We start from the raw sequence: 288,358 nt of genomic DNA, 5'->3' as shown, positions 1-288,358 counted from the left end.
CTAGTGGTATAAACAAAAACGAGGCCACCAAATCTTGCTGAGCCAGTTGCCACTGACGACCCAACTGCGTTAAATATCATATTTGCATTATTTCCTTCGCCGTCGGGAATTTTTACCTGTAATAATGATATTATCCTAATAATAAAATTGTATATCAGATATAAGTATGGGTACTATTTATCCTTCATCAGTATGATTATAACAATCCTTACAGTCTTACACATTTAAAAAAACTTATAGTTCCGCACATTTCTTTTCTTTTAGAAGCATATCTATGCGGTCGTCGTAGTAAATACCCACCTACATTATTTTTCATATTTTAGAAATTTAAGAAGCGTTGTTTGATTATTAATTGTATAACTATAAAGATTGTTTTATTATTGTTGTTGTTTTGTAAATATTTTGGACGTTTATATAATTTGTTTTTTGTGTGTGCTATATATAAACGATCGTTGACTAATATTTAAATATTTTATATTTTATATTTATAAACGTCTAAATATGTGACGACTTTACTAAAGACGGTGTTCCATCGGATAACCTGCTGCCGTGGAGTTTTATTTCCCCGAGGGTATCACCAGTCCAGTAGTCAGCACTTCTGTGCTTACATGAGTTATCATTGATATGGTCATAGTTATGAATAAACTGGTTACAAAACTTTAATTTTTTTTAATATTAAGGCTTTTGTATCTCAGGAATAGATTACCATAGCTGTATTTAGCAAAACTTTAAGGAATTTTAGTCCTCAACGGTCTTCGACTTCGTACTTTAATCACCCTTTTCCTTTTTGGGATTCGAGCGTCAGTGTTAAATCTTTTGTAGACTTTGCGCGTTTGAGGTAAATACAAAATTTAATCCTAGCATGGAAGTAATATTTACTTCCATGATCCTAGTATCTATGATGAGCTTGTTTACAGCCACATGGTCGATGTCACTGCTGGGTGAGTTTTAATTCCCAGAGGGTATCACCAGCCCAGTAGTCAGCACTTCTCTCTTGACATGTGATATCATTGATATGGTCATATTTATAAATTAACTGTTTTCAAAACTTTTAATTTTTGAAATACTAAAGCTTTTCTGTGTCAGAAATAGATTATCTTTATAGCTGTATTTGGCTAAACGTTTAGGAATTTTGGTCCTCAATGCTCTTCAACTTCGTACTTTTTTGGCTTGTTTAACTTTTTTGGATTCGATCTGATGAGTCTTTTGTAGAAGAATCGCGCGTCTTGCGTAAATACAAAATTTAATCATGTTTTCTATGATGAATTTATTTATACAGGGCTAACACTAATATTTAAAAAAAAGAGGATGTGGTATGATTGCCGGTGTTACAACACTCCACATAGTACATAATTACAACAAAATAAATTAGTATGTCTCTCAATCGTTCAAATCGTTTAAAGTGTAGTAAAACGTTAAATAACGACATTGATGAAGTGCAAATAGTGTTTGAATAAATATTACGTCAGATGTTCTTTTCTGGGTTACCATCATATGAAGTGTTATAACATTTCAAGGAAAACAGAGATATACATACGTGTAGAAACGTTTGGAAATATATGACCAAAAGCGACATAAAATATAACTTAGTTAATCTAAAGTCTAACTTTGCCTGAGAGAGTTGGAATTTAGTATTTCTTAATATTTCAACATTAAGTGGCGCAATTGATACCTTTTCAAATCCGTTATTTGCGCAAATGATTCCGCCCATTTTGAAATTTTGAAAAAAAATAAATCAATGTTTAGCATTTCAAATAAAAAGAACATGAATCCTCACTGACATATGCCCTAATTTTAAATATTCGAAGGGGAGTGACGTTAAGTTACTGTCTCTGTAACATCGGAATGTTGAAATTGGAAACGATGTTAACAATAAAGGGATGATCATGGTACATGTGTGTGTTCCAAAAGTGTCAGCATGGATATCGAATATGAAGCTGATGTAATCTAGTACAGTAGGGTAAAAAATTGATACAATGTTGGTCAAATACTGTGGATTCATTTATTTTCGTGGGCACAAATTGACGTTGATGACGGAAAACTTGCATGTTCGAGTGCTTTTGAGTTCGTGGTTTTGCGGAATTCTTTATACAAGCCTTTAGAAAATTTGCCATTCCTTGAACATTTAATTTCGTGGTTCACCTAGACACACGAAATCCACGAAAATTGGTATCCAACGAATAATAATAAATTTACAGTATGTTCATTATCGCGCTCGAACATTTTAAATATTTCAAGTTGGTGCAGGAGCAGTAATAAATGTTGAAAGGAGGTTGTAGAGATTTAATTTGTTAAAAATCGATTTCAACGTGATTGATTGTTGATTTATTGGTGTTTAATGCCACTTTCAACATATTGTCTATTTCATAGTGGGCAATGTTTATTTATGGAGGACACCGGAGTGCACAGAGAGAACAATTGACCTTTAGCATGAAAGCTGGCAATCCTAGTCAATGAAGGATGGAGTCGAATGCACCAGCCAAGATTAATTTTCGAACTCACAACATCGATTTTGACAGCATAGAATGCAGGGGTGAAACACTTTGACCACTCAGTCTCAAATGTTAATGTGAAAAGGGTTAACAATAGTAGGACGATATTGCTATGATGATGAAATGCTTTTTTTTTTAACACGGCCAATGATATAAACAGATATTTTTATTAATAAAATGTTCAAATGATGTGCATGGTCAATATCGAAACTATATTAAGAGGAGCAACAGATACCACAGGGACATTCAAACTCTAAGTCGAAAATAAACTGACAAAGCCATGCATGGCTAAAAAAATGACAAACCAACAAAAAACAATACAAAAAACACAACATAGAGAATTTAGAATAAGAAGCACGAACCCCATTAAAAAGTTAGTGTGATCACATGTGTTCTGGAAGGGTAGGCATGTCATGCTATATGTTTGGCACCCTTAATCAACGTTACCGATACAATAAAAGTCTCTGATGAAAAGATGTAAAACAAGATTTTCACACTGCTATATAGATAAGACCAAAGTTTCAGTTCATTGGCCATTCGATATTTTCACATGGTATATCTATTTGCACAACTTGCCTAAATATCTTACCTGTACAGTTATAAGATAATTTGAAAAATCATATTTCCTCGGAAATTTAATTGATGGTACCGGTACATTATTCTTGGTAACGGTGAAATTTGTCTGAAACATTACATTAGTTTTATCTGTTTCCCACCCAAGAATCGTTACGTCACCTCCTTTACAATATGTGGCTAGGCCCCATCCATCTGCTGCTCCGAAGATACCATGTTGATGGACTAAAACATAAATAACACCAATATTTTATGTAAGTATTTTAGTATATTATTCTGAACATCATTTTGAAGTTATTTCAAGTTTATGAAAACGGACCTATTTATAAAAAAATCCTCTTGAATCTGAAAATGGAAAAAAAAGTGTTATAAATGAATTGAATTGAATTAAAAATGAGATGTTTTATGATTGCTAGGTGAAACTATCCAGTATAGTCCCTAAGATATAACTAATTTTGCATCAATAGTGTATTCATTTTCTTTTAAAAACAATATCATACTTTGAATAACTTTTAAAATTACATTGAACGATTATTGTGTTTAAAGGACGACGATACTGTTTAAACAGTTAACACAATGAAATGGGTTCTGGAAAGAGGGTCGGTCGATAACTGTTACACTGTCGGTTACAATGTTGAAATATTAGGACTGTTTTATTATTTTACTTGGTACATTTGATATGAACATAAATCATAGATATACCCTTGCAAAAAATCAACGAGTTGTTGAAGAGGCGCCTTGAGGAATTGTACTCTCATGACACGAGGCATCAGATTATAGCATTTAAAGTGGCTCATTCCTGCTCCTTTTTAGTATGAGTTTTCCTGTCGGATGAAAGAAGTCCGCGGATAAAATTAATGTTATGCCTACACATTATTTGCTGAGCAAATAATACAAAATACAGCATATTTTCGTAAACTTTTAAATACATTATCCGTTGATGAGTTAAATGCAATTAAAGCAATCAGTTAACAGTTTGTTAATATAAGAAAAAGAAGGTCTTGCAAACAAACATACTTGAATTTATTTATAATTACAAGCTAATCAAAGGATCATTTCATAAGTAAATCAAACACACTTTTGTATACAGATTACTGGAGCATCATCACATGTTCTAATATTGTTATAAGTAACATGATGTCGGCTATTTCAGCGTATTCGACATGACTTAATTCGTTAGTGGTTTGTCCCTTATAATTACCTCCCAGTTTATCGGTAGTCCAACTGTCTATTTCACTTTGCTCAGCTCTTAATAAAATTCCATATCACGGCTTTGTGATGTCCAATACGTTGACCCGGCCTTAATAACTTTTACTTGGACAGCAACGTCATAATGTTTTAAACGACGTTGATAAGTTAACCCAACATAGCAAGTCAACTTCCGGTTGCTGAAACTAGGAAACCACTTCTAAAAGACGCAATCACAGCCTGATAAATCGATTAACAGGTTATCTGCATATTGATATTGTAATACATCAGCTTCTCTACAAAACGCTATATATTATATATATTATGACTCGAAGCTAATATTTTACAATATCAACATGCAGAAAACCTGATAAATGTGCTTATCAGTTCGAAAGATTGAAACACGTTGTTAATAGTGAAACGAACACTGCGTTCTATTTGAAATAAAAGATACCAACGCATCGATCGTCATTCTGTCTTTTTCAACACGATTTGATTTTTGTATCTTAGGTCCATTGGTGCCTTATCACAGAAAGTAAGTTATATGTTATTTTCTACTTACCCCACAGACGTACTTTGTTATCGTCGTATCCAAATATAAGTCCCATAATGTCGGCTTGATATCTCGAGTCCATGACTGTGCCTATGATATTGAAAAAAAGCAAGGAAAACGTCACAATGTATCGCCATAATTAAAACGCCAAACGAGTACTTATGTTCACCTCTACCATCAAAATCTCCTTTCATGCGTTATCTGACTTCTGAGGATAATAGATTATAGATTTGGGTAGACAAACAGGTAAACGTAACAATAATTGCGATCCAGCAGTCAAAACTGTAAAATCATACATCATAACCGTCTAAAATATTCAACCATACTACTTGATCAAACAAAGACGCCATAAAAAGTGTAATTTCAAAGACAAAATTCACCAAATTGTCAATTCAAAATAATGTACAAAATAAAAGACAAACGCACATTTTGGCTGCAAAAGAATCACCAGTGACGTTAATTAGACCATGAAGTCACCAGTAAAAAAAAACAAATTGTCGTTGATAGTACATACCGTTTTTATGTACACTTTTGTGATAAAGTAGAAATTAAAGTAAATAGAAAAATGTGAAAATTTTGATACACCATTTCCTCTGTTGCAATAATGTATTTATGCCACGATACGATGGACACTTAAAGTCAAAAAAGATTTTATTTAAGAAAAATAACACATTAATCTTTTACACTAGTTAACATCCTGACAAGGTTTGTCTGTACTTTGAATAATGTTGCTACTACCATATTTGACAAAAAGATGTAACGAACTTTTATATTTGATTTTCGTGCATACAAGATTTCAATACGATTTAGTGGTTTAGATATATTCTTACCTTCTGCTCCAGCTATATAGCCGTCATACTCTTTTTTCAAGCATTCTTTTAGCTTAACTTGTACAGACATGATGTCAGGATAAAAGCTCAGGTTGTGATTCAGCTCTTTGTAATTCAAATTTTCTAATAATGAGAACATTATTGAAAATAATGCATAAATCTATTAGGAATGTTGGTCATACTACAAGACATTAAATTTCTAACGCATAATAACTCAACATGGAAAGCCATACAAAAAATTCACCAATTATGATAAAAACAGACCGCCACGAAATATCAAACTAGTGTTAAAGGTAGCGTACACACTGATAATCAATTAATCAATTTTTATGTTGCAACATTTCACCATTGCCCGTGTGCATATGGTGTATATGTCTTTCAGTTTTTAAAATATCCCAAGCATGATTGCATTGATAGGAATTTAACACACTGCTGACAAACAAGCCATCAAACAAAGAGTTTCAAATGATGAAGTTAATTATCCTACCGTAATTTATTTCGTGATGTCATCACGATTTGGATACTAAATATGAGTATTTAGGGAAATCTGTTTCACAGATGACGACGGATATATTCCAATTGTCGTATTCACAATCCTGAATTTCCCAACTATGACATATCGAAATAGACTTATCACAGGACTTGTATCTTCATTAACAATTAGCCAAGTGCTATATGCGGAGTAGGATCTGATTACCCCTCCGCAGCACCTGAGATCACTCCCTGGTTTTTGTTCATATTATTTAATGTTTGTCCTGTTAAAAGTTTAAACGCCATTGATATTTTATGATCAAAATACATAATGTAAAGACTTTTATGAACATTAAGTACTTAAAACCCATATCGTACTCACTATCCATGTAAACAGACATGTTGATGGATGCTGTGGGGAGATCTGAAGATAGCCATGCTCTTGCCTTTACCTTTCCCGTAAAGTATGGTCCTCGTAAATTTATATTTATTGGTCCTTGGTATTCTCCATAAGAGCCTATCGAATTTTCAACATAAAACACATAGTAAACTTTTTCGTTTTTGTTTTTGGTCGTTTCAGATACAAAAATAAAAGGATCTCAGAGCAATGAAATGAAAATTATATTGCATGGATAGAATACGATCAGATGTTTCTTTGATAGTCACGTCTCCTCGCTCAACTTGTTAATGGTATTATCGTATGCTTTTAATGTGAAATTAATATTAAACCGAAACCATGTCTACAATCGAGATGAATTCGAAGGAAATATAAAAATATAAATTTCGAGGCAAAAAAATAAATAAATATGAAACCAATGAACATGGTATGATAGTTAATAAGATAATTATCCAGAAAATATCCAAAGTGAAAGTACTTAAATAAAGCAACAGTAGTATATTGCTGTTCAAAAGTCATAAATCGAATGAGCGAAAACAAACCAGGGTTATAACCTTATACCGAAGGAAACACATCAACTGTAAGAGGAAAACAACGAAACAAACGACAATGTAAAATACATAGAAACGAACTATTAGATATCAACTGCCATATTATATTCCTGACTTGGTACAGGAAATTATAACAAAACAATTGGGGGTTGAAACGGATTGTGTGGCTACCCAAACATCGCACTTTATGCCAATGTCAAATATACCGCTAAAATGCTAAAATTACAACATTACATGACAGGAATAAATGCACTGTTATTTCCTTAGGCGTACAGAATTTAGGAGTTGAAACAAATACTTGTCGACTCTGAGACTTACTCTATGCATCTATGTTTATGATCTCACTCTATGCAAAGAGTAATTTCATAAATGTAGGTAGAAACACTGAAATTACATATTCTAAATAAAACTGGGAATGGAATCGGGAAATGTATCCAAGAGACAAAAACCTGACCAATAAGCAGAAAACACCCCATCTTCAGTAATGGGTCATTAACACCGGTGGCGGGCTTCAACTGGTCCATACACAATAATCCATACTACTTCAGCGATAATGGACACCAACCTTAACTGCGAAACATGTAAAAGAACAAACATTAAAAACAAAAAAAACATACAAAACTTGAAAAGGTCACAGATTCTTGACAATACCCTTGGTAGAAAAAATAAACACATGTAGCAATACCCACAGTTATAAATAAGTTTTTGAAAAGCACCGATTCTGATGTATGAAAAGGTTAGAGAAAGGAAAAAAAACAATGCAAAATGCCAATAGTCATCATAAATTAAGCAGTTACTGGCATCACAGCTCTAGATCTCAATTAAACTTATCGAAAGATTATGTCTTCATCTAATGACAATCAAGCACAATCCTTCTCAGGTATTTTTTTGTAATGCATCATAAAATATATGAGAAGAACATACAGATTGTTTTGACCTATAAGGGTTAAAATTATCAAACTTAACACTCGAGGAATGCACCCTATTACCAATAGTCCGATTCAGAATGAAATGAAAAACTTATTACATTATTGAACGATGAAATAGCTAGTTGAAAGAAGTAATAAATGTTAGTTGAAAAAAAAAGTATTGTGCTTAGATTTTAAATTTTTACCTGTATAAGCAAGTCCTCCTGCTGAATTTTGATTATTACGCACAGGAAAAGTCACAATTATTTCATTCTGATTGTAAATGTAAACTGCTCCACCGTTAGGTATGTTTGAATCGTCATCTCTTTGTGAAGATCTCGAAGCAGTGAAAATGTAATCGGTGTTGTTATGTCTTATTTTAACTTGAACATCAACCTTTACGGGGTAGTCTTGTAGATTATGCTGTATAGATTGAATACGATTCACTTGGGCGGCTACGTCATACCATTGACTTTCAAAACTAGGTTTTGATATTGTCTTCCGCTGTTCTGTGGCTTAAAAACGAGGAAAAACATACATTCCAGGTCTTTTGTCTATGACAGGTTTAAGGTGAAATAACAAATACACCGACCCCTTATAAAGTTTTAAATTAAAATGGTCAAATGGAAGCCAACACACATAAATGATAAACAACTGTCATATTCTTGACTTGTACAGACATTACCTTAAGTTGAAAATGATGGATTAAACCTTGCTTTATAGCTAGCTAAACCTTCATTTGTATGACAGTCGTGCTGTTTAAGTATATTACAGTATTAATAATAGCGAAACACTTATATCCTACTCTATCCATCATTTTAGATGTCATTTTCAAAAGAAATTGTTTGTTTGGTGCGGTTTTATTGTTAGATGGACATTCAAGTATAAGGTAAAATAACAAATACACCGACCCCTTATAAAGTTCAAAATTAAAATGATCAAATGGAAGCCAACAAACATAAATGATAAACAGCTGTCATATTCTTGACATGTACAGACATTACCTTATGTTGAAAATGATGGATTAAACCTTGCTTTATAGCTAGCTAAACCTTCATTTGTATGACAGTCGTGTTGTTGAAGTATCTTACTACTAATTCTAATGGAAAATACATTATTTGCACTACCTGTCGACTTTACATACAACATTTTATGACTCTGCAAGTTGACCATTATCCAATTATTTAATACATGTAGTATCCTGGCTAGAGGTAATGGGGAGGGTTGAGATCTCACAAAACATGTTTTACCCAGCCGCATTTTCTGGAGTCTCTGGCTTTATTAGGTTGGGTTATTGGTTTTTCTTTTTAAATTTTGTTCATTTATATGTTTTGGTGTTTAGTGTGACGTCCATTTTCACTGAATTAGTACACATTTTAGTTTGGGGTGTCAGCTTGAGGACCACCTCCGGGTTCGAGTTTTTCTAGCTGCGATGAACACCCATTGGTGGCCTTCGGCTGTTGTCTGCTCTTTGGTCGGGATGTTGTCTCTTTGACATGTTCCACATTTCTATTCTCAATTTTATCTAAGTGACTTGAGTTGGATAATATTATACAAACGACAAATCTGGTCCTTCACTCCTTTGTTTTAAATTCTTAAATTTTAAGTATAAGTGACTTTTGTAAACTGTAATGCTATGAATATATTGCCTAATATACAAGTGTGTTTTTGTGTTGCTATTTCCTTTCCTTTGCTTTTTTAATAATTGCTACCATCTATTTTTGCAAAGAATATAAATATAAACTTGAAGCCGATTCACAGTAAAGAAAATAATAGAAATAAAAAGGAATGTAGTCTTGCTTACGTGCTTGCCTATAAAGTGTCTATGTAGCTTTTTCCCTTTCCCTAAGTGTTTATAGTGATTAAGATTGTAACACAATGTTGACTGGTGTACCCCAATTTTTGACATGTTTGTTCTGCTCACAAAGTCTTGTCAATATACTTGAACATTATGCTACAGTAATTGTACGTCATACCATTGAGAAGTGTAGCTAGCTGTAAAATCAGGTTAAATCCACCATTTTCTACACAAAGAAATGCCTGTTGTTCAAGTCATATGACAGTTGCTTTCCATTCGTTTGGTGTGTTTGAGCTGTTGGTTTTGTCATTTAATAAGGGACTTCTCGTTTTGAATTTACCTTGGAGTTCGATATTTTTGTTATCTTACTTTGTTCGACAATAAACATGCATACAGACCTTTCACAAAACCCTCCATCTTCCAGTAATTGAAACAAAATTCTAAACAGAACCATTCCTTAACAATAACATGGACCACTTTATCCTGAACTGTATAATGAATGAGTTTATTTACACACACAAATAAAGGCAACAGTAGTATACCGCTGTTCAAAACTCATAAATCCATGGACAAAAAACAAAATCGGGGTATCAAACTAAAACCGAGGGAAACGCATTGAATAAAAGAGGAGAACAACGACATAACACCGAAATGCAACACACACAGAAACGGACCAAGCATCAGACAAAATACCACGAGAATAACAAATATAACATGAAAACCAAATACATGAATTTGGGATAGACAAGTACCGTGCCACGTCTTATCTCAATATCTCAAAAATAAGAGAAAACACAAACGACTCAACGTTAATATGCAACACACACATAAACGAACAATAATATAACAATGGCCATCTTCCTGACTTGGTACAGAACACTTTTAAAGGGGAATAAAAGTGGTGGGTTGAACCTGGTTTTGTGGCATGCCAAACCTCGCACTTTAATGGCAAAGTTAAATATAACATTGAGATGACAACAATACAAATAAATAGGAGAACATATTAGACAAAGAAAAACATGATTAATAGATAACAAAAAGCATCAGGTTTAAAATTCAATACGCCAAAAACGCGCCTTGTCCACACAAAAATCAACAGTGACGCCCAGGTATAAAAGATCGAAAGTGAAAAAAGTACAAAGTTGTACAGCACTGAAGATCAAAAGTTGAAAAGGTTTCGCCAAATTCGTTTTTATGCCCGGGATAAGAACATTCTTATTATATAGAACAATTCATGCTATTGCAAACAGTAAATTTTAACAAATGAATATGAAAGAGATATACATAAGGAAACTGAAGTATTAACTAATTACAGAAAACTGAACCCGAATACATAATGCTATTAAAGTTTAACACAGAATAGACACAACCGAATCAGTCCAAAAGCGGTATCATCGTATATAATTGTCCGTACAAAACATCGTCCTCTATTTATCAACACTTACCGTAGACTATTGTAATAAAGGAAAGGAATAGCAAATGCAAAATGACTTTCATTTTCTGCCACAACACTTTTTGATATACATACGTGTGTATATGTGTATATCAAATGCATAAGTGTTGATCAATAGAAACCCATTTAAACATTTTTTTTGTAATGATTAATATTTAAAAACACGAGTGTCTTTGAAATTACATACAAAACCTATTCGATTAAAGATTTTGCTACTTAAGGTTTTTTAAATTGTTCAATATACATGTTTTTTCTATTCATATTTCTTTCCTATAACTCTAAAAAAATAATTTAAAAAAATATAGTTGGGTTTCTATCAAATAATAAAAACGATACAAAAATGTAACTTTGAATTTGTTTTTTCTTTTCTTCTTCTTTCATTGTAAGCATTACATCATGCCTCTTCTCATTTTAGCAATTAAATTAGAGCTTTTTTTATTTGAACAGTGATAAAAGGGGAAACAACAAAAGGTGTTGCGAATTCAAGCTGGGCATATGGTAGAATTGTATGACCACGAGCTTGTGTGTTGTTGTTCACCACCAGATATGATATTCTGTGTTTGTTTTGTGTTTTATAGACGAATATCCATATATCAGCTTTCTATCTTTTTAATGAAAGAACATAAGACGTACCTAGATATCTAGAGCATCGAGATTGTCAATGTTTTAATGCTACATTTTTAATGACAATGTTAAGTTTTTTAGTTGATTACACATTATGATGATACTCAACAAGCCGATACTCAAATGATATGGAAACAAGCTTATTGTTGCGACATCTGGTTGGATAACACGGATAAGTGTGTACTGCAATTACTTCTTTTACACTTCATAAGGAAAGTCCTGTTCTAACGTTATTAACTTTGCGTATTTCTAACAACAGACCAATGTGTTTTTTATCGCATTAATTGAGCATTTTTTTAGTGTGATGGTGCCTATGATACTTGAATAATGCTAAATAGCTAAGATTTAAAATAAATCAAACGTACCACCATACAATCCTATTTGTTCAAGTAACCTTGAAAGTAATATGTGAAATCTAAAATAACGGGGAGTTTTAATATCTTTACTTTGTGAATTTTTTGTGTGATTTTTAGATACAATTAATGTGTAATGAGACAACTACTATTTTAAAAGATTTATAAATAAACCATGACGAATCGTGCTTGTTAAAAAAGAGAAAAGGCTCAAAATTGGATGTGTTATAGTCAACACTTCGGTGTTGACATGAATATCAATAATTTAGTCATTTTATAAATTTCCTGTTTACAAAAATTTGAAATTTTCAAAAAACTAAGGATTTTCTTATTCCAGGCATAGATTACCTTAGCCGTATTTGACACAACTTTTTGGAATTTAGGATCATCAATGCTCTTTAAAATTTGCTGTTACAAAATATTAGAAATTTATTATAAATTAAGGAATGTATCTCCCTCATGCAAAGCTCTGATTCCTTTCACGAATTTGGCTATACTTTTTGGACCTTTTGGATTATAGCTCTTCATCTTTTATATATACTTTGGATTTCAAATATTTTGGCCACGAGCATCACTAAAGAGACATGTATTGTCGAAATGCGCATCTGGTGCAACAAAATTGGTACCGTTGATTTTATTAACTTTGTATCTGTTTGGCTTTATAAATATTTTGATATGAGCGTCACTGTCATGAGTCGTATATAGATGAAACGCGCGTCTGGTGTACTAAATTATAATCCCGGTACCTTTGATAACTATTACATTTCATCGAGATTTGCTGCCATATTTGAATATTCTTTTAAACTGGTATTGTTCACAATCAAACAACCAATATTTATTCTGTTACAAGGTAAAAGGGTATAATAGTTTAATTGTGCAGTCTTTCTCAGTCCTTGAACTTGCAGGTTTGGCTTAGGTTTAGAAATATGATTACATCCATCCGACAGTAATGTCACTGCAGAATGTGTTAATTCCAATTTAGGTTAAGTTATTTATTCATTCATACGCGTCGTGTCTGATTATTTATATACTCTGTACGGTTAACATCTCTTATCCAAATTTCCTCATATTTCGATAGTCCAATTTTTTTGCTCTCCATCCCAATCCACCCGACTTATTTTAACTTATTAATTATTTTATTTTTTTTTCGTTAGGAAAATGCTAGGATTATTTACATCTTAGCGTTAAACAATAAACATATATTAAACTATATATCAGTAGTCCTTGTATTGTATTTTCCTGATCCTAAATTACAAATTTGAGTTATCATCTCCTGTCAGGTGCATAGCAATTAGTGGAAGATACCAAGGAGAAATTTAAAACTAATAAATGAAAGAACAACTAACAACGCCGTGCCAAATCAAAAAAAGCGAAAATAGTAGTATTTTGTAAAGCAATGATTGAGAGGCATAAGCATTTACCTTTATTAAATATCACTTTATGTATATGTCAATTTTACAATCAATATCTAGTGTGTGTATAAAGCTGGAGTCGCGGAATACAATCATATTCTACCGGAGCAATTTACATCAAACATTTGCCATATTAGAGCAGCATGAATCATTTGTTTCATACTTTTTCCTACAGAAATCGGAAAATTCATTAATTTAGTATTATAAAAAATAAGTTTCAAGATATCAGAATGATTCTGATGCTTAGTTGGGGTTTATTTTTGCACTGCGGTCTAAAACTGGGTTGGGAAAAAAATCGACGACTGACGCCAATTAAATGAAATAGTTTACATACACTGTGGATTCATTAGTATTCGTTGGATACCATTTTTTGTTGATTTCGTGAGTGCAGGTAAAACACGAAATTAAATTTCCAGCGAAATACAGATGTTCCATAGGCTTGTATTCAGACCTCGGTAAAACCAAAAAATTGTGAGTTTACTTAAATAACTACGAACATGCAAGTTTTCCTTAATCCACGAAAATTGGTTCCCACGAAAATAAATGAACCCACAGTGAGTAAAATAGTAAGAATACAGAACTCCAAAAATTTCACACTGAAAATCCTTCATCAAATTCCCAAATGAAAAAGCTCAAACACATCAAACGAATGGACAGCTGTCATATTCCTGACTTGCCAGTTGGTATGGGCATTCCCTCATGCTGATTTAAATCTAGCTAGAATCTGTACTTCAAAAATATCATGTATTATTTGTGATGTTGATTAGGTATATTTATCAACAAACATGTCGAGACTTTCTCTGACATAACCCTGGTAAATCAACTTTCTGCTCAGCAGCTACAGGCTTTTGAATACCGAATAATTTGGAAATATATATCGCATGAACCATGTGATAAAAAGTGCATCAATTTCAACTGTTAAAAATGCGAATACGTGTAAAAATATAAAGTCGTCATCAAAGATGTCAAGGAGATTGTTTGGATATTCTAGATTTTCAAAACAACTGTTAAAATGAAAATCCTTTCATGGAAATAATCATAAAACTTCAATGTTCAATTAAGTTATGTATTTTAATACGCTCATTTTTATAGTATAAATATCTAACCAATGTCCGTTTACTTACCCTTCCGGAGCACCTGAGATCACCCCTAGTTTTTGGTGGGGTTCGTGTTGTTTATTCTTTAGTTTTCTATGTTGTGTCATGTGTACTATTGTTTTTCTGTTTGTCTTTTTCATTTTTAGCCATGGCGTTGTCAGTTTGTTTTAGATTTACGAGTTTGACTGTCCCTTTGGTATCTTTCGTCCCTCTTCTTTTACGCCTAAAAGGATTCACTTCCTAGAAGCTATGAATGTCCTATAGTTACATTAAACCCTTTTCCAAAACATATTGCAATGCATCGTGTGTATTTATAGTGCTGAATATTAGCTGTCTTATATTAACTAGGTTAATGTTTTACTATTACCTCATTTTTATGTTTGAACAGTGGTTTCGTTGGTACAAGAAAACTACGAATTAAAATGTTCAACGAATTAAAAAAATTCTATGGCTTTGTGTGCAGATACTTGCAAAACCACGAAATCAAATATTCACGAAAATGTTTTCATCAACCCATGACTTGATACCCTCTAAAGTTAATGAATCCACAGATAAATAGTAGATTGAACAAACATCATGTTTATTACAAAACAATGTCTATCCAAAAGAGCATCCAGATTAATGGCAGCCTTCTTTGTTATAAGCAGTTATGCTATACTGGTGTGACCTGTAGTTGATTCTTTTCGTGTATCCATCATTTTGATCATGTGATTTCTTACTTCATTGCATAAATTAGAAAAGAGAAAATGATATGTATGAAAATTTATAATCAGTTACGACGGCAATAAGATGAAGAAGTCACATTGTAAAAACCCTAGAGTTTCATAATTTTTATGAAGAAAAAGTATGTGAACACGCAAAAAAAAAAAGTAAAACTACATAAATACTGAACACCGAGGAAAATTCAAAACGTAAAGTTCCTAATTAAATAGAAAAGTCACATGCTTTTAAACACATAAAAAGAAAGGATAACAATTGCCACATTCCTGACTTATTACATGCATTTTCTAATGTAGGAAATGGTGTGTTAAACCTAGTTTATAGCTAGCTAAACTTCTCACTTGTATGCCAGTCGCCTCAAATTCTATTATATTTACAACGGTGTGTGAACAAATTAAACAGATATAATAGGTAAAAATGTCAATTAATAAACCACTTTTTATATCTTGTTTTCAATTTAATCATTTATGTGTGTATTTCAGTTCCTTATGTAATTTTTTAGGCAATAGAATCAGAGAAAGCGACAAAAAGTAGCACTTTTCGTGGCCTATTTAAAATTGTTGGTAATTATTTAAACGTGTATATGAGATCCTCACATATATTTAATTCAGAACTTTTCATTTCTGCTCTCCTTTTAAATTTTATATTTATTTAAATGCTATGACGTAAAAACTAAAATCACAAAAATACTGAACTTAGCGGAAAATCATAATCACATGGAAAAATCAAATAACAAAACGCATTAAAAACGAATGGACAAGAACTGTCAATGATTTTAGTATTTTTAAATGGTGTGTGTGTGTGTTTGTGTTCGTAAAAAATGACGACTTTTACAAACCACTAGCACTTTTGTGTCAGAAATTGTTGCGATTTTACGTTTTCGTCTTACTTGTACAACATTTATGCAGACTTTCTTGAATGATACTCAAACCAGCTTGAATTGTTTAGCAAACTGTTGTGACTGATAGAATCCCGAATTCTAATACTTAAGTAATTCTGGAAATCTGTTGCTGCCTTATTTATCTACCAGTAAATAACATTAAAAACAGCAAAATATCATTTCCTTTCGCTCCCATAGAACAGTTTCTTAAAACCTTCTTAAAAACATTTGAGAAATTATGGTGCAACATCATGAAGAATGATTTTTGCTATAAATTTTACAATGGGATTGTTGTTTTTTTTTTATTTGAGTCTTAACAGTTCGGAATCTAGAAGGGTAATGTAATATTTAGCATCTGAAGTTTGCTGAGAGCAGCGAAAAGTTTAAAAGCGTATTACAGATTCAATTACTCGGGATATAAAAAAATCTTGAAAATTTTCAGTAGATAGTGGATAAATGTTTTAGTCAGCTATAAAGTAAGGTAAATTAATGTGTCTCTGCTATAAGTTTATAGAAATAGTATTGTAGTGGAAATAAAGTCACAATGTCTATTACCACGCGGATTCTGATTGGGTGACGTTATTTTGTTATCAGCCCATAGACATAATTTAGTCATGTGACCGTGACGTCATCAACGTTTTTTCATGGTTTTCTACGGTTTAAAATGGAATTTAGAATTAAAATTTTGTTATCAGCCCATAGACATAATTTAGTCATGTGACCGTGACGTCATCAACGTTTTTTCATGGTTTTCTACGGTTTAAAATGGAATTTAGAATTAAATTATAAGAAATGACTGTAATATTTTTTCTGTCCGGTATTCGAAATAACATAAAAAACGTGGTGCACAGTGTTAAATAACCCGCTACGCGCACCAAATTTTTTATGTTATTTCTTCATAGACAGAAAAACAACATTACAGTCATACACGTAAACTATACAAAACGTATAATGTCAATGAACCATGACTTATGGTGAAGGACAGGAGTAGGTCCGGTAAAGGTCGATTTTGGCCTAAAATTTCAGATTCATCTGACGAAAGATTTGGACACTTTTTAAACACTCAAGTGTCTATTTCATTTGATTCAATTAGTTAATGTGAAAGATTTTAACTGATTTGTTCATTAAAAACATACCGATTCAAGCTTAAATATGAAAAATCTATTAAATATGCCAAAAAATTGTCACTTTTCAGATGGATTTGTGAAAAATGAAAGTGGCCGCATCCGTGTTCATCCTCAACCTTTATATATATATATGTATTGTATTATCATCAAATACAACTTACATTTCAATATTAAGAATGAACACAAATGCGGCCACTTTCATTTAAGACGGAAACCATCTAAAATTTATCTAAAATGCGTAAATTGTGAAGATTTCAGTAATTTAGCATGACTTAATAATGCTAGTATCCGATACATGTGCATTGTATTGTCAGAAACATATTTATATAGCAGAAGCATTCTACTTTCTAATCAATGGCTAAACGTTTACATTTTAACAAATTTGTAAAACTGCTATATTTTTGGGCAAAAAAGGGGTCTTACTGGACCTACTCCTTTAACCCAAGGAGAGAGCGAAATGTCAAAACAAAGCTTATAAAACTGAATACCGTTGACTTATCAAATCAGTCTCTTTTTCAATAACCATAGCACATATTTGAGGTTATAAACAATGTAGGAAAATAGATGCAATTAAGATTCCCTTCCAAATCAATAACTATAGTGCTACTGCAAATGGAGAATTTGAGATACATTGTAATAGCACTAGTTTATGCTTTCTCAAAACTAATGGTTCTTTTAGAACAAGAGCAAATATCAAATAATTATTCATTTCTAAGATTTAAATTAGATATAGTCGTTTCATTTCTAAGTGACTGACACCACTCAGATACATTTGTATGAGAAGACAATATATATATAATACCAAACAAAAAGAAACTTTTTTTGACTGTTTCTCTTTTTGTAAATGCGCGACAATGTTCCTCCTAGCATATCGCAATTAAAATTATAGATAGAAAAGTGATATAAAGAGAAACAAACTTAATTTTCTGCGATTAAGAGCTTCAAGTTTTAGGGTTGTTTTGGTTTTATAGACGAATATTCGAATCGCCTTTATTTCATTTCCATACAGGACTTACTATATATATATATATTTGTAAGTCGCTATGATCACCTGCCTTAACCATATGTCGCAAACTTTAGATATAGATTGCGTTATCTCTCTTACTACTAGTTCTTTTAAAATTGGAAAAGAATATAAATGCCGTTTTTATCGATATTATTTGTGCGTGTTGTCTCAATAAGCAATGAGTTTATATATTCATATCTACATATATTTATAGCACAACTGTGCAAAACGTCAGTGGCATGCTACATATCATTATATTAGAGCTTTTGTGTTTAATAAAATATTGACGTAACGGATAAAATGAAAACTTAAGGCCTCCTGCATTAATAATGGGGCCGTAATAAATATATTACTCAAGGCACTCAAAAAATTATCGATATTATTTATAAAAAAGAAGATGTGGTATGATTGCCAATGAGGCAACTCTCTACATGACACCAAAATGACACAGAATTTAACAACTATAGATCACCGTACGGTCATCAACAATACGCAAAGCCCATACCGCATAGTCAGCTATCATGGCCCCGAAATGACAATGTAAAACAATTCAAACGAGAAAACTAACGGCCTTATTTATATAAAAAAAATGAACGAAAAACAAATATGTAACACTTAAACAAACGATAACCACTGAATTACAGGCTCCTGACTTGGGACAGGCACATACATACATAATGTGCGGGGTTAAACATGTTAGCGGGATCATAAACATGTTAGCGGGATTAAACATGTTAGCGGAATCCCGACCCTCCCCTAACCTGGCTTTTGTTTGTTTGCAATGGAAATAATGTTTCACTTTTTTTTTTAAACAAGTTTACTGTTCCACCATCTTCATAGGTTTTGGTCAATATGATTTCATTCATTGGTATTTGATACATGCATATGTTGTTTTCTCTTTGGTCGGGTTGCTGTATCTTTGACACATTCCCCATTTCCATTCTTAATTCTATGCATAATGGGGTGGGGGTGGGTCATACTAATATATATCAGGACGAAAAAACCTTTTAATGCAATTAGAGCATGAACCCTTTGTACGAGGACTATACAGTACATGTTTTTTTTTCATTATTTGTTATTGGCTTTCATCTAGATGTCAGCAACCGTGGAGTTCTGTGCTTCGTGTCTTTGTGTTGTGTGGATGCACAAATACATGATGTCCACTCTGTATTTGTTAGATGTAGTTGTATCCATTCTTTTCGACTGATTTTGTCGAGCCTGCTACTTGTGTCGCAGAGATCTCGAGCTCGACATAAGGATAGTGATCCGGCGTTAGTTCACGTCTAAAAAGCTATATATTTTAGGCTGAAGAAATGGATGCTTCATACTTTGTATGTACAGTATATATGCCCTATGTTACGAAGTTTCCGTCTGTCACATTTCCATTGTCCTTGACCTCATTTTGATGGTGTATCGACTTGATTTTTTTGTAATTTTAATTTCTCTCTTATTACCACTATTAGACATGTTACGAAAAGGTATATTCTCGACGCTGAGGTTGACAAATTATACTTTAAATCTGGGGACGGTGTCAAACTATTGATTATATATTTCAATGGGTAATATTTAAATCCTGTGGGCCTTGGTAAATTCAAATCACATTTATCTAGAACATAGTCATATTTAAATGGGTAATATTAAAATCCTGTGGGTCTTGGTAAATTCAAATCACGTTAACTAGAACATAGTCTTAGATGCATGATTTTTTTATTAGTTGTTAGTGGCTTTGAACTAGCAGTCGGATAACTGCGAGTACTTTCAGATCTGTTCATTGTGTCGGGATGTATAAGTACCCGGCCACGTCCACTTGTATTTTTGTCCATCTAATGAGTTAAGCCTTTTTAACTGAATTTTATAGTTCGTTATTATGTTGTACTGTTATACCACTGTCCCAGGTAAGGGGAGGGTTTGGATCCCGCTAACATGTTTAAGCCCGCCACATTATTTATGTATGTGCCTGTCCCAAGTCAGGGGCCTGTAATTCAGTGGACGCGTTTGTTTATGTGTTACATATTTGTTTTTCGTTCATTTTTTTTTTATATAAATAAGGCCGTTAGTTTTATCGTTTGAATTGTTTTACATTGTCATTTCGGGGCCATGATAGCAGTCTGGTTGATTTTTTTTTCTCTCGGGTGTCTCCATAAGCTACCAATGCTGCTTCATTTGTTCTAGGTCGGGCTATGCCCGGTTCGCCCTATCACGTGACCGGGTTAAATATGGCTGAAAATAAAACGAGTGGAACCGGCTGATTTAAAGATGGCGACAGAAGTTCAAATTTACACTTGTTTGCCTTCTAAGCTAGGGAATATAAAAGATGAACCTATTAACCATAAATATATATTTTTAACATGCAGTCTTTTTTTATAAATTTGAAAGTAAAATATAGCAGGGCAATTTAATATCATCATAGTAGACCAATACAGTATCATGTAATATACTAGTCTGATTGACAAAAATCAATTTTCACCTTTTAAATTCCGATAATTTATCTAAAATTTCATTTTCCACCATACTTTTATGACCGGCTGATTGCTTGCCGGTGAGTGAAGACCGGCGAGGGCGGCGTATGCCTATTTGCGCCGGCGGCTGATTTTACAGCAAATGAAGCGACTGTGCCTATACCGGAAGCGTCAACCGGGCTAAGCCGGGCTAAGGCTGCTGTGGCAAATGAAGTACTACCAATGACTGAAAGTTTTTAAGCGCCTTATAGCGTGTTCGACATATACCCGCCACTCTGATATACGCAAAATCCATTTTTTTTTATATTTTCTTCTTTCTATTCGTGGTTTAGCTATTAGTTGATGGTGTCTATAGGGGGTTACCATTTACGATAAGATAAGATAAGATAAGAAAACTTTATTTTGATTCGGCATGAGTACAAATAAGCAACACAAGCTCTAAGGAGCTTTTGACCGAATATAAAAACATATAAATAACATAAAAACAGTGCATTTTGACATATAAATCAACCTGTAATACAAAGTTGAAATCTCACATACATAGCATGCAATACAAATAATCAACAAATTTTAGAATGAAGTAAAAACATGCTTGACCAGAGCAACCAATAAGCAGCATAAATAATAAAACAGTTTAAGAATTATCTGCAAGCAGAACAGTGACATTCCAAACCGTTCCAGGACTGAGCAAGACTTTTAAAATGTGAAAAACTGTTTTCAGTCCTGAAATGGTTTGGAAGACTGTTCCTTAAAGTAGCAGTAGCAAATTTGAACGATTTTTTTTACCGTAACGGGTTGACTTTACCTGTGGAATTTCAAGAATATTTACATACCTGAAAGAATATTTAGATTTTTTTTTACATTTACCAAATTTTGTAAGCACACAGTAGCGATGTTGTTTATAATTTTAAAAGTTTCTAGAGCCATTGTTCTTATCCGTCTGATCTGCAAGGAAGGCACTTTAGCTTTAAGTAAGAGGTCCTCGTAGGAGCTGGTAAAATCCTCATAAACAAAACGGAGTGCTCTTTCCTGTACCTTTTCTAGTTTTTTGGAATTTTTCTCAGTGCAAAAATGCCATGCCAAAGGGCAAAAATTAAAATTACTAAAAATAAAAGTATGAAATATAGTAAGTTTACTAAGTCTATCCAAAAATGAGCCTTTTTTGATTGAGTTAAGTCTGCCATTTGATATTTTATCGTATGTTTTTATATGTTGTGATGTTATGCTATTGTTTCAGAAAAAGGGAGAAGGTTTGGGCCCATTAAAACGTTTAATCCCGCTGCAAATGTTTGCACCTGTCCTAAGTCAGGAATCTGATGTACAGTAGTTGTCGTTTGTTTATGTAATATATACGTGTTTCTCGTTTCTCGTTTTGTTTATATAGATTAGACCGTTGGTTTTCCCGTTTGAATGGTTTTACACTAGTTATTTTGGGGCCCTTTATAGCTTGTTGTTCGGTGTGAGCCAAGGCTCCGTGTTGAAGGCCGTACTTTAACCTATAATGGTTTAATTTTTGAATTGTTGTTTGGATGGAGAGTTGTCTCATTGGCACTCACACCACATCTTCCTATATCTATCTACTAAACGTTTTAAAACATTTAATTGCTGTGATGCCTTCCTACAGATTGAGCTGATATGAACATCAAAATTTAGCTGGTAGTCTATTTCAATGCCTAATAATTTTACGAAGAACAAATATGACACAGTAGCTTACAAGTATACCTTTTCGTAACATGTCGAATTGGATAATTTTATATGTGCGTATCTTGCAAGGTCCTTTTGCACGCCAGAGAGTTTTCACTTGACCTCGACCTCATTTCATGGATCAGTAAACAAGGTTAAGTTTTGAGGTAGTCTAAATTTCAGATACTAGTACTATAAGCAAAAGGTCCAATATGTTGTGTGTATGGACGGACTGTAAGGTGTACATGTCCAACTGACAGGTTACATCGGACCTTGACCTCATTTTTATTATTTAGTGTTTAAAGTAAAGTTTTTTTTTGTTTTGGTCTGTTTTTCTTCTACTGTATGCAATAGGTCTTCTTTATTTGGTGAATGGAAATATTTAATGATGTATCGTCAGTCTTGCAGGTTGTATTTGACCTGGACCTCATTTTCACAGTTCATTGCTCAGTGTTAAGTTTTTGTGTTTTCGTTTCTAAAAGCTATAAGCTATATGTCAACTAAATTGGGTGTATGGAAGAATTCTAAGCTGTAAATGTCTGCCTGAAAAGATTCATTTGACCTTGACCTCATTTTCATGGTTCATTGTTAAGTTTTCTTGGTCAAGTCCGTTTCTCAGAATCTATTTAGTGTATTGAATGATTGCAAGTGTAAATGTATTACATGTTTGGTTTATATGTCCCGTGACATCATTTTCTTGGATCATATTAAGTTTGTGTGATAGTTGTAGTAAAGCTTTTTACCAGTGTTTAGGACTATCAATGATTAACAAAGAAGGTGCGACATTTCAGTGTGTGCACTCGTTTAATAAAATTGAGAATGGAAATGGGGAATGTGTCAAAGAGACAACAACCCGACCGAAATAAAAAAAAAATTTTGTTCTTATGCTGTACGGTTACATCACTAGCACTGTTGCAGGTTAGGGGAGGGTTGATATGCACATTTTCATAGTACTTCCTTATTATCTCGTTTCATGGAATTCTGTTGTGTGGTATCAGAGGAGTTGTGATGACAAAAAACAGGACCAACTGACAGACAGGTTAAAAACATTATACTTAGTTGCATGAACTATATCCAGATGGGGTATAAACTGGGGGGAAAGCGTAAACAACAATAACCCAAATATCAGACTTGACATCATGAACTATGCCATTTCTCTGAACTGACCCAATTACAAACTTACAAAACCACATGTCTATTGATATCTTATAAGTGACTTATTCACAGGCATATTAAAACAGTCCTACTATTATATATACACTTTCACATTTGGTATCTAGAAGATAAATGAAAATGGGGGAAAATTTCTAACTTGGCATTAAATTTAAAAAGATCAGATAATAGGGAAAATGTGAACCAAGTATCAAGTTGATTGGACTTGAACTTCATCAAAAACTACCTCTACCAAAAACTTTTGAAGCGAGACAAACGGCCAGACCAGAAAACATAATGCCGATAAATGGGACATAATAAATGGGGCTTAAAAACAAAATAGCATTACTTCAGTATGTAATTTGGGGAAAATTTTCATAGTCTATGAACCATGACTGAAGGTACAGGACCAACCAATGTCCAATCTCCATGGAAAAAGATGTGTCAATGCTATGACAAATAATTATGATTGACCTACCACTATCAATGAAGGGACCTACATTGTAGTCACAATGCTTGCAAAACTAAGCAAAAGTTTCAAAGGCAATAGATCACAACTAAGGGGACAGGCCAAAATAATCTCCATGGAAATAAGATGTGCCAATGACAATACCATTTCATACCAAATATGATTGACCAACCACTAGTGGTTCCCCATAAGCTGACCAAACACACAAAATAATACGGTTATTATACCTTGTTTATGCCGCTTCCGAAACAGCATGGGTCTCACTTTTTGACTCTGTTCAGGCAAGACAAAAACAAAATGTACTGTAATTGCCAATGAAACAGCATTCCACCAAATTACATAGAAGTTAACAACTAGAGGCCACTGTATGGCCTCCAACAATTAGGAAAAAACAAGTCCATGTGATGCTTATTTGCCACTCAAAAGTAATTTAAAAAAAATAATATTGTATTTCATAGTTAAATTTCGTCTACAGGCCTTTCCTTTAATCTAAACAAACACTGCAACTTAATTTTAAATTTTATTACATGTTTTAAGTTCCCTACTACTGTATTAGTTGGATTACAAAATGAAAAAAATGGTAAGTTTTTCTAAATTCTTCAAGTGTCAAAATGTAATCTATATCATGCGGCATTGTAATTCTTAACAACAAATTTGAGCCATGCCAAAAATTTGATTCTGATTTATAGATGTATTTTGAATAGCCTATAAACATCAACTGGATCAAAAAACTGAAGGACCCGACCCCACTAGCCCATTCAATATGGCTAAAACAAAATATTTTACAAACAATAAACTTTATTCATAACATATCATGTAACTTACATATATATTTACATTCATAAAACCATTTTTACCTCTCTACTTCAAAAGTTTACACACAAATTATTGCACTATCATACACATTTATACACATTTACTCATCTGCTAGTTGTACTATTCCTAACAAAATGTATAAACATAATGTATATACAAAGTATTTATATCATTCATACTGAGTAACAAAATATGAACTTTATGCATCACTCTCAGACTGGTATTGAGCCAAACTTCCACTCATAATGAAAATGAGATACACAACACAGTAGTGCCTTGATACAATACATACAAGGTGATTTAGTTGGAAAATCATTCTAAAAACTTCTTAGTATATTTCAAGATATTAAAGCGACAGGATTATTAATCCAAGTAGTCTCTCTTAAATCACCTGCTATCTTATTGATTGGAATACAGACCATGTGACCACACTTCATATATAAGGAACTGACATTAATCCATGCTACTTTCTGTTTGGTAACCAATTTAAATCTTTAAAATTTTGAGTCAGAAATCATTATCAGAACAGAAAGTATCAGCAGTGCTATCAGATCATTGTAAGCTAAGTATGGGCACTGAATCTATATTCTAATCTAATTGACCAGCAATCACCTGGTTTCACAGTGATTTACCAACACTAGCCAGGGTGATTTTAGACAGAATACTCTTTGAATGAACTGTAAATTTTGCAGTTCTTTTTGTCTGGTCTGAAAATCATTCAAATCAAATGAAGAAAATTATGCACTAAGCAGCACTATTGTTTTTTTTGGCCAAATTTAAGGCTAATACTATTTTGTGAAAATCAATGTTCACTTCAAATGTTTATATGAACCATGTAAATGTTTGGATTGAACATGTAACCTTCACCTTGTAACTTGAGACCAGATTTTGATGGAAAACGAAAAGAACCCTATCACAATAATAGTGTTAATAATAAATAATTAATATGTATCATCCTAAATTGAGTCACTTTTATAATTCGTCTTTCTCTGATCCTTCTTCCTCGCCTCCCTCTCCTCCTTCGCCTCCTGGTGGTGGAGCACCTCCAGCCCCTTGGTAAATTTTACTAACAATTGGATTGACAATTTCTTCTAAAGCTTTCTTTTGTTCTTTAAGCTCTTCAGTTGTAGCATCAGGATTACTGTCCAACCATTTAATTTTTTCATCTACAGCTTCTTCAATTGTTTTCTTATCATCATCACTTAATTTGGCTCCCAATTTTTCTTTATCACCTATTTGATTTTTAAGATTGTATGTAAAACTTTCTATATCATTTTTAGCTTCTACTTTTTCTTTTACTGTCTTATCTTCATCTGCAAATTTTTCAGCATCGTTTATCATACGTTCAATGTCATCGGGAGATAATCTGTTATTGTCATTTTGAATAACGATATTATTTTTATTTCCTGTACCTTTGTCTTCAGCACTTACTTTTAGGATACCATTTACATCAATTTCAAAGGTTACCTCAATCTGTGGTACACCTCTTGGTGCTGGTGGAATTCCAGTCAGGTCGAATTTACCAAGTTGATGGTTGTCTTTGGTCATTGGACGTTCTCCTTCTAGGACTTGAATTGTTACTGTTGGTTGATTGTCTGCAGCAGTAGAGAATACCTGAGACTTCTTTGTTGGAATGACAGTGTTTCTTGGGATAAGTTTGGTCATGACTCCACCTACGGTTTCAATACCCATGGTTAAAGGATTGACATCCAACAAGAGCAAGTCCCCTGTATCTTCCTCTCCTCCTAGAACTCCAGCCTGGACAGCAGCACCATAAGCAACAGCTTCATCAGGGTTTACACCTCTGTTTGGTTCCTTTGAAAAAATACAATAAAACAATATATTTAAAATGATGTCATAATCTATATTTAAAAAATAAAAATAACGTCAGACATGACTAAGTCTTGTGGTGCTTCTTGCTGTGGTCCAAGTTGACATGTATTTTTTATGATTGGATTATTCATTTAGGTTTATATTGGTTTGAATAAAAATGGTGTCAGAGTTAATTCATCACAAGAGTTGTGAGTTTCTATCAGCTGTCATATACAATGTAGATGTTGTGAAAATTAAAATGTATCAGGCAATTGATTTATCTTATTGACAATTTTTACTTAGTTTTTGACCTGAGTTCAGTTTATTTTTCACTTTACCACTGTTTGTAACTGTCCTGTTTGAATGGTTTTACGCTAGTAATTTTAGGGCCTTTATGGCTTGCTGTTCGGTGTGAGCCAAGGCTCTGTGTTGAAGACTGTACTTTAACCTATAATGGTTAACTTTTACAAATTGAGACTTGGATGGAGAGTTGTCTCATATATTGGCACTCAAACCAAGTCTTTATATATCTATCATTTTTTGGCCTAAGATAATATTTAATGAAAAGGAAATGCACTTACTTTTCCGTTAAAATAATCTCTGACAAGCTGTTGGATCTTTGGAATCCTGGTAGAACCACCAACAAGAACGATTTCATCAATTTCTTCTTTCTTCATATCTGCATCTTCCATTACTTTTTGGACTGGCTTCATTGTAGATCTGAACAAGTCCTGTAAAAAAAATATTTCATTAAACATTGTTTGCAGTAAATACTGTTAGAAAAGTTGTCACAAGTAGCAGGACTGACATTATTGTAAAGTTTTAACATTTGAATTTTCTAATATTGTCATTACTAACATTGTACAATGTAAAACCTTCACTTTGTGTTAACAGAACTATATTTGTATTTGCCAAATTATTTTATTTTCTGAATAACAAACTAGTCAATTAAACACACCAAGAGATTACCAAAAGGGGACATTGAAATTGGTTATATGACCCTTAACCTACTAAAAGACCATGTGAGCCAAGCAGGAAATTTACTGCTTTGTTCCCCTTTAGCACTTCATACACTAGATGACATGCTTACCATGTTAAGCTCTTCAAATCTAGCTCTAGTTAAAGTTTCAGAGAAGTCTTCTCCTTCAAACAATGATTCAATTTCAATTCTGGCTTGATGGGCAGATGACAATGCTCTCTTTGCTTTTTCTACTTCACGTCTAAGTTTCTGGACAGCACGGTTATCTTTTCTGATGTCTTTTCCCTTCTTCTTTTTGTAAAGTTTGATGAAATGTTCCATTACTCTCTGGTCGAAGTCTTCACCTCCTAAATGAGTGTCACCATTTGTCGAAACAACCTCAAACACACCATTGTCAATGGTCAGCAATGATACATCGAAAGTTCCACCACCAAGGTCAAAAACCAGGATATTCTTTTCACCTTCCCTTTTGTCAAGACCATATGCAATGGCAGCAGCAGTTCTGAAATAGAGGCACAGAATGTTTACTACAACTATAAACTAATTCATGCTCAAAGTCTATCAAAATAGTTAATCTAATCATGTTCATAAATTGATTTATTTATGTTGATACATTATTGCCAGATGTTTACTAAATATTTGTAAAGTTCAGATGACTTTTTGATAATTCAACAAAAAAAATTAGAAACATATTAATGCTTTAAATATATTGCTAATCATCAACAAATTATCAAATCATTTAAATCACATCTGTTCCGTCTGTTGACACAAAATTCTTTACAACCAAATACATATATAAAACAATTAAATCATATTCAACTATACTGATATATCAATTGGACAACAGCAGCTTGACTGACTATTGTTTAATGACATTTAATTTTTTTTTGCTATTATACATTTGTTATACATTGCTATGAATACATGGTGTTCAATTTTATTGGTCAATAAAATTCTAGTAATTTCCAGCCTAATAAAACGAACATGATAGAAAAACTGCATACTTACGGCTCGTTAATAATTCTCATGACATTAAGACCTGCAATGACACCAGCATCTTTGGTGGCCTGTCGCTGAGCATCATTAAAGTAAGCAGGAACAGTGACAACAGCATTTGTTACTTTTTTACCAAGGAAGCCTTCTGCAATATCTCTCATCTTTCCCAATACCATAGCAGAGATTTCCTCTGGTGCAAAACTCTTCTCACTATCTCCAACATTGACTTTAATGATTGGTTTGCTGTTTCTGTTAAAAACTTTGAATGGGTAGTGCTTGATGTCAGCTTGGACAGATTTGTCATCCCAATCTCGTCCAATCAAACGTTTAACATCAAAGACTGTATTCTCAGGATTAGTTGTCAGCTGATTCTTAGCTGCATCACCAATCAATCTCTCACCATCCTCAGTGAATGCCACATAAGATGGTGTAATTCTGTTACCTTGATCATTGGCAATGATTTCAACTCTTCCATTCTTGAACACACCAACACTGTAATAAAAAATCAACTTACATTGTAGAAGGTAATGTACATGTTTATACAATAAGCAAATTGCAATATAATGATGTTCTTAAAAGGCAAATAAAATTAGAAATTTTAATTCAACAAACTATTTAGTCCTGAACTTTTTTTTTTTTAAGAATAAAAAATCTTACATTGATGATGATTGATGAATAAATGTACATGTACAAACTAAAAAAAAAGAAATTTCCATTTAGAATTCTTATGCAACTTCTGTACTTGTGTCGATTTATTTGAGGTTATAAATTTTCATCCCTGGAACTTGTAAATATTTAATATTGTTTTGCATACCATGAGTAAGTTGTTCCCAGATCAATACCAATGACTGTACCAACAGTTTCCTTTTCCTTTTTAGGTTCTTCATCTTTGGCCATAACACAGCTCATACCCAAAAGGGCTATCAATCCTATCAACTTCATTCCTACAAAAGACATTAAAGTCATAAGAAACCTCAAATCAAAAAAAAATAATGCATATGATTTTTATAACTCAATGGATAGTTTTCATTATAAAACTTATGTACATATACTTTTTTCTGAAGAACATTCTTAAATTTATTCATATTTAGAAGAAGTTTACTTTATTTGAATAGCTTCCTTCCAGCAAGCAATTCCCCCCCCCGACATATTTTCCGTATGCAAGGTGACCTCAGTGTGACCCAGCTCGTAAAAATCCGGTGACCACAATACGCATGGATGTCCTTAAAATAAACTATTATCTGAATTTACATGTTAAACACGTGCTCAATTTCCATGCTGTTTTGTTTATTTTTCGTCAATTGTTGACAAACAGGTGACAATCGTTAAACTTCGGATTCAAAACACGAACTTTAATTACCTGCCATATTTTCACAACAACACTGACCGATTGAAAAAAAAAATTGACAATTATACAAAATTTACACGAAAAAAATGATAAATTTGAGCACAGAAGACTAAGTTTATGATGTTTATATGCATTGGTTCAAGAATTGGAAGAATATTATTTTTCACCGGTCACTCGTTTCATATGACTTTAATGTTTAAAAGCATTGATATATAAATGATATTACAGAAGGGTTCCAGCTTTTAAAGGATTTCTGAAGGGCGAGTCCATGGAGAAGAATATTTTATTGCAATACAAATTATTATGTTAGTCTCCGACCTAATAGCTAAAGCTATGATATGACATTAAATTTAAATTACTTTTAAACTTTTGCTGTAAAATAATAATATGTGTGTTCAGTTTATACAAAATAAATTCATCTTGATGCATCTTTGGACTCACTAGTTTGGGAAATGGTTAGTGACCCTATAAATAGTCCAGACAGTCCATGGACTCTTATAAGTGAGGACCCTTATAAATGATTAAATGATAAGAGCACTTCAATGTCCCTCGTCAATTAAATAAGGCTGTAAAATTTATTTGTTAAAAAATAAAGTTGTGTGCCCTGAATTTTCCAACTAATATAGGGAGTATTTTACTGGAAACTTGGGGGATTCATAAAACTGTTTTGTATTACAATATAAATGTTTGTAACATTTGTTTTAAAGTATAAATAACTGCTTAAATAATGGTGTTAAAAGTCACACAGAGTGGGGGTTAACTTCCTACTATTGGGTATACAAGGATGTGCTAAAAAATATGATGAATAATTAAGTGAAATTTTAGGCCAAATAAAAAAAGATTGATGTTTGCTATTACCCCACCCTTCCTATTTTTTGAGTAATAGCCTACCCTTAAGGTTTTTTTTTGTCACTTTTTAATAAGCCCAATTTTATTCTAAGATATAAAAGGAAACTCATATTTTTGTTTGCCTAGTGAAAAAATAACCTTTTTTTTAATGTCTAATTTATTAATGCCATCCTTTATTCTGATGCATTCAGTTTCTGTATATTGATTTGGAATATGATCTGCATATCATATACACATATGCTGTTGAGAATATTATGTACATGTATGTCTTACATTAATTCAGCAAAGGTTTAAATAAGTGATGATATCAATTAAGTGCTTTAGTATTAAGTATGGGACATACTATTTTAAATATTTTATACAAGAAAAGGTCATTCTTTAATATTTAAGTCCAAATAACAAAAAAAAAATCAAAGTTCTAGAAGTGTTAGCTAACAACATTCCAGCTTCCAATTTTTTTATATTTCATCTGGACTGGTGAGTTGCAAATATTTGTATACTCAACATTATAATAGCCATACTAGTATGACAGATTGACACATTTTTAAATTTGAATACACCCTGTTAATTTGGCTTTTGTCCATTACATACACCCCATTATAACAAACTCAGAACATACATTTGTAATAAACTTTGGAGGAAAATACAAGCATGAAGTGGTCAATAGTAATAGCCTTTCAAGACGTCTAAGTTGTAAGGTGCTGCTTTTACTTTACTTTATTCAAATTGTTGGTTTTTGTATAATAGTGCTGTGTGTAGTTGGTAAATGCCAGCTTGTACTGTGCACAGTGCTTTTTCGTTTTACTGTTCATCTATAATTTGTACTTTTTATAAGTCTTGTATTTTTCGTTTTGAAAATTGTGTCTACTCTAATCTATATGAAGATATTAAACGAAAGGCCACAATATTGGTGGATTATCATTTCGGTTAACTTTTTTACAAGTTTATCCTGAAATCAAGAATTAATAACACTAATCCAGCTGTCAAAAAAGACTGTCACGTTGTTTCTGTAGGTGCAAATTTTACACCGGCCGGTGTCCAAAAAAACTCAGCAATTTAATATAGATTGTGTGTGTAATTTTACTTACTGCGTGTCTCTATTATAAGGAAGGCTTATTGGATATTCAAATTCTTCAGAGATTATTTCTCTTTTCTAACTTGTCGCTTCTTCAATTTCCAGTCTTTCAGATATGTCGTATGTGAACGATTGTGTCGTCTTTTTTCCCTTACTACGATTCGTGTCGAAAGCTGATTGGTTAATTATTTACATCCGTAGACATATGATTGGTCAACGTGTGGGTTTCTCTTCATTCAAGTCAAGGACACGTACTCCGTAGAATTTCTACGTCATTCGCGACTTTTCCCGATGACCAATGACTCTTTTAATATAACTTATAATTATGACTATTAATTTTCAAAGAAAGACGAACATTCAAATATTACATTTTATTTTATGATTCAAAACAATTAATTCGAAATAAAGTATAACCGTAAAATGTAACCGAACATATCGGGGTTCAATTAAGGGATTTTTTTTTATAAGGAATTAAAAGTATTGTCCCGGAAGAAATTTAAAACATTTTGTTCTTATTTGAACGACTACAGGTCATACATTATGAACAGCATTCTTAATTTCTTTCGTTCCAACCATCGTTTGATTTCAATAGTCTTAATGATAAAATAGTCCTTATGCCCCTCTATCATCCGTGTCGGTAAGAGACAAGTATTTGAAATATTGTCCATTGTTTTGTGTTGTTTTTAATTTTATCGAAACACATATGAATGTTGTAGATCTTTTTATTTTGTTTTTAATTGTTTGATTGTTTGTTTTGTTTTGTATGTATTTTTTCCTTCTTGCGGAAATAGAAGTACATTCTCCCATTTCCGGTTTGATACCACGTGAAGAATCATTTGAGCCACGAGGTTGGTCAGAAGACGTTCTGGTCTCAATTCGGAGCGGTGGTGAGCACATGTTTGGGACAATGTGACTTGTTTTAATAAGGTACGATTTTTGTGGATTATTGTCTTTCTTATACAGTGCGAATTGAATTAAATTAGACAAGTATTATGATTTGGTTTAAATGTTTCACCTTTTTTTTTCACTATTTAAAAGTATTTGCAAATTTACATTAATTCATAAATGGATCGAAATATTTATTTTGTCATTGGAATGATTGGACTGAAACATAGAACTGCACTTTTAAGGAATGGGGGCTTTATACTCGTATTATAATGTAATATTTCCCGTCTTTGATTGTCTCCATGCACTTCCTGTTGCCAATAAGGCTGCTGACAATCAAGTGATGTACGGTTTTAAATCCAAGCAATCCTTGGTCAACGTGGTCTTGAAATATTCTTTTACCACGTTTTATGGTCAAATTGAAAGCAAGCTTGTTGATTGCATGCATAGGTAGTTGAGTACGATCATTTAACCTGAAAAAAAGGTGGGGGTGGATGATTCCCCCATAAATTATATAATTGATCCTCAATTTGATAGATATTATGATAAGCAGATGACCAAAAAATGTACTGAATCCAGATTTTACCCAGAGGATATACAAATCAAATGTGGATTGTAGTGTTGAAAAACTCAAATTATAAAAATGTTTAGTGTTGTGTGAAAATGCATCTATTTAAAAGCAATGTCTGTATCCAAATGTAGATTAACATGTGCTATATGTTTATACATTCAAGTGTTGACTGCTAAAATGATTTTTAATCTCGTGCCAGTCATGGCAATGTTGATCATTTTCTTTTTGCTCGACTTGAATAGTTTTTAAATTCTTTTAGGTGAACTTTTTAAACTCGTGAGATGTGCATTTAAAAAATACTAGTCCCAGTCTTTTAAATAATGCTGCTTTCTATCAAATACAATAGATCTGCATTGCAAATAGAATTTAAAGTAAAAGGGTTTTTGGTAGAACACTGTTTGGTCCACAGGTATTTGGGGCATGGACCTCATTAAAAAAAAAAAAATGGTTGGTGTTTTTTGAATTTATTTACAATTTTCTACAATGTATAAACATATATCAAGTCTCAACAATCCATTGCTAGTCGATTGCAATAACTTTTTTACTATCCATCACATATGAGGCCCAAGTGAAAAACTTGTATGGATTGTAAAAAAGTTATTGCAATCACTAGCAATGGATTGTTGAGACTTGATATATGTTTATACATTGTAGAAAATTGTAAATAAATAAAAAAAACACCCAAACATATTTTTTTTTAGTGAGGTCCAAAAAAAGGGGGGTCCATGCCCAAAATACCTGTGGTTTGGTTTGTGGACATGAGATCTGTAAATAAGCGAAATTCACACCTGTTGTCATGATTTTAGTAGTGTCACAATGATGATTACATGTATTGGGTATTCTGACTTTGTTGATGAACAAATACAGTATTAGCTCTAACTGAATGGACACGAAATAGTTTCATGACATCAGAGAAGTATGAGACTGAAGCGAGGGTTCTGAAGAAGTTGTTTGATGGAGTTGACATGAAAACAGTCTATAATTAATTACATTTTTGAAGGTGGAAATTTAATCTCGTGTTAATCTGTCCTCTTGATATTTCATTTAGCATCCTGGTTAAAGGAAACATTTTAAATACAATCTTGTGTTTATTGATTATCTACAAGAAATATACATGTAGCATTTACAGGGTTTCCCCTGGGTCAATTATTTTTTTCGCCACCTCTTTCGCCAAAACAATATAATTTTCGCCACTTTATTATTTTTTTCGCCAACTATGTTTTTCGTTTAAAATTTACATTTTTTCTACCCCCCCCCCCCTCTTTTTCCCCCTCCCTCAAATAAGATGATTTTGCCCATTGTGTCTATGGTTATGCTCTCAAACTTACTTTAAAGTTTACATGTTAATGAATAAACACTAAAAAATTACTTCAAAACAACAGATTTTTTTAATTTAAAAGGGAAAACTATTCATTGTATTTTAAACAACTTTTCTAATTGATTGGGCCACTATACTTTTAATAAAAAAGAAGATATACGTCCTGGAATATAACAAAATTAATGGACATGTCTTTATTATATAATACCAGTATAGTTCGTAGGGACAGTTTCTTTAAAAGAAAAATACTGATGTTCCCTTTTGTACTATTTAAAGAAGTTTTTGTTACAACAAAGCAAAAGCTTTTATCACATGAAATTGATCCCTCGTATCATGTGTAGTCATTACATTGAAGGGCTACTATCATTCGAGCCAACCTTTCGGATAGATTTCTTCATAACGACAGTTTTCTTTTCTTGACCATCGTAAATGAAAAAGTTGAGACGTAAAACTAGGCTTGAAACACGTGTGTCACTCGAACGATTTAAAAAACGTCTTCCTAATCAATTACTGATATTTAAGTCAAAGGATAATTAAAGATATTTCTTGCTTTTGGACATTTTTCGTCACAGCAACAGCTTTCTCTTAACTATCTTTAAAAGCGGAGGAGACGTCAAAAGTTTTCTTCAAACACGTGCGTCTGAAAGTGGTAAATAAATTCTGTATGCGACATTTAGCAGAAGCCATTTAACCATATCATTTTGTCAAACAATTCAATCAACACCTTTATTGATATAGTCCTTTGTTGTCCATAACTATAAAATGCAATCAGCTGATTATTGATTTTCTGTCCAAACCTTAATGAGGTCAAGGTGAATTCCGAGTATTGTCTGATCGGGTAAAGTCCGAGAAACTCGAAAAAAGTAAATAAACAAGATGGAGGAAAATAAATCGTTCTATGTATTTCTTTCGCCAAATTCTTTCGCAAATGACGAATTTTTATCGCCACAATTATTATTTTTTCGCAAATTGCGAAAATGGCGACCGCCAGCGGAAACCCTGCATTTATACATTTATATCATGATTCTAAAACTACCTGAGGAGAACTAAATCATTGAGGCGTGACTTAAATGTTAATTGTCATGAATTATGTATTAAAGTCGTTTTAATTCCTGCCTTCAATTGGAAAAATTGTTAAATATGTCTGAATGCATGTCATATGCATGCACTTGGGAATAAGCAGTATGTTTTTTCAATTCAATTTTATAATTATAAGACAGAAGTTGTAGATTTACAAAGCATGTCACTAATGATGTTTTCAATAGATCCTTCTTATATATCAGTGAGTGGGGCTTACTCACCTCATCTTAGCTCACTGTTGTATCTGATGCCATATGTTAGTCTGAAGTGACATTCTTTATTTTCATGTTCATCTAATTTTTTTTGTATGTGATATCTACTTGGAAGTGATGGTTTCCAATATTTGTAAATACATGTACTTACAAAAAATGTGATTCAGGCTAAAGAACTAGCACTTAAAAGTCTAGACTGATTCCCTAGTAGAAGCCACCAAAAAAATGTGTTGAATAATTCAAATTTAGCAAGTTGTATAATGTAGGTCTCATTCTTTCAATTAAAATTAACTTGCCCATATAACTGATTTCAAACATTTTTAATAACATCTTGATAAATGGCTTAAAAAAAAGTAATCTTCGTTATATAATTTATGTACAGTACAGTATTGACATTGGACATTGGGATGAAACTATCGAGCATTGGGCTATGAAATTTGTTTTAATGATTCCACTGCTTGTTCTGAATGTTTAATCAATATTTAAAGTTATTTTTCCCTATGGCTAACAGTATGAACATACTGTAGGTGTACTGTCTCCGACCTAATAGCTATATTATATGATTTGGTTTAAATGTTTCACCTTTTTTTTTCACTATTTAAAAGTATTTGCAAATTTACATTAATTCATAAATGGATCGAAATATTTATTTTGTCATTGGAATGATTGGACTGAAACATAGAACTGCACTTTTAAGGAATGGGGGCTTTATACTCGTATTATAATGTAATATTTCCCCGTCTTTGATTGTCTCCATGCACTTCCTGTTGCCAATAAGGCTGCTGACAATCAAGTGATGTACGGTTTTAAATCCAAGCAATCCTTGGTCAACGTGGTCTTGAAATATTCTTTTACCACGTTTTATGGTCAAATTGAAAGCAAGCTTGTTGATTGCATGCATAGGTAGTTGAGTACGATCATTTAACCTGAAAAAAAGGTGGGGGTGGATGATTCCCCCATAAATTATATAATTGATCCTCAATTTGATAGATATTATGATAAGCAGATGACCAAAAAATGTACTGAATCCAGATTTTACCCAGAGGATATACAAATCAAATGTGGATTGTAGTGTTGAAAAACTCAAATTATAAAAATGTTTAGTGTTGTGTGAAAATGCATCTATTTAAAAGCAATGTCTGTATCCAAATGTAGATTAACATGTGCTATATGTTTATACATTCAAGTGTTGACTGCTAAAATGATTTTTAATCTCGTGCCAGTCATGGCAATGTTGATCATTTTCTTTTTGCTCGACTTGAATAGTTTTTAAATTCTTTTAGGTGAACTTTTTAAACTCGTGAGATGTGCATTTAAAAAATACTAGTCCCAGTCTTTTAAATAATGCTGCTTTCTATCAAATACAATAGATCTGCATTGCAAATAGAATTTAAAGTAAAAGGGTTTTTGGTAGAACACTGTTTGGTCCACAGGTATTTGGGGCATGGACCTCATTAAAAAAAAAAAAATGGTTGGTGTTTTTTGAATTTATTTACAATTTTCTACAATGTATAAACATATATCAAGTCTCAACAATCCATTGCTAGTCGATTGCAATAACTTTTTTACTATCCATCACATATGAGGCCCAAGTGAAAAACTTGTATGGATTGTAAAAAAGTTATTGCAATCACTAGCAATGGATTGTTGAGACTTGATATATGTTTATACATTGTAGAAAATTGTAAATAAATAAAAAAAACACCCAAACATATTTTTTTTTAGTGAGGTCCAAAAAAAGGGGGGTCCATGCCCAAAATACCTGTGGTTTGGTTTGTGGACATGAGATCTGTAAATAAGCGAAATTCACACCTGTTGTCATGATTTTAGTAGTGTCACAATGATGATTACATGTATTGGGTATTCTGACTTTGTTGATGAACAAATACAGTATTAGCTCTAACTGAATGGACACGAAATAGTTTCATGACATCAGAGAAGTATGAGACTGAAGCGAGGGTTCTGAAGAAGTTGTTTGATGGAGTTGACATGAAAACAGTCTATAATTAATTACATTTTTGAAGGTGGAAATTTAATCTCGTGTTAATCTGTCCTCTTGATATTTCATTTAGCATCCTGGTTAAAGGAAACATTTTAAATACAATCTTGTGTTTATTGATTATCTACAAGAAATATACATGTAGCATTTACAGGGTTTCCCCTGGGTCAATTATTTTTTTCGCCACCTCTTTCGCCAAAACAATATAATTTTCGCCACTTTATTATTTTTTTCGCCAACTATGTTTTTCGTTTAAAATTTACATTTTTTCTACCCCCCCCCCCCCCTCTTTTTCCCCCTCCCTCAAATAAGATGATTTTGCCCATTGTGTCTATGGTTATGCTCTCAAACTTACTTTAAAGTTTACATGTTAATGAATAAACACTAAAAAATTACTTCAAAACAACAGATTTTTTTAATTTAAAAGGGAAAACTATTCATTGTATTTTAAACAACTTTTCTAATTGATTGGGCCACTATACTTTTAATAAAAAAGAAGATATACGTCCTGGAATATAACAAAATTAATGGACATGTCTTTATTATATAATACCAGTATAGTTCGTAGGGACAGTTTCTTTAAAAGAAAAATACTGATGTTCCCTTTTGTACTATTTAAAGAAGTTTTTGTTACAACAAAGCAAAAGCTTTTATCACATGAAATTGATCCCTCGTATCATGTGTAGTCATTACATTGAAGGGCTACTATCATTCGAGCCAACCTTTCGGATAGATTTCTTCATAACGACAGTTTTCTTTTCTTGACCATCGTAAATGAAAAAGTTGAGACGTAAAACTAGGCTTGAAACACGTGTGTCACTCGAACGATTTAAAAAACGTCTTCCTAATCAATTACTGATATTTAAGTCAAAGGATAATTAAAGATATTTCTTGCTTTTGGACATTTTTCGTCACAGCAACAGCTTTCTCTTAACTATCTTTAAAAGCGGAGGAGACGTCAAAAGTTTTCTTCAAACACGTGCGTCTGAAAGTGGTAAATAAATTCTGTATGCGACATTTAGCAGAAGCCATTTAACCATATCATTTTGTCAAACAATTCAATCAACACCTTTATTGATATAGTCCTTTGTTGTCCATAACTATAAAATGCAATCAGCTGATTATTGATTTTCTGTCCAAACCTTAATGAGGTCAAGGTGAATTCCGAGTATTGTCTGATCGGGTAAAGTCCGAGAAACTCGAAAAAAGTAAATAAACAAGATGGAGGAAAATAAATCGTTCTATGTATTTCTTTCGCCAAATTCTTTCGCAAATGACGAATTTTTATCGCCACAATTATTATTTTTTCGCAAATTGCGAAAATGGCGACCGCCAGCGGAAACCCTGCATTTATACATTTATATCATGATTCTAAAACTACCTGAGGAGAACTAAATCATTGAGGCGTGACTTAAATGTTAATTGTCATGAATTATGTATTAAAGTCGTTTTAATTCCTGCCTTCAATTGGAAAAATTGTTAAATATGTCTGAATGCATGTCATATGCATGCACTTGGGAATAAGCAGTATGTTTTTTCAATTCAATTTTATAATTATAAGACAGAAGTTGTAGATTTACAAAGCATGTCACTAATGATGTTTTCAATAGATCCTTCTTATATATCAGTGAGTGGGGCTTACTCACCTCATCTTAGCTCACTGTTGTATCTGATGCCATATGTTAGTCTGAAGTGACATTCTTTATTTTCATGTTCATCTAATTTTTTTTGTATGTGATATCTACTTGGAAGTGATGGTTTCCAATATTTGTAAATACATGTACTTACAAAAAATGTGATTCAGGCTAAAGAACTAGCACTTAAAAGTCTAGACTGATTCCCTAGTAGAAGCCACCAAAAAAATGTGTTGAATAATTCAAATTTAGCAAGTTGTATAATGTAGGTCTCATTCTTTCAATTAAAATTAACTTGCCCATATAACTGATTTCAAACATTTTTAATAACATCTTGATAAATGGCTTAAAAAAAAGTAATCTTCGTTATATAATTTATGTACAGTACAGTATTGACATTGGACATTGGGATGAAACTATCGAGCATTGGGCTATGAAATTTGTTTTAATGATTCCACTGCTTGTTCTGAATGTTTAATCAATATTTAAAGTTATTTTTCCCTATGGCTAACAGTATGAACATACTGTAGGTGTACTGTTTTCATCAACTTTCTGGACATATTTATTGGGACAATTGCTTTGATTCAAACACGCGGGTGTAAATTTAATTGTCACAGCAAGGGTACATGTACATGTAGCAATAGTTCCAGAGTAGCTGCTGTAGGGTAATCTAAAGTGAAATGATTAAACAAAGTCAAAAAATGTGATGCAGATATTCTGTTGATATTTGTTGGGTGTAAAACAGTTTTGATGACATTATGATGAAACTTTCGAGCATTGGGCTATGAAATTGATGATTCCACTGCTTGTTCTGAATGTCATATTAAACTATATACCCTATTTTGGCTTTTTGTTTTCTACAATGCATCTACAATACTACATTATACATCAATATCTTACTTCTTGATTTTCTTTTTTACAGAAAAATTATCAATCATACAAGAACAATGAAGAAGATGCTATGCCAGTTAAAACAGAAATGGATTCACTGAATATGGTATGTACTAAAGTCTACAAAGTTATTTTTGCACCCCATGTGAATATATCTATGTACATGTATATGCAACAGAAGCACTTTGCTATCTTTTCTTTACTTCTGCTGGAATGATGATTTCAAATTCAGATAGGGACATATGATCATAAATGATTACAATCTGAATTCTGACAGCAGCATGACTTTCATGGCAAAGTCTGCACTACTCTGATAAATTAAACTCTTGATTTTATTTATAACTGAAGTACATTTAGAATAAAGATCTCTTTGTTTCAATTTGTAAGGGGCGATTTCATTTAACACGTCACTGACTATGTAGGATTGTTCATAAATGTTTTAAAGCAATATTAAAGGTAGGAATGATATGTTGACTAGTAACTCTAACATCTGAGATGTCATTCACCAAAAATTGTCCAGATTTAAATGCAATAGAAATCTTTTAATTGATTATTAAAGCTAAAGGATTTGATTTGAACAATAAATTACTGTTCATTCGCATGCTTGTACCAGGTATTAAACAGTTGGTCTTAAATCTCATTTCATTGTATGGCTGTAGTTGAATTCACAAAAATATTGAATAGTTCACGACTTGTGAACAATCTTGGTCTTGAGTATTGTATTTTTGTGAAACCAACTCCTGGTTTCTTCAAGTTAATCCAAAAATTTGATACACATAAAAAAATGCAGAACTGAACATAGCAACTGTTGTCAATTTAAATAAAGTTGGTGCCTAGATCTGCAAGGGTAATGTTTGCCAGTTGCACTGGACTTTATCTTGATTCATTGTTGATGATGAATGCAGAGGCTGATTTCTATGATCGATAGCAAATGCCCCCGTCTGAGACAATGCAGTATAAAAAGTTGTATAGAAGTTAATTTCTTGGGTAAAGTGTCAACAAGGATGTGGTAATGCATTGCATGGGATAGACTTTCAACCTGCCTCTTAAAACCCAAGACTCTATCTTCCAAATGATACGGTACCACTTGTGTTAACTCTTTATCTACCACTGACGGATATATACGCGGTAATTTTCACCGTTTAGTTCGTAGTGACTGATAAATCCGCTTGCCGGGTCACCTGTGTATTCGCAGTGACTGATATATCCGCTGTAAACAATGCATGCGCAGTCGCGTTGGCGGATATTCCCGTAAAATATACCACTGTTAAAACTCTTTAGATTGGACAATACCTAGGGGGAATCCCAAAATGAACCAATCAAATTCGGTTTTACAAATGAATAAGCTTTCAATTCGTGTATTCCTTTTTATTGAAAGGTAATATGTTTACATTAAAATACATTGTTTTTAACATGTGTTTTCGTTTGAGAATTGCGATTGAAACAATGGCCGATCAATGGGCTTCATTCTTCGAATCGGAGGAAGAAGATGAAGGGTTTTAGTGTTTTAAGCAGTCTGATATAGATGAAAAAGAAGTTTGAAGTGTCGGCAGTGATATCAGTTATCCGAAAATAGCGAAACGAGGAACCGGAGTTAGATAACGGCATTGGACAAATAATTTGTTTTTCAACATATTTTACTGGATTAATTAGTGGACATAATTAGATCAAAATCAGAAATATAAAAATTCAAACAATTGAGAATTAAATACATTTTTTATTTTTAATTTCTATACAGTAATTGCTTAATAATTTCATATTTAATTGCACCCCCGTAAAAATTTCCACACTGCAAATTATCTCTGGTAGTTAACCTACAAATCAGCTGCAGTAGCTAACTAATAAGATGTGTGTAGTAGTGAACTCTATGATCGCCTGTGGTAGATAAGAAGTTAAGCATTGTCTTGAAATGCATGAAATATTTGCCACTAGACATTTAAAGGCTATAGCTATAATCAATAATTTTGTGAAAACAAGTTTGGATTGAATATTGTCTGACATGTGCTGTAAATGATGATTTCATAGTTCAACTGATTTTCAGTGAAAGACAAATTTTCGCCCCTAACTGATACAGCACTGAAATGCAATTTGTCACATTCAATAATACTATTTTGTCTGCTTCTATACAAAATGGTGCTATCTGATATATAAAATTTAGGAAGTTGGAATGGGTAACAAATTGTATACTTGTCAATATTGTCCTGAATATGCATGAAATTACTGCCATTGGAAATTTCAATGTCAAAGTACAAATATACTTTTCTGCAGGTGTGTATTCAGACTATAATAAAGCCACAGAATTCTCAATCCACTTTATTTGGCATCTGTCCTCAAAATAGTATACCCAAGGGATAAAATCACATGAAGTTGTCTTGCTTCAAAAACTGCCAATAAAAACTGAATTGATTTGGTTCTAACGAAAAATAATTTGATCTTGTTCCTATTTCAATATCTGACAAGCTACATTTTAAATATTGAACAATTGGTGCTCATGTAAAGTACGGTCTTTTGGTAAACCAAAATCATTTTTTGAAGTATATATCGTGTATAGTGAAACTTTCCTCTATAATCAATTTTGAAAAGGACTAGTGAAAATAGCTGTTAGTGATGAATGCAGGAGCTGATGTTCTGTGATCGATAGCAAATGCCCCCGTCTGAGACGGCTATTAATTCATTAGTCCATTGATGGATTGTCAAAAACCTATATAAAAAATAATTCAAGAACACCAGTTGGTCTTAGTTTTTACCACAAATTCTCACTTTACTGTCGTCTGAAATGTGTATGTTTGCATGCATGTGCATTCACCAGACATATAAAGGATAACACTTTTCCAATATTGTACACGAGTCATCTGGTTCCTTGCTCACACATGGCTTTTAATGTTGAGGAAGGTTGAACATGGGGGATTTTCCATTTTCTTTCAAAAAATTGATAATGAAGTGAATTCCATCTTCGAGTTACTTTCTGGAAACTACATGTATATTGTGCTGTAAATGATGATTTCATAGTTCAACTGACTTTCAGTGAAAGACAAATTTTCGCCCCTAACTGATACAGCAAAGTTTTTATTTAATTATCAGACATTCCTAAACTTTCAATTTCCTTACGTTATTTTGATTCAATTTCCATGTTTTGAGGGATTTTTATAAAACATTTTATCATCTCTCGCAAGTCTTACTTTTTACTTGGTTATAGGCTGTGAAATAATTTGTAAAAATTCTTTGGACATCTGTGACAAATGTTCTTGATTAGCAAAAATCCATCTTGAGAGATTCTTTATTTTAGCAACCATTTACCATACAATTATAAGAAATATTTATAACTTTTCATCTTTCATGTTGTTTTAATGTGGTCTGTACACCTGGGGATGAGAAACTTTGAAAAGTAACTTAATTTGTTGTAAAGAAATTTAATGAAAGGTGTTGTTCGACTCTTTTTTAACAGAATCAGTAAAATGATGAAATCATGCGTGTCATTTGACTCTGAGGAAATTCTCAGTGACTTGCTGGTCACAACGTTCTGTTGCGGTCAGATAAGGATCTGAGTCAATCGCCAAAGGGAGATGATTCTGACTTGATCTGATTACTACTCATAATAATGGTGTACAGGTCTGATGGATCTTTTTTTTTCATTATTCAGTTGTGGCCCTTTTAAGGTTCTAATATATTATTATATGTGAATATTTAGTGAACTAATGCTATGTCATGTCTAATTTTTCTTGCTGTGACAACCTGGAAGTAAATACATATTCAAACAATTGTTATACAAAAGAATTGGATTGGGATATATGATGATGAACTTCAAGTGAAATGGGAATCTCTCTTAATTATCCATGTAGATTCACTTATCTGATATCCTGTTCTGACTCCTCAGCTTGCTATATTGTATGAAATAAGAATTCCTTGCAGGGAAGGAAGAGCAACAATAAAAAAGGAACTTAGAAGATTTAAATGATTTATTAAAATAACTGTTTGCATATTTTAGAAAGAGAAGAATTGACATAACAGAAAAGATGGAAGAGCATTATCCTTAGTATATTTAGTTGGTAAGTCAAGTTCTTTTATTTCCATATTTTTCTAATTTCAAAAGCCAAGATAGTCTTTTGCCTTCACTTGGCAAACTTTATGTAAAAATTCGGGTATTCTTGCCAATGTGACAACTTTTCATGAATGACATTGGTGTTCTATGTTACAGTAATACATTTCTTTCAATGTCCTATATAAAAGAGGCAAAAGATACTAAAGGTAACAATTGTGTTTTTTTAAAGGTAAAAACGCAAGAAATGGTTAAAACTGATATTTTTATATATTTTTTTAATTGAACAAGTGTTGTTACCATTTAATTTCATGTTTCTGTTTTGCTCAACCAATGAAGGCTAATGCTGGGTATATTAAAAGTACTTTATATATATATTCTACAGAGAATAAATGATGATTACATTCTGCCAAATGAATAAAATGATTATAACCCAAGCCCGTATCTTCTATCTGATATTCTCTGATTGTATATATTTTGAAGTTTTATTACCCATCCAATTTAAATGTTTACGACAAAATCATTTTAAATTATATTGCACCTGTTAAAAAGCATTTCTTGTAAAGGTAGTTTAATTGTTCCGTCTAAATTGGTAGATGTTGGGTTTTGTTTTTAGGAGGAAGAAAGAATGGACTAAAGAATTGGTACGAATTGGCAGAAGATGGTGGTACAACTTCTTATGGTCTTTTTAAATTTTAGGTCTAGAAACCCCTGCATTTGTATAATGTAAAACATGGGTGCTCTTTCGCAAAATTTTGACTTTTGTTGATCACAAATTATTCTGAAATGTTAAATATTTGTGCAATTAGTCTCTAGGATCTGATAACCATTACAATATATTCTGCAGAGAACAAATGATGATTAAACATTCTGCCAAATGAATAATATGATTATAATCCAAGCCCGTATCTTCTAACTGATGTTCTCTGTTATTGAATAGATTGATATTTGCTTGAAAGATTCTTGTAGATTTCTCACTACCATTGACTGCAAATAGAACAAAGATCTGTGAACTATGAAACTGTTGCTGTCTAATCAATAAATTCCCTTTTGAAAAGTATTATTTGTGTGGAGCATTTCCTTAAAAAGTAAATTTTTGGTAGATGGATTTTGTTCATTTGTCACAGTTCAGCAATCTTAATAATATGCTCACAAAGTTTATGAATTAACATTAATTTTATTGAAAAACTCTGATATAGTTCACTACTTGTATTTTGAGAGAAAAACCAAAAAATGTGAACTGAATAAAGGTTAACAAGTAAACTGACCCCTGGATCCCATTATATATATTTGACATAGAACAAATGTTGATTAACATTCTGCCAAATGAACTAAAGTGATTATAATCCAAGCCCGTATATTTTATCTGATGTTCTATACAATTTATCATTTGATGTGTTAATGCTAAATAGACTCCAAATCATAAATCCTTGCAAGTTTTAACTGACATCAAGTAAAGTGATGGAATTTCTGTTGAATGTGTAATTAAATCTTTTTTTTTAAGTAGAACGTACACAAGCCTTGGCTTATACAAAATTAAAAAATTGTGATAAAATTTCAACATATCGAGTTGATGGAACAAAACATTTTGATATCATTTTTGCGGTGATGAAGAATTTTCCATTCATTCGCGGTTTCCACCAGAGAGTTCTTGAACTCGAAGATGGCTTTTGACCTTCCTTGGATGTCTGAGTAAAATTGATACAGAAAAAAAGTCCATCAACAATGTCTTAAAATTGTGATAGCTTATAGCAGCATTTCATGAGATCAGCTGACAAGAGTGCCAACATTTAAAATGTTTTCTTTTTAGCTAAAATAAGATTGCCAACACAATTATCTACAATTTATCATATTTTTGATAAATAAAAAAACAAGTTTGAGATTTGCTGTGCTATTTACCAAAGTCAACTAATTGTCTGATTTATTTCAGATTTGTTGCTCATCAACTTCCTAAATATACCTTTTATATAATGGCAATGTGTGAAATTTTTATAGCATTTTAGCGAAAAACTAAAATAAACAATTTAAAAGAAACAAATGGTTAGCAAGCAGGGTTGGTAAACTATGATGCATACAGGTTTATTAAATTTGAAATCTAGATTTTCTTGTCCAAAAAGTTAGCTGAGTGGAATCCTTTGATTGTACTTTTAGAATGAATACATTTTTGAGTTAAATTTGAAGTCCGTTTAATTGATAGAAATGATTACAACAGGGTACAAGGCTGGCAAGACTAGATTTTGATATCAATTTTGCGATGATGAAGAATTTTCCATTCATTCGCGGTTTCCACCAGAGAGTTCTTGAACTCGAAGATGGCTATTGACCTTCCTTGGATGTCTGAGTAAAATTGATACAAATAAGATGTCTTAATAATGTCTTTTGCCTACATGTATATATGCTGTAAACATGGGCGGGTTGGTAGGAAAATTGCAAGTTTAATTTGAATTGAGAATACTTGTTCATAAATGTCTTGTGATATAATTTTTTGTAATGATGGGCAAGGTTAAGCTAAATATTATAACACATATTTATTATTAACTGTTCATACCTATAGCTAGCATATGTTTATTTGTTGCAAATCTTCTGAACAAACAATATTGTTTGAGTGTTGGAATCTGGCAAATTTGGGAGAGCCGAGGGTTAGCAGTGGAAAATTTCAAAATATTTTTTTAGCCAGTGTTTTAAAAGTAATTTGAGTTTACAAAGTATGCTATATGTTGGATATAAATTACATATGAAGTTTCTTCTATGCAGCCTTTTACAAGATTGACTGAAATTTAATTAACCTTTCTTTGAATGATGATCAGCTTGAACTCTCTCACTGAAGTTGATGAAGAAATAGCTGCGGATAGCTGACAAAGAAAAAGTTTTAATTTGAATTGATTATAGTTTGTTTGCAATTAGTCCAGTGTGAGAGGTGGTTAAATCTGGTAAAACAACTATTTCTGACCTTATCCAAAATACCCTCAAATTGCAGGGTGGTCTAAATTTCCCAAACATTTATATCATCATGAACAGTCTCCTTTACATGATCTGTCCATTGTATTATTCATTTGTTTTCATCCAGAACATGCATGAAATATTTGCCTCTGGATTCTGAACATCCCAACTAAGTAAGATAACCTTCCAAGGCTGTATTTTGACTAGTTAGATTCTACTTCATTTGATCATGGATTTTAGTCGCATTGACAATTCACATCTTAAGTTTTAAATTGGAATCCTTTGAATGATGATCAGCTTGAACTCTCTCACTGAAGTTGATGAAGAAATAGCTGCGGATAGCTGACAAAGGAAACCCTCATTTTTCTTCCTCTTGAAAAGTAAGGCCAAAAAAATTATGTCTGTTTAGGTAACCCGACCTGCTCCAATTTGAGTGCCGACCCTAAGCCATTTTAATTCTGTCGTAAAGTGAAAAATTAATAGAACTTGTGTCAATATCAAAGTAAGGGTTGCCAATAAATTTAATCAATTGCCTGATACATCCCAATGTTCATAATCACGATATGAAAGCTGTTTAAAGGAAACTTGTAACTCTTGTAATGGAAATCATTAAAAATATGGGTAAACTTGGCCCATGTACAACTCTGACCACAGCAAGACGGACTGCACAGATCCAAATTATGCACAAAAAACAAATGGAAATACTGACCTACCCACTCTTTATTTTGATGATATTAACCTAAATAGACATATTTTTTTTTTGGCCCAATAGCTAAGAAATTTGATGTCTTAAAACAACCTCAGGTCCAGAATATATAGTTGGACTAATAAAGTCTATTGGTGAAAACAAAAATTATTTATCAAGCTTGTTAGACGCTCAATAATAATTTTGAGTCTGGGATCAACACCCAGGAGCTTGAAAAAATGTCATCACCAATTAGAATAAATTAGAAACTGATTTGCCTGTAACCTGTTGTACTAAACTCCCACTTATACTTTTTATTAAGTTACTAGTGCTGTATGCACAACATGCTAGGGATTTTTCTCTTGATTTACTTTCATCTGTGAATCCAAAAACCAATGGCAATGTTGCTTCTATCCTTACTTGCATAAATAATTGCACTCTTTACTGATCTAGTGAAGTACTTCTTTCCTTACTTGCATAAATAATTGCACTCTCAATTGATCTATTTCAAGTACTCTTTTAACTTGATAGGTTGTAGAATGGCTCATGTCAGATTGGGATTCAAGGTTTTGAATAAACTAATTTAACTATAGTTAAACTGCAACACATAGTTTTCCCCTGGGCCTTTTAGCATCAGGGTAATGTGAATCTGAATTGTTTTATTGTTGTTGTAGATAATGTTTTGGATGAGATGCCATAATTTTTAGATTCAAGATGACATTTCAAATTTCCCAGTTTTAATACAACTTCTGAGTAAAACTGACCTAGCAGTCTGTTTTAGGGTTTGCTTGAAGATTTTTTTTTTTAACTTTTCTACTTTATATTCAATGCAAACTGTTACTTTTAATATTTTTCAGCTGAAAACATTTTAATTCTAAATTAAATATTTTGTAAATTATTTTTTCATCTTGACTTCCAACAATCTGGACCAAAGACAGATGATATCATCAGGCCTTAAATTAGGTGCGAGACTAATCACATTTTTACAAAAATATAAGATTCAAGTTTGTAATTTAATTGTCATGAATTATGTATTTAGAAACTAATGTTTTATTTCCTGCATTCCATTGTTTTTTTTTTTAATATTTCTGTATGCATAGCCATATACCTTGAGTATTTATGATTACTGTGCATCTTAAGTTGTTGAAGATTTCCTATTCAATTCCAAATCATGTCACTAATGATGTTTTCAATAGATCCTTCTTATATATCAGTGAGTGGGGCTTACTCACCTCATCTTAGCTCACTGTTGTATCTGATGCCATATGTTAGTCTGAAGTGACATTCTTAATTAATTTTTTTGGGGGGCGGGGGGGGGGGGGGGGGGGACCGGAGGGTCAACTATGATTAGTTTAGTTTAAACATATTTATTTATAGTGGATTGGGAAACAAGTTTTGCAACTTATATTAATCCCTTTCCACTTTGCGGGTGCGAGTGCTGCCTTGTAGCGGCATTAGCCTACTCTTTTTCGAAATCTACAAGGGTGTCTTTAACGTGCAAGAGATGTGGCTCTCTCTTAACACGGGTCAGCCATTTATCGTCCCTTTCCGACGGACTATCATCGTTTCCTCAAGACCATACTCGCAGATGGTGTCAAGGGAGAGCCTAAAATTGAGTTCCTGAAATTTTCATCCCAAATGGGAATCGAACCAGGAACCTTTGTGTTAGTAGTCCGATGCACTAACCACTACACCACGGCTCTCTTCAACTATGATCTAACACAAGGGAGAACTTTGCTAACATCTGTAAATTCTTGCAAAAAATATAATTCATTATGTTCAGATTCTAATTTTTCATTGTATAGTCACTAGATGGTCATTTGTTAATCTGTTGCCCAGTTGTAAAATTTAGAAATGGTCAGTGGTCTTAATCTACTGAGACCATTGATGCAGTACTTGAAAATATTAATTTAAATTATTCAAGTATTAATACTGCAATACGTTTTTCTCACATTTATCACATTAGCTAGGGAAGACATCGTCTCCGTAGATTCTGAGCTATGCAGCTATTAAGGGAAATTATTCAACATGGTTAATAAATGCAATGTAGACAGTAACGAATCCTGAACTTTTAATAAGGGGCTGCTCCAGTCATGCTTCAGTGATTCCGTATATAATCAACCAAATTTTCCACACAACAGGCCCCTGGGATCCACCTATGGTAAATATCTATAATACTAAAATTACGAGTTCCAATTTGTCAGCCGTCATCACCTAAAAACGACGATCACAGAATTCAACTTTATATATAACTTATATAGTACAAAGGTGTAGATTAAAAATTACACCACTCCAGGCCCTTTTGTTTTCCACGTAATTAATATTGCCAATAATTAAGAAGTTCCGGGTCGATTACGATACCAATAGTATATTCACCTGTTACCTATTACCTTATCTACGTTCCGCATCTGACAGGCGCACCACCAAACGGTGTATCCAGGATACATATGCTATATACACGGGTCATAATCACAGGGTTGACACTACTAAATTGTCAAATTGTTACCTATTGTAGTATTTTAATCAGCAAGACTTTCTAAGATAACAATACGAATACTAAAAATCTGGACTAAAAATAAGGCGTAAAGGTACAGTTTTCAATTTGTTAGTGGGCATGACGTAAAACAGCGAATCAAAGAATTCAACTTTATTTATAACTAATATAGGACAATGCTGTTGGCTCCATTCCAGGACCTATTGTTTTCCAATAAAAAATATTACCAATAATTGATAAGTTCCAGTTCAACGGGTTCAAACAGAAAGATTTGAAAGCAGAGAAAACTGAGTATCTTATAATCTGCATGACTTTGATGACAATACTAATTTTAAAATAAGACTTGCACATAGTTATATACTTTTATTCAGTCACAGACCCGTGAGATCACGGGTTTGTTCTAGTTCTATTGATATTTGTCGAGTTTAAACAGTTGATGACATGAGGATGAAACTTTCGAGCATTGGGCTATGAAATTGATGATTCTACTGCTTGTTCTGAATGTCCAAATAAACTTCATACCCTTTCTGGGTTAATTTTTGTGTTCTATAATGCATTTACAATTCTGCATTGTACTTCCAAATCTTGCTTATGGAATTCTTTTTTTCACAGAAAAATTGTCAAAACCATACAAGAGGATACTATTCCCGTTAAAACTGGAGTGGATTCACTGAACATGGTATGTACTAAATTCTACAAAGTTTCTAATGCATCCAATGTGAATGGATACATGCAATAGAATAGCTTGTGTTGTAATGTTTTTCTTAAATGCTGCTTTCTTTACACTATACTCCTGCTGGAATGATGATTTCAAATTCAGATAGGGACATATGATCATAAATGATTACAATCTGAATTCTGACTGCAGTGTGAATTTCATGTCAAGTCTGCACTACATGGCCAAATGAACCTTGATTTTATTTATAACTGAAGTCTATTCTGAAGAATAAAGTTTACTCTTTTATACAACCGCAAAAATAATTTTAGGATGTATAATGGTATGTCTGTGTCGTCCCAAGATACGTTTGGTGTCCAGACAATAACTAGAGTTTAACTGAAGGGATCTCTATGAAATTTAATAAGAAGGTTGGGGATAATGGTCTATAGACCATTTTGGAATAAGGGGCCTAAAACATGCAAGCTTGAATATTGTGTCCAAATTTGCCCCAATCTGTTCAGGGTTCAACTTCTGCAGTAGTATCAGGCTGCGCTCAGCAAAGCATTTTATTATTTTTATACTAAGGAGGTCCTTTTTCATTCAACAGTTCAAAAGGTCACTAGATAAGTTTGTTCATAAATGTTTTAAAACAAGATTGATGCAGTAGGAAAGATTTGTTGTGGAGGTGGAAATTCTTAAACAACCGATTTGTCTTAGATCAAGACTTAATCTTAATCTTGGTTAAATTGACTTGCGTCCTTAATTGATTATTGTTGAAGTAAAAGGAACTTGGTCTGTCCCAACAAAGAAATACTGGTCATTTACATACTTGTAATATGTATGGATTGAGTTGGACTAAATTTTTTGTATTTGAATAGTTCAAAGATCATGGAATTTTTAATATCTCATTTCACTATTGATCACTGTTAAAAGATGTTGACTGAAAAATTTAATACACTAAAATTGCAGAACAAAATTGTATTAATTTTTGACAAGTTTTTGTGCCCAGTATGCAGTCTGTATGCATGATTAATACAATATTAAGCAAAAATTACAGGCTTGAGATTTAGGATTTAGCTTCTTGTTTTCTTACACTTGACTTTTATCTCAATTCATTGTTGATGATGAATTCAGAGGCTGATATCTTTGATTGATAGCAAGTGCTTTACAAACTCAAAAAAGTTTCAAATTGGGACAGTCTTGAATTGATGAACAAGGTCAGTATCAATAGTGAAAGATGCCTCTATAATCTAGCCCTGATATATAGAACTAGTGAAAATAGCTGTTAGTGATGAATGCAGGAGCTGATGTTCTGTGATCGATAGCAAATGCCCCCGTCTGAGACGGCTATTATCAATGTGAGGTTTATTTGTAGAAATAGTCAATTGGTTTGTTGGTTGCCATCTTGGGGTTCTAACTGTAGGTTTATGTGAAAAACATGTTAATTCAGAAGGGTACCAAAAAAAGTAATTAATCAATTAAAAATGTGAAGTCTAATGGTGTGCTTTAACCACTTCCAAATTTTCATTTTGCTGTCTAAATATTGTTAAATGTTGGCATTTGAATTTTCCAGAGACTTTTCAAATTTTGTGTATGGATTATCTAGTTTCTTGCTTAAACAGGAATGATGTCAGAAGGGTTGATAACTAAAAGGGATTTTCCTTTTCCTTTCAATAACAATGTAAATTGGAGATAAAGTAAATTCCATTGATATTAATTTCTGAGACATGAGACATCAGATCACAGTAAAATAAAACCATTCTCTGCTGTAAATGATGATTTCATAGTTCAACTGACTTTCAGTGAAAGACAAATTTTCGCCCCTAACTGATACAGCAAAGTTTTTATTTAAAACATTAAAAGACGTGTGATTTTTACTACATTTGCTATTTGATTCAAATTTGTTTTAAGGGGATTTGACATAATATTAACTCTAGCAAGTCCAACATCTGTAACTGAATTTGTTGTGTATAAGTATACTGATTTGGGTGCATATATGGAATTAGAAATGTTTGACTCCTTCGTTTAGAAATAGTAAAATGATGAAATCATGCGTGTCATTTGACCCTGAGGAAATTCTCAGTGACTTGCTGGTCACAACGTTCTGTTGCGGTCAGATAAGGATCTGGGTCAATCGCCAAAGGGATATGATTCTGACTTAATCTGATTACTGCTAATAATAATGGTGTACAGGTCTGACAGATCTTTTTTTTATTCAAAGATGTTTAACTTGTGTGCAGTTTTCAGTTTCTCTTGGAAAAGATTTTAGTGCTATATTGTGTCTAATTTCCTCCTTGTGACAACCAGAAAGTAAATTCATTTTAAACATGTTTCATGGTGTCAGAAGTGAATTTTTACACACAGAAAAAATGGTTCTGTATGTAAATTTTTCAATGTTTGTCAATTCAGCTTTTAACTCCAAAACTTGGATAGTTGTGTAAAAAAACCATTGTATTAAAACACTATTGAATTTCAAAAATGTCGTGCAATAAGAATTGAATTGGGATATATGATGATGAACTTCAAGTGAAATGGGAATCTCTCTTAATTATCCATGTAGATTCACTTATCTGATATTCTGTTTTGACTCACCAGCTTGTTAGCTTGTATGGTACAAGTATTGATGGTTATTAAGAAAATTCTGGTGAATAAGCATTAAAAGGGAACTGTTATTTAAGAACTAGATGGATTTATCAAAATAACTGTTTGCATATTTTTAAAAAGAGAAGAGTTGACAAAACAGAAAAGATGGTAGAGCATGATCCTTGGTATATATAATAGACGATTAGTTATGGCAAGTCGAGTTTTAAGACAAGTTGGTAGAATTCAGTAGTTTCATTTTTATATTCTTCTTACTCCAAAAGCCACACAAGATCTTTTTATTTTTTTTTTATATATCTTTATACTGTACGTATATTCTACAGAGAATAAATGATGATTAACATTCTGCCAAATGAATACCTTGATTATAACCCAAGCCCGTATCTTCTATTCTCTGATTGTATACATAAATTTCCATACAAAATAAATGTTCCTCTAATTCGTCAAGTTATCCATTTCCTAAAATTTTTTAACCAACGTGTGGTTCGTCTGATATCAGTCATGTCAGTTCTTGATTGGTTAAAAATATGATTATAATGTCGAATTTTCTTGCTTTCCTCTGTATTTCCTATTGTGACAACATGAAAAAAGGTCACCATGTCTGATGTCGTCGCATAGAAAGAACACATCTTTTTGCAGATTATTCGAAAAGAAGGAAAAATTTCGCCTGCATATTGTTAGAAAATCATGAGAAACCAATTCCACCACCAAATCTCGTGTAATAAGATATTTATCCGCTCTTTACAGTTAACTATGAAATATTTAAAACTCTCTGCGAGCCTTGCGTTTTAAATTTGAAAATTTAACTGTTTTGAGTGGATAAATATCGTATCGCACTCGATGCAGTGGTAGAATCTTTATATATGACAAACGTAGTTCTATTTAATAATACATGTACCTGATAAAATTCATTTCTTGTAGAGGTAGTTCAATTGTTTTGTCTTTTCTATAGAAGATCTTTGGGACTTTTTAGGAGGAAGGAAGATGGAGTGAAGATTTTGGATGTGTATGTAGAAGATAGTAATACAACTTCTTTGGTCCTTTTTCATTTTAAATCTTGGAACTCTTGCAACTGCATAACGTAAAGACAGGTGCTTTTTCCACTGAAAGTCTTCGAGACCTTTTGATTGTAAGTGTTTCTTGAAGATTTTTTGTGAAATGAGTATCGGGAACTGACAACCATTACAATATAGAGAACTAATGATGATTATCATTCTGCCAAATGAACTAAAGTGATTATAATCCAAGCCCATATATTTTATCTGATCTATACAATTTATCATTTGATGTGTTTATGCTAAGTACTATCTTAAATCCTTGCAACTATACAAGTAAATTAATTGACCTATTTATTGCATGTGTAATTAAAACTTTCTTGGGAGAAGGAAAAAGCCTTGGTTAATTTGGAATAAATATTTTTATGACAAATATTCCTGTTTGAGCTTCAATAAATTAATTTCTTTTACTGATGCAATTTATTTTTTCAATTTGAACCAAAGGGTGATTGATGGGAAGGTGTTCTTTTCTCTTTTGGTTTTGACCTTATTTCAATTCTTCATTGTGAACACAATTGAAAGATGACGCCCGATTCTCGTATCATTTATAACAGGTAAACCATACTTCACCTAAAACAATTGAAACTGTTGAACAATCACTTGTGTAAAAATAGTTTTCTTATTGCAACGACTTGAATATCTTGTTTCTTGTGGCTGAAATTAAGATAACTTGCTACTTCAGGTTTTAAATGATAGCTTCTTTACATATTTTTCAAATGTGGTTTCTATTTTCTTTCCTTTAAAATAAGGGAGATAATTTGCTACCTCCAATTTACATCCGGATGAACCTTTTCAAGATATTGTTTTGTTAATTTATAAATTGGTTTTGGGACAAGAATACAACTTGATGATCTGACAAGTCAACCTAACGGAACTTAACATTTTGATATCAATTTTGCGATGATGAAGAATTTTCCATTCATTCGCGGTTTCCACCAGAGAGTTCTTGAACTCGAAGATGGCTTTTGACCTTCCTTGGATGTCTGAGTAAAATTGATACAAATAAAAAAAAAAAAGTCCATCAACAATGTCTTAAAATGATGATACCTTATTGCAGCATTTAATGAGATTGGCTGTCAAGATTGCCAATATTTTGAATGTTTTCGTTAACGCTTAAATTAAATTACCAACATAATTATCTTCTAATTATGATATTTTTTATAAAGAAACAAATGTTTGAGATTTGCTGTGCTAGTTTCCAAAGGCAACTAATTAGAGCTGTCAGTGATTTGTTGCCCATCAACTTCCTGAATAATCCTTCCATGTAATGGCAATGTAAAATTTTCATTGCATTTTAACCAAAACTAAAATCAAGAAGCAAGCAGGGTTGGTAAACTATAATACATACAGGTTTATTAAATTTTGATATCTAGATTTTCTTGTCCAAAAAGAGTTTGTGAATGGAATCCTTTGATAGTACTTTTAGAATGAATAAATTTGCAAGTTAAACGTCCATTTTATTAATAGACATGAAAACAGGGTACAAGGATGGTAAGACTAAATTTTGAGATCAATTTTCCATTCATTCGGGCCAAAATAAAAAATAGGTTTGTTTGCCCAAACGCTATCTACCCAGAAAAAAGCTGCCTACTCAAATTCTTTTATTGTCCTGATTTGAAGAAGTTTTTTTTTAATCAAATAGGCATGAAGACTTACTAACATCTGATACTTCAATTTCTTTTTTTGAAAAAAAAAAAAAGAAAATGCCTACCTACCTACCCACTGTCTCAACCTTTGGGTAGGGTTTGGGCAAACCAAAATATTTTTAAGTGTGGCCTCGCGGTTTCCACCAGAGAGTTTTTGAACTCGAAGATGGATATTGACCTTCCTTGGATGTCTGAGTAAAATTGATACAAATAGAATGTGTTTAAGCGTGTCTTTTGCCCATATATATATATAGTTGGTAGGAAAATAATGGTTAGTTTTGATGTTTATTCTGGCGTGATTTATTGCAGATAGAATTGAGAATGCTTCTTCATAAATGTCTTGCAATTTTTTTTAATAATGGGTATGGCCAACTGAAATGAAAGGACAACAAAGACTTGGAAATATTATAGCAAGTACATGTATAATTGACTTTTTATACCAAGCATATTTATAGTGACTTGTAGTTTTGATTCTACTTCATTTGGTCATGGGTTTTAGTTGTCACATTGATAATTCAGTCTTATATTGGAAACCTTTGAATGATGATCAGCTTGAACTCTCTCACTGAAGTTGATGAAGAGATAGCTGCGGATAGCTGACAAAGGAAAACAGTATTTTTATTTCTTGAAAAGAAATGCATTGTAGGTGTGAAATTTGATATTTGTTTAAAACTTTCTTTTATATTTTAAAAAATCATAGGTCTAGTATATATTTAACTAACTCAAGTTCAAGTTATTGAAGGTACCAGGCTTATACTTTAACATGCCAGGACACATATTTCGTCTTCATACGACTCCTCAGAAGTAAAAATCCTTGAAGCAAAGGCAAAAAAAAAGAGGTTAAATTTAAAGTAAGCTTAAATTCAGTAGGTTTCATGCAGTTAATGGATTAATTATCAAGCTTGTTGGACGCTCAATAATATTGAGTCTGGGATCAACACCCAGGAGCTTGGAAAAGATGCCATCACTAATTGTTATGCACTATTATCTTGATTTGGCTGTTTAATATGTGTTTGAATTTTCATTTATACTGTTGATTAAAGAAACTCTTGTATACTTTTTGAATTACTAGCGGTGTATGCACAGCATGCTTGGCATTTCTTTCATCTGCAAATCCAAAAACAAATTTCAGCATGGCTTCCTTCCTTACAAAAAGAACTAGTATAATTGCTCTATACTAACTGAACTAGTGAAGTACTCTTTTATCTACTGGTTGTGCAGTGTCCTGCTTTATTTTTGGGTTCAATGTTTGAATCAAATCAAACAATAGGTATACAGCAACACATATAGTCATCTTGCAAAAGTTCCAGTTCAGTACACCTGAACGGTCAGGAAAATAATATTGATGTTGAATTTAAGCTAGGTGAAAAAACACTATCTTTGAAACTTGCAAAAATTAATATAATTTTGCCAATGAATTATAAACAACTGTGTAGGATGACTTGTTTCTGTGGAGAGTTGTCTCGTACAAAGGAAACCTTCCCAAGTGTATCAACTGTATTTATATTAGTCTATCAACATCTGATTGGTAATATAAGACTCTCAAAGCTCATACCTCATAATCTGCTAAGAAGGGCCCCGAAATGACATGTAAATCAATTCAAACAGAAGAGAAACGCATACAAAATATGTAACTCGGCAACAAATGACGTCCACAGTATTGCAGTCGCATACATTCAGAATGAGTGCATATTTTTGTCAATTTTATCAAAAAGCAGTAAACCATAAGTTGATTAACTAAATAAATGAGTGCTTCCTTTATAGATCTTTGGATGTTTTTTTTTTTTTCGAGAAACCTTACACTTGTTAATATTCCCATGCTTGTGCAATAATATACAAATAACTCTTGAGTAATTTTAAATTTTAATTGCAAATGAGGTAGTTTTGCTCATTGTCAAATAAATTTTGAGACATATTAATATGCTGAAGTTGTTATTTGTGAATTTCAGATCTTTTCAAGTTTTGCAGCCATTCAGTGGGTATGACCTTGAATACACTCGGGAATGAATTGAAGCAGTAACTTTCACATTTTACGCAGATTCTTCTACACATTTGTTCAATTTTAAACTAATATTTTTGCCAAGACAATACAATCAATAACTTTAGAATAGGTTCAATTTTGTTGGTGCATTTAAGCTGCCATCCTTAACCTAACATCCTGGATCCAGCACTGGTTGATTCAAGCCATACTTCATTGTGTCTATGAATGGCATATGGACCATCATAACCAGCAGTGAAATAATAATTATCTAAATATAAGTTTGGGTTTCCTATTTCTTGTGCCAGTTCTTCAACCTTCTCTACGTTGTCTTGGTCAGAAGGTCTACCTGGGAAAGACCTGAAAGCATAAAAACGATTCTGTCACCATGGATGCATTTATTTAGGAACACATGTAGTTATATTTGATTTTTGGTGTTTTAACGCCACTTTTAAGCACAACATTTAGGCTTTTTCAGTTGGCCTGTTTTTATTGGTGGAGGAATCCATAGAAAACGACCGACCTTCGATAGGAAAAACTGACAATCCTAGTCAATACAGATTCCAATTGAAGTCCAGTCCACCAGAACAAGCAGGATTCCTACTTGCAACCTTTGTGTTGGCTGGCTAGTTATTACAGTAGTTATGGCAAAGATTTGTCTTCAATCAGTGAAATCTTTCAGTAATAAATGTACATACTATAAAAAAGATACTGTTTAGTTAGTGATAATTGACAATTAGTGATATATGCAACACAGAATTCCCCTTTTGGTTATTTAAATCTTCAATAGCCTCAACTATCTTATAAATTGAGCTATATATGGTAACTAAAGCAACTAAAATTATTAATATGCATACAAGTAAATCAACAAAAAATAATTCTAAATATTGGCACTATTGTACTCTTGAAAAATATCTTTTTTCCCAAATCACAATAACCGACCTAGTCCTTAAGATTGCAATACAAGTTTCTTGATTTCAAGACTGGCACCAAATTAATGCCTTTAAATAAGATTTTCGGTAATTATTGAAAAATGGCATATTTATATATATGTATATATGCACATGTTAAAAAAATATAAATCACATACTGTGATGCATGCATTCTATATAAAGCCTATACAATGAATTACATATGAATAAAAGTTTGCAAGTTTAGTGTACAAGCATAGCATTGAATATTCTGCTAATTTAAGAAAGGATGTCAATTTTGTTTTCTTGTACTAATTTGAATCTTGAACACGAAATATTGTAAAGGAGTAGATTAAGAAAAAACGCTTTTTGGCCCAAAAAATATAGCAGTTTTACAAAATTGTGAAAAAGTAATCTTTCCGCTATATAATGGAAAGTAGAATGCTTCTGCTACATAAATATGGACTGTTATTGACAATACAATGAAAATATCTTGTACTAGCATTATTTAGTCGTGCTAAATTACTGAAATCATCCGAATTTAGGCATTTTTGTTAAATTAGACTGTTTCCGTTTTAAATGAATGTGGCCGCATGCGTGTTTATTCATAATATTGAAATGTAAGTTGCATTTGATGATGATACATAACATAAAGGTTGAGGATACTTTCATTTTTTTACAAAAAAAAAACATCTAACAAGTAACATTTTTTTTGCATATTTGATAAGATTTTTAATACTTAAGCTTGAATCGAGCAATTTTAATGTACAAATCAGTTAAAATCTTCCAAGTAAACTCGTTGAATCAATATTGAAATAGACACTTTAAAAAGTTTAAAATTGTCCAAAATCTTTTGTTAGATGAACCTGAAATTTGAGGCCAAAATCGGCCCTTACCGTACTCCTTTGCCGATTGTGTCCTGTATTTTGGTTTCTCTTGCTACATACATTAAGGTAAACATAGATTTAGCCAATGGTATTGTATTATTGATTGGAATGTTGAAGTAATTTCACAGGTGCATTAAATACATTATAATAATGGGATATAAATGTGAGGTTTCTTCTACGATGTCTTTGAAACCACATTAATTAATGTGATTCTTGATTCTTTGGATCTTTCAATCTTAGAATTATTTACAGTTAAACCGATGAAAGTTTAAGTTTTCCAATTCATATGTATATCTTACTTGACATAAAAGTTCTTTCCAGGTAAAGTAACTAAATATGCCTTTGGGTCTGTGGGTGTTGGTGTGTTTGTCTGCATGTTATGTGGTATCATAAAATGGGTGATAAACGTGGCTTCACATGTTGGACCTTGTCCGTGAATAACTGTTCTGAGTACTGGAGCTGTCATGGGAATCTTCATAGCTGATAAAAATTAAAGGTGTTAACAAATTAGTTTTAATCAATGTGGTGCAAAATGAAAAAAAAAAAGATGTATAAAATAAAGCAACACCTGCTACACAATATAATGACCTAACAATTTGTTGCAGTGAAACCAGTATGAAACTATTTGCATGGCATTATCTCTATAAAGAGTATTAAAAGTAACAAAAATACAGAACTTCTAGGAAAATTCATTACAGAAAGTCTTTTTATAAATAGCAAAATCAAAAGAACGAAAACAGCCTTCATATTCCATACTTGGTACAGACAATTCCTCGTGTGGAAAATGGTGGACTAAACTTTTTTTTTTTTTTTTTTTAGCTATATCAAAACCTCATGCGTATGACAGTCGTGTAGAATTCCATTAAGTTGACAACAATGAGTGAGCAGAACAAACTGATATAATAAGTAAAAGTGTCAAAAATTGGGGTAAAGCCGTCAACATTGTGTACTCTTAAACATTCTTAAGCAATTAAGCAAAATTGAGACTAGAATACATTACAATGACCACAGCACAATATCGTTAACACAATGGCCATGATGGCGGAATACGGTATAAATACCTGCCAAAAAGATATTTTTTTAAGTTAACAGTACGGGTTAATAAAGCGGAGAAAGCTGTGTGTGTTGTTTTTCTTCAATTTCTAGTTGTGGAGGATAATTATACTTATGGAACCCAATCAGAAATTTTTTGAGTGTTAATGGAATGAACATCATATATCTGAATGTGAAATTTAATGATAATATAGTTGCCGCATTTTTTTATCTTGGTTATAACAAGTAACTCACCTCGAATGAAGAAAAAAAAGAGGTACACATGATAGTTCCCATGGGAATACCGACAAAACTTGAAAAGGTCTACCTTCTAAACCAACAAAAATGTAGCGAAATTGCTGTGAACAAGAAACTCTAAAATACTGATCACTTGTTTTCTGAATGTGTAGCTTGTTAACCCTTAACAAAAGCCATTTTGAAATTTATAGCGTATGCTACCATTTTTATTTTGAAAAGCATTGTGGATTGAAAGGATTTAAAATCGATGTAGGATAAACAAAACTTCACGCAGCAAGTTTACCCCCCCCCCCCCCTTCAAACTATTTGATTTAAGTTTTTTTTTATCCTTCATTGATCTTTTGATGTCGTCCCTAAATAGACTACATTTCAGTTTCTGTTATAATTTAAAACCATAATCTATTTCCGAAAATAAGGAGATAAACAAATTACCTTTTCAATTTTCAGTTATAGTTCGACGAGCCAAGTTGTGTCCAATTTTTACAAAATTCTGTGACCTAGCCTTTTTACTGTTCCTTGACCGTAAATGACAATATTTTGAAATATTATACAAACTACTTATGGTAGATTCATGGTATACCTTCATCTTGGATTGAACTATTGCAGTAAACAATCAGCAGTGGCGGATCCAGAGGGGGGGGGGGGTCTGGGGGTTCGCACCCCCCTTTATTTTGGCCGATCAATGCATTTGTATCGGGACATATGTTTTTCTATCATTAAAACATATAAAACCTATCTTCTCACAAATTATTTAAAAATTCTATCTCAGAATTTGTTTTTTATGCACAAAAATGTTTTTTTCATGATTATTCTAAGCAAATTGAGGCAATTTTCAACGACTCGTAGCTTGAAAAATAGCACGGTGACCTATCCTTTTTATTATATGTTTGGAAAGAGCATAGTAAAATCTTCATTTTGACAAAGTATAAGAATATTCTGTTTCGGGGAAAATATACCTATGTTCTACCTTAATTACCTGCACTATTGTTTCCAGAAATATAATAAAACAATCTCATGAACATTTCTCTGTTTATATCGTCTGTATATTCCATCGTAGTCACATTTGTTGCAACCCATTTCAATGCGTCATATTTACGCAATTCATAATCCTAAAAAAAAGAAAAGATCAAACATGAATATGGAGTTTTTAAATTATGTTAAGTTATAGTCCACCTATTTTGCCCATTATTTCTAAACGGTAAGAGCCACAATACCCCCCCCCCCCCCCTTTTCCAAAGCCAGTTCTTACTATCCCTTTGTGGTATGGAAACTCGAGGTATAATTTCGGAGAGATCCATACACCACCCCACAAGTTATAGTCTGGAAACTAGAAAAATGCTTATTTGGGCCCCTTTTTGAAACCCTAATTTCTAAACTCTTATGACAATAATCCCCAAAATCAATCCCAACCTTCTTTTTGAGGTCATAAATCCTGTGTCTGAAGCCAACTCATTAGTGATTGACAGAAAAGTCAATTATTTTATGTCAGATATATTTTGAGTTCTGCTTTGTGCCTTCTATTTTGGCCTTTGTTCCACCCTTTACAGTGTGTTTTGGCAATTCTGCAGTTTAAATTTTAGAGCACAATCAAAACATGTTTTATTTGCTGTCGTTTCTTTGACATTACATTACATGGACACATTCATACACATTGATTCTGTCTGTCATGGCATTGCAGACGGTATACGGTAAACATTTATGAACTTGCATAATCAAATTATTTGACTTGTTCGTCGTCACTATAATAATGATTATTATAGAATTAATTCTTTTAGTTTGTAGAGAGTATCTCAATTTAAACTGGTCACGCTGTCTAAAGTGTTCTGACGTCAATATAAAAATAAGATTTACCTTAAATGATTGCACCGTGGTAAAATTTGGACAGTCTAAATCATGACAGAAGGTTGGTTTTTGTTGAGCTGGGACTGTCGCCGTGAATACAAAGACCAGCAGAGATGAAAGAACACAGTGGAATAACATATTGTATAGATATGTTCTTTACTGAAATAAAACGTGTTAAACAAATAAAAAGTCTTACATAAGTTAACAAAGTTCTCAAGGGTCGTAAGTTTCCCCGTTTGATTTTTTTTTATATATATATATTTGGCATTTTTTGGAGGCTTTTATAGCTGATTAAGGTGGTTGTTGAAGGCCTTACGGTGACCAATATAGTATTTAACTTATATGTGTTATTTGTTCTGATGGAGATTTGTCTCATTGGCATTGACACCACGTCTTCTTGTTTTTTTTTTATATTCCCTTAAATTTTTATAAATGAGAGAAAGTCGATTGATAGTAAAACTGATATTCGAGAAATATTTTTTTCTAAAGTTTGTTAAACACCGTTACAAGTTTAACAATGTTTATGTTCGACAAAAATAAGGTTTCAAATGTAACAATTAATAGTCCCAAAATAGTAGAATATATTATGAACAATCATAAACAACCATTTGCGGAGGACAAAGTGAAACCTCAATTATAGGATTTTTCGAACCAAAAATATGAATTAAAGTTTTTAATCGATTAAATTAGAGGAAAATGATATGGATTCTGCTCATGTTTGGTGATCTACCGATTGCCTGTATATAAAGTTGTTATTAACCTCCAACTTGAAATTGCCCGGCTCCACGAAATGTAACAAATCTTGTAACGACAATGCTTATAACCACAAAACACAGATCAATACTTTCTAGGCCTTGTGCGTCCTTGGTCTACTTTTTTTATTATTAAGCCGCGAATTGAAGGTTTATTCTTTCTACCTATGAGATTTAAATAAAAATCTTACCTTGTTTTCGTTAAATTCTCCACAAATGAATAGTTGGTACTCTCTGTCGGTTATATATATAGGGTTGACCATTATGCAACAAGTTTACTACTTTACACTTAACAGAACACATTTATACCAACGTGTATCTTTTCTAACAACACAAATATTTGAGATAAACTGAGAATAACCTCGAAAACGGTCAGTTATGGTTAATGACATGCAATGCGGGTTGATTTAGAAGCAAGGGACAGAGGCCGCTTCCTTTTAAGTACACTGAGGAAATACTGTTAATCCAACTTGCAAAATTTTAAAACATCAATAATGACTTCGCCTTTTATACGGATGTAAAAAATGGCCACATGCAATTTTTTTTTGGTCTGTGTGTACTTTAAATATCAGTTTGACCTAATGACCGCAAAGATCATACGGTGCGGATTGGTAGAATGACTGTAAATAAAGCATTTGTGCAAAACGCATTATGAAAAAAAGATCATTATCATTTCTGTGGAATTGAATGTCGAATAGAGCATCATGTCAGTGTGTTATTTTAATCAGAAGACATGTTGTTTCCAGTGGCGGATCCAGAAATTTTTATATAAGTGGGGGCCCACTAACTGACCTAAGAGGGGGCCCGCTCCGGTCACGCTTCAGTGATTCCCTATATAAGCAACCAATTTTTTTCCCAAAAAGGGGGCCCCGATCCCCTGCCCCCCCCCTAAATCCGCCCCTGGTTTTGCATGTTTATAAATCTGATTATGCTTTATTTTATGATAATATTCTTAAGAAACTCATGTTATATTTATTTTATATCACCGATATAAAGTAATTATCGAATTGTGTTTTTTTTTACAATATTGTTCAGTGGTGGATCCAGAAATGTTCATAAGTGGTTGACTGCCTAAGAGGGGACCCGCTCCGGTCATGCTTCAGTGATTCCCTATATAAGCAACAAATTTTTTCCCGGAAAGCCCCCCCCCCCCCCCCCCCCCCCCCCTCTTCCCCTAAATCCGCCTCTGTTGTCATGTTTATACATTCTCTCATAAATCTTTTAAGATGGGCACGTTTATATAATAGTTCGTTTTTATGTTGTACTGTTACACCACTGTTCCAGGTTAGGGGAGGTTTGGGATCCCGCTAACATGTTTACCCCGCCACATTCTGAAGTTCAGGCTAAATTTGTTGGTTAAGTTTTTGGTCTAGGTAGTTCTTGATGAAGTTGGAGTCCAATCAACTTGGAACTTAGTACACATGTTCCTTATGATATGATCTTTCTAATTCTAATGTCAAATAAAGGTTTTGACCCCAACTTCACGGTCTACTGAACATGGAAAATAATACTGTGCGAGTTGGGCATCCGTGTACTATGAACACATTGTTTAATAGTACATAAATTAGGCCGTTTGTGTTCTTGTTTGAATTGTTTTACATTTGTCATTTCAGGGCTTTTAATAGCTGACGATGCGGTATCATGCGGTATGTGCTTTGCTCATTGTTAATGTCTGTGTCATGCATTTGGTGTTCTCCTCAGTGTGGAAAGTTGTCTCCGATGATTGACAATCATATATCCCAGATAACAGTACTTTGTTGGACCAACATTGGTGATTGATTGGCACAGTTGGCATCGGCAGGACAACAAGAGACCAACGTTGGCCCAATAAAACTCAGCCAACAGTTTATATTTTGACACTATTGGCCCCATGTTGGCTCAACAACTTTCCAACAACTGTCATTTTGATGTTGTTGGCCAGATGTTGGCCCAACCTTTTCTTAATAACTGTTATTTAAGGTTTATGTTTGATAACATATTTATCTACAGTAAGCATTTCAAGTTTTATTTCATGAAAGATTGATTGTAAAGTAAACTTGTAAATAATTAGGCAGTTCTTCGGAGTGTTACTTGGAGAGTGAAAAGTTTGACTCGTGGTTTTTTTGTCTTGTTTTTTTTTTGTATTTTTTTAATCTTTATACTCATGTTTTTTTTAATTTTGTTTTTGTTTTTATACTCGTGTTAATTGTGCAGATGGAATTTGATGATTAGAATAATAAAAAGAAGAAACTGTATACAAATTTTATTTGTTTTTTTATAACATATAACAGGGAAATTCGGAAAAATATGTTAGTAGGTCGAAAATACAATACACGAGGATACAACGGGCCTTATCATCTGACCCGAGGATCTGTACCGCTTGAACTATTGACGTCATATATAACTTTTCATTTGCGATGTCAGATATTTTGTATTATGCTGTCAAAATTTGACGGGAACCTGTGTGATGTCCAGTAAACTAATGGACAAATATCGATACTGTGTATTTTTTAAAAATCGTAAAATGTCATTTTCCGGATAAATAACCAGATACGTGCCCGATATTTTTCATTTGAGGTTTCACTTCCGGGTTAGCCATGTGTATGCTGCAATCACAAAAAAATCTTGAAACTCGCCAATTTTAATCATTTAGTGTTTATGCTGTAATATTTCAACGCATTGTACCTACAATCCTTTTCACAATATTGCATCATTTGACTTGATTAGTATAATATCAATTTTTAATACACGAATCTTTGGATTTCTGTATAATGGAAACCAACAGTTCACCGGCTGTTGGAGATGGACCAGAACAGAGTATACCAAAAGTGAAGTCTGAAAAAGAACTTTTGAAAGAAAAACAAAAACAAGAAAAACTTGAAAAATTTATGGCAAAACAAGAAAAACTCAAACAGAAACAAGATCAACCCAAGAAAGAAGGGGACACCCAGGTAGATACACCTAATCCCTATATTTATCCCATTTCGGATAAATTCTAAATTTACACAACTTTTTCATCCAGTTGAAGCTATCTGGGATCCTGTTTAAGGTTCATCATAACAAATGGACAAATATGGCCGTATTTTTACCTCAAAAACTACTCTGTGTACAGACTTACCTGTGCTGTTTGAAAAGTTTTAATGCCTAGCATCCACTAGCTAATAAAAGTTAAATGCATTTTGTGTTTAAGAAAGATAAGATCTTTCTTGGTTTTTGCTGGGCATTTTTTTCCCTTTCTTCAGAAGGTGCAAAAATAAACAAACACCTGCATTACTTTGATACTGTCCACTCACTGACTCAGATAAACTCTTTAACTCACCTATAGTTGTGAAGATACCTGGTGTCTATGGTCAATAAGGACAATGAAAACAATACAAACCGTTTTTTTACCTGAGGGAGCATCTCATAGTTGTTCCACAACTTAGTCAATTTTCACACCTTTTGCATGAAGGAAAAAAAATGCCCATCAAAATCCAAAAGAGATTTTATCTTTCTGAAACACAAAATGGATTTAACTTTTTAGCTCACCTGGCCCAAAGGGCCAAGTGAGCTTTTCTCATCACTTTGCGTCCGGCGTCTGTCGTCGTCGTCAGTCGTCGTCGTCCTGCGTCCGGCGTTAACTTTTACAAAAATCTTCTTCTCTGAAACTACTAGGCCAAATTAAACCAAACTTGGCCACAATCATCATTGGGGTATCTAGTTTAAAAATTGTGTCCGGTGACCCGGTCAACCAACCAAGATGGCCGCCATGGCTAAAAATAGAACATAGGGGTAAAATGCAGTTTTTGGCTTATAACTCAAAAACCAAAGCATTTAGAGCAATTCTGACATGGGGTAAAATTGTTTATCAGGTCAAGATCTATCTGCCCCGAAAATTTCAGATGAATCGGACAACTTGTTGTTGGGTTGCTACCCCTAAATTGGTAATTTTAAGAAAATTTTGCTGTTTTTGGTTATTATCTTGAAAAATATTATAGATAGAGATAAACTGTAAACAGCAATAATGTTCAGCAAAATAAGATTTACAAATAAGTCAACATGACCGAAATGGTCAAATGACCCCTTTAGGAGTTATTGCCTTTTATAGTCAATTTTTAACCATTTTTCGTAAATCTTAGTTATCTTTTACAAAAATCTTCTCCTCTGAAACTACTGCGCCATATTAAACCAAACTTGGCCACAATCATCATTGGGGTATCTAGTTTAAAAATTGTGTCCTTTGACCTGGTCAACCTATCAAGATGGCTGCCATGGCTAAAAATAGAACATGGGATAAAATGCAGTTTTTGGCTTATAACTCAAAAACAAAAGCATTAAGAGCAAAACTGGCATGGGTTAAATTGTTTATCAGGTCAAGATCTATCTGCCCTGAAAGTTTCAGACGAATCGATAGTCAATTTTTAACAATTTTCATAAAATTTGTAAATTTTTACTAACACTTTCAACTGAAACTACTGGGCCAATCATTATAGATGGGGATATATGTACATGTACGCAGCAAGAATGTTCAGTAAAGTTAGATCTACAAACATATCACCATCACCAAAACACAATTTTGTCACGAATCCATCTGTGTCCTTTGTTGAATATTCACATATACAAATGTACCAAGGTGAGCGACACAGGCTCTTTAGAGCCTCTAGTTTATATCTAGTGGATGCTAGGCATTAAAACTTTTCCAACTTTACAGGTAAGTCTGTACTCAGAGTAATTTTTATACGACCGCAAATTTTAAAAAAATTTTCGTCGTATATTGCTATCACGTTGGCGTCGTCGTCGTCGTCGTCGTCGTCGTCGGCGTCGTCGTCGTCGTCGTCGTCGTCCGAATACTTTTAGTTTTCGCACTCTAACTTTAGTAAAAGTGAATAGAAATCTATGAAATTTTAACACAAGGTTTATGACAACAAAAGGAAGGTTGGTATTGATTCTGGGAGTTTTGGTCCAAACATTTTAGGAATTAGGGGCCAAAAAGGGCCCAAATAAGCATTATCTTGGTTTTCGCGCTATAACTTTAGTTTAAGTTAATAGAAATCTATGAAATTTTGACAAAAGGTTTATGACCACAAAAGAAAGCTTGGGATTGATTTTGGGAGTTTTGGTTTCAACAGTTTAGGAATTAGGGGCCAAAGAAGGGCCCAAATAAGCATTATTCTTGGTTTTCCAACAATAACTTTAGTTTAAGTTAATAGAAATCAATGAAATTTATACACAATGTTTATGACCACAAAAGGAAGGTTGGTATTGATTTTGGGAGTTTTGGTCCTAACAGTTTAGGAAAAAGGGGCCCAAAGGGTCCAAAATTAAACTTTTTTTGATTTCATCAAGAATTGAATAATTGGGGTTCTTTGATATGCGGAATCTAACTGTGTATGTAGATTCTTAATTGTTGGTCCATTTTCAAATTGGTCTACATTAAGGTCCAAAGGGTCCAAAATTAAACTTAGTTTGATTTTGACAAAAAATTAATCGGTTGGGTACTTTGATATGCTGAATCTAAAAATGTATTTAGATTCTTGATTATTGGCCCAGTTTTCAAGTTGGTCCAAATCGGGGTCCAAAATTAAACATTGTTTGATTTCATTAAAAATTGAATGAATGGGGTTCTTTGATATGCCAAATCTAACTGTGTATGTAGATTCCTCATTTTTGGTCCTGTTTTCAAATTGGTCTACATTAAAGTCCAAAGGGTCCAAAATCAAACTTAGTTTGATTTTAACAAAAATTGAAATCTTGGGGTTCTTTGATATGCTGAATCCAAACATGTACTTAGATTTTTGATTATGGGCCCAGTTTTCAAGTTGGTCCAAATCAGGATCTAAATATTATATTAAGTATTGTGCAATAGCAAGTCTTTTCAATTGCACAGTATTGCACAATGGCAAGAAATATCTAATTGCACAATATTGTGAAATAGCAATTTTTTTTTTAATAAGAGTTATCTTTCTTTGTCCAGAATAGTAAGCAAGAAATATCTAATTGCACAATATTGTGAAATAGCAATATATTTTTTTAATTGGAGTTATCTTTCTTTGTCCAGAATCAACTCAAATCTTTGTTATATACAATGTATATTCACTTTTTACTACCAACTGATAAATTAAAATAATCTTTACCATTCAGTGATAACAAGCAGTTTTTTTACATCTTAATATTTTATGATGTATTTAAATGAGTAGTTATTGTTGCAAACTCCATTAGAAATTTAATTGAGATTAATTTTGAATAAGGGAAAGGGGGATGTGATTAAAAAAAATGGGTTCAATTTTCTCATTTGAAATGAAATTTCATAAATTAAATGAAAATTTCTTCAAACATTTTTTTGAGAGGATTAATATTCAACAGCATAGTGAATTGCTCTAAGAGAAAACAAAAAATTTTAAGTTCATTAGAACACATTCATTCTGTGTCAGAAACCTATGCTGTGTCAACTATTTAATCACAATCCAAATTTAGAGCTGAATCCAGCTTGAATGTTGTGTCCATACTTGCCCCAACCGTTCAGGGTTCAACCTCTGCGGTCGTATAAAGCTACGCCCTGCGGAGCATCTGGTTGGCATATAAATACAGCCATATTTGTCCGTTTGTTATGACGAACCTTAAACAATTCACCATGCATGATACTTTTAATGAGACCTGTTTAAACTACCGTAAATACTTTAAACAAAATATTTTTTTACTTTAATTTTAATTTTGAAAAAAGTGGATCATACTATATCAAAGTTTCTTGATGATCACTTTCTAAAATTTTTTCTCCCCTAGCTCACTAATCATGCTAATGATGACCTCCATTTTTCGGCCGGTGACCCAAACAGGAAGTTGTATAAATGACTTTTTCCCAGAATGGGCTAAATAGCGATAAGGTGTATTGTCATTATACACAATCACTTTTCCATTGTGGGGTCGGATGTTTTGTTTTATGTCATCAAAATTTTATTGGGAACCTATGTGATATCCAGTAATTGCAGACAAATAGCAATAAGGTGTATTGTCATATTGAGACTTTATATTGTTGAAATCTACTTTTAAGCTTTTATATATCTTGCAATAGGTAAATTCACCACATTCACTTCATCATCCTCCTGTTGTATACACCTTATCCCTAATTCCGGCTGACCCAGCCGCTTGAACTTTTGACGCATACAACAATCACTTTTATATTGTGCCATCAGCTATTTTGTTTTATGACGTCATAATTTTATGGGAACCTGTGTGATATCTAGTAATGGCTGACAAATAGCGATAAGGTGTATACTATTATAATAATCATGAGTTCCTGGTTAACTGTAATGGGGGAGGGTAGGATGGGTTCTGATCCTGAAATCCTTAGCTTAAAATACACGAAATCCAGAAGTCCCCAAATTAGAAGCACAAAAGGGTCAATCCCGAAATCCTGAGCTTAAAAACACCTGATCCCGTAGTCCTGTTTAAGGTCTTATGCCCCCTCATTAATATAATGATAAAGAGAGTCTGGGTTTTTGTTGGGGGTCACCATTTTCACATTTTCTTTTACTTTTCTTGAGTTACAAAATGTATGTCCCTACATGTATATAAACATTAAAATTGCTGAGAATTTCATTTGCATTCTCTAACTTTAGTTTCCCTTAACCATGTTAACCAAATGTTATAAAACTTTAACAACATTATGGTTATTACCTTGATTATCACATAATTCAGATTAATTTCGAAAAATTGCAGGCATCACTTTTAACTGTTCTTGAGTTATTCCCCTTTCTTATCATAAAAACTGTTGATTGTTTTCTTTCGGTTCACTAACCTTTGTTTGTCTCAACCAAATGTTATGAAACTTATAATCAATGCTTATTACCACATAATTCAGATCAAATTTTAATTTTGGTGGCGTCACTATAACTGTTATTGACTAAAACATAAAAACTGCTGAATTGTTATGAGACATACACAAAACGTATTACCTCAAAACTCAGATCAAGTACAAAATTGGGTAGAGTCACTTCTACCATCTTCAGTTATGACAATATATGGTATGCAAGCAGGGGCATCATCGATGTCCCATGGACACATTTTCCCATTTATTTTTAGCTCACCTGGCCCGAAGGGCCAAGTGAGCTTTTCCCATCACTTTGCGTCCGGCGTCCGGCGTCATCTGTCGTCCGTCGTCTGTCGTCCGTCGTCCGTCGTCGTTGTTAACTTTTACAAAAATCTTCTCCTCTGAAACTACTGGGCCAAATTGAACCAAACTTGACCACAATCATCATTGGGGTATCTAGTTTAAAAAATGTGTGGCGTGACCCGGTCAACCAACCAAGATGGCCGCCACGGCTAAAAATAGAACATAGGGGTAAAATGCAGTTTTTGGCTTATAACTCAAAAACCAAAGCATTAAGAGGAAATCTGACATGGGGTAAAATTGTTGATCAGGTCAAGATCTATCTGCCCTGAAATTTTCAGATAAATCAGTCAACCCGTTGTTGGGTTGCTGCCCCTGAATTGGTAATTTTGTGGAAATTTTGCTGTTTTTGGTTATTATCTTGAATATTATTATAGATAGAAATAAACTGTAAACAGCAATAATGTTTAGCAAAGTAGGCTTTACAAATAAGTCAGCATGACCGAAATGGTCAGTTGACCCCTTTAGGAGTTATTGCCCTTTATAGTCAATTTTTAACCATTTTTCGTAAATCTTAGTTATCTTTTACAAAAATCTTCTCCTCTGAAACTACTAGGCCAAATTGAACCAAACTTGGCCACAATCATCATTGGGGTATCTAGTTTAAAAAATGTGTGGCGTGACCTGGTCAACAAACCAAGATGGCCGCCACGGCTAAAAATAGAACATAGGGGTAAAATGCAGTTTTTGGCTTATAACTCAAAAACCAAAGCATTTAGAAGAAATCTGACAAGGGGTAAAAATGTTTATCAGGTCAAGATCTATCTGCCCTGAAATTTTCAGATGAATCAATCAACCTGTTGTTGGGTTGCTGCCCCTGAATTGATAATTTTGTGGAAATTTTGCTGTTTTTGGTTATTATCTTGAATATTATTATAGATAGAGATAAACTGTAAACAGCAATAATGTTAAGCAAAGTAGGATTTACAAATAAGTCAACATGACCGAAATGGTCAGTTGATCCCTTTAGGAGTTATTGCCCTTTATAGTCAATTTTTAACCATTTTTCGTAAATCTTAGTTATCTTTTACAAAAATCTTCTCCTCTGAAACTACTAGGACAAATTAATCCAAACTTGACAACAATCATCTTTGGGGTATCTTGTTTAAAAAATGTGTCCGGTGACCCGACCATCAAATCAAGATGGCCGCCACAGCTAAAATAGAACATAGGGGTAAAAGGCAGTTTTTGGCTTATACCTCAAAAACCAAAGCATTTAGAGCAAATCTGACAGGTGGTAAATCTGTTTATCAGATCAAGATCTATCTGCCCTTTAATTTTCAGATGAATCTGACAACCCATTGTTGGGTTGCTGCCCCTGAATTGGTAATTTTAGGGAAATTTTGCTGTTTTTGGTTATTATCTTGAATATTATTATAGATACAGATAAACTGTAAACAGCAATGATGTTCAGCAAAGTAAGATTTACAAATAAGTCAACATGACCTAAATGGTCAATTGACCCCCTAAGGAGTTATTGTCCTTTATAGTCAATTTTTAACAATTTTCATAAAATTTGTAAATTTTTATTAACATTTTCCACTGAAACTACTGGGCCAAGTTCATTATAGATAGAGATAAATGTAAGCAGCAAGACTGTTTAGTAAAGTAAGATTTACAAACACATCACCATCACCAAAACACAATTTTGTCATGAATCCATCTGCTTCCTTTGTTTGATATTCACATAGACCAAGGTGAGCGACACAGGCTCTTTGGAGCCTCTAGTTATTTATTACATAAGTACAATGTAGATTGTTTGATATCTTCTTTCGTTATTTATTTTACAGAAAAAGAAAGAAAAGAAGGAAAAAACTGTTGTGCAGTATGAAGGAAACACAAAACCAGGTCATAAAAAAGGTAAAATCTTATTAACCAACACAAAGCCAAGTGAGACAAAAACAGTTCAAGTTACAGTATGTTTGTTAACATAATAACTTGACAAGCTGATTTTTGCCAGTGAATATTTTTCAGCTATAATGAAAGAGATGAATTCCTGCACTTGATAGTTTAAGGTTTTCAGTTGAAGTTCAACTTGATAAAGTAAAATTGAAATTTAAAAATCTGTGACATTTCTAATTTAGTTTCTATAACATGGAATACAAAACAACTATGAAAGCTTATTTAACACCAAAATTTGTAATATGCTACACATGGTTTTTTATCAGTTAGCAGAATGAATGCAGTTCAACATAAATCTATTTCTGACAGTGTAGTAACTAGGTGCATGACCCTTATTATTGGCTAAAATCTGCGAGTCTCATGGATTTAATACAAGATTTAATACTTTAAAGAGAGATAATTTTTCTTTGTAGACATATCTGGGGTGATGCCAGATTCCTACAGTCCTCAGTATGTAGAGGCTGCTTGGTATGACTGGTGGGTGGAACAGGGTTTCTTCAAACCAGAGTATGGTGTAAGATCTATTATGTGTAATATATACCTGTTGTAAATGCTCATGTAGACAATGTTTATAATATAAGGCGGTATGGGACAATTATCAGTGAGTCAGCAACCCAACAAGTTGGACAAAGATTGTTGTGATAGTGATAAATTAGCATTCCAGAGAACAACACAAGACCAAAAGATTTAAAAAAAAAACAAACATAGACAGGCATGCAATGTTGTTCAGATATCAGTAGAATGTGAAAAAATTAAGAAGAAAAAAATCTAGGTTTTACCAAAGTACTATTTCTAGATTTAAGGAAGTTTTGCCAAATTTGTCAATAAATGATCAAGAGCATTCTGTTAAAATTTCCTGCAATTCCATGAATGATATATTAAAAAAAAAGATTATTGATTTTATATATAAAAAAAACTTTATCTAATTTGTAATGTGAACTAAAAAAAATTCAGTTTATCAGTCAATTTTGAAAAGTGAAAATAAAATATTCCAATGTTTTCTTCAAATGCTATTCATGGAAAGTGAAGAAACTTCTTTCAAATTTTCATAAAGTTCCATTGAGGTTTGACAAACTTATTGATGTTTAGAACGATTTGACTGTATCTAAATATTAACAATCAATCTGCCAACAAAAACTGTCTAATATGGAATAATTTTTATGCCCCATTTATGGGCATTATGTTTTCTGGTCTGTACATTGTGTTACTTGTGTTACTTTGTCTGTTCATTTGTTCGTTTGTCGTAATGTCTGTCCCACTTCAGGTTAACATTTTTGGTCAAGGTAGGTTTTGATGAAGTTGAAGTCCTTTCAACTTTAAACTTGGGGCAACTTTGTACGATGAACACATTCTTGTTTTAATTTGATTAAGCTCTTAAAATGATACTACTTATGCTGTGATCTCAAATAGTTCAATTCATTAATACAACTCACCTAGTTTTGTATAAAAAAAAGTTTTGCAGCCAAATGTTTACATTCTTAAAATTAAAAGTCATAGGTTTCAAATGCAGATCAAATACATGAAATAGGCAAATATTTCTGATACAAAACTTCTGATAAAGGAGATTATAAACTCATGCATGGGTGTGGTACTGATCATGGGGATTTTGATAATTTGACAATCTTCACAGAATATTATCGGGCTGATCTTGTGGATTACCAGGCATTTATTTTGACAACTGTAACTGCTAGAAAGAATAATCTTCAATAATTGAGTAATCACTAGAAAATAAAAGGAGAAGAAACTGCATGTTAACTTATCAAAAGACAAGATTTACATGAAATTAAAGTTATGGGAACCATCAATTGATTCCTTGTTTGTACTATTTCCCTTGAATGAGGCTTTAAAAAATGAATTTTTTAAAGTGCATCAGCATCAAACCTTGTGATATCTTAATATGTGTGTGAGGGATTGCTGCTACTATTTTTAATGATTTTAATATTGCATATTTTTACCTAGAGAACTGTTTAGGCTCCTGCAAGCGTATAGTTTTAAATTGAAGTATTATGTTTTATACAGGGAAGAGATTTTACCAACGTAGCCTATGAAGATAAATTTGTGATGGTAATACCTCCCCCTAATGTTACTGGATCATTACATTTAGGCCATGCTCTTACAAATGCTGTAGAAGATGCTATAACTAGATGGTAAGTGTGACATTTGTTTAAGTTTTGTACATCTTCCTGATGTGTAAAGTCATGGTATGCCTGTACCAACTCAATCAACAAAATTTACCATCCCATGAATTATAATGAATTTTTTTTGGAATGTTTTAACTCCAATACTCTGGCAGTTTTCAGTATTCATTACTTATTACTATGAACAATTTTGTAATATAGTTACAAAAAGGGGTAGGAATCTATGGGAACTCCACCTAACAATAATACTAACTTAAAGACATCCAGAGGTTTACAGATAACTTCTAGACATCTGTCCAATAAAACTTATCAAGCTATGAATTGCATCTATAATTTATATAAGGCGTGCAAGAATTGAATGCACATGACAAAAACCATCATTGACAACTTGTATAATCCAGAAACATTAAGATATAACAAAAAAGCAACTATTTATAAAGTTCTTTTTGTGAAAATCACACAGAATTATGGCAGGTTGAACTAAATTTTGACCTTGTTACTTGCAATACTGATTTCAAGTGTTTTTTTTAGAAATATGGTATTATACATATTTTGTACATAAATGTAATGTGACCCAAAAAGTCATAAAATCAGTAAATTAGACTTGTTTGTTTGCCAATTAAAAAACTGTTCATACTTACTGAAACATTTTAGGCACAGAATGCATGGTAAGATTGTCTTGTGGAACCCTGGCTGTGATCATGCTGGTATAGCGACACAAGTTGTGGTCGAGAAAAAACTAATGAGGGAGAAGAAAATAAGTCGACATGAACTTGGAAGAGAAAAATTTGTGGAACAAGTGTGGAACTGGAAAAATGAGTAAGTTTATTTTAAGACATAGGGCTAATAGATTTATTGTCAGTAAGGACTTAATCTACATATATAGCTGCAGGTATAGATTTGAATATATTAAGAGTTGGCTAGTTGGAGTCAATCTTCTCAGGCATGAAGGTATTCAAATATGATCACTTTAATTATATGTCGGTTACTAGCTAAGATTCTTTATAGAAGTTATTGCCATCGGTAAAACTCAAACTGATGAAATTGTTTACAAACCAATTGATGGATTAATTATACACTTTAAGACTTCTCTTTAGTTACAAATCTGCTTCAGAATTGAAAAGCTTCGCGGATTATTCAATGTGAAGAGTCAAAAATTAGTTTTATGGTTCAATAAATTCAAAATAGATTATAGCTATTCATTATAAATAAATTTTCATAAAAAATAAGGCTTTTTGTATCATATATGTTAACAATAGCAACATACAAACATGTTTGCGTATGAATACACAACGTCAGAGTGGGCGTGTCCCATAAAATTGACAACATTGAAAATAAAACTAATAATTTTAACCAATCAGAAGACAGTAAATATACCAAATTTATTTATCTAATTTTATTAAACTTAGTATTTTAAGTGCGGAATCTGACTAGCACACAACACTTCGAACAGTATATATAGTTGATTGTCATGTTATTAATTCTAATTATTACTATAACTATTTATTATGAATATTTGAACAGGAAAGGAGACAGAATATATCATCAGTTAAAGAAACTAGGAGGATCTTATGATTGGGACAGAGCTTGTTTTACCATGGATCCAGTATGTCTTATTTTATAAGAACACATCAATATTTTCTTTATAATGATAAAAAAAATGTAGGATTTACTCTGTTTAGACATTAAACCAACAATACAATAGAACAAGAATAAACCTCTAGAGATACCGATATATTATAAATGCTTGTCTATATATATGTCAAGATCTATGTCAGTTTTGATCAGACAAGCAGAGAAAAACCATATTAACACAGAGAAAAACCATGTTAACTTTGAGACAACTATATTAACACAGCAGACACAACCACATTAACACCAAGACAGCCATATTAACACTGGGACAACCATATTAACACTTGGACAACCTTATTAACACAGAGACGACCATATTAACATGTAGACAACCTTATTAACAAAGAGACAACCATATTAACACTGGAACAACCATATTAACACTTAGATAACCTTATTAACACAGAGACAACCATATTAACACTCGGATAACCATATTAACTCTTAGACAACCAAATTAACACTGGGACAACCATGTTACCACTGAGACAACAATATTTAAGCTGAGACAACAATATTAACACAGAAACAACTATGTTAACATTGAGAAAACCATATTCAACTGAGAGTCAACCATATTAACACTGTTACAACCATACTACCACTGAGACAACCCTATTAACACTGAGACAACAATATTAACACTGAGACAACAATATTAACACTGAGACAACAATATTAACACTGAGACAACAATATTAACACTGAGACAACCATATTAACACTGAGACAACAATATTAACACTGAGACAACCCTATTAACTCTGAGACAACCCTATTAACACTGAGATAACCATATTAACTCTGAGACAACCATATTAACTCTGAGACAACAATATTAACACCGAAACAACCATATTAACACTGAAACAACCATAGTAACACCGAAACAACCATATTAACACTGAAACAACCATAGTAACACCGAAACAACCATATTAACACTGAGACAACCCTATTAACTCTGAGACAACCCTATTAACACTGAGACAACCCTATTAACTCTGAGACAATCATATTAACTCTGAGACAACCCTATTACCTCTGAGACAACCCTATTAACACTGAGACAACCATATTAACTCTGAGACAATCCTATTAACTCTGAGACAACCCTATTAACTCTGAGACAACCATATTAACTCTGAGACAAAAATATTAACTCTGAGACAACCCTATTAACTCTGAGACAACCCTATTAACTCTGAGACAACCATATTAACTCTGAGACAACCCTATTAACTCTGAGACAACCCTATTAACACTGAGACAACCATATTAACTCTGAGACAACAATATTTACACCGAAACAACCATATTAACACTGAAACAACCATATAACACTGAAACAACAATATTAGTTCAGAGATAACAACGGAGTCATTTACATCTATTTTATTATTTTATAAGGGGATTTAAAAATTAGACAACTATTCACCAAGGTTAAAAAAAAGTGGGTTTTAAATTTTGGATTTGGGTACCCTGATTAAGGTTATTCTAGAAAAAAGCTTTCAACTCTCTAAATTTAAATTTGCTTTTTTGTTCATTATATCAAAATGAATGCAGAATATAAAATTTTAAAAGCAGTCACAATTCTCAGTACATACATGTGTTTGTGTAGTGAAATAATTTCCAAGCGAATTTAGTTTCTGAGATAACAATAGTGTAAGTTAATACACTTGCTCTGAAATAAGAATTGTGTTTTGCAAGTGATAAATGTTTAATATTCCATTTCATTTGGATTGATATACATTTACCTGCTCAGAATTGAAACTCCCTATAGTGATCAAGGTTTGCTTGTAACTTATTGATTTGTATTTGTATTTTTGTACAGAAATTGTGCACAGCTGTGAAGGAGGCTTTCATCAAACTACATGAGAAGAAGTTGATCTACCGATCTGTCAGACTTGTGAACTGGTCCTGTACACTGAAATCTGCCATATCAGATATAGAGGTAACACAGTTAATTGTATACTGGAATAGGCATACGCTGTAGAAATAAGATGATGTGGTTTGATTGCCAATCAGACATCTTTATAACAGCCACTAAATGATGTACATATTGACAACTATAGGTTTGCTTTCAACAATGAGCAAAACCCGAACAGCATAATGAGCTTTAAAAAGGCCCAACATGACAAATGTAAATCAATTCAAAATGAAAAAAAGAATTCCCTGATTTATGTATTGTACAAAACAAAATCAAAAATCAGTATATTAAAAATTTTGTAAACAATGCTGTAGGAAGATCATTCTCTTAGATGAGTAACATTGCACTAACAAGCAAAAATGCCTCCATTATTTAAACCTAGATTATAGACATCACATGTTATAAGACCATACCACTGTAATTGAGGATGATACTATGGTAGGAAAACTGCTGTTGTAAATAAGCTTTATTTACAATAATAAAACTAAGTTACTAGAGTGGTAGACATGACTTTGATAGGAAGTCAGATTCATAAAAAAAGTCTTTATAAATCCTGTGCATGCATTTTTGTGTTTATTCACGAACCCTTTATCTGGCTATTGATACTGTAGATCCCTAGGTAATGCAGATCAAAATCTTTTGTTAATGATTACAAAGACCATTGAAAAACCAGCCATACAGAATAGAAAAACAGTTATTTTGAATAGGAATTAGGAACACAGATCCTATTTTATCAGCCATAACGATGGTTAGTAAGAGGATGTGATATAACCATATAAGATGATTCCTTTTATATATTTATTATGGTAAGGATTCCTATTGTTTAAATTATGGGTTACTCAAAATGTACTCATGTGTCCCTCATTTTCTCAGGTTGACAAGAAAGAATTAAGTGGTAGAACATTTTTACCAGTACCAGGGTATAAAGACAAAGTTGAGTTTGGTGTTCTGGTGTCTTTTGCCTACCCTGTTGAAGATTCAGGTAATATGATATCTGATAAAGTCAGTCAGTAATAGGTAGCTATGTATCAATACCAATGATTTCTCTTACATCAGTAAGTCCTTTCTCTAAAAAATAAACCATTTACAGGAATTGTTTTCTCATATGGATGATTGAGGTTTTTTTTGCACATTGTTATTATGAAATCCATATAAATTGGACAAACAAATTTTTTAGCCTATGCAAAACAATTGTTCACAATAAGATTTCTGTAATCTCTTGCAAAAAAAAAAAGGTTGGAGAAAGGGCATGTTCAGCATGAAATTCTTAAAAGCATTTCAAACAGTTTTCAAAATTAAATAGTGTGGTATGCCGAATCTCTTAAGTGTTCTAGAATTCATATAGAATATATATTTTTTTTAGTGAAAATCATAAGTCTTTAATTCTCTAAATCTATTATGTGATATGCTGTAAAAGCAGAAATTTTTGTGGAGGATTTAATTTCATTATTTCATGGAAAGAATATATTCACGAAATTAAAACCCCCACGAAAATTGAACCTCCATATAAAACCACTTACAGTTTAAGGAAACCACGAAATTAAATCCCCATGACATCTTACAGAGAGACAAAACCACAAAATTTTAACCCCACAGAATTTAATGTTTCTACAGTAACAATGAATGGACAGATTTTCCCTAAATCATTCAATAATACAAAATCAGTTGTATATATTAACTTTACACACTTTATACTCAGATCAAGAACTAGTTGTGGCCACCACACGTATAGAGACCATGTTAGGTGATACTGCTGTAGCTGTACATCCAGAAGACAAGAGATATTCACACCTCCATGGAAAGTTTGTCAAACATCCATTTGTTGATCGTAGGATGCCAATCGTCTGTGATGACTTTGTTGATATAGAGTTTGGTACAGGTATGTTGTACAGTTAGGCTGAGAACTTATTAATTAAATTGTTTTAAATATGATTTAAATTTCTTTTACTTTTACAGTATTTATCAATTTTGTATGGTTAGAGCAGCCTGAAATATTCTAAAAAAAATCTTTCCTTAATTTTTTTCATGTTTTATAATTGTTAGGCATAGGATTTTTCATATCTTCAGGGTACTTTTAAGTATCTTTTGCCCATCTTTGACAAAATGTAGAGCTAACATATTTTATCAACTTAAACAAAAATATACCTTGAAATGTAAAACTCACCAGGAATTAAAAGGGAAACCAGCACAAAGTTCAAATAAGAATGAATGACATTTTTTTTGTTGATTTCTTAAGTCATTGAATAAATGCCAGCAGTGGATTTTTCTAAATGGAAGCTGTCTGAGAAAACTTAAAAGATTTGTTACATTTTCTAATATTGGGGATATTTTCAAACACATGCAATTTATGACTTAAAAATACATTGATCTTATCTATTACAACACATCTAATTTTACTCTTGATTCATATACTCGGTAGGATAGTTTGAATGAATACTGAATCCATTGTTAAACAGTAAACCATTTCCTGTTTCTCTTTTCTCTTTATAATATCACTATGTTCACAAGTTTTGATAAACAAATTTTTTTTTTTAATTTTCTTTGTGTAGTTCCTTGTCTGACTGAATTCATTTAAATGATATTTCTTCTATTTTTAGGTGCTGTGAAGATTACACCTGCTCACGATCAGAATGATTATGAGTGTGGAAAACGACATAATTTACCATTTATTACAATGATTGATGATGAAGGCAATATATCAGCTGATTGTGGAGAATTTAGTGTATGTACTATTTATAGCTTTAAAGCTTTTTCAAATTCTTATATGAAATTCAAGTTGGTTTAATTTTTATACGACCACAAAAAAATTTTGGGATCGTATAATGGTATGATGTCGTCGTCTGCGTCGTCGTCCGAAAACACATTGGTTTCCGGATAATAACTTTAGTTAAAGTGAATAGATCTTCATGAAATTTTTTCAGAAGGTTCAAAACCACAAAAGGAAGGTTGGGATTGATTTTGAGGATGATGATCCCAACTGATTAGGAATTAGGGGCCCAAAAAGGGCACAAAACAAGCATTTTTCTAGTTTCAGGATGATAACTTGTGTAGAAGTATTTCAATTGTCTGAAAATCATACTGCAATGTTTAAAACCACAAATAGAAGGTTTGGATTCATTTTAGGGGTTATGGGGCCAAAGTTTAGGGATTAAGGGCCAAAAAGGGGTTAAAACAAGCATTTTTCTAGTTTCAAGGCAATAACTTATGTGTAATTGTATGGATCTCTCTGAAATTGTACCACAATGTAACATATAACAAAGGGGAGGCTGGGATTAAGTTTTGGGTTAATTGCCAAAAATATGTAGGAATTAGGGGCCAAAAAAGGGCCAAAAAGAAGCATGTTTCTAGTTTCCAACCAATCATGACAATAATTTGTGTTTAAGTGTATGGATCTCTCTGAAATTGTACTACAAGGTTCCATTCTGCAATGGAAAGCATGGGATTGAGTTTAAGGTTTATTGCTCCAAGGGGGTTTCAAAAAGTTGGGGGGGGGGGATTTTTTGTTTACCATTTTTTGAAGGGCTTCCTTTTTTTCAAAATTTTTCAAATTTAGAATTTTGAAAAGTTTCAAGAACAAATCTTCAATTGCACAGTATTGTGCAATAGATTTGTTAGATCTTTGACCACTTAATTTTGTGACAAAAACCTATATTATGTCAAATTTTTGATCACAATCCAAATTCAGACAGAATCAAGCTTGAATATTGTGACCAAATTTGCCCCAACTGTTCAGGGTTCAACCTCTGGGGTTGTATAAAGCTGCGCCCTGCGGAGCACCTGGTTTTTGTACAATTTTAGTTCTCTTTTGGAACATTTCCAAAGAATAAAATTTGTTATTGTGTGATAAATTAAGTTCACATTCACCTCATTGGAATAATGTATATATTTTTACTTTTTAATTTTGCTTTTTTTTTATTTATGGCAGTTTGTTCCAAAAAGCTATTAGATTTACACAATTTGTTTGTTGTTTTCAGGGAATGAAAAGATTTGAAGCTAGAAAAGCAGTGTTGAAAGCTCTAAAAGACAAGGGTTTATATAAAGAAACTAAAGATAACCCTATGGTTGTGCCAATCTGCAGGTCAGTCTCATCTATATCAATACTGAATTTACAGAGTTGGCCAAATTGTTTTTTTATACCCCTGCTTTTGACAATGATTACTGAAATTTTGTTTCAGGGTTTATATGTGTTTTCAGATTCATCACTCAACAACTTCCTGTTTACCGAACACTTGTATCATTTTACACATGATAGCCAAGTTGAAAATTTCGTCACGTTTTTCTCAGAAACTATAATACAAGGATTTCTGAAATTTGGTTTTAGGGTTTACATAAGTCAGTTATACTGTGTGATGCGTTTCAGATTCATCACTCAACAACTTCCTGTTTACCGAACACTTGTATCATTTTGCACATGATAGCCAAGTTGAAAATTTCTTCATGTTTTTCTCAGAAACTATAATACAAGGATTTCTGAAATTTGGTTTTAGGGTTTACATAAGTCAGTTATACTGTGTGATGCGTTTTCAGATTCATCACTCAACAACTTCCTGTTAACCAAAACATTTTGGCAGAGGTATCATCAGTGAGCAGTGACTCGCAGTTTTACTTGTTTTATTAGAAGTAAAATATTTACTACAACAATTCTCATATCTGAGGCATATGATAAATGTATCAGATTATACTCCAGTATGTATGCCTTTGTGTATCTTTTACTGAAGGTTTTGATACAAGACAGTGTTACTCGTAGATATTTTAGATGTGTAAAGAGAATTGTCAGATTTTTAAATCTTCAAGCAAGTACACTGTGCCAAACTTTTATCACAGTCACTGTATTCAATTTCAAAATTAGAGCTGATGATGCTGCAATGTAACAATCATGGCTTATTCTTTATGTTGGATCATTTTGATCATAATTTTACAAATAATCTTTTGATTGTCTCTTTATTTGAGTGCTTTGGATAAATTCTCTTTTTAATTGAAATAACCATCATTAATGCAGAAACAAAGCCACTAAATGAAGAGAAAAAATTTGATCAGTTTATTGAAAACTTAATATTATAAAAATGTTAAGTTAATGGCTGATCTTTAAATTTGCATCTGAAAATCCATAGTTCTTTGGTAGATTCACATATTTATATTTGTCATTCTAGAGCTATACCTTATAAATTTTTAAAAGAATGTAAAAAGAAATAATTGTAACTTTTTTTAGCTCACCTGGCCTAAAAGGCCATGTGAGCTTTTCTCATCACTTGGCGTCCGTCGTCGTCGTCGTCGTTAACAATTTTTCAAACATCTCCTCTGAAACTACTGAATGGATTTGAATGAAACTTAACATGATTGTTCCTTAGTATATCCTGCACTAAATGTGCGCTTCGATTTTTGATCCGTCAAAAAACATGGCCGCCGTTACTTAAAATAGAACATAGGGGTCAAATGCAGTTTTTGGCTTATACCTAAAAAACAAAAGCATTTAGAGCAAATCTGACATGGGTAAAAATGTTTATTAGGTCAAGATCTATCAGCCTTGAAATTTTCAGATGAATCAAACAAACCATTGTTGGGTTGCTGCCACTTAATTGGTAATTTTAAGGAAATTTTGCAGTATTTGGTCATTATCTTGAATATTATTATAGATAAAGATAAACTGTAAACAGCAAAAAAGATCAGCAAAGTAAGATCTATAAATAAGTTAATATGACCAAAATTGTCAATTGACCCCTTAAGGGGTAATTGTCCTTTAATGACAATTTTTCACAATTTGTTCATCATATTTGCTAACTTTAAAAAATCTTCTTCTCTGAAACTACTGAATGGATTTGGTTAAAACTTAGCATGATTGTTTCTTAGATTATCCTGCATAAAGTGTGTGCTTTGATTTTTGATCCGTCAAAAAACATGGCCACCGTTACTTAAAATAGAACATAGGGGTCAAATGCAGTTTTTGTCTTATATCTCAAAAACGAAAGCATGAAGATGAATCAAACAAACCATTGTTGGGTTGCTGCCACTTAATTGTTAATTTTAAGGAAATTTTGCAGTTTTTATACGACGACAAATTTTGAAAAAATTTTCGTCGTATATTGCTATCACGTTGGCGTCGTCGTCGTCGTCGTCGTTGTCGTCGTCGTCGTCGTCCGAATACTTTTAGTTTTCGCACTCTAACTTTAGTAAAAGTGAATAGAAATCTATGAAATTTTAACACAAGGTTTATGACCATAAAAGGAAGGTTGGTATTGATTTTGGGAGTTTTGGTCCCAACATTTTAGGAATAAGGGGCCAAAAAGGGACCAAATAAGCATTTTCTTGGTTTTCGCACTATAACTTTAGTTTAAGTCAATAGAAATCTATGAAATTTTGACACAAGGTTGATGACCACAAAAGAAAGGTTGGGATTGATTTTGGGAGTTTTGGTTTTAACAGTTTAGGAATTAGGGGCCAGAAAAGGGCCCAAATAAGCATTATTCTGGGTTTTCGCACAATAACTTTAGTTTAAGTAAATAGAAATCAAAAAATTTAAATATAATGTTTATGACCACAAAAGGAAGATTGGTATTGATTTTGGGAGTTTAGATCCAAACAGTTTAGGAATTAGTGGCCAAATAGGGACCCAAATAAGCATTTTTCTTGGTTTTCGCACCATAACGTTAGTATAAGTAAATAGAAATCTATGAAATTTAAACACAAGGTTAATGACCATAAAAGGAAAGTTGGTATTGATTTTGGGAGTTTTGGTCCCAACAGTTTAGGAAAAAGGGGCCCAAAGGGTCCAAAATTAAACTTTGTTTGATTTCATCAAAATTGAATAATTGGGGTTCTTTGATATGCCGAATCTAACTGTGTATGTAGATTCTTAACTTTTGGTCCCGTTTTCAAATTGGTCTACATTAAGGTCCAAAGGGTCCAAAATTAAACTTAGTTTGATTTTAACAAAAAATGAATCCTTGGGGTTCTTTGATATGCTGAATCTAAAAATGAACTTAGATTTTTTATTATTGGCCCAGTTTTCAAGTTGGCCCAAATCGGGGTCCAAAATTAAACTTTTTTGATTTCATCAAAAATTGAATAAATGGGGTTCTTTGATATGCCAAATCTAACTGTGTATGTAGATTCTTCATTTTTGGTCCCGTTTTCAAATTGGCCTACATTAAGGTCCAAAGAGTCCAAAATTAAACTTAGTTTGATTTTAACAAAAATTAAATTCTTGGGCCTCTTTGATATGCTGAATCTAAACATGTACTTAGATTTTTGATTATGGGCCCAGTTTTCAAGTTGGTCCAAATCAGGATCTAAAATTATTATATTAAGTATTGTGGAATGGCAAGAAATATCTAATTTCACAATATTGTGAAATAGCAATTTTTTTTTTAATTAGAGTTATCTTTCTTTGTCCAAAATAGTAAGCAAGAAATATCTTATTGCAAGAATTTTTTTTAATTGGAGTTATCTTTCTTTGTCCAGAATCAACTTAAATCTTTGTTATATACAATATACAATGTATATTCACTTTTTACTACCAACTGATAAATTTAAATAATCTTTACCATTCAGTGATAACAAGCAGTTTTTTTACATTTTATTTACAGTTTATTTTATGATGTATTTAAATGAGTAGTTATTGTTGCAAACTCCATTAGAATATTTTAATTGAGATTAGTTTTGGAATAAGGGAAAGGGGGATGTGATTAAAAAATTGGGTTCAATTTTTCTCATTTGAAATTTCATAAATAAAAAGAAAATTTCTTCAAAAATTATTTTGAGAGGATTAATATTGAACAGCATAGTGAATTGCTCTAAGAGAAACCAAAATTTAAGTTCATTAGAACACATTCATTCTGTGTCAGAAACCTATGCTGTGTCAACTATTTAATCACAATCCAAATTTAGAGCTGAATCCAGCTTGAATGTTGTGTCCATACTTGCCCCAACTGTCAGGGTTTAACCTCTGCGGTCGTATAAAGCTACGCCCTGCGAAGCATCTGGTTGGTCATTATCTTGAATATTATTATAGATAAAGATAAACTGTAAACAGCGAAAAAGATCAGCAAAGTAAGATCTACAAATAAGTTATATGACCAAAATTGTCAATTGACCCCTTAAGGGGTTATTGTCCTTTAATGACAACTTTTCACAATTTGTTCATCATATTTGCTAACTTTAAAAAATCTTCTCCTCTGAAACTACTGAATGGATTTGGTTAAAACTTAGCATGATTGTTCCTTAGATTATCCTGCACAAAGTGTGTGCTTTGATTTTTGATCCGTCAAAAAACATGGCCACCGTTACTTAAAATAGAACAAAGGGGTCAAATGCAGTTTTTGTCTTATATCTCAAAAACGAAAGCATTAAGAGCAAATCTGACATGGAGTAAAAATGTTCATTAGGTCAATATTTATCAGCCCTGAAATTTTCAGATGAATCAAACATCCAATTGTTGGTTTGCTGCCACTTAATTGGTAATTTTAAGTAAATTTTGCAGTTTTTGGTCATTATCTTGAATATTATTATAGATAAAGATAAACTGTAAACAGCAAAAATGATCAGCAAAGTAAGATCTACAAATAAGTCAATTTGACCAAAATTGTCAATTGACCTCTTTAGGAGTTATTGCCCTTTAAAGACTTTTTCACAATTTGTTCATCATGTTGACTTACTTTAAAAAATCTTCTCTTTTGAAACTGCTGTATCAATTTCAGCCAAACTTAGGCTAAATGAGTTTCAGAGTTTCAGAGTATCTAGTGTAAATTTTATATTTCATTTTTTTTGCTTTTGAAGAAAATAGGACGATTCAAAGAACATTTAAATAAATTGAAAAGCAAAAATAATCATTGATGAGAGATTAAACCAAAAAAATTCAGGTGAGCGATTCAGGCTCTTGAGAGCCTCTTGTTTATTTTTGTAATTCTGAAAAGAACTTTTTTATTTACAGTCGATCTAAAGATGTGATAGAACCTTTATTGAAGCCTCAGTGGTATGTTAGTATGCAGAGTATGGCGGATGCAGCTGTTAAGGTTAGTTAATGTTCTAGCATTATCTTTATTGACTTTCATTTTTAGATAGAAGTAAGAAGGGTATGGTATTATTATATCCACCTTTTGGAGTGGTCGGTATGTTGCAGTTACATTGTCAATCCATTTATGCTAATAGTTTTGTCAATGTCTAATTTCGACTGGAGTATAATTTGCATAAAATCATGTTAAACTCCTTGTTTTCTTTTATGCTTTTCCCGAATACTGATATTGACCTTCAGATTGACACTTCATATTAACCAGATTTTCAGTATGACTAAATGAGAAAAACTGATATTGGGGCTGTTACTTATCTTGAAAATATTGTGAAAACCTACAATAAGCAGTCACTAAAGGGAAGTATCTGAATTGACAACTTGAGAAAGGTGACCATTATAAATGAGGTTCTAAAACATAATATAAAATCTGATAACAACATGGAAAGTGCATGGGATAAGGTGAAATTTTGTTAGTATTTTCAATTTGTTGAGTAATCTTTTGTTCAGGCCAAAAAAAAATCAAAAATGACAGGTTTTTGGCACTCAAAATTTGAAGTAACATGAAATATTTATAAATCTTTGATAAAATAGACCATGATATGAATTGCAATGAAAACTTAAAAAGTGGACTCAACTCCCAATTCTTACTTGACCTTGATACGGAACACATGTATTTTTTTCATGATTATATTTTGGTTTAAAAACAAGAAAATTACTGTTGTTAAAAGTTGAAATTGCTATTTCATAAAAAAAAAAAATGAGGAGATCACTGTCCGTTTGAAACAACACATGAAAAGTATTCAAATTTAATGATATAGAGAAATCATTAAGAAAGGTCTGAAAGTGGCATTTAGAGGCAGGTGACCAATTAAACAAGGTGACCATTAAAGCAAGTTTGGCTGTAGCTGTTATGCTAAACTCAGATTAAACATATGTCCTAGTGCCTTGAATAGATCAGAGAATTGTGAAACATAATGATTGTATAAATATTGCAGGTTGTTAGAGATGGGGAGCTGAAGATTATTCCAGAAATGCATATACAGACTTGGAACAAATGGCTTGAAAATTCACGGTATGTACTTTCATCAAGCTATTCATGGTACCTGTAAAAATGTAGAAGATACATTATAGATATGTTTGATAGTGTGGTTGTTTGTATCCTTAATTTATTGCTTTACTCAAAGGTTTTCAAGTTTATTTTAGTAATGGCTAATAATGTGTGCCTATCTATTATTTGGGTGACATGTAAAAGTCTTTTTAAGGATTGCACAATTTTACACACAGAACTGCTGTTTCATTATTCCATTAAAATATTTATAAAAAGTTAGACTTTAAAGTTATCTCCCCTTATATGGCTAAGTGTTAAAAAAAACCACCAAAAAATGATATTGTTTATTTGATAAAATGTAGAATAATAAGATACAACACATACTTATATTGATTTGGTGGGAAGTTTACCAAATTAATTATATTCCTCTCTCAAAAATTGCCTATTTTTTAATGATCTGTGCTGATATGCATAAAATCACTTAAGTTAAGCCATCCACTGTAGTTTTATGCTCTGGACTGATTATTGTAAGGTTTATTTTAATTCAAGGTGGCCGAGGACATATGAACTATAATTTTTTTTCAGTAATAGGTACTTTTGAATGTTTTTTTCAGTGATTGGTGTATTTCCCGACAGTTATGGTGGGGACATCGTATCCCAGCCTACTTTGTTACTATTAATGATCCCAGCATACCTGCAGGTTCAGTAAGTGTATTATTTTACTAAAATATTGAATCATATATTGTTTAAAGCAATCAAAAATATAGTTAATGTTCTCATTAATTCAAAAAGAACTAGCACAAAAAAAAATTACAGAATGGATCATGATCACAGAAAAAAAAATATCCTTTGAATTTGACAGATGTAGGTTATTAATTACAGTAAAATATTTCTGGGTCATATACATATATCTTGGGTATTTCAAAGCACTGTTATTTTTATGCTCCACCTACGATAGAAGAGAGGAATTATGTTTTCAGTTCTGTGCGACCGTTCGTGTGTTCATTCGTCTGTTGGTTTGTTTGTCTGTTTCGTTCATTCGTCATTTGTCTGTCCCGCTTCAGGTTAAAGTTTTTGGTCAAGGTATCCAATCAACTTGAAACTTATTACACATGTTCCCTATGATATGATATTTTTAATTTTATTGCCAAATTAGAGTTTTACACCAATTTCATGTTCCACTAAACATAGAAATTATAGTGTGAGTGGGGCATCCATGTACTATGGACACATTCTTGTTTTATTTGGGGTTTCTGTAAAATATTTTGAAACTTGAGGTTACATGGTTACTAAAGCTTGTACACAGGTTAAATAAGGGGAACATTTGATTGGTTAACTTCCAGTGATGGTTATTTTCTAATATGCAATGAAATGTGAGTGATTTTTTTTATTTAGTACTGGACAGGATAAAACTTTACTCATGCCAAGTATTTCTTTATTTGAAACGAAGGTAAAATCTGCACAATTTTTTGAAAAGTGAAAATTTAACATAGACTAAAACGCAAAATATGGTGGTACAGTAGACTCCACCTAATCGGATATCGGTTAAACGAATATATAAGCTATTGTAATATTATTTCAAAACACCGAACCATTCCCTATACATTTCAGTCAAAATACATCGGATAATCGAATATCGGTTATTAGAATATATCGACTAATTGGATAGGAATATTCATGAAAAATGTGTGAAAACCATGTACAATCGAATATTTTGAAATAATTTCATATTTTTCTTGACAGGAAATGGAGCCGGAAGTTGCGCCATTACAAAGTTTAAGAAAACTTCAGTATAGAAATGTTTCATTTTATTAATAAAAACGATCTTTTACAGTCAAAATAAAACATATTTTTTCTTGTTGTCTTGTTTATTTTACGAATCTGATATTATATTTTGCCTCAGATGTGTTTATCCAAATGTGATCGTTATGATTATCATTTACTTCACAAACAAGGACACGACAGAAATGATAAACTGTGCGTGATGTTCATCAATGTTTAATAAATATGAATGAAATGTACCTCTTTCTCAACAATTTATTAAAATATATATAGAAGTCCCGTGTAAAAATAAGGAATCGTGTGTCAATAGCATATCCCAGGTGAAATAGAACTTGTACACACGTGCGCCATTTTTCTAATTTACATAATATTCAGCCTTTTATTTTGAACCATGACAGATAAGATAGAAAAGCAAATTAATTTATTCATATTATATATATATAATTATTTTATTCAGATAATCAACACATAATTATAAAATCAATAGACTGACAGATAAACAAAAAACATTATAATCAACTGATCGATCTATTACTCAATCAACCGAATTATCCGAACTTGTACCTGAAAAAACATTAAATTGAGATTAGTTACAAATTTCCATTAATAAAGCAGCTATAATAGCTATTGGTATCTTAGGGTTATGTCTGTAAATTTTGAAAAAAAACCTTGGAGGAATATACTTTCATCGGCTAATTGAATATATCGGACAATCGGATATTTTTAGCTGACATTTTGGGTATCCGATTGGCCGGAGTCTACTGTATTACACCTATATAACCTTTTATACATGGTGTAAAATTAATAGGCCTTACAGGTCTTTAAATAGAGACAGAAATGGTTGAATATTTGACTCTGTTAAAACATCAAAGATACTTCAATCTGAAACCATAATTTAGTTTGTTAGCATCATGACACTAGTCATTAACAATTTATAACCATGTACATGTACCTGTATATAATTTGGAATATTTTAGACCAAACCATTGGTAAAAAAATATTGTATCTCTAAAGCACCTCTAAACCCTAAGTTCACTTGTGTTCTATTTCTGCCTATCTGTCTTCTTTAATTTTTAAGTGGTACATATCATATAAGGTCAGGAATGTTGGAAAAAATATGTTAAATAAGGTTTTAAAAATTACAGGATACAGATGAGAACTACTGGATTGTTGCAAGATCAGAAGATGAGGCTAAACAAAAAGCTGCAGATAAATTTGGTGTTACTGTAGACAAGATATCATTAAAACAAGGTAATTAGTTCTGATCAGATAAACAGAAAGCTGCAGATAAATTTGGTGTTACTGTAGAAAAGATATCATTGCAACAAGGTAATTAGTTCTTGACAATAAAAAAAAATAGGAAGATATTAGGAATTTATTTTGACACTAAAGCTTTGTATGTGACATTTAGTTTTTACATATATGAAATTATCTTCCTTTAAATGATATAGAAAGATAGATATTATGTTTCAATTTAAGGTATGAGAGAACGAAATACAACTATTGAAAAATACTCATTAGGTTATTAAATGTAGCATTAAATGAGGTCAAGGAAAATTGTCAAGGATGATAAAGTTTAAAATTGATATTTACCTATGACACAGTTCTTCATGGTAAACAGACAAACACTATGGTTTACTATCTGAACTGATTCAAAGTTAAAATGAAAGAACTACACCTTTGAACACCAAATTTAATAAAAGAAACCACACATATAATGCAATGAATATTATTTTTGATTCATCAACTCATTATCTTTTTGTAGATGAAGATGTGTTAGATACATGGTTTTCATCAGGAATATTTCCTTTCTCGATATTTGGATGGCCAGAACAGGTAATTTTTAGCTCCAATGTGTGTACTATTGCCTTCGTTTGGCTATAGGTTGTCTAGGTTATTGCAGGCTGTATCTAAACATTTAAAAAATTATTCTTTGACCCCCCACAAACATTTAAATCTCATTTGTGAAAATAAAAGATGTGTCATGATTGCGAATGAGACAACTCTCCCCAAGAAAACAAATGGCATAGAAATTAACAACTATATGACCATAAAAACTTCAACAATGAGCAAAGCCCAAACTACATGGTCAGCTATAAAAGGCCACGAAATGACCAATGTAAAACAATTCAAACGAAAAAATTAACAGCCTAATTTATGTACAAAAAAATGAATAAAAAACAAATATGTTACACAACAACAAATGGCATATGCCTATGTGTGCTGGAGGCTGATTTCACAACAAATGAAGTGAATGGCTTATACCGTAAGCACCAACCAACTAACATGTGTTAAGCCTCTGTTACAAATGAAGTACTACCAATGTACAAAGAAGGGACAAGGATGTGAAATTTATTTTGATGCAACAAATTTTCAAAAGACCTTGACATTAAATCAAATTCCAAGAGTAAATTTTAAGTGTTTGCTATCTGCTTTATTTTTGTTTATTTATATGTTGTAGACAAAAGAACTGAATGCATTTTATCCTGGAACATTACTAGAAACAGGACATGATATTCTATTTTTCTGGGTCGCTAGGATGGTGTGTATGGGACTTGTGTTGATGGGAAAACTGCCCTTTAAAGAGGTAATTATTATAAAAAAAAAAAATGATTTTAATGTAACCTGTGATCATTTAATATTTGCTTGATTTAAATGAAGAAACCAAGTTCCAATGTAGAAAATAAAAATGCACTCTGTCCCATTAGCATAATTGTGGCAAAGTCCATGTTTTTCTACTTTGAAAGATAAAAAGCTACATACAGGTTTGAAATTAGATAGGAATTGTTTTTTCATACAGATTGCTATTGAAACCTCTAAAATTATTTTGGTAAAAAGTAGCATAGAATTGAATGATAATCCAATGTCAAATATTCCATGCATGCAAACAGAAAGATTAAGCATTAGCAAACAGACAAACAAATTCATCACAGAACTTCATTAAAAGTGTTTTACGACTTCCAATTACATTTTTAAAACAAAATGAAATACAGAGTTCAATACATTTCTCTTTGCATTTCATTTAAAACAGCTTAAAACTTATTTGACATAATAATATTGTAATATTATGGCCTCAATTGAATGATGAAGGTTGATATCCAAATTTGAAAGAGTTATTGTTATGACATACACTTTCCACAACAAAAGTTTAGTCTATGCACAGTTTCCTGTGGGAGAAGGGGAGTATTTTTACTACTAGCTTAATACAAATGTATTCCAAAACATCTATTTTACGTACTCAGTTTCCCACAGGAAAATGCATATTTATTGCTCTGCAACAAAGTTGTGGGGGACATATAGTTTTACCCCTGTCCCAAATTTGGTAATTCCGTCAACAACCCATTATACGTTTTTTTTTAAATAAACAGCTTTAGATATTGGATTGATTTTTGGTATGTGAATTAACCATGATGAGTCACAGATCAAGTTTGAGTTTCCTTCTGCTTCACTAATTTTTGTCGAAAATACAGGATTTGGACTTTTAGAAATTGTTTAAAATCACAGTTATACAAACTTTTTTTAAAAACGCCTTCAGATATGACTGGTTTTTATACGACCGCAAAATTTAAAAAAATGTCGTCGTATATTTCTATCATGTTGGCGTCGTCGTCTGCGTCGTCGTCCGAAAATACTTTTAGTTTTCGCACTCTAACTTTAGTAAAAGTGAATTGAAATCTATGAAATTTTAACACAAGGTTTATGACCACAAAAGAGAAGGTTGGGATTGATTTTGGGAGTTTTGATCCCAACATTTTAGGAATTAGGAGCCAAAAAGGGCCCAAATAAGCATTTTCTTGGTTTTCGCACTATAACTTAAGTTTAAGTTAATAGAAATCTATGAAATTTTGACACAAGGTTTATGACCACAAAAGAAAGGTTGGTATTGATTTTGGGAGTTTTGGTTCCAATAGTTTAGGAATTAGGGTCCAAAAAAGAGCCTAAATAAGCATTATTCTTGGTTTTCGCTTAATAACTTTAGTTTAAGTAAATAGAAATCAATGAAATTTAATCACAATGTTTATAACCACAAAAGGAAGGTTGGTATTGATTTTGGGAGTTTAGGTCCCAACAGTATAGGAATTAGGGGCCAAAAAGGGTCCCAAATAAGCATTTTTCTTGGTTTTCGCACCATAACTTTAGTATAAGTAAATAGAAATCTATCTATGAAATTTAAACACAAGGTTTTATGACCATAAAAGGAAGGTTGGTATTGATTTTGGGAGTTTTGGTCCCAACAGTTTAGGAATAAGAGGCCCAAAGGGTCCAAAATTAAACTTTGTTTGATTTCATCAAAAATTGAATAATTGGGGTTCTTTGATATGCCGAATCTAACTGTGTATGTAGACTCTTAATTTTTGGTCCCGTTTTCAAATTGGTCTACATTAAGGTCCAAAGGGTCCAAAATTAAACTTAGTTTGATTTTGACAAAAATTGAATCGGTTGGGTTCTTTGATATGCTGAATCTAAAAATGTACTTAGATTTTTGATTATTGGCCCAGTTTTCAAGTTGGTCCAAATCTGGGTCCAAAATTAAACTTTGTTTGATTTCATCAAAAATTGAATAAATGGGGTTCTTTGATATGCCAAATCTAAGGCCGTTTTTATTAAATAAGTTGGTTTACGGATCCGCCGACCCGATTTTTCGCTAATTCAAATAAAAATAAACGCACATTTGTCCTTAAAAATTATTTCCGCCGACCTCATATTTATCGATTTACTAAGAAAATTTTAAACGGAATTTTTGTGTTTACGTTTCGTATTCTGGTTCCTATTACTGCATTTAAAAATCGTAAACCAGTGCACCGGAAACGTGACTGGTTGGCTTTCCCTGACACCCAAAAGCGAAAATTTGTTCTGGACGATACCAGTCGCATCCGTCATCGGACATTTTCAATTTTTTACAAGTTGATGAAACATCATTTTTTTTATTGATAATTTAAGAAATTAAGACATAAACGGTTCATTATCTTAAGAAAAAGGGCTGAAGCATTGTATTTGCAGTGTGTAGCAGTTTATTTGATAAAAAATACAACTTATCACCTCGAACATTTTTGCAAGTTCCGGTGCTTGTCACTCGAAAACGTACATCAACCTAAATTTTGATGGCAAAATAAGTTTGTTTCTTCATTTAAACGTGATAAAAGTTGCCTCTAGTAAATGTTTAATCCATTTATTGCATTAAAAACGTCATGTTCCTTTCCAAATAACTTGTCAAACATCGTTTATTTTTGTAAATTTTCTTGCATTCGTCCGCCATTTACCGATTTCTAAACTATGGATCTGAACCGGACCAGCTAAGACCGAAATCCGTACTTTTACAATAATTATTATGGACGCACGGACGAAACAGCTGACAGACGAATATTGACCACAAAGGGAAAAATTATGTATGTCACATGCATTGAGAGACTTTTAGTTACATCTAATTGATTGGTGTCTATAATTCCCTATATTTTATTTTTTATGGATTGAATTTGTTTAAAACTTGATTAAAGTTGCTTAACTCTGAGACTATCACACTAGCTAATATCAATATATATTATGGACCATGTTAATAACTTATATATTTTTTTATGAGAAACACTGAATTTCATACTTAAGATAGTTTTTTGAATTAAATTGTAATTGATATATTATAATTTCTTTACATTTTTCAAAATAAAAAAAAAAAACAATTTAGTGCTAGATATTAAATATTTAGTTGGAAGTTTCTCACAAGAACCTAAGTAAACTTTTAATTTGAAATGTTACTTTAATTGTTTACTCAGATATGAATTGAACAATGTAAAAAGAACATTATTTACATATGACCCTTTATAATATAGTAAAATCCAAACATTGTAGGGCACCATACGAATGAGCACTTCTCTTTCAAATCTCACCACTTCTCCCTATCAGGTTCAAAAAGAGAAGTCACTTCTCCCTATAATGATGAAGAAGTGTGAGCCCTCCAGATATCCGTAAACCAATTAAAAAAAAAAACTGGAAAGATCTAGTTTTAATTTATTTTTTTCCCTCCTCCTACCCTAAGTTTTTTGGGCTGATGTCCGTAAACCAACTTATTAAATAAAAACGGCCTAACTGTGTATGTAGATTCTTAATTTTTGGCCCTGTTTTCAAATTGGTATACATTAAAGTCCAAAGGGTCCAAAATTAAACTTAGTTTGATTTTAACAAAAATTGAATTCTTGGGGTTCTTTGATATGCTGAATCCAAACATGTACCTAGATTTTTGATGATAGGCCCAGTTTTCAAGTTGGTCCAAATCAGGATCCAAAATTATTATATTAAGTATTGTGCAATAGCAAGAAATTTTCACTTGCAGAGTACTCAGCAATAACAAGAAATCTTCAATTGCACAGTATTGCGCAATAGCAAAAAAATATCTAATTGCACAATTTCAATTGGAGTTATCTTTCTTTGTCCAGAATAGTAGTTGAATCAACTTAAATCATTGTTTTATACAATATATACAATGTATATTCACTTTTACTACCAGCTGATAAATTAAAACAATCTTTACCATTCAGTGATAACAAGCACTTTTTTTACATTTTCATATTTTATGATGTATTTAAATGAGTAATTATTGTTGCAAACTCCATTAGAAATTTGAATTGAGATCAGTTTTGGAATAAAGGAAAAGGGGATGTGAAAAAAAATTGAGGGGGGGGGGGGGGTTTAATTTTTCTCATTTGAAATTTCATAAATAAAAAAGAATTTCTTCAAACATTTTTTTGAGAGGATTAATATTCAACAGCATAGTGAATTGCTCAAAGGCAAAACAAAAATTTTAAGTTTATTAGACCACATTCATTCTGTGTCAGAAACCTATGCTGTGTCAACTATTTAATCACAATCCAAATTTAGAGCTGAATCCAGCTTGAATGTTGTTTCCGTACTTGCCCCAACCGTTCAGGGTTCAACCTCTGCGGTCCTATAAAGCTGCGCCCTGCGGAGCTTTACGTTGGTTTGTGAGTTAACCATGATGAGTCACAAGTAAAGTTTGAGTTTTGTTCCGCTTCACTAATTTTTGTCGAAATTACAGGCTTTGGAATTTGATAATTGTTGAAATCACAGTTATACAGACTTTTTTCCAATGCTTTCAGATATTGGACTGATTTTTGGTATGTGAGTTAAACATGATGAGTTACAGATCAAGTTTGAGTTTCGTTCTGCTTCACTAATTTTTTGTAGAAATTATTGGCTTTGGACTGATAAATTGTTGAAAATCTCAGTTATATGTTTGTTTTTTTAAAGCCTTAAGATTATGAGCAGATTTAGTATATGTGAGACTACTACATTTTTTGTGTCCGCATGTGTTGCAGAATTTTCAAATTTTTGAAATGGGGCCATTCGTGTCGTTTTGACACAACTAGTTTTTATAATGACTTAATAAATAGTTGCTATAGTAAAGCATAAAACTTCTAATAATCGTGATAGAAAGAATAGGAATAAATTCTCATTTTACAGTAAGTAAACACAGAAAGTTACAATATATAATCTGATATGTGTTGTTTATTTGTATAGGTATATTTACATGCAATGGTGAGAGATGCTCATGGAAGGAAGATGAGTAAATCCTTAGGAAATGTGATAGATCCATTAGATGTTATATATGGTATAACTTTGAAGGTGAGTAGATATATAAATAGTACAGAAATGAAAACTCTAGGGATATACTTGACAATGACCCATAAAAAGCTACTAAAGTTCTTTATTCATCATTTAATCAGTCCACTTTCCACAAAAGGTCTGACAATGCGTTTAAAAATACATCAAGATTAGCACTACTTAAAATTAAAAGGTTTGATGAACTTATATCACCTTGTCTTCTGGTACCAACTATTGTGTATTTTCTCTGGTTTTCTCATCTATATGGGTAAATTTCATTGCCAGTATTAAATGTTTGATTGCGGCAGCCACTTGAAGGGGGAAAAGTATTGTACAATTTGAAGTATTAAAGTAGCAAATATTCAAATTTTAAAGTAAATTTGGATTTTATTAGATAAATACTTACCATCATAAATTCTGAGTGTAACCCCAATTGCGTCATAGGTCAGATGGAAAATCCCAACTAAAAATAAACGTATTCTCACTGGTCCGGACATATACCCCTGTTTGCCCATATTCTTCCATTCAATTTCCTCAAGACAGAAAACATAAGGAAAGGGGATGAAGGGGAGGTGGGTGGGACCTATAATTTATGATGGTAAGTATTTATCTAATAAAATCCAAATTTACTTTAAAATTTGAATATTTTATAGCTATAAATACGTTACCATCATAAATTCTGAGTAACAGAATCTAACGTAAAGCTGAATCCCCTGTAACAGAAGAAACAGGAGGAAAGTTTAATCTTTGTGCTGAAACTATAGGTCCAAGAGAGTATAAACTCTCGGCAAAAGTAGCCATAGATTGAAGGTAGTGAGATATAAAAGAGTTCTCATTTCTCCAGAAACCTGCAGACAGTACCTCTTCCAAAGATGCACTGTTAAACAGAGCCCAGGATGTAGAGATACCCCTAACATCATGAGCTTTAACATTAAAACTATTTAAAAGTTCTGCCTTAGAAGAACCATAAGCTAAAGATATGCATTTGCATATCCAAGTAGAAATAGTTTTAACAGAAAGATCTGAGATTCCTTTTTTAATAGGAATAAAGAGTCTTGAGTTAGAAACAGAACGTAAACTACACGTTCTTTCCAGATAAATAGAAAGGATTCTTACTGGACATAAAAGTACAGAAATAGAATCGCTAGGGAGTGCAGGAATCACAACTGGTTCTGCACCCTTATCTGGAATCTGATTCTTTGCCAAAAAAGCAGGATCCGTTAAAAGAGTAACAGAAGATTTATCCCTGTTAAATCGAAGGCAAGCATCAGAAATAGAGAAGGCATGGATTTCACTCCTTCTCCGTCCAGAAGCCAAAGCTAAAAGAAAACAGCATTTATAGGAAAGAAACCTTAAATCTATTGTTTCTGCTGGTTCAAAAGGAGGAAGTTTTAAAAAGGATAAAACTAGTCCAAGGTCCCACTTAGGAACTAAAGTTTTTTGTCTTGGTCTTTCAAGACTAAAACTACGAACCAAAAGAGAAATATGTTCATTGATTCCAAAATCTGGGCCACCAGAAATATGAATAGTTCTTGAGATAGCTGATCTATATCCCTTAATAGTAGAGGGACATAATCCTTTGGATTCAAAAAGAAAAACTAGAAAGTCTGCTAATTGTTGTACAGTGACTTGGAAAGGATCAATTTCCCGCTCACTACACCAATCTGAGAAGATTGACCATTTTGCATCATAGACAATGCTAGTGGAGTCTCTGACAGACTTTGTGAGATGCTTGGTTGCTCCTTCAGAAAAACCTCTCTTTCTGAGGCTAACCCTGAGAGAAGCCAGGCGTGTAGATGAAGTTTTTCTGGATTTTGATAAAGAACCTTGCCCTTGATTTGAGACAGAAGGTCTGGTCTCAGAGGTAGAACTAGAGGACAAGCACATGATAGGCGCAGAAGGTCTGGAAACCAAGACTGTTTTGGCCATGCTGGAGCAATAACTATGATCTTGCAATTTTCCCCTGCTATTTTCTGAAGTACTGGGGAGAGAAACCTGAAAGGAGGGAAGGCGTACCCGAACATTCCTTTCCAAGATAGGCTCATTGCGTCTACTGCAAAAGATTTTGGATCTGGAACCGGAGACACAAATGTTAGAAGTTTGTGATTGAGACTGGTCGCAAACAGATTTATCTGAGGTGACCCCCAATGAAGAGTCACAGCTTTGAAAACTACTTGAAGTAGTTCCCACTCCGTGTTTACTGGAGCAAGAGATCTGGATAGAGTGTCGGCTAGAATATTGAGGTGCCCCGCAATATGTCTCACCACTAGATGAACCTGGAGTTGAAAACACAGAAGGAGAATGTCTCTGGCTATCTGATAAAGAGAAGGTGAATGAGTTCCTCCCTGATTCTTGAGATAAGCTACAACTGTTGTGTTGTCCGTGGCCAGAATGACAGACTGATTCTTTAGAGACATTTGGAAATGATTCAGTGCAAACAGAACTGCTTTCATTTCCAATACATTGATATGCTCTTCCAAAAGATCTGGACTCCAGACTCCCGAGATTGTAAGCCCCTCCAGATATGCTCCCCAACCGAGGGTGGAGGCATCTGTGAATAATGTTAGACTGGGAACTTGAGGGGACAGACATAGGCCCCTCATTACATTTTCCCGTACTAACCACCATTGAAGGTGTGGAAATAAAGGCTGAGTGATTGGAATCAATGCTTCCCATTCTTGTGAAGCTGCAATCCATAACTTGTGTAGATAAAACTGAAGCGGACGAATGTGAAGTCGTCCCAATGGAATTACATCTGCCAGAGAGTTCAATAGACCCAGAAGTTGCAAGAATTGACGTGCTGTGACTGATTGAACCGTCAGGAATAAATGTATTTTCTGACATAGTTTTGTAAATTTCTCCTCTGGTGGGAGGACTAGGCCTACACTGGTTAGGAAATGTTCTCCCAGGAAAACAAAGTCTTGAGACGGAATTATCTCTGACTTTTTCCAAGAGATAAGGAAGCCTAGGGACAGAAAACAATTGATGACCAAATCTGTCTGAACCCTCAATTTGATTGGGCAAAATTCCTTGAGAAGGGAATCGTCCAGATAGGAATGAATCTGAATAGACAGGGAATGAAGGTGAGCTATAGCAGCCTGCATGATTTTTGTAAAAGCCAAAGGGGCTGTAGACAGGCCAAAAGGGAGAGCCTTGAACTGGAAAACTTTGTTGTTCCAAACGAAGCGAAGGTATTTCCTGTAAGTTTTGGAAATGGGAATGTGGAAATACGCGTCTGAAAGATCCAGAGAAGTAGTCCACATTCCCGGAAGGATTGAAGCCATGATGGATCTGTTTGTTTCCATTTTGAAGTGGGGAACAATAAGAAATTTGTTCAGAATAGATAGGTCTATGACTGGCCTCATTCCTCCCGTCTTCTTTGGAACCAGAAAAAGACGGGAATAAAATCCCGGAGACAGAGTTAAGATCGACACCTCCTCTATTGCAGCTTTTTGTAACTTAGTGTCCACTTCTACTGACAGAAGTTGACACTTGACTGGGTCTTGTGTATGAGACAAACTTATTGGAACTGCAGATAGAGGAGGTGGGTTCTTGAACTGAAGTGTTAATCCCCCTCGAATTATTGACAGCACATAACAGTCTGAGGTAATTTTCTTCCACTGATTTAGGAAAAAACTTAACCTCCCCCCTACTGGTATTGATTTTTGAGGAACTTGTTGTAAATTTTCCCCTGGGGAAGCTGTCAATAACGTACGAGGGGGCAAGAACCTAGGTACTAGACCCAGGTTTCTTGGAACCCTTAAAACCACCAGAAGGCTTACCTGAGCTTTTTCCTGAGTTATTGGGTTTGTTCTGCGGTTTGCCGTAGTTATTCTTCCTTTTCTTAGCAGAAGAAGGAGGACCACCTGAAGCAGAAGTACTATTAGAACTAGATGTAGCATTAACCGACCTCTTGCCATTAGTAACTTGTACACTAACTTTGACTGGAGGAGGATTTTTGCTGAGTTCCTCTTGAACCCGCTGTAAGGGTAAACCAAACATCTTGTCAGAGAGTGGAGATTTCAGTAAAGAATCTTTCAAAGGCTCAGCTATAGAAATGTTTTCAAGAAACTCTGCTCTTTTTGATAGGGTGCAATTAGCAATAGAACCCATTAAAAGCAACTGAGATGAACCTAAAGCTTTATCCAGTTGAAGTAAGAAGGATCGTACTTCTGCTGGAACAACCGAATCTTCGCTGTTAAGCAAATGTCCGGTTGCAGCTAGAAAATGTTCGGCTGTGCCAAGAACTTGAGAAGCACTACGAAGGAGATTCTCAGTCTTTGACCAAACAGGTTGAGTGAGACGAAGACCATCTACTGGCTTTTTTCCCAATAAAGATGACATAGATTTGTCACAACTGGGAACAAGTCTACCCAGTGAAGAATCAAAGATATCAAAATCCTTGTACTTAACCTGATCAGTAAAGGATGACATTCCAAATCCTGAGATATTGTTATTAGAAACCTTTTCACTAGCAGAATTAGCGATACCTTCATTAATAAATTGTAAAGCAAAAGCCATATGGCCAGATTCAGGAAAAGAATTGTGAGAAGTCACAGTATCCTGAGAAATACCACAGGAAGCCTCAAAAGTTGAAGAAGGTTTCTTCGGCTTGGAAGGAGAGAGAAAAGGGATATGTGCTTCATCCCTCATCAAGGTATACACCTTATCCCTAAGATCCTTCAAGGAAGGAGGATCCTCAGTCTCCTTGGTGGGAGGTTGTTGAGCTGACTTAGAAGAAGGCTCAGGGGCCGTCTTCGATACCTTGGGAGAAGAAGAACTTTCAACATCCTCATCAGTGAGGAAAGCCCTTTCATGACTCCCAGGGGAAACAGAAAGCTCGTCATCCTCCCTCTCATCACATTCTACAGACTTAGCTGGAGAAGGTTGATGAGAAGAAACTCTATTTTCCAGTAGAGTCATACGACTGGATAGAGTATGGAATTCTGCCTTGAAAGACTCACCAAAGTCTAAAAGTAACTTCTGTAAACCATCCAAAGGTGATGCATGATCAGAAACCTGAGTACCATGTGAAGAACTAGAAGCTTGAGAGTCAGGTACCGTGGTAGAAGGAGCTACTGCAGAAGTCAAAGATACTGCTACGGGTAGAGCAGGAGCTAAAGGTGGTGCAGTAGCTACCCCAGAAGGGGGACCATAGAAATTGTCCCTATAAGGCCAAAAACCAGGTTGGTTTGGCATAAACCCACCATAAGGGTAAGACTGTGGCCAAGGTGGCTGAGACCATGAGGGTAAAGGTTGTGTGCCCGTGTTGGGAAGCATATACCCACAATAGGATAATGGGGGTCTAGAACCTGGCAAGTTCAAGCCCATAGCTGTACCTGGGACAGAACTAATAGTACCCGCTGAATTAACAGACCTAGATAAAGTATGAGTCACCGAAGTTGACGTAGGTACCCCCCCAAAATGCATGGCCGAACCTTGTGAAAGGGTCGGATAGGTAGCATTACCAGACACCGTTGTCGAAACTCCGGTCAATGTACTGGTAGTTTGGGGGGGACTTAAAGGTAGTGACCCATCTAAGAGATAGTCCGAACCAGGAATACTTACATACGGACTATTTAAATTAAAGTCCATAATAAATTTTACTTTAGTCAAAAAAAACACAAATAATTTGTTTAGAAATTTAAACAAAACAAGGGAATATATTTCCAATAAAATACACAATATATATGAAAAGCAATTAAGCTATTCAAAAAACTAAACACTTCTCTGTTGAATCTTTTTGATGTGCACGTGTGACCGATGTCGCAGATGGAAATTGAATGGAAGAATATGGGCAAACAGGGGTATATGTCCGGACCAGTGAGAATACGTTTATTTTTAGTTGGGATTTTCCATCTGACCTATGACGCAATTGGGGTTACACTCAGAATTTATGATGGTAACGTATTTATAGCTATAAAATTGTATTTTTCAGGACCTCCACAGTAGACTTGAAGATGGTAATTTGGAAGAGAAAGAGGTTAAAAAAGCACAGGAAGGACAGGTAAAAAGGAAATGAATAAAAGTGTTTTTAGGATGTGAATAAGGTTCTCAATAGTACAATAAAACAAAAAAGTGTTCAAATAACTCTACATACCTACAAGTTCTTAAAGGGAAACTTGAGAACATGCAAGGTTGGTGTTAATTACATTTAAAAATCATTAAAGTTATCACATTATAAATTAAAACCTCCATCTTTAATCATAAAGGCAAAACAGATATGATCCATAAATAATTTCAAATTATTTACAATGGCAAGTAATTTTTTGTCATACCCAAAATACAGTAACTTTTATTATTCATGAAAAATTACAGATCTAGTTTCTGCTATTACAATTTTAAGAAATTCATAATGCATAAAAGACATTAAGTTTTCATTTGCAATTTTTGGTATCACTGTATAATTTCAGAAAGCAGATTACCCCAATGGTATCCCTGAATGTGGAACTGATGCACTGAGATTTGCCCTGGTTGCATATACTTCTCAAGGTAGTATTTTAATATTTATGGGTAAATTAATGGCATCAACTTTTGGGTATAATGCAATAAAGTTATTTTTGAGAAAAAAATCTATCCTTTGTGACACGTTGGACCAAATAATATTTAGCATCTATCAGTATCCTTCCATTTTTAGCTCGCATGGCCCAAAGGGCCAAGTGAGCTTTTCTCACCACTTGGCGTCCGTCGTCGTCGTCGTAAACAATATACATTTTGAACTTCTAGAGAACAACTGAATGGAATGGAACCAAACATAGCATAAATGTTCCTTATGAGGTGCTGACCAAGTGTTGTTACTTTGTAGCCGATCCATCATCCAAGATGGCCGCCAGCCGGGGACTTAGTTTAACATAGGACCCTATAGAAAATGCATACAAATGACTTCTTTTAGAGAACCACTGAATGGAATGAAACCAAACATGGAATAAATGTTCCTTATGAGGTGCTGACCAAGTGTTGTTACTTTGTAGCCGATCCATCATCCAAGCTGGCCGCCAGTGGGCGTCTTAGTTTAAAATAGGACCCTATGGAAAATGCATACAAATGACTTCTTTTAGAGAACCACTGAATGGAATGAAACTTAACATGGCATGAATGTTCCTTATGAGGTGCTGACCAAGTGTTGTTACTTTGTAGCCGATCCATCATCCAAGATGGCTGCCAGCAGGGGACTTAGTTTAACATAGGACCCTATGGAAAATGCATACAAATGACTTCTTTTAGAGAACCACTGAATGGAATGAAACCAAACATGGCATAAATGTTCCTTATAAGGTGCTGATCAAGTGTTGTTACTTTGTAGCCAATCCAGCATCCAAGATGGCTGCCAGCGGGGAACTTAGTTTAACATAGAACCCTATGGAAAATATATACAAATGTCTTCTTTTAGAGAACCACTGAATGGAATGAAACCAAACATGGCATGAATGTACCTTATGAGGTGCTGACCAAGTGTTGTTACTTTGTAGCCGATCCATCATCCAAGATGGCTGCCAGCAGGGGACTTAGTTTAACATAGGACCCTATGGGAAATGCATACAATTGACTTCTTTTAGAGAACCACTGAATGGAATGAAACCAAACATGGCATAAATGTTCCTTATAAGGTGCTGATCAAGTGTTGTTACTTTGAAGCCAACCCATCATCCAAGATGGCTGCCAGCGGGAAACTTAGTTTAACATAGTACCCTATGGGAAATGCATACAAATGATTTCTTTTAGAGAACAACTTAATGGAATGAAACCAAACATGGCATGAATGTTCCTTATGAGGTGCTGATCAAGTGTTGTTACTTTGTAGCTGATCCATCATCCAAGATGGCTGACAGGGGGGAACTTAGTTTAACATAGGACCCTATGGGAAATATAAACAAATTACTTCTTTTAGAGAACCACTGAGTGGAATGAAACCAAACATGGCATGAATGTTCCTTATGAGGTGCTGACCAAGTGTTGTGACTTTGTAGCCGATCCATCATCCAAGATGGCCGCCAGTGGGGGACTTTTGAATGAAATCAAACATAGCCTGAATGTTCCTTTCCTTATGAGGTTGTGTTGTTACTTTTAGCCAGATTTTTTATTTTTAATATGATTTCAAAAACCCAAGTAGAATCAGGTGAGCGATACAGGCTCTTGAGAGCCTCTAGTTGTAAGAGACTTAAATTTTTGATAGATTTTTATCAAATTTATATCAAAGGTTTATATCTTACAGCAATGTCTTAAACCAATTAAAGAAATCAGTGTCAATCAACTGTTTTCATAAGAGTCATTCCATTTGGAAATACACTCTGACACGTAGAATTCTTGCCAGATGTTTATTAAATTTATATCAAAATTTTGTATCAGTTAAGTCTCAGACAAGTACATAAATCATTACAAAAGAGTTTTCACCCTTGAAAATAGTAGTTATATAGAAAATTGTATCTGATGGCAGAGAACATGCCTTGCACGTCTGTAGCATCCTATAGTCAACTTTAACGCTATGAACTTTTTCTTGAAGAATAGTCCTAGCTGAGTGTATAATACATTTGTTACAAGATAATAACAGTTTATTTTATTTTATTTTTCAGGAAGGGACATTAATTTAGATGTTTTAAGAGTCCAAGGCTATAGATTTTTCTGCAATAAATTATGGAATGCCACAAAATTTGCAATGATTGCTCTTGGTGATAATTTTAAACCAGAACCAGAACACAAGGTAAGACAACAATGACCAACAGATCTTAGATAAACAAGACTTGGGGAATAGTAATTGAGTATTGGGGTGCTGAAAATATGTCATTTCTATAATAATAATTCAATTTACAATCCTATAAAATTATTAGAAAAAACATTCAATGCTTATAATTACATTTTTTGGTAGGATCATGAAAACTTGATTTCTTTTAAAAAAAAATAATATTTACCTGTACACTTTAGTTGGGGAAGCTTGTGTCGTTAATGTTACATTTGATTTTAAAATGATGTATAATTTCAGAATGAAGCTAGATTGCTATTAGCCAATTAAAATAAAGTCCTATAATGAAACATACATGTAATTTAATTATTGTAAAATAAGAATAACAAAATGAACAAATTGAAGTAGTAGCCTTGCAGATTTCTCCATTTTCACATTAGAGAAGCAAAGATGTTGTCTGTACCTAGATTTTGAAATTAATACATATTTTTAGATCAGAATCTATTAAATAAATTTAACTGATGATTTTTTATTATGATTCTTTTAATAGTTAAGTGGAAAAGAAAAAGAGATGGACTTATGGATACTGAGTAGGCTGAACTATGCTATAGAACAGGCTAACCTAGGATTTGCTAATTATGACTTCCAGACAGCTACTACTGGATGTTATAACTTCTGGTTGTATGAACTTTGTGATTGGTACTTGGTGAGTAGAATTCACATATCTATGGATTACTATACATAATTCCAACAACATTACTTATAACCTAGAAGACTGCATCCAATTGTCTGATGTGTGATTGTTAATGGGACATGTGTACTAGACGATTTCCTCCAAATACAGCCAAAATCTAATGTGTTCAATATTCTGTCATAATCTTCATTAGGGCCCCGCCTAAGGCAGGTCGCCCTATAGTGATCAGTCTGTCTGTCTGTCCGTCTGTCTGTCCGTCCGTCCGTAACAATTTAGTGTCCGCTCTATATCTCGAGAACCGTTATCATTTCAAAGTTTATACTTGATATCCTTTTTAACCAACACCAGAGGGTGTGTCATGATGTATGTACAACTTCCTAGGTCAAAGGTCAAGGTCAAAAACTTTGGTTTCAGTTGACAACCCTGTGTCCTTTGGTGAAGATCGTGTCCACTCCATATCTAGATAACCGTTATGATTTTATACTTAATACTTAACATGATTATTAGTTAACACCAGAGGGTGTGTCATGATGTATGTACAACTTCCTAGGTCAAAGGTCAAGGTCAAAAACTTTGGTTTCAGTTGACAACCCTGTGTCCTTTGGTGAAGATCGTGTCCACTCCATATCTAGATAACCGTTATGATTTTATACTTAATACTTAACATGATTATTAATTAACACCAGAGGGTGTGTCATGATGTATGTACAACTTCCTAGGTCAAAGGTCAAGGTCAAAAACTTTGGTTTCAGTTGACAACCCCGTGTCCTGTGGTGAAGATCGTGTCCACTCCATATCTAGATAACCGTTATGATTTCAAAGTTTATACTTGACATTCATTTTAACCACCACCAGAGGGCGTGTCATGATGTATTTACAACTTCCTAGGTCAAAGGTCAACGTCAAAAAAACTTTGGTTTCAGTTGACAACCCTGTGTCCTTTGGTGAAGATCATGTCCGCTCCATATCTAGATAACTGTTATGATTTCATACTTAATACTTAACATGATTATTAATTAACACCAGAGGGTGTGTCATGATGTATGTACGACTTCCTAGGTCAAAGGTCAAGGTCAAAAACTTTGGTTTCAGTTGACAACCCCGTGTCCTGTGGTGAAGATCGTGTCCGCTCCATATCTAGATAACCGTTATGATTTCAAAGTTTATACTTGACATCCATTTTAACCACCACCAGAGGGCGTGTCATGATGTATTTACAACTTCCTAGGTCAAAGGTCAACGTCAAAAAAACTTTGGTTTCAGTTGACAACCCTGTGTCCTTTGGTGAAGATCGTGTCCGCTCCATATCTAGATAACCGTTATGATTTTATACTTAATACTTAACATGATTATTAATTAACACCAGAGGGTGTGTCATGATGTATGTACAACTTCCTAGGTCAAAGGTCAAAAACTTTGGTTTCAGTTGACAACCCTGTGTCCTGTTGTGAAGATTGTGTCCGCTCTATATCTTGAGAACCGTTAGGATTTCAAATATTATACTTGACATCCATTTTAACCAACACCAAAGGGTGTGTCATGATGTATGTACCACTTCCTAGGTCAAAGGTCTGTCTGTCTGTTGGTCTGTCCATCGCTAACAAATTTGATCCACACTTTATTTTGAGAGGACAGCTGTTATTAATTCATACTTTATACCTGACAAACATTTTCAACTTAACATAAACCATCACCAGAGAATGTGTCATAATGTATGCATCCTAGGTCAAAGGTCAGTCCGTCGGTCTGTCCATCCGTTTGTTGTTCTTAACAAATTGTGTCCGCTCTACCTCTTGAGAACCATAAATATTTCATACTTTATACTTGGTGGGTCATAATATATTGAAGGCATAATTCTAAAAATATGTGACAAATATCAATTGGGCAGCACCTTTAAACATATTGTTCAAAAATCAATCCATATATCCAGAAGTCACCTTAGAGTAGTCAACAATGAGTTCACATCATGCAGTCATATCACTATTATACTATGAAAGTAAGTTGAGAATATTTATCAGTTTTAACTTAAAATCTTAGATTAAAATCACACGTGAGACTATGTAATAACTTCAAATAATGCTTCATATCAGATTATCCATACAACTTATTTACCCCCACGTTATTGACAGCGGGGCCCACAGAGATGGCTCCCATCTCAATGATATCTAGTTATATTTATTTCTACAATAACAAATTTACTGGAAAATGATACAGTTATACTGTATCTAGGGTTATTTTTGCAGGTGTAAAATTTCGCGATTTTCATTGAATAAGGTATACAAAATATTTTGGCAGTTAATATTTTGGGGGATTCAAAAATCTTATCAACTTCGCATATGCCATTTTACATTTGTGGAATTTAACTTCTTGACATGCCAATCTACTTATTTATATATATTTAATTCATCTCATTATGTTTTTCAGGAACACATCAAACCACTTATTTATGGAGATAATGAAGAAGAAAAGACTGTTTCAAGAAATGTCTTGTATACATGTTTAGATGTTGGTCTTCGGTTGTTACATCCTATCATGCCTTTTGTGACAGAAGAACTGTATCAACGGTTACCAAGGAGATCAGATAAACATGCACCTAGTATATGCATAGCTCCTTATCCACATGTTGATACAGTATGTATTTTGTCTGTGTGTCTATTGGTATAAAGCATATCAATGATGTGTGGTGAAAGAAATCAAATAGAATCTATACATAACCAAGGACTTATATACGTCCCTGACATAACATAAAAAACAATGTTAAAATATTTAAAAGCTTTGTAAATACATTTAGGATTTTCTCAAATGATAAGCTTAAATTTAAGAATTATATAACAGAGAATTATTTAGATTAAGAGTTTATTAAGAATTCTAGAAATGAAAATGTTTAGATCATGGGATCATGGGCTGTTACTGTAGCACTGTTATTAGTTTTCTTCTTAAAAAAAGGCTTTCCATTGGCCACAAACTATTTTGTGATCATGTATGTATGGTCGCAACACTGTGATCATGTATGTATGGGTGGTTAAACCTGTGATCATGTATGTATGGTCACAACACTCAAGCACTGTGGTTTTCAAACTTTTTTATGTAATGGTCAATGTGCTGTTACCATTCTGGAAAAAAGTTAAATTATTGTTGTCATTTAATAATCATCAATGTTGTGTTACCATTCTGGAATTTTCAATCTAAGGTTACGTTTGAAAGATCAATTAAAAGATAATTAACACTACATCGACCATTCTGGAATGGTAACACTACATCGACCATTCTGGAATGGTAACACTACATCAACCATTTTGGAATGGTAACACTAGATCGACCATTCTGGAATGGTAACACTACATCGACCATTCTGGAATGGTAACACTACATCGACCATCCTGGAATGGTAACACTACATCGACCATTCTGGAATGGTAACACTACATCAACCATTTTGGAATGGTAACACTAGATCGACCATTCTGGAATGGTAACTCTAGATCGACCATTCTGGAATGGTAACACTACATTGACCATTCTGGAATGGTAACACTTCATTAAACATTATCAAAAATAATACTTTGAACAATGCATTTTTTGTAGATCCCAATCAGCAGTACAAAATAAGAAGGTGATAATAGAACCTTAAGATATGTAAATTAATTATCCATCAAAACTTTAAACTATAGCATACTGCTCCAATTAGAAGACCATAGATTCCATTGACGATGTCAGCAAATGAGCCAGATGTTAATTTATTATATTATGTCACCTACTATAGAAGCCAATACAGATAAAAATTGATTATATTACTCTTCATTTTGATTGTCATCTTTTTCATTTAAATGTTAACATATATGCAGTTGGCTGTTTCAACTACAAATTCGAAATGAGGATGAAGAAATGTGTTAGTGTTATGGAGGTAAATCAGTCTACCAGTCTAAATAAATTTCTGAAGATCAAGTTTCAGTGGAAAATAAAATTATTCTGACAGATATATGATCCAACCATAAGTCATATATTATGTCTGTTACTTTAAGTGCTTTTCCAAAACCAAGATACTTAATACATTAGCACCATTTTTTGTTTCTGACAGTTTGACCTGACTACACTTCTGACTTTTTTTTAATTACAGATAGAATATACCTTCTTCCGGGAATTGATCAAGTTTGTTTTTGCTCATTGTTGAAGGATGACCTATAGTTTTTAAATTCTATGACATCTGTTGTCTGGGGGAGAGTTGTCTAATTAGCAATCTTACCACATCTTAAATTAGTTCACCTGCATTAGATTAACTATTTGACTTATAGTGTGAAAGGGCAGTTCTATAAAAAGTATACTGGGGACCCAATGAATGAAAAATTGAATTTACCACTTTGGATGGGTAAAATTTTCATATTGTACACAAGTAAAACAAATACAGGAATTGAAATCACCTTCTAATTGGTTGGCTACTTTATTTTCAATGTGCTTTCTATAAATACTAAGTGTCTTTTAATAGTACAGCTGAAGTGTTTGTGGTAAATGATGATTTTTTTTCATAATAGATGTTGCTGTCTTATTGACTCCTTTCCCACATCACCTTTATTCATATAATCATCATTTATATATGATTGCAAGTTATGGTTGGTAACTTTAATTACTTCTAGGCTCTTTTATATATTTGAAAGCTGCTATTCATAAACTTTTTTAAAATAATAAAGTGCATTATATCTGTTAAAATAAATATTTTATTTAATATCTGTCAATGGCTTCTTTGACAGATTTTGGTAGGTGTCCATTGTTGGTTAATTGGAAACCACTTTTCCAAATTTGGTCTCTGGTTATTTTTTCAGTAAAAGGCTCCCTCTTTCCTCTCTGTCCTGAAATAGGCACAGTGCATGGAGACCAGCTTGTAGTCTTGCTGCCCTTATACCATAGTATTTGTATATTGTGACCACAAATTGACATTACTTTTCCAATTTGTGGCCACTCATCGCTGTATTTTTCCAAATTTGTTAATACAAAATCATCTGCCTTGAGACCTTCCTCCACTATGATTGGTTGAGACTTGGCAGGCTTTGTTTTCTTCCCAAGGATAACCTGAAAAAAATGAGCAACCAGTTGAAGTGTATGGTTGATGCATTTATTATAAGATAATAAAACATATGAATATTTGCAATATTTGTTTGATTCAATGTACTTGATATGTATTATTTTTTAATGAATATCTATCGAGTTGTCAAAATCTACTGTTCATGTATTTACCAAATAATCAAAAAGAATGGTATAATGCATGATAGGTACAGATTTGACCCTCATTTTAAGTTCAATGGTAAGAGGTAAAAAATGTTTAAGTTGTCATAAAGACATGTGAAAGTTAAATAGAACTATTTGTGTCAAAGTTTTATTTGAAAACAATGATTTTTTCATCAAAAATAGGTCAAAAGTAAGTGATATTGAGGAAATTTGACAAAGTTGTCCAGATTTTAACCAAATTCAGGACCAGTAAACATAGAGCGCATGCGTCAAGAAACTAGATATTCAAGGTTTAACATGTAAAATGTCATGACAAACACTTTTTTCAAAAATAAATTTTGTCTGCATATGTGCTTTAGGTTTCTTGTCCAAAAAAATAGATAAAATTTACCAATTTTCATTGATTTTTTTGTGGACAATAAAAATGAGTACTGTTTATGACGTCATCAGCAGAACACAAGAACTTCAATTTTCAACAAAAAGGCTTTGTTTGTACCTAGTCACTATTTTATCTATGATTCACTGTGATAGTGGTCAATAAATCGTAATTTGAAATTTAGTGTAAAAAAGAGAGCTATTCAAGAGCAGAATAAAAGAGCATCTAAAATTAAAAATGTATATAATGTAGACATTAATAATCAAAGGAATAGGTATTGTGCTGTATAATAACTGGGATGTTTAACTCTTGTTTAGTAGCTGTAAGAACATATTGGTATGTGATTCTTGTTATATAAGCTCTTCTGTGTTGTTCAAATTGCAGATCTGTAATGTAATCTCATCTCATTTGGGACCCAGTTAAATCTTGGCTTTTGAACTGAATGCATTCTTGGAAACATTTTTGCAAAGGCTACACTGTAATATGGGATTTGTTTGAAAATACCCTTCATTATGGAATTTCCAAGGAATGATGTGACATTTTTTTCTCGTTTAATGGTTTGATAAGTAAAATGGTAAAAGACTTCATCATACACAGACAATTTTAATATGGTTTCAAATTAAAAAGGTGTATCAATATTCACATATACATGTAGGTAGATATACTATATAAATCATCACACATGTACGAAAACAAACCAATACACATTATGATTATATTGATGTGTACAGTTAATTATACATATTTTTCTAGTTCTTGTTACAAAAAATTATTAGAAATTGCATACCATCTATAGAGAAGACAGTGATATTCAGCTTGTTTGAATTACCCTAAATACTGTTTATAAATACAGTCAATATATCATCAAAGAATTATGTATGTGGTAGCAGTCTTTGACCATTCCAGAAAAGTCAATGTGCTGTTACCATGGTTTATGTAGTGTTACAATTCCAGAATGGTCTACATGTAGTTGTCATTCCATAAAAGTAAGTGTAGTGTTACCATTCCAGAATGGTCGATGTAGAGTTACCATTCCAGAATGGTCGCTGTAGAGTTACCATTCCAGAATGGTCGATGTAGTGTTACCATTCCAGAATGGTCGATGTAGTGTTACCATTCCAGAATGGTCGATGTAGAATTACCATTCCAGAATGGTCCATGTATAGTTACCATTCCAGAATGGTCGATGTAGTGTTACCATTCCAGAATGGTCGATGTAGTGTTACCATTCCAAAATGGTCTATGTAGTGTTACCATACATACATGATCACAGTGTTGTTACCATACATACATGATCACAGTGTTGCGACCATACATACATGATCACAAAATAGTTTGTGGCCAATGGAAAGCCTTTTTTTAAGAAGAAAACTAATAACAGTGCTACATTAACAGCCCATGATCCCATGATCTAAACATTTTCATTTCTAGAATTCTTAATAAACTCTTAATCTAAATAATTCTCTGTTATATTTGAATGGATGTTCTGAATTTAATATTAGAATTGTCTGGTCCTCATTAGTTGACAGTGTTCATACCCTTTTAGTGTCTTCTTAACTTTTATGAAAATATGAAATATGAAATGAAAATATTTATTCATATAGACCAAAGAACAGTGATGTGAACAATTACATCCCACCATACAGCTTTCAACAATTTACAAGTTTAGATGAACATTCTATGTTTTTTTTAAATTGAAGATTGTGTTTGAAATGTTGACTCCCAAAAAAATGTACATTTCTTGCAAATGTTTTTCATATTGATATAAAAACTTGATTTTCCAGTACCCACACAGATCTACCAATCTAGAGTCAGATGTTGATTTGGTCCAGACTGTTGTTAAAAGTATAAGATCAACTCGAGCAGATTATAATTTAGTCAATAAAAATAAAACTGATGGTGAGTAATCCACAGATGATTCAGCTTATGATGTACACAATGTAGGGTAAAAGTCAAAATCAACATTGAACTTGACCTCTATTTTGTCATCAGTAACAACATATTAGAATTTGAAAAGCTTTGGTTGAATGGTTCATGAGAAAATGCATGGACCGACTGGAAACACCATTTTTCAATCTTTCAAGAACCATAACTCTTGAATGGTAAAAGTCAAAATCCTCATTATTTGACTTGACCTCCATTTTGTCACCAGTAACAACATATTAAAATTTAGGAAGCTTTGGTAGAACAGTTCATGCATAAATGCACGGACACGACTGGAAAAGCCATTTTTCAATCTTTCAAGAACCATAACTCCTGAATGGTAAAAGTCAAAATCGCCTTTATTGAATTTGACCTTCATTTAGTTGTCAGTAACAACATATCAAAATTTTAAAAGCTTTGGTTGAACGGTTCATGAGTTAATGCACGGACAACATTTGATTGCCGCCCGACTGGCGAGCATCCCCAAATCAATTACTGACATTTTTGTCACAAAAATCCGGTTAAAAATGTAAAAAAAAAAATTCTATCAGAAAATGTTAAATAAAAAGACATTATAACAAAGTAACTTGTATATCTGTTTTAACACTTCAAAGAAAGTTTCACTCAACTTTGTGAATAAAAACATTTGTAAAGAAGTTTCTTAATGTACTGTAAATTCAAAAATTATTGAGTGCATTTATTATATTGCGATGTTAAATTTTAGACTAAATGTGATTTTAATATTTGCAATACTGAGAAAACTTTCATATAAAAAAATCAAAATGAGAATTTGAATTATTGTGATAATAACCCTGTCACATTTTTCGCAATAATTTCTGAATTTACAGTTATAATATATTATATAGGATATTCAAGTCAGATTGGCTTAATCACAATGATGATAGTGCTGGTCATTTTCTGTCACATTTTATATTTTGTTAAATGTTTAAAAAAAATAATTGCAGTCGTATAAAAAGTTGGTAATATATTTTGTTTTCTATTACAGTGTACTTAAAGTGTGATACAACAGAAACAGCCTCTATATTGAAGAGGTACACAGATCTGATAGAAACCTTGACATTTTGTGCTAGTCTTAACGTTCTGGTTGGGGACTCTCCACCTGAGGGATGTGCTGTACAGACTGTGTCAGCTAAATGTGAATGTCACATCATGTTAAAGGTGATTATTACAGTCAAGATTAGATTTCTAAACATTGAATTATGGGTATATTGAAGACATTTGGGAGATTTCCTCAAGAGTATGCAGCACAAACAACTTAGATTTTCTAATAATAAAATCTATTTTTATAAGAAGAGTAGAGAGAGACAAATGGTGCACTTTTTATTGAAATGTTTACTTTGAGGGCCTTAATCATTTTGCAAGAGCATTAGAAGCTACTTCATTAAAATCATTTATAAGTTAACTTGCATGCATGATATTAAACATTATAGGTATTGTCAATATTTTTTAAAGTGTGAGGATTTTAAAACTGGAACATATAGCTGATTAAAGGAACAAAAGACTGAGAAAGTTACTTGAATTTTGCTGCATGTGATTTGATCTGAAAGAAACTGTTCCACCTAATAAGCATAATACATATGAAGAGGGCATAATAATGTAAACTGTCCAAGGGACAATAGTATTGACAGAAACATAGTAAGGCTTAAGCAACAAGCAGAGCATTGTAAATCTTGAAGTCAATACAACTGCCCTTAGAGCATATATATTTATCATAAAGATTCTCTCTTCATACATAACTATTGTTTAATGCTCAAAAGTATAACTGGTCTCCCAATTGGAATGGAATGTGCCTGTATGACAGTATTTGATATCTTACTTATATTATTTGATGCAGTCATATGATGACTAAATTCACAATGATAAATTTTTATTTTGTTATAGGGTATAATTGATATTCCAAAAGAAATCAGTAAACTGAATGGCAAGAAAGACACACTGTCTGGGCAGTTACAAAAATTAAAAGACACAACAGCTAAAGAAGATTACACTACTAAAGTACCAGAGGATGTCCAACAAAAGAATTCTCAGAAGGTCAATATTTAGTTTATATGAAATTCTATTACAGCCGATTTCAATGAGTGTGTTGGAAAAAGTAACATCTTTGGTTATCTTGCTTGCTAGCTGAACCGTGAAGTCATTGTTAGGTTTGGTAAACTTCTCTCCTTTAAGAGTAGACTAGTCCAACAGATAACAAATCTATTTGTCTGTAGGACTTCGCTACTTAGAAAGGCGATAGTATACTTTACCTAACAATAAATTTACAGTTTAATAGCAACCAAGCTAACCAAAGATATTACCTTAAGCTACACACTCATAGAAATGGGCTGTAGGTTTATTCACATATAAAACATTTGCCATCTAAGAAGACACTTATACAATAATCTGTTTACCAATATGAAATATTTTTCACTCTATGTGCAGTATTTTTCGTTGGAACAGCACCTAATCATTTTTCATTATTTAGGGGATGAGTGTCTCAGCCTCTGACAATACTCGGCAAAAAGTTTACAGACTTCAAAGACGAGATGAATTGCTAACTACTTCACATTAAATCATGCTTGTGTTGTCCAAAGATTGCATGTATAGCAGCTGAATTTGAATACACAATTCAATCTAAATCTATTGGAAATCATATCTTCTTTGACAACTATAACTTTAAAGTATTCCAATACAGTTTCATTAATCTGATAGCAGTCTTTAGATTTACACTTATAAAGGATTTATAATTATTCTGGTAATACCTTAGCCTGTGCTTCTAATTTTTTATTTTCTCTTTTGTTTGAGACACAGTAAAAATTAACATTAGGTTATTGTAAAAGATCAAGTCAATGCACATTAGATTCTTCTAATAGGTCAGTCATATTGAACTATGAAAGTGTAATAATTTAGGCAAGACTTTTCTGTTTTATTAATATTTTCCTATATTTTTATTTTCAGATGAGTGAAACAGAAATAGAAATAGAAAAATTAACACAAGCCATAGCTACTTTAGGAAGAATGTAGTCTAGCAAATTTTATTTATGGATAGAAGACACAGTGAAAACATTCATTAAATATCTTCATGAGAGTATAAAGCAATTATGTTTTACTTAGTTAATTTATTTGAAGTTAATTTACAAACATGAATGTTTGTTGTGACAGACTGAAATTTCTGTCATTAAGTATAGTTGCAAGGGTCAGTATGTAGTAATGTAGTTATATAGACCCACTTATACTCTGCTCCATTTAATTGTATCAACTTAAGCACTGCCTTCATATGTCTACTTACAGCAACTTCACCTTATTGGAACTGTTGGGAGTTTAAAAAAATATTTTACTGGTTCACAGATTTCCTTACACATTTATTGTATGAATCTAATAATATGGTAAATTATTTTTCTCCTAATCACAGCATAGAAATTTTCTTTCTTTTTTAAATATTTAAATAATTTTAGTGGCAAACATCCATAAATTTTTAATTACTTGATAAATGCATGGTTCAATATTAAGGTCAGATAATTGTTATGATTTGACTTTCACAGAATCTTTCTGATGGGGCATATGAAGTGGTTCATCTGAATTCCCTGAGAAAATAATGCTGTATAAATACCCTTAAAAATAACGTGTCCATTCAAGCATCCTGTTATTCCTAAATCCAGAAGATTTAACTGTTTTTTTTCCTGAATTCCCTACCTCTTTCTTGCATGATGAGCTTTGCATATTTCATTTTGTCAAATTTTAAACCTATTGTATACTAAGTATTTTTTGTAGCACTATTTTTACTAATTTCATGGACAAAGGGTAATCAAGTACATTTAATAGGTCTAAAGCAAATACAAATTTGTACTGTTTTGAAGTAAGAAATGGTGTAATAGATCAAATTCAGAAATGATATTGCCAGGCCTGTAGCCAGGAATTCCCAGGGGGAGGGGGGGGGGGTTTCGTTGCTGTCACAAACTTGACTTTAACAGTCACAATTCGAACAGAACATTGAATTTAACAGTGCTTATTTGTTTTCAAGAGGGGGTTCATCAGAACCCCCAAAACCCCCCTGGCTACTGGTATGATTGCATTATGGGAGCATCACTGTTTTGAAATTTGGACTTAATGATCAATCACTGTTTTGGACTTTATTGTCAATCAGTGTATACATCCTGCAAGAGGACAAAGCAAATTGGGAATGTTAGTTGAATTTTCAAATTGATCTATGGAGTGTCCTAAAACTTCAACTGTTTAGTAAACCCCCATAATAAATTTGATATTATTTATTGTCAAAACATCATTAAAGGTGAAAGAAGTGTTGTTGTTTATTTATAATCTTTTACAAATTTACCTGTACCTACCTGCATTTTGAAGTAAGCAGTATATAGTGAAGAGGATGTCTACCAATCTGTCTTATATATCCTTTTTATTCTTCTGAAGCCCTAGACAGAATTTCCACAAAATCTTTCTCACATGGTGAGTTTTGCATTAATTTCAATCTTCACCTGAATGGTTTATATAAAATTGAGAATGGAAATTGGGAATGTGTCAAAGAGACAACAACCTGAACAAAGAGCAGACAACAGTCCATGGGTCTTCAACACTCAATACAGGCTCATGACCAGGGACCAGCAAATATAAAATGTGTCTTCAGGTTAACATGTTAATGGATGTCTAACTGGGGACAGTAGTGCAATAGAACAACACAAAAACAAACTCGCACCACATCTTCCTATATCTATTTACAGTGTAACCTGTGCTATCAGACACACTTGAGGACCAGAAAAAAATGTCAGATTAAGGAGGGTGTCGGAATACTCAGGTTTTTTTCTGTAAGGATGGACATATTTTGGAACCATGAAAATGTGTCAGTTTAAGCAGGATGTTGGAATAGGCAGTTAGTTTTCTCGTTTAAATTGTTTTACATTGTCTTATCGGGCCTTTTATAGCTGACTATGCAGTATGGGCTTTGCTCATTGTTGAAGGCTGTACGGTGACCTATAGTTGTTATTGTCTTTGTCATTTTGGTATTTTGTTGATAGTTGTCTCATTGGCAATCATACCACATCTTTTTTATTATAGGTTACACTGTACGAAGCAATAATTTGACTGAATTTATTTATTATATCTGCATACAAAGACTATAGAAAATTTGCAATTTGTTGAACATTTAAATCATGGTTAAATTGTACCCATGAAACCCACAAAAATTGGTATCCAACAAATAATGAATCCACAGTATACAGCAACAAAAGATAACCACTCAATAACAGGCACATATACATGTAGAATGAGGCAGGTTCAACATGTTTGGGGAGCAACTAACCTTTCCTAAACATATGAGACAGTGATGTGAAAGCACAACACAAAAGATAATTGTACTAATCAATAAGCAAACTAAAGCAAGAGAATGGAAACTAAACAAAATCTGCATTTCTTTCATTTGTAAAGGGGCATAACCGTAAATGTGACGCCACCAAAATTCAAATTTGATCTGTGTTTTGTGGAAATAAGCATTTTGTATAAGTTTCAAAACATTTGGTTGAAGCAAGCTAATAGAGAACAGACTAACTTTGGGATGTACGTAGGTACAGACAGACAAGGGTGAAACTAATTGCCCCCTCTATTACCGTGGGGGCATAAAAACTCATATGATATACAGCAACAAAAGATGATCATTGATTTACTGGCTACTGATTTGTAACAGGCACATACAGAATGTTAAAGGGTTAATCCAGGGTTAGATATAAGATGATGTGGTATGAGTTCTAATGAGACAACTCTTCATACATGTCACAATTTTCAAGAGAAAGTCTTCAACACAGAGCAATGACTGACACCTAATAAAAAGCTTTAAAGGACCCAAAAATTACTAGTGTAAAACAATTCAAACGGGAAAACCAACAGTCTATATCTGGCTGTAGAGGCATTGTTGATCCAAATAGAAAACTCATTAAAGAAAAGATGTATCTAAACTTCATAAATTCTCACTACCACCAGTTGATACAGTTTATTTTTAGGTTGTCAAGGAATTAACATACTACCTACCATAAAAATGTCGGTTTATTCATATCAGACTAGATGGATTAAGACATCCATAACAATAAGTCTCTACTCGTACTGTACATATCACAGATAGTTATATTAAAATGCTTTGATCATTAAGGACAGTAACTCAAAAAAGATTCAATTGACAGTTTTCTTTCTTTTTTCATATAGATTTTGTCTTGTTCTTTTTATAGTTTCTTTCTTTCAAAGATTTCAAGATTGCAAAATACACCCAATAAATGGTAAAAATTGTCATTGAAGGGCAATAACTCTAACATGTCAGGCAACAGTTTCAGTCATATCAACTCATTTGTAGATATTATTATGCTGCTTATTTTTTCTACATATTGTTTCTACTATAGTTGGACAGTAAATGCCTAAGATGGATACATTTTTCATCAAAGAATTGATATTTTAATACAAGGATATAAAGATTATTTTCCCCTCAATTTTAATTGGACAAATAGTTTCAAGCCAACAGGAACTTGTTATTTAGTGGTTGTTGTTTGTTGTGATTCAAAAGTGTTTCTCATTTCTCAATTTTTATATAGATTAGGATGTTGATTTTTTCTGTTTTGGATGGTTTTAACACAAGTCATTTTTAGGACCCTTTATAGCTTGCAGTTTGGTGTGAGCTAAGGCTCAGTGTTGAATAGCTCATTGTTGAAGGTCCTATGGTGGACCTATAGAGTAGTTGTTTTAAATTCCTGTATAATTTGGTCTCTTGTTGAGAGTGTTCTCATTGGCAATCATACCACATCTTCTTTTATCCCAATGCTTTTTAACAGCTGCCATGTTGATGAATTAATATATCCCTGGATACATTCAATAATATGGTGACAACATTACGCTAAATAGCTAAGAATTTTTATAAAATTTTACGACCGATGACAACAGATGCAAGTGATGGCAATAGGTCTACTGCCCAGTCAGTAAGTTGAGCTAAAATTGTGAATATTACGTGCCATATTCCGTGAATATTCTTGCCGAAATTGACTGATCTCTGTCTATTTCCAATAGAAAAAATAATAGAAATGACCATAAAAAAAAATTCTTCAAAATAATCAAGAATTTCATCTATACTGCTGAATTAAGCCAACGGTTTTTACCTAAAATCAAGCAATAATATCCCTTTATATAGATTGTGATATATCAGTTTCACACAAAAAATTAACAACAAAAATGATCATTTTTTGTTTCCTATTGTTTATTTTCCTTTTTTGTACAGTAGTGATTCTTTTGCCCCTTCTTACAATAAATATTTCCCTACTAATTTGTCACAACCATGTCTAGTGACACTTAAATTTCAATAATATAAATTCTGTTAATTCAGAAATCTTTGAATGCGTTTACTATTTGCGAGTGTTTAACAAAGGACAAAAATTAATTATTGTGATTCCAGGACATGCTGCCTACAATAATGCTACTGTTTTAAAAAATACAAGTTTTTTAGAGACCTATCTTCTGAGATCATAAAAACATTGCAATAATTTCTGAATATACAGTTTTATCTTCCTCTATGTTAAATTTGATTCTGTTTTTCATTACATGAATTAAAAATCCTAACAGATTGTGTAAACATGCTGTCATTTATATTTTTGTATTGCATAAAGTCATGCATTTCTCAGAATGATTATGATATCTTCACATTCAATGTGTTGAATTAGTACTGATTGATATTGGAGTTTAGGATAACATGGTAAGTTTTTTTTTACTTGAAATGGACTTAGAACTAAGCTTTCAGTAGTACTCAACTATGTTTACTTAAAGATCGGTATTGTGTGGCTAATTATATCTTTTTGTGTGCTTTGTGCAAATCTGTTGAGTGAAGCCATTTGAAATCCATTATTACAGCTATCTGGCCTGTTCTAGATGACTTTGCCAGAAGACATTTGATACGGATAGAAAAGTGGAGTAGTAAAAACAAAAATACAATATTAAACATTATTCTTTCTTTTTAAATCTGTCTAAAACATTATTAGATGATACAGAGGTTTTATTCTTTTCTCTTTCTTTCTGTTTTAAGTCCATTATTTCTTTAATGTCGTCCCTTTTACGCTCTTCTATTACTCCTTTCTTTCTCTGTTCTTTCTTCAGTCCTTTACTTCTTCCTTTCATTTTATATGAGGGCTCATATTCTATTTTCTTTGGCTTTAAGAACTGTAAGATATTTATAAAACATTTTTATTTAGTTTTTTTTTTATTTCTGTTACAGTCATACTTTACAAAAAATCTACTTGCATGTTTTGTTTATGTGATCAGATAATAAATTAGATTTTCAATTGTAAAGTTTTTCCTGATAAAGTATGTCTTCATATTCACTTGTAAATATATGTACCAAATGGCTGTAAATTTTTTATAAGAAGTCAGAGTTACAAATGTGTATTTGTATTTGCCTTTACTTCTACTGTGGATTCATTTGTTTCACAATCAGTACTAATTTTCATGGATTCTGGAAAAAAATTCATGTATGAGGAATATTGGAATTCATAGTTTTTGAAAACTTTGCATACAATCAATCATATCTATATAGGTTTCAATGTTCACCAATACCTATGAAATCCACAAAAATTATTATCCCACAATAACAAAGAATCCCAGTTTTCTAGATTTATTACTCATCTAAGATTTTTTCTTATTGTCCTTCTTTACCCTTGATCAATACTATTTGAAGAACTGTACCTTACAAATACAAAATATTAAGTTTCATATAGAGAAAAAAAAAGTTATGCCTTAAAACCTGTTACATTTGGTTTTATATAAAATATTCCATGCAAGAAAAAAACAAATAATCTCATTTAAAATCTACTGAAAAATATAAACCTTTAAATAAATAGTACAAATGCAGTAAAGACCATATGTGTTTGAAAGACAATATTTAAGAAAAGTTCCAATGATTAAATTCAGATAAACTGTAATGGATAGTTACTGAGAAAAAGAAAGATGTATCATAAAACCAAGTTATATATCACTGTAAGGCTTAAAAGTACCAGAGATATGAACTTCAAAGTAAAAATAATTCAAACCAACAAAGTGTATAAAATAGGTCAACATGATCTGCTTTTCATCGGTGAAAACTACAATCCAAAAGATTACATCAAGTCAGATGATAGTATGTTACCTGATAACTGAAATCAGACAAAGTAAATAAAGCATTTGGTATAGGTTTTTGTAACCTTCTTTTGGTGGGAGGCATTACTAAATCAAGATGCATTATAACAATAAATTTCATTACAAAAGGGTTTACTTACAAGTATTTTATTTGACTCTTCAATCTTATCCTCCATTGTCTTCTGGTCAACCTGGCCTATCTTACCAGTGTCTAAATGAATCATCTCATATGGTACCTACACAAAAATATTAATAGAAACTTGTTTCTGTTAATAAGTCAAAACATATGTAAAATGAATTCAGGTAAACTTTATGTTGTGGCATATAATTATCTATTTAAATGTTGTTAATTATATCTTGTGTTAATTTCAACAAATTTTACCGACATTTTGTCATTTTTACCAATGCACACTTATAGTGCAGCTTTTAGTGCTTACATGTGTCTTGAAATATTTCATAATTGCTGTAAGTAATATTTAACTTACTCTCTGTATTTGTGTTATTTACAGATACCAAGTTAGTGAGGTTAACTATATTTGCTCTACCCAATGATAATTTATTCACCTTTTTTACTGGGTATGGTGAATATTTTCTTGTTTTCTTATTTTATCTATAATTTTTTATACTCAAACAAGGCTATTTGCTCATTAAAAAGTGTTGACTGTTTGAACTTTGGCTTGTCAATGACCATAGAAAGTCTTGTTTGTGATGTAAATAGTGTTTTATCTATGACAAAAAATGTAGGTTATTTTAACTAAAACCCATATATTCATTTTTACTGGTTGCATTTTATTTACCTTATCCAGTAACATTTTGACTTCTGCTTGTCTCCTTTGTTTCTTTGTCTGATATGGGTTGGATTCCATAGCATCAAAGTTTGGCTCTCCAGAACCTATCAATAAATAATAACATATCAGACTAATATTCAAAAGTTTAAATGAAGGACCATTGAAAGAAGCACATTCTATCATTAGATATATTCAACAATATTTGAATATCACCCTTTAAAAAATAGGTATGAATAAATGGAGATTTGGGTATACAACCATGACAGCTTTCAAACACCACCAAACATCTCTAGCAATAGTTGTATGGGTTTTTACAATAAACAAGTAACTATATCATATGTATAGCTCTAAAGCATCCAAGTCTACACAAATTATGCAGGATATATTAGAACAACTTAGTTAGAAAATGGGTCAACAACTAAGATAACCAGGTCACAAAATATATGGCTTGTCATTAGAAAGTCTGTATTTCAAGGTTTTAATAAATGTGAAAAATGCAACTGGGTGAGAATCACAATAATTAGAACTAACATTCAGATTTCTGATAAATATATCTTTATGCATTTCTTACTAAAATCGCAATATTAATCTAGCATTTTCTTACATTGTTCAAATATTGTAATAATAAATGCGCCAAATAATTTCTGAATTTTCAGTATTTAAAGTAATTTGGTTTTTCACTTCATATTTCAATGTATTTTATATGTAAATTGTCATACCTGGTATAATTAGACTAGAGAATCCATTGCTGTGGCCAACACCCAATACATGTTTCAATGTGTTTTATAAGTAAATTGTCATACCTGGTATAATTAGACTAGAGAATCCATTGCTGTGGCCAACACCCAATACATGTTTCAATGTGTTTTATATGTGAATTGTCATACCTGGTATAATCAGACTAGAGAATCCATTGCTGTGGCCAACACCCAATACATGTTTCAATGTGTTTTATATGTGAATTGTCATACCTGGTATAATTAGACTAGAGAATCCATTGCTGTGGCCAACACACAATACATGTTTCAATGTGTTTTATATGTGAATTGTCATACCTGGTATAATTAGACTAGAGAATCCATTGCTGTGGCCAACACCCAATACATGTTTCAATGTGTTTTATATGTGAATTGTCATACCTGGTATAATTAGACTAGAGAATCCATTGCTGTGGCCAACACCCAATACATGTTTCAATGTGTTTTATATGTGAATTGTCATACCTGGTATAATTAGACTAGAGAATCCATTGCTGTGGCCAACACCCAATACATGTTTCAATGTGTTTTATATGTGAATTGTCATACCTGGTATAATTAGACTAGAGAATCCATTGCTGTGGCCAACACCCAATACATCTTCAAATGGACAAAACTGTAGACCAAACACTGAGGAAGGAAGTTTCTGTGTCAGGTAAGGAGAGGTAATGGTTTCCTGACAACAATCTTTATAAATCTAAATAGAATACAAAATATTATATTTATTGTTAATATGATATGGCTGATATATTACAGAATATTGTATTTATTTTCATTATGATATAGTTGATATATTACAGAATATTGTATTTATTTTCATTATGATATAGTTGATATATTACAGAATATTGTATTTATTTTCATTATGATATAATTTTTACAGAATGTTTCACATATGGATATTTTTAATAGTTCCCATTGCTTTTCCAGAGAGATTTCTTTAATTGCTTATCCTGATCAATCATCCTAGTTGACCCTTGTATTTTGCTTGTTAGGTACATGTAGTACTGGCTAATGATTCTTCATTTAGCCAAGGTCGTTCTTATCTATTTGCGTTGTTATTGTATCTGATTGTCCCTTAGTTTATCTTTGGTTTACAGTTTTGAATTTCTTTGAATCTCAAAATACCTTTGTTCTTAAATTTGTTGTTTCTGGTTTCACCCTTAGTTTAGAATGCCCCATTTAATTAGGTACTTTAGGTAACAATTTCTATTTTCCTCCCATTTTTCAACTTTTGATTACTTCCCTTGGCATCTTCAGATGATTCTAATAACGATTAAAGTTATTGCTCATCATTAAAAAGAATTTTTTCTACATATATTTGTTCTACATGCTTACTATGCATAACTATAGACAATCTAATTAGTTTAACTATATGTACTTATGGGGCACTATTTTCCAACTCAAATATAAATATGAAATTTACATTTTACTTATTATTCTCACAAAATTTTAAGGAAAATATGCAATTTCCAAATGTTACTTCTATTAATTTTAGAACAACCTGTGTATGTTACAAGGGATTTCTCAGTATGTTTATCTTTCTGATCAATCAATGAAAAGTTGATATTGTTTATCATAATTATCTAAATTACAAATTATCTGAAATTCTATCATACCTCTACAATATTTCCTTTAGATACAGCCAGTGTATTTTTTTGACTGAATGCTAAATGTGAAGCTCCCATTCCTATTTTATATGACTGTAACATCTTGTATGTCCGTAGATCCCATATTTTCATTGTTCTATCTATTCCTGATGTACACATATATCTAAAATAAAACAGTACATATTCATATAAATAAATTTGGTGTTTTTACTGTCTTCTGATTGGTTAAAATTTTTTTTTTTTTCAATGTTGTCAATTTTGATCATCGGCGACACGCCCAGTCTGACGTTGTGTATTCATACGCCAACATGTGTTTACGTTGTTATTGTTAATATAAACAATATAAACGTTCTTTGAGCCTTATTTCTGATAGAAATTTATTTATAATGAATGACAATGATTTATTTTGATTTTATTGAACCATAAAACTAATTTTTGACTATTCACATTTGACATAATCCGCTTTGCCGGATTATTCAATGTGAAGAGTCAAAAATTAGTTTTATGGTTCAATAAATTCAAAATAGATGATAGCCATTCATTAAATGTACCCATCAAACTTCTTTTAATTAGCACTATGTTAACAAAAAAGTTAAACTCTGCTGTCCTTGTAGATTAAATGTTCCCTATCTGAATGATTGCATGACCATTTAAGATTCAAAATGACTAAAACAATGGAGTTAGTTCAAGAAGGGTTAAAATTTGCCCCTAATGATTTTTATGTTTTTTTAGTCAGGCCAAAAAATTACAAATTTCACATTAGGAATAGATAATACTTTTAATACAAAATAAATTCATTTTGGCACATCACATTAAAAATGATGAAGTATTGACGAATCATAAATGTATTATTTGTGTTTTTGGTAATTTTTTTTCAATAATTCTAAACAAATTTTAGCATAAATTCAATTTGGCCACCACCCATTATCAAACCATTTAATGTGTAAGGATTCAATATCATCTTTTAGGCGCTTTTGCAACTTTTGGTTACAGAATATTTTGGATACTAAGTTGTGGCCACGGGGTTTTTCAAGCTTTTAGCTTTTACTGCTACCTGACCCACTAGTTATAAACTCTTACCTGCCCTTCTTATCAACTGTGACAGACCGTACACCACCGCCATGACATAACATCTTAATTAAAGGTTCTTTGACATTTGGAGACCACATGGTAACAGTTCCTGAAATAAATGCATAAAAAATAAACAAACAAATTCTAGTTAAACATTAGACATACAATTTCTCTCCAGTTATTTGAGTATAAACGACATAAAAAATATTCAGTTTATTTTACAATGATCAGAAAAGTATCAAGAAGATATATCTCTAAAAGGCACTTTCTATGGTACTAAAACAAACAAGTCCAAAAAAATATACACAAGAACTATTTTTATATAACATATTTTGAATAACTAGTGTCTTACCTCCACTATGTCCAAGACAAATGGTTGCATTGTAAGGATTCTGACACATAATATCTAAACGTCCCATTCCTGTGCTGTGTCCTGCTACCTTCTGTCCTATTGAAACATCTAACCATGATAAATAACCTTTCCTGTTCTGAGAGGAGAAAAGATTGCTAATTAATTGTAAGCTGTATAATTGTATTTGTCACAAATCTATTAAAATTTCTGTTCAAAGTATCTAAACCATATTTCTTCTCAGAATTGCTTATCAAAAATATTACACAGAAATAATGTCAGTTACCTATGCAAGTATGATGATGAGGATTAAATTTACAAAAGAGAAATGGTCATGAACAACGATTTATGTTCATTGTTATGTTAAATATGCTCCATACTTATTATTATGTAATTTAAAGATCTGTTCATTATATTCATAACTCCTTTAATAGTCTATAATTTATGTAATTTATTCATGTGATGTCTCTTCAATGGAGAAAATGAGTTTGTATTTTGTATAAAAGAAACAGATCTGTAATTTGACAGTTTAGGTAAAATTAAAGTTATATGATGATTCTGAGTTGTGTATTATTAATTATCAATGATTGTTTTGACAAGGACTTACGCAACAAATAATGAAAAAAATGCAGGGCAGTGGGAAAGCCACGGATCGATTCTGCGCCTCCTTCCATATGACGTAACGGCCACACAATCAAGGGCAACAATCGCGATTTTTACATAGAGGGCGACAGTATCGTGCCATCTCGGTAATTTGTTTGCATCGTGTACGTGTGATTTTTCGAGAAATTTATTATTAAAGACAATTAAACTTGTGTCATTTCATCATCAATTAGTTATATAGGTAAGTTTTACAGGTGACCATACTATTTTTTCTTCTTAGAAGATTTTATTTTACAAGAAACGAACATCTGAATATGGCAAGTGACGTTATTTGGGAAGATAAAAATATGGCGGGTGTTTTCCCCTTCTGAAAATAACTGACACATTTGCATCCTATTGGCTATTCAAATATAAAATAACCAAAAATTGTGCTTATAATGAGTCCCTAAATATTTGCATAAATACCCATCACTCCGTGTCAAAATGTAACTGAGGCTGCGAAAAGGAAGCACATAAATCGACACCATTTTTCAACAAATCAAGGTTTCTGAGTTCACAAAATCCTAGTATTATTACTTTTAATGGTTAGTAGAAAGATATAAACATTATCCATAACATAATTTATTGATCAGATCGGGTTATGGCTATATGTTTGCCTATTTACCATGCTGAAATCCATTAAATTCCCACAGACCACACGAAATAACGCCTCTTTCTCAGCCCGAGACTTCAATTTTGACTAAAACTTGAATTTTAAAGTGGCATGTCAATGTTAGCATTTACATTTTAATTAAATTATTACGTTTGTGTAAAGCATTTGCACTGATTTGTTTGGTTGTCTCGAATAGTAAAAAGGTTAATTAAATGGTTTTATATTAATATTTTTGAACCTAAAAAGTGTGTGACAAAAACAAACAAAATAAAATCATAGGAAAAATATAACAACTACATAAACTTATAGTTCAATTTTATCCTAAACCTCTATCCATCATTTCTTACAGATTGTACAGGGTGAGGGTTTACAAAATAAGGAACTAGGGGTAGATACAGCCATTTTGTAAAGGGGGTTCCCTACCCAGGATAAAGGGGGTTCCAACTAAATGTCTCCATTCAAATGCATATTGATTGTCCATAAAAAGGGGGATTCCAATCCCGGAACCCTATCCCTGGATCTGCCACTGGCAACTATGGCTAAAGTATAAAGAATTGAAGAACTATGACTAAAGGAACAAAGAATAGAGAAAAATTGACTATGTAATAAGGAATAGAGCAAATGACTTGCTAATCCAAATAATTATGACGTCTGACAAGGCTATTTTATTTTTTTTATCTGGGATGCCTTCCTACATTGTCCTACTCATCCCAGAAAAAAATGATAAAATATCCTAGCCAGAGGTCATAATTATTTGAACTATTGATGTGCTAATTTATATATTGAGAAAAGAGAAATGATGGACAAAAAGTATTCAAAAAAAAATAGAGACAAATGAACGTAAAGAATAAATGATAAAGAAATGGAGAACACCCCATTCCGACGCTAGTTTATCTGAACAGCAGCACAATTATTTTTGCTGAATAGTGTGTATAGGCATTTCCCATTTGAATGGTTTTACACTACGTGTAGTAATTTTAGGGCCCTTTTTAGCTTGTTGTTCGATGTGAGCCAAGGCTCCATGTGGAAGGCTGTACATTGACCTATAATGGTTTACTTTCATGAATTGTTATTTGGATGGAGAGTTGTCTCATTGGCACTCACACCACATCTTCCTAGTATATCTATGTAAAATATCTTTTAAAAATTTCAGGTATATGAAATATTAACCAGTAGGACAGTATAAATTCTGCCCCTCCTTCCATGCAAAAAAAAACCCAACAAATTATGTGATTTATTGTTGAATTTTATTGCCACATTCAGTATTGGCTAGGTGTTGTGACCCGATTTTATTGGTGGTGGATACATTTAATATCAATTACTGGTATGAAGAATTAAAGATATGAATGATTTAATGAAAAGTAACCTTTTAAATAACAGATTATCTGAAAACAATCATAGTTTATACATTATGGGATATTCTCATGTTTAAAGGCTTTCATGTAGCCAAAAAAATGCCTATATATCCACTCCAAATGAGTATTTTGAGATAGTTGTCTCATTGGCAATTATTCACGTCTGTTTAGTTTTCCATTAGCATTAGTGAAATTCAAATAAAAAACATTGAATTTCCAATTTAAATGTGAACCTTCTGAAGTTCTCAATCTTGGACCACATAGAAATTAGTAGACAATTAAAATATATTATAATTTCATATAACAACTGTAGAAAAGTTCGAAATTATTTTCATTTGATAATATCATCTGCAAAAATTATATATTTTCAGATACCAATAGGAAGAAGAAGAGCAAGATTTCTATTTTGAGGATTTACATGTATGGGACAGAGGACTATTTGACTTGATTTTACTTTAACTCTTAAATTATTAAAAATAATTTTTACATATGTTTCATTTTAATAACACTATATTTATGACTGTATTTATTTATCATTTAATAAACGTTTATTTCTAAACATTTTTATATTTTTAAATATACAATGTGAAACACTCAACCATTTTATATTGACAACCTGGAGTAAATGTACATGAGACAATAATGCTGTTGCAATACATAAAAACCCTGAGAATCATAGATGCAAAGCTAGCATATTCATAGGGCTTTAGTGGTTGATTAAATAGAGAATCACTGGAGCGGGCCCCTCTTAAGTCAGTCAGCAGCCCCCTAGAAAAAGTTCTGGATCCGTCAATGATATCAGGCAATATTTACATGTATGTAATGTAGAATTTGAGACATAAAATTTTCAGATATAAAAAGTCAACTTGATGATTTATTAGGTGTGAAGGACTGAAACAGAATCGTTCACTTCTCCTAGACATAGTGAGGTACATGCATCATTGAGGTCTCTCAAATGGCCTATCATGACTTGACTTTTCACTGTTTTTGTGAAGTGTGGTATCCCCTGCACCTAAATAAATCATTTTAAGTAGTCTCTCTTTTTTCATACATTTTTGATGAAAAGTCTAAACTAATATTCAAATTAGAAAAAAGAAAACTGAGCAACTAGAACCCACAACATACAATTGATATCAGGTGTTCCGGAAGAGTAAGGGACGACATCAAAAGATCAATGTAAGATGAAAAACTTAATTCAAATAGTTAGGTTGGGGGGGGATGTTGAACTGCTGTAAGATTTGGTTATCCGACATTGATTGGTTATCCGAAATTGATTTTTTACATATATCCATATGGGTCAATAAATTTTTCCCAAATTAAGTTAAGAGGGGGGTAGGGGGGGGGGGTAGTGAAAAAACCATGTGAATTAAGTTTTTTATCCTTCATTGAACTTTTGATGCCGTCCCTAAGTAGATCCTGCTCCTTGTGTAGTATTAGGAATGAGATGTCCTGGTGCCCTTTTCCTATATGTAATCACATGATTTCGCAAATTATTGCAATTGTGTGCTTTTAGAAAGGAGTAAAATGTGTGAAAAATAATCATATTGCAGAAAAATCAGCACACAGATATAGGAATGGTATGATTCTGATTAAACTATAGATCCTGTGTCCAAGCTTTGTTTTCTTGTAGATTGGTGTAAAATAAAAATGTAGGTCAAGCATTAATATCAATGCAAGAAAACAGGATCACCAAAATCAGAGTGAGACATTCATATGCCACTTTCAAAGTAGACCTTAGACATTTTGTTAATGCTTTAAATGGTCATATATCTCTAACATGTATTAAGAATTGGATGTACTAGGCATTGGGCATTCCTATTGAATGTTAATCTCAAGTGTTCAAAGAGTTAAACATGCCACAGGGCCCAGACACACTCAAACATGAATGGTTAGTTTGCTTGATATGCATGATAAGGACAGGACAGACATTAATAAACATTTCACTTTGTGTGAGTGTCAACTTCCAGCTTGCTTAGTATTTTTTATATAAACAACAAGAACGAAGACTAAAAATCAAGTGAATATTATTGATGCATCAGATTAAAATTTGTTTATTAGTACTTTTAAAAATTGACAAGCTGATCATGATTTCAGATTAATATTTGCCATAATATTTACAAAGTCAAAGAATGACTGTAACCATTATCCTTAAATAGTAGCTTAAAACAAAGATTAACTGAGTGCTTAAACTTTGCACTTGCGTAGGCCAAGGAATTGCATATTTAAATATACAATTCCTTGCGTAGGCTTTTTGTCCAGACAATAACTTTTGACTTACCCCTTACTGAACTTTTTGAAAAGTTGGGGGAAAAAGGGGGGGGGGGGGGGGGGGTACTTCCAGACAACTGAAGTCATTTGTATGGGAAAATTCGTTCATACATTAAACCAGTTTCAATGTACTACATACATCTGTTACACACTGCAGCATAGTTAAATAACTACAGAAAACGTAATACGAGGAGTTTGGGCAACATGCAAAACATCAACAAATGACGGTGTAAAGCCTTCAACCCATCATCATTTTTAAGTAAAATATATAAAATCCTGGTAACATCATCATCCTTCATTGTCTCAATCAATTTCGTGGTTAAAAGCTGTGAAATATGACATAATTTTGCTTTATTTTGCGACGGAATAACTCCAAAAAAGTTTGAAAAATGTTGAATTTCGACCTCCGGTTGAAGTATTTATTATGTAAACAAGAGACAGAGTGACGGGGAATCCTATACATAGTCATGTGCCCATATGTTTCTGGGTCACATTTATTTATATCTCGACCAATGAAAAGCTTTAGGATGCATTTGTGTCAGTTCCTAGCAAACAGGGGGATTACCCGCGTTTTTTTATTTCAGTAACGCAGCACTTATTTTAATACCTATTTTGGCAGTCGTGTGACAAAATCTATTCTAATGATAAGTTAACCTCAAACACTGATGGATGTTAAGTTGTTTTAATAAATTTGTTGTCTGAAGCACAGGCTATGTTTTTGTTTACACGCTGGTTACAGCGCCACCTCGAAATTTTTAGATTATCTCCCCTTTCCCCCGGGACCACCGGAAGGAGCTCTTCAATGTCACTGGCTTTCCCACTGGGGTAAAGTCTGAATTCCAGACTCCAAACACTCTACAATTATCTAGATACTTACAGAGGATGCCAGAAGGAAATGGTAAGGAAGAAACTCCAGATTTAAGACACAATCTAAAGCCTTCAGACAATGCAGCTCTATTCCTTGATTGTCATATATATAGGTCCACTGTTTCTGTGCCACAGCAAACATTGTTTCCTGATGTAACCATCTAGTAAATTAAATGGAATTATTTCAGTTATACATTGAGGATCTATCATTTAAAATTATGAATATGTGTATACAAAACAGTTTATAAATATATTTTTTCTTTTTAAATAATATCAAATTTGTTTCATAATTAGCAGTTGACTTGTAATTTTTCTGCTAATATAAAAACAAAAATAAATTGCTGAATAGTGAGGTCATGATCTTCTGAATAGAAGGATACATTTGCAATAACCTGTAGTAGTTTATGTTTTCATTTGGAAGCCAAAAGAACACCAGATGGTTATTTTATAAAAAGAACACCCCAGATGGTTACTCTATAAAAAGAACACCCAAGATGGTTGCTCTACAAAAAGAACACACACAATGGTTACTCCACGATAATTACTCTATAAAAAGAACACCATAGATGGTTACTCTAAAAAAAGAACATCAACAATGGTTACTCTATAAAATTAACAACCCAGATGGTCCCTCTATAAAAAGAACACCAAAGATGGTTATTCTATAAAAAGAACACCCAAGATGGTTACTCTGTAAAAAGAACACTCCAGATGGTTAATGTATAAAAAGAACATCCCAGATGGTTATTCTATAAAAGTGCATAAAGCATGGAAAGTGAATTGATATTATCAAATATAGAAATTATGTTCACTTTATCGAGAGGTAAAGGAGATAGTGTTTGAGGCATGAATGTTTTTCTTACATGTGTGATATGGAAATTCTGATTCAACATATTTTTGGACTCTTTGAAGATTAATAAAATGTCCACTTTTTGAATAGCATATTATTATTTCATATAATTATATATGTCAGTAAATTTCTTAGAATTTATGAGACTCTTTTTTAATTGTGTATTTACTCCACAAGAACTATAATGAACATGCCATTTTTTTTTGTACAAAAATCAGAATTCAGATCCTTACTTAACATCTTGAACAGTTTCCATAACATTCATTTCACAGAGAAGTTTTTTTGTCTGCCAATCAATAGCTGCCACATGACCTTTAGCTCCTCCCATGAGAAGAAAACGACCATTTCTTGTATAATGGATTTTATAGGGTCCAAAATCTTTTAAAGTGAGTTCAAAATACTGCAATATAAAAGTTTTTAAGTCATAACATTTGCTGTCATATTAACTATTATGTATTTAGAACAGAACTTTTTCAAAAATAGATTTTCAGTACTTGAAAACCTTCACAGAATTTGAAGTACGAAAACAGTTAAAGGAGGTAACAGCAGTTTTACTGTGAGTACAAAAATATTTGTTTACTTAAAATAGAAACAGCCATGAGTATTACAAAATACATACAGAAACATTTCTAATGTTACTACTATTGCTACATGCAGTCAGGGGTACTACTTGTACAAGTGTATTTTATTTACTTGAAGAAGTGAAAAAAAATATACACATATAAGTAAATAAATAATGTTTGAATAATCTCCCCTTAATTTTCTGAAAAATTTACTTGTATAAGTAAATTTTTCTTACAATCCAACAAAAATCCTCAAGTTTTGAGGTGTAAAATCAGGCTTTAATGATTTTTCCCAGGTTTGCTCAAATTTTTTCATTAAAGTTCAATGTTTCATCTCATTAATTCATCAAAGAAACTGATTGAGCAAAGATCTTGTATATTTGCGCAAGGCCTTCAAAAATTGCTCCTTTGGGGCTTGTAAATGAGCAGTGTTTAGAAGATAACAGACAAATGGGACTTTCATTGTCCATGAAATTACACTTAAATGATTAGTAAAGACATCTGCAAAGGGTACACAATCTAAAATTCTATTAGAGCAAAGAAATATTCAAAATTTAAGAAAAGAAGAAAGGTTGATTTTTTTACCTACACAAGTAAAAAAATCTGAATGCCGAAGGGACATAACTCAGCCAATTTTTTTTTTACCTATACAAGTAAAAAAAAATCACTTGTATAAGTATCCTACAAATTTACTTATATGTGTATATTTTTTTTTACTTGTTCAAGTAAATAAAATACACTTGTATGAGTAGTACCCCTGACTGACATGTATTACTTGTTATAATCTAACCTTGGAAGCACTATTTATATCAACAGCTTTAACAATGTCATGTTGTGAGATGTAAGTTGTTTCTTCATCAGATTCTGCTTCAATAAATCTGAAATACAATTTTGTATATCAAAGTATGTTTACAAATTATCACAAGTCAGACATTTAATATCTAAATCATCTAAAATAACAGCCCTCTGTCCATCTCAAGCCTGTCCAAATGCATGAAAATATAGAAAATGACAATAAATGATCTTCTTTAATTTTATTACAATTTTTACACGAAATACAACTATTTTTTCGATTCATAATTTCATTTTCAAATAAATTTTAATAACATGCTGGAACAATATTTTTCAAAGTCCATTATGATAATATATGATTTTCTTCCAGGTCAAAGGTCAATGATTTTCTTCCAGGTCAAAGGTCAATGATTTTCTTCCAGGTCAAAGGTCATCTTTGACGTGATGCTTGTACATACCAATTATGAAAAGGATAAAAATAGTTGTGGCTATGATAACAAACTTTATTATCGTACTGTACACCACCAGCTTGAGGTTTCCTGTAAACATGTATCATATTCATTATATATCTACTCTATATTTTTAATCAATTCATATACAGTACTAATATCTACCCAGAATGTTCCTGGAGAAGAAGTTCTGATCTGGCAGCTTGTTTGGCAGCCAGTTGTAATTTCTCTTCTTTCTGTTCAAATACTGACTGATGAAAATTAGTCCTGGCATGAGTCTGCAATTCAAAAAATTATAACAGACCAATTCAAATAAAGTTCTTTTAAGAGTTCATTTTCTGGATGCTTATCATGATAGTAGTGACTAATAATGATATGTGAACTTGGATTTAAAAGTGGAAAATGTAAGTAACAATGCCATTCTTTTTTCTTGGTGCTAACCTTTACAAAATATAAGATACCCGGTAGTTAACACATTTCTCTTTGCATAAGATACACAGATATGAAGTTGAGTATAAAAATTGAAACAAGATTTATTACCAAAATATACTCTATAGAGTTTAATAATTACTGCATCATGTTCTTCATGTTCTTATATTTACGGTCATGATAGTTAATATAACAACCTAATGTACTTGTGAGTACTGAGGAGTAACGCTTATTGCATTGTATAAGCCAATTGAACAAATCTAAAGAAATATTTTGAATTAGAGTTATATGTGTATGTGTTTGTCCATAATTTTAGGTGGAGTACTATTTCTTAAACTTGTAAGATAAGGTAAAGCACAGGCTGGAAATAAAGATATCCCAGCGACAATATAGTCTTAGTTCAATTACCTTACAAATACTGGTTACATCGATATCTGAATAGATTATTTATAATAAACAGTCAACAGTTCTGATTTTGATTTATTAACCTGTTGCTTACCATGTACACAAATGTGTTGTGGTAGTAACACATGCTTAAAAATTAAACAAAATAACCAGTTTTGACAAAACATGAGTAAAAATAATAGCACATGACTTTTGTTGTAACGTTTGAAAAACACAATATTAATCACTTAACTCTACTATTAAGTTCTTACCGCTTCCATATCACTCCCTCTTTTGTATTTCTTTATTTTTTCTTTTGAAACAGGAGCATCTCCTGGAAATTTATCAACCTTGAAAGAATACAAAAATGTCAAGTCAGAAAAAGAGACACAATACAATATTATACTAATATTACCTTTTTCAGTAGACTTGTGTGCTCTATTTACAAATTTACTCTGTTTCATTCATAGCTAGATATTAAGTATACCAGTGCACATACTTATATGCATGTAAATATATATTTTTATATATTCTTGATACCTTTTTATCTCTTTTTTGGTTGTGCTTTTTTATTTTGAACTCTCAACATTATGTAAGAGAAATCCTCTATGTTAAGCAAATATCCAATGAAGTGTTTGTGATAAGTATACTTGTACATGTATCTCCTAATATTTGTTTATTACCAGTTTGTACTAACATAAGCAACATGATGAATAACTCATGTGGAGCAGGATCTGCGTACCCTTACAGAGCACCTGAGATCACCCCAGTTTTTGGTTGGGTTCCTGTTGCTCAGTTTTTAGTTTTTATGTTTAGTTGTGTTTTGTGAACTTTTATTCGGACATGTAGTTGTCTCATTGGCAATGGTACCACATCTCCATACTTTTATATTAACTTACATTTCTAAGCCTTTTCACTGGCCATTCATCATTTTTCTTTCTTGTTTTCCCATCCTGTCTCTTTCTCCAATGTGCACTCTTGAACTTTTTCAAAGTTTTGTCATTAATGTTATAAACTTCCTCTTGCATGTCTTGTGGCTGAAAATACCGTGATGTTTTTTTGTTTTTTGATTTCTCTTTATTGATCTGTAATTAATGTATATAACATAACAAACTTAGAAATGATAAGTCTTTTTTGTCTGAATTATAATCGTCCACTGCAAGATAAACATTGCCATTTTGCTGTGAGAAGTCCAAATAATTTACAGATTGCCATCTGGGAATGACTACTAGGAATTATTTCAACAAGGAAAGCATGTTACATATACACCATTTTGAAGATAATTTACGTGATTTACAACATAATAAGTTCTAGTGGGATAAACAACTATGGAAATTGAAATGTACATTTAAAGGAAGTTCACAAACAAGTGCCATTTCTCCAAAAATATATAATAGCTTACTAGTTACCTTGTCATATTAATAAGTATTAAGTTAAAGCTAATAGACATGTGCTACCAACATAAAAACAGGGTTTGGTGTTGGAGACATTTTTATTTACAACAGATGTCAAAAACACTCTCTCTTTTTTGGGGGAGGACAAAGGGGAACATATACAGTGGGATGAGAGGAAAGGAATATGATATTTTGGTACTAATACATGGTCTTCTTCTTCTTCTTCTTCTCTGATATAGTAATTAAACTTATTAATGACATACAGTGCTCTAGCTAGAATTCAAAAGGGGCAGGGTGCCAGTGTAGGGCAGGGCACTTTTTTTATGTTAGGAGAAGGCACTGCTAATTTCTTTTGTCTTGGACCCTGCGTATATCACAAGTTCACATATTTTTTTTACTGTATATATTGTTAATAAAGATGCATAAGTTGTTTTTTTGATTATTTATTCTATAAAATTTGCATAAGAAAAGTCATTCATGCTACATGTTCATAAAACATGGCAATGCACATTCATACTATTAACCAAAAGAGGCAAAATAAACTTACTATTCTCCCCACCCCCTCTCCTTCCAAAAAAAAAGAATATAAACTAAACATAATATCATAGTTTACCATACATGGACATGACAGAGTAGTTGTATTTCAAAGTTTTCTTCTAGAGCTTGGCCCCCTAAACCTTTTTCATTGTGATTAAGAATACATTATTTAGTGTAGCTTCATCAGGGTGTATTGCGATGAGAGTTTGTTCTGGACACTTCCATTTATGTAAGTTAAAAGCATGACACCACTCAACCACAATGGAAATTCATATTTCTTTCTTGAATAAGTATAAAACATGGATTGCCAAAGGTATGATTATCAAAAATAAAATGCAATTTTATTTTTTTTGTATGTTTAATGGCAGTTAATATCCTAAAGGTCTCATTCTTATATAATTTTGTATTCATTTGGTTATTTTTTCCTTTTTTTAGCGCTAGATAATATTTTAGGAGCACAATTTTGTAATAAGCTTTTTCAGGGGAAGTAACTCCACAATTAATTTCCAGCATGGTTACGTCTGCTTGTCGCTCACAAGTTGAGATGGACGATGTTTCTGTAAAGGCATAGTTTTATTTTGATTACTTCAATTCAATTCTAAATTCATGAAAGTCTTCATGCATACACTCTTCCATTGTGACTTGGAGATCGAAAATAAAATGCCGACACATTCATCATATTTATGACAAACAGGTACATTGTCTTAATTAAATTACCTAGTAATTAACACCTTTGAAGTCTTATCCACAATAATTGATTGTAATGACATGATTAACCTCGTTACCTGGGGGCAATCACCAGGTGTCATAAATGTAATTTAACTTCTGATAAGAAATCGATGAAACAAAAGGCAATTTTACCAAAACGGCACAAGGGTTTTTCGGAAAACGGCGTCAGGGCAGAAGGGCGCGGCTGAGGGCACACAGGGCGCGGCGCCCTTCTATTTAGGGCTAACGAGACCACTGACATATATATGAATACTCTATACTACAATGTAACTTTTGTGTACATTGGTGTATGATGTTATAGAAATTATTGTTAATCATTTTAATTCTCCAATATTAACAATTAAAAATCTCCAAAAATAAATTCTGAGCAAATAAGTTATAATCATGATAATAGCTTGAGGGCTGACCTTGCCTGACCATGCCCCAAATCAAAAGTCTAAATACAAAACTGTACCACTTATGATTCAGTATGGACACTTTGACCTAAATGCAGAAGAATTTTATCAGCAATCAAAGCCAGGCTTCAAAGTTATTGTTAAGCTGTCTATAGGTGGCATGAAACAGATGTGGATCATAAAAAACTGTGAAGACATACAATCTAAGACTCATTCATCTTGCAATAGTATCAAAACATTACCATTTAAATTTTCTTCACTCTACACAAATATTCCCCATTCCTAACTTAAAGATAAGTTGAAAGAGTTGTTATTGTTTGTTTCATAAACATGATGCAAAAAGAATTGTCGAAGTAGATACAAGTATCTTGTCTTAGGGAGGGATAAATCCTGCTTTGTAAAAAAACCAATCTGATTCAAACAAGAAAATTTTCTGAAACTGACAGTAACAAGATGCATGATTTCTTGATTGACAACATATTTGTTAAGTTTTGAGGACTTGTTTTTAAAATTAAACAAACTATCGACATTCCAATTATAGCAAACAGTTCCCCTCTTCTTGCTGGCGTGTAAATGTTCCTTCAATCACAGTGTTCCAGCTAGGACGTTTTCAGAGGGCGCTGTACCCGCCCTTTCCCGAGTGCCGCCCTGTACCCTTTTTATTGTTTCAAGGGCGCCCTGCCTTTTTTGAAGATCGATTGTATATTAATTTGTTCGTATTGATATGATACGCTAATTACTAAGTTTTACCTGGGGAAAAGTTTATGACTTTGTTTACGACCCCAAGCTAATCAACGGTTACAACTGGTGTCATAATCTGTTGTTATAGGTACATTGTAATCTGTTTATCGGATGGGTCATTAATGATCATCAACATTAATTCATTCAAATAGAATCGGTCAGTCGGCAATTATCTTTGAAGAAATGTGCATAAAACAACTTGGGCACAATTTGCAATGTTTACCGTAGTTTCATGGAGGAAACGTAATGACAGAAACTTGAAAACCATAATAAACTCGTTGAAGACATTGTTTTACTTGTTTTCCTTGAAATAAACAGAAAATTCAGACGTATTTGCCATTGACTGCCCTCATTTTTGATACGAAAATAACAAAACCGGCTGCCATATTGTGATCCTATTTACATCATATTTATGTACTGTTTAAAAAGAAGGAGCACACCTGAATAAAGAAAGATAACTCAATCTGATTTTTTCCTAGCATTAAGTAACCCATTCACTTAAATTCTAAAATATGCCTACATACTTCTTGCTTAAGAATATATATGTTCAGGTATTTTTAGTTGTGGGAAAAGTTAAATAGGGTCTTAGTAGCAGTGTTGGTTGGTTGCCTTGGTCATCTTTTTCTGTATTCTTTATTTTTGATACAATTTTTCACTGTTGCTATATATATATCCTAACATTGCGCATTTACTCAGCACAGCTGTTTTGTGCTGTATTGCCATTAAGCACAGCAGGGGTAGAAAGGTGAAACTGGTAAAATGTGCCAGACAATAGAAACAGAATGAAACAGGTCACCTTTCAAAACATACTGCATATAAAGCTCAACTGTGCCAAGCAGTGATCTAAAAACTTGTTTGTTTCCAGTTTTGGTGAAAAAAATAATTTGTTTTGGACCCTGAGAAAAAAAAATGTTTGTTTCACCCTCAGCTGCCACTATATGTAATGCTAAAATTGAAAGAAAAAAATGTTTCGGTTTGTCGCTAAAAAACAGATTGTTCTTCGCCGAAGGCGAAAAAAAAAGTTTGTACAGGAAACAAACCATAGCCCCCCCAGAAAATCAAATGGTTGCTGCCTTACTATCTTTTATGAAAACATGCCCTTTTCATATTATCATATCACGCGTTAAATGCCCTTTTTCAGGATTGGCACCCTGCCCTTTTGAAATCCTACATGTAGCTGGAACACTGATATGATGATATGATGATATGAGGCTGACTTCATACAGAAACTTTTTTAAAGGGAGAAAGAAAAGAAGTTAGCAGTATCCTTTAATTTTACTTTCCGCTATATTGAATTTACTATAGATGATGTTCTCTCACTAAATAATTCAAAATTTGGTGACTACAATGTATGTTGAAGAACCTATCCCTTAGAACTTGACATGTAGGATACAACAGATACAGTTAAGTCTGCCTCATATCTTGAATTTGTGAATGAGGATCAGTTGAATTTTTTTTTACAACAAATGAAATGATTTCAGCCAGTGATTTCAGCTTTTCAATTGCAAACTTTTTATTTCTATGTAGCAACATTCCAGCAACCAATGCATACAGATCTAGAGTACATGTAAATTCATGTATATATTTATTTGTTGTACAATGTACATGATGTATCTCCCAGTTGATTTAATTTTCCAGGGCTTGTACTTCCTATCAGAATTTCCTTGATAAAGGGTTGCTGCTCAAAAGGAAGCTACATTGTATTAAACCAATAGTTTTAACTGGTGAAGTCAACCCTTCATAAGTTTTATAGATGCCATGACAAGTTGGTTGACTGGTTAAGAAATATCCCTTTCATAGATGATAACAGATGTGTTTCTAATGTCATAAGTACAAATCTGTACTTAACAGGTTAGACTTATTTCCAGTTTTGTAATACAACAAGCAACCATACTGGGTGGTGCACATGTGGAGCAGGAGCAGCGTAATTTTGTAAACATACAAAATTAAAGCATGTTCCCCTTAAAATAAATCTCCATACTGACAGATCTTCCCATTTGAATCCTCGGAAGTTCACTGTTTATACATTTCGATAAACCCCACCAAAAATTACCTTTTCTGGGATTTTTTCCATTTTGTTGCTTTTTTAATTTGTTCACAATTTGTTTACAATTTCCATGTGGTACTTCCTTTACATTGCGCATGTCATGCCGGATATTCAAAGCAAGTCATCGGCACATTACAAACTCGGCACAGTGCAAACTCGGCACATTACAAACTAGACATATTATACAAACTCGGCCAATTAATAATAATATTACATGCATTATAAATGTAAATGATAGACAACATAGACGTATTTTATCTAATTTTAGAAGTGGGTCTCTACCTTTAGCTATAGAGACAGGTCGTTACACCAATCCAAAAACTCTTCTTAATGACAGAAAATGTAAATATTGTACAGTTGATTGTGTAGAAGACAAAAAACATTTTTAATGCATTTTGAATTTTATTCAGATCTGCGATATGGTCTTTTTGAAAGCAAGTGCAATTAATCCAAATTTTTACGATTTTAATCATGACGATAAAAAAAATTCTCTGATGTCACATGATTGTATACAACCCTTTTTAGCAAAATCTTTATATTTTATGTTTAATCGCAGCTAATATTGTGTATAACAGTATTATTATTATTTTTTTTAATGTAATTTAAAAGTTTTATTTATTCATTTGTAATGAATGTTAGAATAAGTTTTAAAGCAAAAGTGTCTCATAAGTCATTTATGGCTGGATACCGATATTTTTACTTCGATTAAAAATTTTATTTGTATTTTTATATTTATATTATGATGTATGATATTGTTCTGTATTGGTATGTGACACTATAATAAAATATTCTGTCTGTCTGTCTGTCTGTATCAGATATATCATTGTGCCAATAAAGACTTATTTTCATTTTTATTTGTAATTCAATTTCAGGTTGTCTGCTATTGATATTTGTGTTTGTTTTCTTTTTTTTATTGATTTTTACAGGCTTAAATTCAAATTAGTAGTTTATTTTTTTCATAGTGAGATAAACTGTTATATACATGTACCAGGTTAGGCGGTTGGAACCCGTTAGCATATTTAACACTGCCAGATTCTGTATGTACATGTCTGACCCAAGTCCGGAGCCTGTAATTCAGTGGTTGTCGTTTGTTGTTGTGTAACATATTTGATTTAGTTCCTTTTATAAACATTGATTAGGCCGTTAGTTTTCTCGTCAAGTTTGAATTATTTTAAATTTGTCATTTCGAGGCATTTTGTAGCTGCATGTGCAGTATGGGCGTTGCTAATAGTTGAAGGCCGTACTATGACATGAGTTGTTAATTTCTGTGTCATTTGGTCGTTTGTGAAGAGTTGTCTCATGGCATTACCATACTGTTCTTATTTCTGTATCTGTACTTTATTTCCCACTGACTTTTGAATATGGACGGGTACGTCACAGATTACTTTCGGCTATTGTGTGACGGCTTGGTATGCGCATAAAATAAGTCGCGCTTGCTGAGGAGTGCTGATTTAAACTCCTCGGTTGTATTGGCACACACTACCGAGTCCTCTAGATGGGTCCGGGCAAACTACTGCAGTGCGCATACATATAGAGTTTTTTAACTGGTCGGTCTTACTTTTTGGAATTATGACCGCTCGATTGTTCATACGGATTGTAGATTCAAAATGTTCTTAGTAACAAAAGTTATATCATTGTATATGTTGTTGCTATAATTAGTCGGTTGGGTAAATGACATTTTATAAGATCGTCTGGAGGGAGCACTGGTCTCTTCCCTTTTTTTAAAAAGAAAATCAAGCGTTGTTGATGTTGTCTTGCTTGTAGTGACGGAAGCTGAACATCTGATAGCATTTTTGTAATACACTCTTCATAACTTGATTTAAAGTCTTTCGTGATAAATTTAGCCCCTACTTCTGTATGGATTCCAATTTGTCGATGTCTTTTTAGGTATATGGGTCCCTATAATTGATCCGAACTCCATAATAGATCTTACGAGTGCTATAGATGCTGTTTTACTGCATTCCCTAGGGCAGTGTTGTTGGTTTCTCCGCAGGAAGCCTAGCGTGGAACTGGCTATGTTGCATGTGTTTGTTAATTGTTCCTTCCATTTAAGATCTTCTTGTATTTGTAGCCCGAGGTAAGGGTTGGATGACACTCGTTCGAGTGTGTGGTAATTAAGGTTGTTCAACCGTTGGCTTTTCAAGTACTTTTCAGGCTAAGCATATAGAAATTTTTGACGTTGAAGTCGTCTGCCCATTTTCCAGTGATTTTAGGTCCTCTTGTAGTTTGTTAATTTGTGATTATTTTGGTTTTTTATTTTCCTGTTCAGCAAACATTCGTCTGCAAATAGTCGGCTTGACGAGTTTACTGCATCTGGTAGATCATATATGTGACACAGGAAGGGGATGGGTCCTAGTACCCTAGGGGACTCCGGATTCGACTTCATGCATTATTTGAGTGATATATCCGCCAAGTTGGACTCGCATTTTCTCTCAGTCAGGAATGAAGTAAGTCATTTGTGTTTGTTTCCTCTAATTTCATATGAGTTAATTTTGTGCATGAGTCTATCATGAGGTACAGTATCGAATGCATTGGAGAAATTAAGAATTGCCTTGTCTACCTGGTTTCCTTTGTCGTATGAGTGCAGCGTGTCGTGGATTGTGATGGCGAGTTGCGTCTCACAGGAATACCCGGATCTGAAGCCGTGGTTTAGTGATGTCAATACATAATGCTTTTCTAGGTGTTTTAGTATTCCTTTCTTGAAAATAGTAGAGATGTTGGCATTTCCCCAGTCCTCTAGTATAGTACCACTGTCTTGGGATAGCTGGAATATTGATTTCAGTATTGGTGCCAGATGTTCGGCGCAATGTTTAAGACCCCTTCTTGGTATGCTGTCTAGGCCAGATTCTTTGAATGGTTGATGATCCTTTAGTTCAAACAGTGATTTGTGATGTATAGAGTTTTTTACCCTGATGTTTGTTTTTGGTAAAAAATTTTGTTGGTTCCTTTGTGAAGACAGACACAAATTTCTCCAGTAGATTCGCACCTTCTTTTTTGCTGTCGTTTATGAGCTGTCATTGTGTCTTTAGTGGTGCAGCTCCAATCTTATCATGCTTCCTTGACCTGACATATTGACAAAAAGGTTTTGTGTTGTTCTTGTTTATTCCTACGATTATGTTCTGCTTTCCTGATTTTTCTCTTGCAAGTTTTTTGGCAATGGCGGTCTTTTGTTATAGATTTCGATGTATTTCTTCAGCATTTTCTTGATATTGTAGGTTATCCATGACAGTCTGTTTTTTGACTTGACTATTTTAGATGGTAAGTTTTTGTCTAGGCTAGCGAAAAGGTGTTTCTTAAATGGCAGCCATGCTTCGTTGACAATTTGGTTGTTTTGGATGTTATTCCTTATTTGCGTTGACAGTGAATCTGTTGCTTTATTCACTTAATCCCAGTTGGCCCTTGCCTAGGTGTAGACTTTCCGAGGGTTAGATTTAGAGTAAAACGGTATGGTGTCTGTGTCAGTTATGAAGATGGCGTGATCAGAAATACCTGGTTGTTCGTTGATGTTTTCATTAATTTTATATTATGCAGTTGCTATTTGTCCGGCTAGTTTAATTCTATTTAAGTGAGGGGGTCTTTTCTACAGTCAACACAAGTATATTCCTCTTCGAAACTAAAAGGCAATTTGAAAGAGTTGGTCTTTTTTGTTTCATAAAAAAAGAATGACCACAGTTGATATTAGTATGTTGTTTGAGGAAGGGATAAATCGTATATTTAAAAAATTAAATCATTCTGATTTAAACAAAAATTTCTTTGAAACTGACATTCTTCAATTTTTCACTTATTCTTACAACATTTGTATAAACTTCAAGATTATAAAAAACCGGTTTTTTTCTAAAGTGAACATTGATTGGTTAAATATTTCTCAGTGTGTTTGAATTTGTTTGATAGCCTTTTGGTCATGACTGTTTGTCTCTAATATTTAATAAACTGTGCATTTGTATTCAGATATCGCAGATCAAATTTATTCGTTCTTTGTGTAATCATACGTTTTTTGATTGAGTTAAGTCTGCTAATTGATATTTTATCGTATGTTTTTATATGTTGTGATGTTATGCTATTGTTTCAGAAAAAGGGAGAAGGTTTGGGCCCATTAAAACGTTTAATCCCGCTGCAAATGTTTGCACCTGTCCTAAGTCAGGAATCTGATGTACAGTAGTTGTCGTTTGTTTATGTAATATATACGTGTTTCTCGTTTCTCGTTTTGTTTATATAGATTAGACCGTTGGTTTTCCCGTTTGAATGGTTTTACACTAGTAATTTTGGGGCCCTTTATAGCTTGTTGTTCGGTGTGAGCCAAAGCTCCGTGTTGAAGGCCGTACTTTAACCTATAATGGTTTAATTTTTAAATTGTTATTTGGATGGAGAGTTGTCTCATTGGCACTCACACCACATCTTCCTATATCTATTATCAAGATGCTTAGTTGACAAACTATTTGTAACGTTTGGAGGATGTAATTTTTAACAAACAATCAGCTTTCGCATGGGAAACCAATGTGCCCCTCTTCTTGTCGACTTGTTCTTTAATTAATATGAGGCTTTACGCTATAAAGATGATATCCTCTCACTAAATAACTTAAAACAAATAGGGGCGAAAGATACCAGAGGAACAGTCAAAGTCAAAAACTGAAAATAAACTAACAACACATGGCTAAAAAAACCACAAAAAAAACCACAAACAGACAAATAGTAGAACATGTAAAACAACATAGAAAACTATAGACTGGGCAACACGACGAGTGTGACACGAGTAGCAGGATCAATTTACCCTTCCGTAACACCGGAGATCGTCCATGGTTTTTGGTGAGATTCGTGTTACTCAGTCTCTACTTTTCTTTATGTTGTGTTTTGTATACTGTTGTTTGCCGGTTTTTTTCTTTTTTGCCATAGCGTTGTCAGTTTATTTTCAACTTATGGGCTTGCATGTCCCTTTGGTGTTGTTTTCCTCCCTTCAATGTTGTTTCGATTTATACTTGAAGTTTGTTGATATGGTTGACAATCGTTGATAATATCAGAAGAAGAATTACCAAATATTCCTTTTCTTTAACAATATTTATATTTATAAACCGTTTCCGTCCAATTTCAAACATTGCAAATCTTAACTAAACTCTTCTTCTGTCAATGTTTCTTCGAATTATTATTTTTTCCAAATTTCTTTACGAATAATGTTTTAACCTGTATTTTCAAATAATGAAAACTGTAGTTTTGACTGAATTTGAATTTAAAAATCAGAAATAAAATAATGAAGAGACTGTTTATCAAAAAAACTATTCTTGCATATCACTGAAGAAATGCAAAAGCCTTGTTATATGCCAAATTATTGTTTCAAAGACGTTTATGTTTCATAACCTCTGTATTGAAAACTAAAATCTTATTTATTTCTATAAACATATTACGTGAGAACTTTTACTGCTGACAGTTTCATTTGTTCTTCTCCAAATTGTACTTCAAAAAACTAAAATAAGATAGAAATATTACCTAACATCTGGTTTAAAGGAAAAATGTATTTATTTTGTACAAGACTGCAATATTCTAAAGAAGAGATTAATAGTTTTGACAGTATCTTTTTAAATCATAATAGGATTATACGAACAGGCATTTTCTGAAACAAAATAGATGTAAACAACACATGTTGAAATAGATACATACCTTGTATTTTCTTTGTCTATCTAAGATCCTCCAATTTAATCCTATTATTTCAAAAGAAAGAAAAATTCGTTTGTCAGCTTTGATAAAGACGTTCGATTATTTATATACGGATATATAAACGTATACAGAAAGAAAAGATCACACTGGCATATATATACAGCCGTGGTTCCCTAATATCATGGTCTGGAGAAATATGTAAGTTAGCTTATATTATTGTATCAGAATAGAACAAATGTATTCATTGCGCTTTATTTTATTTGTCTAATTATTTACCAACCTGAATTTATATAATCGTCTTAACATTCCCCCTTTCAATGTGCTACTAAATGATTATTTTTCAAATTTATTTTAGAATAATGTTTTAACCTGTATTTTTGAATAAAGAAAACTGTAGTTGTTACTGATTTTAAAGTGTAGGATACAAATATTAGAATTTAAATAATAGAGATATTATTTATCAAAAAGTAACTACTTGATAAATTACAAATCTTGCACAATTAAAATAAATGTAACTTCAAAAATCAATCAACAAATACAATAAATATTTTTCTGTTAGAAATTCATCAAAGACACAAAGACCAGTATATTCATAATCTGACAGTCACTTAAATCATAGAAAACAACCATTTGAAATACAGTTAGAATAACGACATCCTATTTAATTGATAAGTGTAAAATCTGAGAAAAAACGCAACAATTCTATCCTAGAATGACGCATACTATTTTTTGTTGTTGCGCAATTATGCAAGGTATTTTACACAAGTGTGTGCATTTTTTTAACAAACGGATTCTCATTCCTAGAAAATGTCTTATCATGAAATGTTCTTTGTCAAGCATTTCAGGATTGATATAATTTTGATTAACGGCCATTGTGTTTTAAAGCAAGAAATGTAAAACATATATATAAATATTTATTGGAGTTTATAAGGATGTTCGCTTTTGACTTTTTCATTATTTTTTCTCTCAATATTGAGGAATTCCTCATGTTACTCTATTACCAAACATGTACCTCAAATATACAGCAGAAACACGTTTTAAGATATATTTTTTTTGTGCGTGTACTACATTTAAAATACAGTTAATATCGCAACACATTTGTTCCGATGTATTTCAATTGAAAGTTATAGAAACATGATTTCCCCGTTCTTCCTTTTAATTTTGAAAATATATATTATTTTGAAAACATGCAGAGATGTTTTTCATTGAAAAATACTTCGTGAACATATTGTTATTTCGAATTTAACCAAGACACACCAACGAAAAATATATTTATAGTTTGATCACGTTGAAATACTTGTTTACATTATATTTATTAAACTTTTCCAAAAATGACGAAACATTGGAATAAACAAAACGTACGGAAGTTGTTTTTCTTGGTTTGGTTAAGAATATTAATATTTCACGTTTGTCAATGTCTATAATTTGTTTTTCCTAAACTATTGTGAGTACTTATTGATCAGAATACATAAAATAGTACCTCTTCATTACTTACCATTGAGAATAAATCTGAGACATATTTTGCATAAAAAAAATTATATATATATGCCATATTAATTTGTTCTTGTACGTTTTCAATTCCTATCATTGGTAATTTAATGAACACAATTGTTTATTTGTAAAAGACAGATGTATGAGTAAAAAGTAAAATTAAACAAAACCGAACTCCGATGAAAATTTAAAACGTAAAGTCTCTAATCAAATGACAAAATCAAAAGCTCTAACACATCAGCTGAAATATTCTTGACTTGGTACAGGCATTTTCTTATGTAGAAAATAGTGGTATAAACCTGTTTTTTTTTAGCTAGACAAACCTCTCTCTTGTATGACAGACACATACAATTCCGTTATATTGACAACGATGTGCGAACAAAGCAAACAAACATAACACAAAAAGACATAAAGGCAAAGAACATTAGCAAAGATAAAAGACAATAATACTCTACCACAATAACACAATAAAGGGATGTATTAGTACCGAGCCACGTCAAATGAATATTACCAAAAATAGACGTAGTTGACTATGCGGTATGGGCTTTGCTAATTGTTGAAGGCCGTACGGTGACCTATAGTTGTTAATGTGTGTGTCATTTTGGTCTTTTGTGGATAGTTGTCTCATTGGCAATCATACCACATCTTTTTTTTTTTTTTTTTTTTTTTTTTTTTATATTAAACAGTATTAGTAATATTCACAAAGATAAATAAAAGACAGTACCTATAATTTATACTTCAAGACCATCGTGTATTATTGTGAAGTTGATACGGAATATTTATCAACAAGGTCTTGGTGTCTTCCGATGAACTTTGAAACAAAGTACAATCGTGTCAGTCTAAACAAAACCGAATGGAAAAGAAATAATTTATAACAATTTCATCGAGAATGCACATCACTATCTCATTATGTTGTTTTATTTTGATATAGATTCATGTTCTCGTAATGTAAGGCTATGGAAAGAAGATAACTACAAAATTAGGGGATTTTATTCAGATTCTACCCAGCATCAAAAGTGATACGGTATTTCTCTTCTCCAACAATTGAAAAATTATAATGAAACAATCGAGATTAGATAGAGAGTAATACTATTGGCATTATCGAACTTGTATAAGTAATTTACAAGTAGAAGAATGAAAATCCTTTAACAGAAGCAACAACGGCCTCATTGTCATTGGTATATGCTTTTGTATACATACCACTATTAAAACCAATGGAAATCATTAACGATACATACACGTTGAGAGCCTAAGATAAAATATATATGCAAATGTTAAATTACCCATGGCCTGCCGCAATGGAAATTGTGTGCTAACTGTGCTATTATCTGATAACAAATAACATTGTCATTTCACTTGTAGAAGAAGCTTACCAGCGGATCATTACTGTAACATCTATGACCGATGGAAATGGCGTGGTACTAGGTAAGTATGTATGGTATAATTTTATGATAGTCTAAAATTTTCACGTTTGTATGTTCAATCTTTATTGTTTTGAGATTAGAAGTAAGACGAAAGAGAACGACTGTCAGATGTGCCTTTGGTTAACCATGGAACAGCAAAGGAAATTATGTGATCGCAAATGGCCCATTATGGCTTACCATGGCTTTGTGAAGAACATAATGTCAAATGGTCGCAAAGGATTTACTATGGCTTACAGTGGCCCAACGAAGAACGTTACACGAAATGGTAAGTAGCAAGGTAAGTATAGTTAATGACATAAACATGTTCTAATTTTTTGACAGGTACACTTTTGATAGAACGAAATTTATGTTTAGGAATTCCTACATGAATGGTGTTAACACAGATGGATTCCCGGGTATGTATAAACAGGTAAACATACTCTTAATTCTATTACTTTCAGGTCAAGAAGGTATGTATAGTAATTTATGCCTTGCATGTCTGTAACATTAACATTGAACTTCATGCTGCCTCAGGATGGTACGTATTATTTTACCTGTTTTGGGGTACTAATTAATGTTTATTCATTTTTAATCATGGAACTGCAGCTATTGAGTATGTTGTCCAGAGCCTTACAAAGAAAAATGAAAACAACAACATACTCATACTTGTATGTTCACTATCGTATTCATTACTGTATATATTCATTATCTTGTCTCATGGATTATTTATATTTCATCATATCAATGCTATGCGTATTGTCATCATATCATTTTATTTAACATATTGTCAGATCATGTGTAGACAAGGAAACAGCAAGCTCCAATGTACATATCTTGGATCAGTGTTCTTTCTTTGGCATACAATTTAAAACAAACAATAATGGAAATGTCACCAATGAGTTTGTTGTCCAGAGCCTCACAAAAATTTTAAATGTCACAACATTCTCATACTGACATACCTTCATTCTAAAAATTAATTATCAGCATGTTATAATTTTACGAAAAAAAAATTCCTATCAACACGGAGTTTGCTGCTTTCGTGCTTCACCACTGCTTTCATTTTTTATCAGTTTAAAATCAAAATAGCATTATTGTATCGTTTTGTGACATGAATAAGAAGAAACGATTAATTAATAAAAAGCAACACAAAATAACCATCAATAATTATATGAAATTAATCATTTGCCTCTTTTCTTAACAGAACCTATAACAACAGCTGAAGGTGTAACAACAGGAGCTACTGGAACTGTACAAACAACAACAAGTATTCCAACAACAAAGACAACAACAAGAATTGTAACGTATTCTGAAACAACACCATCCCAATCAACACAAACTAGTCCAACGACACCAACAGAACCTATAACAACAGCTGGAGGTAAAACAACAGGGGCTACTGGAACTGTACAAACGACAACAAGTAGTCCACAAACTGAGACAACTACAAGAGCAATAACTCAGTCGGAAACACCATCTCAATCAACAACAACTAGTACAACTACACCAACAACAACAAGTATTCCACAAACTGAGACAACTACTAGAGTCATAACTCAGTCTGAAACTCCATCCCCATCAACACAAACTAGTCCAAATACACCAACAGAACCTATAACAACAGCTGGAGGTAAAACAACAGGGGCTACTGGAACTGTACAAACGACAACAAGTAGTCCACAAACTGAGACAACTACAAGAGTAATAACTCAGTCGGAAACACCATCCCAATCAACAACAACTAGTACAAGTACACCAACAACAACAAGTATTCCACAAACTGAGACAACTACTAGAGTTATAACTCAGTCTGAAACTCCATCCCCATCAACACAAACTAGTCCAAATACACCAACAGAACCTATAACAACAGCTGGAGGTAAAACAACAGGGGCTACTGGAACTGTACAAACGACAACAAGTAGTCCACAAACTGAGACAACTACAAGAGCAATAACTCAGTCTGAAACTCCAACTCAATCAACAACAACTAGTACAACTACACCAACAACAACAAGTATTCCACAAACTGAGACAACTACAAGAGTAATAACTCAGTCTGAAACTCCATCCCTATCAACACAAACTAGTCCAAATACACCAACAGAACCTATAACAACAGCTGGAGGTAAAACAACAGGGGCTACTGGAACTGTACAAACGACAACAAGTAGTCCACAAACTGAGACAACTACAAGAGTAATAACTCAGTCTGAAACTCCAACTCCATCAACAACAACTAGTACAACTACACCAACAACAACAAGTATTCCACAAACTGAGACAACTACTAGAGTCATAACTCAGTCTGAAACACCAACTCCATCAACAACAACTAGTACAAATGCACCAACAACAACAAGTATTCCACAAACTGAGACAACTACAAGAGTAATAACTCAGTCTGAAACACCATCCCCATCAACACAAACTAGTCCAAATACACCAACAGAACCTATAACAACAGCTGGAGGTAAAACAACAGGGGCTACTGGAACTGTACAAACGACAACAAGTAGTCCACAAACTGAGACAACTACAAGAGTAATAACTCAGTCTGAAACTCCAACTCCATCAACAACAACTCGTACAACTACACCAACAACAACAACTATTCCACAAACTGAGACAACTACAAGAGTAATAACTCAGTCTGAAACACCATCCCCATCAACAACAACTAGTACAACTACACCAACAACAACAAGTATTCCACAAACTGAGACAACTACAAGAGTCATAACATATTCCGAAACAACACCATCCCCATCAACACAAACTAGTCCAACTACACCAACGGAACCTACACCAACAGGTGGAACACCATCAACAGGAATAGAAACAACTGTCGAGTTTACTAAAACTACCAGAAGAGGTAAAAGTTATTGACTTGACAGTAATGGAAAACTTTTCTCCAAAATTAATAATTTTTATGCAATATCACATGCACGATCTTCAAAAGTGTGCAAAACCCATAACGTTTACTCAATTATAAAAGGCACAGACATGACAAAATGTGAAAATTTAAAATGATAATGGCCTGATTTTATTACAAAACAATAAACGCAAAGCACTTATGACAGACAGTAACGACTTACAACCTCTGAAATACAGGCTTTCTATTTGGGACAGGCATATACAGAATGTGACGGGGTTGAACATGTCTGTGAGGACCCAACCCTTATCAAAACCTTGAACAGTGGTGTAAAAACACGACATAGGATCAAACTGCTGAAATAATTTGGAAATTTACCAATTAGGGCATCATAAAGCACTTACATAATTATTAGAAAGACAAAGTACACTAAGTACCGATATGAGAGTTACTGAAAGCTTAAAATGGCCAACAGATTCAATTTTCTAGAAGACTTTTAAAAATGGCATCGGATACGTCGAGAAATATGGGGGGAGACATTAATGAGAAATGAGAAAAGACATGCAACTCCATAGCGGAAAAAGACGTAGGGACAACTAAGACAAAGAAAAGAAAAAGTATGCAACACAAAACAAGAAAAAAATCCATAAGATTCTTCTGCAGGGTAGGCAGTTTCTGTAACCACGTTACTCACAACCATTTACTTAGAGTTGCATAAGAAAATTTTACATTAATGATGTATACAGGTTATTGACGTCATGTCTAAAACATCTTTTCATTTACTTGAGGTTACAAAATTCATAATTGATAACCAGTTTAACAATAACGTATTGATCATTTATAACGATGATATCTGATTTTAGAAAGTACAAGTTTCGGTACAACAGGATTAATATCAACAGAGGGAACAACCGAACCAGTAACAACTGCTGGTGGTACCACGGCAGCGACGACTAGGCGTCAAACAACACACATGAAAACAACAAATGTCAAAACATTACCTGGTAAAATCTCCTTTATATTCACACGTTTGACATGTGTTGACAAAGTTATAAAGGTTTCACATCATTCATCCAAATTTTACTAAAATTGTACTTTACTTTTGGTCCCTTTGGATCAAATACTTCATACATGTTTCGGTAAAAATATATTAGTGGCTTTTGACTATTTGAATGATAAAGATTAACTCTGAAAAGTGCTTCGGATGCATGAAACTTTCCACCCTATTTTTAATATGCTCCTATGAAATGAAGGTATTTCTATATTTTACAAACCATTTTTGTAGTTCTGCAGATATGATGTTTTATTTAGAATGTGACCAAGTACATATATGAGAGACTATTGCAACATTAACATTGCTATGCTAAAACTTATATTCAAAATGTCATTTGATTATGATTTTGAATTTTTGGTGACGTTGTACCCTTATAGACTTGATTATCATATATATTCACCCTTGAGAGATGCATACACATGATGAAGCTAGTTTGTCTATAATTTTAAAATCTAATCAAACTTTTTAATGTATTTATTATAGTGTTTAATTTATATTCTTAAATATTTATATATTTTATATATATTATTACGTTAATTATCAGAATCTCAATGTTTTTCCCTCGTCGGGATTCGAAATAATGGTATTGGGATATCGAGAAAACTCTGCCTGCACTGTGTCTAGCGCTCTAGACCACTAGGTCACCAAGCACGAACTAAGTGTTACCTTTCATCGTCAGTATTACTCAATTTATTTCACTTGACTAGGCGGAGTTTAACCGGTTCGCTCATAATAAACTAGTCCATCTATAGATAGGTTATTTAGAATAAACTCATCAATGAAGTGTCCAGTTATTGTTTTGTAAATTCCTTTAATGACACTGATAGGTGATTAGAAATCAGTAATAATTATAACGGCAATCATCCTTATCACACACATCTTCAAATAGACTGTCCTTATGCAAATTAAAACGTAAGCTCCGCCCGATCAGTTGAAATGATATTAGTAATAGAATATGCATATATATTACATATATATTACACATACACACACACACACAAAGACGAGCATATAATTTATTCATACTAGACCACAATTTTAATTTATTTATATAATTCTGTTGGAGATACAGATAAAACAAACATTATCTGTTCATTGACAATAATGACTCAGTAGCGCACAAGGGAAACCTCCATTTCAATATTAGATGTGTACATTTTGAATTTCTATTTTGAAATATGATATTACAAATGACACTAAACTAGGAAACACTATTGACAAATCCAAAGATAATAAATTTGTGATGTTCCTGTAGCGTAGAAGAACCGTTTCATATCCTATGAATCTTAACATAAAGAACTGTAAGCACATACTACAGTTAAATACCATAAATAGAAATCTGTTAAACTCTTTTAACAAATTTAGGAATGTAAACTTTGTGAAAGGCTTTTTCCTTTGAAGTTAAAGATTAAGTCTGATATCGTTGATTTTACTTCTATGCATGTTTATTTATAAAAAATCATAAAGCTTTATAAGTACAATTCAATATATTTTATATTTCTTTACAGAAACAACAACAAAACCAATGAAAACAACTCACACAATACCAAGATCAACCACAACGCCTTCCTCAACAACAAGTGGTATGCATATTATTTTTCACCTTCAATTTATCTAGCTTTTACTTGATACAATACTAAACAGTTGAAGTATTGTACTTCCGTAAGACCTACTAATTTTTACTTTTTTTTTAACCACTATTCCATATATAAGATTTATTCTATTAACTAGTTCATAGATTCTCATTCTTACCACTTTACCATAGGTAAGCTGAAATTTACCCACTTTACCATAAATAATGAGTATTCTAACCAATATAAACTATACCACGCATTTTTTTAATCACAATACGGTAGATAAGGCATATTTTAACCACTATTCAAAAGATAAGGTGTGGGCTTTTTTTCACCATAGATAAGCTGATATATAACCAATTTAACATAGATGAGACATATCCTAATCGCTTAACAATATTTTCGTCATCTCAAATAAAATATCAAGTGTAGCGCAGCATGTAATTCTCATACCTAAACGCATCATATTTGTTCTTATTTTAAACACAATAAATCTGGAAAAAGATAAACTCAGTTTAAAGACATATTTACTTTAACCTTTTAAGAACATTTTGCGTTAATGCCTAATTAATGTTTTACAAAACATTTCTGATATGTTCTCACACTTTTTTGAACTTTTTCAGAATCAACTATTGCTATTACTACAACAGGCCCTACCACACCATCGACACAAACAACTGGAACCAGTGTCGTAACAACTCCAAGTGTTAGTAGTTCTGTATCGACACAACCTACTACTACAACTATCACTACGACACCATCGTCAACTACAGAAACTACTGTCATAACATCTGAAACTACACCAAGAGTTTCTTCAACAACAACCGTTTTGACAACAACAGGTAATTTCTTGTCATTTATATTTTTTTTATTTCGGTGTTAACGAGTACTGTCGGGTGGTATGCTATGTTTTACTGTCGATTTTTTTGTTTATACAAATTACTGTTTATTTTGAAATTATTGCAAGCTTTTTATTATTGCGAAAAATGTATCTTTGCGAGTTTCAAAATAAAAAAGAACTTGCATTCGGATATCTGATACATAAATCAGCAGTCAATATGACTTGTTCAATGTCGAAGAAGACTTTGCTTTTGCGTAAAATGTAAAATTAGGTACTGAGTGTGGAAAACAGGAATCAAATATTCTTTTACTTGTTCATTTAATCATTGAAAGTAGATTTACATTTAACTTAAAGAAACTGAATTAACCGTCAAACCTTACCATGTCGAACAATTGAAATATATATATCTCCAGTATCTACATATGATTGTAATCATGTATCTTTACTTATTTAAATGTTGTCTTTTGATAATACACGAGGATATGTCTTTGTTTATTACAGAGTGCGTTAAAGTCATGTTGGATGGAGCACAACCATCTGATATCACAGTAGAAAGTTCTTCTAATGCTCCAGGGGATCTACCATCAGATTCACAGAAACCAAAAGGATGGAGTCCAGCTGATACAGACGAAAACCCTAAACTTATCTTTAAGATAAACGATGAAGATGATACATCACAATTGTACTCCATAACTTTTGATGAAACCAATGTTGAATCTGTAATTGTGAAAATTAAACAGGATACAACTGTAATAGATAGAATACCTGTAAGTAATAAGATCTTTTATTTCGACCATTTTTAGAACGAAATATTGAATAACAAAGTTTCTGCGAAGAAGTACTTTGATAAACCAGCGCATCATAAGAATTCTCCAACAAAACACGTAAGCAACGAGATGACGCATAGATGATCATAAGACATTACTTTCTCTTTCAGGTTGACAACTTTGACAGTCCTATCAGTCTAGGTGGAAAACCTGGAAACATCATCGAATTGATTATTAAACCAGACACTACTGATGAGACACCAACCATTAGTAATGTGGTTATTAAGGCATGTTTCGAAGAGATTGGTAAGTAATCATTGACTTTATGTATTATTTATATATTAATGAACATTTTTGTTACAAAAGAGTGCTTCGTTTCATTTTCTTGTGTTTTTTGCCGAGTAGAATAAATGGAAATATGACTCTTTCCGTTTTGTATATATTCATATTGTCAGTAATTCAGTTTTCAGTAGTATATGCCGTTTACGTTGATGGCTGTATTAAGACATCTTTGAGTTGATAAAATTGTTTGTTGCTTTGGGAACACTGCTTGTTTGGAATTCTCTGTTTTTTTTATGGATTCAAATTGATGACTCATTTTTTCACTTCTTATGAAACACGTTTCGTCATTGTATTTCTTTTATATGTTCTGATATTTATTGAATCATTTTTCACAGAAACAACTACTGCTATTACTACAAAAGCCCCTACCACATCAACGACACAAACAACTGGAACCAGTGTCGTAACAACACCAAGTGTTAGTAGTTCTGTATCGACACAACCTACTACTACAACTATTACTACAACACCATCGTCAACTACAGAAACTACTGTCATAACATCTGAAACTACACCAAGAGTTTCATCAACGACAACCGTTTTGACAACAACAGGTAATTTCTTTGTCATTTATATTTTTTTTATTTCGATGTTAACGAGTACTGTCGGGTGGTATGCTATGTTGTACTGATGTTTATGTTTATACAAGTTACTGTAAATTTCGAAATTATTGCAAGCTTTTTATTATTGCGAAAAATTCATCTTGGTGAGTTTCAATATAAAAAGAACTTGCATTCTGTTATCTGATACATAAATCAGCACTCAATATGACTTGTTCAATGTCGAAGAAAACTTTGATTTTGCGTAAAATGTAAAATTTCGTACTGAGTGTGGACAACAGGAATCAAATATTCTTATAATTGTTCATTTAATCATTTAAGGTAGATTTAAATTTAACTTAAAGAAAACAAATGAACCGTCAAACTTTACACGTCAAACAATTGATATATATTCATATCTCCAGTTTCTGCTAATAATTGAAATCATGTATCTTTACTCATTTAAATGTTGTCTTTTGATTGTACACGAGGATATGTCTTTGTTTATTACAGAGTGCGTTAAAGTCATGTTGGATGGAGCACAACCATCTGATGTCACAGTAGATAGTTCTTCTAATGCTCCAGGGGATCTACCATCAGATTCACAGAAACCAAAAGGATGGAGTCCAGCTGATACAGACGAAAACCCTAAACTTATCTTTAAGATAAACGATGAAGATGATACATCACAATTGTACTCCATAACTTTTGATGAAACCAATGTTGAATCTGTAATTGTGAAAATTAAACAGGATACAACTGTAATAGATAGAATACCTGTAAGTAATAAGATCTTTTATTTCGACCATTTTTAGAACAATTATTGAATAATAAAGTTTCTGCTAAGAAGTACTTTGATAAACCAGCGCATCATAAGAATTCTCCAACAAAGCCCTTAAGCAACGAGATGACGCATAGATGATCATAGGAAATTACTTTCTCTTGCAGGTTGACAACTTTGACAGTCCTATCAGTCTAGGTGGAAAACCTGGAAACATCATCGAATTGATTATTAAACCAGACACTACTGATGAGACACCAACCATTAGTAATGTGGTTATTAAGGCATGTTTCGAAGAGATTGGTAAGTAATCATTGACTTTATGTATTATTTATATATTAATGAACATTTTTCTTATAAAAAGAGTGCTTCGTTTCATTTTCTTGTGTTTTTTACAGAGCAGAATAAGTGTAAATATCACTCTTTCCGTTTTGTATATATTCATAATGTCAGTAATTCAGTTTTCCGTAGTATATGCCTTTTACCTTGATGGACGTATTAAATACATCTTTGAATTGATAAAATAGTTTGTTGCTTTGGGAACAATGCTTGTTTGGAATTCTCTGTTTTCTTTATGAATTCAAATTGATGACTCATTTTTTCACTTCTTATGAAACACGTCTCGTCATTGTATTTCTTTTATATGTTCTGATATTTTTTGAATCATTTTTCACAGAAACAACTACTGCTATTACTACAAAAGCTCCTACTACATCAACGACACAAACAACTGGAACCAGTGTCGTAACAACTCCAAGTGTTAGTAGTTCTGTATCGACACAACCTACTACTACAACTATCACTACAACACCATCGTCAACTACAGAAACTACTGTCATAACATCTGAAACTACACCAAGAGTTTCTTCAACAACAACCGTTTTGACAACAACAGGTAATTTCTTTGTCATTTATATTTGTTTTTATTTCGGTGTTAACGAGTAATGTCGGGTGGTATGCTATGTTGTACTGTCGATGTTTGTGTTTATACAAGTTACTGTAAATTTTGATATTATTGCAAGCTTTTTATAATTGCGAAAAATGTATCTTTGTGAGTTTCAAAATAAAAAGATCTTGCATTCTGATATCTGATACATAAATTAGCACTCAATATGACTTGTTCAATGTCGAAGAAGACTTTGCTTTTGCGTAAAATGTAAAATAACGTACTGAGTGTGGAAAACAGGAATCAAATATTCTTTTAATGTGGCTCGTGGGTACAAAAATTTTAGCAAAAAATTCAACCTTTATTTTGTCATTACAAATTTTATTTATTACACTATTAGTTGTTACTTTATGAAATGGTACAAAAAACAACCCAAAACAATGATTTGGTTTGGCCCCAGATGACTTTGAAAATTGAAAAAGCTCCAAATTATCTCCCTTTGGTGCAAAAAAGCCATTTTTTGGCCTTAAATTTGAAATATATTTTTTAACTCATCGGTGACCTATATTTTTTATTATTGTTTTCAAATAAGCTGTACATAAACTAAATAATTGTAACATTAAAGCGATTTCTTATATTTTTTTATTTTTTTATTTTTTTATTTCGATATTTCCTCTTTTTCTCCTATTAGTTCAACAGAAACATTAACAAAAATGTATGCTTCTTCCAGAGGCAGATTTTAGCTTAAATGAACGGTGACCCAATTTTTTTATTTCATTTTTCTTTTAAGTATATGATAAAGTTTATTTATGAAAAAATATAGCGAAATCCTATATTAGAAAAAAAAAAATCATTTATACCCAGGAGCCCCCTTAATTGTTCATTTAATCATTGAAAGTAGATTAAAAATGAACTTAAAGAAAACAAATTAACCGTCAAACTTTAACATGTCAAACAATTGATATATATATATATATATATATATATATATATATATATATATATATATATATATATCTCCAGTATCTGCTAATGATTGAAATCATGTATCTTTACTCATTTAAATGTTGTCTTTTGATTATACACGAGGATATGTCTTTGTTTATTACAGAGTGCGTTAAAGTCATGTTGGATGGAGCACAACCATCTGATGTCACAGTAGATAGTTCTTCTAATGCTCCAGGGGATCTACCATCAGATTCACAGAAACCAAAAGGATGGAGTCCAGCTGATACAGACGAAAACCCTAAACTTATCTTTAAGATAAACGATGAAGATGATACATCACAATTGTACTCAATAACTTTTGATGAAACCAATGTTGAATCTGTAATTGTGAAAATCAAACAGGATACAACTGTAATAGATAGAATACCTGTAAGTAATACGATCTTTTATTTCGTCAATTTTTAGAACGAAATGTTGAATAATAAAGTTTCTGCTAAGAAGTACTTTGATAAACAAGCGCATCATAAGAATTCTCCAACAAAGCCCTTAAGCAACGAGATGACGCATAGATGATCATACGAAATTACTTTCTCTTGCAGGTTGACAACTTTGACAGTCCTATCAGTCTAGGTGGAAAACCTGGAAACATCATCGAATTGATTATTAAACCAGACACTACTGATGAGACACCAACAATTAGTAATGTGGTTATTAAGGCATGTTTCGAAGAGATTGGTAAGTAATCATTGACTTTATGTATTATTTATATATTAATGAACAATTTTCTTATGAAAATAGTGCTTCGTTTCATTTTCTTGTGTTTTTTACAGAGTAGAATAAGTGTAAATATCACTCTTTCCGTTTTGTATATATTCATAATGTCAGTAATTCAGTTTTCAGTAGTATATGCCTTTTACCTTGATGGCTGTATTAAGACATCTTTGAATTGATAAAATAGTTAGTTGCTTTGGGAACAATGCTTGTTTGGAATTCTCTGTTTTCTTTATGAATTCGAATTGATGACTCATTATTTCACTTCTTATGGAACACGTCTCGTCATTGTATTTCTTTTATATGTTCTGATATTTTTTGAATCATTTTTCAAAGAAACAACTACTGCTATTACTACAAAAGCTCCTACTACATCAACGACACAAACAACTGGAACCAGTGTCGTAACAACTCCAAGTGTTAGTAGTTCTGTATCGACACAACCTACTACTACAACTATCACTACAACACCATCGTCAACTACAGAAACTACTGTCATAACATCTGAAACTACACCAAGAGTTTCATCAACAACAACCGTTTTGACAACAACAGGTAATTTCTTTGTCATTTATATTTGTTTTTATTTCGGTGTTAACGAGTACTGTCGGGTGTAATGCTATGTTGTACTGTCGATGTTTATGTTTATACAAGTTACTGTAAATTTCAAAACTATTGCAAGCTTTTTATTATTGCGAAAAATGTATCTTTGTGAGTTTCAAAATAAAAAGATCTTGCATTCTGATATCTGATACATAAATCAGCTCTCAATATGATTTGTTCAATGTCGAAGAAGACTTTGGTTTTGCATAAAATGTAAAATAACGTACTGAGTGTGGAAAACAGGAATCAAATATTCTTTTAATTATTCATTTAATCATTGAAAGTAGATTTAAATTGAACTTAAAGAAAACAAATTAACCGTCAAACTTTAACATGTCAAACAATTGATATATATATATATATATCTCCAGTATCTGCTAATGATTGAAATCATGTATCTTTACTCATTTAAATGTTGTCTTTTGATTATACACGAGGATATGTCTATGTTTATTACAGAGTGCGTTAAAGTTATGTTGGATGGAGCACAACCATCTGATGTCACAGTAGATAGTTCTTCTAATGCTCCAGGAGATCTACCATCAGATTCACAGAAACCAAAAGGATGGAGTCCAGCTGATACAGACGAAAACCCTAAACTTATCTTTAAGATAAACGATGAAGATGATACATCACAATTGTATTCAATAACTTTTGATGAAACCAATGTTGAATCTGTAATTGTGAAAATTAAACAGGATACAACTGTAATAGATAGAATACCTGTAAGTAATACGATCTTTTATTCCGTCAATTTTTCGAACGAAATATTGAATAATAAAGTTTCAGCTAAGAAGTACTTTGATACACCAGCGCATCATAAGATTTCTCCAACAAAGCCCTTAAGCAACGAGAGACGCATAGATGATCATACGAAATTACTTTCTCTTGCAGGTTGACAACTTTGACAGTCCTATCAGTCTAGGTGGAAAACCTGGAAACATCATCGAATTGATTATTAAACCAGACACTACTGATGAGACAACAACAATTAGTAATGTAGTAATTAAGGCATGTTTCGAAGAGATTGGTAAGTAATTATTGACTTTATGTATTATTTATATATTAATGAACATTTTTCTTATAAAAGAGTGCTTCGATTCATTATTTTGAGTTTTTTTCAGAGTAGAATAAGTGGAAATATCACTCTTTCCGTTTTGTATATATTCATAATGTCAGTAATTCAGTTTTCCATAGTATATGCCTTTTACCTTGATGGACGTATTAAGACATCTTTGAATTGATAAAATAGTTTGTTGCTTTGGGAACAATGCTTGTTTGGAATTCTCTGTTTTCTTTATGAATTCAAATTGATGATTCATTTTTTGATCACTTCTTATGAAACACGTCTCGTCATTGTATTTCTTGTATATGTTCTGATATTTTTTGAATCATTTTTCACAGAAACAACTACTGCTATTACTACAAAAGCCCCTACCACATCAACGACACAAACAACTGGAACCAGTGTCGTAACAACTCCAAGTGTAAGTAGTTCTGTATCGACACAACCTACTACTACAACTATCACTACAACACCATCGTCAACTACAGAAACTACTGTCATAACATCTGAAACTACACCAAGAGTTTCTTCAACAACAACCGTTTTGACAACAACAGGTAATTTCTTTGTCATTTATATTTGTTTTTATTTCGGTGTTGACGAGTACTGTCGGGTGTAATGCTATGTTGTACTGTCGATGTTTATGTTTATACAAATTACTGTAAATTTCGAAATTATTGCAAGCTTTTTATTATTGCGAAAAATGTATCTTGGTGAGTTTCAAAATAAAAAGATCTTGCAATGTGATATCTGATACGTAAATCAGCACTCAATATGACTTGTCCAATGTCGAAGAAGACTTTGCTTTTGCGTAAAATGTAAAATAACGTACTGAGTGTGGAAAACAGGAATTAGATATTCTTTTAATTGTTCATTTAATCATTGAAAGTAGATTTAAATTGAACTTAAAGAAAACAAATTAACCGTCAAACTTGAACATGTCAAACAATTGATATATATATATATATATCTCCAGTATCCGCTAATGATTGTAATCATGTATCTCATTTAAATGTTGTCTTTTGATTATACACGAGGATATGTCTTTGTTTATTACAGAGTGCGTTAAAGTCATGTTGGATGGATCCCAACCATCTGATGTCACAGTAGATAGTTCTTCTAATGCTCCAGGGGATCTACCATCAGATTCACAGAAACCAAAAGGATGGAGTCCAGCTGATACAGACGAAAACCCTAAACTTATCTTTAAGATAAACGATGAAGATGATACATCTCAATTGTACTCCATAACTTTTGATGAAACCAATGTTGAATCTGTAATTGTGAAAATCAAACAGGATACAACTGTAATAGATAGAATACCTGTAAGTAATACGATCTTTTATTTCGTCAATTTTTAGAACGAAATATTGAGTAATAAAGTTTCTGCTAAGAAGTACTTTGATAAACCAGCGCATCATAAGAAATCTCCAACAAAACCCTTAAGCAACGAGATGACGCATAGATGATCATACGAAAATACTTTCTCTTGCAGGTTGACAACTTTGACAGTCCTATCAGTCTAGGTGGAAAACCTGGAAACATCATCGAATTGATTATTCAACCAGACACTACTGATGAGACACCAACAATTAGTAATGTGGTTATTAAGGCATGTTTCGAAGAGATTGGTAAGTAATTATTGACTTTATGTATTATTTATATATTAATGCACATTTTTCTTATAAAAGAATGCTTCGATTCATTATTTTGTGTTTTTTACAGAGTAGAATAAGTGGAAATAAAACTCTTTCCGTTTTGTATATATTCATAATGTCAGTAATTCAGTTTTCCATAGTATATGCCTTTTACCTTGATGGACGTATTAAGACATCTTTGAATTGATAAAATAGTTTGTTGCTTTGGGAACAATGCTTGTTTGGAATTCTCTGTTTTCCTTATGAATTCAAATTTATGATTCATTTTTTTATCACTTCTTATGAAACACGTCTCGTCATTGTATTTCTTGTATATGTTCTGATATTTTTTGAATCATTTTTCACAGAAACAACTACTGCTATTACTACAAAAGCCCCTACCACATCAACGACACAAACAACTGGAACCAGTGTCGTAACAACTCCAAGTGTTAGTAGTTCTGTATCGACACAACCTACTACTACAACTATCACTACAACACCATCGTCAACTACAGAAACTACTGTCATAACATCTGAAACTACACCAAGAGTTTCTTCAACAACAACCGTTTTGACAACAACAGGTAATTTCTTTGTCATTTATATTTGTTTTTATTTCGGTGTTGACGAGTACTGTCGGGTGTAATGCTATGTTGTACTGTCGATGTTTATGTTTATACAAATTACTGTTTATTTTGAAATTATTGCAAGCTTTTTATTATTGCGAAAAATGTATCTTGGTGAGTTTCAAAATAAAAAGAACTTGCATTGTGATATCTGATACATAAATCAGCACTCAATATGACTTGTTCAATGTCGAAGAAGACTTTGCTTTTGCGTAAAATGTTAAATTACGTCCTGAGTGTGGAAAACAGGAATCAAATATTCTTTTAATTGTTCATTTAATCATTTAAAGTAGATTTAAATTTAGCTTGAAGAAAACAAATTAACCGTCAAATTTTTACACGTCAAACAATTGATATATATATATATATATCTCCAGTATCTGCTAATGATTGTAATCATGTTTCTTTACTCATTTAAATGTTGTCTTTTGATTATACACGAGGATATGTCTTTGTTTATTATAGAGTGCGTTAAAGTCATGTTGGATGGATCCCAACCATCTGATGTCACAGTAGATAGTTCTTCTAATGCTCCAGGGGATCTACCATCAGATTCACAGAAACCAAAAGGATGGAGTCCAGCTGATACAGACGAAAACCCTAAACTTATCTTTAAGATAAACGATGAAGATGATACATCACAATTGTACTCCATAACTTTTGATGAAACCAATGTTGAATCTGTAATTGTGAAAATCAAACAGGATACAACTGTAATAGATAGAATACCTGTAAGTAATACGATCTTTTATTTCGTCAATTTTTAGAACGAAATAATGAGTAATAAAGTTTCTGCTAAGAAGTACTTTGATAAACCAGCGCATCATAAGAAATCTCCAACAAAACCCTTAAGCAACGAGATGACGCATAGATGATCATACGAAAATACTTTCTTTTGCAGGTTGACAACTTTGACAGTCCTATCAGTCTAGGTGGAAAACCTGGAAACATCATCGAATTGATTATTCAACCAGACACTACTGATGAGACACCAACAATTAGTAATGTGGTTATTAAGGCATGTTTCGAAGAGATTGGTAAGTAATTATTGACTTTATGTATTATTTATATATTAATGAACATTTTTCTTATAAAAGAGTGCTTCGATTCATTATTTTGTGTTTTTTACAGAGTAGAATAAGTGGAAATATCACTCTTTCCGTTTTGTATATATTCATAATGTCAGTAATTTAGTTTTCCATAGTATATGCCTTTTACCTTGATGGACGTATTAAGACATCTTTGAATTGATAAAATAGTTTGTTGCTTTGGGAACAATGCTTGTTTGGAATTCTCTGTTTTCTTTATGAATTCAAATTGATGATTCATTTTTTTATCACTTCTTATGAAACACGTCTCGTCATTGTATTTCTTGTATATGTTCTGATATTTTTTGAATCATTTTTCACAGAAACAACTACTGCTATTACTACAAAAGCCCCTACCACATCAACGACACAAACAACTGGAACCAGTGTCGTAACAACTCCAAGTGTTAGTAGTTCTGTATCGACACAACCTACTACTACAACTATCACTACAACACCATCGTCAACTACAGAAACTACTGTCATAACATCTGAAACTACACCAAGAGTTTCTTCAACAACAACCGTTTTGACAACAACAGGTAATTTCTTTGTCATTTATATTTGTTTTTATTTCGGTGTTGACGAGTACTGTCGGGTGTAATGCTATGTTGTACTGTCGATGTTTATGTTTATACAAATTACTGTAAATTTCGAAATTATTGCAAGCTTTTTATTATTGCGAAAAATGTATCTTGGTGAGTTTCAAAATAAAAAGATCTTGCAATGTGATATCTGATACGTAAATCAGCACTCAATATGACTTGTTCAATGTCGAAGAAGACTTTGCTTTTGCGTAAAATGTAAAATAACGTACTGAGTGTGGAAAACAGGAATCAGATATTCTTTTAATTGTTCATTTAATCATTGAAAGTAGATTTAAATTGAACTTAAAGAAAACAAATTAACCGTCAAACTTGAACATGTCAAACAATTGATATATATATATATATATCTCCAGTATCCGCTAATGATTGTAATCATGTATCTTTACTCATTTAAATGTTGTCTTTTGATTATACACGAGGATATGTCTTTGTTTATTACAGAGTGCGTTAAAGTCATGTTGGATGGATCCCAACCATCTGATGTCACAGTAGATAGTTCTTCTAATACTCCAGGGGATCTACCATCAGATTCACAGAAACCAAAAGGATGGAGTCCAGCTGATACAGACGAAAACCCTAAACTTATCTTTAAGATAAACGATGAAGATGATACATCACAATTGTACTCCATAACTTTTGATGAAACCAATGTTGAATCTGTAATTGTGAAAATCAAACAGGATACAACTGTAATAGATAGAATACCTGTAAGTAATACGATCTTTTATTTCGTCAATTTTTAGAACGAAATATTGAGTAATAAAGTTTCTGCTAAGAAGTACTTTGATAAACCAGCGCATCATAAGAAATCTCCAACAAAACCCTTAAGCAACGAGATGACGCATAGATGATCATACGAAAATACTTTCTCTTGCAGGTTGACAACTTTGACAGTCCTATCAGTCTAGGTGGAAAACCTGGAAACATCATCGAATTGATTATTCAACCAGACACTACTGATGAGACACCAACAATTAGTAATGTGGTTATTAAGGCATGTTTCGAAGAGATTGGTAAGTAATTATTGACTTTATGTATTATTTATATATTAATGAACATTTTTCTTATAAAAGAGTGCTTCGATTCATTATTTTGTGTTTTTTACAGAGTAGAATAAGTGGAAATAAAACTCTTTCCGTTTTGTATATATTCATAATGTCAGTAATTCAGTTTTCCATAGTATATGCCTTTTACCTTGATGGACGTATTAAGACATCTTTGAATTGATAAAATAGTTTGTTGCTTTGGGAACAATGCTTGTTTGGAATTCTCTGTTTTCTTTATGAATTCAATTGATGATTTATTTTTTTATCACTTCTTATGAAACACGTCTCGTCATTGTATTTCTTGTATATGTTCTGATATTTTTTGAATCATTTTTCACAGAAACAACTACTGCTATTACTACAAAAGCCCCTACCACATCAACGACACAAACAACTGGAACCAGTGTCATAACAACTCCAAGTGTTAGTAGTTCTGTATCGACACAACCTACTACTACAACTATCACTACAACACCATCGTCAACTACAGAAACTACTGTCATAACATCTGAAACTACACCAAGAGTTTCTTCAACAACAACCGTTTTGACAACAACAGGTCATTTCTTTGTCATTTATATTTGTTTTTATTTCGGTGTTGACGAGTACTGTCGGGTGTAATGCTATGTTGTACTGTCGATGTTTGTGTTTATACAAATTACTGTAAATTTCGAAATTATTGCAAGCTTTTTATTATTGCGAAAAATGTATCTTGGTGAGTTTCAAAATAAAAAGAACTTGCATTGTGATATCTGATACATAAATCAGCACTCAATATGACTTGTTCAATGTCGAAGAAGACTTTGCTTTTGCGTAAAATGTAAAATTACGTCCTGAGTGTGGAAAACAGGAATCAAATATTCTTTTAATTGTTCATTTAATCATTTAAAGTAGATTTAAATTTAGCTTGAAGAAAACAAATTAACCGTTAAATTTTTACACGTCAAACAATTGATATATATATATATATATCTCCAGTATCTGCTAATGATTGTAATCATGTTTCTTTACTCATTTAAATGTTGTCTTTTGATTATACACGAGGATATGTCTTTGTTTATTATAGAGTGCGTTAAAGTCATGTTGGATGGATCCCAACCATCTGATGTCACAGTAGATAGTTCTTCTAATGCTCCAGGGGATCTACCATCAGATTCACAGAAACCAAAAGGATGGAGTCCAGCTGATACAGACGAAAACCCTAAACTTATCTTTAAGATAAACGATGAAGATGATACATCACAATTGTACTCCATAACTTTTGATGAAACCAATGTTGAATCTGTAATTGTGAAAATCAAACAGGATACAACTGTAATAGATAGAATACCTGTAAGTAATACGATCTTTTATTTCGTCAATTTTTAGAACGAAATATTGAGTAATAAAGTTTCTGCTAAGAAGTACTTTGATAAACAAGCGCATCATAAGAATTCTCCAACAAAGCCCTTAAGCAACGAGATGACGCATAGATGATCATACGAAATTACTTTCTTTTGCAGGTTGACAATTTTGACAGTCCTATCAGTCTAGGTGGAAAACCTGGAAACATCATCGAATTGATTATTAAACCAGACACTACTGATGAGACAACAACAATTAGTAATGTAGTAATTAAGGCATGTTTCGAAGAGATTGGTAAGTAATTATTGAATTTATGTATTATTTATATATAAATGAACATTTTTTTTTATAAAAGAGTGCTTCGTTTCATTATCTTCTTTCTTCGTGTGGGATAAGTGTAAATATTACTCTTTCCGTTTTGTATAGATTCATACTGTCAGTAATTCAGTTTTTAGTAGTATATGCTGTCTACTTTAATGACTTTATTTAGACATCTTTGAGTTGATAAATTTTTTTGTTGTTTTGGGAACACTGGTTATGTGGAATTTTCTTGGGTTTTGGATTCAAATTGATGACTCATATTTTCACTTCTTATGAAACACGTCTCGTCATTGTTTTTCTTTTATATGTTCTGATATTTATTGAATCATTTTTCACAGAAACAACTACTGCTATTACAACAAAAGCTCCTACCACATCAACGACACTAACAACTGGAACCAGTGTCGTAACAACTCCAAGTGTTACTAGTTCTATATTGACACAACCTAGTACTACCACTATCACTACAACACCATCGTCAACTACAGAAACTACTGTCATAACATCTGAAACTACACCAACAGTTTCATCAACAACAACCGTTTTGACAACAACAGGTAATTTCTTTGTCATTTATACATTTTTTTTCTATTTCGGTGTTATCGAGTACTGTCGGGTGGTATGCTATGTTGTACTGTCGATGTTTGTGTTTATACAAATTACTGTAAATTTCAAAATTATTGCAAGCTTTATCAACTTCTCAAATAATACACGATGGTCTTGATGTATAGATTCTGCGTACTGATGTTGTTTATCATCTTAACAACATGTTTTACTGTTCTTTCATTTGTCTTTGTTCTATTATTAATATTACTTTTACTGTTGAATGGTTTTATGTGATATCCGTTTGACGTGGCTCGGTACTTATACATCTCGTCAATGTGTGTGTATTGGCTTTCATTTTTTGGTGATTTGTTTTGTATATGCGAATCTTTGTATTTCTTTTGTTCTTATTACGTGACTCTGTACTTTAAAAGATCCCGTCAGTATTATTTTAGTCTATTATATGCCATTATGATATATTTCTATTATGAATTACTATATACGTTGAACCACAAACGTCAAAATCATTCAATCGCGTAGTGGATTTAACTATTTTTGGATTCTCATAAATTCTACCTATTACTTTTGGACTACTTTAAATCTCGGTCTATTTCTGTAATTTGTTCTTACATACTTTTGATTTTTAACTCTGTATGGTTACATTGCATATGTAAATTTTAAAACTGTTTGTATGCACATTGAACGACAAATTTATGTGACGTATACAAATTTTATGACGTCAGACACTCAAGTCAATCCATGTGTTCGTAGATAGATGTTTTTATGTTCTGTTAAATTGTCCCTTTTAAAATTGTTATGCGATGATGACTGATGTACCCATATCTTGACTATTTTATTAATTGTGAATGTTTATTTAACGCAACATGTAAATATAACGGAATTTGATGAGACTGTTATTAAAGAGAGAGGGTAAGCGCTATAGAACCAGGTTTAATCCACCATTTTCTACATTTGAAAATGCCTGTACCAAGTCAGGAATATGACAGTTCTTGTCTATTCGTTTTTGATGCGTTTTGTTATTTGATTTTGCCATGTGATTATGGACTTTCCGTATTGGTTTTCCTCTGAGTTCAGTATTTTTGTTATTTTACTTTTTATTATTGCGAAAAATGCATCTTGGTGAGTTTCAAAATAAAAAGAACTTGCATTCTGATATCTGATACATAAATCAGCTCGCAATCATTCCGGAAATCGCAAATTATTCTCTTATTATTTCCTATTCATCAAAATTTACAAAAAATATGTATGAACGCAAACATTTCAGAATGTACATTATTCCTTTTCTGTATTAATTTATAAAACAAATGAATAATCTGAATCAATCAGACCAATTTTGACTTCAGATTATTCTCTCTTTTAATAAATTAAGTTTTTTGAGGTCTTTAACTCTGTTTAAACTGAGCTTCGAAAATATGGACGTTGAATTAAATTCAACATGACTTGTTCAATGTCGAAGAAGACTTTGCTTTTGCACAAAATGTAAAATAACGTCCTGAGTCTGGAAAACAGGAATCAAGTATTCGTTTAATTGTTTATTTAATCATTTAAAGTAGATTTAAATTTAGCTTGAAGAAAACAAATTAACCGTCAAATTTTAACACGTCAAACAATTGATATATATATCCAGTATCTGCTAATGATTGTAATCATGTATCTTTACTCATTTGAATGTTGTCTTTTGATTATACACGAGGATATGTCTGTATTTATTACAGAGTGCGTTAAAGTCATGTTGGATGGATCCCAACCATCTGATGTCACAGTAGATAGTTCTTCTAATGCTCCAGGGGATCTACCATCAGATTCACAGAAACCAAAAGGATGGAGTCCAGCTGATACAGACGAAAACCCTAAATTAATCTTTAAGATAAACGATGAAGATGATACATCACAATTGTACTCCATAACTTTTGATGAAACCAATGTTGAATCTGTAATTGTGAAAATTAAACAGGATACATCTGTAATAGACAGAATACCTGTAAGTAATACGATCTTTTATTTCTACCATCTTTAGAACGAAATATTGAATAATAAAGTTTCTGCTAAGAAGTACTTTGATAAACCAGCGCATCATAAGATTTAACAAAACCCTTAAGCAACGAGATGACGCATAGATGATCATAAGACATTTCTTTCTCTTTCAGGTTGACAACTTTGACAGTCCTATCAGTCTAGGTGGAAAACCTGGAAACATCATCGAATTGATTATTAAACCAGACACTACTGATGAGACACCAACCATTAGTAATGTAGTAATTAAGGCATGTTTCGAAGAGATTGGTAAGTAATCATTGACTTTATGTATTATTTATATATAAGTGAATATTTTTCTTATAAAAGAGTGTTTCGTTTCATTATGTTGTGTTTTTTCAGTGTAGATAAAGTATAGATTATTACATGGCATTTTTCATATCAGACCCTCAGACCCTTTATCGGCCTTCGGTCATGATATCGGCACAAGAGCCGCAGGCTTAAGGGATGATATCATGAACGAGGGCCGATAAAGGGTCTGATATGAAAAATGACATGTAATGATCTTTTTATCATATACTTCAGCAGAAGAAATACAGACAAGAACTATTGATTAAAAGTTTTTTTTAATTTAATTGATTTTATTGATATTACAAGCATTTTATTTATCTTGTCACAACATATATTTGCTCCTCAACTATTTTGTGAAAAGTATTAAATCACTTTCGGTTTTCCGCACTGTTTTGTCGTTTTCGAACAAATTTCCGGAAATGCACGAAGTTGCATGTGATAAACGTCACGGAAATGAACGGAAAGGCATGTGATAACATTCCGGAAGCAGAAAATAAAGGTCCCTTTATCAGCCCGCTGATGAAATTCTGAGAAATCTGTTCAATAAACCTAGCAAACCTTTAATAGCCTTTTAATATTTTAAATGTTTATGAACTGTAAAATTTTAGTAATATTTCATACAAGTATATGATAAGTGGAAATATCACTCTTTCCGTTTTGTATATATTCATATTGTCAGTAATTCAGTTTTCAGTAGGATATGCCTTTTACCTTGAGGGCTGTATTAAGACATCTTTGAATTGATAAAATTGTTTGTTGTTTTTGAAACACTGCTTGTTTGGAATCTTCTGGGTTTTTTTATGGATTCAAATTGATGACCATATTTTCACTTCTTATGAAACACGTCTCGTCATTGTATTTCTTTTATATGTTCTGATATTTATTTAATCATTTTTCACAGAAACAACTACTGCTATTACTACAAAAGCCCCTACCACATCAACGACACAAACAACTGGAACCAGTGTCGTAACAACTCCAAGTGTTAGTAGTTCTGTATCGACACAACCTACTACTACCACTATCACTACAACACCATCGTCAACTACAGAAACTACTGTCATTACATCTGAAACTACACCAAGAGTTTCACCAACAACAACCGTTTTGACAACAACAGGTAATTTGTTTGTCATTTTCACTTTTTTTTCTTATTTCGGTGTAAACGAGTTATAATTAATGTTATAATTTTTACTAGTATTTGTGTTTATGCTGATTATTCTTTTGATGTTTTATTGTATATATCAGTTACCTATCTTCCATACATTATTTCAACCAATTTTAAATCATAGATTGTTTTCCATTGTACTAAATTGAGTTTTTGAATTGAGTTAGAGTTAAAGCTGACTGAAAGTATGATACTTGACAAAAAGCAATGAGACGATATACGTCAATGTTGAACAGCCTTTTGTTTTAGTTTAGAAACAAGAATCATTTATTCTTTTCATTTATTGTTGATTTAGTAATCATCACTTTGATTACACTTTGTTAAGACACACTGAAATCAACTGTACCACTTCAGGAATTCAAACAATAAGAAATCATCTTCAGTATATGCAGATGATCGTAAGCCTATTTCTTAATTTGTGTTGATATTGTATTTAAGACAGAATATTTTTCTTTATAACAGAGTGCGCTAAAGTTATGTTGGATGGATCTCAACCAACTGATGTCACGGTAGATAGTTCTTCTAATGCACCAGGAGATGTGGCAGCAGATTCACAGATACAAAAAGGATGGACTCCAGATGATACAGACGAAAACCCTAAACTAACCTTTAAGATAAACGATGCAGATGATACATCAGAATTGTACTCCATAACTTTTGATGAAACTAATGTTGAATCTGTAACAGTTATTGTCAAACAGGATACAACTGTAATAGATAGAATACCTGTAAGTATACCATTAAAAAAAGTAAATTATTGTTTGTCGTGATATTATGCGGCTAACTAAATTAAACTGATATGTTACTTAAAGGTATAATTCCTCTTTTTTTTTTATTTATTTTTATTTAGCTTTAATGAATAATCTTAAGGACATCTTTATCATTTACTCATGTATTGTTTGATATTGGAGGTAAAACCAGTAATCCGTCTGCATATTTGAAAAAAATAATTAAAATCTCCAAGGCCGGTTCTTATAGTCTTTTGTTGATTCAACTGATGTTACTGACTTGATTGTGGCATTTATGTTAAACCTAATTAGTATAATGCAAATTAATTAAAACAACGAATATTTTTGGTTCAAGAAAAATGGCCTTTTTATCAACATATCTTATAAATTAGCTGGATAGAATATATACAAGGCATTGCTTTTGTTTTGTAACAATGAATAAAAACAAAGTGGATATACGAATATTGCAGTAACTGAAATTTTGATATGTCTCAAGACAATTATATTTTGTATGATACGAAAATATCTAAATATTTGTTTTGAAATTTAATAGAAACTATTAACAGGTAAATTACTATTAAAAAAAATGGAAAACAACACGTTTTATAATTTATTGCGTCCGAAGCGCTTTTCTGGATTTACCTTCATCAGGAACGCTCAAAGCCAAATATTTGCAATCCGAAGATGTATAAGTACTGAACGTCGTTGAAGAGCTACATGTCAAAAATACCTAAAATAAATAGCCAAATTACAGCATATAAGCATAAAAATAATTGCATTTGAAATGCATCCTTATGTTTACTGGATTTAGTTTAAGGGTATCGACTAGTGGTTGCATCGGTTCGATATTACTTTAACATTGTTGTCTAGGAATTTTTCAGTTAACAAACATATATAGTTGAATTAGTTTCAAACTGTGAACAGGTTTTTTCATAATAGCATGGTATATTATAATAAGGAGATGTGATGCGATTGCCAATGATACCGCAATCCATCAAAGTTCAAGTAAATGATATATAAGCAATTATAGGCAACCGTACGGTCATTATCAAATAAATAAATTTATCATATTTACCAGGATTAAATTTGGTTTGTACGCAAAACGAGCGTTTTGTCTACAAAAGACTCATCAGTGACTCGAGAATCCCAAAAAGCTGAAAAGGCCAAACAAAGAAAAAAGAACATTGAGGACTAAAATTCAGCTAGGCTTATCTATTTCTGAGGAAGAAAAGCCTCTTATAGTCGGCTTTGATAGGCCCCGACTCGACCAAAAAGTAGGGGCCTCATTAACAACAAACTAATTTACTAAAACAAAATCTGACATGAAACCACCGCAACCACTGATCAACAGGCTTCTTACTTGGAAAAGGCACATAATTAAGAATAGGTCAGAGTTTAACATGTTTCTGAGCGCTCTCGTCCCATAGAACACGGAAATGTGGTGTTACAGCATAAGTTTAGACTAACTTTAAATTCAAAAATAGCTTAACTCATCAGGTCGGCACAAAGCAGAAAATTACCTAGCAAAATATCGTTTCTTTGATAAATAGTTTTTTTCATGAATCTAATTATCATTTGCAATCGTTTTTGTAAAGGGCATTAGTTATGAAATATGCATTCGATCATACCAAAAACCACTCTCAGTATCTTGCTATTTTGTTTGTAATCTTAAGGCCGTACATTGACCTATAATTGTTTTCTTTTATAAATTGTTATTTGGATGAACAGTTGTCTCATTGTCACTCATACCACATTTTCCTATATCTAATTAAGACATACTGATTATTTCTTGAACTTTGATATCAAGGTTTGTGTTCCAAAATAAAGTATGCGGAATTGTTGATTCTATATCTTTCGATAATTAACCACTAAATTAGAAAGTAGTCTTTTCAATTGCTTGTTTTGTTTCGAGTTGTGCAAATATCGTACTGATATAAAAAGTAAACCTTGCACACATAAGTCTTGCAAGAGATTTCTGACAGACACGGATAGAATGTAACCAGACTACACATTGTAACAAAGATATAATCACAACCAAATTCAAACCAGGACTTTGATCAAAAGATAGCAACCATGTTACGCAATCTCTTCTCGTTCAAACTTCCCAAATAGCATCAATTTGTGGTATGAACAGCTAATTTTTATTTCAGGTATTTGAGTTTGATAGTCCTGTTGATCTAAAGGGAGTGTCTGGTAACGTAATTGTACTAAAAATAGTTCCGCAAAATGATCAGTTGTCACCTACTATCAAAAACGTTGTCATAAAGGCTTGTTTTGAACCATCTGGTAAGTTGATAGTTTTGATTAAAAAGGAAATGACAAATTGATTAACATACATGCATTTTCTTAGTTTAATTATAAATTTTAATAAACTTTTATGAACAGATTAGTTTATTACAACTAATTTCCTTTTAAAATGTCATTGTATTCGACAGATAACATATTTTCGATCAATTTTCAAAACGTCTTTGTATTTGGGCAGAGCAGTCTGATGTTTTATATTTCCATTTAATAATTTTCAAACACGAAACAATTTTACACAAGTAGAGGTTAAGTTATCGATATGAGTAAAGCACTTGCTGAACTTTTCAATTAGCGGAAGTGAATTTGAAAATAAACATGACACTGTCGAATATATTGGCATTAGACGTTTATATATTGTGCACAAGACAGGTAGCCTATATCTCAAATTTGTTATTTCATCGTTTTTTTAAGGAAATTTAATTTGCAATCTTAAATGAAACACTGCAAATTTTATTTTGTACTTAGAACACATGTAAGAACATTTTAGCGAAGGCTTTAAAAAAAGTTTTTTGATTATAATGAACCAAGGGAGTCGAATATTGCACTTTATATTTGATAGTTCTTGTAAACAAGATTTTCATTTCTTATTTGAAATAGCAACAACAACAATTGCTGCTACTACACCTTTGACCAGCAAAACAACCATTATTACATCTACTGCTGGATTTTCTACTGCTTCTGAGACTGCTCAGCCTACAACTTTGACAACTGGCACAACAACAGTATCAACCACTTCTGTTGAAACATCAGGTAACTAAGCATCATAAAATCAATGAATTAAGAAAACTAGCTTTTTAAACTGGTAGGTAATAAAAATACACATTCTGGACGTACCATTTATATCTAAAACAAACAAATGTAAATAAATAAAAACATTTACAAAACAAAAAATGTCCAATTCAATTTTCTTTTCTATTTTTCAGCAACACAACCTAGTGTGAGTACATCTGCTGTTACACAACCAAGTGTGAGTACCTCTGCTGCTACACAACCAAGTGTGAGTACATCTGCTGCTACACAACCAAGTGTTAGTACATCTGCTGCTACACAACCAAGTGTGAGTACATCTGCTGCTACACAACCAAGTGTTAGTACCTCTGCTGCTACACAACCAAGTGTAAGTACCTCTGCTGCTACACAACCAAGTGTGAGTACCTCGGCTGTTACACAACCAAGTGTTAGTACATCTGCTGCTACACAACCAAGTGTGAGTACCTCGGCTGTTACACAACCTAGTGTTATTACATCTGCTGCTACACAACCAAGTGTGAGTACCTCTGCTGCTACACAACCAAGTGTGAGTACATCTGCTGCTACACAACCAAGTGTGAGTACATCTGCTGCTACACAACCAAGTGTTAGTACCTCTGCTGCTACACAACCAAGTGTGAGTACATCTGCTGCTACACAACCAAGTGTAAGTACCTCTGCTGCTACACAACCAAGTGTTAGTACCTCTGCTGCTACACAACCAAGTGTGAGTACATCTGCAGCTACAACAACAAGTGTGAGTACCTCTGCTGTTCCAACGACAAGTGTTAGTACTTCTGCTGCTACACAACCAAGTGTGAGTACATCTGCTGCTACACAACCAAGTGTAAGTACCTCTGCAGCTACAACAACAAGTGTAAGTACCTCGGCTGCTACAACGACAAGTGTTAGTACTTCTGCTGCTACACAACCAAGTGTTAGTACATCTGCTGCTACACAACCAAGTGTGAGTACATCTGCTGCTACACAACCAAGTGTGAGTACCTCTGCTGCTACACAACCAAGTGTTAGTACTTCTGCTGCTACACAACCAAGTGTGAGTACATCTGCTGCTACACAACCAAGTGTAAGTACCTCTGCAGCTACAACAACAAGTGTAAGTACCTCTGCTGCTACACAGCCAAGTTTAAGTACTTCTGCTGCTACACAACCAAGTGTTAGTACATCTGCTGCTACACAACCAAGTGTGAGTACCTCTGCTGCTACACAACCAAGTGTGAGTACATCTGCTGCTACAACGACAAGTATTAGTACATCTGCTGCTACACAACCAAGTGTGAGTACATCTGCTGCTACACAACCAAGTGTGAGTACATCTGCTGCTACACAACCAAGTGTAAGTACCTCTGCTGCTACAACGACAATTGTTAGTACTTCTGCTGCTACACAACTAAGTGTTAGTACATCTGCTGCTACACAATCAAGTGTGAGTACATCTGCTGCTACACAACCAAGTGTAAGTACCTCTGCTGTTACACAACCAAGTGTGAGTACATCTGTGGCTACAACGACAAGTGTTATAACATCTGCTGCTACACAACCAAGTATAAGTACATCTGCTGTTACACAACCAAGTGTAAGTACCTCTGCTGTTACACAGCCAAGTGAAAGTACCTCTGCTGCTACAACGACAAGTGTTAGCACATCTGCTGCTACACAACCAAGTGTAAGTACAACTGCTGCTACACAACCAAGTGTTAGTACATCTGCTGCTACAACGACAAGTGTGAGTACATCTGCTGCTACACAACCAAGTATAAGTACCTCTGCTATTACGCAACCAAGTGTTACTACTTCTGCTGCTACAACGACAAGTGTAAGTACATCTGCTGCTACACAACCAAGTGTTAGTACATCTGCTGCTACACAACCAAGTGTGAGTACATCTGCTGCTACACAACCAAGTGTGAGTACGACTGAGGCTACAACAACAGGTATAAGTACCTCTGCTGCTACACAACCAAGTGTAAGTACATCTGCTGCTACAACGACAAGTGTAAGTACATCTGCTGCTACACAACCAAGTGTGAGTACCTCTGCTGCTACACAACCAAGTGTGAGTACCTCTGCCGTTACAACGACAAGCGTTAGTACATCTGCTGCTACACAACCAAGTGTGAGTACCTCTGCTGCTACAACGACAAGTGTAAGTACATCTGCTGCTACACAACCAAGTGTGAGTACATCTGCTGCTACACAACCAAGTGTGAGTACCTCTGCTGCTACACAACCAAGTGTTAGTACCTCTGCTGCTACAACGACCATTGTTAGTACTTCTGCTGCTACACAACCAAGTGTTAGTACATCTGCTGCTACACAACCAAGTGTGAGTACATCTGCTGCTACACAACCAAGTGTAAGTACCTCTGCTGTTACACAGCCAAGTGTGAGTACATCTGTGGCTACAACGACAAGTGTTATTACATCTGCTGCTACACAACCAAGTATAAGTACATCTGCTGTTACACAACCAAGTGTAAGTACCTCTGCTGTTACACAGCCAAGTGAAAGTACCTCTGCTGCTACAACGACAAGTGTTAGCACATCTGCTGCTACACAACCAAGTGTAAGTACAACTGCTGCTACACAACCAAGTGTTAGTACATCTGCTGCTACAACGACAAGTGTGAGTACATCTGCTGCTACACAACCAAGTGTAAGTACCTCTGCTGTTACGCAACCAAGTGTTAGTACTTCTGCTGCTACAACGACAAGTGTAAGTACATCTGCTGCTACACAACCAAGTGTTAGTACATCTGCTGCTACACAACCAAGTGTGAGTACATCTGCTGCTACACAACCAAGTGTAAGTACGACTGAGGCTACAACAACAGGTATAAGTACCTCTGCTGCTACACAACCAAGTGTAAGTACATCTGCTGCTACAACGACAAGTGTAAGTACATCTGCTGCTACACAACCAAGTGTTAGTACATCTGCGGCTACACAACCAAGTGTGAGTACCTCTGCCGTTACAACGACAAGCGTTAGTACATCTGCTGCTACACAACCAAGTGTGAGTACCTCTGCTGCTACAACGACAAGTGTAAGTACATCTGCTGCTACACAACCAAGTGTGAGTACCTCTGCTGCTACAACGACAGGTGTAAGTACATCTGCTGCTACACAACCAAGTGTAAGTACATCTGCTGTTACACAACCAACTGTAAGTACCTCTGCTGCTACACAACCAAGTGTGAGTACATCTGCTGCTACACAACCAAGTGTTAGTACCTCTGCTGCTACACAACCAAGTGTTAGTACCTCTGCTGCTACACAACCAAGTGTGAGTACCTCTGCTGCTACAACGACAAGTGTAAGTACATCTGCTGCTACACAACCAAGTGTAAGTACCTCTGCTGCTACAACGACAAGTGTGAGTACATCTGCTGCTACACAACCAAGTGTGAGTACCTCTGCTGCTACAACGACAAGTGTAAGTACATCTGCTGCTACACAACCAAGTGTAAGTACATCTGCTGTTACACAACCAAGTGTGAGTACATCTGCTGCTACACAACCAAGTGTGAGTACCTCTGCTGCTACACAACCAAGTGTTAGTACTTCTGCTGCTACACAGCCAAGTGTTAGTACCTCTGCTGCTACACAACCAAGTGTAAGTACCTCTGCTGCCACAACAACAATTGTGAGTACATCTGCTGCTACACAACCAAGTGTGAGTACATCTGCTGCTACACAACCCAGTGTGAGCACATCTGCTGCTACACAACCAAGTGTAAGTACCTCTGCTGTTACACAGCCAAGTGTGAGTACATCTGTGGCTACAACGACAAGTGTTATTACATCTGCTGCTACACAACCAAGTATAAGTACATCTGCTGTTACACAACCAAGTGTAAGTACCTCTGCTGTTACACAGCCAAGTGAAAGTACCTCTGCTGCTACAACGACAAGTGTTAGTACCTCTGCTGCTACACAATCAAGTGTTAGTACCTCTGCTGCTACACAACCAAGTGTGAGTACCTCTGCTGCTACAACGACAAGTGTAAGTACATCTGCTGCTACACAACCAAGTGTAAGTACCTCTGCTGCTACAACGACAAGTGTGAGTACATCTGCTGCTACACAACCAAGTGTGAGTACCTCTGCTGCTACAACGACAAGTGTAAGTACATCTGCTGCTACACAACCAAGTGTAAGTACATCTGCTGTTACACAACCAAGTGTGAGTACATCTGCTGCTACACAACCAAGTGTGAGTACCTCTGCTGCTACACAACCAAGTGTTAGTACTTCTGCTGCTACACAGCCAAGTGTTAGTACCTCTGCTGCTACACAACCAAGTGTAAGTACCTCTGCTGCCACAACAACAATTGTGAGTACATCTGCTGCTACACAACCAAGTGTGAGTACATCTGCTGCTACACAACCCAGTGTGAGCACATCTGCTGCTACACAACCAAGTGTGAGTACCTCTGCTAATACACAACCAAGTGTAAGTACCTCTGCTGCTACACAACCAAGCGTAAGTGTAGTGACCGAAACACAAACAACTGCTGGCCCAAAAACTGGATCTACTGCTGGATTTTCTACACCTTCTGAAACAGCTCAACCTACCACTTTAACAACTGGTACAACAACGACTTCCACTACTGTTTCAACGACAAGTACAGGTAAGGCTTCACTTAAGTTCTAGGAAATATGCAGAGTTATGTGATATGATTACGTTTTGGGAAGCGTACTCGACTTCCTACATGATGTATCTATGTTAACTATATATTTCATATATTGTTTGTCAGGGTATAAGGTTAGTCAGTTTGTTAAGAGTACAGGGTTAGTCAGGTTACAGGGTTTGAAGGGTTTACTTGATATAGTTGTCAAGCTAGAATTTAAAGATAAACTCAACACATACATGTTCTACGTTTTGGAATAAATTATTATTATAGTTGGCCAATAACGTGGCTGATCAGAAATAACCATGTTAAGTTGTACTTTAACAAAATAAATTAACTGTCACACTTTAACACTACAAAATATAAATACATTTATCTCAATTATCTGCTAATGATTGTAATCATGTATCTTTACTCATTTAAATGTTATCTTTTGATTATACAAGAGGATATTTCTTTGTTTATTACAGAGTGCGTTAAAGTCATGTTGGATGGAGCCCAACCATCTGATGTCACGGTAGATAGTTCTTCTAATGCTCCAGGGGATCTACCATCAGATTCACAGAAACCAAAGGGATGGAGTCCAGCTAATACAGACCAAAACCCTAAACTAATCTATAAGTTAAACGATGCAGATGATACATCAGAATTGTTCTCAATAACGTTTGATGAAACCAATGTTGAATCTGTAATTGTGAAAATTAAACAAGATACAACTGTAATAGACAGAATACCTGTGAGTATTACGATCATTTATTTAGATTTATTTCGATCGACCATCTTTAGAACGAAATATTATAAGTTATATGGTTCGCTACTGACCCCATACGGATCCAAAGAGGGTTAGTAAAATCCATAGGGGATGAAGCCGGAGGCCGAGTCCCCTATGAATTTTGTTCACCCTCTATGGATCCGTAGGGGGTCAGTAGTTAACCGTATAACGAATTTATCGGACGCTGGAGTTTTTTTTGCGGCGTTTTGTTGAAAAACAAACAATAAAACGCAAAAACATTAATAGCTGACGTTGCCATTAACGCGACATGAACCCCATACGGTCTCATAGGGGGTCACCACGTGACGGCGTTTAACCAATCACAACGTGATAATTCATCTGTGGTCCGTTAATGAACAATGCAGTTTCTGTTAAGAAGTACATTGATTAACCAGCGCATCATAAGAATTCTAAAACAAAAACCTTAAGCAACGAGGTGACGCATAGATGATCATAGGAAATTACTTTCTCTTGCAGGTTGACAACTTTGACAGTCCTATCAGTCTAGGTGGAAAACCTGGAAACATCATCGAATTGATTATTAAACCAGACACTACTGATGAGACACCAACAATTAGTAATGTGGTTATTAAGGCATGTTTCGAAGAGATTGGTAAGTAATTATTGACTTTATGTATTATTTATATATTAATGAACATTTTTGTTACAAAAGAGTGCTTCGTTTCATTATTTTCTTTTTTCGATTGGGATAAGTGTAAATATAACTATTTCCGTTTTGTATAAATTCATACTGATAGTAATTCAGTTTTAGTAGTATATGCTGCTTACTTTAATGGCTATATTTATACATCTTTGAATTGATCAAATTATTTTTTGTCGTGATTCTAGTTCTGCTTGTTTGGAATTGTGTTTTTTTAATGGATTCTAATTGATGGCTCTTTTTTATCAGTTCTTATGAAACACGTTTCGATATTGAATTTCGTTCATAAGTTCTAATATTTTTTTAATCATTTTATCACAGGAACAACTACGGCAATTACTACTACAGCTCCTACCACACCATCGACTCAAACAACTGGAACCAGTGTCGTAACAACTCCAAGTGTTAGTAGTTCTGTATCGACACAACCTAGTACTACCACTATCACTACAACACCATCGTCAACTACAGAAACAACTGTCATAACATCTGAAACTACACCAAGAGTTTCTTCAACAACAACCGTTTTGACAACAACAGGTAATTGCTTTGTCATTTCTAAAAGGACGAAAAGAAAGAGGTGACACAGACAAAGCCTCATGTAAAACAATATTGCATCCAATTTTATACGTTTCTATGTTTTTTTTTATATATTTCATATATTGTTTGTCAGGGAATAATGTTGGTCTGTTTGTCAGAGTACAGGGTTCGTCAGTTAACATGGTTTGTTAGGCTAACTTCATATATAGTTGTCAAGCTAGAACTTATGAAATGTATATATAAAAACAACACATACTTGTTCTACGTTATAGAACAATTCATTATTTTAGAGGGTCAACAACGTGGCTGATCAGATAAAACCCTGTCAAGTTGTACTGTAACAAAACTTTAACAAAATAAATTAACTGTCGAACTTTTACACTACAAACAATTAATATATATATCTCCAGTATCTACATATGATTGAAATCATGTATCTTTACTCATTTAAATGTTGTCTTTTGATTATACACCAGGATATTTTTTTGTTTATTACAGAGTGCGTTAAAGTCATGTTGGATGGTGCACAACCATCTGATGTCACGGTAGACAGTTCTTCTAATGCTCCAGGGGATCTACCATCAGATTCACAGAAACCAAAGGGATGGAGTCCAGCTAATACAGACCAAAACCCTAAACTAATCTATAAGTTAAACGATGCAGATGGTACATCAGAATTGTTCTCCATAACGTTTGATGAAACCAATGTTGAATCTGTAATTGTGAAAATTAAACAGGATGCAACTGTAATAGATAGAATACCTGTAAGTATTATGATCATTTATTTCGACCATTTTTAGAACGAAATATTATTGAACAATGAAGGTTTCTGCTAAGAAGTACTTTGATAAACCAGCGCATCATACGAATTCTCCAACAAAACCCTTAAGCAACGAGATGACGCATAGATGATCATAGGAAATTACTTTATCTTGCAGGTTGACAACTTTGACAGTCCCATCAGTCTAGGTGGAAAACCTGGAAACATCATCGAATTGATTATTAAACCAGACACTACTGATGAGACACCAACAATTAGTAATGTGGTTATTAAGGCATGTTTCGAAGAGATTGGTAAGTAATCATTGACTTTATGTATTATTTATATATTAATGAACATTTTTGTTACAAAAGAGTTTTTCGTTTCATTATTTTCTTTTTCCGAGTAGGATAAGTGGAAATATCACTCTTTCCGTTTTGTATATATTCATATTTCCAGTACTTAGTTTTTAGTATATGCTGTTTACTTTGATGACTGTCTGTAGACATCTTTGAATTGATCAAATATTTGTTGTTTTTGTAATAGTTCTGCTTGATTGGAATTGTCTTTTTTACGTATTCAGAGTGATGACTCCTTTTTGTCAGTTCTTATGAAACCTGTTTCGTCATTGTATTTCTTTTATATGTTCTTATATTTGTTTAATCATTTTTCACAGGAACAACTACTGCTATTACTACAACAGCCCCCACCACACCATCGACACAAACAACTGGAACCAGTGCCATAACCACCCCAAGTGTTAGTATCACTTCAACACCATCGTCAACTACAGAAACAACTGTCACTTCACCAAGTGTTTCTTCAACAACAACCGTTTTGACAACAACAGGTAATTGCTTTGTCATTTAAAAAAGGACAAAAAGACAGAGATGACACAGACAAAGCTGCATGTTAAAAAATATTGCATCCCATCTGATGTGTATCTATGTTTTCTATATATTTCATATATTGTTTGTCAGGGTATAAAGTTGGTCTGTTTGTCAGAGTACAGGGTTTGTCAGTTAACAGGGTTTGTTAGGCTAACTTCATTTATAGTTGTCAAGCTTGAACTGACGAAATGCCAAAGATAAAAACAACACATACATGTCCTACGTTTTGAAATAAATCATTATTATATAGGGTCATCAATGTGTCTGATCAGATAGAACTATGTCAGGTTGTACTTTAACATCACTCTCTAAATATATAGTCATGGTATTTATTTGAACATTAACTTTGTCTTAGAACTTTTTATACAGCTTTTACAACAAAACAGTGAAATATTGAGAAACATTATTTATAGTCTATTGTTATTGTTTGTTTTTATTTCAAGATGAAAAGGACGAAAACAATAGGTAATTTTGAGAATTCATATGGTATTTTTTTTGGCCAAAAAAATCCAATGATCTCAAAGACAATAGTATGAAAAAAAATACTTACAATATGCAAGCAATGAAAGGGAACCTGAAAGCTCTGTGACCAAGTTTACCTTTATAGTATATGGGGTCTATATTTGCAATCTGGATATGCCCGTCTTATATATATTAACTTTGTACTTGTTTGACTTTATTAATAGTTTGATGTGAGCGTAACTGATGAGTCCTATGTAGACGAAATGCGCGTCTGGCGTACTAAATTATAGTCCTGGTACCTTTGATAACTATTATTGTACTTATACAGCCTTGCCTTTTTTTTTTTTTTTTTTTTTATATATTTGGCCTTTACCGTTTCTGCTGAAGGTATATCAAGAATGTGCTGCAGACGCATACACTTAATATATTTCATGTCATTTTGTCTTTTAATAACAAGTTTAAAAATGTTTGGCACACAATCTCAAACTATTCATTGTATTCTGACACTTGTACTGAAGCTCTATAAATACATGGTCTTCAAATGTCAACTTTAATAACGATGGCAGAACATGTCTCCTTACCAAATTGTCTATCATGTAACTGAAATGTTTGTTTAACATTCTATAATTGTCTGTATTCACCATTAGTGTTTGTTGATTCATTCCACTTCTATCAGTTCCATAAGGATTCCACATTTTGAAAACTTTCAATGGTATTTTTTATTTCTTAGTGCCATAAAAATATCTCAATACATAAATGAAAACTTACCATATATTAAAACTTTCGAAAAAGGACATGTCAAAACAAATGTAAAAAACCAAATGAATAATATTTCTTCATATTGTATTTTATCCTCGCAGTAACAATGACACAACACAAAACAACAGCAGTTGGACCAACATCAAGTCCAACAACTCACATCGACCCAGTTACCATGACACCGTTCCCACCACTGCCAACAACTAAGGGTTAGAGCATTTGTTTTTATTGCGCATTTTTCACTCATAAACTAGCATTTTCTGAAAGTACCAACAAGGGACTTCACATAATTGTTAATTGTTTAAAACTCGTAAAATGCACTCATCCTCATTAGAAAACATGAATTGTAACGTGCTTAACATTTAATCAATTTTTTTTCCTGACTGGAAGAAAGTTCCCAATTGATTTTTTTTGTAGTTTGCACAACACTTCACTAGCACGAAAATTACAGTATGATTATGGTAATGACATTTTGAATAGAATTATATCAATATGTTGTCAAAATTGCAATATATATGGTAGTTTCATATCTATCTGATTTATAAATAAACATATTTTATTCAGCCAAAATTGATATACTTAGTAAATATTAGTTTTGTACAAATTGCAGTTTTTCTTCACATCTAATTGAAAAGAAAAATTAAATAATAAACTCGTTTCTGTAGTTGGTATTCCTAAAACTATTTTGTGTGTTATTATCCAAAAATGATGGCGTTACTTGTTAAAAAACTAAAATGTTAAATAGAGTAACAATTTTATGTTGAATCAGGAATTCGCTAACACTAAACTATTAAAAAGTAGTTAGATAAATCATAACTGCTCGTGATAAGTCGTCCGATGTGTTTGAGCTTTTGTTACTTGTTTAGGACTTTCCGTTTTAAATTTCATAACAACATATCTCTATTCATACGATTGCAATTTAGTTATTGATTGATATTTTTTCTACATGTCTAAAATTCATTGAATAAAACGTTCATTTACCTGAAAGAAAATTTGACGAAACTTCTTAGTTTCTACAAATGTGCTGACATTACCGCCTGTCACGCTAGGTCGATTCTAACAATGCTGCTAATCAACACATCGTAAACGTAAATGTAAATTGATCTAATTTGGATTTATGACAAAAATGTTCAAGACTATTTTCTTTTTTTTCAGAACCTACAACGCAGATTATAACATCACCAAAGACAACAACTGTTGTATCCACTACAACAGGTTTGTAAAAAAAATAATATACATTCAACTATCGTACGGCTATATATATACTGTTTGCAGTGCTTGATTTTTAAATGCGTTACCAACAACGAAAGTAGTTCTAGTAACTACTCGAATACATCCGCCATTCCTCCGCAACCCTTCAAAAGTTGTCTTTGGATGATTTTCTGAAAACTATTTTTGAATAGCAAGTAAAGGGATAAAAATCTTTAAGTTTGATAAGTAGTAAGCTAATACATAACTGCAAGTGAGCACTGAGGAAACTTGATATTGATGGCAAATCTTTATGACTTCTAATCCTTTCTAGTTCCCAGACGATTTAGGACTCGAGATAAAATATACCGCATTTTGTTCTTGTTGAAGAGGAAGATTATCTATTCAATAGTGTTTTTTGGAACATTTCTCATTGCAAATTTTGACAAAAACATTAATAAACTGACCCTTTACGATTTCGTGGTTGATGAACATATAAACACATTTATGAGAAAAAATTCATTCTATGTACAAATTATAAATATTATACCGCTTTCAGAGTGTATGAAGACAACCCTGGATGAACTTACTCCAACAATGTTAACAGTTACTACCGACGATTCTGCCAATGGATTTAACCCAGAAGACATATTGTTATCCTCTGGATGGATTGCCGATGGTAGAAACCCTGTAATTGTTTTGAAACTGAATGATGAGGACGACAGTCCAAAGATTTACCAAGTTAGCATGACTGTCACAAATGTCAAACAGATAGAAGCTGAATTAAAGAATGTTGACGGAGTATCAGTAGCAACTGTAACAGTAAGTCTTTTAATATTATTAAAACATAAATACAGAAAAATCAATCTCAATATGATGATAAGAAAATAAAGTATTGACAATAAGACAAAATAAAGCACCCATAAAACACCTATGGTTGAGTTTGGGAACAGTTTTCGTGTTTTGTTTATTAACCTTAATGCCATCAGAATAATAATATAACACAGGTATCTGTTCTGTAATATATAACGAGAACACAAAGCATTTTCTGGTTGTAAGATAACACATATATCCAAACTTTTTGTTTAATCATTATGCTTTTTATTTATAAGTCATATTTAATAGAAGGAAATTAAGCCTTTTATGGGTTACTTTTGATAAATCCCTACATACTTTTTGGATAAACTGATATGGTTAAATGAATCAATTATAAAGAAATGTATATGATCCCTACATATTTGTTTTTTCACTCTGGAAAAAAAACTGAGCAATAACACACACCTTATCCTATAACATATTTTCACAGGAAAATCCAACATCTACTAACGAAGAAACAGTTGTTTTAACTTTCGATGGTGAAACCGGCACAGAAATTGTTATAAAACTTGTATCGCCCCTAAGAGGAGAACCACCTATAGTGTCCGATACAGAAGTTGAGGCTTGCATTCATCCAAAAGGTAAAATAAAAACCCTTATCTTCGTTATTGCTGTAATTTAACTGTAAAATATAATCAATTACTTAGAAAATGTATTTGTCAGTAAATATGCGATTTTTAACTAATAGTGGTGCAAACAGTTTCTAAATAGATGGCTCGGGTCGTTAGGTGGCTGTAAAAAGTGCAACTACGGTTTTACAAAAGTAATCATTTGAATTAAAAATATTTGATCAGACAATAACTGGTGTAGTAGCAACTATTGCACAGAACATATATTGATACTCAAATATTGTTGTACTTTTGTAGATTAAAATTATTCTTGTAACATTTAAAGGTTATCCATAAGTCCTTTGGGCACAACAGACGCAGATTTTCAACTTCTATAAAAGCTGCATGTAAACAAATTTGAAATATTTGATGTTTCCTTTTATTGTAATGACCCTTATTAGTATTTATTGGAATATAATGAATTTTTTGGGTTAACTATGACATAGAAGCCAGAGCATTACATGCAAAACAAACATATAGATTTTAAATAAATTGCAACTGTTATAATAATGATACTGATAGAGTACATCTGTTTAAAACGATTAATGCATATTTAAAATTATCAGAGATTACCTGGATCTTAATTGTTTTAACGAAGAAACACAAAACGCTCAATCTTCACAATAAAAATGAATCATTTTACTGATAATTTTTAGAGATTACAACTGTCATCTCAACGACGCCAGGTTCAACAACTTTGGTATCGACAACAACAGGTTTGTAAAATAATTAGAATATGATTCTATTTTTGCCATGTTATATTATCTTATCAGTTCACACTCTGTTAAACAAAACAAAGTGAATCCTTATTTTTACATACTGCAAATTCTTTATGACATTATAATAATAAAAATATGCAGTAATAACGATGATAAAAACAACAGAAATCCCTACAAACACAAATTTCGGAATCGATTATGACGTGAAAATAATAAAATGTATAATTTTTCGAATTAATATATGTTGTTCCTTTCACTAATGTCTCTTGTTTTGATTTTTAGTTTATGGTAGTTATGAATACGTAATTTAAATAGTATGTGGTTTTAAATGACGTGTTGTATGTCAAATTGTATTGGTTTTAATATACAGCCGAAATCATATTAATCATATTGATGGGGTTCGTGTTGCTTAGTCTTTAGTTTTTTATGTTGTGCTTTGTGTGCTATTGTTTGTCTGTTTGTCTTTTGTTTCCTTTTTAGCCATGGCCTAGTCAGGTTTTTTTTCGATCTGTGAGATTGACTGTCCCTCTGTTATCTTTCGCCCAATCTTTAATAATGCACAATAAACTTGATATTGATACTTAATTAACTTTCCAGAGTGTATGAAGACCACTTTAGATGAACTTACTCCAACAATGTTGACAGTTGATACCGACGATTCTGCCAATGGATTTAACCCAGATGATATATTGGGAACCAATGGATGGATTGCCGATGGTAGAAACCCTGTAATTGTTTTAAAACTGAATGACGAGGACGACAGTCCAAAGATTTACCAAGTTAGCATGACTGTCACAAATGTACGAAGGATAGAAGCTGAACTAAAGAACGTAGAAGGAATATCAGTGACAACTGTGACGGTATGTCGTAAACATAAAATCGATTAAACACAAATATTGTATCTTCTGCTGATTTGTTAATGTTATTTAAAACTATTTGATCTAGGCATGGAATAGCTTTAGAAAAGTTAACAAAACCGACACGAAAAAAATTAAATTAAAATAAGGACAAACAATTTTCTTTATTGCATTGCGTTGTCTTTATACATGTATATTGTTTTGAAAACATGTACCAATTAATCATTTCTTTGACGAGATAATACCATATTATTTGTTTAGTAAATATGTCAACCATTGAATACTGTTTCGTCAAATTAACAATTATAAAGTAAAGCAGGAAATAGGAAAGAGGTCGAATATTCCAGATGCGTCTACGCACATTATGGAACAGGAAGGATGTCAAATTGTCAAACACAAAGACTAAAATTTCAAGGCTTAATCTGTTATCATTATTTTCGCCATTATATTACAGAATTACAGACAATTTGTAAGGACTATCTCAACGTAAAATTTCATAGAAAAGCCTTAGATTCACAGTATATCAGCAATTATAGTTTAACCGTATATCAACAATTATAGTTTAACCGAATTTCTGTGAGCATGTACATTCTACATTATATTAATTCGGACATAGTCAAACAAAAATGCTTGAAACCAAAATATAAGATATTTGCGAGCATCAAAACCATGTGGTCGAGAACGCTGTCAAAGGTGCACTTGAATAAAAGGGGTGCAACCCTATTTTTATTACAAATGCTTATTAAACCAGCGACATTTTATAAGATATTTCATTTTGTATAAAAAAATGTATTTCATATTTTGGCCTCTATATTTTATTGCAGAAAAATCCAGAATCAACCGGAGAAGAACCAGTAGTTTTAAGTTTCAATGGTGTTATTGGTACAGAAATTGTAATTAAACTGGTGTCACCACTACGAGCTGAACCACCTATTGTTTCTGATACAGAAGTAATTGCTTGTATTCATCCAAAAGGTAAGCAAAAACATACTATAGATATAGAGAAGTTAAAGAAAAAATGCTTTCTTTGAACATACATATGAATATAAAATACTGCCAATTGACATGGGTTAAATCATATCTGGAGATGGAAATGAAGAATATTTTGGGTCGTGCTTTTTTGATAAAGCAAATATCGTTATTTTCTCACATCGTACTTATCCCAACTTTTCGTGAGTAAAATCATCATTTTCATTCAATGAGTAACAGTTTTTGAAAAAGATATCATAAATGTAAAGCAGACAACATGGCTATCAAAATGCTCCACATGCCGATTTCAAATGCTCTTATTTATTTTCTTCGACATCATAAGGAATAACTTATTTATAGCTCCGTTGCTCTCTATGTTAAGTGGTAGTTATTTCATGTCAAAATATCCCTTATCTTTAAAGCATATCGGAATGCACTGCGTCCGGATACCCTTGGTCTGAACAAGAGGGCAAATATGCTGTACTTTCTAACTTTCATAAAAAAAAATATACAAAAAAACGTTTAATTAGGATTTTACAGTGATCACAAGTTTTTTAAGCTTTCATTTGATACCAAATTTTTCACAAACACTTTACTTATTGATATTATAACAGCTATGCGTAGGAATTATAATATTTGAAATATGTTCTTCTGTCGTTACAAATGAATTTTATGGATGTGATTATTTCAGTTACCAATATTTATGTTTTGCTTTGTTCATTTGACTTTGAAAAACAAGTTTTAACGAATATAAATTTAAAAAGAAGAAATGAAATTATTTATTTTTTAGTTTCAAATAAGTTGCTAAATTGTGTTCATTCTCCTCAAGGTGTCTTGCAAAATATTTGAGTAACACATTACACATATAATTAAATGGTGGGATTAAATATTCAATAAAAGAAAGACATAGTGCAATTGTTTTTTTCAGAGATTACAACAGTCGTCATACCTACTCTATCAACTACACACATCTTACCTCCTACAACATCAACAACTTTGGCACCAACAACAACTGGTATGTGAAAGTTAAATCACATGCTACCAATATCAAATTGTTAAAATGAGTAATTAACAATAGAATTCTTGAGGACTGAAAAAGTTTTTTTTTAAATAAAGGTTGTACTTTTTTCAAATGAAAAGAGTGACACAATATTTTGAACATTGAAAATTTGTGAATGACATCTTTCACTATAATTGACGAAATAAAAAAAAAATCCGTCAACTGCAATCGACTGGTACAGGGATGTGAAGGCGGATTTTAACCAAAATGTAGTTCTTTAATTTTAGGTTATTTGTTGTCTATTTTGTTTATTAAATGGATATGTCGTTTTGCAATAAGACTACAAAATCAAATTCAAATCAACAACAAAAAAAACAGTATGTTCTTATAAAAGGAATTATTTGATAAAAAAATACATAAAAGGATAATGTTGAACTTAGATTTGCGTAAATAGGTTGGTAATAGAAAGTTCTCTACGGAAGGTATTCACAAAAACACTCTGTTTAGGAAAAATAATTTCAATTGGATAATTAAAGATGTTTGAAAGACAGTGATTTCTTTTTCAAAACAATTTGATCAAACTTGGTTGCCCAAACAGAATTTTGTTAAAGTTAACATACGAAAAAAGTGTCTATAACATATATGCATCGCTTGATGATACAGTTGAGAATATAAATGGGGAATGATAATTATAGTATAAGTTCAAATTTATATTAATAGCTATCATGGAGTGTCCTGTAGATACCGTATCTGAACCAGTAGATGTTGAAAATGTTATTACATCATCTAATCCAACTGATGCAGATCAAGTTCTTGAACCTGAAGGATGGACTCCAGCACCTGATGATGATACTCCAACCGTTGTATTGACATGGGAGGAACCGGCATCAATTATGGATGTAATCGTAGTAACAGAAGAGGTTGACACTGTCCGAATCATTGTTTACAATGACGATGAAGTTGTTTTTGATGAGCCTATCAAGGTATGATATATCCAAAGATGTATTAGTTAAAACAGAAAATGTGGTATGATTGCCAATGAGACAACCAATGGTGAAGAAATGCAAATCGTTTCATTTTGTAAATCTGATTAAGAAAGGGATTTTTGAAATTGTAGTTGAAAAATCAAATGTTCTCTCACATATTCACTATTTTTTTTATTTTTTTTATCAAAAATGGAATGACCTACTAGTTATTGTCTGGTTTTGTTTTTCTTTGTGCAATATCATAGTTAAATGATAGAAGGGAAGCGTAAGTGTAAAGTTGCACAAGTTAATATCACTGTGTTTGTTAATTTGGTAAAACAAAATGACACGTAGATGGCAGTACGCAGTGACACCGAAATTTTATTTTCATGTCATTTTCTAGTCTGAAATAACATATAAGTTGAAATATGTAGTTTTGTCTATAAAAAGAACACTCCAAAGCGTTTCATTATAGACATATGTCTGACGATTTCATATAGACATAGACAAAGATATACCAGACTTCTAATATTGTTCGCCTGGCACGCGTTTCATCTGCAAAACACCCAATAGAGACGCTCTAATTACATATCTTAAAATGCCAACCATAGGGGAAAGTTAAAGAGTATTCATGACAAAAATTTCAGAACGATATTTCCAAAAACATCTAATGTTATTGTTTTTTGCGTGAAAAATCCTTTCACTTCTTTGTATGTATGTACAACAACTCGTTAATATTAACTCCATTGTTACATGTACTTAGTTTTTTATCAATTAATATGTGTCAAAACCATGAACTGTTGTAACTTTAAAAAAAAATGATATTAAACGCACTGTTCAATCAACATATGAGATATGGTATCTTCTGAATTACAAGGTGCATTTGTTGTTAAACAGGTTCAACCAGATGACCCTACAGTAGAGGTCACTTTACCAAATATAAAGAAGGACATTGTTCCTGGTAACAAGATTAAATTGATAATTACACCTGTGTCGGATGTTGCAACGCCTGTTGTGAAGGATGTGCAAGTGAAAATCTGTAGGAAAGGTAACTGTTTGTAATTTTTTGAAAAACAATTTATTTAATTTCGATAAAGATAGGATGACACTAACTTACAACTCCTTATCTTATCAAATAACGTGAATTTCTCCTCTAAGGTTCGAAAACAGGAGTTCATACTTTTCTCTTTACTAAGTTAATATGCATGAATGACTGCAGGTTTAAAATCGCATTTTCTTCATTCAACATATGAGTACGTAACTAGACATATCCTCCTCCAATTCCAAATTCAAATATGCTGCATTTAATTATTACGAAACAACATTCCAAAAATATGAAAGGTGTGATACAGATTTTATGTCACTTGAAGTGCAGAAAGTTTTATAACATATTTATAAACAACAGTCAAACAAGAAGTCAACAAAAGTCAACTGTCACTAAATAAAAAAGTTTAAAAAAAATATAAATACTAAACTCAGAGGAAAAATTCCCTAATCAAATAGTAAAATCAAAAGCTCAAACATAACAATTTACGCAGGTTATGAATATGTGCTATATATGAGTCTGCAATTATACAGTTTTGTAGATGTGAACTCTTGTGAACAGTAAGGTGTTAGTGCTACTTTGTCTATTTTTCCTTTAATTATTTGAGTGACAATTTTTCAAGAGATGCTGCTTAATTAAGATTGAAAATCATCACTAAATAGGCAGGACGTCTCTCAATGATATTGAAGCTGAAACATCAGCTCGCTTTTAGAAATCATATATGATCCTTGATTATACAGCAGAACGAATAAAGAATTATCTCTGCTGGCATTGATTATCACGTTGAAGATTTGCGATTCCTGGATGACTTTTATCATCTCGTCTTATTTTAGAATCACTGCAAACAATATGTTAACTGTAGAACAATAAATTGCTGTAAATGTGTTTTTTTCTGATCCCGCATACTTTTGTATGTTGATGCAACAATCATATCAATATCTTTTACAGAGGTTACGACAGTCGTCACTTCAATCACAGCAGCAACAACTTTGTTATCAACAACTACAGGTAAAGTAGAGTACCAAGTAGAACGAACTGCGTTACACATGTAGAAATATAAAATAAAAAGTCGAGTAAAATGTAATAGATTTATTTAGCAAACTCTATAAGAAGTAAGGCGAATATTTAATAGGAGCAAAAAACAGAAGCAGAAAAATAACAATCCCATCCCCAAAAATGACAAAGAAAAAACAGTAACATTTAAAAAAATTCGTAATGTTGGGCATATTTGCAAATAAACACCAAAAAAACACAAAAACATTGCAAATAAGATAGCAAAAAATCATATGCCGAAAACATAATCAAAATACTTATATGTAATATTTGCCTGTAATATGATGTTGTTAACGGAAAAGGACTTCCTGCTTCACTACTGTCATTTGTCCGTTGAAAGTTGGTACCAGTAAAGTTGTTGTCGTAATCTTTAGAACGAGTATGGACTACGAAAAGTTATACATATCATCTCTCTCACTCAGATATACCATCAATAGATTATGAAGTCGTTCAGCTTGGATTGAAAATGTTTTTATAGCATACATACTTGTTTTATACATCGTCAAATGCAACTATCACCGATTTCTTTCAAAAAATTAGCAACTAGTGTAGCAGTTCTATCGAATACGGCACTTGCATTACTTTCTGGTTTAACTTTTTGTTTGTGTGTGTTCTTGAACCTTAATTTCCCTAGTGTTCATGTGTTTTTTTTAAATATCATTTATGTGTTCCTCTTTTATTGAATTTTCTGAGTTTTTATCCAAATTCACCCCCCCCCCCCCCCCTCATTCGCCGTACTATAATTATTCTCTTGAACTATTGCACATATAAACTTTAACCCTGAACATGTTTTTTTTATTTTTAAACAGAGTGTATGAAGACCGCTTTAGATGAACTTACTCCAACAATGTTAGCAGTAACTACCGATGATTCTGCCAATGGATTTAACCCAGAAGACATACTGCGAACCACTGGATGGATTGCCAATGCTAGAAACCCTGTAGTTGTTCTGAAACTAAATGACGACGACGACAGTCCAAAGGTTTACCAAGTTAGCATGACTGTCACTAATGTCAAGCAGATAGAAGCTGAATTAAAGAATGTTGAAGGAGTAACAGTGACAACTGTAACAGTAAGTCTTGAATATGCAGATATAGCAAACTTGCAATTCATTAAGCATAGAAGCGGTATTAACCGTTGTCTTGAAGTTTAAAAATAACTGCATGCCATCATTAAAAAAAGTAATAATTTGCTGTTTTGGGAAAGCCACAATACTATAGCGTTACATAAATGTCCGGAACAAAAGCACTGACAAATTATAAGAAAAAATATATGCTCTTTATCTTTGACATGGTAATATATTGTTGGTCCTGAAATCTTATGTGTATAATTGCTTTATTGCGTCGTTTGCATCACAAACGGGGCACATACTAATATGTATTCTTTTAATGTTTTAAACATTCAAGTATTTGACCATAAATATATTTTTTTCTAGATCGAATTGTTTGGGTTTTTTAAAGAGATTTGAGAATTCAAAACTTCATAGTATGGGAGAATGGTATATAGGTAATGCGGCGCGGATTCATTTATTCAAATAATTTGTAAATCTGATTTATCCATACTATTACAGAAAATGCCAAAATCAACAGGACAAGAACCAGTAGTTTTAAGTTTCAATGGTGCTATTGGTACAGAAATTGTAATTAAACTGGTGTCACCACTAAGAGGTGAACCACCAATTGTTTCTGATACAGAAGTAATTGCATGTATTCATCCAAAAGGTACGTAATGTCATATTGTAAATATGTGTATTAAACAAAGCAAAAAAATCTTGTATTTAGACACATACATGAATATAATATACTTCCAATTGACATTGTAAAATTCATATCTGAAGCACTTCATTGATATATCAAATATCGACATGATCACCAGTCAACAAGTATTCATGTAGTACTTAAGCTTTTAATAATTCCCTTTTGATATAGTTACAGCTATGCGTAATTTACTTGCTTCTTGTATGTTACGTCTGGCTAAGCCGAATTAGTGTTTCATTACCAAGACAAAAAGTCATTACAATATTAGTTTTCGAATGATTCACTTTCTGGATGTCGATAAAGACAGTTATATGTTTTATTATGAATGTACATATTTCAGATAACAATTTTTGGGTTTTGCTTGGTGCATTTGAAAAAAAAAACTTTTACGAATATGAATTAAAATAAAGTGAATGTAACCGTTTATTTTGTACCTTCAAATAAATTGCTACATTAAGTGAATTGTCCTGAACTATCATTTCTTGCAAGATATTTAAGTAACACAGTACCCATATATTTTAATGGTTGAATTGAGTATTTAATTAAAAGAAAGAAATAATGCAATTGTGCTTTGTAGAGATTACAACAGTCATTCTGCCGTCTACATCAACAACAACTTTGGTACCAACAACGACAGGTATGTTAAAGTGAAATTACTAGCTACAAATATAAACTAATAAAAAATGAGAAATAAAAAATGAATTCAATAGTATCAAAAATATTTAAGGACCTGATATAGCTTGATGTTCGTTGTGAGCTACTTTTTTAAATAGTGATTCGAATGGAGGGTTGTTTCATTGGCACCCACACCACATCTTTCTATATCTAATAAGTTTTGTTGAAGAAAAAGTATGTCGATTAAATAATTGAAAATGTTTAAACGACATTGATCTCTTTATCCCCTTTTTCAAAACAAGTTGAACGAAATTGAATCCCTCCAAACAGAATTGTTTTAATACAAACATATAAATATATAACGAATATGCATACAATTGATTATAGTAATAATATAAGTTTCTATTCATATTTGAAGCTATCATGGAGTGTCCAGTAGATACGGTATCTGAACCAGTAGTTGTTGAAAAAGTGATTACATCATCTAATCCAACTGAGGCAGATCAAGTTCTTGAACCTGAAGGATGGACTCCAGCACCTGATGATGATACTCCAACCGTTGTATTGACATGGGATGAACCGGAATCAATTATGGATGTAATTGTTGTAACAGAAAATGTTGACACTGTCCGAATCATTGTTTACAATGACGATGAAGTTGTTTTTGATGAGCCTATCAAGGTATGATATATCCAATGAGTAGCTAAATTTAAGAAAGAAGATGTGGTATGATTGCCAATAAGATAACTTAGGGTGAAGAAACGCCAATAGTTTTATGTTGTAAATTTAATAAAGAAGGGATTTGCGAAATTGTAGTTGAAAAATCTAATTTTTTCTCACATGTTCACTTAATTTTTATGAGAAATGTAATGAGCAACTAGTAATTCTCTGGTTCTGTTTTTCTTTGTACAAAATTTTAGTTAAATGATAGAAAGAAAACGTTAGTGTAAACTTGTAAAAAGTTTAAATTACTGTGTTTGTTAATTTGGTAATAAAAAATGACACGTAGGTGGCAGTTCACAGTGACACCGAAATCTGATTTATTTTTATGTTATTTTCTAGTCTATAGAAAGTACACTTCAACGCGTTTCATCATAGACATATGTCCTCCGATTTCATATAGTGATTTATCCCTGTGTATGACACCCATATTAAGATCATCTTACCAAAGATTTACCAGACACGCGTTTCGTCTGCAAAATATTCACCAGAGACACTATCAAATATGTTAAAAGGCTAACCATAGGAGGAAATTGAAGAGCATTAATGACAAAATTTTCTGGACTATGTGTTTCCAAAATATCTAATGTTACCGTTTCTTGCGGTGAAAAATTCTGTGCATTTTGATCTATTCAAAGTTTTATGTCACACTTTTTGTATGTATGAACAGCAAATGTGTATTAAATTTTACCTTCATTGTTGCATGTACTTAATATTTTTATCCATTAATATGTGTCAAAACCATGAAATTGTGGAGCTTTTTAAATTTTGCAATTTCAATCAACATATGATATATCGTATCATTTCATGATGCACTTATTGCTAAACAGGTTCAACCAGATGATCAGACAGTAGATGTCACTTTACCAAATATCAAGAAGGACGTTGTTCCTGGTAACAAGATTAAATTTATAATTACACCTTTGTCGGATGTTGCAACGCCTGTTGTGAAAGACGTGAAAGTTAAAATCTGTAGGAAAGGTAAGTTTGTTTAGATTTGTAAATGATTAGTTAATTTTGATAAAGCTAAGATAGCACTTAATTACAACGCTTACTCCAATGAAATTACGAGAATTTCTCATCTAAGCTTTGAAGTCAGAGGTTCATACTTTTCCGTTTACCAAGTATCTTTGCATGGATGACTACAAAGGTTAAATTTCATTTTTCTTGTAATCAACATATGATTACATAATAAGGCATATCTACCCCAAATTCCGAATTCACATATCGTGCATTGGCGTATTGAAATTTTGAACTTGTTGCCTTTTGTTGGCTGTTGTTCGTGTGTTTCTTTGTCAATTGTGTTCTCTAATTCATTTATATTGTGGTCCTGTAGTGTTGTATTGTCATTTTGATGTTATATTTCACAAGGCCATAAAAGAGGAAGGTTTGGCGTGCCACAAAACCAGGTTCAACCCACCATTTTTTCTTTTAAAAATGTCCTGTACCAAGTCAGGAATATGGCCATTGATATATTATTGTTCGTTTCTGTGTGTATTACATTTAAACGTTTCGTCGTTTGTTTTCTCAGTTTTTTTACAGCGATATACTACTGTTGCCTTTATTGATTCATTTCGAAACAACATTGTACGAATATGAAAGATGTGATACAGATTTTCTGTAACTCGAAGTGCAGAAAGATTTATAACATATTTATAAACACCAGTTAAACAAATAGTCTACAAATATCAACTGTCACTAAATAAAATAAGTGAAATCACAAAAATACTAGTACTATACTCCGAGGAAAATTCAAAAAGAAAAGCCCTAATCAAATGGCAAAATCAAAAGCTCAAACACTAAATGTTTACTAAAGCTTATGAATATGTGCTATATATGAGTGTACAATAATTCAGTTGTGTAGATATGACCCCTTGTAATTAGTTTGACATTATTATTCCTTTGTGTTTTTTTCCTTTTATAATTGGAGTGACAATTATTCATTCGATGCTACCTGATTGAGATTGAAAATAATCACTAGAAAGAAAGGGCATATCTCAATGATATTGTAAATGAAATATCATCTTGTTTTTAAAATCATATATTATCCTCAATAATACAGTAGAACTAGTAAAAAATGATCTCTGCTGGCATTGTTTATCATGTTGAAGATCTGCATTCCCGTTGATTATTTTTATGATCGTTTTATTTGATAATAATTGCAAACAATTTTTTTTAAAAGGCTGCATTACATTACAACTGTAGAACAATACATTGCTGTAAATGTGGGTTTTTCTGATCCCAATTACTTGTGTGTTTAGATGCAATATCATATTAATATCTTTTACAGAGATTACGACAGTCGTCACGTCTACTACATCATCAACAACTTTGTTATCAACAACTACAGGTAAAGTAAAGTACCAAGTAGAACGAACCACGTTACACATGTAGAAATATAAAATAAGCAGTCGAATAAAATGTAATAGATTTATTTAGTAAACTCTACACGAAGTGAGTCGAATATTTAATAGGAGCAACAAACAGAAGCAGAAAAATAACAACACCATCTCCCAAAAATGACGAAGAATAAACAGTAAAACATTTTAAAAAATCGTAATATTTGGCATATTGGTTAATAAACACATAAAAACACAAAAGCATTGTCAAATAAGATAGCAGAAAATCATAGTCCGAAAACATAATCAAACTTAACACTTACTCCTTAAAACTAATATTTGGTAGTATTATGCCGCTATTAACGGACCAAGGCTTCCTGCTTCACTACTGGCATTTACTAAATTGTCCATTGAAATTTGGAACCAGTCATGTGTTCTCGTAATCGACAATTTTAGGATGAGTATGGGCTACGAAATGTGGTATATATCATCTCTCTCACTTGGAAATACCATCAATAAATTATGAAGTCGTTCAACTTGGCACAACGTCTTGGAATTTTGGAACCTCATTGCTCTTCAACTTTGTACTAGTTTGGTTTTAAAAATATTTGGATATGAGCGTCCCTGATGAGGCTTTTGTAGACGAAACGTGCGTCTGGTTTACCTAATTATAATCCTGGTACCCTTGATAACTATCAACTTGGATTGGAAATGTTTTTATAACCTACATACTTATTTTACACCGATTTCTTTCAAAAGTTTGCCACTAGTGTAGCAGTTTCTTCTATCGAATACGACACTTAAATTACTTTCTGGTTTAATTTGAATAACTTTCTGGTTTAACTATTGGTCTGTCAGTGTGCTTGAACCCTTATTTCTCCAATGTTTATGTGTTTTTTAAAAATAGTATTTATGTGTTCCTCTTTTATAGAACTTGCTGAGTGTCATCGAAATTAATCCCCCTCATTCGCCGTACTATTATTATTCTCTTGAACTATTGCACACATAAACTTTAACCCTGAACATGTTTTTAATCATTAAACAGAGTGTATGAAGACCGCTTTAGATGAACTTACTCCAACAATGTTAGCAGTAACTACCGATGATTCTGCCAATGGATTTAACCCAGAAGACATACTGCGAACCACTGGATGGATTGCCGATGCTAGAAACCCTGTAGTTGTTCTGAAACTAAATGACGACGACGACAGTCCAAAGGTTTACCAAGTTAGCATGACTGTCACCAATGTCAAACAGATAGAAGCTGAATTAAAGAATGTTGAAGGAGTAACAGTGACAACTGTAACAGTAAGTCTTTAATCTGCACATATAGCAAACTTGCAATTCATGTAATAGTTATACACCGAGGGAAAGGTATGCCGTAGGGGTTTCTTATCCAGACATGCCGTATCCCGAGGTGTATAACTAACTTACACCACATTTTAAACTCTATATTGTTAAATTGATTATCAAATGAAAAAAAACCGATAGCGTATATTTTATTGACAATATCAAACCATCATTTATAAGATTTTTTTGTTATTACATGAAAACCCACTAGTAACCTTTTTTGGTTATCTTCGTTCACATTTTGACAAGTGAGTATGTTTTACCAATGTCAAGGTTGTTTTGCATATTCCAAATAAATCCTTTGGTTGATATGGATCAGCAGGTCAAGGTTGACCGTATCGTGTATTCATATTAAAAACAAAAAATACGTCATGCTCCTTGTATGCAGTTGTCAATATGGAAGGGTATGAGACGGACGACATTTCTTAGCAAGCGTTGGATTTGGTAGATGAGACTAATTTAAAAGATAAAGGCAATATTATAACCCAAAGAACTTACCTGTATCAGTTTAATAAAGGTAATCATAACTATATTTTCTATCTTACGGTTTTATGGGGGGAAAAGCCCCCCTCTTCTCGAGAATGAATAAACATTCATATTCGGACCTACAAAGGGATAAGTGTGTCTGCAAAAGAAACCCGACTTCCAGGCACGCTCAGTATACAAAGTTACAGATTTAATATTTCGTAACTTTTTCTTTTGCGAGGGGCTGATCCAGCTGGGGTTCCCAACTCAAAAGAAAGGGGTGGGGGTTCAAATAAGTCAAATACATTGATCTTTTAAATCTGGTCCCACCCGCGAAACTACTACCCCGGAACGGCCACTTGATAACGGGGGGGGGGGGGCGAGAGTTAGAATCCCCCCTTTTTTATAATAGAAACATATGACTGGGATAAAAAAATATTACTTTCTGCAAAGGAATGATTGAAGGATTTTTTTTATTTAAAATAAATGCTTATTTTTTTTTTCGCTAATGGAATTTCCTTAAATGGTTTTTTTTTTTGATATCTTGAAACAATTTGTAGTGAACACTGTTAGTAATTTCTTGTGTTCATGCTATTTAAAGAATAATCAATTTCTATTGTTACGGATAACAATGGACTTTATTTGCGGGATGTAGAAGCAGGGGTTTCCAGAAACCCCGCTTGTCACAGCCTGTGGTCAAAATCCATTGTTATTCATAACAATAGATCTATTCAATTTACACGTGTTTCAAAAATAGAAACTTTGAAGTATAACAATAGAGCTGGGGTGTAATAATCATAGAAACGATATTAACCGTTGCTTTGAAATTTGAAAATACTTGCATGACACTACCAAAAATAGAAATAGATTGCTGTTTGAGAAAGCCACATTACTCTAGCGTCACATAAATATACGGGACAAAAGCACCGATATACCGTTTAAACAAATTATAAGAAAAATATATGCTCTATATCTTTGACATGGTAATATGTTGTTGGTCCTCAAATCCTATGTGTATATTTGCTTTATTGCTTCGTTTGCAATACAAATAAATGCCAACGGGCACATGCTAACATTATTTTGTCTGATGAGTTAAGCCTTTTCTAACTGATTTTTATAGTTCGTTCTTATGTTGTACTGTTATAACACTGTCCCAGGTTAGGGGATGGTTGGGATCCCGCTTACATGTTTAACCCCGCCACATTATGTATGTGCCTGTCCCAAGTTAGGAGCCTGTAATTCAGTGGTTGTCGTTTGTTTATGTGTAACATATTTGTTTCTCGTTCATTTTTTTTATATAAATAAGGCCATAAGTTTTCTCGTTTGAATTGTTTAACATTGTCTTAAAGAGGCCTTTTATAGCTGGCTATGCGGTATGGGCTTTGCTCATTGTTGAAGGGCGTTCGGTGACCTATAGGTGTTAATGTCTGTGTCATGTTGGTCTCTTGTGGACAGTTGTTTAATTGGCATTCATACCACGTCTTCTTTTTTATGACATGTATTTTTATCGATTTTATTATTGTTTTAACCATTTTAAATATTTGACCGTTAATATTTTTCGTTTCTAGATCGATTTTCTGGTTTGTGATAGTAAAGGGGGAACGGCGTGAATTCATTTATTCAAAATGTGTGTAAATCTCTCAACACTTGATCTTTGACATATTATTTTAGAAAATGCCAAAATCAACAGGACAAGAACCAGTAGTTTTAAGTTTCAATGGTGTTATTGGTACAGAAATTATAATTAAACTGGTGTCACCACTAAGAGCTGAACCACCTATTGTTTCTGATACAGAAGTTATTGCATGTATTCATCCAAAAGGTACGTTATGGTCTGATATAGATATGTTGGATAAACAAAATAACAGAAGCTTGTATTTGGACACCCACAGGAATATAACATACTTCCGATTGACATGGTTCAATTCATATATTGAGCACTTCATGGATATATCAAGTATCTTCATGATCACAAGTCATTAAGCATTCATTTAATAATAATTTCATTAGATGTATGTTTCATTATATTACGATATTCTGACTGGCTACTCTGCAATCTCGCGTTATTCCTTAAACAATTTCATTACACAATAAAATTTATCATTCATGATCACACAAGGTCCCGCAATAAAGTGCACAGGTAAATTAAATAAGAAACTTGATAAAAATCGTGTTTTCATGATCATAGCTAAAAAAGTAATTATAAGTATTGAATGCTTCATTTTGTAACTTCGTGGTGTTGTAAAAGCGTTGACCGTGTGCACATTTTTAAAATGAAGAACTTGCGCGCTTTATACAAAATGTACATCGGTCAATGCTTTTACACCCCAATGAAGTTACAAAAAGAAGCATTCAATTCTTAACTAAACCTTTCTAAAATTCTTTTTTCATAAAGTTACAGCTATGTTACTTGCTTCTTGTATGTCACTTCTGAATAGGCCGAGATATTGGTTCATAACCAAGACAAAAGTCATTGCAATATTTGTTTTCGAATGATATATTTTCTGCATTACGATTGAGACACTTATATGTTTTATCATGAATGGACATATTTCCGAAAAAAATAGTTTGCTTTTGTTTGGTGCATATTTGACCAAAAAAAATAATGCAAAAAAAAACCTTTCACTTCATGTATTTAGTTTTGATGTTATATATGTTATTCTCGTCGGATTTTGTCAAATGCTTAGTTCGTTTCTGTGTGTGTTACATTTTAATGTTGTGTCGTCATTCTTTTATATTTAATGCGTTTCCCTAGGTTTCGGTTTGTGACCAGGATTTTTTTTTCTATCGATTTATGAGTTTGAACATCGGTATACTACTGTTTCCTTTATTTACGAATATGAATTAACATAAAGTGAATGTAATCGTTTATTTTGTAGCTTCAAAAAAATTGCTACATTAAGTGAATTTTCCTGAACTATCATTTCATGCAAGATATTTTAGTAACACAGTACACATATATTTTTATGGTTGGATTTAGTATTTAATTAAAAAAGAAATAAATAAAACAATTATGTTTTCAGAGATTACAACAGTCATCATGCCGTCTACATCAACAACTACTTTAGTACCAACAACCACAGGTATGTTAAAGTAAAATTACATGCTACAACTGATTAAAATAGAGAAATAAAAAATGAATTAAATAGAATCATTTTTTTTTGGGGCCCATTTATACCTTGCTGTTCGGTGTGAGCCACTTTTATAAAAAGTAAGTAATGGAAGTAGATATAAGAAAGAAGATGTGGTATGCCAATGAGACAACTCTCCACAAAAGACCAAACTGACACCGAAATTAACAACTATAGGTCACTGTATGATCTTTAACAATGAGCAAAACTCATACCGCATAGTCAGCTATAAAAGGCCCCGAAACGACAATGTAAAACAATTCAAACGAGAAAACTAACGGCCTCATTTATATAAAAAAAGTTAACGAAGAACAAAAATGTAACACAAACAAACAACAACTACTAAATTACAGGCTCCTGACTTGAAACAGGCACATACATACATAATTTTGAGTTGTCTCATTGGCACCCACACCACATCTTTCTATATCTAATTAGTTTTGTTGAAGAAAAAGTCACATAATTTTGAGTTAATGTCTGATAGGTAACAGACCTGATAGAGCTTGATGTTCGTTGTGAGCCACTTTTTTAAATAGTGATTCGAATGGAGGATTGTTCCATTGGCACTCATACCACATATTTCTATATCTAATTAGTTTTGTTGAAGAAAAATGAAGTCGATGAAATAATGAAAAATATTTTAAAGACATTCATCTCTTTATTCCCCTTTACAAAGTAAGTTAAACGAATTTGATTCCATACAAACAGAATTGTTTGAATCCAAATATATAAATAGAGTCTCTATAACGAATATGTATACAATTAATTCTAGTTATAGTATAATTTCATATTCATATTCATAGCTATCATGGAGTGTCCAGTAAATACAGTATCTGAACCAATAGATGTTGAAAATGTTATTACATCATCTAATCCAACTGAGGCAGATCAAGTTCTTGAACCTGAAGGATGGACCCCAGCTCCTGATGATGATACTCCAACCGTTGTATTGACATGGGATGAACCGAAATCAGTTATGGATGTAATTGTTGTAACAGAAGAAGTTGACACTGTCCGAATCATTGTTTACAATGACGATGAAGTTGTTTTTGATGAGCCTTTCAAGGTATGATATATATCCAAAGAAGTGGTAGCTAAAGTGTTGAAGAAATGCAAATAATTTCATGTAATTAATTTGGTTAAGAAGGGAACTGTGAAATTGAAGTTTAAAAATCAAATGCTCTCTCACATATTTACTAAAGAAATGGTAGCTACAGTGTTGAAGAAATGCAAATATTTTCATTTTGTTAATTTGATTAAGATGATATTTGTGAAATTGTAGTTGAACAAACCAAATACTTGATCTATGAACTTTTGTTACTTTCTAGAGAAAGTTGATTTATCCCTTGTTTTGTCCTTCTGATATCAACTCCTCATTGGTTGAATCATTTGTTCAGGAAATTAAGAGTTTAAATAAATATATAAATCTTAATAATCAAAGTGGAACGATGAAGAAACGGTTTTAAAATTACTGTCAAAAATATCCACCGTACATAAGCTTTTTTTGTTTATATCAAGCATATGGTATATATGAGAAAATCCATGATGCATTTCTTGTTAAACAGGTACAACCAGATGACCCTACAGTAGAGGTCACTTTACCGAATATCAAGAAGGACATTGTTCCTGGTAACAAGATTAAATTGATAATTACACCTGTGTCGGATGTTGCGACGCCTGTTGTGAAGGATGTAACAGTTAAAATCTGTAGGAAAGGTAACTTTTTAAGTTTTGTTAAATAATTAGTTTATTTTGTTAAAGAGAAGTTGATACTTACTTGCAACTTCTCCTCCAATCAAATTTCTCGAATTTCCCATCTGACCTTCAAACTTTGTCGTTTGCTGAGTAACTATTCTTGAATGACTATAGGGATAAAATTGAAATGTTCTTGTTAACAAGACACGTGTACAAAACTAGGTATATATATAAGTTCTGAATTCATATATTCTACAAGTATGCATCACCATACCACAGTGCAAAAATAAGTGCAGAAATTTATTTATAACTATAATCACCTTCTGAACAAATACTCATCGACAACCAACTATGAATAGATAAACAACAGGTCTACGCAGGTTATGAAAATAGGCTGGATATAAATATAATATTAAGTAGTTGTTCAAATTTAAGGTAACAATATTTCGGTTTTCTTTATTTGACTTTTTTTCTCAATTATTTACAGAAATACTATACAAAGATGAAATGTTATATTTATTTTGTTGCTACAAATAAATAGATTCGTGATGTACATTTTCCTGTAAATTAATTTCTTGCAAAATATCTGAGTAACACATTGCAAATATATGTTTGATGATGTAGCCATGTTTTCAATTTTGAGAAAATAATATATCACTATGTTTTCCAGAGATTACAACAGTTATCCTGCCAACTACATCAACAACAACTTTGGTACCAACTACAACAGGTATGTTAGTGTAAACTTAATCGCTACCTATTAAATCTCGTCAAGAAAAAAAAATTAGATAAAATACGAGATTGTTTTAATAACAGAATGCTTACATAATTCCTTAAATAGTTTGTATTATGTTATTTAAAAGTTTACTTGAATTTATGTATTAAAAATATTGCAATGCGTCGGTCCTTTATTGTGTATGGATATTTTGTCGGTTGTAATCAAATCGTAATTTTCTTTATGTTTTTGATTTTTGTTCATTTCCAAAATATCGTGTATAAATTTTAATACTGGTGAAAACTGAAATATAAAACGCATAGTTACTGAAGTTAAAGTTGAAAGTATATATATATGTGTGAGTGTTATTTTACAATTTCGATATTCAAATAAAAAAAAATTGAACAACCTTGTTTCCAGTAACAGAATTGTTTTAATCCAAACATACGAATATAGTGTCTATGATGAATATGCATACAATTGATTATAGTTATAGTATAACTTCAGTTCCTATTCATATTTATAGCTATCATGGAGTGTCCAGTAAATACGGTATCTGAACTAGTAGATGTTGAAAAAGTGACCACATCATCTAATCCAACTGAGGCAGATCAAGTTCTTGAACCTGAAGGATGGACCCCAGCACCTGATGATGAAACACCAACCGTTGTATTGACATGGGATGAACCGGAATCAATTATGGATGTAATTGTAGTAACAGAAGAGGTTGACACTGTCCGAATTATTGTTTACAATGACGATGAAGTTGTTTTTGATGAGCCTTTCAAGGTATGATATATATCCAAAGCAGTGGTAACTAAAGTGTTGAAGAAATGCAAATAGTTTCATTTAATAAATTTGATTAAGAAGGGAATTGTGAAATTGTAGTTGAAAAATCAAATGCTCCCTCACATATTTACTATATTTTAATGAAAAAAGGAATGAACTTCTAGTTATTGTTGGTTCTGTTTTCCCTTGTGCAACATATAGTGAAATGATAGAAGGAAAGAGCTAGTGTAAAGTTGCAAAAAGATAATATCACTGTGTTTTGTTAATTTGGTATTACAAAATTACAAGTAGGTACAAGTTCACACCAAAATCGAATTCATTTTTATGCCATTTTCTAGTCGGAAATAATACATATTTTAATTATTTAGTTTTAGATTAAAGAAAGTACACTACAAAGTGTTTCTTTATAGACCTTTGTCTGCCGATTTCATGTAGTGATGTAGTCCCTGTATATGACTCTCATATAAAATTATCGCATCAACGATATACCAGGCTTTCGATATTGTTCGAAAGACACGCGTTTCGTCTGCTAAACACTTATCAGAGACGCTCTAATAAAATATTTCAAAAGGCTAACCATAAGTCTTGAGGTAGTTGAGAAGCTCTGTTTAAATTTAGCAATTTTAATTGTCTTTATTTAAACATGTTTCTCATTTCTAATTTGTTTAAACATTTGTCTAAGACATAAAGTGTTAAAATAAATACAAAGTTCTTAATAATCATAGTAAAACGACAGATAAACAGTAGAGACATAATAACTGTCAAAGATATCCACTTTACCTATGCCTTTTTATTAAAAAAAAACTAAAAAACAATCTCTGCACATGAGTTATCGGGTCATCTGAATTACATGATGTATTTGTTGATATACAGGTTCAACCAGATGACCAGACAGTAGATGTCACTTTACCAAATATTAAGAAGGACGTTGTTCCTGGTAACAAGATTAAATTGATAATTACACCTGTGTCTGATGTTGCGACGCCTGTTGTGAAGGATGTGGTAGTAAAAATCTGTAGGAAAGGTAACTTTTTTTTATGTTTTATAAAATAATTTGTTAATTTCGATAAGCTAATAAAAGCTAAGATGGCAATATCTTACAACCCTTACTCCATTCAAATTATACGCATTTATCCTCTTGGCTTCGAAACAGAACTTCATACTTATCGCCTGGATAACTACAAGGGTAAAATTGCATTTTCTTGTAATCACCATATGAATACATAACTAGGCATATTTTCCCCCAAATTTCGAATTTACATATACTGCGTTGATTCATTTCGAAACAACAGTGTACAAATATGAAAGATATGATACAGATGTTATGTAACGAAGTGAAGAAAGTTTTATAACATATTTATAAACACCAGTTAAACAATTAGTCAACAGAAATCAACTGTCATTTTGTGATTTTTTTCTTTCATTTTTTGAGTGACAATTATTCATGCAATGCTACTTTATAAATATTGAAAATCATCACGAGAAATAAAGTGCGTCCGTCTATGATATTGTAGCTGAAACATCATCCTGTCTCAAAAATCATTAATAATCCTCAATTATACAGCAAAACTATTAAAGAATTATCTCTTCTGGCATTGATTATCAAATTGAATGTTTGCAATCCCTTTGTTGAATTTTATCATCGTATTATTTAATAATCGCGGAAAACAATATGTTTTAACGGTTGCATAACATTTAACTATAGACCACAAAATTTGCTGTCAATGTGTCTTTTTCTTATCCAATATATTTTTGTGTTTAGATGAAACAATCATATGAATATCTTTTACAGAGATAACGACAGTCGTCACTTCTACTTCAGCATCAACAACTTTGTTATCCACAACTACAGGTAAAGTAAAGTACCAAGTAGAACGAACCACGTTACACATGTAGAAATATAAATTAAACAATCGAGTAAAATGTGATGTATTTATTTGACAACTCTATACGAAGTGGCGCGAATATTTAATAGGACAAACATATAGAAGCAGAAAAATAACGACACCATACCCCAAAAATGACGGAGAACCAACAGTAAAACATTTTACAAAAATCGTAATGTTGGGTATATTGGTCAATATCTTACCCCTGGCATCACAAAATTCATTAACTATAAATCAATGTTATTCTTTTATATCAAAAACTTGACTGATAGTTAACCTTTGCTATAAGACTATTTACCAGATTTGTCATAACATAATTAACATGTGTGGAGCAGCATCTGCTACCCCTCCGTAGCAGCTGAGATCACCACTAGTGTTTGGTGGGGTTCATGTTGATTAGTATTCAGTTTTCTGTGTTGTGTCTTCAGTACTATTATTTGTCTGTTATTCTTTTTTTTAGCCATGGCGTTTTCAGTTTATTTGTGATCTATGAGTTTAACTGTTCCTCTGATTGCTTCCTTTCTATCGAATACTTTTTTGTTGACTGTTTGTGTGCCTGAACCTTTATTTCTTCAGTGTTTCTGTGGTTTATTTTTAATATCATTTATGTGTTTATCTTATATAGGATTTGCTGAGTTGTTATCCGAATTCGTACTATTGCACATACAAACTTAAACCTGAATACTTTTTTTTTTTATCATTTAACAGAGTGTATGAAGACCGCTTTAGATGAACTTACTCCAACAATGTTAGCAGTAACTACCGATGATTCTGCCAATGGATTTAACCCAGATGACATATTGGGAACCAATGGATGGATAGCCGATGGTAGAAACCCTGTAATTGTTTTGAAACTGAATGACGACGACGACAGTCCAAAGGTTTACCAAGTTAGCATGACTGTCACTAATGTCAAGCAGATAGAAGCTGAATTAAAGAATGTTGAAGGAGTAACAGTGACAACTGTAACAGTAAGTCTTGAACCTACAGATATAGCAAACTTGCAAGATTTTTCAAGATTTGGATGCATATGGTTTATATCTTACGGAATTTTTCTTCGATTTTTACACTTTTTTTTCTCAATAAGACGTTATTTCGGTTATTTTAACTGTACATGTGTAATCAAAACATTTTTAAAGTGAAGTTTTAAAAAAGGTAAAACTTAGTGTTTAAATTTCATATTTTTCACTCAAATGCATAAATACATAATATTTGAAGCCAGTATTTTAAGGTTTTGGAATCCTGAATTTCGAAATTGATTTCTATGTAGACTATCATATAATTAATAGATTGAATGTATGAATATTACCCGTTGCCTTGAAGTTTAAGAATACCTGCATAACACTATGAAAAAATAGTAATAAATTGTTGTTTGAGAAAGCCACATTACTCTAGCGTTACATAAATATCCGAAAACAGAACCACTGAGATACCGTCTACCAAATTATAAGAAAAAGCATATGCTCTATATCTTTGACATGGTAATATTTTGTTGGTCTCTAAATCCAATATGTGTATAGTTGCTGTATTGCTTTGTTTTCATTGAAAGAAAATGCAAACGGGGCACATGCTAATTTTAATCCTGGTACTACTAACATGTTTTTTATTTTATTTTATTATTGTTTTAACCATTTAAAATATTTGACCGTACATATTTTTCTTTACTATATCGATTTTTTTTTATCAAGATTTGAGAATTCATAGTAAGGCGGGGAATGATATATAGGTGTTGCAGCGAAGATTCATTTTTACAAATTGTGCGTAAATCCTGTACATATGATCTTTGACATTTTATTACAGAAAATGCCAAAATCAACAGGACAAGAACCAGTAGTTTTAAGTTTCAATGGTGTTATTGGTACAGAAATTGTAATTAAACTGGTGTCACCACTAAGAGGTGAACCACCTATTGTTTCTGATACAGAAGTAATTGCGTGTATTCATCCAAAAGGTACGTAATGGCATAATGTATATATGTGTATTAAACAAAGTAAAAAAAGAGCTTGCATTTAGACACTTTTAGACAATTCTGTCATTATCACAGAAAATTGAAAACAATAGGTTTAATAATTTCATGCGTCCGAAGCGCTTTTCTGGATTTACCTTCATCAGGAAAACCAAAACTCCAAGGATGTATAAGTATCGAAACCGTTAAATAGCTTTATCACAAAAATACCTAAAATAAATAGCCAAATTCATCTAAGGTCAAATTTGTCTGAGGGAGTTGAAACCTTAGTTTCTTGATAATTTCAAAATTAATAAACTGACAATTTTAGACATGTCAGTATCGAAGTACTGACTACTGAGCTGATGATACGCTCGGGGACTGAAAGTCCACCAGCAAAGGTATCGACCCAAATGATGTAAAAAATTAAAAACTAACACGTTTAATAATTTAATGCGTCCCAAGCGCTTTTCTGGATTACCTTCATCAGGAACGCTCAAAGCCAAACACTTGAAATCCGAGAATGTATAAGTACCGAAACCGTTAAAAGCTTTATGACATATATAACTAAAAAGTCGTTAAGCTTCCATATGATACCAAAACTTTCCAAAATCACTATTTGATAAAGTTTCAACTCTGCGTAGTAAATATTTTCATTTACTTGCTTCTTGTATGGTACTTTTGACTAGGCTTAATTGCTGGTTCTATACAAAAACAAAAAAATCATTGTAATATATCTTTCTGAAAGATTCGCTCTCTGTACTACGATGAAGACAATTATAAGTGTTAGTATGAATGGACGTATTTCAGATAACAATATTTTGGTTTTGTTTGGTGAATTTGACAAAACTAAATCTTTTACGAACATGGCTTAAAAAAAAGTGTAGGTAATCGTTTATTTTGTACCTTCAAATAAACACATTATACATATATTTTAATGGTGGAATTCAGTATTTAATTAACAGAAAGATATAATGCAATTGTGTTTACAGAGATAACAACAGTCATCCTACCGACTACATCAACAACAACTTTGGTACCAACAACCACAGGTATGTTAAAGTGAAATTACTAGCTACAAATATAAACGTATAAACAATGAATACCCAAAAAAAATTTTGGAGCCCTTTATAGCTTGCCGTTTGGTGTTAGCCAATGCTCTGTGTTAATGACCTTACCTTGACATATAATGGTTTACGTTTATAAATAGTGGTTTGGATGGAGAGGTGTCTCATTGGCACTCATACCACATCTTCCTATATCTAATTAGTTTTGTTTTTAAACGAAAAAAGTGACACAAGCTTTCTAACATATGATTGATAAATTCTGTCGTTCATAAGAGTTGACGAAATAAACAAAGCCGTCAATTGAGATCGAATAGCACTGAGGATGTTTTGGTTGTTATTTAAAGTCTTATATTTTTGGACGTTTCTAAAACATGTTGATTTAGCTAAAGTACTCATGGCAACAACCATTTACGAAACCATAGATATTCATTTTGTTTGTTAATGTTTTTTTTTATCAAATGTATATGTTGTTTTGCAACTAGACAACAAATGAAAATCCGAACCTACAAACAAACATGTTCTACAAAATGAAGTGTTAAACTTAGTCATACACACACAAAGCAAATTTTACTACAGTAGTATGTTTAATAATCAACCCTGATATCTCGTTTAATAAACTAGTCATTTGAAATATATCCTTATTAACAACATATCAGAGTCAATGCAATTACTTCCTATCAAAATGATTTTTTTTATAACAATCTTTTTGATAAATATTTTATATACTGGTGTTTAACATTTCCCGATTTTGTAATAGTTCCATCTGGACTTCTTATGAGTTTGTTTTTAACAATGATAAGTATCCTCTGCATGAATTTATGAGATTGGAACATTTAAAAAGTGGGGACGGTAAAAGAGCCTATTCAGTTATATATATATATATATATATGCGCAAAGTATGAACACAACCACTTTGTTTTGAAAAATTATGTTGATGAAATAATCAAAAAAGTTTTGTAGACATTTTTTTGAATGGTTTTACACTAGTAGTTTTGAGGCCCTTTATAGCTTGTTGTTCGGTGTGAGCCAAGGCTCCGTGTTGAAGGCCGTACTTTAACCCATAATGGTTTACTTTTTAAACTGTCATTTGGATGGAGAGTTGTCTCATTGACACTCACACCACAGATTCCTATATCTATTAATCTCTGAATCCCCTTTTTCAAAACAAGGTAAACAAAATTGGATTCCTCCAAACAGAAATGTTTGAATCCAAACATATAAATAGAGTCTCTATAACTATTATGCATACCATTGATAAAAGTTATAGTAATAGTTCATGTTCATATTTATAGCTATCATGGAGTGTCCAGTAAATACGGTATCGGAACCAGTAGATGTTGAAAATGTTATTACATCATCTAATCCAACTGAGGCAGATCAAGTTCTTGAACCTGAAGGATGGACTCCAGCACCTGATGATGATACTCCAACCGTTGTATTGACATGGGAGGAACCAGAATCCATTATGGATGTAATTGTAGTAACAGAAGAGGTTGACACTGTCCGAATTATTGTTTACAATGACGATGAAGTTGTGTTTGATGAGCCTTTCAAGGTATGATATATAGTCAAACATTTGATTAGTTAATCGCTAATGACTACACATATTGTCATTTTGTACGTTTGATTCATTTTCGCACATACCTTTCAATCGTTTTTTTCAAAAGCATTTGACATCTTAATTCCATTATTTCAGACAAAAAGTTTTGTACACACAACCTTTTTGTACACATATTAGTTCAAGACAATTGGATATCTAAATTGGGTTAAACATTAAAATTCCAATGAACGTTAAGTTACAAAAACATGTTTCATAATTGCTGTCAAAAGATATACTTTTTTGTCTACATCCCTTGAATGTTATATCGTATTATTTAAGAAACATTTTGAATTGGTTGTTAAACAGGTTCAACCAGATGACCCGACAGTAGAGGTCAACTTACCGAATATCAAGAAGGACATTGTTCCTGGTAACAAAATTAAATTGATTATTACACCTGTGTCAGATGTTGCGACGCCTGTTGTGAAGGATGTGGTAGTTAAAATCTGTAGGAAAGGTAACTTTTTGATGTTTTGTAAAAAAAAGAGTTAATTCCGAGAACTTAAAACTCCTACTCTAATCAAATCATGTAAGATTCATATATTTTGGTATACTAAGTTACTATGACTTGATGATTAAAAGGGTAAAATTGTAATATTCTTGTTATCATGATTTTTGTAAAGGAATAGGTATATTTTTTATGTTTTAATTCCTATGTTCTACATTTATTCACCACGATAACACAATACAAAAATATGAAACATATATTACAGATTATATGTAGCTCCAAGAGCAGCAATTTATTTATATTTATAATCACCTTCTTAACAAATAATCAGCGAAAATCTACTGTGAATAAATCAATTATAGGTTTACGCATATTTTTAATATTGGCTAGATACAAAAATAATATTAAGTTGTTGTTAAAATTGCAGGTAACAATATTTTGGCTTTCTTTATTTGACTTTTTTTTTGACAGAAATGATATACAAAGACGAAATGTAATATTTATTTTAATGCTCCAAATGAATTGCTACGTTGAGTACACTTATTCCTGAAAACTCCTTTCTTGCAAAATATCTGACTAACACATTGCAAATATATGTTTTATGCTGTACCCAGGTTTTTAATTTTGAGAAAGAAATAATTTAACACTATGTTTTTCAGAGATTACAACAGTCATCCTGCCATCTACATCAACAACAACTTTGGTACCAACAACCACAGGTATGTTAGTGTGAAATTAATCGCTACCTATTTAATTAACATAACAAAAGGGAAAAAAAAGAATATATGAGATACAAGTGTGTATCAATAAAGTGTTTTAAACAGATTGCTGATATAATTCCTAAAACATTTTGAATTAGATTCAGTAGAAGTTCATTTGATTTTTGTATTTAAAATAGTATATATACGTCCGTACTATATGGTGCACGGATATTTTATCGGTTTTAACCAAATAGTATTTTTGTGTATGTGTTAAATTTTTGCACCTTTCCCAAATATAGTGTCTAAAACAGAATTGTTTTAATCCCAAATATGCATACGATTGATTATAGTTATAGCATAATTTCAAATTCATATTTATAGCTATCATGGAGTGTCCAGTAGATACAGTATCTGAACCAGTAGATGTTGAAAATGTTATCACATCATCTAATCCAACCGAGGCAGATCAAGTTCTTGAACCTGAAGGATGGACCCCAGCACCTGATGATGATACTCCAACCGTTGTATTGACATGGGAGGAACCGGAATCAATTATGGAAGTGATTGTAGTAACAGAAGAGGTTGATACTGTCCGAATCATTGTTTACAATGACGATGAAGTTGTGTTTGATGAGCCTTTCAAGGTATGATATGTATCCAAAGAAGTGGTTATATAATTGCTGAAGAAATTTAAACTGTTTCATTTTGTACATTTCATTACTGTTTCATTATTTTAGACAAATTCCCTGCACTCAACTTTTCTTTCGTACATATATTTGTTAAAGAATATTGAATATTTTAAATGCATTTAATATTGAAATTGAAATCATAATTTCGTTACAAAAACATGTTTTATAATTGCTGTCAAAGGAAAGCCTCTGCAAATATACTTTGTTGTCTATACACTAAATGTGATACCGCATTATTTGAGTAACTATTGAATTTGTTGTTTAACAGGTTCAACCCGATGACCCGACAGTTGATGTCAACTTACCAAATATTAAGAAGGACATTGTTCCTGGTAACAAGATTAAATTGATAATTACACCTGTGTCGGATGTTGCAACGCCTGTTGTGAAGGATGTGGTAGTTAAAATCTGTAGGAAAGGTAACTTTTTGATGTTTTGTAAAATAATTAGTTAATTTTTTTTTTAAATAAATGGACACTTACCTAAAACTTCAACATCAAATTGCTTGAATATACCATCGAATCTTCAAACTTAGTTACTGTTCTTAGATGACTTCATCATGTATATGGGATAACATTGTATGTTCTTGTAATGAAGATTTGTGATATATTGCGTCAATTGATTAATCACCAGTTTCCTCGGGTTATGAATACGTGTAATTGTAAATAACAAATAGTACAATTTATTGACTTCAAATTTCTGTTATTATGTATTTGAAATCTCTAATAAGGTGTTGTCTACTCAATGGTCAGGTTGTTGTCGCTTTGACACATTCCCCATTTTCTTTCTCAATTTTATTCTATTGTTTTTTATTTCAATTTTTCAATTTGTATTGTCACTCATAGCAGCACTTTGACTGAAAAAATATCAATACACACTATGACTTTATCTATTGTTTGTTCAAGTGTCTTTTAAATTTAAGTGTTTAACCACAATTTTAATGCTATATCACTTAATTCCAGAAACAACAACAACGCCAGCGCCATCAACTACAACACAAATACTCACAACAACACCAATAGTATCGACAACAACAGCGGCAGGGCCATATACAACAACACAAATACTCACAACAACACCAATAGTATCGACAACAACAGCGGGAGGGCATTCAACAACAACACAAATACTAACAACAACAACACCATTAGTATCGACAACAACAGGTATACACTGCATTATACTTTTAATCAATTGAAAAGCATTATAGGGGAATATTATTACATGTACTGATTAATTGATGCATCTAGAGCAAAACAGTAGCAAAAGATAACCGAACCGTAACTAAAGGAACATTCAAACTCATAAGTCGGAGGAAAAAAGACCACAAAACAAAACACAACATAGAAAACTAAAGACGGAGAAACACGATCACGAAACCTAACAAAACAAGAGTTGATAGTATGTGCTCTAGGAGGGTAGGCAAATTTTGCAATCTGAAAAAACGCTTCAGATTCAAAGTGACAGTAAAAATGCATTTATAGTATTGAAATACAAATACGCCGTATACAGGGATATATACCAGAACGCTCATTTTACATGTACAAACCTATTGGGATATTTTATTTTCATGTTTTATCAAAACGATAAAAAAAAAATAGAATTGTGTTGAAATACTAAGGCTTTTCTACATCAGCAATAGATTACCTTAACTGTATTTGACAAAACTTTTAAGAATTGTTGGTCCTCAATGCTCTTCTACTCTATTTGGCCTTCGAACGTCACTGATGAGTCTTTTGTAGACGAAACGCGCGTCTGGTGTATATACAAATTTTAATCCTGGTATCTATGATGAGTTTATTTGATCTGATGAAGTTGTATAGCACATAGTTAATTGAATTGTTTTTATTACAGAATGTATAAAAACTACTATGGAGGATGTATCCCCAGATATGTTGACAGTCATTACGGAAGACTCTGCACTTGGGTTTAATCCAGAGGACATATTTAAAACCTCCGGATGGGTGGCTAATAGAAATAAACCCGAAATTACATTGGAATTAAGAGACAGTAATGATAGCCCCATGGTGTATCAAGTTATAATGAATGTAGCCAATGTTCGAAAGATTGAAGCTGTTCTTAATAATGTGGAAAACGAATTTGTTAAATCAGTTACAGTAAGTCGTATAAGTCCAAAAGATTTAGGTAGTACAATAGCTATCAAAGGTACCAGGATTATAATTTAGTAAATCGCAAGTGTTTACTTGATTTGTCATAAATCTACTTAAATGCAGATATAAAGTTAAGTTACAATACCTTAATCGTTAGAACTTCAAATATAGTGTTTGTTTGTGTATAATTCATAAATATGACCAAATCTGTATTGAGAAAGTAAGATCTTGGGTTAGTTTAAACATATTTATTTTATAGTGGATTGGGAAACAAGTTTTGCAACTTTTATTAATCCCTTTCCACTTTGTGGGTGCAAGTGCTGCCTTGTAGCGGCATAGTCCTGCACTTTTTCGAAATCTACAAGGGTGTATTTTGCGTGCAAAAGATATGGCTCTATCTTAACACGGGTCAGCCATTTATCGTCCCCTTCCGACGGAATGTTATCGTTTACTCAAGACCATACTCGCAAATGATGTCAAGGGAGAGCCGCAAATTCAACCCCTGAAATTTTCATCCCGGACCGGGAATCGAACCAGGAACCTTTGAAATAGTAGTCCGAGGCACTAACAACTACACCACGGCTCTCATTAAGATCCTGGATTACGAATAGCAGAATTATAGTGTCCTATTTAGTTTGAAAACTGTCACACTGAAACGATCACATAACTATAAGGCAATCATAAAACTCATAAAATGAATACTTTTTCTTCAATTAATCTTTCATATTTTGGAAAATAAAAAATATCAATTTATGTATTTGGTACGACTGAAAAGCCATCTTAAGGAACGTAATCAAAACATTGAAAAGTATAGGATGTAATTTATTACAAAATAATAAAATCCATGAAAGGTCAACTTTGGATTAGTGAGTTTGAACTGAATTTCGTCAAAATTTATATACTGTTGATTCATTTTTATTCGTGGTATACCAATTTTCGTGGGTTTCGTGGGTCACAGCGAACCACGAATTTAAGAATTCCACGAAGAATAATCCCGATAAATGTGTATGGAGTTGGATGTTTATTTTCGGTTATGTTGTGCAGTTCTAGTAAAGTGTTGACTAGCGATAAACATTGTAACATAACACGTGTTTTTTTATTGAAAGAAGATACAAGTATTATAATTAAATCAATAATAAATATATCGAATATCAGTGATAATTTACTTTTTAAAATTGATTAAAACTTCATTGAAAATAACTGCAAGTTGTTAATTACCGTGTCATAGTTTGGTTTACTAGTGATTTAAAATCAATGGGATTAAGTACGGGGAAATGAGCTTTCAATCATAAAGTTTTGATTGCATCATAGAATTCCGACAAGCATTTAAAAATTGTAAAACAAACAAATAATTAGTTGTCTTTGTCCATTATTGTAATAGAAGTTTTTAATGAACACTTTAACCTAAAATGACCAAGCGAGGATTTCGACATTTCAAAACATTTTCAATGAATTCCTTCTTTTTAGTTTGTTTTATTATTGATTAAACCAAGGAGGTTATATGATCTCCTAAATCAAAAAGAAATCCACGAATTACGTATTATCTTTTTTTGTAATCAGCGATCCACGAATTTACGTAAACCACGAAACGTCTTTTTTTCTCTCTCCACGAAAATTGATACCCACGAAAATAAATAAATCCACAGTATGTTATAACGGAGACTCTTTTGGTGAGTCTGGGGTGCTTGTACTGAACAAAAATTTGTTTGGTGTATTCCTTATTAAAATAATTTATGTATTAAACAAATCTGAGTTGATTTGAAAAAGATTTTAAGAAATAATTGTAAACAGACAATATTAAACTTTATTCACGGACATGTATTCAGAAAAGAGTAAAAAAAGGTAATTTAAGTTGATAAATATTAGGATAAAAGCAAAACAAACATATTTTAAAGTATATTAATCACTCATTGTAGAAAGAACCAGAGTCAGCCTCAACTGAAACAGTTGTATTGATGTTTGATGGTGTCATTGGTACTGAAATTGTGATATCATTTGTTGCGTCAGGAGAAAAACCAATCATCTCTGAAGTGAAAGTGGTTGCCTGTATTCATCCAAAAGGTATAAAAACATTTAAGCAGCAAGTGTTTTGGGTGAAAAACCTACAGAAATGAATCAGAACAACAGTTATTGGGTCTTATAACTGATGATTAAATTTGTGCAACTGGATATTGCTGAAACGTATTTTTCTGTGTCGGATCTTTTTGCTAGTTATTCGCAGCTGGATGTTTGGTAGTCCGCATGACAACATTCTGCACTCCGGTAGTGTCTTTTACGAATTTCAAGATAGGAGTTTAACGTTATACATAAAATCTTTGACATTATAAAGTACTTAGTATCCAGTTGGTTTTCAAAGGTATGAAACTTGATGATCCGAGTTTTTAAGATATCAAATTATTATCATTGTGTGTTATATTTTTTCAGAGATAACAACAGCTGTAAGTCATACAACAGGAACAACAACTTTCAAATCAACAACAGGTAAGACGGATACCTTGTTTTTCTCTTTGATTGACATATTCAGTAGCTACATCAATTGTCACACTTACTGATACTTTCCGTAAGCTGTTGGTTATGGCATGAAATAATCACCTTTTTTTTTGTATTCCAAATTTCCTAACATGTGCTTGATATTTAGGTTGACAGCTACACAAAATATTGAATCACTCAAGATGGTATAATTAACAGACATAATGTTTAATTGAAGTTAACACAATCACGTTTATTTTCATTTGCCATTTTACTTTCTTGAATCTTGTAACTGAAAACATAACCACAATAATGGTAGTTAAAAAAATACAAACCTAATAAGGATGTGTAGTTAAGACGATAACATATACAATATCAACTTTTGTTATCTTTTCGATTATCTCAGTCATATAATTGTCTTATTTCTAACAATTGTAAAAAGTACTACTTGTTTTCTATAATGAGTAATGAATTCGTCAACAAACACTGAAAGTCAATTGCTTTAAATACATTATTCATTTTGTTACAGCGATGTATTGCCAATTCACACAAGAAGCCTTTAAAGACAACTTTGGATATGAGCAGATAGATATAGTTGGTTTTGTTGAAAAAGATGGAATTGAGGGTCTTACAAGCAATAGTGAAATAATTCAGATAGATTCAGTGATAGAGGAAGGAATTGTCGTTTTCGTTGGATGTAGTAACTGGTCAGTGCATTTCTTTTATGATTTATCTTTGTTCTGCAGAATAGAACTTTAAACTTAAAATTTCATTATTTTGTTTCCTTGTAGGAAATTTATATATTAGTTTATTATAAGTTTTGGAATTTTGTGTGTGTAAGATGCTGTTTCTTTAAATTAAACAGACATACAATCTAGCATTTTCTATATTCATTCTCAAGATGCTTAAATTTCCTGATAATTAATAAAATAAGGTAAATAATCCTTTTTGCTTAACTAAAATTTCGGATTTTAGTGAGAAAATAATTGATTGATTCTCAGGACGGAATCTGTTATACAGTTTAAACGTCAAAAACTATTGTTCTGTCATCCCTTAACCCACTTTATAAAACATTTGAAAACACCTGTCTGACGGAAGAATAGACACAGAAGATAGAAAATAAATGTGATGACCATATTGAAAAAGACTTTTGAATATGAAAGAGAAAACAAAGTAATATTCGGTTGAGTTTCTGAATTTTTATTTTAGTACTTGTGAAATGGATGGTAACATCAGATGTGATATAGGACAATGTGAAGGTATGTTAATACATGAACACTCATAGCTACTTTTCATATAAAAGGCCCTATGGTATCACATGAGATCCAGGTTCTTTCACCTGTGATTTCAGAAAGTGTGAAAGTTTCATATTTTTGTGAATGAAAAAACCCGAACCATTATATCAAATTGAAACATTAAGAAATGTTCTTTCAAAACATTGACTTTCTTTTATAAATGCATTGAACTGGAATTTTAATCAACGGGTTTAATTCGAGTATCACGATGGGCTTACTAGTCGGAACATTTGATTTCAAGCTTGTTTTGGGGTTGGGGGTATTTGTTTGTGTGTTCTTACTTTGTTGTGTAATGTTTATCAGTTTGTCTTCTTGTTACTTTGTTTTCTATTTATCCATGGACTGTCTTCTTAACCTATATCAACAACTTTTAATTGTTTTCTTAGTATCTGCTTGCAAGACCTTTTACATATACGACTTCCAACCCCACCCACTCTATTTATGAAATATATTATATTTTAGAATGCAAATATACACAGTGGAGTGAATGGACACCTTGTTCAAGAGAATGTGATGTAGGATCCAGATCAAGGCAAAGAATCAAAATTACAATTACCAATCCTAATATATGTGCTGATGATCTAAAGGAAATTGAAGACTGCAACATAGAACCATGCGTTACACCAAGTAAGATTATTCAATAAGAGATTTTATAATACATATTGCAATGGTTTTGTTTTGTGTTTTATCATATACCTAATTTAGAGCATGATAAAATGAAATGTTAAAATTATGTAAATCCATTGAACAAAATGCTACCGAAACATTTTGAGAGTTTCAATACTGAGTGTTATTGAGTTTAAATGATATCTTTCACGACATACTATTTTTTACAGCAACGATGCCAGTGTGTGAGCAGTGGAGTGAATGGAATGAATGCAGCACTTCTGACCCTTGCACTGAAGGTGTACGATCAAGAGAACGACATTGTCCTGACAGTCCGTCCCTAGAAAAGGAGCCATGTGTAAACAACTGCACATATCCAGGTAAGCCTAAAATTCTGAAAATTACAATTGCGGAAACATCATGCTATAAGTTAAAATCTTAGTAGACTTTTCTATGTGGAATCATATTAAACCGTATAAAAAAAGATTAAATCATTTGGGAGTAATATTTGTTATAAAAAAAAAAATCTACAATTTGATTATTACTTATATTCAATATTAAAGATTTGTATGTAGGAAGTTATAAGTTTTGATAAGTATAAGTAATGGTAATGCACTACCGGGTATTTTACATCCAATTTGATACACTGCATAATATGTAGTTTATTAAAACTGATTTGATCCAGCCCTAATGTTTACTGAACAAAAAGATAAGCCATGAGTGTAACAATTACATTAATTATTGTGGTTAACACTTGAAAATCATTGTTATATGTCGATATTATTACTTTCATTTTTTCATTACTGTTTTAGTATGCGAACATCCGTTGGTATTACTAACAGAACCAACTTGTCAGCTGACCTGTTATACAATTCAATATCCAGAAAGTTGTGTTATTCCTGATGATATGGAACCTAGTTGTGGATGTATGGAGGGTTACGTGCTTGACGAAGAAAGTAATATTTGTATTCCTATCCATGAATGTCAGAAATGTTACAAAGAAGATGGAACAGCTGTAAATCCTGGTCTAAGTTATATGAAATCCGATTGTGAAGAGTGGTAGGTGTCTAATTTTTCTTGAACTTTTTGTTTGATTTTTTTTTGGATTGAATGCGCCCAAAAATGTATCGTCATTTAAAATTTAAGGGAAATGCGTTAATTTGGTTACAGAATGATATGATTACTTTTTATTTGCAGTATCTGTACAGAAGGATTAACATTAACATGCGGTATCAAAACTGACTGTAAGTTGAAATATAGATACAGTTTATCATATCTACCGTCTCCTGCTGGTCTTTGAATATTGGGAGTTGTCAAGTTGGCTAACATATTTTTATCGCATGTATAGCAGAAATGTTTATTGTGGGTTTTTGTCTATTTAATAATATGATAAGCGGTAAAGTTGAAATCATATCTTTGAAAAAAAAACATTATATATTTCATCACAAAATAAACATTAAATAAACTCAGAATTATCAGAGATACCATGTTACGTCAACAAAAGAGAAACCAGTAAAAGTTAACAAGGCTAATTAAAGTAGGTAGTGGTATGGCTTTAACAATCCAACCAGTTTCACTGTTCAATAATAGATATTCACGCTATTGTCTATTCAGGACTTTGTCACCGTTATTACACTTCATAGTCAACAAAATATGGAATAAACATTAAGTAAAAAGTTATTGTAAAATAAAAAAGTAAAATCACAAAAAAACTGAACTTAGAGGAAAATCAATTCGGAAAATCCATAATCACATGGCAAAATCAAACAACAAAACGCATCAAAAACGAATGGACAAAAACTGTCATATTCCTTACTTGGTACAGGCATTTTCAAATGTAGAAAATGGTGGATTAAACCTGGTTCTATAGCGCTAACCCTCTCACTTTAATAACAGTCTCATCAAATTCCGTTATATTTACATTGATTTGGTGCGTTAAATAAACAACCACAATAAGCAGATGATAGGGTTGTCATTAGAATAGGAGCTTAATTTGAGAAAACAATAAACAGTCATTTGCAAAATGATGTCTGTCAATCTCTTCACTTAAGGTTTATACTTATGAATGAAAAATGAAGTTGAGATGTAAAACAGTTATGTATCAAAATGTATCCTAGGTTGCGCATGGACTGAATGGGGACACTGGGGAGAATGTAGTGAATCTTGTAAAGATGGAGTGCAGAATAAATACAGGTATTTTAATATGTTGTTTCTTTTTAAAAATTGTTTTATGTAAAGATACTGCAAATGATCCCTACTTAGATTTTAAAGTTTAGTTTAGTTTAGATAGATTATCGAAGGAATAGAAATGTATCGAAATAATAACATTTTCAGATAAAGTTGATCAAATTTTTTATAATTATGCATCAAGTATTTTCATCATTCTTAACGTTTTAGTTTGTTATTGTATATAAACACATTCTAATAAATTGGTGATGCGTCAATTCTAAATAGGGAATTGTTGGTCGGAGACCCTCACTCATGTGGAGATGACAAGATAACTAGAGTATGTAGTCCACCGACATCACTACCTGACGAATGCATAGACTGTATATACAACAACGAGGAATACAGTGTTGGAGATCTAGTTGATGTCAGGGATAATGGATGTACAAAGTGGTAAGTTTGTCTGTCGGTATATAAAAACTTGTGGCGACTTTAAATGTAGTATAATAACTAAAATAACCATTTACAATCAACTAATGACAGTTGTATCGAGGTTTTGTATTATACTGAAATTTAAAGACTTTTACTAATACCAAAATGTATGTTAAAGATATATGTTGATTATTTTTTCTATGTTTTGTTACTTTTTTAATATACTGTATGGTCTCACTTGGATCTTTGAATATCGTGTAAATAACGCAATGATTATTTATTATAGCTACTGTGATTCTACTCATAACTCGTACTGTGTTCCGGATCCTGTTGCCAATGGTAAGAATCAATTTTAAATGAAAACGTTCAAAATACTAGCTACCATTTTTTTTACTTTTAACACTATTACATAATATTGTGATGTATACTTTTTGGTAGTTTTGCTATTATAGATGTTGAATTGAACCTAAATCCTTTATATAAGAAAATACCCAACATATATGAATGTATTTTACTAGTAAGAAACAATTAATATCGCATTCTATCCTTGTTTCAAACAAGAACGAAAATGATTTATCCGCTGTACATGAATAAAAGAGGGACGAAAGATACCAAAGGGACAGTCAAACTCATAAATCGAAAATAAACTGACAACGCCATGGCTAAAAATGAAAAAGACAAATAGACAAACAATAATACACATGGCACAACATAGAAAACCAAAGAATAAACAACACGAGCCCCACCAAAAAGGGATGATCTCAGGTGCTCCGGAAGGGTAAGCAGATCCTGCTCCATATGTGGCACCCGTCGTGTTGCTTATGTGATAACAAATCCTAAATATAATGCAATACAATAATAAATGTTTAGCTGAAATTGCAGTTCATGGAAATCATGGACAGAAAAATAAACATTTATTGAACATTAATAATCAATACAGATACAAATATTTCGTTAACTCATTATTTAGAAATTAATATCGTTGTCAGTTATTTCAATAAAGAGATTTATAAATGAAAATTGGGAATGTGTCAAAAGGACAACAACCCGACCAGAGTAAGTGACAAGTGATTATTGGTATCGTTAACATAAAATAACATTAAACAATTGTAAAATATTTCTTAAACTAATGTTGTATGTGTGCTTCCTCTCAGTCAACGGATCATGGTCAGACTGGGCGGAATGGTCAGCTTGTAGCAGTTCATGCGATGGTGGCGTGAGATCTAGAGTTAGGCTCTGCAATGATCCATTACCCCTTTGTGATGGAAATGAATGTGAAGGAAGAAATGAAGAAGTTGAAGATTGTAACGCAGAACTTCCATGTAAATATGTTTTACTTCAAAGTGTCTAATAAAACAGTAATAATGATCGTTTTCAACAATGTATGGATACAAAAAGAAATAAAGATACTATTAAATGGTTGAATATTTAGGAATCTTTAATAAAAAATCATTTGAAATGGGTTTTCTATAGAAAAATAAATATTAGACAATTGCTTTCAAAAAATAATTGTTATCCCGGGTGCCAAAAATATATGATATAAAATAGAGAGATGTGGTATCATTATCAGTGAGACAACTACCCAACAAAATCTATGATACTGTAGTTATGACAAACAATGATTTGTCGCATGAATTTTATTATGACTGCAGTTGTTTAAGATCCTGCATTTGAACTGACATTTTCACAAAATATGCAAAACATCTCAAGATAAATTACATTGTGTGGAAAACTTATAGATGCTCTATGATACGCCACGCAGCAATGAATTTTTACCTCCTAGTCAACTAATAAATGTAGAGAAAATGACAGTTATATACTTTTACCCCTTCTTGTATATTGATAAGCAGTTACAATTGTTTTCACGTAGTATTTGTTTCTTGTTTAGGCTGCATTATCTCTGAATGGTCCGATTGGAGTGAATGTTCTGCATCCTGTGATGATGGTGAATCAGTTAGAACAAGATTCTTTGTAGATCCCTCAGAACAAAGTTCGTGTTCTGATGTGAATATTACAGACATCCAACCTTGTAATCTTGGGGAATGTAAGTAAAACTTATTATACAGATATAGAACATCAATCAATAATAGTTTTTATTTTTTTGTATTTTAAATAAAATAAATGAAACAGGAATGACAAATTGCATTGGTTTTTTTTCAAGTTAGGAGCTTCAAAGTTATTTTTAAAAATAAAAAAGAGGGGACAGTTATTTCCAATTTTTGAAGATGATTATAACTCGAGAATAATCTGAAATATTTCAGCCATGCGAAAGAACAGTGGAAATTGACGGAAATCCGAACGGAGGTAGACCTGCTGCGTCAATCGGTATAAAGACCATCAATATGAATTATACTCTAAAATATATGTTTTTCTATATATATTGAAATATAAATGAAATTGAACTTATACAAAGAAATATAATATTTTGTATAGGTGGTTGCCGATACAGCGAATGGAGTGAGTGGACTGATTGTAATGCAGAGTGTGGTATCGGTCTGTCACAAAGAAAGAGAGATCTCGTTCAACCAAGCACTTATGTAGAATGTGACCAATTACAGGTCGAAGAGAGAGACTGTTATCTTGCAGATTGCGGTAACTACAAAATAACTAATAAGACTTTAATCTAAAAACAACTTATTCTGTTATAATTATAAAACAATAACATTGTATATTATGTATAATAATTTTATGATAATCGTTTTCATATGTTGATATATGTGAATGTTGTTTTTAACGTTGTTCACTATATGTATATAACCATTTTGCATTGAGATTGAAAGAGTAGATGGTAGTTTCATTCCATTGGCTTAGATAATTGAACAATACATTGATTATCAATTGTGAACGATAAAATTAACGATTCAAATAAAATACGAAAAATGGAAAGCGATTGCCTGAAGATAATTATATTTTTTGTATTTCACTTCAGTATGTGACAAAGATCATGAGAAATGGAGCAATCATTCTCGATGTGAAACGACATGCTTAAACAGATTCACAAATATCCCAGTGGAAGATTGTGAAGAACTCAACCCTGGCTGTGTTTGTGAGGAAGGATACTTTGAAGACAAAAATGGCAACTGCGTTACCAACGACAATTGCTCAGTTTGTTATCATCCTGATAGTCCAGATGAACCAATAGAGGTATGTGTACCAGTACAAAAGAAATGTAATATGATACGAAAAATGGTTGTCTTCTTCAAATGAAGTTTGTATACCTTTGCACTAAAATTCAACTTTGTTTTGGCGAAAAATAAGTTTGGTGGTACCTCATAGAAATATTAGATTGGTAATGTATGGAAAGTTTATATATAACTTACTCAATTTTGTAATATGTACTCATATGTATTGTGAAAATAAGAATGTTTGTTGTTTTTGTATTAATGTCTCATTGCATATGAGAATGTATTCCTTCTTTCATTCTTTGTGAATAATGTAGATGACGAAACAGAATTTCCGACTCTTTACGATAAATTCATTCGGTCGGTCAAATTTATCCTCAATTTAATTCGAGAGCCTTCTCAATTATGATATTCAAGAGTGTATGCTGATATTTCATCGTATTTCTTTCAGCCCGGAAAGATTTTCAAAAACCCCAAAGTGGCTTGTGAGGTATGTCAATGTGTTGGTGGAGATATTGTCTGTAACAGAAGATGTGAGTTCCCCGAATGTAAAGAGGTATGTAAAATAGTGCTGTTAACTTCATGTTTATTTAATGTTGTTACATGTTATAATTCCTTTGAAAACTGAACATTTACCTGTGTGTTGCTTTCCTGTTTTAAAATCAATTTCAAATATCAATTGACAATATGTAATATAGTTCTATCGTTAATTCAAATCAAAAGTTGATGCTCAAACTAAAGAAATCAGGAGAGTTAATTTCTTATTTAAATATTTTAGGGCGAAGTTCTGTCCTACCCTAAAACTGATCCGTGCTGTCCTAGATGTATTCCTGAAGAAAGTAAGTTTTAATTGCTCTACGTATTTTACTTTATATTTTTCATTCTATCACGACTTGAATATAAATTGTATACGATGATTAAAATTGCCATTGTAACTATTAACTTTCGCCCGATTTCTTTTGTCTATGTTTTAATTTTGAGATATTATTATTGAAATCCAAGTTGAAAATTGTATTAACATGAAACAACTAATTGTGCGAATTTATGAAAAGGTTACAAATAGTGAAAATTATAATTAATTTTTTCTCTCTTCTCAATTTCCACAGCAACATGTTCACTGAAGACGGAAAAGAGAGTTGTAACACGAGGGGACTGTGAAACTGTTGACGAAATCAATGTAACCTTCTGCTCCGGAAGCTGTGGTAACAGTAGTAGTATACCTGTGTTTATGATGGACGATGGTATGGAGTATGATAACATGGGTTGTATACAGACATGTAAATGTTGCCAGGGTACTGTACGTGGTATGCAGACAGTAGATATACGATGTGGATTACCCGGTCAGAAGAGACTGTACAAAGCCCGTGTACCTGTGATTGTAGCCTGTAAATGTGATGCATGTATTACAACTGGTAAGATATCTTTCAAATTTATAAGTGATAGTGTACCCAGTAATAAGTTAGAAACTGTCTTAAATAACCATAAATGTAATAAGAATGAATAAGATAAGACTTTTTTTAACATAGATTTTTCTACTTGGACTTAAACGTCGTCAGAAATGTTCAACCTAAACATTTGAATACAAAATGTATAAATACGATGAACCATAAGTGACTTTTAACACAAATGGAATAAAAAAAAAAGGTAATCCCAAGATGAAGCACAATAGTTAAACCAAAAGATAGGGACCCGTTAATCAAATAAATAACCAGTCAATTACAAAATATAATTTGAATTATGGAATTAGATTTGAATAATGATTTTTATAAACGCATGATGTCGATTTCTGTCATTGGACGGATTTTTTTCAATAGTTTAACAAAATGTCCCTAATTTATAAAGTATTTTGTTGTTATCTTTAATGATTTATGCATACATCATCTTGTTGTGGTTTCCATTTTACTATGTGTAAATTATTTATTGCAGAGTCACAGAAGAACCAACAAGATGCTACCAGCGGTTTTGGAAAACGATAAAATAGTGATAAATGTATAATTAATTAAATTTTAAATATAAAATCTGAAAAATGTCTTATTATTCATTGACAAGCTAATTTAAACTGATCATTCCGTAGCACAACATACATGTGAAATATCTCCAACAAGTAAGAAATCGTAAGAAGAATGAAACACAATAACCGAAATCTAAAATCATTAAAAAAAAAGTTGGCTATGGGGAAATGAATATAAGCTTTAAACATACTACATGAGTCTCGATAAAATACATATAAAAAAATCACCATATCATTCATTCATCAAGTTTCGACATTGGCATGAATATAAATTAAGTTGATTGCCTCTGCAACCGTAAAAAGGTCCCTTTAATGCATTACACACAACTTGCATCCCTAAGTTTCATCAACTATAGATATAAGACTTCCAACAACAGTTACTTTAGCTACCAAAGTTTATCCAAATAATGTCAATTTTTAAAATAACCAGCCATGATCTTTACCAAAGGTGCCATCAGCTATTATAACATCAAACAACAGTAATTGCATCTTCACAAACCACAGTGTAGATTTCGGCAATATCGCAATTTGATTCTTTCTTGTTTTGTAAGGTCTTTAGACCTAACATTTGTTACCATCTATGACTCTTGACGCGAATGACTGGTTTTGAATAAAATGGCCAGAGATGTTTAAGCTGGTAGACAATCCAAATCTTACTCCTTTGAGCAACTTTGACTGTTGCGTTCCTTTGTCCAGTTTTTTCCAAAGCTAATGATCTTCAAAGTGGAATACTTATTTATCATATAAGCAAATTTTATAATCAATTATACCTAAAACTTAAAAGTTGGAGGTTTAACTTGTTATAAATCCACGTTAAGTCTACCGTTTTCTTCATAAGGAAATGCTGTACCAAGTCAGGAATATGACCTATGTTCTCCTTTCGTTTGGTGTGTTTGAGCTTCTGATATTGCTCTTTGATAAAAGGCTTTCTTCGGCTGTTGTCTGCTCTATGGTCGGGTTGTTGTCGCTTTGATACATTTCCCATTTCCTTTTCCAATTTTATTTCCTATTTGAATTGTTCTTGGAGTTCGGTATTTTATCATTTTACCTTTTAATTGGTTGTTTAAAGCACTAACTTTAACGAGAAATATTCGGCAGTTTTCTAGAATTCATTCAACTGTTTGGTTGTTCTTTCGTTACAAACTATTTAGTAACGAATAAAACAGGTGAATCTTTAATTCTTTTATATCTGATATAGATCAGGATTTAAACAGTGACCTCTATTGGATTCTTGTTTGGTTCACTTGATTGTGTTATTACGTGTATTCTAAACCTCAACGATATTAGGCATCATGGCATGGCTAGTTGTAGCAATAACCAAAGATAGCTAACACAGCCAGCCGCTTTCAAACATTTTTACGTATGCCATTATCTGTTGGTACAAATACGACAAAAAAACCTGCATATTACACCATTATGGTGATAATTTAGTTCCGGCTGATTTACAGAATAGTGTTAAATAAAGGCAACATTAGTATACCGCTGTCCGAAATTCATATATCGGTTGAGAAAAAGCAAATCCGGGTTAGAAACTAAAACCGAGGGAAACACATCAACTATAAGAGGGAAACAACGAAACTACAGAACACTGAAGTGTAACAAAAAACCCAAATGGCAATGCATAGAAACGAACTATCAGATAACAACTGTCGTATTCCTGACTTGACATACAGAACATTAACCTGTTGGTTTGTTTTTTTTGGTTAGCCAAACCTTGAGCTGTATGGCAATGTTAAATATACCGCTAAAATGGCAACTTTACATGACGGGAATACAGTACAAAAAATGCAAAAATACAAAAGACAGAGAAAAACAAAGATAAATAACATAGTAGTACATTTTGACATGTTAACCAGAATAACAACGGATAACTAAAACTAATTTAGGACAGACCACAAAAACACGTGACTTCCATTTATCTAGCACAAAGCAGCATCAATAATTGGTTGTATACAAATACCGAAGATAACTAAAACATCTCAAACATTTTCTTACATTACCACGGTATACTTCGATTGTAGAAAGTTGGAATGAAAAACAGATTTTAATAACTGCATTCAATGTTTGTAGTCTTTGGAGGTCTGAGGATGGTTAAATTTTATGGCGGAGAAACTTCTGTCTACTGAGTATATTATCGGTACTAGAGATATGGTTTATTTGTATATCAAATGTCATAAGAAAGAGTACTTGTCACAGTGTTAAATAATTGATAGATCCTTGTTTTAGATTTCCGCATAGTTATTGCTACCAAGAAAGTGTTTCGGTGTTCAAATAAAAAATACTAGTGTTTAAATTTCAAATTCATTGATCCTGTTGATTCCACATATTCGTTATCACCGAACTTCTTCTGGTCATAAGTTTGTTATCATACTACATGTGGTCACGTCATGCATTGTATTAAAGAAGATATAAAATTTTATGGTACGAACTCCTATGGTATAGTTTAATTTATAATCTTTTTAGGTTTAATTGTTTCTTGACATGGTGTTTTCATTAATACTATGTTGAGGACTCATTTAAAAAACAACAACACTGGAACTATAAAACTTGAAAAAAACACCCACTGAAAAAAATGCCCATTTAGTAATAACTATCAAAATAACTGTCATATACCTTTCATAACCAATATATAAACTATAAACATGCCTTCGTGAATTTGCCCACATGTGAATTTTCCAGAAGGAAAAAATTGGCCACTTTCACACGATAGCAAAGTTAGTGTCAAATATGAGTAGTCCATACAATGAAACGTTGCAATTAATTCAGTTTGTCCTATATTGTTTTAGACCTATCCAATATGAGTCTCTTATTGACGATACATGAAAACAATACGATATAAACACGATATACATTTCATGTTACTGTATTTATCTCACCAGGAACGCTCGAAGCCAAACTTTTTTAAAGTCAAGGATTTATAAAAGACTCGAAACAGTGAGAGACCTATATGACCACAAAGGACATAAAATAAAAGCCAAATCCATCTAGAATTAACTTAACCTGAGGGGTTTAACCTTTGTTTCTTGATTATTTCAAAATTTATAAACGGATAATTCTAAATTGTAAATTTAGCTGTTATAAAAGAGGGACGAAAGATACCAGAAGGACAGTCAAACTCATAAATCGACAATAAACTGACAACGCCATGGATAAAAATGAAAAGGACAAATAGGCAAACAATAGTACACATATAACACAACATAGAAAACTAAAGAATATATAACACGAACCCCACTAAAAACTAGGGGTGATCTCAGGTGCTCCGGAAGGGTAAGCAGATCCTGTTCCACATGTGGCACCCGTCGTGTTGCTTATGAGATAACAAATCCGGTAAATAGTCTAATTCGGTAGGTCACATTTATGAAAGGGAAGGGGACTGTAGTAGCGACGTAAAGAACATATCGAATATCATTTGTAAAACGATAATTCCATAACGGTCAACCAACTCATGATGGCGTCCGTAAAATTTAAGAAGAGATTATTTCAACTTCACCATTTGGAACTCTTGATATAATAGCTTCCTTGTGAGCAACAACCCTCTATCAAGAAAATTTTGATAGGAAATACAAGCATGGGAATATCGTATTAATTGGGAGATATATACACCGTATGCAGGTTCTGATGGAATGTTGCTACTTAGAAATGGAAATTTCCCAATTGGAAAGCTGAAATCATCTCTTTTGTCGAAAAGTTTTGTTTTCAATCGACCCTTATTGTCAATTTCTAGATGCAAGTCAAGATATGAGGTCGACTTAACTATATCTGTTGTATCCTTTATCTCTGGTTTTATGGGATAGATGCATTCGACATTGTCAAAAGAAGAAATATTTATAGATCATGCCAGTATCGAAGTAGTGACTACTCAGATGACGATGCCCTCTGAAAAAAATCACACTTTTTACAAAACAATAATTCTTCATCAGGCTCGTTTGGTATAACCAGAGCAGACAGAGGTATAGCATTTTTTTCTGGGAACTTCAGAGAAGAATACTGGTGCAAATTAGCCCTAGGACGATGTGGTTCAATACAAATACAGTTGTTTTAGAGAGCTATCGTTGTATTCATAGACGCAGTTTTTAACAATAACTATTGATTTCCATCGGTTTTGCAGAAGAAGAAAATTTTACGAATAAATGCACTATAAAATCGATGATTTCAAGATCAATATTGTGAACTTTTAATTTCTATGTAGCAATACTCCAGCATACGGAGTATAGATCTCCAAGTTTATACGACATTTCAGTGTTTTGTATTTCGTATCATGATTTCCTTGAAAAAGGATTGATTCTAACAAGGAGGATATTAAACCAAGTTTCTAGTGGTCAAGTTGAAATCATCCCTTAGTAAATTTTACTGTCGCTATCCCGAGTTGGTTGATCGTTATGGAATATCCGTTTCACAGATGATTCGGATATGTTAGAAATGCCGTAACTACAACCCCGTCCCCTTCACACCGGATGTGTCATACCGAATAAGATTATTGCCGGGTTTGTACTAACATAAGCAACACGATGGATGCCACATATTGAATCTGATCTGCTTACCCTTCGGGAGCACCTGAGCTCACATCCCACTCTACCCAGTTTTTGGTACGATCGTGTTGCTCAGTCTTTAGTTTTCTATGTTGTGTTTTAAGGAACTATTGCTTGACTGTTGGTGCTTTTCTTTTTAAGGCATGGTGTTGTCAGGGTTTTTTTCGATTCTTTCAAGGACTTCAAGGTGTTTTGGTTTTGAACTAAGAGTTGAACAAGAAAAAATTATGTCCCCTGTTCTCAAAAAAAGTTTTAATTGTATTGTTATCTAATTATGAACTTCAACCACATTTAAGGTTCATCATAACCTTTTGGCTTATATGGCCGTATTTACACCACAAGTTGTACTCTGAGTACAGTGCACCTTCAAAAGTTTTAAGGCATGGCAGGACCTATAGATAATTAAATTTTAAATGCATTTTTATGATTCAGAAAATTACAAACTTTTCTGGATTTTGCTATTCATTTTTCTCATTCCTTTAGAAGGTGCAAAAATAAACTAAATTTGGAAAGCTCTCCTCATATAATCAATGCTGTGTGTAGTATTGACTGTTTATCCAATTCTTGAACCAAAAGAAATCGAGAATGGAAATGGGGAAATGTGGCAATGAGGCATCAATCCGACCATAGAGCAGACAACAGACGAAGGCCACCAATGGGTCTTCAATACAGCGAGAAACTTCCGCACTCGGAAAAGTCCTTCAGCTGGCCCCTAAACAAAATGCGGCGGGGTTAGTAAACATGTTTTTTGCGATCTCAACACTCCCACTATACCTATAGCCAATGAGAAAAAATAAACGCACAACAATACGCAAAGTATATATATTTAACTCCTTTAGAGAAGTCCGAGTCCGATGTCAGAATAGGTAACAAAAGAAACTAAACAAAATGACAATAATATATAAATTAACAAAAAACTACTCGCACTTACTGACATTTTAGCACCAGACCTCAATTAAACTGATTGAAAGATTATGTCTTCATCATATATAGATATAGGAAGATGTGATGGAGTGCCAATGAGACAACTCTCCATCCAAATAACAATTTAAAAAGTAAACCATTATAGGTTAAAGTACGGTCTTCAACACGGAGCCTTGGCTCACACCGAACAACAATCTATAAAGGGCCCCAAAATTACTAGTGTAAAACCATTTAAACGGGAAAACCAACGGTCTACTCTATATATGCACATCAAACACAATCCCTCCCGTTAGGGGTTTAGTATTATACCATCATAAAATATATGAGAAAAACATAACCCGTGTCATGCCAACTGGTTTAAGAAGAAATATGTTTAATTCCGATGCAAATACCCTATAAGAATCAAGATTAAAGCCAAAATATGCAATCTTTAATGACCTGACATCAGTATCGTAATTATATCCCTTCTTAATAAGTTTCTTTAATTTAAGGTTTGTTAGCTTTTTAGGTGAATACTGACATGTTTGTGCTTTGAAAAGAATATTACCATAAAAGATTAAATTTGAAATACCCGAACGTATAAGAAATGGCTACATGTTGAGTTATATTTACGAATGATGTCCTTGTACCGATGATAAAATTTAGAAAATGTTTTGACTCGTTTGTGATAACGAAAACCCTGGTGTTATAATTTTTCAGTCATACATAAATTTCTCTATCTAATATACACGTTGTTACATACACGAGCGAATCGTACAAGTTGAGATATATAAACACCATAAGATGGTAACAAGGGAACGTCACCATCTAAATATGGATAATTAACGATAAGAAATGAAAAATCATCTTTTTTATCATAAGATATCAACATCGAGGAAAAGGCAGTGGTACATTGTAAGTATTTCAACAGAATAGATTTCTTTATTATACACACTGAAGTCGTCATTATTGAGAGATAATATATCACCTAAATATCTAAAAGTGTTGTTAAATTTTTGTATCAAATGTTGTTTCGATGGGTCTTTGCTGATTTTAGTCATAAATTGTAACTCATAACAATACAAAAACAGGTCCACTTTAAGTGTTGCATAGTTATAGTTACCATTGAAATTCTGAAAACTTGACGATATACGAAATCTCCAAAGCGAACAAAAACATGTATATATCATAAAAGTCTTCTGTGATTTTTTTTCATTCTTTACACATACATATCGTATTAAATTAAATCAGTTTTTCCCCTCCGTCTGTTATGATGTGAAAATATGGCAGCTACCTAATGGTCGTATTTTGAAGCCGTAGTTTACCGATTGTCACCATATAGTAAACAATCGTGGATATTGATCACGTGTATAACATGTACAATCAGATAATAGGTTATATCTTACCCATCTTCTTTTTTATATTTCAATGGCAGATCCATGCGTCGAGCCAAGGATTGCGATCACCGGATTTTTTACGAGAAGGGTCACGCTAAATATAAAAAAGAAAATGTGGTATGATTGCCAATGAGACAACTCCACAATGGTTTAGGTCAGGCAGACCGAACAGAGAGAATTCTCTCTCTTTTTGTATTGTATTGTATATTTGATATGTTTTTCTGTATTTTGTTTCTACTTAGTTATATAATGTTCAACTACGTTAAGTGTATCACATATGAAATCAATAAGACTTAAAAGCCAAAACTAGATGGATCAATTTAACTTTTCTTAATGTAAATGGCTTTGGAAACGATTTTAAACGCAAATCCATGTTTCTTTGGTTAACAAAATTTCAAAGCGACATCATTTTCTTGCAAGAAACACACAGTACTGAATCGTATGAAACTATATGGAAAAGGGAATGGGGTGGAGATATTTATTTTTCGCACGGGGAAACGAACTCTAAAGGGAAGGTATCTCATTCTATTTGTTGAAATTGATAACACAGATTTTGTTTTTGTGAATTATTATGCACCGACCAAAAACTTTGAAAATGACAAAATTGAATATATTGAAAAATTAAAGATTTTATTAAATGAAAAGTTAGAACAAAATCTTGTTTTGGGTGGAGATTTTAATACGATACTAAATCCATCTTTAGACAAAATGGGTGGTTCAAAATATAACACACCTGTCAAATATACGAGTAAATTAGAAGATTTTATAGAAGAATTTGAGTTATGTGATATTTGGAGGACAAAAAATGTTGACTCTAGATTATGTACTTGGCGTCAAAGAACCCCGCTTATACAATGTCGCTTAGATTTTTGGTTGTTTGGCAGTGTTACCAAAACATCCATTGTTCCGTCTATAAAATCTGATCATAGTCTTATCAAGTTGACACTGTCAGGCGAAAACTTTAGTGAGAGAGGTCCCGGTTTCTGGAAATTCAACTCGGGTTTATTGACAGACAAAGATTATGTGGATATAGTCAAAAATACTTTATCAGAATGTGATGATAAATATCAAAATTTAGAAAACAAAAATTTAAAATGGGATACCATTAAAAGTGAAATACGGGGCGCAAACGTCAAATATTCCAAATATAAAAACATGAAATTGCGGGAAAGAGAGTCCAGTTTAAAAAAACGACAAGACGAAATTCAGAAAAATCTCTCTCGTACATATTTAGATAAAGATATAAATACACTTTTAATTGAATTAGATATTGTTAAAGAAGATTTAGAGCAAATAGTAAATAATCAAACAAGAGGGGCTATTATACGATCACATGCCGAGCACTGCGAAGGCAATGAAAGAAATTCAAAATATTTCTTATCATTAGAAAAACGTAACTATAAAAATAAATGTATTAACAAATTAGTTGTAAACGACATTGAAATATTGTCACAAGAAAAAATTCTAAACGAAGAGAGAAATTTCTACGAAAATCTGTACTCATCAAAAGAAGACCATGATAGGTGATTCTAACTTTTTTGATTTAAATTTTATTCCTAAGCTAACAGATCTGGAAAAGGATATATGCGATGCTAATATTTCAGAATCTGAGTGCGTTAAAGTTTTAAAAACATTTAAAAATAATAAAAGCTCTGGTACAGATGGGCTTACCGCTGAGATTTACAAATTTTTGTGGACTGATGTAAAAAAATATGTTTTGGAAAGCTATGGATATTCCTTCGAGACCGGAACCCTCTCAATAGACCAAAGACGGGATATTCTGACTCTTATTCCAAAGAAAGATAAAGATAGAACACTCTTGTCGAACTGGCGACCTCTTTCTCTCTTAAATTTTGACTACAAATTATTAGCCAAAGTTATTGCGGAAAGAATGAAATTATTTCTTCCGAAACTTATAGATCCGGATCAGACAGGATATGTGGCTGGTAGATATATTGGTGAAAATCTACGACTAATTGCTGATATTATATTGTTTACTACTTTAAAAAATTATCCAGGGCTTATATTACAAGTCGATTTCGAAAAGGCGTTTGATACGCTAGAATGGAAATTTATTCAAAAAGCATTGGCTTGTTTTAATTTTGGTAGCAAGTTCCGGAAATGGGTCTTAACTTTATACTCAAATATATCTAGTCTTGTCGTTAATAATGGATTTAGTTCTAGTCCGTTCAAAATTGAGATAGGTGTTCGACAAGGGTGTCCTTTATCTCCGTTTTTATTTATTTTGGCCGTTGAACTGCTGGCAATAAATATTCGTAAGAACAACCATATATCAGGTATACAAATTGGGGATAATGAAATAAAAATTTCACAGTTGGCTGATGATACCACTTGTTTTTTGAAAGATGTATTTTCTTCGCAAATTTTATTAGATTCCTTTAATGATTTTGAGAAGTGTTCAGGGTTAAAAGTCAATTTTTCGAAAACCGAAGCAACATGGATTGGAAGAAATAAATTTAACAAAGAAGGTTCCCTTCCTATTAAATGGACAGATGGTTTTAAAACCTTAGGTTTAAAATTTAACGCTTTTGATGAAATGGTTTGTTCTAACTTAGATACATGCATAGAAAAAATGGAATCAATTATTAAAATGTGGAGGATCAGAAACCTTTCCTTGATCGGTAAAATCGTAATTCTTAAATCACTTGCAATATCGAAGCTTATTTATGTCATTTCATCTACACATGTACCAAGATATGTAATTAAAATACAAAGGGACATTAATAACTTTTTATGGAATGATAGTGCTCCGAAAGTTAAATCGGAAGTTATTCAAAAGTCTCCTAGCGAGGGGGGACTGAAAGCACCAAATTTTGAAGTACAGCTGTTATCCTTTCGTATCATGTAGGTAAACAGATTTTTGTCAGAACATGACTCTAAATGGAAACATGTTTCCAAAGCATTCTTCTCCCTTTTTGATTTAGAGGATTTATTTATGAGCAGATGTGAATTTGAGTTTTTAAATTTAAAAGCACCTCTTTTTTATATAGAAGTGCTATCTGCTTGGAAACGTTTCAAGGGTGTCACCCGCAAAGTGGAAAGGGATTAATATAAGTTGTAAAACTTGTTTCCCAATCCACTATAAATAAATATGTTTAAACTAACTCTTTTGGATTCGTTTTTGAGCATGAGAATAAAAAAATGCCTATTAGCAAATTATATACTAAAGATGTATATTCACTTTTTATCGATCGGGTAAGTGTTTCTCCTATTTCACAACAAAGGTGGGAAGAAAGTTTTAATATAGAAATTAGTGACGAAAAATGGAACAATATTTATTCACTAGCTTTTAAATGTACTATTGAAAGCAAACTACAAGCTTTTCAATATAAAGTGTTACACAGAATAGTCTCACATAATTATCTCCTTGAAAAATATAAACTTTCTTTAACTAATGAGTGTGCCAGTTGTAAAGAAATAGAAACTATAGAGCATAAATTTTTTGAATGTATAGAAATAAAACGACTTTGGAGAGAATTTTCTAATTGGTGGCATTTAGTTTTTGGAGTAAAAATATTTTTAGATAAAGACAGTGTCATTTTTGGTATATTGAATTCTGATAACTTAGTGTTAAACTATTGTATTTTACAGGCAAAATATTACATTAATTATGTAAAGTACACACAATTAGACAGATTGTTTATATCTGTGCAAGCTTTTCTCAAATTTTTGAAAAGACGTCTGGAGATATTAGAATATTTATATCTTTCTAAGGACAAGCACGAGTCATTTGTCGACAGATGGGGGGAATTTATGGAAGTTATTAATTAAATTTATTCTCGATATGACCATTTTATATTTAATGTATTCCAAAGTATCTTTTACTTGTACCATATACCGATTATTCACATCATTTACTTGTATTTGTTTTTTACTATGTCTTATTCGAAAAAAATATCAATAGTATGACTATGCCATAGGTCAATCACTTATGTATTGTAAAATGTATGTATGTATGTATGCACTGTAGTTTGAACACCAAAAAGATTAATAATAAAAAAAAAAAAAAAAATCTCCACAAGAGACTAAAATGACACAGAAATAAACAACTTTAGGTCAACAATGAGCAAAGCCAATACCGAATAGTCAACTATAAAAGGCCTCGAAATGACAATGAAAAACAATTCAAACGAGAAAAATATAACGGCCTTATTCAGTATATATATAAAACAAAACAAAAGAACGGAAAAGGTCACTTGCATACGGCTCGACATATTTTCCGTATGCAAGTGACCTTTTTCGTTCATTTTTTTTTAATTAAAAAAGTAAATTTCTTCCTTTAAAGTGGAAAAATTAAAGAATTTTCTTCAGACAAAACTATATGTACATACGTTTAATAATGAAAAGTATCCATTTAGTTATAAAAAAAACCATATGCATCATTTTCTCTTAATTTGAGCAAGGATCTGTAGAGTTAGACTATACAAATCCTTGATTTGAGGTTTCATATGACTTTAAGGAAATCATTGCTAGCACTGCATGCAATAGTTCTCTATCTATCAAGCACCGAATTGCCAAATATGAAAGTACAAGGGGAAAGGGTGCGGATTTTCTACAAAATGTCCATATGTTAAGCATTCAGCAGAAGCAGCACAAGGGTACATAATCCTTAAATCATATATCTAATGTTGAATGTTTGTGTTCATAAATTGTGAACTTGGAGTTTGACAAGGATAAAATCTATCTGATGTTTTATCAAATTCTTGTAATTATATTGTTCTAGTAAATAAGTATGTAAGTAATTTTTATTGAATTAAAGTCCATTATACCAGAGACATATGCTCTGATGATACTGACTATCATCAAAAGAACATATACATCATATGTGTATACATACATACGAACATTTTTCTTTGGTGTGTGGAAATATTGTGTGGAGAGTTGTAAAACATAGATGTCATACGAATCAACAGGATCATTAAATGCACGAAATTTATCTAAACTTGACATCCAAAGTTTTTTCTAGTACTCCCACTTTGAAAAATAGTTAATTTCATTTTTTTTTCATATGCTTTATTTCACTTAATTTAATCTTGCACTGGCGTTATTATCACAATCATGACACAACAACAAAAAAGAACAAATTAATGAAATTGAAATTGTATGTAAAAAATAATTGTAATTAATATCACGGGATTTGGAAGTCAACATCGGGACCAACTTCCATGTTTTCTACGTAAATGGGAGATAACTCATTCTAGGTTCGATTTCCAAAATTGCTGCAAGCCGAATGAAATTTAGACAACAGTTGTAAGAAAGGTTGTGAACCTGTTTCATATGTTACTTTATCCAACTTACTTTTGAGTTTTTTTTGAAGCAAATCTGCAATTACGTTTTCTATGAAGAGTTCAAAAGATTCATAGAAAAAATTCCATGGCATATGTCAGAAAACAGGCACTTGTATAAAAAACTTTTTTGTTTTTATAGTTGTAGTCCAAATAATTATGACGTCTTGAAAGGCTAAAATATTTCCAAATAATTATGACGTCATGAAAGGCTATTATATTTTTTTTCTTTGATGCCTTACTTCGACGTCATAACGCCAAAATCATATTTTCAGTTGGACTTTGAGAGGGAATTTACTGCTTTATCTATAAAACGTTTAGCTGATTTCTCCTAAAGATGCTTCATTTTAGGTTTATGAAATATATTTTTGAACCAAACTGGGTACATTTTCACGGACCTGAATTTCCGGATAATGTAAAACTATGGTTCAGTTGAAGTAAGGCATCAAAGAAAAAAAATATAATAGCCTTTCAAGATGTCATAATTATTTGGACTATTGTAGTTGTAGACTGTAGAATTGTGAGTGCATTTTCTGCATACAGTGTATACACGTTTATTTCTTGGTTGTCTACCGAACGAAATATAATTGAGGGAATATATGTCAAAGAGACAACAAGCTGAACAAAGAGCAGACAACACCCCAAGGCCACCAATGAGTTTTCAATGCAATGTGAAAAATAACCCGGTGCTGATTTGACTAGAACTCAGGATAATCCTGAGTTCTAGTCAAATCAGCACCGGGTTAAATCAGCATCTGGTAAAATCACTGTTGGCCTCAGTGAACATCATTTTTTTTAAAGTCAATAAAATCACATATTTAACTCATCTAAAGACAGCAATTGTATAATTCATGTAATATAATCTGTTAAGAAATTTGATGATATACATACAAATGTATATTTCAACCAAATTAAACTGTAAAAGTGTATTCTCTGCCTTCCCATCAAGAGAAAACAAATATAACTGAAGACACAACTAACTACACGAGCAAATATTGTAATATATTTGCTATGTAATAATACAATCCAGTTTCTATAACTAATTTATTAACAAGTACATCGTTTGATGGTCAGACTACAGAATAACAACATGTGTATAAGAACTTCAATTGATCTATTTAATTACATGTTTATATAAGAATGTGCAGACATGTGAGAGTTGCTGATCTGTCAATTATAATAACTGTAACAGATGATACAGTAATAAAAAGTGAGGCGAACTTTATAACAAATATCATTTAGATAATTCTTCGTCTGTTAATGTTATAATGATCCACCCATAAAATAAATGCCTTCAAATTTTTGTTGGGGTATAAATGTGTTTTTTAACATGAAATTTATACAGTCAGGGGTACATGTACTACTAATACAAGTGATTTTCAGAATTGCATCTTTAAGTGGTTTCACAAAAGTAGAGGGCTCATTGAAAGAGGTAATTTGAGAAGTAAAAATGTAATCACTTCAATAAGTGTTTATAACATTTTCTTTGATATTTTCCACAAACATGACAAAAGCTTATTATTTTTATTGGTTAGGCCACACTAAAAAATATTTTGGTTTGCCCAAACCCTACCCAAAGGTTTAGACAGTGGTGATTTTTTTATTTCACTATTTTGATCTTTTATTGATTCAATGAGATAATAGAGAAAATTTACCTCTGATCTTCATGTTTATGTACATGTAATGTATAATAAGTGATTGTTTCTGTTTTTTTTGTCTGCTGAGACTTTGGTATGGTGTGAAATATTCGCTCATCTATCATGTCTTTCTTATATATGTATTAAAAACTAATGTATATGTATACACTTGGTAGTTTGTAGCTTTTAACATAATGTACATTGATTGAATATTATAATTTATTGCATAGCAATATAATATTTCTCACAGAAAATAACCAAAAGTAAGAGTGCAATAAATTCTAACATTGCACTAGCTGACTAGTGCAACACATCTTTAAAATTCATGACATCATCAAAGACAAAATCCTAGTTTAAACCATTTTTTACTTTCAAATATTATATTGCTATACAATAAAAGGGTTATTGCATAACTATTGAGGAATATTATCCCTGGTAGAACAAATATTGCACTCGCAAGCTCGTGCAATATAAAATTCTACTCGGAACAATATTCCCCAATATTCATGCTTTAACCCTATAGTACAGATATCTCAAGATGTCTATGAAAGATAACTGATCATAACCCTTGAAGAAATGAATTGATAAAGAAAAATTTCCAAGCCATTTTAATTTTAGTGGAGAGCATTCTAAAGAAAACAGTTGAGTAAAATAATAACTCATTCATATATATATTGTAAGCCCATTTTGAAATAAAGAATCATGTAAACCCTATGACATCATCATGGTTTTGGAATTGACAGTATGTATTTGTTTCCAGAGATTGGTATTCCTACACCTAGATGATACCATTCCTAATCAAGAGTGCTGTCAGTTTAATTTTCTTAGCTACTGGTATTCAATATTGGCGATATGGGTAAATTTTTTTCTTTGTCACTGCACATAAATGACTCGACTGTTGTCAAATGATTGTATATGAAGAATGCATCAGAAAAATTGGAGCTATTACATGATTACTTTCATTTTGCATCAGATTCTTTCATCTTAAATTTGGGTATCTTATGTGCATGTATTAAACTCCCCATTTGAAATCAACGGTCTATAGCTTGACAGGAATTATAAGTATTAAATCTTTTATAAGCTTTCTTAATTTTGTTATGAGTTGTCAAAAATTTTGCTGCCTTTTCTTTTTCTTCTGATTGTACAAAGCCTAAACAATTTAGAGTTGTTAGGCATAACAACTGAGACATTAAAACATATTCTCTAATTCTACCCAGATTTGTCTTTTTCCTGACCTGTTGATCATGTTGATTACTTGTATTTTATAGTCAACATATGGTTTATTTGATCTCAGTTCTTTATTGAATATAATTGATTGTCACGTTAAATTTTCTTGCTCTCCTCCAAGATTCCCATTGTCATTTCATGAAAAAAGGCGACCATGTCTGTTGCACCACATAAAAAGAACACATGTTTTTTCAGATCATTCTAAAGGAAGGTTTAAAGTTGTCTGCATATCGTCTGAAAAGCATTAGAGAAACATATTCCCCCACAAAATCTCATGCAATGTGATATTCATCCATTCTCAACAGAGTTAAAATTTTGAATATGACAAGTCTCATGTTTAGATTTGACAGTTTAACTGTCTATATATAGTGGATAAACATTGTATCACACTTGAAGCAATCTATATTAACACATTTATATATCTTAAATAAAAATTTAACTTTTATCTTTTTTACAGAACTATGACAAAAGAAGGTTTAAGTCCAAATGACCCTAGTTCCCACTCTCACCCAGAAGACTGTCGACTAGTACACTTAGACTTGGAACTCAATGTGGATTTCAACAAACATATATTTAGTGGTTTTGCCCATCTGACTGTAGAGAAACAAAAAGATGGAGTTGATACAGTGGTATGTAAAATATAATAACCATGATAACTTGTACAATCATGTAATAATGCGTTTACATATATATAGAGGATTATGTCTGACTCATATTCGAGATTTGACATTGCTACCACATGCAAAGTGAAGAAGTTGGATTTCTCCCCCTAACATTTCCTAACTACATGTATTGATAATGTCTCATCATATTCTCTGAAAACAGTCATGACAGTATATTGGTAACCGAGATCTACAGACTTTCTATATAAAAAGCAATTTTGTTATGGTAATTTTAAGATCATGATAATGACAGATTCAAAATGTAAAATAACACACACAATAGATACATAAAATTGATTCCTGTTGAACTTTTACAAATATATATAAACAACCTTTATATGATCTCTTGTGAAGCTAAATTTATCTACCTGTAAGTCATTTTACGTATGAAGTGTTTAAATACACAATATGAATTTATAAATGAAAAATAATAAAATGTTTTTTAAATGCAATGAATATCTCTTTGTTGGAGAAGTTTTAGCTATTTTCATGATTTTCATGAAAACGATAAATGTTCAATTAACGTAAAATGTAAAATAAGGCTTTCACCTTTTTTTTTAAAGAAATTGTTAATTAATCACAATACCAACATTTGACCAATCACTAGAGACACTACTTGAAGGACCTTTGATGTTTCAAATATACAAATAACCGTGACCTATAGTTGTTAATTTCTGTGTCATTTGGTCTCTTGTGGAGAGTTTTCTCGTGGCAATCATACCACATCTTCTTTTTATGCCCCATTTATGGGCATTACATGTATGTTTTCTGGTCTGTGCGTCCATTCATCCTTTTGTTCGTTCGTCTGTCCCGCTTCAGGATAAAGTTTTTGGTCAAGGTAGTTTTTGATGAAGTTGAAGTCCAATCAACTTGAAACTTAGTACACATGTTCCTTATGGTATGATCTTTCTAATTTTACTGCCAAATAAAAGATTTTACCCCATTGTCACGGTCCACTGATCATCATTTATGAATAAAGAAAATGATAGTGCATATGGGGAATCCATGTACTTAGGACACATTCTTGTTTATAAATAAAATGTCCATAAAGTTAAAAAATATATATACATCTTTATTCTCGTAAACCTAAGTTCAATGGTATAGAGACATGAAGTGAGAACACCTGCTTTATCATTATTGTGTTTTTTTGCCCCACCTTGGGTCATTATGTTTTTAGGTCTTTGCCTATGTTTCGTCCGTTTGTCCCGCTTCAGGTTCAAGTTATTGGTGGAGGTAGTTTTTTATGAAGTTGAAGTTCAATCAAATTGAAACTTAGTACACATGTCCCTATGATATGATTTTTCTGATTTTAATGCCAAATTAGAGTTTTGGACCCAATTTCATGGTCCTGAACACAGATATTGATAGTGCTAGTGAGGCATCTGTGTACTTTAGACACATTCTTGTTTTAACAGGTTTTAGATTCAAAAGATTTGAAGATAAAAAATGTAACAGACCAGTCAACAGGGCAACAGTTGTCTTATTCTCTTGGAGATAAACTTGATGTATTTGGATCTCGTTTAGAGGTCAGACTTCCTACTACCAATGGAAATAAGTGAGTAATGACAAAACTTGTAATCATGGTACTGTGGATTCATTTATTTTCGTGGGTACCAATTTTCGTGGATTAGGGGAAAATTGCCAGTTCGTGGATATTTAATTTCGTGGATTTGCCGAAGTCTGCATACAAGTCTATAGAAAAATTGTTATTCATTGAACATTTAATTTCGTTGTTCACTAGTACCCATGAAAACCACTAAAATTGGTATCCAACGAATAATAATGAATCCACAGTAATAGATTTGTATTCTGTAATGAAAAAATTGCACTATAAATTCTTTTGAAAACTTAATATTTTGGGACAAAATAAATTGTCCTGTCTGCAAACTAAATTGTTTTATGATAAAAGAGAAAATCAGTTATAGCAATAAAAGAAATAAAAGACTTAAGTGTAAAAAAAAAATCTTCAATTTTTCTTTCCATGCTTTATGAGCTTAAACTAAAAATGGCTAATACAAAACAAAAAGGTGCATGTTCACAGATAAGATGATATTCTTAGGTCAACCAGCGCAGGAGAATATATAAATACAGTACTAATGTTTGTTTTGCAGCTATCATTGTTACCAAATTGTTATGTGTTTTATCAATAGACTGAACATATGTTTTATTGTTATTAAATTGTTGTATGTATTTATGAATAGACTGAACATATCAATAGAGTATGAGACCTCCCCCGAGGCCTCAGCATTTCAATGGTTGACAGCTGATCAGACAGCAGGGAAGAGACAACCATATTTGTTTAGTCAGTGTCAGGTATGTACAATAGGTTTTTCTAAAATACAAATGCACAATATTTGTTATAAATTTCTCACTGATACTGTTAATTTAAACCTGTTTGATAATTAAGAATTTTTTATAAGTCTACTTTGAGGGAAATTTTGATTTTTCAAATTATTGTTTTCTACATTATTAACTTTAAAATTTAGCAACTATTGTTGTCATCTATAGTTCCTATGGAAATGCCAAAAAAGATACCTTGTTTTACCATTTGTAAAACCAACTTAGTCAACATTGTCAGGTTATTCTGAAGAATTAACCAGAATGCAGAAAGCAGATACACATGTCATATATGGTAATGATGAAAATATAACAGTGCTTAGGATAAGTACCAAATGATTTTCCTCTTGTTTTCCAGGCAATTCATTGTAGAAGTTTTGTACCGTGTCAAGATACCCCATCAGTAAAGTTTCCATACACTGCCAAGGTAAAGTACTGTGTATTATCAAGATTATCTGATCATACATGTAATTTGTGTATGCCTATTTTAACTCATGTGAAATGGGCAGGTATACATGCCACATTAGAACAGGTCTACCATGCTTCCATGACAGCTGAATCAAGCTAAGCTCCATCTCAGCTAATGATTTCATGATAAGACAAGTATATTTTGACTGAAATCTTTATTAGGTGCAGCTAATGATGTTTCAATATGTTCATGTCTATGATCTGTACATAAAAATTCTCATTAGGTGTATTAAATATTGGACAAATTACCTCAAACATTAATATACATAATGTATTAAAAAATACAGAATCTACATCAAATATCTTGTGTCATGTAGAGGAAATGATTTGGCAAAGCAACATACTCAGTTGAAGTTGTTTTTTTAATCATTCAACCAACCCATTTGAATTTACACAAGTGTCCCTTGCCACTGATATAAACCATGTGGCACACTTTAATTTGAAATATAACAAAATTCAAAGTTTGGTTAATAAAAACAGAAATTAAGATAATCAAACAATTTTTTGTGAGAGTAAGTGCATTACTGTGGTTTTAATTTTCACAGATAACAGCACCAAAGGAGATAACTTTACTGATGAGTGCCATAAGTACAGGATCGGAGACTTCTAGTAGTGATAATACTAAAACTATTTATAGATTTGAACAGAAAGTACCAATACCATCTTATCTTATTGCTATTGTTGGTGGAGATCTAGAGAGCAGGTAATATCAGCTTTTCATCTTTTTTTACCCTTGTATGACACATTGCACGAGACTAAGAAAATACTGAATTTTGCCCCTTGGAAATATTAATTATATGGAAAATTGTTGTAAGCACTCTAACTTGCAAATCCTTGTAAGATTTTAAGGCCCCATTTATGGGCAATTATGATTCTGGTCTGTGCGTCAGTTCATTCATTTGTTCATCAATCTGTCTCGCTTCAGGTTAAATTTTTTGGTCAAGGTTGTTTGAAGGCCAATCAACTTGAAACTTAGTACACATATGATATGATCTTTTTAATTTCAATGCCAAATTAGAGTTTTGACCTCAATTTCACGGTCCACTGAACATAGAAAATGATAGTGCCAATCTATGTACTATGGACACCTTCTTGTTATCAAACTTATAGCACAGTAGTTTATTTTAGCAATGTTGCAGACAAGTTAGAAAATTGATACAAATTCAACACTTTTACAAGAGTTATGTCCCTTGGACTTTTTTTCTTCTTCAGAAAATGGTTTTGGATATATAAGCACTTTCAAGTCTACATTTCTTTAAGATATTTATAAAAAGTTGTTAAGAACCCTTCACGTCTCGGTCACTCTCCCCCACCCCCCTAAAAAAAAATCATCAGAAATTATACTCCATCTTCTGAATTTCTTTTATTTTCATTTTCAGAGATATTGGTCCACGGTCAAAAGTATGGTCAGAGAAAGAATTTGTTGATGCAGCAGCTTTTGAATTTTCTGAGGTTTGTAAATAACTTGATATTTGCTTAGCAGACTATAAAATCTAATATAAAGTGTTTGGGAAATCAAAAGGAATTTTTTGGTATCTTTATTTTTACCATGAAACTAGATAGATAGAAAAATTTAAAATAGTGCCAACTGTTTCCTCATCAATATTAAAATATACTATCAAAATCTATATTGAAACAAATACAATGTATCATTTGATAGGTTTGCACTTTGAAAAAAAGCCATCTTGTAGAGAGAAGCAGTGAGCAAAAATATTGGGCACTATTAGTATATTTCACTGACTGTAGATATAAGACGTACTGTCTTCAACACCGAGTCTTCACCATGTTGACTCACACCCCAACAGTAAGCTATAAAGGGCACAAAAATGTCATTTTAAAACCATTCAAATGGGATAAACAATGGTCTAATCTATACAAAAACTGAGAAATGAGATTAACTTATGAACCACATTAACAAACGACACTGCACATCATATTCTTGACTTAGGACAGGTGCAAACAAACACAGCAGGTTAAAATATTTTAATAAGTACCAACCTTCTCCCTTTTCTGAAACAATAGTTAACATCACAATTTCACAACATAAAAAAGACACAATATGAACACATTTGATCAAAAGAAACATCCCCTGGTAAAATCACAGATCTTTAGATTTGCAAATGTACATGTTTAAAGAACATCATGAAAGGTCTTAAAGATCAAAATGATTTGTTCTTTTGTATTTCCAAAACAATCATCAATAATGTTTTCACAACATTTGCCAAAAGAAACATATGATTCTGAAAGGTGTTTTCTTAAATTTGAAACACATGGATATCAACTTTAATTTTTATTTAAGTTCAAAGAAAATATGTTATGAAAATATGTCAAAACTGATTTTCTAGACCCAGACAATGTCAAAGACAGCATAAGATTTATGTGGTCTGTATCTCAGGGGTCGGTATGATCTTATGGTTTTACCTCTCTCTTTTCTTTTTCTAGACAGAGACAATGTTAAAGACAGCTGAGGATCTATGTGGTCTGTACGTCTGGGGTCGGTATGATCTCATGGTTTTACCTCCCTCTTTTCTTTTTCTAGACAGAGACAATGTTAAAGACAGCTGAGGATCTATGTGGTCTGTACGTCTGGGGTCGGTATGATCTCATGGTTTTACCTCCCTCTTTTCTTTTTCTAGACAGAGACAATGTTAAAGACAGCTGAGGATCTATGTGGTCTGTACGTCTGGGGTCGGTATGATCTCATGGTTTTACCTCCCTCTTTTCTTTTTCTAGACAGAGACAATGTTAAAGACAGCTGAGGATCTATGTGGTCTGTACGTCTGGGGTCGGTATGATCTCATGGTTTTACCTCCCTCTTTTCTTTTTCTAGACAGAGACAATGTTAAAGACAGCTGAGGATCTATGTGGTCTGTACGTTTGGGGTCGGTATGATCTCATGGTTTTACCTCCCTCTTTTCTTTTTCTAGACAGAGACAATGTTAAAGACAGCTGAGGATCTATGTGGTCTGTATCTCAGGGGTCGGTATGATCTCATGGTTTTACCTCTCTCTTTTCTTTTTCTAGACAGAGACAATGTTAAAGACAGCTGAGGATCTATGTGGTCTGTATCTCAGGGGTCGGTATGATCTCATGGTTTTACCTCCCTCTTTTCTTTTTATAGACAGAGACAATGTTAAAGACAGCTGAGGATCTATGTGGTCCATACGTCTGGGGTAGATATGATCTTCTGGTTCTACCTCCATCTTTTCCTTATGGTGGAATGGAAAATCCATGTCTGACATTTGTGACACCTACTTTGTTGGTACGTTATAACTTAGGATATATCATATCTAGATTGCAAATAAAAAAGGAGATGCAAAATGACTTGCATGTAAGCAACTACAGGTCACACTAAGACCTTTAACAATAAGAAAAACCTGTATGGTATAGTCAACTATCAAAGGCGTAAACAAAATAAAAAGTGAAAAATTCAGTGAGAAAAACCAGTGACTAGCCTTTAACAAACCACATATAAAAAAAAACAAGAAAACATGACAGACAGCGACAAACAACAACTGCTGAACCACAGGCACCAGGGCTTGGTCAGGCACAAAGAATACGAGAGACTGATAATTGCATTAAAGAGCATTTGAAAGTTTTCCAACACTTTAACCTAAGTCATGTTACAGTGAAAATGAGATCATGCACAGTAAATTTTTAATTAACGCTAAATTTTGGGTCCAATATGGTCCATATTACCTATACTCTTTTCATTTAGAACAAGATTTTTAGTAAAGCAAACATTAAATTAATAATATATCGGTATGTAAGTCTTTTTCACTCATTACTGCAGGCTGGTGATAAGTCTTTAGCAGATGTTGTTGCACATGAAATCTCCCACAGCTGGACTGGAAATTTAGTCACCAATAAAAATCCAGAACATTTTTGGTAGGTTTATAAGGACTTTTTTGTATGTTATACATATGAAATTAGGAAGATTTGGTTTAATTAACAGAATGTCCTATACCTTATAGCAACCTATAAAAGGCACTACCATGACAATTGCTTAAAAAAACTACACTTAATAACTTTTGATTTCTATGATGTAAAACAACAACAAACAACAACCACTGCATAACAGGAATCTGATTTTGCACATACATAGTGTGGTGGAGTTATACATGTTTTGGGTCACCCAACCATCCTCAAATCTGGAACAATTGTAAAAAAAAAGTAACAATCCTTATAGTGCTTACTGTATTAAAAACAGATCACCTAATTTTAAGTGCAATTCCATAAATAGATAGTAAACTTAGTACAAGTTTTCAATACAAGGGTAATCCTATGTAATTCTGGCATTTCCATGGTAGGTTAAATGAAGGTCATACTGTTTTTGTGGAAAGGAAAATAAAGGGTCGAATGTATGGTGAACCTTATAGACAAATTAGTGCTGCTGAAAGATGGATTGAATTACAACAAAGTGTGGTAAGATCTATTTAGATAAACAAACCTCATCAGATATTAATCTTTATGGTCAGGTTAAATGAAGGTCATACTGTGTTTGTGGAGAGAAAAATTCAAGGTCGAATGAATGGTGAACCATTAAGACAGTTAAGTGCTGCTGAAGGTTGGAATGATTTACAACAAAGTGTGGTAAGAATTCTTTACAATTTTTGCATGACTATGTTTTCCTCTATTTCTATATGTAATACGATAGATGTAACTACTAGTAAATGCTTAAAACTGCATCTAGTTTAAAATACACATGAAATGCTGCTATGCTATAAAGAATCCATACTTTGATTTCCTTGTTTCTTTTGTAATTTGGATGTAATCACACTTGTCCTTGAAAAACTGGAACATTTTTAATTTTTCATGTGAAAACATGGACTTAAGTTTATTAATCTATAAATATATGATTAATATTTTTGCAGGTGGATGTTTTAAAAAATGGTCCCTATACAAAACTTATACCAGATTTGAGAGGAGTGGACCCTGATGATGCTTTCTCTATTGTACCATATGAAAAAGGATTCACATTATTGTATCACCTGGAAACAATTCTAGGTGGACCCGGTAATATTGATCAAATGAATCTTCATACTCTTATAGGTCATCCCTTCCTTTTAAAAAGCCACAAAGATTAATGTTTCAAAACACAACTGCAAGGTTCCAATTATTGGTATTGTTAAAGATCAACTTTTCTAAAGTAATGTGTATTCATTTCTTTTTGACGGTACCAATTTTTGTGGATTGAGTAAAAAAATGTATTTCTTGTGGATATTTGAGTTTGTGATTTTGCTATTTTCTGCTAAAATTAACCAAACTCCAAGCAAAATTCAAAATGGAAAGTCCTTTATCAAATAGCAAAATCAAAAGGTCAAAAATATTTTACAGAAGTGGTCACTTTAATTGAAAATGAAAAATATTGTATGTAGTTTATAATTGTAATTGTTGACCAACGAACAAAAATGTGAGATCAATTTTTGTAATTTAAGGAAATGCTGCATAAAAGATTTTGTGTTTGCAATGAACATAAACTAAACTTGTAATTTGAGCCAAACTGATTGAAAGAAAAGGATTTCCCAAAATTTAATACCATGTAATAGTTTAAATCTGATTTTTTCTTCAAATTATTTATGGAAATGAACTTGGTTTTATATACATTAATGTAAGATAATTATTGAAACTTAGCCATATATTGTAGATGAATTTGAACCATTCCTGAAGGCTTATATAGAAAAATTCAAATACAAATCTATTGATAGTACACAGTGGAAGGACTTCCTTTTCTCATTTTTCCAGTCAAAGGTGGGTCTGTGGCTTTAATCGTCCTTACTATGATCACTTTAAATATTAGGATGCATGTAAAAAGATTATGTCTCAACTTTAGATTCCACTTTCAGAAGAAGAACCTAAAAAGTGAAAGCCATATTTAAAAATCAAAGATGGGAACAAAATAATCAATTTTGTTTGTGGTCAACATTTTGGGTACTCACAACAAGACCATTAGTGCTAGAATGGTTTAGATATTTTATAAAAAATAATTTCATGAGGCATATTAAACTGTTTATAATTACAAAATATACAACTTGATAATTAGGCCACGGTTTTTTAATTTGTTGGTTTACGGATTTTCTCCATGAAAAAGTCGGGTCGGTCGGTCGGAAAAAAAAAGAAAAAAAAGATCTTTCAAGACAGAAAACTGATATGCAAAATAAAAATATATTTCACCTTTCTAATATATGTTTGTCATACTATTTTTTCATCGTTCTTAAATTTTAGTTTGATAATTATTATTGCTCAGCTGTAAACATCACATGACATTGTCTAATAATTTCCCGTAAAAAAGGGGGGGGGGGGGGTACACTGACAAAGACGAAATTAAATCGTCAATTCACAAACAAGAAAAACAGATTCACGTCAGTTATTTGACTTAGCTTTTAATCAAAACTTGGTGAAAAATAATAAGCACGAAAACTGATAGAGAAAAAAAAAGTAAAAAAGTCGTACGAAAATAAGTTTCAACACACGTGTCAAAAACGTAATAGACTCGTCCATTGGAAAAACGAGAATATCAGGTTAAATAATCTGTTGTCATGCATTCCCGTTTTTTATCCAAATGGACGATATTTTTTTTATTATCTATGAAACAAGAAAATATCAAATGATTTGTTAAAACTCAGTATTTTAACTTGATGTCTTGAACTTCCACCTGTCCTCATTTGGACAAGTCTATTTATATGAGAACATGCATCTTACGGACTGGTGACAAATAAGGGAAACGAACTTATTGTGTAATTGGTTTTAAACACAGGTTTCGTTCTGCAAAATTATTTGCGCAAACAACATTTCAAGGTCATTAATAATTGATTTGTCTATTTTTAGAAACGTAAACTGAAAGTTTCATTTTTCACAACAGAAAGTGTCATCACTTCTGTTAGTGATTAATGCATTTTATTTCATAAAAAAGGATATTTTAATTATTTTTCAGGGATAATGCATTTCTTAGGGTCGGCGAGAATAAAAAAAAAGCCTGAAAATTAGATTTTATTTTTATTTTGGAAATCGGCAAAATCGGGTCGGCGGATCCGTAAACCAACAAATTAAAAAATCCTGGCCTTAGCAATTTTTCAATATTTACAACTTTTACATACATTCAATGCATCTACTCAATATTGACCTATTTTACAAAATTTTAATTGTTTGTGTCTATGCGATTATAAATGTTACATACTGTATACTCAGAATTTTTAATCGCAGCTATATTTATGACAAAAAAAGTTACAAAATTAGACTAGGTCATTGATAAAATTTCCAAATAAACCTGGCTATCTTAATGGCAGAGTAATTTGATTTGATTTTTGATTTACCTCTGTGTAGGTTGATGTATTGAACAAAGTGGATTGGGAAACATGGTTTTCTGCTGTTGGGATGCCACCCATTAAACCAAAGTAAGTTTATTAATATTGTACATTTTATTTTATTTCAAAAGAATGGATGCGGACATATATGTGTGCAGGATAAATAGCCCTGAAACAAGATAATTAGTTATGGAGTGAGAGTTGCAGATATATTTCAATAAAACGTATATTTTGAATGACATTATAAAATTATCTATTTGTGAGCTTGTGTTATGTGGGTTTTTTTCTCACAAAAACTATAAAAGACATTTGTTATGAAGGAATAAATACAGAGAACAAAATACCTTGTAATGACCTGTGATTGGCGTTAATGTGATTGATTATTCTTTAGCTTTGTTCTTTAAAAATTCCACAGACAAACTATTTAAAGTGGTCAGATCATTCTCCTATTATTCTAAATTATTTAAATTACCACATGGTAAAAATATAAATTATTTAATGCCCAAAAAGGCGCAAGCCAGGGCCGACCGTGCAAGGGCTGTATAGCCAGTCAAGGTCGTTAAAAACTTCCATTTGTTTGTCCTTCCTATGGTGATTTAAATGGAATGAGCATACTTTTTCCATCCTATTGCAAAAAAATGTGGCATTATCATGCTTTCTATTTCCTATGGCATCAACAAAAATGCAAGTCTTATTAGTGCCCTTTTAGGAAAATCTTTTAACAGAAATCTGTATTAGATATAAGAATGTGATTTCTTATGACACTCACTAAGTCACATTATTAGCAATTATAAATTCTTCTCACAATATTTTCTGAATTTACTGTATTTATAATTAAAATTTAGGAGAGGTAATTGTAATAATATTTGATCGGATGGATTGGATGCAAATAAACTTCTACAAAGTAAGTTAAATATAATTCATGCAATATTTATAGAACTTTATTCATAGAGGCATTTTTATTTATTTCATTACTGTTCTAATTATAGATATGATTCAACTTTTGCCATAAAAAAGGAGAACTGTCAACTTCACAAAAAATCGGAGCAATATCATTAATATATAAAAAAGAAGATCCACTTTCTCTAAATAATTATCGTCCAATAACTCTGTTAAATTATGATGTAAAATTGTTAGCTTATGCACTTGCTCAAAGATTAAAACAAGTTTTACCAAAAATAATTCATACTGACCAAAAAGGTTATATAAAAAATAGATACATAGGTTTCAATATTAGACAAATACAAGATATAATTGATTACTCAGAGAAATTTAAAGTAGATGGAGCCATACTTTTTGTTGATTTTTCCAAGGCATTTGACTCCCTTGAATGGAACTTTATGTCAGAAACCTTAGTAAAATTTGGCTTTAAAAGTAGTTTTATAAGATGGATTCAAACAATGTACACGGACATAAAAGGTTGTATACTCAACAATGGTTGGGTGTCCAGCAGTTTTAATATTTTTCGCGGAATTCGACAAGGATGTCCAATTTCTTCGTTAGCCTTCGTATTAGTAGTTGAAATTATGGCAATTAAACTAAGACAAGATAATAATCTCAAAGGTTTAGAGGTGAAATTAGATGGTAGAAACTGCTCACTAAAAATATGTCAACTTGCAGATGATACAACACTTTTTCTGAAATCACCAAAAGATGTTAGTTTAGCAATGAACATAATTGAAACTTTTGGAAGTTTATCAGGATTAAAACTTAACAGAAATAAAACAGAAGGATTTTGGCTAGGAAAACTTAAAAATAGCAGAGATAAATTTGAAAGCATAAATTGGAAAACAGATAGCATTAAAAGTCTTGGTTTTTACTTTGGTTACAACAATCAAGACTGTCAAAAACTAAACACTGATAAACAGCTAAAAAAATGTGAAAAAATTATATCAAATTGGATGAAAAGAAATTTAACATTAATAGGTAAAATAATAGTAGTAAAATCACTAATTCTTCCAAATTTAACTTATATTGCATCAAATATGTACATCCCAAAGGAAATAATACAAAAGTTTAAAACTCTAGTATATAAATTTATATGGAATGGAAAAAAAGATAAAATTAAACGTGCAACCCTTTGTAAAGACTATTTAGAAGGAGGGTTAAAAATGATCGATATAGATTTGTATCTCAAAGCACTTCAATTACGCTGGATTTTAAAACTTAAACAAAATTCTGGTGAAAATTGGTCAATCTTACCCCAAGTTTACTTAAACAAATTTGGTAAAAACCTTTTGATATTTCAAATGAACATTAAAAATGTTAATATGTTAGACAAAAAAATATTTAAATCCCTTCCTGAGTTCTATCAGCAATTGATTAAAACTTGGATTAATGTTAAGGGGGGACAGACAAAGACCCCGCAAACATTTCTAGACATAAGAAAGCAGATTTTATGGGGTAATCATAACATACAAACAAAAGGAAAACCCTTATTATTTACTAAATGGATTGAACAGAATATTTTGTATGTAAATGATATACTTGACGAAAAAGGTTATATATCAGAAAATAGAATATTAACCAAAATAATAGATAAACGTGATTGGATTCGAGAATTATCCTTATTAAAGAAAGCTATTCCAAAACATTGGCAGAATATTTTAAAGCAAGAAAGCTCATATAAAACAACAGTCAATATAAATAATTCAAAAAATCTGCAAATACTACTCAATCATAACATTCATCCAGAAATGGGTAATAAAGAAATATATTCAATACTATTTGTCCCCCATAAGCAAGAAAAACCTGTAGGTTTTCTAAAGTTGGAAAGAATCTTTGAAGAAAATATAAAAATAAAATTTAAAAGCACTCTTGATTTTATTTTTAATTACCTAGATAACAACAAATTTAAAATGTTTAAATGGAAATTGCTTCACTTCATCCTTCCATGCAATGAACTGCTAGTTCAGTGGAAAGTATTAGAAAACAATACTTGTAATTTTTGCAAAGAAATTGACAACTATAAACATTTTTTTATTACATGCCGGTATAATAATACTTACTGGCAAGAAATAAATAAGCTTTTACTTTATCTTCAAATAGATAGACACATTCTAAAGATAGAAAATTTAATAACTGGCTATAAAATTGCAGACAAAAAATATTCTGATATAAACACCCTGATAACAGTTATATTTTTCTCAATATATAAGGCACATTTTGTCTCAAACAAAAAAGAAACAAAGATAGAAATCTTTAAAATTTTTAAAAAAGAAATAAACGACATAATAAAATTAAATGCGATAAGAAACATCGAAACCGGAAAAATGTTAATAAAGACGTCAACATATTGTAACCTGTAAGTAAAAGTATTACTGGTTGACAAATTAACATATGCTAATTACCTTGGCCTAGTCTAAATATTATACCACGAGGTGCCACAAACAAACAAAATAAAGCTACGCAAATAACCTTTTGATTTGAGTTAACATAATTATTCACTTACCTATATGTGTATTTTCCTAAATAAACATGATCAAGAATGTAAGCTAGGAAAAATAAATCCATAATATCACAATATAAAAGAATATTAAAAAGTTAGGCTAACTCCAATACACTATTCTCGAGACACTCCTACACACGTTACCTGTACATGTCAGAAAGTAAATACACATAATATAATAACAAAACGGCACGGCGTAGAACCGTAAATTTTTCCCGATTTATAAACAGAAACACACAATTTGATTTTTAAATGAATGAATCTATTTGTATTGATGTTTATTTATATAATGTATTATGCTTCATTGTAAAACACTAACATTAATATAATATTTTATTATATATTCTCCCTGGATGTATAATAATTGATATACAGGGATACTTAGCCTAAAGCTGTAAGCTAGGTAAATTGTTAAACAGCATTTAGTGCAATAAAGATGATCTAATTGTTTCAAAAAAAAAAAAATAATAATTATAGATATGATGAAAGTCTTGCTGTACCTTGTCAAGAATTATGTGATAAATGGTCTGCAGCATCAGATAGTGGCCTGTCTCAGTTTAGTGCCAATGATATTCTGAAGCTGACATCCAACCAGATCAGAATATTCCTTTATAAAGTATTATTATTGGAGGTAAATAATAACATAAGTTTTGTCATTTAATTATTTTCCTTGCTAATTTCATCTTGCCTTTAATTTTTCATGGACACTTTGGAAGGGTGCATACAATTGTTTACTAACTATATACAGAGACATGTATACTAAAGAGATTAGCGACTTGTAAATCTCGCTGACTTCACGCGTGTAAATTCGTACCCAGCATCCTCTTATCATATGATAACAAGATTAACAGCAGTCTAGACAATCGATAATAATCACTCGGAACACCCTGTTGTTTTTCTTTGTATTAAGGACCAGGACAAAGACTCTCAGAATTAAAATCTTGTATTGTCCATGCATGCTATGTTAATTTTGTAATACTTCCCTAAGAAAAAGCTAAGAATCATCCATTCCGCCAAGATTGATTAATTATTATGAAAACAAAATGTCAAAGTGGCTTGGTACTTAATTTAAAAGGCTTCGTGGTGCATATATGTCTGCAATTGCAAAAAGATATTCCCTTCTTCAAACAAAAAAAATTATATATTTATAATGCATAACAACATGACAAAATATGTTGCGCTACTTTACACGGAGATAAAAAGCACCAGGGGTTCACACTACCTTGTTTATGATGTTAATAATTCATCTAGAAAGATTTGTTAACAACAGGTGACATTTCTGCATGTCCAAGTGGTTTAATTTATACATGAGTTACTAACTTATTAAGAGGAAGAATCATACAGCTACTGATAACATAACATGTTCGATCTTTACCTCATGTACCTTACAGAATGTTTACTTATTAATAGGTGTCAAATTATAAACAGTTTTATTACCATGATCAAGATTTTTAATTACCAACATTAAAACCTGAAACAATGGAGCTTAACAACAAGAACATTAGCATGTGTTTAGTAATTTAATTATCATTGCTTTAATTGTCAAGTAAAAGAACATTATGACTCTGATTATGTCAATATTTTAAAATTTAAAACAGTATGTGAAAACAACAACTAAGAACACAAAAACAAACCTTTTTTTCTTTTAAATATGCTACTTTCGGATCAGCATGTAAAAATGTATGCTTATACTGTGATAAACTCAAGATTATATACCATGAATAATAAAGACTGTTAATAAATATATCTCTCTCGTGTGTCCTCAGAACCAAGCTTAATCCTCCAAGAGCAAAGAGATATTAAAACTATTTCTTAAAATATTTCACAGCTACATATGTGTGGATATAAATCCTCACTCAAAATTGTGCTAAATAGTGACCTCGAGAAGCCATTTTGAGACCATTCAAGTAGTTTTGTTATCCGCAACGATCATTTTATTCAGGATTATCCTAGTCCAACTATAATAGAAGAAATCGTTTTATAAACCTTATATGTCATTGTTTAAACAAGCACAACCTCGAAATATTGCTTAGTTTTGTTTATTTTTGTTCCAAAAGTCGGGAGCCTTATCGAGTACTGAATCTAAAATTTGGGCTTCTTGAAACGGGATATAAATTCGCCTATAATTTTATTAACTATTACTTAAGAAAGCTTACAAAAATTACAAATAAACTATGCCTCTATATAAATTTAAATTACTCTTAACTGAATTGTGTTGATATAGATTGTATTTTATTATAATTTGGTTGTTTTCTGTACTTTAAAGCTGTTTGTAAATAATCAATATGGCGGATAGTTTGGCGAATTTTCTACTCTCGAGAAATCTCGTGCACACGCGTGAAGTTGACCGCTGGTTAATAGCCGTAACGATAAGTTGCCAATCTCTGTATTTATATGTCTCTGCTATATAAAAGTGTCCTCTGAAAGACAGCTCAAAAGATTGGTTTTGGTATCAATTCAGCATATATATATATAGCTACCAGATTGCCTTGTTGATAAGACAACACTAAATTCACAACTTTTAAAATGATAAGTTCTTAATAATACCATATCACAAAATGCTTGCATTTTCTGTAAGGACTTGCTAAATCTATTGATATGAAAATTATAAAAATAAGAATTTATTTGTTTTAAATTTCAGAGTCCATTGTCCTTAATCAAAGTAAAAAAAATGGAAGAATTATACAAGTTCAATGATAGAAAAAATTCAGAAATCAGACTAAAGTAAGTTTACGATAAATAATTGTCCAAAAGTGTGTATCATAGTTACAAAATTAGTAAACACCATAAAGATATGCAAACTGAATGTACAACAGGTTATTGCTATATCCTTGGGGGAAAAGCCTCAACACAGGATTTATGTTTAGTCAGACTGTGTCATCTTTGACCATTTTTTGTTATTTTGTAAATAGTATATAAAAGTGATATACTTTTGTAAAGCAGCTCTATCTGAATGTAACAAAAAGTAAAATCACAAAAATACTGAACTCAGAGGAAAATCAATTAGGAAAGTCCATAATACATGGCAAAATCAAATAACAAAACGTATCAAAAACGAATGGACAAGAACTGTCATATTCCTGACTTGGTACAGGCATTTTCAAATGTAGAAAATGGTGGATTAAACTTGGTTCTATAGCGCTAACCCTCTCACTTTAATAACAGTCTCATCAAATTCCGTTATATTTACATGATGCGTTAAATAAACAGTCACAATAATAAAATAGTCAAAATATGGGTACATCAGTCATCATCGTATAACAATTTTAAAAGAGGACAATTTAACCGAACACAAAAACATCTTCTATCTACGAACACATTAATTGATTTGTTACTTTCTGACTGATTATAAATATCCAGTTAAAACATATTGACACCTTATGTGTTGTGTGATTGTAGTGGTAATTAATTATTCCTTAAATGGAAATCTGGACTTCATTTCAAAGGACTATTTTTATATGCCTTATAAAATTTGGATGGGATGTTTTATGGTATACAAATGTCTATACTTTTTTGGTGATGATGCAAAATTTTATTGAGTTTTTTGTAAAAAACAAAGGTTTTTTTTTCACATGTCGGGCCGTATGATAGAAATTATTGATGATTATTGCATAAAAATTCACACACAAGACGATGGGCGTATCATGCGCTCATGGCACAGCTGTTTATTGAAATATATACTTGGCACAACTTTATTAACTTCAACTCCATTACTCATCAAAATCTATACTAGACATCTAATAAAGAGGACAATGATTATGAAAACTAAAAATGTTGCCCAATCAGCATCAAATTTTGTCCAAAGACTTCTTTGAAATGATGTGTGTAGGCAAAATAGAAATAAAAAAAAAAGGTCTTTGTCATCAACATTACACTTTTGCACTGAAAAACAGGCAAAAACAGGCTTCTATTTAACCAATTACAAATTCTTATGAACATTTTTCATTGTCAATTGTTTAGAAACTGTCAGTGCAACTTGTTCATTTGATTTTTTGATGGAAGTACACCACTAATTCATGGTCCCATTGCTTTCTATGTTAAATTCCTCCGTTTCAAGCAGGCACACCTCTTATATTTTAAGTTCAAATAAAGTGGCAATCATTGCATGTCAAAGCAACACCTTCTGGTGTCCTGTACTGAAAAAATCAACATACCTTACATTGCATATAAGAAAGAACTGGTTCCCAGAACTTAGGATGTACCAAAACAGGTACTTCCGATCTGACAAAAAGGCAAAATGTACCCTCCTTTTTATACGACCGCAAATTTTGAAAAAATTTTCGTCGTATATTGCTATCACGTTGGCGTCGTCGTCGTCGTCGTCGTCGTCGTCGTCGTCCGAATACTTTTAGTTTTCGCACTCTAACTTTAGTAAAAGTGACTAGAAATCTATGAAATTTTAACAAAAGGTTCATGACCATAAAAGGAAGGCTGGTATTGATTTTGGGAGTTTTGGTCCCAACGTTTTAGGAATTAGGGGCCAAAAAGGGCCCAAATAAGCATTTTCTTGGTTTTCGCACTATAACTTTAGTTTAAGTTAATAGAAATCTATGAAATTTTGACACAAGGTTTATGACCACAAAAGAAAGGTTGGGATTGATTTTGGGAGTTTTGGTTTAAACAGTTTAGGAATTAGGGGCCAAAAAAGGGCCCAAATAAGCATTATTCTTGGTTTTCGCACAAAAACTTTAGTTAAAGTAAATAGAAATCAATGAAATTTAAACACAATGGTTATGACCACAAAAGGAAGGTTGGTTTTGATTTTGGGAGTTTCGGTCCCAACAGTTTAGGAATTAGGGGCCAAAAAGGGACCCAAATAAGCATTGTTCTTGGTTTTCGCACCATAGCGTTAGTATAAGTAAATAGAAATCTATGAAATTTAAACACAAGGTTTATGACTATAAAAGGAAGGTTGGTATTAATTTTGGGAGTTTTGGTCCCAACATTTAAGGAAAAAGGGGCCCAAAGGGTCCAAAATTAAACTTTGTTTGATTTCATCAAAAGTGAATAATTGGGGTTCTTTAATATGCCGAATCTAACTGTGTATGTAGATTCTTAATTTTTGGTCCCGTTTTCAAATTGGTCTACATTAAGGTCCAAAGGGTCCAAAATTAAACTTAGTTTGATTTTAACAAAAATTGAAACCTTGGGGTTCTTTGATATGCTGAATCTAAAAATGTACTTAGATTTTTGATTATTGGCCCAGTTTTCAAGTTGGCCCAAATCGAGGTCCAAAATTAAACATTGTTTGATTTCATCAAAAATTGAATAATTGGGGTTCTTTGATATACCAAATGTAGATTCTTAATTTTTGGTCCAGTTTTAAAATTGGTCTAAATTAAAGTGCAAAGAGTCCAAATTTAAACTAAGTTTGATTTTAACAAAAATTAAATTCTTGGGCCTCTTTGATATGCTGAATCTAAACATGTACTTAGATTTTTGATTATGGGCCCAGTTTTCAAGTTGGTCCAAATCAGGATCTAAAATTATTATATTAAGTATTGTGCAATAGCAAGTCTTTTCAATTGCACAGTATTTTGCAATGGCAAGAAATATCTAATTTCACAATATTGTGAAATAGCAATTTTTTTTTTAATTAAGAGTTATCTTTCTTTGTCCAGTATAGTAAGCAAGAAATATCTGCAAGAATTTTTTTTAATTGGAGTTATCTTTCTTTGTCCAGAATGAACTTAAATCTTTGTTATATACAATATACAATGTATATTCACTTTTTACTACCAACTGATAAATTTAAATAACCTTTACCATTCAGTGATAACAAGCAGTTTTTTTTACATCTTAATATTTTATGATGTATTTAAATGAGTAGTAATTGTTGCAAACTCCATTAGAATATTTTAATTGAAATTAATTTTGGAATAAGGGAAAGGGGGATGTGATTAAAAAATTGGGTTCAATTTTTCTCATTTGAAATTTCATAAATAAAAAGAAAATTTCTTCAAACATTTTTTTGAGAGGATTAATATGCAACAGCTTAGTGAATTGCTCTAAGAGAAAACAAAAATTTTAAGTTCATTTGAATACATTCATTCTGTGTCAGAAACCTATGCTGTGTCAACTATTTAATCACAATCCAAATTTAGAGCGGAATCCAGCTTGAATGTTGTGTCCATACTTGCCCCAACTGTTCAGGGTTCAACCTCTGCGGTCGTATAAAGCTACGCCCTGCGGAGCATCTGGTTAAATTTCATGCCATTTTTTTATTATTCAAATTTATCAGTCAAAAATTGTTCTACGATGATCAGCAGTCATGCAGCTTTCATTTGATACCAAAATTAATAAAATATTCTAAATATTTTGAAAGTTATGTCCATGCGTAGGAACTATTTTGTGTTAAATATGTACTACTTTCTGGTATGTGCTTTCTGGCCGGGCCCGAATTAGTGGTGTTACACCTGATCCATTTTTATCCTCAAAGATTTACTGTTTTAATGATTTTTAGATAATAGTGTGCATTTTTAGGTGTCACTTTTGATGTGCTTCATATCTAATTCTTTTTGTTTTTGTTTATTTCAGATGGTTATTATTGTGTTTGAAGGCACATTGGGAGGATTCTATTCAATATGCTTTAAAATTTGTGAATGAACAAGGCCGGATGAAATTTGTCCGGCCTATTTACAGGTAAGTTTCCTATTAAGGTGTATAGTTTAAGACCTACTGTAAAGTCTATTTATTAGTTTGTTATTAAAAGAAGTCTTTACTTTGGAGGTGTGTCTCAGTGGTTGTTGTTGGTTGATATCTGTCATATTTGTTTTTCATTTGTTGTTTTGATCTGTTTTTTGGTAAAATTGTTTTACATTTTGTTATGTCAGTGCTATTTATAGTTGACTATACAATAGGGGTTAACTGTTGTAAAAGGCCATATAAGGTGACTCATAGATGCTTATATCTATTCACTTGAATTAATTGGCTAACTTGCAATCATGCATTGTTCTTATTGTATTTTCAGGAATAGCAGTTTTCCTATTATCAGCAATTTTCTTTATTTCTGCAAGTTTTCTAAAAGAAGAGTGTTCCAAACTTGCCTATACATTATTACATTGTTTGCAACAAATGCTATTGACCTATTAAAATAAAAACATTCTTTTTACATGTCTGAAGCCATACAACAATATATGTTGTCAAGAAATGTCCATGATGATCAAAGCAACTGAATGGCAATGCATAGAAAAAAATATAGTTTCTTACACTTTCTTCTTTAATTCCATTAAAAAGGAAGCCCATTGTCAATGTAATAAAAAGAATAACTAAATGAAGAATTCAAATATCTAAAAAATGTTTTAACTCGTGACCAACAACACTGATAATTAACTCATATGCTACATGCATTCATGAATTAATGTGTTTTTTGGTCACGCTTTGAATATTTTTCTAAATATGAATTCTTTGATTAGTTACTTTATAAATAACTTCAAAGTTGTATCTAGAGACGAAATTTAACATTTATTTCTTATTTTTCTTCTTTTTTTAGAGCCTTATATGCATGGGAAGGTTCAAGAGATACAGCCATAAAGAATTTCCTATCCAAACGTCCAGAAATGCATACAACAACAGCAGAATTAGTTGCCAAAGATTTACATCTAGGAAGTTCATAATCAATCATAAGAACAATGTTTATGCTGTTAGAGCAGTGCTAGTGAATGAAACTTGTTTTACATAATCAGAACATGTTTATGAATCATAGGACATATTCAGGGGCATAGAACAATATCTGCAAATCTGTTTAATGATTTATAAAATGTATGGTAGCAATTTGATTTATAAGATATATGATAGCAATATGATTTATAGAATAATTAGATATTTACTTATAAGTCCTAGATTATCCTTATTAAATAAGATGATGTAATTTCAATTTTGATGTTTGTTTTGTTAAATGTTCTTTGGAAGTATCTATGTTAACATTGATAATATTTCATGCTTTATCATTGTTAATATATAAGAGGGTGGTAAAAGTGGTAGCTTCATGACGAATAATGGTAAAATTTCTTGCCAAATGAGGTTAACAGTAATTTTTGGTGTATGACAATAAAATGTACACTGTCTTTTAGACGAAAAAAACATCAACTTAATTTGACGAATCACGTTAATTTTTTTCGAAAAATGATGGAAACAATAATTATTTGAGACCTCTGATGAATCACGATAAGGATATTTTGACGAATCTCTGTAAAATTTTAACCAATTTGAGGCTAACGGTAGCGGAAATGACTATTTGACACCTGACGTTAAAGGGCATTGCTACCCTCATATATAGGAGATATATACTGATAAATAAATATAAATATTGGTTACAAGGATGATTTATGTTATGGAATTTTGAATAGTCTACTTTACATGGTAGTCCTGTTATATGTTGACTGAAGTCTTTTAAGCTATCATATGTTAATTATGTTGATTTTTCATATTGTTAAAATCAAATATCATTCCACAGACATGTGAACTCTGGTATCAGTCAGATCTTGATTATAATAAAAAATCAAATAAATTACTTTCTTTATTTTTTTTGCCCTTTTTGTTAATGGGGCACTGGCTACGAGATATATATAAAATATAAAATATGATTTTATTTGTTCAATCTTTAATGAAAGTGAAAAAGTGAAATAATAATTTGCTTTTTAGAGGCCAGTATGGTCCAACTTTGTCAAAATGAGCTAAGAAATATTGATGATGAATTATTCACTTGAATCTGTATTCATGTGAACTTCAATTTAATAACCCCTAACCTAGAGGTGGATAACAACAGTTTTAATACTCCATGTTATGTGAACCACCTGTTCCCAAATTAATACTTCAGTAACTAAATACTATATAATGGCATCCACAATAGTTTATAAACCAAAAAAAGAATATCACCTCATAATTGGAATTTTAACCTTTTCTTATGGGTTCTTAGAACTTTTTATGATATTTGGTATGCTGTTGATTTTGCCTTTTCCCTGATGAAACTCATCTATTTTAACCATCATAACATCAGTGACCTAGTTACTTGAACAGTTTTAAACTGGTTGTGCCTTCCTTATTTTGTAAAATACATTATACTGGACTGCTTTAAAACTTCTATAACCTGTTTATGTGCAGATGGCTAGAGACATTAGACTGCAGTTATTTTTTTTATTAAAGATAAGATCTGTTGGTTAACTGTATGAATTGGTGTAAGTCATATTGACAAGCCATGTGTGTTGTCACTATTATGAAGCCATGTGTACAGAAAACAAAGCTCCAGCCTCAAATAAAATCTTTTGTTCAACATAGTCCTGTGAAGTATTGTGGGAATAGCTTCAAATTATTTTCCATTTTTAATTTTACAAAGGTACACAGGAACTAGTCGAAATATTTTTTTGATGAAATTTCATTCTGGTATATCTTACCTAAGGAATTTACTTGGCAAATTGATGTAATTGAAAACAATTCTGTTTAATGATATGTTTAATATATCTACTGTCTGTTTGATTATCCTACAAATAGTGCTGCATTTTTGTTACATTTAAGGCTGGAGCAACACTCAAAACGTTTGAACTGTTGATTGAGATATGTCACTTTCCCAGCCGATTGCAGCTGTGCCGGTAACACTGCACATGCCTGCAAAAACAATATGAGTATTGTAAGCATTATCATTCATATTTACTCGCGAAAACATCGTAATTTCAGATTAAAAAGAAAATGTGGTATGAACTATGATTGCCAGTGAGACAACTCTACACAAAAGACCAAACAACAAAGAAAATAACAATGATAGGTCTTTTTAAAGACACAGAAAATAAGGTCTTTAGGTCTTTTTTTTTATATGAAAAAGTTAAAAGACACAAAAAAAAAAAGTGTAGATTGATCGTTTTGATTTTTAAGATTTTACATGTATGTGTCATTTATAGTTTATTATCATCTTTACATTGTGAGTTTACACTAGTCTGGTGATTATTTAATCTTTTAACCATTTATGTTACATTTGACTTTGTCATTTAATTACTACTACATACTGGTGAAGGTACACAGTCCAGGTAATATAATCCACTGGTCAACTGTCCTGTTAAACACGACTGAAAGATATAATTATTATCAATGATAGAACATATGAGTATTATTGATTATAGAGCATAAACTAACATTTAGAAAAAGGGACAACCATTTAGGGTAGACATGGATGGGGAGGTGAGGCGGATTTTGAAAATGAATATCCAGGCCTGGTATGAGCTGAAAATAAATAAAATTGCGTTTGAAAAGTTTGAAAAAATGTATTCTGCAATAATAACTGCAGGAATCAATCGTTACATCTAGGCCCTCAAGTATAGTACAGATTATCAACAAAAACTGATAAAAGCAGACGAGGATAAATAACACATTTTTTTATATACATAACAGTTTCATTTTAATATGTCTATAAAGAAGAGTGGTAATGAATCCTGAATTACATATAAACATATATTGTGCATGTAATCCAGGATTTATTGCCAGTCCGTATTGGAAATATTGGCCTTATATTTACATCATTGCCAGTCTGTATTGGGAATAGTGGTCCTATATTCACATTTGATGTATGTAATACAGCATTTAGAACAAGTCTGTATTGAAAAAAGTTGGATTATTTAATAAAAGTGTTGTGAACTGGCTGTTTCCGTATTGGCACTGGTATAGATTCTCGGTCAGCTGTATCGGCCTCGATCCTACGAGTCTCGAGGCAAATACAGCAAACCTTGAATCTATACCAGTGCCAATACAGAAACAGTCAATTATAACTTAATAACACTATAATACAGATACAAAATATATAAAGTGAAGTTTTATAATCGATGTGAACTCTCTAATAACTGATGGATTGTTTTCTCTCTTACACGTTCTTCGAGCGAAGTTTATAAAAGATAATATCAAAAGGGGGACATACACATGTATATATCTATAACAGCTACTTACAGATCCTGCTGGACAATGCTTGGCAAATCGACAATTGCTTAGGTTCGACAGAAACTTGCAGGAGTAACAAGTGACGTGGTCAGAATGTGCTTGTGTTGTTGGTGACATGGTGGTTGATGATGTAGTAGACGTCATAGAGTCTGATGTAGAAGTCATCGTAGTGTCCATCGGTGTGTCTGTGGTTAAGCAAACAGAAACTGTACTATATTTAGACAATTTTCAAAAAAAACATTAAACACAAACAATCAATTATAATGCACTATTTAATCCACACATGCCCATTCATTCTACCTATTCTTTTCGTGTTTTAGTTATTTTACTGTAATCGCTTGACTGACACATGGTTGTCTCTCTGCGACAAGATGCAATCTGTGAGACATACTCATGCTAGCTAGACTGATAACGGCATGAAGCTATTTCATGGTTGAGTGATAAACATTATGTTATTGTGATTTAGTCCTTTTCGCATTTCGCAATAGCAGCAAGTCAATATTTATTGTTTATATCAAGGACAAGTTTACGCGTTCTATGCAAATTCTTGCATGTATAGCATTATTGTTACTTGGATGTGCAAATATGTTTTCCAGTATCTATTACAATAAACCTTTATAGACATTTTGGTCTTTGAGACTTTCAACTTTCATTCATTCATGGTCAGTGAAGTAGGTTGAGTTCAGTCTGAGTTAAATATATATACATTTAAATAAATGTTCCAGTACAGCATATATTGATGGATGAGGGAAAGACATTTAAAATTACGAAACAAAACATAAAATGACTTCGCTGATAAAACCTTTTAGATTGGAAACATAATTTTGAACTGTTAGTTTGAATTTTTTTATAATAGTGGATTAGGAAACAAGTTATTGCAACTTATATTAATTCCTTTCCATTTTGCTAGTTTAAGTGCTTCCTTGTAACGGCATTAGCCTGCTCTTTTTTCGAAATCTACAAGGGTGTATTTTATGTGCAAGAGATATTGCTCTCTTAACACGGGTCAGCCATTTACCGTCAATTATCTTTTTGAGTTGTCATTTGATCTGAATATTTTTATGTTTCAGAGTTGATTGATTAGCCTCAGAATTGTGTAAATTAAATACATTATATTAAATATCTTAAATGATTTGCATCAATGTAAAATTAATATTTGAATTTTATTGGTCCGTTAGACTTTTCTTGGTTTACACTTCAATCAATAGACAAATGTTTAAACTGTGCTTGTTTAATAGTCATTTGCAATACATATAATGGAATCCTGGAGTTCATGGAAAAAGTAAAAAATTAAAACAGCAAATATTTTGTGTTGATCAAACAATTCTTTTAGAGGTTATTGGTCTGTACACAGTACCGCTTCTTAAAAATATCTTACATGATAGTTCATTAGATTTTTGTTTCGGTTTTGAGTTTTTCTACCCCAGTTAACACACCAATAACCTCTTGAACAAATGTGTTGAAGCATATAGTAAACTTGATTTACCTGGTGTATCAACAACTGCAACCGTAGATGTTTCTGCTTCCACATATGATGTTAGAACACACAAGTAAGCTAAAACTAAAATATATGATGAAGTTTAATCATTATCATCAGTGTTTGGTCACTAGAACTAATCCGCACACATACAGTCATCTATGTTTTATGTTAGAAAACAATCAATCAGTTGCCTTTTTAAAACTAGTAGATTGAATAGCATGAGATATTCACCCTTTTTGTAGAAAAGTATCAAATTGTAAAGACATCTAAAATCATCATACCAAAATATATCTTAATAACATCCTTAAAAACTTTTAGGTTAAACTGCAAACTTGACGATTAACCATTAATGGATTCATCCCTGTTTTGAAGAAATAGTTATTTCATGTACTGTCTATATTGTATATTTTATTCATATACCTTGTATACGAGGGTATATTTGATACTAGGGTATCACAAGCCCAGTACTCTTTTTGTGCTGACATGAATTATCATTCATATGGTCATATTTTATAAATTAACTGTTTACAAAATTTGGAATTATTTGAAATACTAAGGCTTTTCTACCCCCAGGCATATATAACCTTAGCTGTATTTGGCAAAACTTTTAGGAATTTTGGCCCTCAATGCTCTTCCACTTCGTACTTTATTTGGCCTTTTGAACTTTTTAGTTCGAGCGTCACTGATGAGTCTTTTGTAGCCGAAACGCGCGTCTGGCGTATGAACAAAATTTACTCCTGGTAGCTATGATGAGTTTATTTGTCAAATGTTCGTTGATTATAGATATATTTAAAAACACTTAGATCAGTATATTTTGGTGCAAAACAAAATCACCCTCGGTTATTGACGGGCTCAATCTTTATTTTTGTCTATGTTGTGTTTTGTGTTCTGTTGTTTTTCTCTTGGTCTTTTTTCATTTATTGCTAAGATTTTGTAAGTTCTGTGATTTTGTCAATTCCCCGTTGAATTAGTTTTATATTATCAATTTATAAGTCTATGTGCCAAGTAACTCATCAATTTATACGCCAGACGCACGTGTCAACTAAATAAAGACTCATAGATGGCATTCACATCAAACAGTTGGAAGGCCAAATCAAGGATACGAAGTTTAAGATTCAAATATTGGAATTTTCGAAAAGGTTTGGCTAAATATGGTTTTGTCTGCATGCAATATATGAAAATATATTTCCAGACCAAGTGCTTCCAAGTAGTAGTAACTTTACGTTCTCCTTCTTTTTAAAATATGATATAACCAGTGATGCCTGTAAAAAATAATTCGAAGAAAAAAAGGTGCGATGCGTTACCATATGTTTTAAATAATATTTGACTTTACAAAATTCCTAGCAATGTTTTCAGTGATTCAGCAAAATTTCTATAAAAAATGTTTTAAAATTCACTTAAAGAGGCCTAGAGGATACAAAAATTTAAGCAAATATGAAAACATTTTTTTCCCATTAAAACTTTTATTTCTTATACTTTTTGTTATTCTATGATAGGGTACAACAATCAACTTAAAATTCAATTCGTTATGGCCGCCGATGACTTTTTAAATGTTTATATCATTGAAAAAGTAAATTGTAAGCTAAAATAAACGGTGACTCCATTTTTTTCATTTTATTTTTGTATTAGGTAGCCTATATGATAAAGTTCATATATAGAAAAAAAAAAATAACGGAATCAATTATTTGAAAAAAATATTGGATATATACCCTCGTGCCCCCTCATGTACATTAAACTGCAAGCTTACGATTATATTTTTTGATAAGCTTTCTCAACGCTCTTCAACTTCGTACTCTATTTGGCCTTTTAAACATTTCTTGATTCGAGCGTCACTGATGAGTCTAATCTAAGCATCTTCTCGCTTGCAATAGTATTAACACAAAATAATTTTGTACCCTTTAAAAAAAAGTGTTCCCCATTTATAACTAACAGACACATTGACAAGATTGGTCCTATTTTCTTTCATTAAAAACATGGCCAACGTAGAGACAAGAAAATTGTCGCATGGAGAGACAAATCGTTCTTTGTTAACAATCACTCTGATTCAAACAACAAATTCTCTGAAACTGACATTATCAAGATGCTACATTTCTTGAATGACGCACTATTTATGACAATCTACTTTATACAAATATCTTATAAAGTGTCTTGTTCTAAATCTATTATACACAGTTTTAGAAAAATGATGTTTAACCGACGTATGTAACACGACAGATTCTACATATGGAACAGGATCTGCCTAACCTTCTGGACATCACCGCGATTCTTATAAGGGTTGGTGTTGTAATTTATGTTTTGTGTACTGTTTATGGTTTGTGTACTTGAGGGTCTAAGAGAAGATTTGTCTGTTATAACTAGCCCTCTTTGAATAAATAATTTACTCTGTTTATTTTATTATTCTTAATTGTTTCTATTAGAGGACGTGTTTTTTCACTTCCTTTTCAAAGATTTGAGGAAAGTTGTGTACTTTTGATATGACGTCATCAGGCATGGTCGCCTTTTTTCATGACGTCGCAATAAGAAAATTTAGAAGAAAACAAGAAAATTCAACGTCACAATTAAATTTCAACCAATCATTTGTCGAGAACAGATTTTTCACAAGTGAAATATTTTATATTTTCTCACACCGGCCATGAAATGTGACAATAGCACAAAAAAAAAGAGAACATTTCATCTCTGTATAATTACAGCCAAGCAAATCCTGCTTGCGGAGTATAGTTATTGAAATGATAATCTAGATCTGGCATTTCCTATCATGATTCTCTTGATGCAGAATTGCTGCTTACAAGAAAGTAATTGAACTAAAAATTCCAAGTGAGAAAGTTAAAATCATCCCTTCTCAAATAGGAGTCAATTGACCCTTATTGAACATCTGTTTCAAAGATGACTACAAATATGTTTTTGGCGATGCCCCTTCTGGTTGACGTTTCTTCCAGATGGTATCACAAGCCCAGTAGTCAGCACTTTTGTGTTGACATGAACCATCATTGATGTGGTCAAAATTATGAATTTACTGTTTATAAACTTCTTTCGAAAGACTGAGTACGAGTATTTTCATAGATTACTTGTATAGCTTTATTTGGCAAAATCTTGGCAAAAAACAAGATCCTCTATTTCGTACTTTGAAATAGAATACATATTATTCGTCATTATCAGAAGCATAATTCTTACCACACAATATATTTGACGCCATTGTCAATTGCTTGATTTAGAGATAAGCATTAAAATTATGTGACACACAGGTTACATAGATCTTCCAGATAACGAAATACATAGGACAAGTGTAGCAATTATCTGTAACATATATCAAGAAGTTAACAGTTATGCATATAATAGTCCCAGTACGAATGTACTTTGTTTGCTCGAGAAAGTAATACACTAGATACAACACGGAGGAGTTTTTATAACCAAAAAGATGATTATAAATTTACTGTTATATAAACCTGAATTTATGAAATACTCAGGCTTTTCTACATCAAGAATAGATTATCTTGGCCGTGTTTGACAACACTTTGGGGAATTTTGGTCCTCAATACACTTCGAGCTATATTTGTTCTTTTTAACAGTTGTTGATTGGAGCGTCACTGATGAGTCTTTTGTACACAAAACGCGCGTCTGGCGCAAATATAAAATTTTATTCTGGCATCTATGATGAGTTTATTTACAACCACTGGGTCGATGTCACTGTTGGTGGGTGTGTGGCTTTTTTCACCTAAGATATCACAATCTCAGTAGTCAGCACTTGAGTTGACATGAATTGTCATTGATATGGTCATAATTATAAATTTACTGTTATATAGCTCTGAGTTTTTGAAATACTCAGGCTTTTCTACATCCGGAATAGATAATCTTAGCCGTGTTTGGCAACACTTTTGGGAATTTCGGTCCTCAATGCACTTCAACTTCGAGCTTTATTTTGCCTGTTTATCATTTGATGATTCGAGCGTCACTGATGAGTCTTTTGTAGAAGAAACGCGCGTCATTTTTCTGTCTTAGCTTCTATGAAAGGAATGATTTTATATTTGGTCTACATTTTAATAATGTGTAAGCAGTTTGTAGACCTGTTGTGCAGTTACTTCTTGTTTCTTGGAATTTCTTCCTCGATATTAGTCTTGTTAACATAAAGGAACAGGACCATATAAAAATTCCTTAATACGTTAAACTTTATTGTGAACAATAAAACTGCAAAGTACTCTAAATAAAAAAAATCAATACAAAAACTCATATAAACAATTTCATACACACACCATTTGATGAACGCGTAATGTAAGTAAGTATCGGTTCTATCGCATTCTTTAATTTGATAATTATAAGAAGCAGTGTCTTATTTTCGTATAAAAGTAATTGAATTGTATGGCGATTTCTTCTTCAATAATTCTTTTCTTACTTTTTTCTTTTTTAGATTTTGTAATGATTGATTTGCTATTGAGGACTTTTTTACTTCTTGTGTTTGGTCCAAGGAGATAGTTGACCTGATAAAATGTGGTTTTGTTTCGATATTCCATATGTAATCTCCAGTTTTTCTCATGGTTTCTGTTCGAAATGACAGAACACCGTTCGATTCAGTTTTTTGGTTTCTTCTGTCTTTTACATCATTTCCATACGCAGTGACTGTCTGGTCAGAATGAGATTCTACTGTAGGCTGCTGTGAAAGTTCTTTAGGTTTTTCGCCTACATTTCGGTGAATTGTTGTTAAATCATCGTATTTATGGTTATTTGTATCCTTAACCAATGTTAAAGTTTGCTGATTTGACGATGCAATCGCGCCGCAATCGTTTGTATCAGAATAATCCCCATTCATATCTTTATTGTTAGAGTCAGTATGTTGAGGTTGTTTTTTATTGATAGATGTTTCTGTCGCATATACTTTCTTGTCAGCTTTTTCTGCACTGTTTATTAACCTATGATCAAATTGCATACCTCTGTTTTCTATATCCCGTAATCTTACATTGCCATTACTCGAATCTAGAGGTTTCAACTTTTCAGTAACCAATGAATTTTGTGGTTCATTTGTCATTAACTCTGTATAATTTTTCGTCACAACTTCTTCATCTATATTTTTGGATTGATTGTTTTTAGCATCAAAAGTGTTACAAAAAGGTATATTTATGGTAGTATCAGAACTTTTCACATTTTGTATAAGATCGTTTGTAGAAGCTTGTAATGGGTTTTCAAACGTGAGATCTTTTGATGATATTTCTAAAATTTGAGAATTGTCGTCACCCTCTTTATTACTTTGCTTTCTAATGGGTACAAGTTGCTCTACCATTGTAGTAGGCAAAGTATTATTATTGTCATTTGAATGTTCCGTGTTTTGTATTTGATCTGGTGTTGGTATTCCTTGAGGTTCAGGTGATGCCAATGTGTTTTCAAATGTCTGAACTACATACTTTGTATTGTTTTCAGAAATATTGTTTCCTTTTTCCCCTCCTTGTTGTGAAAAAAGTACAATTTGTTCTACCATTGTAGTAGGCAAAATGTCACTAGAGTCATTGTAACTTTCCACAGTTTCTTTTTTATTTTGTGTTGGTAATTTATTAATTTCAGGTGTCGGTGATATGTTTTCAAATGCCATTTCTTCAGACTTGATAGTATTTTCTAAATTTTCGCTTCCTTTTTCATCGTGTTCGTGTTGTGAAAAATGTAAAATCGGCTCTACAACTGTAGTAGACAAAGTAGTATTATTATCGTTAGATATGTTTGCATTTATCGTTAGATCTTGTGTTGGTAATCTTTGAAATCCAGGTGCTGGTAATGTCTTTTCAAATGTCTTTTCTACAGATGTGCTAGTATTTTTAGAAATTTCGCTTCCTTTTTCATCGCGTCCTTCTTGTGAAAATGGTAAAATTTGATCTACCATTGTAGTAGGGTAAGTATCATTATGATCAGTGGAACTGATCCCATTTTTTATTTGATCTTGGGTTGGTAATCTTTGAAGTTCGGGTGATGGCAATGTGTTTTCAGATGTTTTCACATATGTTTTACAATTTTTGGAATTGTTTGCTCCTTCTTCTGTGTCTTTTTGTTGTGCAAGAGATATAATTGGCTCTACCAACGTAGTTTGTAAATGATCGATATTGTCGTTAGAACTCTTCGTATTTTCTATCAGCTCGGGTGATGAGTTTGTAGTTATCTGAACTACAGATATGCTAGTAATTTCGGAATTAGCACTTCTCTCTGTTTCGCTTCCTTGTAACAAAGATGAACCTTTCTCTATTGTAGAAAGCAAAGTACCATTACTGCCATGTTTTTTCTCGTCACAGTGACTGCCACTACTTGCAGAAACAGGACTCGTTTCGGAATAATATATATCAGTTTCACCAGTCTTCAATTTGTCTTCAACATTTTTGTGGACAATTAATATATCACTTCCGTTCTGCTGAACAAATGACTTTTCTCGTTTCCGTGAACTACCCATACCAACAGTGAGAGCTGTTCGTATGTCAAATATAATTCCTCTTTTTCGTGGCAGTGCTGTAATTACAAAATATAACTTACTATATTTTTTTATATTAAATCTAGTGCAATATTTTTAATAAGTTTTCAAATATTCATTACATATTATTGGTGAGTGAAAGATAAGTAGAAATTTCAAAAATTATTGTACCCATTGCAGGCAATTAACATTGTCCTCCATAGTATCGGTCAGAAATCATTACTTTAAATAAAGTTCGATTGAACAGGCAGTCAAGATATAGTGTTATTGAAATTTCTCATATTACAAAAAAAACTCAAATATGTATGCATAAATCATAGCAAACAGAAATCAGGTAAATATTTAATTTCTCCATAATTTATTTTTCAAAAAAAAAGCAAGAACAGACATGTTTACATATGTTAAAAGGCTTATTGAACTTGAATAATGTATCTATAAATAAAAAGATTTGAAAGATTGACAAAATAAGAACAACATTTCACCAGAAATCAAATGGCATGGAACTAAAGGTCACTAACTGTATGGCTGACAACAATAAGCATAACACATACCGCATAGTAAACTCTTAAATGTTTACCTTGATTTTTCACGCGTACTCTGCCTTTAACTTTCTTCCACCAATATATAAATGCAGCAATACCAACAATAATTAAAAACAGTACCACTACTAAAACAACAGCTATCACCACTGTATTGCTTGACGATTCTGGTTTAGAATATTATGTGTGATTATTTAACAGAGATATAAATGCACCGCCCCAAGTCCATGACGACTTATGCATATTGATATAAATAGAATGCCTTCATAAAGAAAAGTGAAACTAAACATAAATAATTACCAAAAATTACACGAAGTTTTTATAATTATTTTAAGCGTATAAGGAAGATGACCAGAAGGAAAGGCTGCATTAAATAAAAATTCGAGTGAATGTTGATATGAATGATTTTGCTAAATACATTAAAAAAAATGAAAACCCTTTTCATTATTATTTTTCTTTTTTTTCGTATTATCTGTTATTAAAAGAATGAAGAAATTATGTTTGCAAATGCTCGTGATAGATACTTATCGACTTATCGTCTTTCCCATTACATAAACATAAAACATCTGATTTAATTACTGTTTCTTTTATGTTTTAATGTGTCATTCTCTTTTTGTTTTTCCTTCTGATGAAAGACGAGATATTGCTGTAAATAATCATTAACATTTTGTAGCAGAGGAGTCCGATATCTAGCTTTAACACTCGGATCTGAAGATCATTCGCCCGTGTATCCTCTTCATCTTATATAGTTTACATGGAGGGAAAATAACCAGCACATCAACTTAAAGAAAGTTTTATCTTATCTTTTTTCGTAAAGTTAATTGTCTTACCCGGACTAGAACTTGTGCCTTCTGGTTTAGGAAAACAATTGGATTCTTTTGAAATAGCATTGCCTAGTTCAATAAAGTATGAAACATTAGATATAATATAGACAATGGTGTTTGTGTCGGATTTTGTACCTTTCTTAAAGTTATTTAACCTAACAATATACTTGTCTCATAATATATATGTGTCTCAATGATCACGACCACGTGAATTGAAGTTGGTGAAAATTTGAAAGCACACCAAAATCTTAAATACAGGCATTAAACCGTTTAATACTGTTCAAATGTATAATATTGTGTAGGCGATGTACGCTACTGCATCAAAGCAAGCATCTTTATTTCAAATGAACATCCAAGCAGTACATTCCATGCATATAAAAATATATCCCGAATTGTTCGTTTATTGTCATGCAATGCTTGGTAATTGATTGATGCTTAAATGGAAGCGATATTACCACGGATGGTTAATGGATTATCATCATAATGAATCAATGTTTTGGAAAGATTTACAAACGTCTTCACAATTTGGTTGACCTTGATGTATATCCGTGTCACTGTATGGCTACACATATGTTCCAATTGTTCTAATAATTCTTTTATTCAATTGTGCCATCACTAAATGCAACTTACTACAAGATTTTTACATGTATGAAAATTATAGCGGATGCCATTATTCAAGAGGGAATGCACTTATTTCTCTTTTCTGTTTTTGCTTTGATATCTCTGTTCTCTCTTCTGTAATCTTTAAAACTTTGCTAATTTTTCTCAATTCCTTATATTTCCCGTTTATCCTCTTTTCCCCTTTATTTTATAAAAACAAATTCCCCTATATTCCGGTTTCTATAACTCATATAGTTATCTTCTTGTCCTTTTATCTTTTTTGGATAGATGACTAATTCATTGTCATCGGCAATCATACCACACCTCTTTGCTATTATAAAGATACATTGTACATGCCTTTAATTCAGTACGCAAGACGCAGAAAATGTTTGTTTTAGTCATAAATTGAAATAAATATGTAATACATCTTAATTTACTTACCATTAGGAACGAGATACAGTACGGCCCATATGACATCGAAAACATTAGGGTATAATTTAGTTGTATCTGGCATTGTATATGCTGTTTGTTCTTTATGACACACTCGTGCACGTTGAGAGATAGTAACATTAGCACCATCAGTACTTGTAATCTGCAATGTAACAAAAAATCAGTGAAAACCATCTTAGGAGTAATCATTATGAAAGATAAACTCATCATAGAAACCATGATTACCATTTTGTATTTACGCCAGACGCGCGTTTAGTCTACAAAAGACACCAGTGACTCTCGAATAAAAAAAAAATTACAGTTAATATATAATTATAATAATATGAATTATAATCTATGTACACACAGAAGTGCTGACTACAGGGGGGGGGGAGGTGACAGTCTCGTGGAATAAAAACTCCAGACCACTAGCAGTGGCATCGACCCAGTGGTTGTTAATCGACTCATCGTATATACCAGGATTGGAATTGTCATTTATCCGTTTCAGATCCGTCCATCATCCGTTTTATCCGTAATACGTCCGGTAGAAGTCCGCTGGTGAATTTATCTTTCAGACCTCCAACGGATGTATAAAGGAACGGGTACAAAACGGAAACGAAACGGACGAGTACCGTACAAAACGAACGCCTAACAGACGTTCAACGGACATTTTATCTGTTGGACGTCCGTTCAAAGTTTTGAACATGCTCAAAATTTTCCATCGGACAGAACGGACGTCGACGGATAAAACGTACGCTTAACGGACATGCAACGGATATAGACGGACGTCTAACGGATAAGAACGGACGTCTTACTGACATTAACGGATTAAAAAACAGTTATCCGTTAGGCGTCCGTTCGAGCTATCCGGTAAGGTGTGACCGAGGCTTTAGGTAGAAAAGCCTTAGTATTTCAAAAATTCAAAGTTTTGTAACCAGTTAATTTATAATTAAGATCGTATCAATGATAACTTTTGTCAACACAGAAGTGCTGACTACTGGGATGGTGATAGTCTCGTGGAATAAAAACTCCAGACCGCTAGCAGTGGCATCTGATCGCCCTAGTGGTTGTAAATAAACTCATCATAGATACCAGGATTGAAATTTTGTATTTGCGCCAGACGCGCGGTTCTTCTACAAAAGACTCATCAGTGACACTAGAATTTTTATTAGTGACCAAATAAAGTATAAAAGTGTACGGAATTGTAAACCGGTGTTGAAAATTCACATCACGCGAAAATATGACGGGTTCATTTCCTATTATTGGGTCTTTCATGCAATTCCGTTCAAACCTATCTCAGCATATGTAAAGACATGAAGTATTCTTTTCTTATAAATGATAGTTGTTGTCAACACAGAAGTGCTGGCTACTCTCTGGGAATATAAACTCCATCAGCAGTTGCATCGACAGTGGTTGTAAATAAACTCATCATAAAGGTATCGGGATAGAAATTTTGTATTTGCGTCAGACTCGCGTTCGTCTACAAGAGACTCATCAGTGAAGTCAAATAAAAAAAATCAAATGTCAAATAAAGTACGAAGTTGAAGAGCATTGAGAGCCAAACATTCCTAAATCTTTGCCAAATACAGCTAATGTATATCATTGGTGTATATTTAAATAAATTCTTTCCTGGA

The 288,358-nt window shown here is 32.3% G+C and overlaps 11 protein-coding genes, 1 long non-coding RNA gene and 7 other non-coding genes across 21 annotated transcripts in view; 14 read left to right on the top strand and 5 right to left on the bottom strand.

Moving 5' to 3' along the window:
• Positions 1-11,294, bottom strand: part of LOC134704973 (uncharacterized) — a 15,466-nt gene extending 4,172 nt beyond the window's left edge. Inside the window, exons 1-7 of the mRNA XM_063563754.1 lie at positions 11,207-11,294; positions 8,170-8,478; positions 6,490-6,624; positions 5,637-5,759; positions 4,816-4,896; positions 3,082-3,290; positions 1-116 (exon numbers count right to left, since the gene is read on the bottom strand). The exon at positions 1-116 is cut by the window's left edge and continues 131 nt beyond it. Coding sequence (XP_063419824.1) covers positions 1-116; positions 3,082-3,290; positions 4,816-4,896; positions 5,637-5,759; positions 6,490-6,624; positions 8,170-8,478; positions 11,207-11,258 — 1,025 coding nt within the window. The 5' untranslated portion in view covers positions 11,259-11,294. The remainder of the gene's footprint in view (positions 117-3,081; positions 3,291-4,815; positions 4,897-5,636; positions 5,760-6,489; positions 6,625-8,169; positions 8,479-11,206) is intronic.
• A 13,682-nt stretch (positions 11,295-24,976) lies between these two features.
• Positions 24,977-32,336, bottom strand: LOC134706748 (endoplasmic reticulum chaperone BiP-like). Its single transcript, XM_063565962.1, has 6 exons — positions 32,085-32,336; positions 29,614-29,743; positions 28,812-29,291; positions 27,915-28,305; positions 27,406-27,555; positions 24,977-26,827 (listed from the first exon to the last, which is right to left on the bottom strand). Exons 2-6 carry the CDS (start codon positions 29,739-29,741, stop codon positions 25,985-25,987), a joined length of 1,992 nt encoding a protein of 663 aa, XP_063422032.1. The 5' UTR covers positions 29,742-29,743; positions 32,085-32,336; the 3' UTR covers positions 24,977-25,984.
• Positions 32,337-32,763: 427 nt separating this feature from the next.
• Positions 32,764-48,244, top strand: LOC134706750 (uncharacterized). Its single transcript, XR_010105655.1, has 4 exons — positions 32,764-32,998; positions 40,693-40,767; positions 44,647-44,707; positions 45,314-48,244. It is a non-coding gene; the product is annotated as an uncharacterized LOC134706750 (long non-coding RNA).
• On the top strand, positions 42,663-42,738 carry LOC134708691 (small nucleolar RNA snR60/Z15/Z230/Z193/J17). Its single transcript, XR_010105887.1, has one exon. It is a non-coding gene; the product is annotated as a small nucleolar RNA snR60/Z15/Z230/Z193/J17 (small nucleolar RNA).
• On the top strand, positions 43,647-43,722 carry LOC134708693 (small nucleolar RNA snR60/Z15/Z230/Z193/J17). The gene has a single exon (XR_010105889.1). It is a non-coding gene; the product is annotated as a small nucleolar RNA snR60/Z15/Z230/Z193/J17 (small nucleolar RNA).
• Positions 45,997-46,071, top strand: LOC134708690 (small nucleolar RNA SNORD47). Its single transcript, XR_010105886.1, has one exon. It is a non-coding gene; the product is annotated as a small nucleolar RNA SNORD47 (small nucleolar RNA).
• Positions 46,298-46,393, top strand: LOC134708663 (small nucleolar RNA SNORD14). Its single transcript, XR_010105860.1, has one exon. It is a non-coding gene; the product is annotated as a small nucleolar RNA SNORD14 (small nucleolar RNA).
• LOC134708687 (small nucleolar RNA SNORD14) lies at positions 46,947-47,042 on the top strand. Its single transcript, XR_010105883.1, has one exon. It is a non-coding gene; the product is annotated as a small nucleolar RNA SNORD14 (small nucleolar RNA).
• A 4,993-nt stretch (positions 48,245-53,237) lies between the features above and the next one.
• LOC134708692 (small nucleolar RNA snR60/Z15/Z230/Z193/J17) lies at positions 53,238-53,313 on the top strand. The gene has a single exon (XR_010105888.1). It is a non-coding gene; the product is annotated as a small nucleolar RNA snR60/Z15/Z230/Z193/J17 (small nucleolar RNA).
• Positions 53,314-56,025: 2,712 nt separating this feature from the next.
• Positions 56,026-56,121, top strand: LOC134708675 (small nucleolar RNA SNORD14). Its single transcript, XR_010105871.1, has one exon. It is a non-coding gene; the product is annotated as a small nucleolar RNA SNORD14 (small nucleolar RNA).
• Positions 56,122-58,342: 2,221 nt separating this feature from the next.
• LOC134704972 (heme-binding protein 2-like) lies at positions 58,343-64,768 on the bottom strand. Its single transcript, XM_063563753.1, has 5 exons — positions 64,628-64,768; positions 63,694-63,843; positions 62,819-62,951; positions 60,852-61,032; positions 58,343-59,114 (listed from the first exon to the last, which is right to left on the bottom strand). Exons 2-5 carry the CDS (start codon positions 63,820-63,822, stop codon positions 58,922-58,924), a joined length of 636 nt encoding a protein of 211 aa, XP_063419823.1. The 5' UTR covers positions 63,823-63,843; positions 64,628-64,768; the 3' UTR covers positions 58,343-58,921.
• Positions 64,769-66,999: 2,231 nt separating this feature from the next.
• On the top strand, positions 67,000-119,528 carry LOC134706747 (valine--tRNA ligase-like). Its single transcript, XM_063565961.1, has 27 exons — positions 67,000-67,366; positions 74,352-74,421; positions 74,877-74,977; positions 76,483-76,610; positions 77,256-77,420; positions 78,126-78,207; positions 80,071-80,190; positions 81,040-81,148; positions 81,866-82,045; positions 82,764-82,888; positions 84,141-84,244; positions 89,093-89,174; positions 90,166-90,242; positions 90,833-90,923; positions 93,146-93,251; positions 93,766-93,836; positions 94,462-94,587; positions 99,531-99,635; positions 105,553-105,621; positions 106,028-106,106; positions 108,185-108,312; positions 108,842-108,997; positions 111,410-111,616; positions 116,366-116,480; positions 117,511-117,683; positions 118,407-118,556; positions 119,463-119,528. Exons 1-27 carry the CDS (start codon positions 67,187-67,189, stop codon positions 119,526-119,528), a joined length of 3,165 nt encoding a protein of 1,054 aa, XP_063422031.1. The 5' UTR covers positions 67,000-67,186.
• A 4,938-nt stretch (positions 119,529-124,466) lies between these two features.
• On the bottom strand, positions 124,467-145,409 carry LOC134706746 (WD repeat-containing protein 46-like). Its single transcript, XM_063565960.1, has 14 exons — positions 145,283-145,409; positions 140,333-140,518; positions 139,706-139,783; positions 138,786-138,898; positions 138,170-138,257; positions 137,050-137,216; positions 135,977-136,127; positions 130,225-130,360; positions 129,882-129,981; positions 128,811-128,964; positions 127,741-127,888; positions 126,443-126,537; positions 125,786-125,881; positions 124,467-124,694 (listed from the first exon to the last, which is right to left on the bottom strand). The coding sequence occupies exons 1-14, from the start codon at positions 145,301-145,303 to the stop codon at positions 124,479-124,481; spliced, it is 1,749 nt and encodes a 582-aa protein (XP_063422030.1). The 5' UTR covers positions 145,304-145,409; the 3' UTR covers positions 124,467-124,478.
• An 8,554-nt stretch (positions 145,410-153,963) lies between these two features.
• LOC134705662 (mucin-2-like) lies at positions 153,964-172,489 on the top strand. Its single transcript, XM_063564381.1, has 27 exons — positions 153,964-154,102; positions 154,278-154,286; positions 155,018-156,688; positions 157,552-157,692; positions 159,251-159,325; positions 159,940-160,158; positions 160,659-160,924; positions 161,095-161,230; positions 161,602-161,820; positions 162,319-162,584; positions 162,754-162,889; positions 163,263-163,481; positions 164,584-164,849; positions 165,020-165,155; positions 165,528-165,746; positions 166,254-166,519; positions 166,689-166,824; positions 167,199-167,417; positions 167,920-168,185; positions 168,356-168,491; positions 168,866-169,084; positions 169,592-169,857; positions 170,028-170,163; positions 170,538-170,756; positions 171,264-171,529; positions 171,700-171,835; positions 172,209-172,489. The coding sequence occupies exons 1-27, from the start codon at positions 153,964-153,966 to the stop codon at positions 172,487-172,489; spliced, it is 6,663 nt and encodes a 2,220-aa protein (XP_063420451.1).
• An 84-nt stretch (positions 172,490-172,573) lies between these two features.
• On the top strand, positions 172,574-186,050 carry LOC134705661 (serine-rich adhesin for platelets-like). Its single transcript, XM_063564380.1, has 11 exons — positions 172,574-172,583; positions 172,935-173,200; positions 173,371-173,506; positions 173,872-174,090; positions 175,813-176,078; positions 176,245-176,380; positions 177,324-177,542; positions 178,053-178,318; positions 180,469-180,604; positions 181,220-181,372; positions 181,546-186,050. Exons 1-11 carry the CDS (start codon positions 172,574-172,576, stop codon positions 186,048-186,050), a joined length of 6,312 nt encoding a protein of 2,103 aa, XP_063420450.1.
• A 2,462-nt stretch (positions 186,051-188,512) lies between these two features.
• LOC134705659 (mucin-17-like) lies at positions 188,513-198,077 on the top strand. The gene is made up of 12 exons (XM_063564379.1): positions 188,513-188,764; positions 188,939-189,074; positions 189,437-189,610; positions 190,973-191,080; positions 192,027-192,086; positions 192,619-192,881; positions 193,366-193,516; positions 194,200-194,259; positions 194,860-195,122; positions 195,944-196,094; positions 197,017-197,103; positions 197,809-198,077. Exons 1-12 carry the CDS (start codon positions 188,513-188,515, stop codon positions 198,075-198,077), a joined length of 1,974 nt encoding a protein of 657 aa, XP_063420449.1.
• Positions 198,078-198,908: 831 nt separating this feature from the next.
• Positions 198,909-237,442, top strand: LOC134705658 (mucin-2-like). Its single transcript, XM_063564378.1, has 46 exons — positions 198,909-199,101; positions 200,047-200,106; positions 200,961-201,223; positions 201,722-201,872; positions 202,486-202,545; positions 202,942-203,204; positions 204,074-204,224; positions 205,534-205,593; positions 206,628-206,890; positions 209,069-209,219; positions 210,421-210,480; positions 211,332-211,594; positions 212,094-212,244; positions 212,894-212,953; positions 213,465-213,727; positions 214,601-214,751; positions 215,520-215,579; positions 216,322-216,584; positions 217,414-217,564; positions 218,551-218,610; positions 219,918-220,180; positions 220,532-220,682; positions 221,333-221,392; positions 221,756-222,018; positions 222,332-222,482; positions 223,026-223,229; positions 223,918-224,180; positions 226,091-226,235; positions 226,599-226,655; positions 227,173-227,350; positions 227,853-227,902; positions 228,401-228,565; positions 228,775-228,924; positions 229,357-229,603; positions 229,742-229,788; positions 230,662-230,737; positions 230,999-231,163; positions 231,429-231,481; positions 232,297-232,464; positions 233,031-233,186; positions 233,576-233,734; positions 234,072-234,286; positions 234,716-234,820; positions 235,043-235,103; positions 235,371-235,676; positions 236,191-237,442. The coding sequence occupies exons 1-46, from the start codon at positions 198,909-198,911 to the stop codon at positions 236,238-236,240; spliced, it is 7,005 nt and encodes a 2,334-aa protein (XP_063420448.1). The 3' UTR covers positions 236,241-237,442.
• Positions 237,443-248,310: 10,868 nt separating this feature from the next.
• Positions 248,311-274,008, top strand: LOC134706744 (leukotriene A-4 hydrolase-like). 3 transcript variants are annotated; one of them, XM_063565957.1, is made up of 18 exons: positions 248,319-248,387; positions 250,811-250,906; positions 251,735-251,906; positions 253,355-253,494; positions 254,141-254,252; positions 254,635-254,703; positions 255,290-255,447; positions 256,124-256,196; positions 257,866-258,006; positions 258,538-258,632; positions 259,223-259,337; positions 259,619-259,760; positions 260,392-260,495; positions 262,068-262,138; positions 265,974-266,127; positions 268,138-268,220; positions 272,034-272,138; positions 272,989-274,008. In XM_063565957.1, exons 2-18 carry the CDS (start codon positions 250,833-250,835, stop codon positions 273,110-273,112), a joined length of 1,932 nt encoding a protein of 643 aa, XP_063422027.1. In that variant the 5' UTR covers positions 248,319-248,387; positions 250,811-250,832; the 3' UTR covers positions 273,113-274,008. The 3 variants fall into 3 exon arrangements, with proteins under 3 accessions (XP_063422029.1, XP_063422027.1, XP_063422028.1); XM_063565958.1 differs by lacking the exon at positions 259,223-259,337 and adding an exon at positions 259,055-259,169; XM_063565959.1 differs by lacking the exon at positions 250,811-250,906 and having other exon boundaries at positions 248,311-248,387.
• A 920-nt stretch (positions 274,009-274,928) lies between these two features.
• Positions 274,929-281,168, bottom strand: LOC134704971 (uncharacterized). Its single transcript, XM_063563752.1, has 5 exons — positions 281,068-281,168; positions 277,903-277,977; positions 276,426-276,601; positions 275,495-275,554; positions 274,929-275,099 (listed from the first exon to the last, which is right to left on the bottom strand). The coding sequence occupies exons 1-5, from the start codon at positions 281,087-281,089 to the stop codon at positions 274,971-274,973; spliced, it is 462 nt and encodes a 153-aa protein (XP_063419822.1). The 5' UTR covers positions 281,090-281,168; the 3' UTR covers positions 274,929-274,970.
• Positions 281,169-288,358: the final 7,190 nt, after the last annotated feature.

The sequence above is a fragment of the Mytilus trossulus genome, chromosome 2 (genome assembly GCF_036588685.1).
Source record: "Mytilus trossulus isolate FHL-02 chromosome 2, PNRI_Mtr1.1.1.hap1, whole genome shotgun sequence".
NCBI classification, from domain to species: domain Eukaryota; kingdom Metazoa; phylum Mollusca; class Bivalvia; order Mytilida; family Mytilidae; genus Mytilus; species Mytilus trossulus.
This window is presented reverse-complemented; position numbering and strand designations above follow the sequence as displayed.

Bases quoted from the DNA above. Each gene is read 5' to 3' on its own strand.
- LOC134706748 (XM_063565962.1), bottom strand. From the start codon at position 29,741: ATGAAGTTGATAGGATTGATAGCCCTTTTGGGTATGAGCTGTGTTATG. The intron at 28,306-28,811 runs GTAAGTATGCAG...CCTCTATTTCAG, and splicing joins ATGAGAATTATTAACGAGCC to AACTGCTGCTGCCATTGCAT. The intron at 27,556-27,914 runs GTAAGCATGTCA...TTTTTTTTACAG, and splicing joins GATTTGAAGAGCTTAACATG to GACTTGTTCAGATCTACAAT.
- LOC134704972 (XM_063563753.1), bottom strand. From the start codon at position 63,822: ATGTTATTCCACTGTGTTCTTTCATCTCTGCTGGTCTTTGTATTCACG. The intron at 61,033-62,818 runs GTAATTAAGGTA...AATTTTTATCAG, and splicing joins TTCTGGAAACAATAGTGCAG to CTATGAAGATTCCCATGACA. The intron at 59,115-60,851 runs GTAAGATATACA...TTATGCTTTCAG, and splicing joins GGAAAGAACTTTTATGTCAA to GTCTTTCCCAGGTAGACCTT.
- LOC134706747 (XM_063565961.1), top strand. From the start codon at position 67,187: ATGGAAACCAACAGTTCACCGGCTGTTGGAGATGGACCAGAACAGAGT. The intron at 74,422-74,876 runs GTAAAATCTTAT...TTTTCTTTGTAG, and splicing joins AAAACCAGGTCATAAAAAAG to ACATATCTGGGGTGATGCCA. The intron at 99,636-105,552 runs GTGAGTAGATAT...TGTATTTTTCAG, and splicing joins TATATGGTATAACTTTGAAG to GACCTCCACAGTAGACTTGA.
- LOC134706746 (XM_063565960.1), bottom strand. From the start codon at position 145,303: ATGGAAAAAATCCCAGAAAAG. The intron at 140,519-145,282 runs GTAATTTTTGGT...CATTAATTACAG, and splicing joins TGGAAAAAATCCCAGAAAAG to ATCAATAAAGAGAAATCAAA. The intron at 139,784-140,332 runs GTAAGTTAATAT...TATTCTTTCAAG, and splicing joins CAGTGAAAAGGCTTAGAAAT to GTTGATAAATTTCCAGGAGA.
- LOC134705662 (XM_063564381.1), top strand. From the start codon at position 153,964: ATGGAACAGCAAAGGAAATTATGTGATCGCAAATGGCCCATTATGGCT. The intron at 157,693-159,250 runs GTAAAATCTCCT...ATTTCTTTACAG, and splicing joins AAATGTCAAAACATTACCTG to AAACAACAACAAAACCAATG. The intron at 164,850-165,019 runs GTAAGTAATACG...TTTCTCTTGCAG, and splicing joins CTGTAATAGATAGAATACCT to GTTGACAACTTTGACAGTCC.
- LOC134705661 (XM_063564380.1), top strand. The intron at 174,091-175,812 runs GTAATTTCTTTG...TATTTATTACAG, and splicing joins AACCGTTTTGACAACAACAG to AGTGCGTTAAAGTCATGTTG. The intron at 178,319-180,468 runs GTAAGTATACCA...TTTTTATTTCAG, and splicing joins CTGTAATAGATAGAATACCT to GTATTTGAGTTTGATAGTCC.
- LOC134705659 (XM_063564379.1), top strand. From the start codon at position 188,513: ATGTTGGATGGTGCACAACCATCTGATGTCACGGTAGACAGTTCTTCT. The intron at 189,611-190,972 runs GTAATTGCTTTG...TTATCCTCGCAG, and splicing joins AACCGTTTTGACAACAACAG to TAACAATGACACAACACAAA. The intron at 193,517-194,199 runs GTAAAATAAAAA...GATAATTTTTAG, and splicing joins GGCTTGCATTCATCCAAAAG to AGATTACAACTGTCATCTCA.
- LOC134705658 (XM_063564378.1), top strand. From the start codon at position 198,909: ATGGTATCTTCTGAATTACAAGGTGCATTTGTTGTTAAACAGGTTCAA. The intron at 228,566-228,774 runs GTAAGATTATTC...TATTTTTTACAG, and splicing joins AGAACCATGCGTTACACCAA to CAACGATGCCAGTGTGTGAG. The intron at 229,789-230,661 runs GTAAGTTGAAAT...AATGTATCCTAG, and splicing joins ATGCGGTATCAAAACTGACT to GTTGCGCATGGACTGAATGG.
- LOC134706744 (XM_063565957.1), top strand. From the start codon at position 250,833: ATGATACCATTCCTAATCAAGAGTGCTGTCAGTTTAATTTTCTTAGCT. The intron at 250,907-251,734 runs GTAAATTTTTTT...TCTTTTTTACAG, and splicing joins ATTCAATATTGGCGATATGG to AACTATGACAAAAGAAGGTT. The intron at 262,139-265,973 runs GTAAGTTTATTA...TAATAATTATAG, and splicing joins ATGCCACCCATTAAACCAAA to ATATGATGAAAGTCTTGCTG.
- LOC134704971 (XM_063563752.1), bottom strand. From the start codon at position 281,089: ATGGCGTCAAATATATTGTGTG. The intron at 277,978-281,067 runs GTAAGAATTATG...CATATATTTTAG, and splicing joins GGCGTCAAATATATTGTGTG to TTTTAGCTTACTTGTGTGTT. The intron at 276,602-277,902 runs GTAAATCAAGTT...GCTTAACCACAG, and splicing joins TGCAGTTGTTGATACACCAG to ACACACCGATGGACACTACG.